General features: G+C 49.8%; 5 protein-coding genes, 1 long non-coding RNA gene and 1 other non-coding gene across 13 annotated transcripts; 3 read left to right on the forward strand and 4 right to left on the reverse strand.

The window, feature by feature from the left end:
• Nucleotides 1-10548: 10548 nt before the first annotated feature.
• Nucleotides 10549-48846, reverse strand: TMCC2 (transmembrane and coiled-coil domain family 2). Of its 5 annotated transcripts, none has more exons than XM_045787533.2 (5): nucleotides 48126-48846; nucleotides 36197-36728; nucleotides 14248-15188; nucleotides 12665-12800; nucleotides 10549-12120 (listed from the first exon to the last, which is right to left on the reverse strand). In XM_045787533.2, exons 2-5 carry the CDS (start codon nucleotides 36590-36592, stop codon nucleotides 11809-11811), a joined length of 1785 nt encoding a protein of 594 aa, XP_045643489.2. In that variant the 5' UTR covers nucleotides 36593-36728; nucleotides 48126-48846; the 3' UTR covers nucleotides 10549-11808. The 5 variants fall into 5 exon arrangements, with proteins under 5 accessions (XP_045643489.2, XP_045643490.2, XP_045643492.2 ...); XM_045787534.2 differs by lacking the exon at nucleotides 48126-48846 and adding an exon at nucleotides 47076-47471; XM_045787536.2 differs by lacking the exons at nucleotides 36197-36728; nucleotides 48126-48846 and adding an exon at nucleotides 24333-24545.
• A 6285-nt stretch (nucleotides 48847-55131) lies between these two features.
• LOC123785886 (U6 spliceosomal RNA) lies at nucleotides 55132-55238 on the reverse strand. The gene has a single exon (XR_006777804.1). It is a non-coding gene; the product is annotated as a U6 spliceosomal RNA (small nuclear RNA).
• Nucleotides 55239-65277: 10039 nt separating this feature from the next.
• On the forward strand, nucleotides 65278-112726 carry DSTYK (dual serine/threonine and tyrosine protein kinase). Its single transcript, XM_045787538.2, has 13 exons — nucleotides 65278-65719; nucleotides 82626-83014; nucleotides 93625-94294; nucleotides 98060-98292; nucleotides 98695-98778; nucleotides 99397-99573; nucleotides 100161-100290; nucleotides 101020-101176; nucleotides 101621-101753; nucleotides 103533-103646; nucleotides 105041-105155; nucleotides 107578-107712; nucleotides 108314-112726. Exons 1-13 carry the CDS (start codon nucleotides 65455-65457, stop codon nucleotides 108499-108501), a joined length of 2790 nt encoding a protein of 929 aa, XP_045643494.1. The 5' UTR covers nucleotides 65278-65454; the 3' UTR covers nucleotides 108502-112726.
• On the reverse strand, nucleotides 112574-130929 carry LOC123785689 (uncharacterized). 2 transcript variants are annotated; one of them, XR_006777715.2, is made up of 4 exons: nucleotides 130633-130929; nucleotides 129784-129930; nucleotides 119390-120304; nucleotides 112574-112696 (listed from the first exon to the last, which is right to left on the reverse strand). It is a non-coding gene; the product is annotated as an uncharacterized LOC123785689 (long non-coding RNA). The 2 variants fall into 2 exon arrangements; XR_006777714.2 differs by lacking the exon at nucleotides 112574-112696 and having other exon boundaries at nucleotides 115941-120304.
• A 283-nt stretch (nucleotides 130930-131212) lies between these two features.
• On the forward strand, nucleotides 131213-166067 carry RBBP5 (RB binding protein 5, histone lysine methyltransferase complex subunit). Of its 2 annotated transcripts, none has more exons than XM_045787539.2 (14): nucleotides 131213-131365; nucleotides 143183-143208; nucleotides 144117-144289; nucleotides 151101-151241; nucleotides 152071-152233; nucleotides 153675-153784; nucleotides 154838-154957; nucleotides 155046-155199; nucleotides 155296-155367; nucleotides 155995-156112; nucleotides 157390-157459; nucleotides 157847-158076; nucleotides 159117-159308; nucleotides 164968-166067. In XM_045787539.2, the coding sequence occupies exons 1-14, from the start codon at nucleotides 131347-131349 to the stop codon at nucleotides 164994-164996; spliced, it is 1617 nt and encodes a 538-aa protein (XP_045643495.1). In that variant the 5' UTR covers nucleotides 131213-131346; the 3' UTR covers nucleotides 164997-166067. The 2 variants fall into 2 exon arrangements, with proteins under 2 accessions (XP_045643495.1, XP_045643496.1); XM_045787540.2 differs by having other exon boundaries at nucleotides 159117-159194.
• A 154-nt stretch (nucleotides 166068-166221) lies between these two features.
• On the forward strand, nucleotides 166222-170406 carry TMEM81 (transmembrane protein 81). Its single transcript, XM_045787541.2, has one exon. It carries the CDS (start codon nucleotides 168518-168520, stop codon nucleotides 169364-169366), a length of 849 nt encoding a protein of 282 aa, XP_045643497.1. The 5' UTR covers nucleotides 166222-168517; the 3' UTR covers nucleotides 169367-170406.
• A 5829-nt stretch (nucleotides 170407-176235) lies between these two features.
• Nucleotides 176236-205856, reverse strand: CNTN2 (contactin 2). The gene is made up of 23 exons (XM_045787542.2): nucleotides 205613-205856; nucleotides 196420-196575; nucleotides 192162-192306; nucleotides 191871-192046; nucleotides 191617-191712; nucleotides 191037-191246; nucleotides 190662-190761; nucleotides 189121-189296; nucleotides 188583-188719; nucleotides 187983-188112; nucleotides 186410-186560; nucleotides 186157-186284; nucleotides 185640-185815; nucleotides 185006-185126; nucleotides 184317-184475; nucleotides 183770-183919; nucleotides 181799-181869; nucleotides 181286-181520; nucleotides 180784-180896; nucleotides 179247-179433; nucleotides 178597-178709; nucleotides 177993-178161; nucleotides 176236-177558 (listed from the first exon to the last, which is right to left on the reverse strand). Exons 1-23 carry the CDS (start codon nucleotides 205836-205838, stop codon nucleotides 177449-177451), a joined length of 3435 nt encoding a protein of 1144 aa, XP_045643498.2. The 5' UTR covers nucleotides 205839-205856; the 3' UTR covers nucleotides 176236-177448.
• Between the last annotated feature and the right edge of the window lie 5476 nt (nucleotides 205857-211332).

The raw sequence follows: 211332 nt of genomic DNA on the forward strand, positions 1-211332 counted from the left end.
GCTGTTTTCCTCACGCGTCTTCCCCCCCCAGCACAGTCTGCTGGGCTTCTCTGAGGCCCCATGTGGGCAGTAGAGTCTAGCAGGACTCTGTCCAGACGGGCTCTGTGACCTTGAGCAAGTCGCTGGATCTCAATGGGCTTTGATCACCTCTGTGTTCAGTCATAAGCCTTACTCCGGGGTTTGTCGGAGGCAAAGTACGGGAACACGCTTCATGAGCTGTCAAGCACAGCTCTTGGAATGTGCCCTAGGCCCCACAGTTTGGACAAGGACACTGTCTCAGGGTTGAGTTTTCAGACATCAGCTTCCAGATGGAGATTCCTGACCTGGAGTCCAGGGATGGCCTGTAGGAAGTCCTGGCGCCGGTTTGCAGAATTTTCAAGGAGGTACCTTTTTCTGGGAAGAGAATGCAGAGTTTTCCAACGGGCCCTCAAGGGAGTCCATGAGTAAAAAGCTATTAAGAGCCACGGCCTGGGCCTTGGGCTCCCGCCCTGGGGCTCATCTGCCAGGGAACCCCCCACAACCAGGCACACAGAGAGGCCTGCAAACCTTCCGGGACAACAGTCACGCTGGCCGGCGCGACCGATGAGTACCCATCCAACCTGAACATGGCTAAGCAGCCACGTGGTTCCAAAAACACCAAGGAGGACTCCCAAGTTCAGCGCAGGCCAGCCAGACCACAGGGCTCCCGAGAGGTTCCTTGTGCCAGTCTGGGAGGTGAGGTTTCACTAGGGCTCCGTGCTGACCTGGCTTCGGCCGCCGCACTGCCCCCTTCTAGACACCACATTCCAAGAAGAACTTGATCAATGGAAATGTTTCCAGAGCATGGGCCAAACTGTCAAAAGGCTTTATTTATTTATTTATTTATTTATTTATTTATTTATTTTTAAGATTTTACTTTTTTATTTGACTGAGAGAGATAGCGAGAGAGGGAACACAAGCAAGGGGAGTGTGAGAGGGAGCAGGCTTCCCGCTGAGCAGGGAGCCCGATGCGGGGCTCGATCCCAGGACCCTGGGATCATGACCTGAGCTAAAGGCAGACGCTTAAGGGCTGAGCCACCCAGGTGCCCCCGTCAAAAGGTTTTAAAACCAATCTGAGGAGGAAGAACCAAGAACTGAGGGTATTTGGCTCCAACCAAAAAATTCGAGAATTGATGGGGATTGGGAGTGGACATCACATTCCTGAAGTGCTGTCCAGTGGATTCTACAAGGAGGGAGATAGTAATTCAGCAAAAGGAAATACTTTCTAATACTGTCCTGCATGAAGTGGACAGACTGGGACTCCTCACTAGCCCACCTGTTTGGCCTCCTGGAAGGAAATAAATTGCAGGCAGAGTCTAAGCTCTATCCCGGAAGATGGAGAAAGAACAAAGACCACGCAGGGACTCGGGGACAGTGGGTGATGCCCTGGGGAGGGGGGTGGGGCAGGGTAGCAGCAGAAGAGAGCAGGCCCCTGTGGCCTCTGCTGGCTTTCACACAGGTCTGCTCTGACCCCCTGGGGCTGCTGTGCTCGAGGCCCTCCCTCCGTGGACCCTGATGAGCGGGGCTGGGCACAGTCGGCAGCAGGCTGGGTAAGGAGAGAGGAAGCTGGCAACCCAGGAAGGCTGGTCTCCAGCCCCGTGGAGGACAACTTGGGCTGTCATGGGCCGGGCCATGGGGGTGGGGATGGAAAGATGGCTCATTGGTGAGTCACCCATGGCTATTGTCTGCTCCTGCTCCCTCTGGGGGAGGGTGGCTGAGGGAGACAAAGCCTCTGGCCAGCTGGGCCTGTGAGGACAGTTTCCCCACTCCCATCCTTGTGGCTCTGGGGGCCATCGGAGCTTGGTTCCCTGGCCCTCCTCGCCCACCACCCAGAAAGGCAGGGCTGGTGAGCGGGCATTGGCTGGATGTGGATGGCGGAGGATGTCCAGCTCTGCTCACCCCTTGCTGAGGGCTTGGGGTGGTCACGCAGCGGGCCTGCGGGAGAAGCTGCCCTGCCCTGTCTGGCACGGCAGAGGAAGCCGGAAGGTATGCCCCCTGTCTAGTGATCACACCTGAGCCTGAGAGGTGCAGCCACCCAGCCACACCCTCCCTAAACTTCCAAACCTGCTCTCACCTAGCAGGCCTGTCGAGCACCCCACCCTACCTCGGGGCCCCAGGGGAGCCTGGGGAGAGCCAGGGTAACTCGGGGTTGGTCTCCACAGCGGCCACCCCTGCCCCTCTCCAGTGCCTGGTCTGGGCCGAGGGGTACGGCTGGCCTCCTACTCCCCATCAAGCCCAAGTCTGGGTCCCTGATGTCTCCTGGGGTCGGAGGTCACAGAAGCGTAGGTGACAGACAGGGTGTTATCTGCATGGGGAAACCGAGGTCTGCAGAGGCAGACACATGTCGCCAGAAAGGTGGCGGAGGGAGGACCCTGCGGGAGGGGACTGTTGCCCTCCCAGGCCCTGGCAGGCCTCCAACTTGGGAAAAATTGGAGGTTTAGGGCTACCTTGCGGTCCTGTTGCCACCTCCCTTGCCTCTCAGCTCCTCTGTGGGCCTGAATGAAGGTGCTCTGGAGCTTAGGGGTGGGGTCAAGACCGGGGCCGCCCTGCGGGGGCAGCGGCAGGAGCTTCAGGGACAGACAGACGCGATCAGAAGCCTGGTAACTGCCACTTCCTGCCAACAGGAGCTTGCGAGATGCCTAGACCTCACCGAGCCTCAGTTTTCTTGGCCATGAGATGACGATACTATCCATCTCACCACGCAAAGTGTTTCCCACCTATCCTTTCACTCAACTCTCAGAGCAGCACCGAGGGAGGCGAGGTCATGACTACTCCACAGATGAAAACAATGAGAACCCAGAGGAAGGGAGCTTAGCCACACCGGGTCCTGGGGTCCTGGCGGGCAACAGACCCGTCACTGGTCCCAGGGCCATGCCCTTGACCCCTCTGCTACACTCTGCCGTCTTCAAGGATGGCTGAGAGAAATGACGTGGGGCCGTGAGCTAGAAGGACAGAGTGCGGGGATCGGGGAGCCGAGCCCCATTTATGTGAGAAGGAAGAAGGAGGACAAGGGGCTTCTCGGGCACAGGGTGACAAGAGGGTCCAAAGCACAGGCAGCCAAGGGGGCTGCTCTGAGGGCAGGGGCCCACGCTGAGGCCCCTCAGCTGTGCCTGTGGTTTTGGGTTTGTGGAAGGGGAAGGACTAGAAGTCTCGAAGCCCATGAGGGCAAGTGAAAGCGAGCTGGGGATGGTGTGGAGAAGGTGGCCCCTTGGTGTCCATGCGACAGTGGGGCTGAGGAATGTATGCCACGCTGCCCACGGTGCTTTCCTCCAGAGCAGGGGTCTTGAGGGATCATTTTACTCTCTATACCCCTATATTGTTTGCAGTTTTTTGATGACTGTGCATGATTTGAATTTTCTTTTAAAGGAAGAATAAGACTGGGAGTCCATAGGTCAAATACTAATAGTGGGGGGGACCATTTGTGGTTTGTGTTTCCTTGTTAAATTTTCTTTTTTAAAAAGATTTTATGTATTTATTTGAGAGAGAGAGAGTGCACATGTGTGCGAGCACAAGTGGGGGGAAGGGGCAGAGAAAGAGGGAGAGGGAGAAGCAGACTCCCCACTGAGCGGAGAGCCCAAAGTGGGGCTTGATCCCACAGCCCCGAGACCATGACCTGAGCCGAAGTCAGACTCTTAACTGAGCCACCCAGCAGCCCCTCCTTGTTAAATTTTCTACAATAAAACATGTATTAATGATTCTCCGAAAAGTATTATTAAATGAGATTACATCTGTAACATGTCTAGCGTTGCACTGTCCCAGTACAAACTTCCGCCATGGTGAAAATGTTCTCTACCTGTGCTGTCCAATATGGCAGATGCTGGCCACACAAGTCTACTGGGACCTTGAAATGTGGCTGGTGAAGCTGAGGAAGTGAATTTCTAATTTTGTTTACTATTGACTCATGTAAATTTAACTTTAAATAGCCCTGGCTTGTGAGGGTCCAATAAGACTGACAGATGATGCTGGGTCTGAGGAGACAGCTTTCTGCCCCTCCACCATCTGAGCCCTGCTGACAAGAGCTTTCTCCCCTCCCCTCTCCCTCCTCCCCAGCTTCAGAGCATCCTCTATGCAGAGTGGAGACAGGGCCCCCTCCGCCTCCCCCACACCACCAGACCTTCCATCTTTGACCATGCACAGAGCACGGGGGTGCCTCCACCAAACCCTCCCGGTATGTGTGTCATGGTGGGGACATCTCCTGCAGGCAAGAGCCTAGGCTCAGCACCTCCTGACTGTGGGGACCTTGGGCAGTCACCTCCCGTTTCTGGGTCTCAGTTCCCTCATCTGTGTAATGGGAATATTGGCCAGAGATTCCATCAAGGCCCCACGACCCTTCAGCAAGCTGCTGAGGTCACAGGGTGGGATCTCGGGCATGGCCAGCTGTACTGGGCACTGTTGGCAAGAAGGACTTAAGGCAACGGAGCGGACTAGCTGGCTGGGAGGTTTATGAGGCTCTGGGTTGGGTGAAAAACATGTGACGAAGGATGTGTCATCGAGCAAAGAGAACTTGGCCAATCCAGCTGCCCTCTGGCAGTTACCTGCTCTTCCTTAGATCATAATTCCATATTAGCAGTTACCAAGCTGTATTGTCGTCTGTTTTTATCTTTCTTTCGGGGTGATTTCGAGATGCTCGAAGAGGAAAAGTTTGCGCAGCTCCCCTCAGCATCCTCCATCTGCTACACAAAGCAGATATCCGTACGGGTTTAATGAACAGAGAAATGAATGGCTCCTTGGGACCCCTCAGCCTTTCCCCTCTGGGACTGAGCATTACACTCTGGGGCTTAAAGGACCCCGCCTTGGGAAAACATAGAAAGTCAATGGAGTTCGTCTAAGTTTTGCCTTCCTTTTTCTGGCTCTTGGAAAGTTGTTGTTGTTGTTTTTCTCAACTCCCCCCCCCCCCAATCTTATCTCTCTCTGGCAGAGTAAAGAAAGTATTTAATGGGATAAACTAATTCATACTAAGAGGTGACTGTCTCACGGCTTTAACCCTCCGCAGGTCACCTGCCTTGCACAGGAAGAAGCAACACTTAACCTGATCATGGGTGTCAGGCTTCAGTTCTGAGCAGTGGTGCTGTCAGCAAGGCCAGCTCTGTCCCCGGCCTGCCATTCACCAGCCGTGTCCATGACTAAGGCCCCTCATCTTGCTGAGACTGTTTGCTCATCTGTAGGGCTTGCCCCACTCCAGGGTGGAGGTGAAAATACAATGAAGAAGGCACACAAAATTTTTTACTTGAAAAGGTCCTAGACAGAAAAAGGGATCATAATTGCCGTGACTTTGGGCCCGGCTGGGGCTTTCCCACACCCTCGGATCATAGCAGAGAGGAGAACCCTGGTATTTCTTTCATCTTTAGCCCCGCCCCTGGGGGAGGGAGAGAGCGAGGCCAGGATGCCCCAAGGAGCCCACCCAGCTCCTCTCACTCCCCCAAGACACCTGGGCTCCCCCCCACCCCCCAGCCTGATCATCCAGCGGGGGGGACCCCTGTGGTGGTTAGAACACAGGCCTCGAGGGCACCTGGCTGGCTGAGTCGATAGAGCGTGCCGCTCTTGATCTCGTGGTCGTGAGTTCAAGCCCCACGTTGGGTGTGGAGCTGAATGAAGAAAAAGAAACCTGGGTCCCGGACTTCTCGTTGCCCCCTCTGACGCCCCTGTGGCGCTGCTCACAGATCTCGGCCAAGCCAAGCCTCCCCTCCAGACTCTAGGGGGCCTGCCCTTGGGTTTGGTTCACACGGGGACACCTTTTTGGATCTTCCCAGAGATTCATGAGCGACATCAACCTCTCCATCCCAAGTTCTCCATTCACGTAGCCTCAGGGACACTGAGGCCCCAGAGAGGTTCCATGACCGGCTTGGTATCACACAGCATAGATGAGCGTTAGCCCCCAAGCCCGGAAGTTCTGGGGTGGGCGTTTCCTTTCCTCTCTGGAAGCTGCTCCTTCTCAGAGCAGTGGACTCAGAAAGCTCTTCCCCAGCACCATGCCCTCTGGGGTGTTGGCTGGGCAGCACTGACGTCTGAACCATATATCCCTTCCCGCCATGGAATGATGCCTTCCACCCGGCCTGCAAACCCGGGACCTGACCCAAGACACCTGCTGTAGGACACTCACCCTTCTTGCCTCTTACCCAGGCTTCGATGCTCTGAGAAACTTCTAAAGCTCTCCATCAGACTGACGCGCGCTCTCCTGGGACCTCCCACCCCAGCCCGGCTCCCGCATTTCTCTCTGCCTGCGGTGTTTCAGAGGGTGTGTGTGTGTGTGTGTGTGTGTCTGTGTGTGTGTGCACGTGTGTGTGTGCATGTGTGTGTCTGTGTGTGTGTCCCCACTAGGCTGTGAGCTCCTTGAGGACAGGGACCATGTCTTACTTTACTTACTGCTCTGAACTGTGTTTTTGAAATTTAACTGAATCAAGATGGGGTGGTTTAGAGACCACACACCCGGACCCTCGGCCACCAAACTATAACGAGAGCTCCAAGACAAGTGGAAGAGGAAGAGGAAGGAGAGGAAGGAATGGGACCCCCTCTCAGCCCCTTTCTCCTAAGCAACCATGTTGCCCCTCTCAGGTCTTCCCATCTTCAGCCTGACCTGGCCCCGCCTGGCTGAGAAGAGGAGGAAGAAGGTCCAATCGGAGTCACATAACAGGTCTGTGCTGGTGACTTGTCTCTCGCATGAGTTCGTTTAATGCCCAGCTTTGTGGGAAAACCTCCAGCCCAACTCTGGGTGCTGGGGACTGCCCTCCACTAGAAAATGGGCGAGAGGACCCAACTCCATGTAAAGTGGATGGTTTCTTACACAGAACTGAGGACCCAAGAGGGTGGGAAAGAGCCAACTCAGCCTTCCTGCAGGAGACCAGAGAGCAGAGCCCCCAGACCAGCCAGAGAGACCCAGATCTTTCTGAAGCGTTCACTTCAGGCTCGTCTCCCTTGAGCCGAAATTGCTGCAAGGACAACCAAAGGGGGCTTCCTGGGTGGCTCAGTTGGTTAAGCATCTGCTTTAGGCTCAGGCCATGATCCTGGGTCCTGGGATTGACCCCTCCCTGCTCAGTGGGGAACTTGCTTCTCCTTCTTCTGACTGCCGCTCTTCCTGCTTGTGCTCTCACTCTGTCAAATAAATAAATAAAATCTTAAAAAAAGCAAAAACAAACCCAAAAACAACCAAAGGAAGGCAACCAAAGAGACGTTAGCTAGAAGGTGCATGGACAGCAGAGCCCAGGCACTCAGAGTTCAGGGAATCTCCTCCAGGTGCTTTTGGAAGCCGAGCCAACTTGGTGGGTGGCTGCCTGGAGGCGGGGGCACAGTAGAGGTGGCCTGTCTAGCACCCCCAGGGCCAGGATACCTCATCTGGTCAGTTGGCCTTGGGAGAGGGGAATCAAAGGCCAGGGATGGGCTGCTGGGGAGGGAGAGCCGCTCCTGGGAGGAGCTGAGTGAGGGAGGCAGGGCTGCTGCCATCGGGAGCCTAGACGGCCCTTCTGGCTGACTCAGGTCCTGCCTGCAGGTCTGGATGTGCTAGGGCAAGTCCCGGCCTCCCCTGGCCTCCCCTCCCTCCCCGAGCGCCCGCTGCGCCAGCACACTCGGTGGGGGCCGAGCTTCCTCCTTCCATTTTCATTCGGAGGTTGGCCACAACCTGTCAGGCTGAGGGGTCACTGCCAGCCACTTTTTCGAGCCCTGCCCAGCGCTGCCTGCAAGGAGGTCAGAGCCCGGGGGGGGGGGGGGGGATGGCCCAGCAGCGGCCTTACAAGTATCTCCCCTAGGGCAGATCTGGGGGTGGCCTGGGGCAGGCACCTACATCTGACGTCTCCTCTGAGCCTCACAGAAGTCCTGCCGCTTGGGTAGCACAAACATCACATTTCAGATGAGGAAACTGAGGCCCATGACCTCACAGACAGGGAGTGGCTGAGTCTCCACTCAAACCTGGCGCTGTTGATGCTGATTCCAGAGCCCACACCTGGCTGGAGGAGGGAGGGCCCCGCATACTCGTATACTCATAGGACCAGGGTGGCGGCGGCAGCTGGCCTGAGCCACGCAGGCCTCCTCCCGTCTTCCCTCAAGCTGGGGATCTGACCCCTTGGGCCTGGGCCGGCTTTGTCCATAAGACATAAATGAAAGCCTCTGGAATAAGAAGGTTCTCAGCTCCCAGGAAAGGGGAGCTGTGAGGGCCTCTCCTGAACTGTCAAGGATCAGAGGCCGGCTCCCCGAGTCACTCTCAGCCTTGAAGGTTCCTGCAGGGTCTGCCTTACACTTCCTGGGCTTGAACATACCCTGGGGTCAGGAACGAAGCGTAGTTACAACTGCCTTGAGCTAGTATCTGACCGCATTCTTGGTGCCGTGCTAAAGCCTCGACCTGCAAAATGTTGTCTCTCTTGCACCCCAGACCCGCGAGCCCCACTCCTACCGGTGGCCGAGGAGGAGGCTCTGAGAGCAGCTGGAGCCTTGTCTAGGGTGCATGGCGGAGCTGGGATTTGAGCCCAGGTTGGCAGGCTCCAAAGCCCATGCTGTAATATTAGGATCTGAACTTCACCTCATGGCCCCAGCTCTGATGCAGGAATGAAGACTGCCATGAGGACCCTTCCAGGTGCCCTGGCTCCGGCACCTTCTCCCACCCCATGGCCCCAGGTCTCTCCTTCTGCCCCCTCCGTCCCCACCCTAGAATTGCCCCAAGAAAACTGGAGTAACCTGGAGCAGCGAGGGTTGGGTCACCTGCCTCTGCGGTGCTGTCGGAGGGCTCGATGTCTGCAAGGGCCCCTGCTGCCCCCCGGATCTTCCCGCCGGGCCGAAGGGAAAACCAGCTCTGTGCGGGCACAGTTACCACCACAGCCAGGCCAGCCGCCTGCCAGCCAGTGCTGCCAGAGTGTGGATGCACCAATGCCAGGCAGACACACGTTCTCAACTGCCCCCACCAGGGGTTGCACACGGCCTGGCTGAGCCCTCTGTACCCCCATATCTGGGGCTAGGACTCGCGGGACAGGTCCTCTGGGAAGGAGCCTGCCCCTGTGAGTCCTGCAGTCTGAAGGAGGATGGTCCCCTGCAGAGCAGGCCACCCCAGGAACCCGCGACAGGAGAAGGAGGCAGGTGTGGAGTGGGGACAATTCACCCCCCTTTCTACAGATGGCAGGAGAAGCTCGGACACAAACAAGGGAGTGTCGGTGACCATCCGAGGAGCAAACCCCAGCTCTCAGTCAGGGCAGAGCATGCCTCCCCTGTCAAAATGAGGCCTGGGTGGCTCCTTCCTTCCAGCAGATGACTCTGCGGCTGGGGCTGACCTGTCCCCTTTTCTTGGCCTTGTTACTTTGCATCTTCAGTTATCAGCTGAGAATGACCCCTGCCCTCCCTCCTACTTCCCTCCTCCCTTTCAGTGCCCAACTGGGGCTGGCAGTGACATTTAAGAGCCAATGTGGGGAAGGCACCTGACCTTGGAGAGGAATGTGGGAAATGTCTGCAGCCCAGAGCGGCCACCCCCCAGCTGGGGCCCAGGAATGTGGCCCCCAAGGGAGGTGTGTATGTGTGTGTGTGTGTGTGTGTGTGTGTGTGTGTGTGTGTGTGGTTGGAAGAGAAGGGAGGTGCAGGGCCCAGGAGTGCTGAAGTGTCGGGCGCCCCATAAGGTTGCCTGCTGAGACTCCTACATGGTTATAGAGTGAGGATGAACTAATTCTGCCCCCCTGGAGGCCCCCCTCTCTCGGGCCCAGTTAGGGAGGGATCCCTGACTCCTAGAGCCCCCTCAAGCCCAATGCCACAGATGCAGCTGCAGCTTGTGACTTCTCAGGCCCACAGAGCCACAGAACGTCAGAGCCTTTCAAACTAGCAGCCACCACATCCAGGCCCATTACAGGTGTGGGAACTGAGGCCAGAGAGGGGATGGGAAATCGGCGACAGGTGCGCTAATTATGGGCCAGGACTCTAGGGTGGATTCCTCCCCCACCCGCCCCCCTGTACCTGGCTTTCTCCCCTCACAAGGAAGATTCAGGTGCCCGCCCCCCCCAACACACACAAGGTCCTACAGGGTTCTTGCTGGGAATCCAGTGCCTTCTGTGAGTGCCCTTAACTGCCAGGTCAGGAGCTGCAGCCACAGGGCAGAGACTGGGGGCCCGGTCTCCATGCTCAAAGCCTCACTGCAGCTCCTGGTGAGCAGGTGACCTGTGCTCTGGCTGGACAGCAGGATAAGGTCCAGGTAACTCTGGGACTGAACCCCGAGAAAAGTGTGAGTAAGGACTCTGCTGCCCTCTCGTGGCTACACACCGTGCCTGCCTGCTGCGGTCTGGGCCTCGGGCAGCTGGTCTTGTTCAAGCCTCGGGCATCTCTCTCCCAACCCCCTCCCCCTGGAAAGTGCCCCTGGCATCATCTCACTTTCCTATCACCGAGGCCACAGCTTTGGCCACACAAAGCAGGGCGGGAAGGGTGCATGATGGTCTGTTCAGTGGGGGGTCCTGGAAGAAGGCGGCCTCAGGCCAAGAGGGGAGGCCCAGTCTGTTACCTAGAACGCCTGGGTGTGGAGAGAGACCCGGTGGTTTCCACGGAGATGGCCCCATCAGCCAACACTAGACAGGATGCTTTGAAAATTTAGAGGATATTTATTTTTCAGGAAGGTCCACCACTGCTGACGGGCACTACCCTTCACCGCTCCAGGGGATTTCTCTTTCGCTTTTCGAGAAATGCCCTCTCTTCTTGGAAGTGCCCGTGAGAAGGCTGGGATGTGAAGAGAAACCATACACAACACTCCAGAGCCTTAAAAAAATAAAGCAACAAACAACCTCCTCCACGCAAATACACACATACAAAATAACCAGATGTATAAAAGAGAGGCCACGCCCCTCCCATCCTGGCTGCCGGGCTACTTCGGGAGAGTGGGGCTGGGTGGCTCTGCCCCCTTTCCCCCAGCCAGGATGATCCAGAGGCGAAATGGTATGGAAGTGCTGGACAGCCGAGAACAAGCCCTGGCTTCCGGGAGAGGACGGGGCAGGCCCTCTCCGCGGAGCTCAGTGGGGGTAAGGTACGAAGGAACAAATAAATAAATAAATAAATAGAACCCAACGTGCTCCCAGAGGCCTAAGGGCTTAGGCTGAGGCTCGGGGCCCCTGAGGCCTGTTTCCCTGAAAAGAGCAGATCCAGTGACAGGCAGAAAGAATCACAGGGAAAACACAAGTCCAAAGTCACACCCCACCTGGCCTCCAGAGCCTGCATCCTTCATATCCTGGGAAAGGCCCAGAAGTGAGCCTCAAACCAGCTCTGGAAGGAGGGGTGGACGGCGCCTACTCTCTGGCCCAGCAGGTGCCTGGAGGCTGGGGGGGTGCCCTACCCTCTCTCCTTGGCATTCTCTGAGGCCAGCAGAAACCCCCCACCCACCCTTGCCTTCTGACTTTATCCAGGCCATCTCTGCAGGAGGGAACCATCAAGCCTCCAGGTTGGGCTTTTCCCCAGAAGGGAGAAGGGTTGGGACCTGGCCCTCTCCTGCTCCTATTCTATTGGCCTTCCTGACTTGCCTCCTGAGTCAGCTGGGAGAAGTCCTTGTGTGACTAATAATCAGAACAGTCCATTCTGGTGTCCTCCTCTGCTCCATTTGGCCACAGATGTCCCCACTGCCTCCGGTCGGGGCTGCGCTCGAAGCTCCGCTCAGGCCAACAGGGAGAAGGCGTCAGACAGAAGCGAGAACAGAGAAGGGGGCAGGAGCTGCTGGAATGGACAGTTTGGGCAAGAGGCCAAAGCAGACACACGAAGACGTTCAAGGGCCTCAGGAATCCCAGGGTCCCTCCCGGAGAAGCAGAGCCGTCTGAGGGCCGGGGAGAGCACGGGGCGGGGGCGGCCGGCCACTCAGCTGGGCAGCAGCACGTGCTCCAGGAGGTAGGTGAGGGAGTCCCAGTGCTTCCAGACGAGGAAGAGGACGAGGACCAGGAGGGCGGTGCTGGTGATGCGCAGGCGCGTCTTCATGAGGGGCGTGATGAAGTTGGCGATGGTGGACACGAACACCAGCAGCACGGCCATGAGCGCCAGGATCACGTTGATGAACTTGCCCAGCAGGGCCCGCGCGTTGGCGTTCTCCACGCCCTCCAGCTGCACCACCTGCTGCTGCTGCTGCTGCAGCTCGAGCTTGGTGACCCGGGTCAGGCAGGACTCCACGGCCTCCTGCGGGGCGGGCGCGTGGGCGCTCAGCGTGGGCAGGCCCCCCGGCTGCACCCCGCCTGCCCCTCAGAGAAGGTGACCGCGCACAGCCCCCCGCCCCCCGGCCAAGGCCCCCTAGGCTGATCGGCTGCACCTGGGGACAGTCCTTTCATTACAACTATTTGGGGAGGATGGTAGGAAACTGGAGTGGTTGATTAGCGTGCGTGCGTGTGTCTGTGTATGTAGGAGACGCAGCTGGCCCCATCCCTGGGAGCTTCCTGTCCAGGCAGTCTACAGCCTGGAAATCCAAACTATTCATTGGCAAGGCTGCCATCAAAGAGCTGGGGGCATGGGAGGCCCCGGCCTCGGGCATGCCTCGCTCCTGTCTCCGCCCACCCCACGCTGCCCTCTCCCTCCACGTGCCCACCTGCACCGCCAGTGGATCAGCCTGTGCCCATCATGCCCCACTTGGTGTAGCCCTCCCCCTCTGGCTGCTGCCAGCTCTCTCTGCATGTCCAGGGTCCCCCCCCCCCCGCCCCTCCCCGCCAGGACCGGTCTCCGGTCGCACCTGGATGTCCCGAGCCCTCTCGTAGGACTGGTAGGCCACCTTCTCCTCCATGCTGGCCAGCTCCTGCTTCAGGTTGGTCATCTCATTCTGGTGAAGCTCGGTCAGGTCATTGAGCTGCTCCTCCAGCCGCTCATACCTGGCAGAGGAACAAGGTGTGACGGCAGTCCTGGCCCCCTCACCTCCCTTCTCTCAATTCAGGATCAATTTCATTCCTCAGTCTGCCCAGCGTGTTCAGCCCTGTTCCGATTTTAACAGCAAGGACAATGGAAGTTACTACATACACAGCTCTGCTTCCATGTAGACATGTGCCAAGGCTTCAGGCACATTATCTCGTAGGATCCTCGCTGCCCTCAACCCCATGAGATAAGTACTAGCATCATCCCATTATACAGATAAGACTGAGGCAGAGAGAGGTGAAGGAACCTGCCTAAGATCACACAGCTCATGAACGGAGGAGTCAGGGACTAAATGACTTCAACATGAGCCCGTGAACCCTGGACGAAGACGCTTTCCTGGGCACCAGGGACACGGCGGGACAGACACATGATCTGTGCTCTGCAGGCACACAGTCTCCAAAGGTGACTTTTACGTGGGCTAGTTAGTTTTCAGGCAGAGTTCTGCCTCAATTTCCCAAACCTTCTTCATATATATAAAGAAGAAAAAGGAAAAGTGCTACTTAAGGAAAAGATGGCCAAGAATCCCAGGGAGTGAGTACCAAGTGCCACTGGAGAGGCAGGGAGCACAAGGGCGGAGAGAGCAGAGGGGAAGGAGGGACCAGAGACTCCAGCATCAGCCAAACGTTTAAACTGACCGTGCCAGATGTTTACATACTTTGACTTTATAGGTTTGGACTCATTTAAGCCTCATGAACCCTCGGAGTAGGGATTCATGGTATTCCCGCTGCACAGACGAGGAGACCAGGTGTGGAGAGCATTAAGTACTTTGCTCAAGGTAAATAGTAGAGTAGAACTGGGTTGGGGGGGCACCTGGGTGGCTCAGTCTATTAAGTGTCTGCCTGCAGGTCATGATCTCAGGGTCCTGGGATCAAGTCCCGCATCGGGCTCTCTCCTCAGTGGGGAGTCTGCTTCTCCCTCTCCCTCTGCCCCTCCCCCTCCACTCATGCGCACGCGTGCACATGTGCTCTCTCTCTCTCTCTCTTAAGTAAATAAAATCTTTTTTTTTTTGTGGCTTCTCAACAGCGTATCATGATAAATAAAATCTTAAAAAAAAAAATGAATAGAGCTGGGGTTTGAACCCAGCTAATTTGGCTCCAGAGTCAGTGCTCTCAATCTTTCCAGATGAGAGGCCACATAGCTGGTCCCTGCCTCAGTTTCCCCTTCTGTACACTGACCCCATAACCATCAAGGAGGGACGTTCAGAGCTCCTGAGACAGGCAGCACCTTCTCCCCCTACACAGGTCCCATAACCCTATCCCCCATCTACCAGCTGCTCTGACCGGTCTGGAGGAAGGTTTCCCAGGGCCTCTTCTGGCTCCCTCCAGCAGCCTCGGCCCCTTCTACATGCACCTCCACCTGCCTCCGCCACGCGGAGTCTGAAGACTGGTGCCCAGCACACGGCCCTACCGGTAGCGCTCCTCCTGCAGGCACTGGGTCATGTACGTGTAGTCCCGCTGCAGCTGCCCCTTCAGGTCCTCCATCGAGTCCTCCAGGTGAGACTGGCCCTCCTTGATCTCCCGCAGCTCTTCCAGCACAGCGTCCAGGTTCCCGGGGGCCCCGTACAGCGCGTTCAGCTTGGGGCTCCCTAGCGCCCCGGCCGGCCCGGCCCCGGAGTTGCTGCCCGCCCCGGCCGAGCTGGCGCTGGCACTGGAGCACTCATCATCGCTGCCGTACTTGGGGCTGGACACCAGGGTGGCACTGCCGCTCAGCGCCCGGGCCGCCTCTTCGGGGGGCCCGTCCTCCAGAGGGTCCTTCAAGTGGGCAATGTTGTCGGCACTGCCGAACTTGTTGCGGATCAGGCTGGCAAACTCCCGGGGCTTGGACACCACGGCGGTGTGGGTGGCCTGTGAGAGGCCCGAGAGGCTGCCCTTGACGCCCTCCACCACGCCACCCCCGAAGCCACTGATGCCCGCGCGCACATTGGCGCCCACGTCCTTCAGCCCCTGCTGCATGTCGCGCAGCACGTCCTTGGGCTGCCGCGAGGGCCCATTCTGCTCGATCTCCTTCAGGCGCCGGCGGTAGTGCTCCAGCTTCTTGTGCAGCTGGGCGATGGTCTGGGCCGATTTCTGGTTCTTCTTCTCGAACACCTGCTTGATGCGCGACACCTGCTGCTTGTCCGCGTTGTTGGCCAGCTTCAGGTACTCGGCCACGTTGTCATCGCGCGCCTCCTGCTCAATCTTGATCTGCTCGGTGATCTTCAGGATCTTCTGGTGCAGGTGGTCGATGGCAGCCTTGGTCCGCTGGGGGTCTGGGGCCCCGTCTGGCACGTCCAGGCTGATGGGGCCGTCGGTGTCACTGTGGCCAAGGCCGCCGGGGAGGCTCAGGGCCACGAGGTCTCCCTTGTCAGCCTGGGGGAGGAGGCAAGCAGCATGGGTGAATCATGAAACCATGGCAAGGGACACAGCGGGAATCTCTCATGTGTCCCTGGACACCTCCGGACTTGGTTTCTCTGCCTGGAGGACAGGTGCAGGATGACTAGGAAGTCTCGGGGCAAGCAGAATCACAACACAGTATTCCTTCTACAGCTACCCCCTTTTTTTTTAAAGACTTTATTTCTAAGTAATCTCTACACCCTACGTGGGGCCTGAACCCATAGCTCTGAGATTAAAGAGTTGCAGGCTCCACTGACCGAGCCAGCCAGGTGCCCCTACACCAGCCATATTCGAAGGGCTCTCACATCTGTGATCTACCTCATCTTCACAACATCCCTAAAATGCAGTCTAGGCGGATCTACCCCTCCTTTGGCCCAGAGAGGTCAAGCAAGTTGCTCAGGGACACACAGCTCTGAGAAGATGGAACCTCTGGCCCAGAACTCTTGTTGCTCCATCATGTGGACCAAGGCGATCTGGACTTTGACGGAGAGTCATGGGATTGACTTGCCAGGGATGAGACAAGTTGTCCCTCTGGACTCAACCTACCCGAAAGGCTCCTGCCTGGAGCGGGCCTCTCCCCGAGGGCTGACCGAAGCCTATACTCTGGCCCCACGCAGGCGCCGGAAGCCTCCCCGCCCTCCCCACCCAGCTTCCCTAATGCAGCAGCAGGTCACCCTCCTCTGCTGACACCCCTCCCAGCCCCTCCATCACCTTCCAGCTCTCTCGAGTCGTCGGCAACCTCTTCCGCTTCATGATGGTGGGAGCACCTGGCCCTGCCCAGTCTCCCAGATGCGGGAGAAGAGCACAGCCCTCCCCCCCCCCCCCCCCCGCCCCACGGGCCAGGGCCTGGTGACTCAAGTCCCAGAAGCAATCCCCGGGGCCAAGGGAGGCAGGGACTGGTCCGGGGGCCCAAGGGCAGCAGGGCCCAGCCCAGAGGGGGTGAATGAGCAGGAAGGAGAAGACAGCCCCTTTCCACACCAGCAGGCAGGCTTCCCAAGTGCATCAGGATGGTACAGAGGAGGAGAGAGGCTGAGAAAGGCTGGGGGTGGTGGGGAGAAAGGAAAGAGAGGTCACAGGCGATAGGAAAGATGGGAAACCCGGGGTCAGAGGAACGCGGGCGGGCCTGGAGTCCTGCTCTCCCAGAGCCGGCTCCCCCTCGGTGGCAGGAGGATCTCTCTGTCCGCAGCTGGGTCCCCAGTGTCTTATCACCATGCAAGAACGGAAGCGGCAGGAAATGGCTCAACCCCATGTATTTTTACACACAGCAACCCCCAGGACGGCCGGGTCGGATCATTTGCTCTTCGTGTGTGTGGGGCGGGATGAGGTATGTGTGGGGGAAGGGGTTAAACACAAAGAGAGTGGCCCGGTCACACACCCCGGAACCGGAAGCAGCCTGTGCCAATTACAGGCAGAAGTCACCGCACTCGGCTTCTGCTGAGGTGCAAAGTTACTGGAAAACACTATTGAAAACAACGCCCTGCCAAAATGAGGAGCCAGGGGAGGGTGGCGCCTCTGTGGGCTTCCTCTGGGGCCTTTTCAGGTCACAGCACCACAGGGGATGCTGGGGACAACGCCAATCCCTTTTCCAATCTCCCCTTACATTTGCTTTGGGTCTCCCTTCGTGTGTCCTGGCCCTCCCTCCAGGTGCTCAGACCTCCAGAACCCTGGCTCCTCGGATTTCCTGACCTTGTATGCCAGAGGGGCCAATTCCACAGTCTCCTTTAAATGATCTGTCCCAAGGTCTAACTGTCACGCCAGTCTGACTTAAAACCCCATCCTGCAGTTAAACGCCTTCCTCTTGTGCTATTCCTGCAGTGCCGACAAACAGCCTGACCTTTGTCCTGGCCCTGAGTATCCCCACCTGAGACATGGGATAATCCTGCCTCCTCTCAGGTCTTTGCGAGGATCACACACGATGATGTCTATAGAGCACTTAGCTCAGTGCCAGGCATACAGAAGGCACTCGTAAGTGCTGTCTGATCTAGGCAGCACAATTTGGGGGTGGGGTGGGAGGGATGAAGTTTAATTAGGAGATTATACCAATCAATTCACTCCATATTGATACTACAGCATAGATATTGAAATACAAAAAATTAAATTTTCTAGGAACACATGACTTTTTTTTTTAAGAGTCGAGAACACATGTAAGCTAGGGGAGGGCCGCAGGGGGAAGTGGCAGAGAGAGAATCTGAAGCAGGCTCCATGCTCAGCACGGAGCCCAACACAGGGCTCGATCCCACGACCTGAGATCATGATCCGAGCCGAAATCAAGAGTCAGACACTCAAATGACTGAGCCAGGCAGGCGCCCCTAGGAACACATGACTTTTAAGATTAAATAATCCAGTCCTCTTCTAAGGCCACTGTCCTTCCAAAGAGGTTCAATTCTCTTTCCCCCTCTTTGTGGGAGAAAAAAACATCCAAAAAGTGAGTTTTGGGTCTGGCTGAAGCCTGGCTCGATGCTCAGCGCCAGGCAGTTTGCTGTCTCTCAAGGAGCAGAGCATCTGTTGCAGGGACTGGGAGGGGTGTGGGAGGAGCTCATGAGACAGGAATGCCCTGAAGAGAAGTGCTTTAGGACTCCGAAGTGTCTAAAATAGCAGCTCTCCCCCTACCTTGGCTTTACTCCGGCAGCTTGGTGTGTCTCCTTCCGTGATTTAGAGTCTGTCTAGCTTACAAATGGAAAAGCAGAGTGGAAGTTGGCTGTGAAATCCCCATGAATGAGAGGAGAACAGACATCCCCGGGAAAACGAGCTGGGGCCTGATGGTGGGCTTTGTGGCCTGGGGCTGGGGTCCTGGCCCCCTTGCCGGCCGCTCTTCCCCGGCTTAGGGCCCAGACTCGAGCCTGGGAGTCCTGCACTAGGACACTAGCTCCTTCATGCCCCTCCACTGGCGTCTACCACACCTGGACCCTGCTGGGCAACTCCAGTCACAGAACACCCCCCTGCCCTCCTCCCCCATGGGGGAAGGCGCAAGTTGGAGTTGGAGGAAGGTGGGGAGCTCTCCATGCCCCCCTCAATATACCCCCTACTATGGCAGCAGAGCCCTTTCAGGACTGAATCGAGACAGAGTGATTAAGGGACAGAAAGCCAAGGAGGTGGCAGATGGCAGACAGAGGGTACAAAGAGGGAGAATACTTTATCAAAAGGAGGAAAATTCAAGCATAAGATGACAAAACGATGAAGGATGGAAAAAGCAGAAGAGGAGAAAGTGATCTGAAAAAAAAATTTAAAAAGCATACACAGACATACAACTTTTTGAATAAAGAAAAGCAATGAGACCATAGCATTATTGACAAAAGCCAAGAAGGGAAGCAGCCCAAGCGTCCACGGACTGACGAATGGATGAAGAAGAGTCGGTACACGTGTACAACGGAATAGTACTCAGCCATAAAGAAGAGTGAAACCTTGCAACGTTTGCGACGACACGAATGGAGCTAGAGAGTATAAGGCTAAGCGAACTAAGTCAGTTGGAGAAAGACAAATACTGTATGATTTCACTCCCATGTGGAATCTAAAATACAAGATAAACAAGACAGAACCAGAAACAGACTCTTAAATATAGAGAACAAACTGGTGTTAACCAGACGGGAGGTGGGCGGAGGGCAACGGAAACAGGTGATGGCGACAAGAATTTAGATTTAGGACCCTGGCTCTGTCCCTCACGTGCTGTGTGCCCTTGGAAATGTCATGAACTCTTCTGGGACTCCACTTTCTCATCTGGAAAAGGGAGGTGATTCCACGGCCCTCAAAGGGCTGTCAGGAGGATGAAATCAGACACGGAAGGAAAGCCACGATCACAGCACGATCTCAGGGCAGCCAGCAGGTGCTCAAAACCAAACATAAATGGATACTTCACACTCGCTCACGTGGCTGTCATGTTTCAAAGGAAAATAACAAGTGTCGGCGACGATGTGGAGAAACTAGAGCCCTCACACCTTGCTGGGGGGAACGTAAAGCCGCCGCAGGGGGAAGTAGCTTGGGGGTCCCTCAGTCAGTTACACATAGGTCTGCCACATGATCCCCCAATTCCACTTCTGGGTCTACACCCAAAGGAATCAAAAATGGGTGTTCAGGGGCGCCTGGGTGGCGCAGTCGGTTAAAAGTCCAACTCTTGGTTTCGGCTCGGGTCGTAATCTCAGGGTCGTGAGATCGAGCCTGGCGTCAGGCTCCGCGCTCAGTGCGGAGTCTGCTTGAGACTCTCCCTCTGTCCCTGCCCCTCCCCTGCCTGCACACTCTCTCTTTCTAACTAAAATGAATAAATCTTGAAGTGCCTGAGTGGCTCGGTTGGTTAAGTGTCTGCCTTCAGCTCAGGTCATGATCCCACCTGGGATCGAGCCCCGCATCAGGCTCCCTGCTCAGCAGGAAGCCTGCTTCTCCCTCTGTCCCTCCCCCCTGCTCATGCACGCTCTCTTTCCAATAAATAAATAAAATCTTAAAAAAATAATAAAATCAAATAAATCTTTAAAAAATATAAAAATTAAAATATTTTAATAAATAAAAATGGGTGTTCAAACAAGTGCTTATATACAGATGCTCACAGCGGCACTTCTCACAATAGCCGAAGGGTGGACACAACTCAGATGGCCATTAGCCGATGAATGGGCCAACCAAACTGGTACATCCATAGAGCGGAATATTATTTGGCCATAAAAGAAATGAAGCACCACCAATACGTACTACAAGATGGATGAACTTTGAGAACATCACACCAAGCAAAAGAAACCAGACACAAAAGGTCACGTACAAGGATTCCATATATATGAAATGTCCAGAATGCTTAAATCCAAAGAGATAGAAGGCAGACTAGCAGTGGCCAGGGGCTGGGGGCAGGGGAGGAGCGGGCAGTGGCTGCTTCACAGGTCTGCCTTTCCTTTGGGGGTGATGACCATCTTCTGGAACTAGACAGAGGTGGTGATTACAAACCAGGATGTGGAAGGCGAGGGGTCCTCCAACCTGCTGGGTCTGGCCACAGCTCCAACTAATGTCCTATCAGAGGGGGGCCTGCGGGAGGGTACCTGGGGTCTTCATCTTACAGTCTCATTTCAACAGAGCAGAAGCTCTTTCTAACTCACTCTCAAACCCCTGTCCTGGGGCTGGGTCCAGATCACTCAAGCCCTGGTCACTGTGGGGTGGACACTCCCTGGGTCCCCAGCTGGAACATGGCAGTGAGTGGGCTACTATTACCGCTCCTCTCTCGAAACCATCACAGAGCCTCACGCCACTCTGTCCATGCCCCACGGCCAGCACCACACCTGGAGTTGCGGCCCCAGCACCATGGCCTTCCCACCCCTCTCTCCTAAGGCACCTGACCCCAAGATGAATCCCTGTGCACGGGCCAGGCAAGTTCTTACAAGGGGAGAATGGTGGAGGGAGGGCCATGCTTCCTTCCACGATGCCATTCCATCCCCGGGAGGCCGCGCCATGCTCCCCGCTCACAGTACCTACCAGCCAGGGCTGAGGTCATAGACCTTGTTCTAAACAGTGACTGAGGTCCAAGAAGTCCTGGTGAATGTTCTGGAAGAGCCAGAGATGGGATGTTGTCTGAAGCGTCCAGGGTGCAACTTTCTCTCTTCCTCTCCCTGCTTCCTGCACCTGGAAGCACCCCCACCACATGGCCTCACAGAGCCGTGGACTCTCCTCCCTGCCCCCTTCCGGCAATTCTGAACGAAGCCGGATTAGGCACGCTGCCAGATCACAGGAGCTCCCAGGCCCCGGCTCCTGTGGGGCTCCTGTGGGCCTCCGGGGGCTCCCAGCTCCTCCCAGGCCTGAGCTCACGTCCTCTGTTAACCTGGGTCCAGACGTGGGGCAACGGCTCCCCCTCCTGCACACCAACCAGTCCGGCCACCCGGATCCCTGAGGCCAGGAGCACACGGTACACACTACAGGGGCGGAAAGCACCCGGGGCTTCATAAAATTCCGTGCATGGAGGAGACGGGACCAGCTATTGTGAGACGGGACCGTGGTTCTATTTCTCCAGCAAAGGACTAAATACACGAAGCATTCTTCAAGGGGAACCGTACCGACAAGCACGACTTGGAAGGAGTGTGTGCCCCACACCTGTAACCCCAGGTCCCCACAAGACCGCAGGGGGCTCCCAGCCAGACTCCCCGCCCCAGGGGACAAGAGTGCCTTCCGGGATTTACAAAGTACTGCTGTTAGGGGCCCCAGGGCAGGTTGCCCCAGAAGATGAGGACTTCCTGTCGTAGCTCTCTGCTCAGGGATCGGAAAGCCAACACTAAGGTCACTCTTAGACCAAAAAAAAAAAAAAGAGAGAGAGAGAGAGAAGGGAGAGGGAGGGGACGAGAAGAGCCCTAGAGCTTCTATGTTTCCCTTTAGGAGAGCAGGCAGCCCCTGCCACCCTGGGACACGGGGCCTTTGGGCTCCCTCCCAGGGTGGGAACAAGAGGGTCTGTGAGTCTGGCCAAGCAGGCTGAGATCTAGGCAGAATGCTGCTCCTGAGCAGGCCTGGGCATCCGGTGGCTAAGAGCCTAGAAGGCAAGTGTGAAGGGGGCTGTGGGGCCCATGGTGACTCAGCAGAGATGCTCCCATCTGCTGACTTCTGGCCCCGGGGCTCTGATCTGAGCACCCCTCTCAGGAGGGAGAACACTCAGATTCCCTTTTCCTCCCAGTCCCCAGAGGAAAGGGAGGCAAGCCAGGGGCAGGACGGAAAGGGACATTGAGGACCAGCTAACATCCTTCTGCCCAAAGAGGCAGTCTGACCTGATGGGGAAGCGGAGAGGAAGGGGACCTGACGTCTCCCACACCAACCTGAGATTCCAGCCAGAGCTGGATATGTGATCCCAACCCCTGGTCCTAGAGTCAGGGGCTGCCCCCCCCCTCCCAAATCGGCAGGTACAGCCTTTGGGGCCGCTGGCTCTTTCTCTGCCTGGTGAGGATGGGATGGCAGTTTGCAGTCGCCCAGTCCCAGCTCTGGACACACCATCCCAGCTGACCCAGGCACCCCATGTGGGAAAGACGCAGGAGACGGGGGGTGGGGACGGTACCGGCCCACCCGGCAGTTCCACCGGTGCCTGGGAGCCTAAGCAGCTTTTCTCCGGAGGGCAGGGAGGCACATGCTGAGGCACTTAATGGGGTACACATGGGGGGCCCCCCAGGTCTGTTCACTGGGGTACAGTGGGGTGAAGAACTCCTGCAGCGCGGCCCCAGCCACCACAAGGGGGATTCAAGGGGCAGGAGCCTGAGGGCCCTGGCTCTTCCCGCAGTGCCCCTTCCTTGCTGGCACGGCATGGCCTCAGCGGCTTTACCAGGAATTGTGTGCTGCAACAAGGGATTTGAGGGCTCGGAGCACAGACGAGGAAATGCGCTCGCTCTTCCTTGGGGACAGCACGTGTGATCTCACAGCAGCCGGGCACTGCAGTGGAGGCTTCCCTCAGCCTCTGCCTGCCACCTCCAGGTGCCCTCTCCCCGCTGGCCCTCAGGGCCAGCCTCTTCTCTCTCTCCCCTAGCCCTCGGCTTCCCGTCCCTTCTGCCAGGCCCACCCACTGGTTCTGGTCAAATCCATACCCTCCCCCTGCCCTGCTGACAACGACGCCCTTCTCCACACAAATGTCCTGCACACTCTTCTGCCTCCTCACACCCACTGGGTCCCGGGTCAGCCCGGAGCTACCCTCCTGCCTTGGGGCCTCCTCCATTCCCCATCTTGCAAATTCTCCAAAAGCTCCAGGCACCCAGCACTTTGCTCCTTCTGGACTCCCCACGTCCACCTGGGGTCGGTGCTCATGGGACCTTCACGCCCCTCTCTCCCTGTTAATGTTTCTCTGTAGACAGACGTGATCGCAACCAGGCACGCGCCTCCCACTTCATTTCACATCACCTCCCCTGGCTCCAAGAGGAGTCACCCATGGCAACCGGTTTCTAGAGGCATCTGTACTAGGGTTCAGCCATGGTCCCACACAAGACCCCCTGACCCGACCCCAGGGGCCCTCCTGACACGCCTCAGGCTAAGCCTGGAGGCCGGTGTTCACCCCCTCCTCCCTTCTCCCGCTCACAAAGAGTTCTCTGTAATGGAGAGAGGGGGCCACACCTTGAGACACCAGAGGGTGAGCACGAGCCACCTGGCTTTCTCCCAACCCTGCCCGGTGAACGTCTCTCCTCCCACCCACCAGGGGCCTCACCTGTGTGGGTACCGTTTCCCGAAGCCGTGCTGGTGACGGGGTGCCAGGACCTCTGAGGCTCCAGCTTTCCCCAGGCTGGGCCGGGCCCCCAGGGTCACAGTCCCTGGGCAGCACAGGGCTTGCCAAGGGAAGCCGGGCTCTGCGAGCAGGTGCGCCCAAGCTCCCAGGCTCTGCGGCCGCCATCTCCGGCCTGAGGCCCAGCCTGGGGATTAGGGGTGGATTGCTCTGGGAGATTTCCCCTCCCCTGGGGCTCACAGGCTGCTCCTTCCCATCTGGGAGGAGACAGGCAGGATCACTGAGCGGGTAGACCCAGCTCTGATGAGGTGCCCCCCTGCCCTTTTCTACCCACCCCCAAGGCCAGCTGTTGCCACGGTGAGTTCAGTGTGCATGAGGACCCCCAGGTGTGACAGGCAGCAACTCCAGCCCTGGTGGGGGCAGGGCAGTACATGGGGACACATGTGCCTGCATCACTCATCCACCTAGACGGGCACTCTGCTCATCCCCTTCCATCATGCATGCTTCCCCCATCGGAAGCCCTTCTCATACAGTCATGGTCCCATGGACTCCCTCTCTTCACCTTCTAATGGAAGTAGGGCTCCTAGCCAGGCTTCCAGGATGGAGGGGTCTCGAAAGCCAAAAAGGCTAGAGCCTGGAGGCGACTGCTTGTCAGATCCTAACACAGCCAGCTCAGCCTGGAGCCCTTTACCTCTCTCTCCCTGCTGCTCTGCTCACTGGCGCGCGGCATCATCACTCCCAAGGCACCCTCCCTCGCCAAGAACTCCCTGGGGGAGTCAGAACTCAGCCAGCCTCACCCACAGGACTCCTCTGCTCTGATTTTCTTCCACGAATCCACTCTGCTCGGATACCACTGCAACTACTTCGCTGCCTTCTGCTCCCCATTTCGCTCTCTCCTCTCCACCCCATCCCCAACACCCCCCAGCATGGCCCAGGTGAAAACACCCAAGATCAAACACAGCCGGCAAACTCACAGCAGTCCCTTCCTCCTTGGACCTCATCTTGACACTCCCAGCAGGAAATCCTGTGAGCGGCCAGCAGAGGGGGTCAGAGGGCCACAGTTGAGGAGAGCACGCTGTGAGCGGGCTGGATGGCCTGCAGGGTTCAGGGCCAGGCTGGGGCTCCCAGGGAGGCTTCCGAAGTAGAATCACCAAAAGGCACGGACCTTGCACCTACTTGAGCCAGCGAGGGACTCAGGGCTTAAATACTGAGAGTCCACACGTGGTAGGGTGGTCCCAAGAAGGTGCAAAGAGATAAGGAGGGCCCAGGGCTATCTCTGGGGCGCAATGCCAGGGCACGCAGCCAAAAACACCAAAAGCAGGAGTCCCCACACCCTGGCCTCACAGAAACCTTACACACATTAATGGTGGCCGATGACTTGGAGTTTGTGACGACAGGAACCTAGCAAAAGCCCATCACACAGGTCCCATTTTCTGGGGGCCAGCTCAGCCATGTGCGGTCAGGGAACACTTCCAGCAGCTCCCGATGTCTGCAAAAATCCCTCGATTTTTACTTTATGCTTTGGCATTGTGCACAGTTCCTCTTGCATAATGGTTATGTGTAAATAGGCCTTAGGTCTTACTTCCCCTAGGAAGGCAGGAACCACATCTTAAATATATCCGAGCCTTTCACTGTGCCCAACAGAGGACGGACCCTTCCTTCATATGCACAATGACCAAATGCCCTACCTCCTCGAGCTGCAACCAGCAGTGGACCTACTGCAGCTCTGTCCTACGTGGCCACAGACACAAGCTGGTCTGCTCGTACAAAGACATCCCTCTCCTTCCAGAACTAATGACAATCCTATAAAATGATGCCTAAGGCAAAGCGTACTGGAACCAAAATTTTTAAAAGCATGTTTTCGCACGCATTCTTAACACAGTCTAGATAATAACATTTTGGTTACTTCAAAATTATCATCAAAAACCTTTACCTTTTCCTAAATCCATAGCAGCTCTTACTGATTTTTTCCCCAGTATTTCTCACTCCAAAAGTGTTTTGTTTTTTTTTTTTAAAGATTTTATTTTTAAATCATCTCTACACCCAATGTGGGGCTCAGACTCACAGCCCTGAGACCAAGAGACGCACGCTCCACCAACCAAGCCAGCCAGATGCCCTGTAAAAGTGTTCTAACTACTTCAGAAATTTTGGTTGGAAAACATCCACAACCCACCAAACAAGCCATAATTTTAAAGGCCTCATTTTTGTATGTCATGTATCAAGTCAGATTCAGCATTATGCCTAGAAGTACTTCAAAAAAGGTTTGTTGCGTAAATGGAACAATTAAAAACAAACAAACAAACACACACATCTCTCCCCTGCCTCCCTCCTTTCTAGACTCCGCCAAGCTAAGATCTGTAACCTTTCCCTACAGGCAGAGCAGAAGGCGGCCGTGCCGGCAGGAGGCCAGAGCTGGGGCTGGGGCCGGGGACGCTAAGCTCTGGAGCTCTCTCATGAGCTCTCACTCCCTGGACTGCCCAGGACCGTGAAGGCTCAGAAGCACCAGAAAGAGGTTCCTGCAAAACACATCGCACCACCAAGAAGACCCAGAGGAGAGTCACCGTGCACAGGCATCCGGCGTCTCCCTCACGGGAGGGTGCAGCTTCTCGGCTCCGGGGACAACCCACCCATCCGCACAATAACTGAACAGCAGGAAAAAGGGGGGTGGAGCGCAGGGGTGAACCAACAGTCTGCTAAGAGAAAAGGAACAAACAGGAATCCGGGGGACTTCTGCCAGGCAAGCCAGAAGGAGAGAGATCCCTTTTCCTCTAGAGTCTGTTCTTGTCTTTACACGTATGAAATGTTCCCAGGCCTGCCAAGGACACAGAACTTCCTGCCCTGGGGGTGGGGAGCAGGGAGCCTGAGGCGTCCCGGTGTGGTAGGAAAGGTGATGTGAGCCCTGGATTTGGGTCCGAGTTCCACACTCGCTCTGGGACCTCGGTCAAGTTCGCACAGGCCCTGAGGCTCAGAGTCCCCCAAGTGCAATGGGAGACGTGTTTGGAGAGCAGGGGAGCCTGGGAAGCCCTGGCTGAAGGGGAATGCATCACAGGAAGACTCACCAAGGCTGGGCTCCGTGAGGGATGGCTAAGCCTCTCGGTGGCACAGCAGAGGGCCTGGGGCCCGAGGCCTGCCCTAAATCCTCCCCCTGCCGCTCCCTAGCTATGCGGCCTCCACAGGCCCTGTACAGTGCAGGGCAATGCAGGAGGAGGCAGCAGGACCCACACAGGAGTAGCCTGGAGGAAGAGGCCTTCAGGAATGAGACCCGGGGCATCAGGAGGCAGGAGGCTAGAGGGTGAATGAGTCCAGCCCTGGAGACTCTCTGTAGCTGAGCCTCAGTTTTCCTGGCTGCAAAATGGTACATAGGATCATGAACTCCCGGGCTGCAGTGAAGATCAAATGGGAACACGCCTGACACGTCGTAGCTTCCACTGAACAAGATGACTAGCGTGGAGGCCCTCACGCACACACGCACCACAGTCGCTCCACGAGGTACCTGGGAGACGGGGCCTGGGCCAGAAAGAGCCAGAAAAACAGCTGCCGTCTGAAGCCAAGTGGAGAACGGCAGGCAGATGTGGAAGGGCTGCCCAGGGCACTCAAGCACTGGGCTTGGGAAGGACACAAGTCCCAGAACTAACCTCCTTCTGCAAAGAGAAGGTGCTGCTGGGTGGATGCCACCACGTGTACCTGCTGGTAAGTCCTGGCCGGCCCCATAGCCCTCTGGCTGGCCAAGATGCAGGCCCCACGTCAGCCAAGCTGGGCAGTCCCTGTGGCTCCTGCACACAGGACCCCGCAGCTGGGCTGGGGCAGGTGTCTCTGGCAGGCACTCTCCACTTTCCTAGTTAGTCTGAGTCCGGGGTGAGAGATGGGCTGGTGCTGTCCTGGGAGGGGACACTGCATGGACCAAACAGGGCCCCGGCCTCTCCTCTGCTGGGCTCCCCTTGGTTTAGACTCTCTTCGGAATTCTCAAGCCAGGCCCCTTCTTTCCCTAACACTCCAAGTACGCCATTTTTCTGGTCTCTTCCTTTGCCCCCGTTATGGTTCCTCAGCCCCTTCCCCTTTCATCTTCCTACTTACTCTTCTTTCTCTTGGGGAAAAAAAAAAAAAAAGAGCACAAACTACATATTCTGAAGGATGGGAAACCTGAGAAGCCATCGGCTTTAGGAGCTAAAGACAGCTCAATTTAGTAGCTCAGAATAGAAGGTGAGGCCTTCAAAATCTCAGGCTCCAGGTGCGCTGTGAAAATCTCTCAGTTAGGATCCCTCCGTGGGAGGCTGCTGCTTCTCTACCCCTTAGAAATGGGGCTTGGGGACGGGGTCAGCATTCCGAGTTCCTCCCTAACACTCACCTGCCCACCCTACCAGAAGGCGCATTTTCTTACAAACTCGTGTTACCATAGTGAGCCCTGCTTTTTCCCTGGGGAAAGGCGGGAGGGGAGGAAGGCTCCCAGTCTTCGGGATGCACTACAGCAACCAAGGTGGGCATGTTTCCTAGGAGCGGGTGCAGAGGCTTGGCCCCGTGAGCATGAAGAGCAGGCAGCAAAGGCCAGAGGGAAGGCTGGGGGACGACCAGCATGCCTACGCCACCTTCCAGCTGCTTCCAGGGAGGGAGGAGGTCATCTCTCCTACCTGCCGCTCCTTTGCCCAGCTGATGCTGTGGACCCTCCTGCAGGAAGCCCTCCACAGGCACAGCCGTGAGCCAGGTGCCAGGCAGTGGCGAGAACCACTCATCTTGGCCGCTTTTAGGAAAATCAAAATTGGTGTCGGGTGGGTAGAAAAAGATGACTGTTTCATAGCCACTCCATCTCCTGGGTGGCTGGGGACACTGGGGACAGGTCCAGAAGAAAGTGACCCGGAAGAGACGTAGCATCTCCTTTTTGGACAGTTTTTAGGAAAGCAGAACACCCCCCCACCCCACTCTATTTGCCAAGAAGAATTTAGAATGATTCTTTTCTAAAAGCACAGGACTGAAATGCAGAACTCTTGGGGTGTCCTGCTGACGCCAGGGCTCCTCACTTCCCAGGAGCTGCTCTGATTAGATGAGGAATGGTTGTGACAGTGCTCTGCAAGCTGCGACATGCTGCTCCATTGCGTGCCGAAGCCAGCCGGGCTCAGGGGGACGTGAGCAGCGAGTCCTAAGCGCCTGCCACCATGCCCCGGCTCCCCTGAGAAGTCAGGACACGGGAATGGGGCCCAGATCATATTTGGGTCTGAAGCTGGTGCTTGGGCCGTGAAGAAACCTTATATAATGAAGTTAAGATTACAGAGTGCTTGTCTTTCCAGCCACCCGAAGGAGGTCACGGTATCGCTTTGGATCTGAGCTTCTGCTGAGCATGCTGAATTATTCACTAGCCCTGGATACCGGCCCAGCTCTGGGGTCCCAGAAGTGGGCTAGCTGGAGAGATGGAAAAGGATGCCGTGAGAACTGCCCAAATCCAGACCGGGGTGAAGGTCCAAGAGGACAACAGAAGCAGAAGCACGAGAGTCAGCCTCTGGAGGATGTGGAAAACAGGGGCTGGGGGTGGGGGGGTGAGAACAGTCAGACATCCTAGCACCTGGAGAGAGAGAGAGGAAGGTCGGACAAGGCTACTGTTCCCAGAAACGTCATTCATTGCCTCCAGCCCCCACACTGCAGGGCAGGGGAGAGCCCTTGGTTCCTGGAGCCTAGCAGGAATGCAGTAGGGTGTGTGGATTCACCCCTGCTTCTGTCTCAGAGCCCTCTGCCCTGCAGGGTATAAACAGAGAAAGCCCAGACTGCCCATGAGAAGAAAGACGAGGAAGCAAAGGGGATCAGGTTAACGATACCATATTTCCATTGCCTCACCTGGCACCAGAAGACCAGGGTCATGTTTCACATCTCGGGGATGTGGTGGATCCAGGCAGGAATGTGCGCGGTGGCTGGGGAGACCTGTGCCAGCTCCCATGACCCATGCCCACATCACCAGTGCTGGCTCCTCACCGTCTGGAACCAGGTGACAGACAGCTCCTGTTGCCGCTGACTGTTACTGGCCCTGGTGTGGGGCTCATGCCCAAACTTTGAGCACACCTTCCACTGGGGTGTACCTGAGGGGTCTGAGGATCTCAAGGGAAGAGGCTGAGCACCTGTGTCTGGGCTGGTGTCCACTCGGTCCCCAGGGGCTGCACACAGGGTCTCCCACAAGTTTTTCACCTGAGCTAAGAGGGTTGAAAATGCAAATGAAATGCAAGACACTGGGTCTTATTAGGTAACTTGGACATGATCTAACTTCACCACCCACCCCCAGAATTCCATACTTTCAGAAACCAGGGCTAATCTGGAGAACAGTGGGAACTTTCCATCTAGAAAGAAAGTCATGGATGTCAGTAGGGAAAAGATGAAAAAAGGCTAATTCTAGAAGCCTCCTGGGACAACTAATTGAGCCCACGATCCTATTTGAAAAGAGAAGGCTGTAGCTCATGATCTCTGGGATCAGAGATTTAGGTAAGGGATAGAGTCCTCACCTTTTAGCCCCTCTCCTGCCTGGACAGGACCCCTACAAGGCAAGGGGCTTTACCTGAACATGAGGAACTCAGGCTAAAGGAAGAACCCCTTGATTTGCCAGGTACCACAAGATAGACTGCTGTGTGGGGCCCGAAGGACCCTGGCAAATAGGGTCTTTGAATCACTGAGACAGGGAACAAAGGTTCAGGGCAAATCATTGAGCTGTCCCGCCATGGCCTGGCGAGCAGCTGGTGGCATGGGCACGGCCTCAAGAGTCTCTTCAGAGGCCGCTGGGCTGGCTGCCTCTGGTTCTCCCTCCACCTGAGGAGCCTTTCCATGCAGTGAAGAGAAGGGAAGAGGGGATGGGATGGGTGGCGGCAGGGAACAGAGAAGGTGGCTGTCCTCTCCAGCAATTGGGTGTGAACTCCGGCTGGCACAGACCCGAGTGTGTACAGGAACAACTCAGCGGGCAGAGTGCCACATGGCTCTGAAGGTGGATGTATTTGTGTAGACAGGCCGAGGGACCCAGCTGGACCTTAGAGCAGGGTCCCTTCGGCCACCCATGTTCTCTGGCCTACAAACTCAGACATATGAGGAGGCCCCACAGATGAATGGTGTGGCCTCCCCCAGCTCCTAAGGGGCCATGATTTGAAAACCCTCTCAGCAGAGCAGCCCCACCCATCTGTGACCCAGCAGGCTTTCAGACATAAATAAACTAGGGCCCCTTGGCACCTGCCAACATCGGTCTTCTTGGCAAGCACCTAGGGCTAAGGGTGGCCCCTCACGGGCCATCCCTCAGCGTAAACAGAGGTGCTTATTTATGCCAAGGCGGAGAAGAAATCTTGTTGTCGAATAAGTCTGGTGGAGGAGTCTACTGAGGAACAGGATGTCCAGAGTCTGCTCTGGTTTGGGTGGTGAGCAGAACATCACTGGTTTCCCTGCCTGGAGCCCGGAGATAAGACCTCCCCGAGGCCACAGGAAGTATCCAGTCATGACATGATCCCTCCACCCTCTGCACCTCAGTGGGTGCACCTGACCCTCTCCCACCCCTTCTGTCCTGGTTCAGCAGGGGCAGCAGGCTGGCCTGTCAGTAAAAGTCCTGCCACGGAGCACGTCCATACTGGTCTCCGAAGGCTATCCCCTACACCCTCTGTGAGCTCCAGGCTCCTACCACCTACGCCTCCTTGTCCTCAGAGTGCACCAACCATACCATACAGAAGGGGAAGGGCAACCAGAGCAAGATCGGGTGCCAGCCTGGCAGAGCTGACCATAAACCCAGCGTTCCCCCACCATCCCTCTCCTGAGGCCCTCCAGCCGGAGGCACCTTGCAGAAGCTCAGCAGGGGTGTGGGAAGTGGGGCAACAGCTGGGGGAAAGTTTTGACTAAGGCCAAGAGGGAAGCAATGACCAAACCAGATGTGGAAGAAATGAGGAAAAGGGAATATAAGCCTCTGACCCCCGCAGGGGCTAATGCACTCCCTGAAAGGCCGGGAGCAGGAAATGAAGGCAGGACAGGAAGAGTTCACATTTTCCTCCGTGAAATGCGAGTACACATTTTCTAGGAACTGCTGCTCAGCAAAAAGAGACAGAGAAAGAAGGAGAGAGGGAGGGAGGGAGAGAGCCAGGGAACCAGGAGGCCCAACCCCATGGTGCCTGCACCCAGTGGTTCCTGCTGCAGCCCCAGGACCCAGGATTCCCAGAGGTGAAGGATGCACTGCACACAGATGGAGAACGCAGATGTCACCTGCATTCTCTATGCACCTGCGAGTGCCCCAGTCCTCCAACAAATGGTGACAATTTTTTTTCCCACTTTATAGCTATAAGGTAGAGAGAAAAACTATCTTGCTCAGTGCTCCACAAATGGTACAAAGCAGGACGTGGGGCAGAGATGGGCTTTTTTTTTTTTTTTTTTTTTTTTTTTTTTTTTTTGCTTTTAAGGGGAAATCATTTAAGGCACGGTGTCAAAAACAGCTCAGTGGATCTGGAGGGGACGAACAACAGCCCAATGATGTCACCAAGGCTGAGTTGCTTCCCAGGACTGTGAGCCCCTATCTGTCCCCCTGCTGCACCCCTGCTGTCCTCGGGGTGCCAGGTCCTCTGCTCTCTTGGGGTGGCGGCTGGGTGAGCCTCTCCACGACAGCTGAGGAACTAGAGCTGCCTCCAGGCTGTTCCAGTAACTCAACCCCCGCCAGGGCCGCTCTGGTCCGAAAGCCAGCTGGTGAGTTCCAAACAATGGCAAGGGGTGTGGGTAGTGGGGGAGGCTTATGAATTAAAAATAGATGCTAGTAATCACCAGTGAGCTTGCAGAGAGCATGTGGGGAGCTGTGTTTACTAGAGAGAAGAATACCTTCTATTCATGCCCAGAGACTGGGGTGGAACCACCAGAGCATCTCACACCGACCAATGGCCTCCGGGTCTGGGGGAGGCAGCGGCCAGAGCAGGCTTTCCTGATGGCCAGAAGACCCCTTTCCTCCTCAGGAGCCGCCCAGGGCCTTGCCTATCCCTGGCGGGACAGTTAGAGGGCAGGAAAGCTGTGTAACTGAAGGGGGAATGGCAACCAAGCCACGATGTCACCCTCTTGAGCCGAGGCAAACCCACGCCCTGTGGATCCTGCATAAAAGGGTCCCTAGTGCTTTTGGTGACTTCACATCTGTTTGGCCTGGTGAACATGCTAGAATGTGGGATCCAGTCTCCTCTCTGCCAGGAAGTGGCCGGGTGCCCTGAGGCAAGCAGTGTCCTGATTCCTCTAGGCCTGTCTCTTCAGCTGGAAAACAGACACAGCGCCCGATCTGGCAGCTTCACGGGGAGGCTACTAACCAGGCAATAATGCGGCAGGGTTTGGGAAAGCTGGAAGTTCTAAACAGGGATCGAAGACAATCACAGGAACCACCCTTTCCCCCAGGGACCACCCTGAACCCAGAGAACCATCCTTTCCTGCAGCTCACCCAAGAGTATCCGGCCCCGGTCTTTCACCAGCAGCAAGAGGAAAACCCCGGCTGTCTGAGGGCAATGTGAAGACCAAGCACCAGCCACAGGCAAAAGCCTGGGGAGAGGCTCCCCACCAGTGTGCCTCCCCCGAGCCCCAAGCCCCCTGCGCTCCCCATCAGCAAACACCAACAAGCCTTCACCAGCTCCCAGCAGTGCCCGCCACCCACCCGCTCCGACTGCTCAGGCAGCCGGAGAATACAATGTTCACATCCTCCCTCCTCATAAAGCAGCTGTGGTCCCAGGGACCCTTGCGTGACAGGATCGTTCTAGTTTGATTCTTAAAGTGTTTTCATTGGGGTGCCTGGGTGGCTAGTCAGTTAAGCATCTGCCTTTGGCTCAGGTCATGATCCTGGGATCCTGGGATCGAGCCCCGCATTGGGCTCCCTGCTCAGCAGGAAGCCTGCTTCTTCCTCTCCCACTCCCCCTGTTTGTGTTCCTTCTCTCGCTGTCTCTCTCTCTGTCAAATAAACAAAATCTTTAAAAAAAAAATTAATTATTAAAAAAAAAAAAAAGTGTTTTCACTGACTTTGAAGAGGTGGAGAGGTGGGCCGGGCTGCAGTTGCACACAGAGCATTGCTCACTACAAGCTGATAACTCGGTTCATTCTGCTGGGCCCCTCTGGTCTCCACTCCACAAGGCCTTTCAGCCAACAGAAGCAGATCTCACTCTTGGAGCACACTCTCCACAGCTGAAACTATGCTTGCAAATCTTCCAGTGCCATCGTTTTAAATCTTGTCCGTACACTGACAGTTCCCAAATGTATGCCTCCAGCCTGGATCTCTCCCCAAGACTCCACGCTCACACATCTGACTGCTTCTTTGCCATTTCCACGTGCATGTCGAAGAGCCATCTCCAACATAACCCGTCCAAAACCTCGCTCCGATTTCTGCCCCACCCCCAACCCCCCATGGCCCCTGCCAGATATCTGTTCCATCTGCCTGTTTTCCCAACTCAATTAATGGCAATTTTTTCTTTCCAGCTGCCAGGCCAAAAACCCGTGTGCCACCTTCGCCTGCTTCCTTTCTGTCATGCTCCACATCCATCAGAGATGGGTGTAACTCGAGCTCGGAAGCAAATCCGGGATCCAGCCCCTCTTCCCACCTCCACCACGCCCACTCAGCTGCAAGCCACCACTGCTTCATGCCTGGGGGATTCCAGTAGCTTCCTAGCTGGACTCCAGGTTCGCACCCTGGCTCACAGCCTGTTCTCCACACAGCAGCCACAGTAATCTTCTTCTTCTTTTTTTAAGATTTTATTTATTTATTTATTTGAGAGAGAGTGTGTGTGTATAAGCAGGGGGACTGGCAGAGGGTGAGGGAGAAGCAGGTTCTCCAATGAGCAGGGAGCCCGATGCCGGGCTCGATCCCAGGATGTTGGGATCATGATCTGAGCCGAAGGCAGACGCTTAACCGACTGAGTCACCCAGGCGCCCCTACAGTGATCTTCTTAAGAGGTGTCACATATCTGCACAAAAACCTTCTAATGACTTCCCGTCTCACTTGGGAAAAAAGTCAGAAGACCTTTCCCTTGTTGGCGAGGCCCTCTGTGATCCGTAGCTCTCCCCACCCATCTTTAAAAATCAACAGAACCCACCATGCCCCAACCCAGGACTGCCATCCTTTCTCCCAGATGAGCCACGCATGCTGCCCCCACTGCCACCATCTCCTCGAGCCACTGAAACGGGTTTCTTGTTCGTGACCAATGGCCCCCACTGCTTGCGACTGCCTATATACGTTTCCGATGTGACCTGTCACTCTCGCTACAGTTCACTCTGTTGAGTACTTCTGTCCTCCTGCAAACTCCTTCCTCCTTTTGCTTCGGCATCACCTCTCTCCAGGACGACTCCTACGTGTCTGGCTGCTCTGTCCCATATATGTTGAATCCATCCTTGGCCTCCTGCTCACTCAACACATGCCATGAGTTCAGGCTCAGTGCTGACTCCTAGAGCGCCAGCCCAAGTCCAGCCCTCTCCCCCACGAACCCGACTGCCAGCTGGTGCTCTTTAACTGGATAGCCCCCAAAGGCACCTGCAACTCAACATGTCCAAAAGTGAACTCATCACTTGCCTTCCAAAACCTGCTCCCACTCCCATGTTTCCTCAACTAGAGGATGCCCCATCCCTCAAGCTGGTGAGCCAGAAGCCCTGGAATCATCCTCTACTCTTTCCCTTCCTTTGTCTTCCTCTCCACTTTCTCACTGGTCTCTTGAGTCCAACTTGGAAAGGGCTTCTGAATTTGTCTCCTTTCCATCCTCACTGCAGCGTAGAATCCTCTGGTAGCTCCAAAAACAGTTTCCTTGACTCCACTCCTGCCCCCTTCCCAGTCTATCTTCCCAGTCCTACACTGAGATCCAGAGGGACCACCTCCCCCCAGCTGCCTGCCTAACACCCATGGACGGCTTCACACTACCCTTGTGATCCGGGCTCTGCCTACCTGTCAGCCCCCAACAGAGCCGGATGCTCCGACCACGGTGAAGCCTGGAGCCCCGTGCACCAGCTAGCCGGCTTCCGTACATGCTACACCCTCCTTCTCCTCCCCTCCCCCTCGTTCTTCCCTGGCTAAATGATACTCCTTCAAGATTCAACTCAATGGCTTCCTCTAGAAGGTCTTTGCCAACTGCCCTCCCCTCCTCCTGTCCCCCAAAGCCTCCGGGGATAGCCTCTATTAAAACCTTATCACCCTATTCTGTCCATCCACCCGCCTGCCTCCCCTCTGCTCAGTAAGCTGCGTGAACACAGTCCCTTCATCTTGCTCAGTGTCACAGCACATAACAAGTGTTCGATAAGTACTTGTCATGTGAATAAAGGAATGAAGACAGAAATTCAGGAAGTGCCGAATGAGATGTTCTCCTTACCAAAACAACCCTTCATGGATTCCTCGCCTATTTTCTTTGGTTGGCAATAATAATAATAATGATCCTGTGCCGGGATCCATGCCAAGCATCTATACAAATATGAACCCATTTGATCCTACAGCAACTGACTCTTATCATCCTCATTTTCAATTGGGGAAACTGAGGTACACAGAGGTTAAGTGACTGGTGCAGCTAGCAAGTGCCAGAGCCAGGGTTGGTGCTAGTCTATGCTCTTAACCAACTGCACCCACGGCTTCTCGATAGCATGTTTAAGGTAAACAAGCTGGAATTCAGACCCGCCCGAGCCAACTATAATTTTGAAAAACCCTGAAACCAACAGAAATGAGCCATTTGGGGATCCTGCCTTGCTTTGGGTGCAGTCCTACCTTTGACTCCCACAACAGGGCAGAGAGGTCTATGGGCAGGCAGGGTCTGGGTACCCGCCAGGCAGGGCCCCTACCTCAGTATCCCCAGGGTCCAGAGGCCCCTCCGCGGCCGGCTCTGGCCTCTGAGGACCCCTCCTCCACTGCGCCCCGCCTCACCTTGTCGCCGCTGCCCTCGGCCTCCTCGGCCAGGAGGTACACGTTGCCCCCGTCGGCCAGCAGCAGGGCCGTGTCGGTGGTGGAGGACGAGCGGGGGCGGCACTGGTGCTGGTGCAGGATGGCGGCCAGGCTGCTGTCCTGGGGGGCCTTGCGCAGCAGGTGGGGGCTGCCGCGCTGGGGCTCCAGGGAGCTGCTCTTGGTGCGCCGGCTGCCGCCCCCGCCGCCACCCCCCGCCGCTGCTGTGCAGGCTGGCGCCCCGCTTGATCGAGGGCCGGGAGCGGATCTGCTGCAGCACGCGGTTGAAGGCGGTGGGCCGCGCGGGCAGGTCGTGCAGGGACATGGCGTAGGAGACTCGGTGCATCTCCGGGGAGCGCTCCTTCTCGTCCGGGGAGTCATGGTCGGACATGCCCTGCTGCTGCTGCGGGGAATCCTGAGACGTCTGATGCTCCCTCTCCCGTGACCGGCGCCGGCTGTGGAACAGGTGCTTCAGGCCGTGGCCAAACATGGAGCCCTCGGAGAGCTGCTGGATTTTCTTAAGGGGGAGAGATGAAGAACGGTGGTGAGTGGAACACTCTGGAATGCCCAGTTGGTGAGGACAGAGCTGGGGGGGGAGGGGGTCTGTTCTTGGGAGACCGCTGGAGCTACTACAGCCGTCTGAATCTGGAAGAACCCTGCAAATGGCCTGTCATGCCTAAAAGCGCACCTTGCAGGAAGGTGGTACGCCCTGACCCACTCCTCTTGTAGTCCCAAAGAAGTGTAACCCCCACAACCCCCCACAGGACATTCGCAACCAATACATGGTTCAGGGTTACTGGGCATGATGTCCTGTGGCTAGCCTGGGGCTCGGTGGCACACACCAGTAGCACTTAGCTCCCAGGGGTTGTATCCGTCTGGACTGATCCCCCCACCACCACCTTCCGGTCCCTCCCTCTAAGTTAGGTGCTCCTTCAAGCTGTACTGGCTCTCTCAGACCACCAGGCAACCATTTCCAGAGACGCAACGCTCTCTGAGAAAATCAGGGCCATACTACTGCAGCAGACACAGCTAAGCGCCTACTGTATATTTGTTCCCCTTTCTTACCAACCAAACTGCCTGGCCTTCATGCACCTTGCTAAAATTCTTCCTTCATCACACTCCCTTGCAGCTAGGAGTAGCCACATGACAGCTTTAGCCAATGAAAAACAAGGTGAGAGTTTCTAGCAACACTTGCTTTCCCGATGAAGATCCTCGCCCTTCCTACTTCCTCCCATCTGGAATGTAGACGTAACGTCTGGACCTGCAGCAGCCATCCTGCAAACACAAGATGACCGGCATGGTGATGAAGGGCTGCACGTACACGGGAGAGCCGCAAGCGACAGGCTTGGGAACGTGATAGCCCTGTGGTGCCACCAAAGCAGTTGTGAGTGCCTAGCTTGTGATTCTGGATGCATGAAAGAAATAAACCTATCTTTGTCTACAGAACTCTAGTACGATCTTCTGTTATGCGTAGCCAATCCGATTCCTTTTTTAAAAAAATTGTATTCTTTTCAGGTAATCTCTATACCCCACGTGGGGCTCGAACTCACAACCTTGAGATCAAGAGCCATATGATGCACCGAGTCTCATTTCTGAAATAGTTGGCAATAAAATAACCTTTACTGGAGCTTCCAGGTTGGTGAACACTTCCACACGCCAGGATGGTGGTGCACCCTAGTTCCATCAGGACAGAAGCTCCTGCCCTCAGGACCCTTCCGCACCTCGTCCCAGGTACCTCTCCATCTGGCTGGTCATCCGTATCCTTTAGAATACCCTTTATAATAAACTGGCAAACATAAATAATAAATAATAAACTTTACTTCTACGGGCATGTCTTGTAGCATGCTCGGTAATGTGACCACTTCTTTAGACTGTGGTTTCTAAATGAGTGTCTTTCCCCTCAGATTGGAGCAGACCGCTTAGGCCACAGAGCCCAGCGCCGCCCTGGCCCCGGCCTTCCCTCTCAGCTCTGCTGCTCCCAGGCAGGACCGCTCAGGCCAGGGCGAGACAGCATGTGGTCTAACTGCAGACAGCGTCGGTCAGGGGCTGGCTGGTTGGGCCAGGCCGAGCCCCAGGCAGACAGCTTCGGAGCCAAAGGGGGACTGGGATGTGCGGGACCAGGTGAGAACCCACGCTCTGTAAGTCCTAAGAGGGAAACTCAGAACCCCGCCATGTGGGGCTCGGGGGGCCATAGCAGGTCTTTGTCTGTGAGGAATGACCCATAATCTCATGAGACAAACTCATTTTTAAAAAACGGTTCGAAGAGACGGGGCGCCTGGGTGGCTCAGTCAGTGAAGTGTCTGCCTTCAGCTCAGGTCATGATCCCAGGGCCTTGGGATGGGCATCGGGCTCCCTGCTCGGCGGGAAGCCTGCTTCTCCCTCTCCCTCTGCCACGCCCCCCTACTCGTGCTCCCTCTCTCTTTCAAGTAAGAAAGAAAATCTTAAAAAAAAAAGTTCAAAGAGTTCCATGGACTGAATTTTCTTTTTTTCCAGAAACAAACTCACAGAGCAGAACACAGACCACGCAGAAACCAAGAAGAAAACCCCACGTTTCGATCCGAAGGAGCTGACCCAGCTCGCGCCGTTACGCCTCCGGATTGCTGGAGCGGCTGCGCTGACGTCTGGCTGTCGGGAACTACACTACCGTGTATTTGTGTAAAATCTAGGATTTTCGTTTTCGGCCTCATTGGCGTCTCCCCACCATCCCCGAAGTAGGCAGGGCCCTTCCATCACCCATTTCACAGACCGGATATGTCACCTCAGTGCAACTCGCCACGGACTCACGGTTTACGGTTTTCAAGGTGTTTTTCCTTCTCCATTATCTTACTTGATTTCCCCAGACACTAATAAAAGCAACAGTAGCGACATTTCTACTTTTCGATGAGGAAATGAAGGCTACCACCACTCCTTCTCAAGAATTTAATTCTGGGGCAGCCCCGGCGACGTTAGGCTCCTCCGTGCCAGGCTCTCCCGCGGGAGGAACCATCCCCGCGGGGCCACCTGAGGCCGGGCCAGGAGGCCCACCTGCATCTGCTCCGGGCAGAGCCAACAGGGGCAGGGCAGACGGACTGGGGGGCATACTCTGCCATCGACTTGGAAATGGCCAGATCCTGCGGCCTCCAGGCCAGGAATGGCCAGGACCCTCCTTCCTCCTCTGGCCCAAGCCGATACCAGACCTCCCTCCAGGCATCACGGATGGGGCCAGCTGGCTCTGGCATTTGCCCAGCTGCTCCAGCCAAACAGTCGCATTCCATATTACACGGTGTCCTTCTAGCATTCCATTCCCGGTCTCTTTGTCTGCTCCCGACCACTTCTGACCCAGCTTCTCCAACTCCGAGGCCCACCTTCTAAATCTGCTCGGTTCGCCTCAAAAGACTCCCCTCGAGTTTCCCAGAGCTCAGAGCCATTTCCTCCTCCTGGGCCCGGGAAACAGACAGAGGTGCTGCGGCCAGCAGCTGCCACTCTCGGCCCTATTGCCTGGAATCCTCAAATCCTTGGTCGGTTTATTTTAAAATCATACAGCATTTTTCAAAGCGCTTTCCAATTTATGTGGTCATGCGAACCTGATGCTCGCCTAACCCCAGGAGGGAGGACGGGACTAGTGTCAGAGTCTCCATTTTACAGACAAAAAAACTGAGGCTCAGCACAGCACAGTGGCTCATCCACGCTACACAGCCAAGCCTCCAAACTCCGGTCTAATTTACCTTCACTGGCTCACACATTGATTCCAAGACTAAAGCAGATGCAGTAAAAAAGTGTAAAAAAATAAAATATAAATAAAACAGATGCAGCATTTACGGGCATCCCAGAACAGTCTCATGGGCAGGAATAAAACAAACCCAAAACGCCTGGGCCGGGGGGAGAGGGGTCCCCCGACGGTGGTGGGCGATCTGCCCATGCTACATTGTAGGATGTGGGTAAGGGCTTTGACCACGTGGGCCTTCAGTTCACACCTTCCCCATCTGTTCTGCAGGTGAAGGAAAGTCACGGAGGGCGGCTGGATGACCGCAGGACCTTTGCCCCAGCAGCACCGAGGAGCCTGCTAAAGTCTGCAGGAGGCATGAAGGGAAGAACAAAAAGGAAGTCAAAGAATAATGGGATGGGGGTGTTGCTCCAAATGAAGGGGTTTTCCCTCACTTACAAAGTGCCAGGCCAGAAAGCTGGGTGACACGGGAGCCGGGCTGCTTCTGCAGGTGTCAGAGAAGAGACGGTGAAGGACTTTTGACATATCGTGGTAAGTAAGTGTTCAAAAAAACAAAAACAAAAACAAAAACTAAAACCAACAACTCACTACATACACACAACCAGCCACAAGTTTTGGAAATGAGGAAAACCATGGTGACTAGCTTCAGGGAACTTGGCCACCGACGCAGCAGAAAGCACCACCTGCTCTGACTCACAGGTTCCAGCTACGAAATGTCACTGGCTTTTCCACACTGACTTTTGCTTTTCCCCAGCTGCCAGAAACCATTCTGGTGGCCAAACGAAGCCATGTACTAGAAGAGAGCTGAGATGTTTCGGAGTTAGGGGTGAGACATAAACAGAGTTCTCCCGATGTATTAGAACACGGGAGAACGATCCCGGAGCTGCCCGGAAGCCGGGAGTTAGCCAGAAAGGAGGGCATCCCGGGGCAGGTGCCGAAGCCCCAGGGCATTTGCTGTCCCCTCCCCTGGAACTATTTTTCAGGGCGGAGAGGACCCCCTGTGCTTGGGGTGCCATCATCCTCTCAAGAAGAAAGGGTGAACTGGATGATTTCTGAAAGAGCCTTCCTGAGAAGGCTGTGGTCTCTAAGCAGTTAGGCTTCATCCGTTTTCCTCCCTAGGTGTGGATCCCCCAAAGGGGAAGTGCGCCTCAAAATCTGCCAACGCAGCTGCGTGAGGTCAGAAGTAAACTGCTTCGGGGTACACTGTCTTTGGCACCATCTGGTTAAAAATAGCCGAAAGCGGCTTCTAATTCCTACAGGTCCCCGTGTTCTTAACTCCCAGAAAAGCTGCGAGGCTCTGAACAAGTCACACTAACCTACGGCTAATTACCCCAACCTGACAGTTCACCGCACATCCCTTCCTCCCACCTGGGTTCGGAACTCCCTCTGCCCCACCACAGCGTCGGCTGCGAGGGTTCAGTGGGGTGACTGGGTCACCGTGAGCCTTAGCAAGCCTAGGTCGCCAACGTTCCTCTATTTATAGGGTCTCTATGGAAACAGGGCCAGCATTAGAGAGCTAATCGCTGTCAAAACCCACAGAGTCCTACTCTCGGATACAAAGTGGATTGTGGAAGTCTCCGGTTGCCCTAAAGAGTTTGGGGTGGGGAGCCTGGGGCTGGAGCGGGAGAGGAACCCTGGCCCCAGGTCTGGCATCCACGAGCATGATGCTGGAGAGAAGTGAGAAGCTGCCAGTGTTCCGGCCTGCCTGGCCTTTCTGTTAGAGACACAGTGATGAAAGATTTTTCGAATCACTTTTTTCTTCCCCAGCATCACAGCTGACACTTAAAAAAACAAACAGATCTCAACCCAGGGGCAAAGGATTTCCCCCTTCTCAATTTTATTTTATTTCCTCCTTCCTTCATCGCTTGGAGAATTCTGCCCCGTGCCAATGCAAGTCTGGGAAGGCGGCCGCATCCCCCGGGTCTCTAGGCAGAACTGACTCCACATATACCAGCACAGAAGATCTAAAAAGTTACCTGTGTGCCTCTTGGGGTGCCTCCCCACCCTTCCCTCCCTGCCCCCTCCATGAAGCCATCCCTGACCAGGTCTCACTGCCCTGCTCTGAGCTCCAGAGAGCTCATTACCTGCACCACTCACCTCGCCATTACTCATGTGCCTTGTGACACGGCTCTGAGTGCTCTCGCACGCTGTTACCCAACTTTCACCTGCTATGGGCAGAATCTTCCATGAGGCTATGAGCGAACGGACGGCAGGAGTTATATTACCTCTATCTTCGTGTCCCTAATATTACCTGGCAATTGCGGCATAATTATGTATTTTCTGAGCAGAAAATATCCGAGCCTACAAAACCCTCCTAAAAAGGATTTAATCCTCAGACCACGACCTTTCGCAGAGATACAAAATGCTCAGACAGCTTTGTCTTGTGTCTAAGCCAGATCCCTCCTCCTGCAGTCCAAAGCCTTATCTTAGCCTATGCCATCCCAGTGCCAAGACCAAGCTGGCTTGGAAGGAGGGGAACAGAGACCCAGGAGCCTGAGTGCGTTCACTGTCTTCACACACAGCTCACGGGCTCACAAGCCAGCTTTGTTTTCCAGGGTGTACATGACTCGGTTAACTCAGATGGAATAAGGAGGCCTTCAGCCATTTGATTTGAAAAGTCAAATACTGCTTTTCCCACACAACCGCAAAACATACCTGCCGTCCCTCAACCGCTTTGCTCTAACTTCTCAACTTGGAGACAGGCTTAAGTGTTTGGCTGATAAAGGTGGACCTTGTCCAGTCCTGGCCTCCTTCTAAGAACGCACCCTCCTGGTCTGTGAGGATTTCAAAGGGAGAGGCTATTTCTTAGAGGAGAGATGAAAACAGAGAGGAATTTTGAGTCGGCCTCCAAAATTACCACAGGGAAGCCACCTGAGCTTTCTTTTCCCCAGCTCCTGACACACTTTTTTTTTTTTTTTAACTTACACCCAAAATTCAGGTCTTAGCTGATGCTTCAATTCCTTTTTGAGGGAGAGGGAGACAGTGCTGTTCATGGGATTGGCTGCTAAGGACAGTTAGATACACGAAAAGAAACACATCCTGTAAATACGGAGCCTGCAAGACAGTTCCCACCAGAACCACGAGGGCACGAATTCATCTAGAGCCCCATATGAGGCAGGGGGACGGACAGCTGCCTTTGCCACACGCTTTCCCATCGGTCACCAGTTTCTCCGGAGCCCACATACACAGCCGCTCCGAATATTACCGAAGGCAGAGGGGGTGGGAGTGGAGCAACCTTGGGGCTCAGGACCCCCTGCCCTCCGCGCATTAGGTGCAGTGGGGTAAACCCCAGGCCAGCTCAGCATTCCTGCCGCCCCTGCACTGTCCCTGACGACGTACAGGGCTGGGACAACAACTACATTCTAGTCAAGTAGAACCCTGGGCCCACAAAGCCCCTGGCACTTGCTAGCCCACTTCCCCCATTTAGAAAGCCCCTCTCTTACTTGGTCATTAACGTCCTACTCTCTCTTTAATCTCTTGCTCTAGGGGCTCCTGGGTGGCTCAGTCGGTTAAGTGTCTGAGTCTTAATTTCAGCTCAGGTCATGATCTCAGGGCCGTGGGATCGAGCCCCGCATCAGGCAACATGCTCAACCCAGAGTCTGCTTGTCCCTCTCCCTCTGCTCCTCCACGCACACGTGTTCTCTCTCTCTCTCTCTCTCAAATAAATAAATAAAATCTTGTAAAAAAATATCTTGCTCTCAGTCCATCACTTCTGATCAACCCCATGTGTTGCGGACTCCATCAAATCATGCTCCTCTGATGGACGATTTTCTTGCAGGGATCTCATCCTGTTTGACGGGGGCTCACCTAGAAGGCCAGGGTACTGTCTGCTGCCAAAGAACGAATTTCTCCTTCCCCTGGTCCTAGGTCTACAGCAATCCTACTTCCCTAATGAAATCTATCCTACCCCTAGTCGAGCCTGAACGTATCACCTCTAACGCAGAACTAGGAGAAGGCCACACAGAGTCCATTCTATCACCAGAACCCTCCCCTAGACTCCCAGAGCACACACACTCCTTCACCCACAGTCCCGTGAAGTAGCTTGTCTTCTCCCCCACTGACGAAGCGGAGGCCCTGAAACCCATCAATCTGATCAAGAGCCATAGCCTTAAAAAAACAAAAAAACAAAACAAAAGAGAAAAATAAGGGGCACCCGGATGGCTCAGTTGATAGAGCATGTGACTCTTGATCTTGGGGTCGTGAGTTCAAGCCCCATGTTGGGTGTAGAGCTTACTTTAAAAAAAAAAAAATTAAACAAATAAAAGAACAGAAAAACAAGCAGGGGCTTTTGGGAATGTCAATGTTCTCTTTCTTGACTTGGGTAGTAGGCAGATGGGGTGTCTGTTTTGCTGCTGTAAACTGTACATACATGTTTTCAGACGCTTTTCCATACATGTCCTATTTCACAGTTTAGAACAGTGCCTTTCCCACTGAAGTTGCTCAGTATCTTTGACTCCTGACCCCTTCCCCATGGACTCTCTATTCAGGAGTGCCGAAGGAACGCGGGCCATTCACGAGGGGCTCACGTACCCGTGCTCGCCAGGGAAGGCAGTGAGCCAGCAAGGAGAACCACACATTCTCCAGCTGGGACGTCCCCCCAGCTATTTGGCTTCTCTTTGCTTTTTCTCATCTCCACTGTGAACAGGCATGAAGGCCAATGCATGGTGTGAATGAGAGAACATGAGCTGGAACCCACATGAGTCTTGAGTCCAAAGCACTTCGAATCAGGACTGTAGTAACGGACCTCAGGGCATACGCTTTTTTCTTCCGGGGAAAAATAAGAATAGTGCCCAGAAATCCCTGGGGAAATTATTCACAGGGGCTTTTGGGAGGGGAAAAGAACATCAGGGGGAGGACTCTGGCCAGCACACCCAGAGTCTTCCTTTTCAGGAAGGGCTCGATTCTTCTGGCTGCAGAAGGGGTGGAAGAGGTGCTGAGGTTGGTGATTTCCTCCTTGTCTTGAGGCTTCTAGAACTCAGGGACAGAACCAGCTGACTCTTAGGCTTAGCCATGCATCCCAGGCCTCAGCAACAGCTACCCCATGCTGTATTGTTAACAGGAATGTGCACCCGGGGTCCCTTTCTGCAGTTTCCCCGGAGCTCCTCCCCACGCCCATTCTCACTGGAGCTGGGTTTTCTTGCTAGAGAATTCTGGTGTCCTTTGGGTTTGCCAACTCTCTCTGTTACCGCTCTCCTGGCCTGTCCTCCCAACTAGCAGGGAATGTGGTAGCAGCACACGATGAGGACAAATGAATCAAGACATGAACCGAAGTGGTTAAAGAGGACTTCCAGGCCACCAGGGGCTGGGCAATGGGACTCTGGATTGTGGGTTCCTATGTAGGGAGTGTCATATCAGTGTGTGGAGCAGCGAAGAAGGCCCCCAGGTACTCACATGAGCCTCCTGTACAGCAATGTCCCTTTCCAGGTGATTTTTTCAGTAGCAATTATATAATTGCTCCTTTAACACTGCGGTGTAACTATTTTTCCTTCTTTTCACTGGCCCTCCCACCCCATCATCTCGGATCCCAGACCACTGTAGCAGAAATTCACAGTGCAGAGTAACAGGCTCCATGACACTGAAGGACTGTGGGGAGAGGCCAAAGGGGCCTCTGGAACCTGTGGCTGCCACTAGTTTGGGCATTCAGATTGCTTTGGCAAAGACTAAAATCCCCCCAGCCCCAATTGCCATGGGAGGTACTTCTGACAAAGCCTCTTATTTTTTTGCCCCTTTCTCAAGATGATTCCCTCCAAGGCACTTAATCTATCACAATGCCTGGAGTTGTCACAAGAAAACACAAGTGGAACCAAGGGACGCAAAGTCCCTATCTCCAAAGTTTAAAAGGAAAACAAAACCAGAGCTGCTGATCCTCCTAGGCCAAACACAGGTGTGGGGCAGGCGGATGTTACAAAAAAATTAAACCCGCCCCTTTCTGGTACCACCAGCAAATCCAAAACGAGCCTGCTTCTATCCAGTGCTAGAGCCAGTCATGGAGTTTTTCCATCATTGGAAAACTGTTCCACCATTGGTAAACAACTTTTCCAGCCCTGGAAACCAAGTTTGGACACACTTCAATATTCCTATTCCTTTTTCCCAGAAAAAGGCTCAGAAAAGTTGAGTGGTTTGCCTGAGATCACACAGCAAATCAAATCCTGATGGCCCCCAAGTTCATATCTGGTTCCAAAGTCCCTACCTTGTAAACATGCTTTGATAAAGCAGACAGAGATAAACAGGAAAAGGCCGGGCTGGTCTCCCCTTGCTCCCACTGAGCAGCAGCTCTGTTTTCTCCTCCTTGTTGCCAGCCTGGGTCCACAAGGCTGCAATCTACCTCAGTGATATGTTTGGGGGGGAGTGAAGCTCCTTTTCTCACATTGAATCTCAATTCTGCTTCAGGGAAGTTCAGCTGCTAATATCAGGTGTGGAGTTGCTGTGTCTGCCCTAACCACAATGAGGGTGTCGCCAAAAAAAAAAAAAAAAAAAAAAAGGTGAAGAAGAGAGAGAGAGAGATGATACAGGAGGGTGAAGATGAACGAGCTTTTAAGGCAGCATTATCTACAGAGACAAAGACACCGCAGCCCCCACGCCACCACCAGCCCACCTTCGCTCATGTAGGCAACCGAGGGAAATTAATGGAGCTGGCAGTTTCCACTGCTGGCCTGAGCTGGAGAGTGGGGGAGTTTCCAAGGCAGCTTCTCGTCAACTCAGGGCAAGGGTCCCATCTGGCCATGGGATTGGGGTTTGCTGGCCAGACTCATCTCGGCGGGGCCCAGAAGGAGGCTGAAGTCTGCAGCAGAAGGCTCCCCTCCTTCCCACACTCACATTAAGGGCACCCATTTCCGTTCATCATCCCACTGAGAATAGGAGCCACACCTCTTGACCACCCAGGGTGGGCTCAGAGGGGACAGCTGGGGCAGGCACCAAGGACTCCCTGGGCCTGACTGAAAGCACAAGCCTCCCGTGCGGGGCCTCTCCAGCGGAGCTCATCTGCAGACATAAGGCTTGCCCCCCACCTCTGAAAAGGGCAGCCGCAGCACCAGAGGTCACACTCACATAACTACCACGGTTTTCCTGGAGTACACACAAGGAGCTAGCTCCTTCCTACCCCTTCTTACCCCTCCCCAAGACACACAGACAGGTAACACACACAGGTAAGAGCACACTCACCTGCGCTCTGACTTCCTGACTGAGCGGCTCAGGCCAAATGAGGAATGTCATTGGCTTATTCTGATAAGCTCCTTAGTGGCTGCTGCCATAGGCTACAGGCTTTATTTAACATCATGGAGTCCTTTTGCTCCCCTAGCCCAGACCTTGCACCCCCTCTGGAGAATTTCTCCCCTGAGGCATCAATCTCCAAGGCATCTAAGTTGCTTCCTTGGGCTGACATCTCGCTCAGCCCCGTGGTGAGCCGGCTTGCCAATCCTGAGCCTGCAGTCCCTGTTGGCAGTTCCAGCAAAGGTGCATTATTTATCCCGGCTGCTGCTTTAATTAATATAGAGACATATTCAGCATAGCTCGACAATTGTCTCGGCCACCGCAGGCCGGAAAATAAAGGACTCCCAGCTGCATGTGATCGGCTCTTTCAGAGTCTGGTTCTAACTGCCGGCTCAGCATGTGTGCCCCAAACCAGCCCAAGCACGGCTTGGCCACCTGTCAGTTCTCCACCCTGGGGGTTGGTTCAGCAGGCAGGCAGGGATCTCCAAGCACTAGCTTAACCTCTGGCTCCACCTAACGGCAAGAAATCCACACTCCCCTTTCACAGATGGACAAACTGAGCTTCATCCAGGAAGGTCCCAAAAGGAGGAAACTAATTCAGCAAAGGAAATGAATGGTCCTCTGCTTTGGCCTCCCACGCTGCAATTTTCTTCCCCTGCCATCTTACAGGAGGGAAAGTGATGTCAACTTTTTAAGTAGCATCTTGGATTTCTCCAGCCCTTTGTCTGCGAACAGCACTTCACACACATTATTCAAACAATCTCGGGTGGGTGAGTCACTAGAACGTCTGCTGAATAATGAGGAACAAACACAGAGGCCTGAAATGGAGCTGAAAGACGGAGGCACAAATGGTACCTGACGTCCAGCCCAGGGTTCTGGCCGAACATCCTCTCTGACCTTTGCCTGGCTTCCCCATCACTTGCATCCTGTGAAAGCACTTCTGCGTGGGGCGGGGAAAGCTAAGTCGCCGACTGGGCTTGCCAGGGGACGGTCTGCGCTCACCTTTAAATCAGGAGGCTTGCTTCGGGGCCCCGGGTTGGGCGCCGCGGCGGCGCTCGCATCTGAAGTTGGCCCGCCTGCAGAGTTAGCACCCGTGGCCTCCCCAGGCCGGAGGTCCGCGCCCGGCAGGTGGCCAGCGGCATCTTCCAGCCCAGCTCCATCCTCCTCGCCCTGCTGTTGCTGCAGCTCGTCCGATTTGCACCTCTTCATGGTGTATGTGGGTCGGCAAGGGGAATCTGTCCTTCCAGCGCGCCGTCTTGGGGGAGACCGCACCCCCTCATACACTCAGAAAATGAGGCCCGGGGTCTAAATTGGTAACGACGGGGCGGGGTGGGGGTCGGCGGGTCACAATTTCTTGAATTAAAAAATAAATCTTTTTAAAGGAGGGTGAAGGAGGGGCGAGGACACGGAGCCTTGGTTACAGCCTGGAATAGTTCATTCCGACCTGGGGAGCGGAGGCAGGTCACAGTCGAGGCTGGGCAGCAGGAGTCCTTGGGCAGTCATTGGAGCGGGAGGAGGAAAACAGCCCCCGGCCCCCCAAACTTTCTGCTCCAGGGCGCAGGCAGGGCGGAGGGGAGCTGGGCGGCACCGCGCATCCCTCCCGGCGGGCCGGGCTGCTGGGCGAGGCAGGGCACCGGGCAGCCGGCCGGGCAGGTCTTCGGCGGCCGCCCTCGGCGCGGGCTGCGGCCCCCGGCCCTGCCGCCGGCCCCCGCCCAGCATGGGCCGGCCGCCGAGCCCGCAGCGCGCCCGGCCCCCTCCCCGGCCGCGCGCCCCGCTCCCCGCCCGCCGCGCAGCTTGCTGCAAAGCCGCGACCGCGGCCCGAGCCAGCGGCGAGCGCGCAACCTACCCCGCCCGCTGCCTCCGCCCGTGAGCGGGGAGGCGAGACAAGGAGCGAGTGACAACGGCAACGGGCCAATGGGAAGCCCGGAGGGCTGAGGGGGCGTCGCGCGGCCACGTTTTTAGGGTTGGTTGCACCGCGCGATCCCCCAGGAGAGGTCTGGAGGGCTCTGCTGCTGCGTTTTGGCATTGCAGAGAGCCGGCCGCGGAGCAGAGGCGGGGCGGCGCGCCACCCCAGGCGCGGTCTTGGCAGGAGCCGGAGGGACCCTCCCAGAAAAGGCTCTCTCGGGATTTCCCCCACCCACTCGTTTTATTTGACAGGGAGGGGGCGAGATAGGGGTGTTTATCATCACTGCATTTTGCTCTAACTTTGCACATTACGTGTGTACAGCCCTTCATCGAGGGAGCTACTGATCCCCTCTAGGATACACGGTCTGAAACAAGCCTACGCCTATGTTCAGAGCTGCAAATGGCAGAGGGAGGGGGTGATCTTCTGTCCCTTCACCCATTCTCCCACTTTAAGTAGCTATCGCATGTGAGTTAACTTTATGCTCAGAAATTAGAACGTATTAGATTATTTAACACAATAATGCAAACTATGAAAAGGCTTTTAAATAAGAAGGGGTGTTAATGGTAGGAGGTTGATACATATGGAAGAGAAGAAAAAGAATGCAACTTCTTTTTCCCATGAATCTCGGCCAAACTGTGGTAGTAATCTGGAGGCAGAAGAGAGTAAATATTGGGGCTACCAAGATATGGAACAGAGTAATAACAACTCCATCTGAGTGTCTACTGTGTGCTTACTAGGGATACGATCATTTGTGCCCAGCCAGCAGCCTAGACCAATGGTTCTCAAAGGAGGAACCAGTAACATCAGTATCACCTGGAAACTTGACAGAAATACAAATTCTTAGACACCAGCAAGACCTACAGAATCAGAAATAGCCCAGAAGTCTGGGTTTTTAATTTTTTTAAACATTTATTTATTTATTTATTTATTTATTTATTTATTTATTTATTTATTTAAGAGAGGGAGGGAGCAGTGAGGAGGGGCAGAGGGAGAGGGAGAGAGAATCCTAAGCAGACTCCCCTCTGAGCGTGGAGCCCTACGCAGGGCTCATCTCAGTTCCCTGACATCACGACCTGAGCTGAAATCAGAAGTCGGGCGCTTAACCGACTGGGCCACCCCAGAACCCCCAGAAGTCTATTTTGACAAGCCCTCTAGGTAATGCTGATGCAAGCTCACATCTGAGACCCATTTATTGACTTAGACTGTAGTGAAGGGGCCACTCAGTCTGTGAGTCACAGTGATGATCCCTAAAGCGTTTTACAGTTTACCAATCGCTTTTACACCCATCATGCCATGCTAGCCTCGCTCCAGTCCTACCAGGCTATGAGCTTCTTGACTCTCCTCTGTCCTTTTCCCCATTCCAACCACTCATTTGAATGTGTATCCTAGAAGAGCCTAAGTTGTTAAGAATTTACTTCAGTCAGACAGCTACTTTCTAAACTAGGCAGTTCCGTTTTTAGAAGACAGGAATTTAGGATGGGCTGGGAACGCAGAACCACCCCCTACATTCACTACACAGTATCAGGCACAACGCAGAAACACAAAGCTTCCCTGGCACTCTGCTGTTAGCATTTTCGATGATGAGGGAAAGACAGAATGCCCGTGAAGACTGTGGCAGCGCTAAGCAGAAACAGTGGGAGCGGATTCTCATGTGTTGAATGTCAGACAGAATAGTCTGCTGTCCCCTAGCTGACTCCTGACTCCCCCTACAGAAGTGTAGGGACTCCTACAGATCTTGGCAAGTCTTAGGCTGGGAGGTAAAAAGGTAAATTGCCTTGGGCAAATGGTGAGCTTGCGTTCCTGAGCTGGCTAGAAGCTGGAAAAAAAGTGGAGGGAGTCATTGTGAGGTTTTAAGAAAGCAGAGACCAGGGATGCCTGGGGGGCTCAGTCGGTGAAGCATCTGCCTTCAGCTCAGGTCATGATCCCAGAGTCCTGGGATTGAGCCACATGTCGGGCTCTGTGCTCAGTGGGAGCCTGCATCTCCCTTTCCCTTTGCCTGCTGCTTGCCCTGCTTGTACTCTCTCTTTCTGTCAAATAAATAAATAAAATCTTAAAAGAAAGAAAGAAAGCAGAGACCATCGTCATTTGAATTATGCTCCATTTCTATACTAGGTTGAAGTTGGCCTTAAATATGATTTTTACGTGACCACACACACATAGCATGATGGCCAAATTTCCTATTTGTGGACCTATTTAGCAAGGTGTTGTGCAGGTCAACAAAAAAGTCTGTGGTGTGTTTCATGAAATCAGCTAATGCTGTATATTCCATTTTGGAAAGGCAGTGCTGCATAGGGTTACGAGCTCTAGACTCTGTGGCCACACCGCTTGGGGACAAATCCTGCCTCTGTTCTCCACTCACCATGTGACTGGGGCCAAGTTATCCAGCCTCTTTATGCCCCAGTTTCCTAATTTGGAAGTTAGGATCATGAGAGTACCTGTCTTATAGGGTGTTGGGTAGTAAATGTAAAGCATTTAGACTGAGCGCCATAGCTATTATCAGAGATGTCATCCAGTTTCAGAAGTCTTACACGTTCCACTTCGAGGGTTCTAACCTTGTTTCTTACCCATTCCAACTTTTTCTGAGGTCTTATTATAGAATGAATCTAGTACTGCCAAAGAAGGTTGGGTGGGAAGTCTGTAAAGACACCTGTGTGACTTGCAACAGCCAGTTTGAAGCTGATGGCAGATTTTCATTAGCCGTAGTAAATTCCCGAGTACCTAAGATAAATACAACTTGAAAGGACTTTGATTGAAATTCTGTTTAAAGGATCGATCCTTCTATTTTTCTAGGCTTCTTTGGAAAAACACAGGAACATAGTATGTTTTGATGCTCAAGATAAGACAAAAATTTGCAGATTCACAATGCAAGAGATTATATTTAGTATGTAAGAGTAGCATTTTCCATTCTGCTTTGATACCACTAGTTAATTGCAAATAAATAACATGGTGTTGCGGGAAGCACACAGGTCTTGCTGTTAGACCGTCCACGTAAGAATTCCGGTTCTGTTACTCCCTGTGTGTTCTTGGGCAACCACTTAACTTCTCTCGCCCTTGGCTTTCTTATCTCTAAACAGGTACTAATAATATCTATCCTCACATGGTTATCCTAAGGATAAAACTAGATAAGCGTGTGAAAACATTTCACCCATAGATGTGCTCAGTAAACCTGAATGAAACACAAATAATTAACAAACTTATCTAAGCCCCCAGTCTGCCACATGAAAAAAACAGAATTGTTCCATTAAGCTTAATGCTTTTTGTGAAAGGAAATCCCAGCAAGGCTAATGACAGGGGGCACTCCTGGTAGGATCAAATTTGCCAAACCAGTAAGTGTATAAACAAGAAGGATAAAGATCAGGGATATGGAATCCTGTTTCCTTGTCAACAGCCAGTTCAATTAGCTTGATAAACGGAAGAGGCTTTAATTGTAGAGGATAAAGTGCCAAGATCAACAGGTAAACATAGAGTAGGGTTTGTTTTTTCTTTTTTCAAAAGGCTTTTCTTCATGCCATTAGCAAGGGGTTTCCAGATTATCTAAGAAAAGTCTGTCTCCTACTCCGTAGGAATTCTTTAAAAAACACTTTAAACATCAAATGGGTAATAGTGGTCAGCTATTGTAAGATTTAACATACTAGGGAGAGTGCTTTGCTTAGAAGGTAAAAGTACTCTCTACTGAGACCGGATGTAATAATTTCCATCACTGTATTTTGATACCAACATCATTATAAATATTCCTTTGTTAATGTAATTTTCCTCCCTTTCTTTTAGAGATTTCCACTTCCACTCAATGCTCCTCTTAAAAGAAATTGGGTTCCGTTGGATTAGGAGAAGTAAACTATGCAAATAATCGTCAGGGAGATTGGCCGGATTGTCGATGACATCACCATCCCACCACCTAAATACAGGCGTTTTATTGGCTCTTCTAAGAGGCAGACAGGACCAGGAAGGCTCTGTCTGCATCACTCGTGAGTTGGAGAAAGCTCTGAGTCTATACTAAATTTTCTTGTTTTTTACTTAAAATGTACTCAGAATCATTATCCATATATTATTACATCTTCCATGTTATTCCACATGGAAATATGTCTAAGGAAATATTTTAAGTGACTACTTATCCATTCTATCAAGTGGCTATATCATGATTTATTTACCCACCATCTACCTTATTCTTAGATACTTAGGTGTTTGAATTTTTTGATTCAGAAATAAAACCGTAATTACTATTTTTATTCAAAAGTGTATGTGTTATTTCCTCCATAGCACAGAATCACTGATACCTAACTGGCAATGTTTTAAAAGAGTGACACCGAACAGATTGCCATTCCTGTGTCCCTTCCTATCTGAGACCTGCACGGGAGATCCCAGTGTTGGGCTCATTCCTGGGACTGGTAAATCTCCTCTCTGTAGTAGAAAAGGCTGGACGTTCCTGCATTTCATTTCAGGTACGATGCATATTCTTCGTTCTGGATGCTTGTTGCTCTTTAGTATGGGAGGAAGGTCACAATCATCATGGCTATGAACAGAGGAGGTTTGTGAAGTGGAAGCTTAAACCCTGATTGTACTGCTCTGTGTGAAAGCCTGGGACTGGTAAAATGGTTGCTTTGTGTCCTTTTCCATCTCTATAGGGAATCCATAGAAAACCTCTGGACAATCTGTTACTTAAAGCTGAAAAGGCTCGACCTCAAAAAAATAATAAAATAAAAGAAGAGAAAATATCAGCTTTGCTCAGAGAGAATCAGTGGTTTATTATTTTACGTATGAAGACAGATATCTATGGCAGTTGTAACTATTATTCTACGTGGTACTTTAAGATATGATAATAAGAAGAAGGCAGTTATGCACTGAAAGAGAACTCAGGCATTGTGCATTTTGCTAGGAACCTTATGAGCACTCGCTTACTTAATCCCCACAACAGCTCTGCAAGGTAAATATTATATCCACTGTACAAACGAGAAAACAGGCTCAGTGGGATTCTAGCACTTTCTTTCATAGGCCTGAGGTCTGCACCCTGCTCTGTCTGGCTCTAAACGTGAAAAAGCCCAATAGCTCACCCTTCACAGCTACAATTCTGAGCCACTCCTGTGGTAAAGAATCTATCAATGAGTACTAGTCTACAGTTAAATACATCTGCGTTCATTCAAACATATTTATGAAACACATGTCAGGGACAAAGGCTTGACAAGATGCCTGTGGAAGATAGAGAACCAGAAAAGACGTGGGCCCCTGCCTTTGGACTTAAAGTCCAGGTGGGGAAATAAAAGGCACAAACAAAATGTAAAACAACAAAAGATTGAAATGGTGATGTGTGTCAACATTCCAAGGGGGAAATAATTAAGTCCCCCAGTGCAGAGGAGAGAGAGGTCTCTACAAGGGACTGAAATGACTCTGAGAAAGGAGTGTTTACACACATTCATCCGTATCATGAGTGTTAAAAGAATAAAATGCTTTAGGATGATTCAGAAGCCTTTAAGTAGGTAAGAACTATGTAAGTCATCTTTAAAAAAAAAGATTTTATTTATTTATTTGAGAGAGAGAAAGAGAGAACACACACAAGCAGGGGGGAGGGGCAGAGGGAGAGGGAGAAGCAGACTCCCCACTGGGCAGGGAGCCTGATGGATGTGGGGCTCAATCCCAGGACCCTGAGATCAGGACCTGAGCTGAAGGCAGACGCTTAACCAACTGAGCCACCTAGGCCCCCCAAGTCATCTTGAAAATAGAATCATTCAATATTCGGATCTCTTTAATTTTACATCTGCATATTATAGAGTTTTTATGGCGTATTTGTGATGGGAAAAACTTTTTTTTTTCTTTTTCTTTTCTGAGACCGTAGGACAGTGTTTCTCAAAAAGGATCGTTCATGGATTGCGAGCAACATAAATCACCTTGGGATTTAGTTATATATTCAGATCCCCAGACCCTACACCAAAGGGATAGAAACAAAATTTCCAGGGGTTGGGGGGAGCCTGAAAACCTGCACTTGAAACAAGGGTCCTAGGGGATTCTTATGCACACTGAAGTTAAGAACCCCTGATGTAGGGGAAGACTTAGTTGATCACACTTACTATTTTTTTTATTCAATAAACATGTAGATTTATTTTAAATCAGAAAAATATGGAATGCATCACAAATTTGCATGTCATCCTCATGCAGGGGCTGTGCTGATCTTCTCTGTATCGTTCCGATTTTAGTATATGTGCCGCCGAAGCAAGCACAGTTGATCACATTTATCGATAGATTTGTGGATTAATAAAATCTTCCGGGGTACCTGGGTGGCTCCATCGGTTAAGCGTCTGACTCTTGATCTCAGCTCAGGTCTTGATCTCAGCGTGGTGAGTTCAAGCCCTGCCCTGGGCTCCACGCTGGGTGTGGAACCTACTTACAAAAAAAAAAATGTAACGGTGTTTAAAAATAATAGTATCTGGGGCGCCTGGGTGGCACAGTGGTTAAGCGTCTGCCTTCGGCTCAGGGCGTGATCCCGGCGTTATGGGATCGAGCCCCACATCAGGCTCCTCTGCTATGAGCCTGCTTCTTCCTCTCCCACTCCCCCTGCTTGTGTTCCCTCTCTTGCTGGCTGTCTCTATCTCTGTCGAGTAAATAAAATCTTAAAAAAAAAATAGTATCTGCTATTTATTGAGCACTTACTATTTGCCCGTCGCAAGCTCCCATCTGGGCTATAAAACAAACTTTGTAGGTAAGTTTATAACCTCCTTTTCGCAGATGGGAAACTGAGGCTCAAAGAGTTATTAAAACTTCCCTAACGGGCGCTTGGGTGGCACAGCGGTTAAGCGTCTGCCTTCGGCTCAGGGCGTGATCCCGGCGTTGCAGGATCGAGCCCCACATCAGGCTCTTCCGCTGTGAGCCTGCTTCTTTCTCTCCCACTCCCCCTGCTTGTGTTCCCTCTCTCGCTGGCTGTCTCTATCTCTGTCGAATAAATAAATAAAATCTTAAAAAAAAAAACAAACAAAACTTGCCCGAGGTCACCTGACTCGGAAGAGCTAGCCCAACCAGTTCTGCTTGCCTTCAGTGTCTCCTCCCACAATGCCCACCGCACTGTCGCTTAGGCTATGCTATGGCTACACACTTGTTAATAATAACAACAGTTATCATTTGAGTGCCTTTTGTGTGCCATATGATTTTAGCCTGAACCTTTCAATAAGTCCAAATGGTACTTTGCCATGTGCGGTAACTAAGAGGCAGAGATATTAGTATATCTCTCAAAATTACCTTCCACCCGTTGAAACAGGGCTTTCTTATTCTGGTAGGACTTTTCCTCATTTTTACTTCCTCTCGACTGTTTCTAAAACCCTTTTCGGCTCTGTAGGGACTTCCTGTCCTTGGTGTAATATATCCTGACCCTTTGGCACCTAGTTTGGAATGGCAAACCAAGATTGAAGTGTAGGCTTTCTCACAGCCTCTACACCTTTTCCCAACACGGGAATGGAGAGCTATGGTCTGAATCAAGAAACAAGAGTCAGTTGCTGGAAAAGCCTGCCAATCTTGTGACTACAGAAAGAAAAAGACAATTTAATTAAGGAAGCCTTTCCCGGGAAGGGGGGAATCACACTATCCCATGTGAGATCTTATTCTGGATTATGTCATAAATCATTTTCAGAGAGTCTCATATGGCCCCGGGGCATCCCCAAGCAGCTAGAGGGACAAAGGGCTGTTTTCATTGGTGAGTCCACCCAGTCTTGCCTTATGCCTCTCACAGGGTACTGGTGAAAGAAGATAATATTCTCTTTCAAGATGCAATGACTTAGTACAATTCAGTAACATAAATAGCTAAAAATATATAAATGTCTATACCCTTTTACCCCTTAATACCTTCCTGGGAAATAATTCAAAAGAAGAAAACAAAGCAACAACACAACAGAAAAATATATAAAGCAGCATTGTTTACAGCAGTGGAAAACCTGAAATGACCTACATGCCCAAGAATAGGAAGTGGGTGAGTAACAATGGTGTAAGAATGCAAAGGAATGTTAGCTGCTGTTGAGAGATCCGTATGATAAGTATATAGAAACACAGAAAGCCTTCTTTAAGTAACATAATATGAAAGCATTAGAATGGGAAATTGTCTTGAGCTAGATAGAATAAGAAGTCAGACAAACATATGTTTTTAACTATACGGACAAATCACTTAACCTGAGTCTTAATTTCCACATTTATAAAACAAAGATAAAATATCCATCTTTCCAGGGTCATTGTAAGAACTAAAGTTGATACAAACCATGGATAAAGATGGGAAGGAAGTACTAAGCAATAATTGCAAGTTTTATGCTAGGATATGGGACCATTGAAAATTTTATTTGGAAAGTACTTATTTTTTTAGTATTTTATTTTTATTTTTATTATTTTAAGATTTTATTTATTTATTTGAGAGAGAGTGAGAGAGAACACTTGAGCACAAGCAGGGGGAGAGGCAGAGGGAGAGGGAGAAGCAGACTCTCTGCTGAGCAGGGAGCCCAATGCGGGGCTCGATCCCCGGATGCTGGGATCATGACCTGAGCTGAAGGCAGATGCTTAACCAACTGAGCCACCCAGGCGCCTCAGAAAGTACTTATTTTTATGACGCATTAAAGGTTTTATTATTTTCCTCCTTTCTTCCTCCACACCCTTAAAAAATTGCATACTCCCTATGTAGGAAATGTCTGCACATGTCATCAGAAAACTTGCCTAAATGGATCATTTAAGACCTATTGGGGAAGGGTCCTAAATCCGTGCATCTGGAATCAGCTCTAGGAAAATGAAAGGAACCCCACACGCCGACATATAGAAGGGTGGCTCAGCCAGGTTCCAGGGCCTGTTTTCAAAGCACTTAGAAGTTTATGTGATGCTTGTTAGATAGAGGTCTCTCTCTCTACAATTTGGGGGTGGGGAATCTTCTCATGACCAGGGTGCCTTCCATCCACCTTTGCTTCAAAATTCTACCCCCTGCCTCCATTAAACCACTTCCCTGCAGAGCTAGATTCATGAGCAAGGAAGTAGCAGGAGGACGGTATGAAAGAAATATTTTCTTTTGGCTAATGTATATTGAGCACCCTCTTTGTATCAGGCATTGTGTTTGGCACATATAGATACAGACTAAGCCAGGTGGAATATGCTTAGAACACAGGCTTCAGAATCTTCTAGAAAACCTCTACCAGGATAATGTTAACATAGAAAATGGTACTTTTGGTAGATTTTCATCTATGTATCTTCATCCAAGATCAGCAGAGAGATAAGAATATAACCTGTTGCAAGGTTTTATTCTGGGCAAGCAAGGAAATTAATCTAGAATGGGTTCTACTGAAGTGTCAGGCAACATAGTGCAGAAAGGATGAAAACCATTTAGACTTGAAAAAGCAGTAGCAATCTTCTCTTACTAATGAGAAAAGAATTGTGGCAACAGTGTCTGGGGCTTCTTCTGGAAAGCTTTGGGTCGGTTACTTTAGTTCCCCCCCAAAATTTCTGGAAACTTTGTTCTACTTGGCAGTAAAACAAAGATGATCTCTATTTAGGGTTATACCAAATTCTTTTAAATTTATTACTTTTCCTCCCCATGCTCTGCCTTCCAACAGCCAGGGACACCACTGATGAAATATTCAGCATTGGAATGATATTTGATGTATAATTAAATAGAATGCATTTAGAAGTTCAGTTTTATAGACCTTTAATCTTCAAGTTAATCTTCATGGAGAGAATCTCACAAGCAAAACCAAAATACTTTTTGAAGTACTATCCTCCTTGGAAAAATAATAATCTTGAACGAAATTACTATACATAGGAAAGAAAACATTTATCAAGCACTTTTATATGCCAGGCAAAGCACTAAATGCTTTACATGTTATTTCATTTAATCCTCATGACCTTAATCCTCATACAACCTCACAAGGTAAGTATTATTAGCCCCACTATACAGATGAAGTAACTGAGGCTCCAAGCAGTTAAGTCATTTGCTTAAGATCACAAAGTAACATATTAGCATGTCTAGGGCTGGAACTCAGGACAGATTCTGACTCTCATGTTTTTCCTTAAATTTTTACAGGAGTTCATTTCCAAAACATGGCTCATTCCCTCCTCCCACCAACACAGTGATGTTAAACACAATCTTAGGGTTCTCTCTTTTACCTGAAGTCACGGAGCCAGGGACAGAACTAAGGCTTATAGCAATCGTAACTTCAGGGTCCTTCTACTGAGTGCCTCCCCTATACAGTAGGCTCTGTGCTAGGTATTTTTTATACTTTTTCCCCCATTCTAATCTTCACAATAACCTCTTGAGTTGGGCACTATTATTATTCCATTTGATGGATGAGAAAACCAAGACTCAGAAGGGCCAACCTCTTGCCCAAGTTTATATAATAGTGAGTCAGGTCTAGAATTCAGGTTTGTAATAATGGTAACATAATTGATAAAAGCAGTTGCCATTTATTGAGCTCCTGTCATGTGTTAGACATTGCTTTAAATTTTTTTCTCAACATACTTTGAGATTTACAATTGGCATCGCTCTTTTCTTTTTTTTTTAAGATTTTAAGTAATCTCTACACCCCATGTGGGGCTCGAACATACAACCCTAAAAGCAAGAGTTGAATGCTCTACCGACTGAGTCATCCAGGTGCCCCTGGCATTGCTCATTGCTCTTTCGATGCTCACAGTTTTTCAGATAAGGAACTAAGATTTATAGAAAATAAGTTAATTGTCTCCAAGGCATACGAACGGGAAAGGGTAGAGCTAGGATTTGAATGCAGGTCTCTGGGGCACCTACGTGGCTGGCTCAGTCGGTAGAGCATGCAACTCTTGATCTCAGGGGCTGTGAGTTCAAGCCCCACATTGGGTGTAGAGATTACTTAAAAATAAAATCTTAGGGGCGCCTGGTGGCTCAGCCGGTTAAGCGTCTGCCTTCGGCTCAGGTCATGATCCCAGGGTACTGGGATCGAGCCCCACATCAGGCTCCCTGCTTAGCGGGGAGCCTGGTTCTCCCTCTCCCTCTCCCTCTGCCTGCCACTCCCCTGCTTGTGCTCTCTCTCTCTGTCAAATAAATAAATAAAAATCTTCAAAAAATAAATAAAATATTTAAAAAAACGAATGCGGTTCTCTTTGACTCCAAGACCTATGTCCTTAACCATGATGCTTTGCTCACTCCTATTCTGTCTCTGTACACCCTTGCTCCTCAAAAAGTGTGGTCCCCAGACCAGCAGCATTGAGATCACCTGGAAACTTGTTATAAATGTAGAGCCCCAAGCCATTCCCCACACCTATTGAATCACAAATGTGTTTTGACAATGTGCCCACATGATTCTTGCGTGCATTAAACTTTGAGAAACACTGCTCTGCAGCACTGCCAACAATACACAAAATAAACAGAGAAGCCAGATTGTCAAGAACTGAGATTCTCGAGCATGTTCCCTTGGAAATCAGTTTTGAGCTGGAAGAAGTTCTGTCCTGCTGCTAAACTTGATAATGGTGACCTTTTCCCAAATCATAGATCAAATTAAGCCAATGAATTATATTTTCTTGTCTTTTCTTCCATCAGTTTCTTTCTCTTTGGAGCTATCACTTGCCTGTTAGTAACTTCAGAAGATGACAGTAATTGAACAGTAGTAAAGAAATACCTATGGAAAACTTGACATGTTGTCTGTTGTTATTTTTTCCCCTTTAATTTGTAGGTTTTTAAATTCTTGGATTTTTTTAAAAGAAGATTTTATTTTTAAGTAATCTGTACACCCATCATGGGGCTCAAACTCACAACCCCAAGATCAAGAGTCGCATACTCTACTAAGTAAGCAAGCCAGGAACCCCCTAAATTCTTGGATTTGTGATTGTGATTTTTATGTTGCATAATAGAGAACTGTTATTCTTTCTCTTAGTAAGCTTGTTCCTAATTCAAAGTGCAGAAATGAACATCACACAAAAAGCACCTGATTTCCACCTATGGGAACATGAGGATTGAGGCTCCAGAATCTTGGGGCACCTGGCTGGCTCATCTGGTAGAGCTGATCTCTTGATCTCAGGGTCATGATTTCAAGCCCTGCATTGGGCATGGAGCCTACTTAAGAAAAATTAAAAATGGGGGCGCCTAGGTGGTTCAGATGGTTGAGCGTCTGCCTTCAGCTTAGGTCACGATCTCCAGGTCCTGGGATAGAGCCCCACATTGGACTCCCTGCTGGCTCAGCAGAGAGTCTGCTTCTCCCTCTCCCTCTGCTTCTCCCCCTGCTTGTGTGTTCTGTCTCTCTCTCTCTCTCAAATGAAAAAATACAATTAAAAAAAAAAGAAAAATTAAAAATATAAAAAGTATAAAAATAAATAAACTAAAAAGACATTGGAATCTCTCTAGAAATCAAATAATCTAACCAAGAGGAACTTGTCATAGTTCCAAGAGGAACTTGTTCTTACTGGATAGTAAAAATATGAGTAGTTTTTATGTTCTCCTTTGTGCTTTCCTGAATATTTAAAAATATCTACAGTGAACTCATTCATTCGACAAATATCTAAGGAACACCTGCTAAGTGACAGGCACTGTTCTAGGTGCTGGGGAGAGAGCAGTGAACAAGTCAGAAAAAAATCTGCGTTCTGGGTTGGTGGTTGCCAGAGGCAGCAGGGGGAGGGGCAAAATAGTTGAAGGGAGTCTCAAGGCACAAACTTCCAGGTATGAAATAAGTCACAGGGATGTTACCTACGGCATGGTGACTGGAGTTAATAATACTATGTCGCATATTTGAAAGTTGCTAAGAAAGTAAGTCTTAAAAGTTCTCATCACAAGAAAAAATTCTTTATGTATAGTAATGGATGTTAACTAGACTTATGGGTGAAAATATACAGATATCGAATCGTTACGTTGTACACCTGAAACTAATATCAACATCAATGTCAATCACATCTCCATTAAAAAAAAATCTCTGTTCTGATGTCAGTATCTTCGGGCTTTTCTTCTCGGGCTGGTCAGAGTCCTTGAAGAAGACACGTCACATTTCCTCCCTGGAAGGTAAACGTCTGGTAGCCAGAGATCTAGGAATTGAATGGAGGAAGAGGGCTAGGAGTCTTAGCATCCAATATCCATAAATCCACTCACCCCTGTTTATACAGAAACTCCTACTCGGCCCGCCCTGGAGAATAAATACTTCAGTCTTCTTTTAGGGGAAGGGGTGCAGCCACTGAAGAAGGGGGAGGTAACCTGGAGATCTTACACAGCTCTCGAAATTCTTATTGTAATCCCTGCCCAGGGTACAACCTGTAGGTGGCAGCCCGCGCTGTCCTATGCCTCCCTGGTCGGCAGCGGGTGGGGGCGTAGCTACTGCCACCAAGTCTGGAGACCTGAGGGATTTGGCAGGGACGAATCAGGCTGGGTCTCAGCTTTTGTCCTTTGGATTTAGGGGTCAGGGTTCTCCAGGTTAACTTAGTTAACACTTGTCCCGCCTCTCCCTTTTTTGTTTTTGTTTTTGTTTTTCCTACTGGCTCCTCTCATTATTGTGGGTTCACGCTTAAAAAATCTCATTACTGTCATTTTCGTGGGGGTGTGGGAGGGAACAAAAGTAGATCTGTGTATTCATCCTCGTGAACTGCTAAACTCTCATCACTTTTGAGGAACATTTTCCTCTTCTAACTTAAGTTCTCTCTTGATACCAAGTCTTTTTTCTCCTCCATTTGTCCTTAGATACTTGAATAAAATATGTATTTTTATGTGTAGCTGACTGTGATTTAGGAAGAGTTCACTGACAGTCGCATATTTAAGATTTTAAGCAGCAGGAAACAAACGATCGCTTTCCTCAGCAAAGCAAAAATAGAGATGAGACATACACATGTTCAACTTTTTAAATTGTGTACGTAGAAGGTTCGTTATGGTAGCATTGTTTGTAATAGCAAAAGACTGCAAAAAAACCTACAGGCCCATCAGTAGGGGACTTTATTTTTTTAACATTTTATTTATTTATTTGACAGAGAGGGGGAGAGAGACAGCACAAGCAAGGGGAGGGGCGCAGGAAGAGGGAGAAGCAGCCCCCCGCTGGCAGCCTGATGGGGGTGGGGCTCCATCCCAGGGTCCTGAGCAGAAGGCAGAGGCTTCACCAACTGAGCCACCCAGGCGCCCCAGTCAGTAGGGGACTTGTTAAATAAGACATACCAATCCACATGGTAGCCTATTACACAGCTAAAAAGAATGAGGCAGGTCCTTACGTTCTGGTGTGGAAGAGTCTGTAAGGGCAGAACAGAGTAAGTATGGTATGCTATCATCTGGGTTTAAAGATACATACCTATATCCGCGACAGGGTTACTGGGAGGGGAACTAGGTAACTAGGGGACAGGAAGTGGAAGAAAGACTTAATTTTCCCTTATATAACCTTTGTAGCATGTGCATTTTATACTACAGTCTTATATGACTGATTTTAAAAATAAAGTACTAGTGAATAGTTTTTTAAATAATGACCAGAGGCACATGGGTGGCTCAGTCAGTTGAGTGTCTGGCTCTTGGTCTCAGCTCAGGTCTCCATCTCAGGGTCCTGAGTTCAGTCCCCACATAAAAAAAAAAAAAAAAGTAAATCAATAAAAGAATGAGCTCCATGGCCTTTATTTGACATACTGCTCTCCCTAATAACGTCCACCTTTCCAGATGTTACTTCTTCAAGATGAATATTAATTCCCAAATCCTTTTCTGGACAACTCCAGCCCAAGTACTTTCTCATCTGATCTCCTGTGTTAGAAATGATTATGTGCGGTAAAACTGTCACACAGTGATTTGCTATGCTGCTGCTGCTTCTTTTCTTTTTTAAAAATTTATTTATTTTAGAGAGAGAGTGCAGGAGGGGCAGAGGGACAGGGAGAGTCTCAAGCAGATTTCGGGAGTGTGGAGCCTGATGTGGGGCTCGATCCCAGGACCCTGAGCTCATGACCTGAGCCAGAGTTGGACGCTCGACCAACTACACCATCCAGGCACTCCTGCTGCTGCTTCTTTCAAATAGTATCAACCGTCTTGTATTAAACTTTCCATTTTGTATTTTCATTTGTGTTTTACTGAGCCTTTTAGGGGTTGCATGGGGGTCTTGCAAAATGAGGAATGGCCGGTGTTGAACATGTGAGCAAGTAAAAGGGAGGGAGTACATGAGGAAAGAGTTTGAGGCTCCCCCCGACCTACAGTCTTTCACACGCACTTAACCAAGCAGAGATTCATGTGAGTCAGTGACCCCTTTTTTATAAAATCCTAAAAGCCCCTGGAAATGTAAAGCCTTCACACTTTATATTGAATTAACCCAATTATCATGACATCACTTTGCCAAAACACTTGCACTCAAGGGATGAGAGGTTGGGAGACAGAAGCAAACATTTTGAAGCAAGACTCACAAAATTTTAGAGCCAAAAGGGCTTGAAGATCAACTAGTCCAAACCCTTACTTCATAGGTCCAAGACAACACATTGGAGGAATTCAGGCTCAAACTCAAGTCTTTTCTTAAATTCAGTTCAACTACACCATCCATTCTGTCGGAGCAGAGGTCTGGCCTGGATGAAAGACGGGTTTTTTCCACAGCAAGAAAGACAGGAAGGCACTGTGCCTGAAGAAGAGAAGAGAAAGCAGCAGGCGAAAAAGAGGTGGTTGTTTTGTCTCCAACGTAATTGTGTCCAGAGCTCCGTGGCACTCTGTCAATAAAAGTCTATATTAGCCGAAGCCAAGTTAAGATAATCAGAACTGGTTTGGAAAGCTGCAAACCTCAACTTCCCCTTACCCAGCCCAGTCTCTTGACTTCCAGAAACCAATGAACTTCAGCTTAAAGTTCTTGAACGACCCTTTCACATTCCCCTTTTCCACACCTGGAGAAGGAAAGTCAGAAGAGGACGTAATACAAACAAGAGCGATTTCCCCACTTCTAGGGTGTTTTCAGCAGATTGCCCAGTATCTATACTGTATCCGGAAATTGAGAACCATTTAGAGTAGCCATGGAGATATTACTGGCCTCAGTCTTGTTTCCTTCCTTCTCTTTGCTACTGAAATTTTTGCTCTGATTTCAGTAAGACACCCCACTTCTGCTGACGCTGGATTCCGCAGCCTCCTCTTTTTCGTTCCCATGCAGGGCGCGGGAACACGAGGAGAGCGAGGAGAGCGTGTGAGCAGAAGAACCGATCAGGTTCAACGGGGAATCAGCCCCATCCACCGTTTCCAGGTTTCGGAGCCCGGCGGGCCCAGACTACAAGTCCCAGGAGACCTCGCAGAGGGACGGCGCGCTCCAGTGAGCCTTCCCTCACTCTCCCGGAGAGGGGAGACAAAGGTTCCGTTGGCGGCGCACTGCGGGTTGGTTTGTTTTCAACGGCGGTGACGGAGGTTGGAAGCCCGGCCGACTACAGGCGGGGGCGTCGGGAGGCGGATTCATCCTCCGCGAAGCACTGGGGTGGGGAGGGGGGCGGGGAGGAGGGAAGCGGGGCCCGCGGGCCGGGGACCGAGCCGCCCAGACAGAGCTGGCTGAGGAGATGGAGGGCGACGGGGTGCCGTGGGGGAGCGAGCCTGTCTCGGGTCCCGGCCCGGGTGGCGGCGGAATGATCCGCGAGCTGTGCCGGGGCTTCGGCCGCTACCGCCGCTACCTGGGTCGGCTGAGGCAGAACCTGCGCGAGACCCAGAAGTTCTTCCGCGACATCAAATGCTCCCACAGCCACAGTTGTCCCTCCTCTCCCACGGGCGGCGGCGGGGCCGAGCGCGGCCCTGCCGGCGACGTCGCCGAGCCCGGGCTGCAGGCGGGTAAGGACTGCAGCGGCGGCGGAGATAGGGCTGGAGGGGCCAGCTGGAGGGCGGACCGCACCCCGTCCCTGCAAAACAAGCCGGGAAGGGGCGGCAAGTGGGAGAAGAGCGGCGTGGCTGGGCCGCCGGGCCTGGGCCGCCAGGATCTGTGAGGCCGTGGGCGGGCATCCCTCCGGGCGGGGGTGGGCTAGGGGCTCCCGGAGCGGGTTCCGGGGCAGCGGGCTGGCGGGCCGTGCGCACGGGCCGGGGTCCCCCGGGGAGCGGGAAGGGTCGCTCTGAGTGGGGGGTGTGCCGCTGTGATCGGAGACCCGCTTAGGGATGGAGGAGTGGACGGACGGAGGAAGAGCAGCAGGCAGGGTGCCCCGGGAGCCCGAGGAGGCTAGGGAACTGGGGTGGATTGTGTGTTGTGCGCGTGTGTGATTATGTGCAATGCTTTTGCACCAATTGTGAAGCAACTCTGAAGAAGTAGGAATGTACTAAATGGGGCTGGGGTCGCTGAAGCAAATATCTGTCTGATAGGTGCCAGGGAGTTGCCTGAGAGGTTGCTCGTGCTTACGGTGAAGAAGTCATAGAGGGAAGGGATGGGTTTTTTTTTTTTGTTTGTTTGTTTTTGGTGCTGAGACTTCTAGCCTTGATTCTCCTAGGGATGTGCTAGAGCCCCTAAAGCGCTTAAAATCGTGCAGGGGCTTTGATCTTTCCTAATTTCTCGCTTCCTCTTCAACTGCTATTGGTGGGGAACCAGAGGGTTTGTTAAGTACTGCGTCTAATTAGGAAATAGATTGGAAGGGAGAAGGGACTGGCAGGCATCCCATGTGGACAAGTACCCTGGGACCAACATAGCAAATAAGTCAGTGGGTTAAAATTAGTGACTCTCCAATGTAAGTGTGCACGCTCCAACGTAAGTGTGCACGAAAACCAAATTTAATAATTTTAATAAACGTCTCACGCTCTACCCCACAGATAGAGTAGGTCTCATGGGTGGATCCTGAGAATCTAAACATGAAATGCGGCTGGGGATTCTGTTGCAAGTGGTCTACAAACACACTTTGGGAAGCACAAATTTAGATGCTGATAGCACCTTTGAACAGGAGGCCCAGCACGGAATGAATTGTTGAATTCTTCAGAGTTTGCGTGTTGGGTCCTGTATTTCCAGAGTTGCATGCTTGAAATCCTAAATTTGTCTGAGACTCCAGAGATGGTGATCAAAGTAAGATAGTAAAGTTCTGATATGATCTTAAGTGATACTATTCCATTTAGTTGGCCTGGATGTAACAAACATGGGAGGAAAGGCATGATAACTTTTCTGGAGTTGTGGTTTTGACATCAAATGCCCAGAGATTTGCTGTTCAGAAAATGGATCTTTCGAGGCTGTCATGGAACTGGCAAGAAAGGCTAATGTTTTCGGAGATGATCCTCAGAATGTGTACTTCCACCCTCTCCCTTAGCAGTGCTATTCAGCGGCTTCCGTGCGCACAAGTTTTTCTCGCGGCTTACCTAAAAAGTCCTCTGTTGCTGTTACTTTTATAGCAACGATTTATTTTAGAATCACTACTGAAAAAAAAATCAGAGAGATAGAGGTTTTCAAGGCACCTTGACGCGCTCTTGTTTTTATTCTTTAAAAGCCAAGTTAAGAAAGACAGATGTACCCTTTGTATTTTGCCTCATTGGCTTTTCTGGTTGACTGCATCATGAACTGATCTTTGCGTATGGTATTTAACTAGTTCTCTTCACCCTCTGGAGTCTGTCCATCTGAACTAAAAACCAGGGTAGGGTGCAGATGACTGGACTGGGAACAGTTTGATTTTGTTCCATGAAATGCTTCCATTCCTTTCAGTGTGGAGAGTTTTGTCTTTGGAGGTGAAAATGAGCTGATATCAGGGAAAATTAGTGAGGTGGCACTTACTATGTATATTTTGGGAATGCCATTTTTCCAGCTGTTTAGGTAACTGTGTTAGAAAGTAGAAACCACTCCTTAAAAGACAACTAGCTCTTGTTTTCTCCTTTTACAGGCCATCTGTGCAAGGTCAAGTTCACTCAGAGACTGTCTCACCTTTCTTTTGTGAATATTGGGTTTTGAATAGGAGCTCGGAATATTAAGAGAAGGAATACTCAAAAAAAATTTTATTCCCTTTATCTATTTCTTTTTTTTTTTTTTTAAAGATTTTATTTATTCGACAGAGAGAGATAGCACAAGCAGGAGGAGTGGCAGGCAGAGGAAGAGGGAGAAGCAGACTTCCCTCTGAGCAGGGAGCCCCATCTGGGGCTCAATCCCAGGGCCCTGAGACCATGACCCAAGCCTAAGGCAGATGCCTAACTGAGCCACGCAAGCACCCCTCCCTTCATCTCTTTCACCCAGCCCCCCACCCACCTCCCCTCTGGCCACCACCAGTTCTGTTTGTCTCTTTTTTTTCTTCGCTCATTTCTTTTGTTTCTTCAGTTCCACGTATGAGTGAAAGGAACAGTCAGTTCCTAACCTGACAAACCTCTAGAAGGTTTTAATCGTCATTTCAGAGTGGAAGCGTGCTTCTGGGTTGGATGTGGTGTAGTATTTGAGCAACCGAAGATCATCGATTAACTCCAGACTTTTATTATTTCACCTGTAACCACAAAGGAGATGGGAAGGACCCCAAAATTATGCTTTCTTCTTAATTTTGACAGTTTGTATTCATTGGAGGCAGTTTAGAGAGTATATAATGTACATGGTGTTTTAGGAGCTAAAAAGTAGGTGGAATCGAACTCTAAGAGTAGCCTAGCCTGTACAAAGCAAACTGAATTACAAGTGAAATTTCTTTTTCTTTTCTTTCTTTCTTTCTTTCTTTCTTTCTTTCTTTCTTTCTTTCTTTCTTTTTTTTAAAGATTTTATTTATTTATTTGACAGAGAGAGCAAGCACAAGTAGGGGGAGCAGCAGGCAGAGGGAGAGGGAGAAACAGGCTCTCGGCGGGGAGCCCGATGCCGGGCTCAATCCAAGGACCCTGGGATCATGACCTGAGCCAAAGGCAGACACTTAAGCCACCCAGGCGTCCCACAAGTGAAATTTCTTTAATTCCATTTCTCTTCTGCTGCCCAAATCATGGCCTTCTTTTCACCTACCTCCAGGCAATGAGAACCCCTTTATCTGTTAATTTTCCTCTGTCATAGGCTTCAGAAGTAATGAGATAAAGACTTTGAGAACTTCTTTGAAAAAAGGCAGAATGGAGTGTTATGAAGTAGCAGAGGGAAAAGTATTTTTCTTGTTTTGGGATCCAAGGAGTTCTTAGCTGTTGTAACGTATCATAAACATATGAAGACATTGGAATGACTAACTGTGTCTAGTTGGAATGCTCTCGTCTGTGCTGCATTCCTTTAGTCCTGTTTCCACTCCTTAGTAACTGGATGACCTTGGGCACATCACAGCTGTGCTGTGCCAGTTTCCTTGTCTGGAACCGGTGATTCTAACAGTAGTGCTTGCCCCTAGGGTTGCTGGGAGTTAATACCTGGTAATGCGTGTGTCTAGAATAGTGCCTGTTACCGCGCGGTGTAGGTATTATAGGTAGGTCATATTTTTCTGTAGTTATTCAGTAAACATTTAAGTATCTGGTATAGGGGACAAAGAGTCAAATAAAGACATTGGCCTTGGCCTTAGGCTAGTGGGAATCAGTCTTTCCCTTCTATACTTTTCTCCTAAGAAAGAAAAAAGAATGATAATTATCATCATTATGGTGCACCTGTTAATTGTTTCTATAGGAGGAGGGATGAAAAGGACTAGGAAGACCTGATGTCGGTCCTCTAGAAAGGGACAATCTGACTTCCACCATATACTTAGGCAGCACCTAAAGCAGAAAAATGCTAGAGAGCTAAGGTATGGCTAGATTATAGGCATTTTATGGGAGTTACAATTCTTAGGTTTTTATAGCTTTTTGCCTTTGGTTAGCAAACAGCTTAGTTTCTCCAACATTCTTCGCCTTCTTTTTTTTGCACCTAGTATAAACTGGTTGCCAGAATTTAAAAGAAGAGGAAAAGCACTAGTGCATTTATTTGAAATAGACCTTTTTCTTGGACTCCTTAGACGGAAGTTGGTATAGGTAAGTAAGTGGCAGAGTGACATCGGGGGAAGAGACAGAAAATTGGGGCGAGAGGAGATTGTTTACAGCCTGGTTTCATGGGGCTGCTTTCTTCCCCGGGGCTGCATGGTGGGAAGTCGGGTTGTGGGGTGAAACAGCCAGAGACTGGGACGGGTGTGCTTTCTAGTAGTTCGCCCCGATCTGTTTCGGCTCTTTGGTATAACCTTGGCAGGGACGGTGCTGTCATTGTGGTTCTTTCGTATGACTTTTATTACCCCAAGCATATCGAAAACTTGCGCTTTCTCTCCATTTTCTTCCTGTATGGAAGCAATGGTAGCGGTTGAAAAGCAAGCACAAGCATTGGAATCAGACCTGGGTTTCCTGCTGGAGTTCAGCTTCTTACTCACTGTGTGACTTGGGCAAGTTGCTCCACCTCGTTGAGTCTTGGCTTCTTCCTACGTGAAATGGTAGTGGTATGAGATGCTCCATATTGTATGATTCCATCTGTGTGAAATGCCCAGAATAGGCAAATTCATAAAGATAGAAGGTATGTTAGTAATTGCCAGCAAACGAGAAGAGAGGAAAATGCGGAGTGACTGCAAATGGGTGTGGGATTTCTTTTTGGAGAATGAATATGTTCTGGAGCTAGATGGTGGTGATGGGTGCACAGCTTTGTGAATATGCTAAAAAAGACTAAATTCTACACTTTAAAAGGGTGAATTGTATCTAAATACATACATACATAAAATGGGAGTGCTACTGTCTGTCTCCCGAAGTTGTTGTGACATTTAGCAATGATCTGCTTTAAAGCACTTAGCACAGGCATGGAGTTAGTGCTAAGTAGATGCGGCTGTTTGAGTGTGTGTATGCACGCAGTTGGTGAGCGCTGGATTAGGAGGTTGGAGCATGGTGGGTTGGGGAAAGAATAAGAGGAGCAGAAAGATGGAATGTGGGACAGAACAATTTTGAGCTGGAGCCAGATTCAGCCCCGCGTCTCTAAACTCCCCAGTCCAGTTCTGCTTCTGTGACTCCCTCCTTGTTCTTTTCTGACCTGGCCATGAGAATATAAAATGCACCCGGGCAATGGAGAGATTTTGTTACAAATGAGTCATAGCCCAGCTATGGAGCCATCATTGACTTCAGTGAGAGACTTTATCTGATTGAATTGAGTGTAACGTGACACTACCTACTCGTGCCTTATATTCCAGTTTCTAGCCCCTGTCATCTAGGGCACCCCGCCCCTCTTTGCTGATTTTGCTACCTCCTGTTCCCTGGGAGGGGCCTGGGAGGAAGCCCCCCCAAACACAATGGCTCTTTGCACCTTTACCTCTACAGGCTCTCGCTAATCTTCCCTTCCTGGGATAATCTGTTCCCATGGCGCAGGGCAGTGGCGCAGGGCAGCCCACTGTGAAAAGGCTTGGATAGTTCTGCCTGCCTTTAAAAGAAAATACGAAATTACCTTTAAGATTTGCCATGTGTGTAGTTTAGCCTGAAATGGCATCACTGATTTCAGTACGTTTAGTTCTTCAGCCTTGGAAGTGGTTTTTAAGGAAAGCATGGATTTGAACAAAAATCCATCCTGGTTTTTAAATTTTGTTTTGCTCTGTCCGCTTTCCCAGCACCTCCTTCTATTTCTGTATGCTTCTGTTCTCCATCTCACTTCCTGCATTAAATTTACTTCTCAAAAACAGCCTTTTGAGAAAATCTCAAGAAATACGTTGTCGAAGTAAAGAGAAATACAAATTTCACCTTGTACCTTTTGCTCAATTCCTGTAGGTTCTGGACATACAGAACATGCTTTTGTATATATGTTGTTTTGTTTGTTTGCATGATTGCTATGGATATATTTGTTTTATCCCGCTTACTAGATTGTGAACTCCTAAGGATAAAGACTGTGTTTTATTCATCTTAGTACCCCCTGCAATGCCTGCCATAGTGCTTTATACATAGTAGACAAGTACATACCTGTTAAATTATTTCCACGGCTGGTAGATATTGGAATGATGTTTTTTCCACTTCAGAAGGACATTTCCTCCCCATAAAAGATAGGGATTTTTGTAGATTTACCCACATTTTACGAGCTGGACCCCTAAAAAAGAACAATGATGCATTTGACAGATGACTGATTGGGCTGGGTTGCATTTTGTGCTGATTCCCAAATGATTTTCATGCTCCAAAGGATGAGTTGCATGGAATCCCACTATGCCAGAGCATCACCCTGAAAAGGGAAGTAAGTCCTTAGTATTCATTCACTCAACAAATCTTCATTAATGCCTGATTCAGTAGTGGGCCAAAGATACACAGTGGTGAACCACTGTCCCGCTAGCTGATATTTTTCCAAGTTGATGTTATGGAAAAAAGGATTAGTGTTTCGTCATGTTCCCTCTAGAGGAATTTTCTACAAATTGGTTACCTACTTAGCCATTAGCTGTCTTTGAGGGCATCTCGGTTAAGGCATACGGAAAGTTGTGAGATTAAATAACGTTGACAGAAAGAGGAATTGAGATGTTTTACCAACTTTCTGACAGAGTCTAGGAACATTAGCCCCAATCTGTCTTTGATGGAGTAATTGTGATCGTCTTGTTTGTATGGCTCAGAAGCAGAATGCATTCACAAAGATGATTGTTCGAGCGGCTTTCATCTTCATATCTTTTCTCAGAGCTTACTCAGAGGGAAGCCAGCATGAAGAATATGAGATGTGTGGGTGCCTGTGGTTTTCTCCCTAACAGTGTTAAGACCTAAGGTGAGTTTGCTCCTTACTTCTTGTAGGAAAATAGTTCACCTCTAGGGATGAAGGGTGCTGCTTCTTACACAGTGCAGGGAGCGTGGTGGTGTTATTCATAACAAGGGTATAGACAGTGAGTCCATGTTGAAGATAAAGTTTTTCTTTCTTGACTCTCAAAGGTCTGCCTGGAGTCCCCTGTAGGATTTCCAGTCTAAGTCTAGGCCACCCCATGCTTGAAAATGGATTCAGTTCTTTGTCAAATGAGGCTCCTGGAATCTGACACCTTAGCGTCAAACAGATGGTAGAGCCATGGTGGAGCCATGGTGGAGATACGTGCCCCTGCTCAGAGCTATCCGCCAGCCTCTCTGAGAAAAGTCCTCTTAGAGAGGATACTCCTCCAAAGACCAAACCAAAACTCTCCGAAGGAAAGTTGGTCAGAGCATGGGGACTCCTTCCTTGTATGGCCTGTGGGCCCCTAGTTGAAGTGCCCGTCACGTGCAGTGCCTTTTTCTGTCTTTTTTAGCGGGCAGCGTGGATGGTTTGGACGTATTCCCCAGCCTTGTGCCATGCGGCTGTGGGAACCTTTTGACCACAACTCTCTTTGGAGTTGGACTTTGTAATGTGCTTCCGTTCCCTGGGGTGGTGTTCTCTGGGCAGAAAGATGGGAAGTAGGACTTGAGGATTGTTTTGCTTTTCACTTGTCTAATGAATAATGCCTCAAAACTATCCCGAAGAATGATGATAGGTTATGTACTCATAAAAGCCTTTGATTCAAAACAAAACAAAACACACACACACACACACACACAACTCACACTTTTTTAAAAAAATGCTTTTATCCCTTGTCTTTATTGAGATATTAAAAAAACCACAAGTCCAACTTTAGCTTCCTCAGATTAAGAGGTCTTATTTAGTGCCGTATTTATGCTGGACATATTTTATAGCCTAGTGTTTTTACTCTTTCCAGTCGATGTAATGGGGAGAGAATTACGTTTCCCAAGATTTTTTTTTTTTTTTAATCAAGCCAAACTTTCCAGAGCAAAGACTAAGGCCCTGTCATAAATGCAGCGAGATTCAAGACTAATTTGAATAAAAGCTCACTCTTTATTTAAATTAGAGGGACAGTGTCTGAGCCCATATGGAGTATATTTTTTAGGAATGTTGTGTACAACATACTATAGCCTTAACTTTGTAAAGATTTATTTATTTATTTATTTATTTGAGAGAGAGAGAGAGAGAGAATCCTAAGCAGGCTCCCTGCTGAGTGCGGAGTCCAGTGTGGGGCTCAATCTCAGGACCCTGAGGTCATGTTCTGAGCAGAAACCGAGTTGAAGGTTTAACCGATTGAGCCACCCAGATTACCCCCCCCCAATTTTTTAAAAAAGATTTATTTATTTGAGAGAGAGAGAGCCAGGGGGAGGGGCAGAGGGAGAGGAAGAGAGAGAAGTTCAAGCTGACTCCCCGCTGAGCATGAAGCCCTATGGGGGGCTTGATCCCACACCACTGAGATCATGACCTGAGCTGAAACCAAGAGCCAGACGCTCAACCAGCTGAGTCACCCAGAGGCCCCTAGCCTTAACTTTTAATATTATGGAGATATGTAGGTGCAAGGGAGAATACAGGGGGAAAATAGCCAGTAGGAGAGAAGTCGTCCTTACTCTTCGGGCATACGAGACCCCACTGGGGGAGCCTGTTTCAGTTTCTCCTGAGTGATTGGCCTGGTCCGCAACCTCTTACTCCATGGAGAGAAATGGAGAGAAATGTGCGGCCCCAGCTTGGAAGGGCGCTTTGTAACTAGGGGACACAAGAAGTGACATGGTAAGAAGAGGTGGAGAGGTGTTCCTGGCTGCTGAGTGATCAGAAGGGACTTCTGCAAGCAGCGCAAGGTCGTGCGGCTCCTGGTGGCTTCTTGTGCAATGCTCTGGGTGGTTATAGGGAACTTTTAGCAGTGTTTGTGTGTACTGCTTCACCTTGAGGTTCTTGGTTCTAAATCTGACCCTGAACTGCTTCCTTAGATGAGGGCCTTGAACTCCCCAGACTCTGAACCGCCCACAGGCCACTCTCACAGGAAGATGGAGGTGATGTGCAGGGCCGAAGTAGGGACAGTGAGGACACTGTTACCGTTGCAGTTCTGTTATGACTGTATCTGGTGTGTTTTTAACCTGCTAGGTTTTTTGTCAGGTAAAATTCTCTCTCCATCTCCTTTCCTGTGAGATCCAGAACTGGATATACTTTGCTAAGTATCCTTCTGGCTCATTAAAAAAAAAAAATCAACTTTGAAATCGTTTCAAATTTATATAAATGTTGCCAGAACAGTACAAAGAGCTTCTCTACCCACCTCACACAGATTCCCTAGTTGTTAACATTTTATTGCTTTTGCACTTGCTGGTGTTCGCTGGTGTTCTCCAAATCTCTCTCTTCCTCTGTTACATCTAGCGTTTCTCTGAACCTTTTGAAAGCAAACTGTTGATAAGTAGTCTTCTCTCCTCTAAACACTCCAGTGTGCCGTTCTCCCCAGCAAGAACGTGCTTCTACATACCAGCACACAACTCCCCAAGTCAGGGCACGAACAGTGACGTGGTACCACCATCCAGTGCACGGACCCCACTCATGTTTTGCCAACTGTCCCAAGAATGGCTCTTTTTCTTTCTGATCCTGTCCAGCAACACGTGTGGCATTAGCTGTCTGTGTCTTCAGACTCCCTGAGTGCGGAACAGGCCCTTGGCTTTTCCTTGGTATTTAGATCTTGGACAGGTTTAAAGGATAGACTTTATATTCTGTCGGATGACCCTCGGCCTGGATCTTTCTGTTGTTTCCTCATGATAGGCTCGGTCCTGAGCTTTTAGCAAGACTAGGTGCAGAAACGAAGGCATGGGCATCACATCAAGGTACCTGATGCCAACCACCCCCATCCCTGGAGATGTTAAGCCTGACCACTGGTCGTATTGCTGTCCTCCTCTAAGTCTCTCCACCTTGAAGTCACCATTTTTTCCCTTTGCAGTTGATTAGTCTTTTGTGGGAGGTGATCTAAGATTTCACTGAGAATCCCGTTCCTGAAAACACCTCGTTCCTCCACTAGACCTCAGCACCCATTGACAACTCCCACCTGGCTCGGTGGGGTTTCCATACCCTTCTGTATTTCTTAGCTGGTATTCCATGGTAAGGAAGAGTTTTCCTTTTCTTTTCTTTTCCTTTTTTTTTTTTTTTAAAGATTTTATTTCTTTATTTTACAGACAGAGAGAGAGAGACAGCCAGTGAGAGAGGGAACACAGGCAGGGGGAGTGGGAGAGGAAGAAGCAGGCTCCCAGCAGAGGAGCCTGATGTGGGGCTCGATCCCAGAGCGCCGGGATCACGCCCTGAGCCGAAGGCAGACGCTTAACAACTGCACCACCCAGGTGCCCCAAGTTTTCCTTTTCTACTTAGCAGTTTATTCAAAATTTTCAATGGATTTTTTCAATGAATTATAATCCATTACTATCACTTAAGAACATTTTTATGCCCAATTGCCCCTGATTTGGTCAGTGAGCCCCCTGCCCTTTGAGCTGGTTCCTGTGTCCTTTTGACCCATTCGCATCATGGAGTCATTCTTAATGGTTACGCAGTGTAAGAGGCTACCTCCCAAGGAAGCTAAGCCCTCTGTGAAGCTTGGGGTTGGCTTCCTTGGCAGAACTGCTTCCGTCTCTACATCCAGTAGGCTACAGCTGTCTGCTGCCTTTCTGTTCCCTCTGCAGTGGACCAGCCTCAGCAGCAGTTTTGTCCAGAAGGGAACTTGTCAGCAGGCCGCTGAGTGTGGGCTCTTCATTTCAGGGCTCCCAAGGTGCATAAGCTTCGGGGTGGTGGACGGGGGTCCGGCCATCTCCCTCTTCCAGGTGCCAGTACAATCTACTTCTTAAAAACTCGTAGAGACCTTAACATGGCCTCCAGGTAGGATAACTTCCTGACATTTCTGCCAGTTTGACTTTTCAGCTTTCAGCAAGAGCTTTGGCTACTTGAGAACGTTTCAGTCTCTAATCTCCAAAACCATTCCGTTCCACCACAATGTACTCATACTCCTTGGTCTTGAGGATTCTGAAAGGCAGACTACCTGGGCGTCTGTTTTCCTTAAGTTCTCCTGGGCTCCTAATGTGTCCCCTGTAATTCAGAATCCTTTAAATTGAGCTGGCGGTCAGAGTTTGTTTGGGAATGGTAAATAAATGTTTCATGGCAGAATTCTTTCAGCTCCTGGGATTTTTGTAGCTCAGTACAAAAATTTTCTACGGTAGTAAAAAAACCGTCTGGCATTCATTTCTCAACTTAGAAGTTTGTCCTTTTCTCTACTCTTGGCACATGTTGTTCGTAAGAAATAAAAATGTCTCACTGCTTATTTATGGAAATGCGTATTTGTGTCACTGATTACTTGAGCGAATTATTAAATCCTCCCATAAAATCCTGTGCCATGTCACTCACTTTTAGAGAGGGCCACAAGTTCACTGTTAAAAGCGAGGTAAACAAACTGGACCCACTGGAGGGACGGCCTCGGGTGCCGGGAACAAGGCTTGCAGTAGTAACTGTTGGGACCTGAATTGACTCCGAAGCCCCGCCAACCGTGTGTGTTGTAATAGTACAAGAAGGCCGTGGTAGAATCCTGTTCGCCTCCGTTCACCTACTCCATATAGTGCCTTCCCTACCTTGGCCGTGGACTGCACCTTACCCTGGCCTTCACTCACCTCTCCAGTGTGTATTAGTGATGGGCATGGAAAACAGGCAAGGAGTGTGCATTGACATAGATCCATTGCCATTATTCCAGAAACAATTTAAATAAAATATCCTAATGGGTCACTAGAGACATAAAAAGGTCATTAGCATTTCTTCCCTCCAATTCTTCCTTTTTATAATAGTCTTAACCTCAAATGCAAAGGATAATACAAACTTATAAGAGGAGCATGAAACATTTCTCTGATAATTTATTTTTGTTTTATCTTTTTAAAGATTTATTATTATTTTAGAGCGTGCACGTGGGCGTGGGGGGAGTGGCAGAGGGAGAGGGAGAGAGAGAATCTCAAGCAGACGCTGTGCTGAGCATGGTGCCCAACGTGGGTCTTGATCCCACGACCCTGAGATCATGACCTGAGCCAAAATCAAGAGTTGGATGCTCAACCGATCGAGCCACCCAGCCCCCCCCCCACCTTTTCTTTTAGAAGGGGTCTCTAGAGATCTTAGGCAGAATAACAACTTTCTTTAAAAATGTGTACCAGCTATTGGTACTACTGTGTTTTTTTCCCCCCAGGCTTTATTTATTCCTCATGATTTTGAGAGAGTTTTTAGCAGAGTTTTCATAGAGACTCTGTCAGTCTGCTTTAAATTGGGTTTCTGGGGCGCGGAGCCCACCTGAGGATTCTTTCTCTTCCCCTCCCTCTGCTCTCTCTCTCTCTCAAATAAATAAATCTTAAAAAAATAAATAAATAAATTGGGGTCCTGCAATCACCAAATTGTGTTTGGCTCCAATTGGGAAAAATGTGGTAGTAGGTGCAGGGGAGGAAAAATGTCTCCTCTGTCCTTCTGGAGTGTCCAGCCGGGCCTGGGAATTAAACGGCTGTAGGCAGATACACAAGATAAAAGCATACACATTTTATTATGCTTTACATGTACACGGAGTCCCCACAAAAGATGAAGGCCCAAAGAAGCAGAACTAGACATTTATATACTGAATTGGACAAAGAGAAGTAAGTTATGAAAATGTGACAAGACACAGGGGCTTGGGCTAGGGCAGTTAGTGGTGGAAAAGTAACTAGGAAGATAAGGGTTAGTGTAACAAGGCATATTTGTACTGATTTTTCTTGGCCTCGACTCCAGGTTTGTGGTGATAAGAATGTGGCTTTACTTCTGGTATAGGGAGTTCATCATCCAGATGGGGGTTTTATCTCCAGCTTTCAGGAAGAAAAGGGGAGGTCAGAACGCCCTTCTTAATAGTGCTGTGTGTCAAGTCCCTTCAGCTCAAAATATCCTTTGGGATGCCATATTCTGCGGCTCTTCACGGGCCCTGTTTACCACCGGGTATTGACCTGGCCCCCTGAGACCTGGGTCCAGCTCCTGCACTGTCCTGTGCTCCATCTTTAATCTGCTTAGATAAATGGAGAAACATGGGCTCTGTTTTACTTTTCAGGCTGCTGGCTTCTCATCTGTAAATGGGGATAATAATAGTCCTTGTCTGGTAGAATTGTGAGCATTAAATGAGATGAGGCAAATAAAGAGATGTTTGGGGGTTAGGGAGTCAGTTATGGGAGGTTACCAGGAGGAGCACTGTGAACAAGGGTAAACGTTATGCATTAAGATAAGGGTTTCTAGAGATTTAGACTCATCTTTCTCTTCCTGGTACAGAGAGGGAGACGCCCTTGCAAATGGAGATTTCCCTTGTACTGCTGGAAGTGTAAATGTTACAAGCATAACTTGTGCTCAGTTTTCAGAGCTTCACCTGTGTCTGTTGTTTATTTAAAAATAACCAGCTCAAAATAGCATGCCAAAGAGGCATATTTTGGGGTGGTATATTTTGCTCCCCTTTGTGATGGAAAACAAATAAACAGAATGGGTTGCTACTGTAAATGCTTTTTCTGGAAACCTTTGTTTAGAAGTAAGCCTAATCAAGATGATCTGTATTTAAGGAGCACCAAGAAAAGAATAAAATAAGAGCCTTGGCTTGCACTTAAGACAATTCGAGTTGCATTTTCCTGAAGCTAGTGTTGGCAGGGTTCGTGTGCTCCAGCTGAGAGGCCCTGCTGGTCCCTTCTGGCAGCCCCAGATGCAGACGCTGTTATATTAATTACAAAAGAAAACCCGATTAACTCGGTAGTCCTTAAACTGTCAGTGAGGCAGCTGGTCCAGATTTGAAGCCGGTTTTCTTCCTCCCTCCTACTGTCAGGCCACAGTTTGGAAGCTCTTCTTTAGAGAGCGGCTGAAACTGCCCTTTCTGCAGGTCCTCGGACCCCCTGGCTAGTTCAGTCAACTTTTTGATCTGCTGTTACAGTAGTCCAGGGAGAGCTTGCATGATTAAATTCACAGATAATTTAAGATAAAAACAACCAGCCTAACCACCCATCCCCCTCAGTGGTGTGTCTTGCACCAGTTAAAACCTGATGGCATCCTGGAATTTTAAAACTGGAAAGATGTTAATGATGATGTCATGCACCTTCCTGAGTTCACAGATGAGAAATCCAAGGCTGAGAAAACTCAAATGAATTGCCAAAGTCACAGAGCTAGTGAGCAGTGGAACCTGGGGTTCACTATCTCTGCCTTCCTCCCTCTGCTTGTCCTCTTGCTTGCTGCAACTCTTCCCTGCCTGGACCCTTTGCCTGGGAGAAGCGGGGAGGGGACCCATCTAGCGTTGACTTGGTTTCTGTCCTGTCCGTGTCCTTGTTCAAATCTGGTGGACCTATGTCGGGGATCAGTGGAAAAGGTAAAGATTAGTGGCGGAAGTGAAGGGCTTGAATGGTGACGTATTGGAAAAGCAGATGGAGATCCCCATATTGAAGATTTTCTTCAGTCCACTAGCTGCCTGGAGAACCCCAGCGGGAGAGTGCATGGAAACAAAAATTAGAACTGGGCTCAGCACCAGACCCCTCTCATTGCACGGATCTATGGTGGTTTGAGCCTCGCTGGTTTATTTGTAGTGGCTGTTTTTGTCACTACAGAGATGGAGGGGAGGGTGATCATTTGGGTCAGATGATTAATGGGGTGTGTCTGCTGTGGTTTTGGCTGATGCAGCATGTTTTACTGGCTTTCCTATAGTTGACACTTTGTCTCAGAGGTTTTGTGATCTCGCCCTCTGGTCCTGAAAAATGAGTTGGTTTTAGTTCTCTGTTACCCACTTTCCATGCTCATTTAGGTTTCTTTTTTTTATTATGTGTCAACTTTTGTTGTAGGAGTTATGAAGATCGCCAGTGTGGGCTTACACCTGGACGCCTCTCTGAGCCTCTGAGCAGCACTGGGAAAGGAGGAGGGGATAGGAAGTATGGCCGAGAGTGAGTCTAGCTGGTGAATCTATCCCTTCTCACAGCTCAGGCTGACACCATTGTAGTTAAATTCTGCAAGGTGAAGGGGGAGGTCCTGTTCTGTTGGGATGAAGGTTTTTAGGAATGGTGGTTGCCCCTAGACTTTCCTGAGTACTTAGTGGAACTACTAGCAGCTTTGTGTAGATAATTCTGCAAGTAAATGGATTCTTACACAGAGCAAACAAGTGCATGACTTGAGTGCTTGCTAAGTGTCAGTCACCGTGTTAGGTGTTGAGTATACAGAGAGAAATCTGATTGTCCTTCTTGCCTTTTATCATTATAAACAGATAACCAGAATAGACTGTGATAAGTGTTGTTGAGTTGTGAATGAGATAGGAAGGGACTCAGGACTAGCCATTTGCTCCTTGCTCAGTGGACATACAAGCAATTGGCTACGTCCCCTTGCTTTTATTTATTATTTTCAGGATTTTATTTTGAAGTAATCTCTACACTCAATGTGGGGTTTGAACTCACAACCCTGAGATCAGGCGTTGCCTGCTGTACCGACTCAGCCAGCCAGGCGCCCCTGTCCCCTTGCTTTTAGATTGCAGGTCAGAGATTAGACCAGTGGTATGGCGTGTGATGCTTGGGCTTGGTAATGCCTTGCACACAGTTAGGCACTCTGCTACCACTCCTTGCTTTTTCAGAGGAACCCATCTCTTTCCCGGGAGAGTCGGTTTCCTTGCCTCGGTGTCCCGATGTAGACACACAGGTCAGGTGATGGGCTCACAGACAGACATGAAAGGAAGGGCTTAATGAAACGCACGGAGGGGTTTGGGTGAAGGCAAAGCCTTCTTGAAACCTTTTGGTGGCGCCATTTGTGGAAGGGAAGGGGGTTTGAGGGTTTGTAGCAGGATAGAGACAGGCTGAAGCAGAAGAGCCTCTTAAGTCAGACCTCCCGTACACGCATGAAGTGAACAGCTTACGAATAGCTTAACAGCTCGTGGTGAAGTGACTAGAGTGAGTAGTTTTCAGTTGGTGCCGTGCAAAATTTCAGTAAAGAGGTATTTGGCCCAGAGATCAGCCTTCTTCCTGCCTAAGAACCCTGTGTCTGTGTCTTTCTGAACAAACGCAGGGGTTGCCTGAGTCATAGGGACCGAGCAAGTTGGGAATGATAGCGTTCAGAATCTGGGAGGTTCAGGTCAATGGATTTGTGGTTCCTTTTCCCAGACAGAGGTTTCTCCTCCTTCAGGAAGCTTTTTGTTCTCTCTTGAATGCTACTGGATGGTGTGTGGAAGCTCGCTATTTACATGAGCATGGCTGTCCTGAGTGGATGTTTCCGAGATAGATCACGCTCCTCCTAGATTTACCCGGATTTTCTCCTAACGTAGTTCTTCCCTTTGTCTTACTCAACGCCTTGTCCTCCGTAAACCGGAGGAATGTGACTTGATCAGGAGTTACTGATCTTCACCGAGCACCCAAAGTTACAGGAGAATAGATGTGGCAGCTGGGGTGCTGTCAGCAGCTCTCAGAGAGACGAACTGGAAAAGATTCTAGAACTAAGGCAAACTTGAATGACATTTTATTTTGATGTATGCATATGTAAAGATTAGCTCTCTCACACACACAGAAAAGATTAGCTCACACATTTAGTTATAGAAGACGTCACAAATCAGGAAAGTAATAAACTAAAACTGCAGATAGCAGAGATGTTTCAGAGGGCCTTCTGTGTTCAAGTACTAGGTCTTCTGTCACCGAGGTGTTTGTTTTGACATCTTCAGGTACAGTTTCTCCTTGGATTCCCGTCCTAGTTCATGTAGTCCTCTCTGGATCTGCCAGTGTAGGGTTCTCGAGATTGTGATCGAATCCTTGTGTACTCCTTGGCCTGGCCCTGCACCGCGTGAACAAGGAGCGGGGAGGGATCAGGTCACTGCCCCTTTCTAGATGGAGACATCTGCTCTGGGGACACGCCAGGGAGGGGACTCCTTTCGATATTTGAGGAGCCTTTTCCGGCTGGGATGTTTTCCTGGTGTCTCGTCCAACCAAGGGCTTCCTAGAAATTGCTTCCCTAGGACCCTGCCATCTTGACTGGGTCTCTGCGGGAGTCTCTGTCTACCCCTCCTCACTGTCTCTCTCTACTCCCTTCTCCTTCTCCACCCTCCCCTTCCCCAACCAGGCCAGCTGAGCTGCATTGCCTTCCCACCTAAGGAAGAGAAGTACCTCCAGCAGATTGTGGACTGCCTTCCCTGCATCCTGATCCTCGGCCAGGATTGTAATGTCAAGTGCCAGCTGTTGAACCTGCTGCTGGGGGTGCAGGTGCTTCCCACCGCCAGGCTGGGCGGCGAGGAGAACTGTAAGCTTCGGCGCCTCCGCTTCACCTATGGGACTCAGACTCGGGTCAGCCTGGCGCTCCCCGGCCAGTATGAACTCGTGCACACACTGGTTGCTCACCAGGGCAACTGGGAGACCATCCCTGAGGAGGACCTGGAGGTCCAAGAGGACGGCGAGGACGCCGCCCCTGTTTTAGCCGAACTGGAGGTGACGATGCACCACGCTCTCTTACAGGTACCGGCCTCATACTTATACAACAGTTGCACACATGTATAGCAGCTGTTCCTGTATTTGAGCTTTCTCACAGCCATTTGGCAGCACATCATCTGGGCTCTGAGCATCCGCTGATAGAGCGTATAACCTAGGAAGTTGAAAAACAGACAAGGCCCTAGCAGCGCCAGCACCCATCCTGGTGTCTGCTACCACAGCAGGACCCGGAGCAATTCACTTATCTCCTTGCCCCGTTATCTCCCTTTCTACAATAGAAGGAATGTGCTGCTTGCATCTCGACAGGCTTTTACAGAGTAATTATGATTGGGACCAGAAATCCTTTTTCATTTCTCAGCAAGAAGGCGTTGCTAGAATTGTCTCCAGCCATCCCTTTCTAAAAGGAATGATAAAATGTTGGATTATGAGTGCCCTTACTCGAGTTGAGACGGAGGAAAGAATTTTGTGAGTTTTTCGTTAGACCTAGCCATTATTTACCAAGTGGGACAGATCGTGTCTCCTACTTTCTAAGGAACTAGAGAACCTGAGGGCAGGTCTGGCTTAGTGTAAGGAGATATGGAGATCCTGTCATCTTGAAGGATATCTTCTTGGCTCTTCTCTTGGAAGTAAACTCCCAAGAGAGAGCACAGCTCTTATGGCTTCCAAGAGATATGGACTATCTGGTATTCCTATCTCCACTTAGGAAGGACTCCACTCTTGTGCTAGGCTTCCTGTCCTGCACTATAGCTGGGGCCGGGCTACGTGATTAGACCGAGTGGGGATCAGCAAAGAATGTGACTGTGTCAGGGGTCAGGAGTGGGTAGATGAAAAGAATGCAGACCTGCTCAGAACAGAGTTCCATCGCCTTGATTAGCTGTGCCAGGCAGGAAGGGCTAGTTTAGCAGGACTAGGAAGTTTTGTTTGTTTCTTATAACCTCTGCATCTACCCCTGTTCTAAAAGGCCTGATCTCCCAGTCAATGAATGAGTCCTTTGGTTGTGGCCATGGCCTTTGACACTCTAGAAGTAGAAGCTGTCATCTCATTTCCTTCCAGAGACCAGATTTCTTTTATCTTGATAAAGGCTTGAGGGGCTCTGTACACAAGCCAGTATTTTCTCTGAGCAGAGTTTCAGCGGTGGTTTTCCTCCGTTTCCAGACCCGAGAGCTCACACTGCTCAGGTCCAGGATGCGGAGAGAGTTCTCACGTAACGCCGACAGCAACTCTGACAGTAGTCCTTGTTTATTAACTGAGGCTGCTTGGTTGACTCATGAACTTCTGCCCAGCTCATAAGTATTTGAGCCATGCACAGTCTCTCTCTGGTACACTAGCCCGATCTGGTTCCTTCAGGTTCCAGGGGTTCAGTGGCTTTCAGACTTTTCTAGAATTTCATTCACTGGGGTCACCTGGCCAGCTCAGTTGGTAGAGCATGCTCCTCTTGATTTTGGAGTTGTGACTTTGAGCACCACATTGGGTGTAGAGATTAATTAAAAAAAATATATATATTTACATATATACGTATATGTAAATATATATGTAAAGAATTTCATTCACTGTAAGAAATAACATTTTGTATCAGGACCTAGTACATATATACACGTATACCTTTTAAGATTTTATTTATTTATTAGAGAGAGGGAGCGCAGGAGCAGGGGGAGGAGCAGAGGGAGAAGCAGGCTCCCAGTGAGCAGTGAGCCCGATGTGGGACTGGATCCCAGGACCCTGGGATCATGACCTGGGCCGAAGGCAGACGCTTAACCACCTGAGCCACCCAGGTGCCCCTATACACATATACATTAAGGTAACATTTCATGAAACAATACTTTTACTTTTTGTAAAACATACTACTGTCTTCTCTTTTCTATTTGATTTCATTTTTTTGAAACTGATGGTAACAACCCAGTAATTGCTGCTGTGAGCTGCTACATTCTGGCCTGTAGCTTAAAAAACACTGTTAAATAGCTGGTCTGACTACTATCGGTCCGGTGGTGATTCTTCCTGTTCTTGCCTTTTAAAAACAATCTTGGACTGTGAACAAAGCCATGTGCAGGAGAGGCGCGTGACTGGATTGATTTCTCTGAGTCCCTTCATTTTATTGGCTTTAATTTTTAATGCTCATTTACTTTTGTTCCATGAATTGAGGCAGCTGGAACAAGTGCCAGGCAGGAAAGTGAGGGCCGTTCCCCGGGCGCACATCCGCGCGCGCTTCTCGCCGGGGAGAGCCCGCCTGGCCTGCTCCTGACGTGTGCTGAGCGCTCCACCGAGGTAACAGTTGAGGAGGCTACTTGGTTGGGAAGTCGAGGCACTAAATCAGCTTTCTCTCTGCACAGCTGAAACATGTATTTTCCTTCCTGAGGAATATTCTCTTGTCCTGAAGAATTCTCTAGCCTCTTGCGTTCTGTTTCATGTGGTTTGTGAGGCTTCCTTAGCCAGTGTTTCTGCGGATCTGCTTTATTCTCCAGTGGTTTTGATGTAGAAATAGCAACGGACCCCAACGGTTCTAAGTGTGGAACCCCTTGATGCCATGCCTCAGGGAGGCCTTGGTCTCCTCTGTGGAGCTCAGGCCCTGCTCTTCCACCACAGTCAGGCTCCTGTCTTCATTGCATTTGTGGGCCTCAGTGCCGGGAGCTCACTGCCGGGGGCGCTTCCCAGCTACCTTGAAGATTTCTGTGCCAGTGAAAAAGACCTTTTTGTTTAGCTGCAGTTATATTTAGGACCAGTGAGTTAGCTGTAAACAGCCCTTCCATTTGGTTTGCAAAGGGGGTGGTAAAGAAAGGAAAACTTGGCTCAAGGAAACCAAGACTGAATTAGGGGAAATGAGATGTTCATTTTCAGCTGTCAGATTATCAAAGCAGAGTTTCCCCTACCCTCTTATACAATGGTCATTCTTCTAGTACGGTACTTTAAAGTCCTCATAAATTAGCCAGTTTCAGTGTGTTCCAGAATAGGCTGACCCACGTGGACCCACAGTGCTTGGTATTCCCAGCTTTTTAGCTCTGGGTCCCCTGAGATTCTCAGTTCATAATGCAATAGCAGAGGCACACCATGAAGCTGTTAGTTTCCATAACCTCCTTTAGTGTTAAAACATAGTCATTTTCCAGTTGGCAACACATTTCACTATTCACCGTGCTCCCTAGGTCTGTCTCCACGCACATGCTTCCCCTTCTCCACCCTCACCCCCTGTCTGGCACGTAGACCACCACCTCCTCTTACGAGTCCAGTGGAACACGGCTGTCCCCTTCGGAGTTGCCTCAGTCTGATATGTGGGGAGGGGTGTGTGTGTTAATTTTTCCTGTGACCACCTATAAGAAAAGGAGTAGCAAGGAGCCGAGAGGATTAAACTCTGGCAGTCTGAGGTGGGACTCCTGCCGCCTGGCCATGGTGTCTCACTTGTGGTGGCACTGACAGAGCTGTCAGTCCTTCTGCCGGCCTGTTTACCTCCACCCTTTGGACAAATGTACGCGTCACCTGGCGGCCAGACTGCCACACGTGGACACGGTTGTTGGCTCAGGATGGTGACTGCTGGGGTATCTTTCAGGGAACTGAGGTTGACCATAATATTTCCAGGAAAGGTCTGATGACTTGCAAATAAACTTTATTTTTAACTCTAACTAGTTGGAGTAGTAAAATTTTCTCTTTATAGCCCTCAGTCTCAGGCAATAGCTAACAATGGAAATAATCTATTTTTAATGTCATACAGACCTTGGTATTCTTAATTTCTCAGCAGTTAATATTTTCACAACCCAAAATCATTAAAGGATTTTACTTAAAAATGACAAAAGTTTATGCAAAATTTTAACCCAAATTTACCAAACACTATTTGTTGCTAGAAAATGAGCTTTTCTCAATTTTTGTCTAGTTTTTGGCATTTATAGTGGTGCCTTAGAAAACTAAATCTGTTGTGTGTTGTTCACCTTTAGTTAGATACTCTATCTTATCTTGAATGTCTCTAGATTGCAAGATAACACTTGATTGGTAATGAAACGGAAAGAGGCTGGGTGAAGGTCCCCTGGGCAAGAAGATAACGTTTAGGGGGAGATAGTATATGGAATTGGGTCAAAAATGGACATGCCAAGGAAAAAGACCCAAAGTTGGGGTAACATGTACAAGATGGAGAATGGCACTCCGGAGATAGAATTACAGTCAAGAAACCATGATTTTATGGGGCAAAGAAAAAGGGGAACTAGAGTGTTATGTTAAAAAAGGGTATTGGAAGTTCAGGCAAATGCGAAAGTATAAATTCCCTCTAGGCAGCGAGCCTGGACCCTTCATATTTAATATCTCTCTTGCCTCTCCGCTAACACACTGACAGACGTAGTGGAACGTAAGCATCCTGCATATCTGTGTGTGTGCTGCTCTTGGCCCAGAAACCGGCAAAGACATAGTGCAGGTGAATTTACCTGTTTGATGTGGGTGGTATAGAGGCAAGTTTTTTTTTTTTTTTTAAATTCCTGTGCTCACTAAAATAAAAGTAAAAAGAACATCTTGGATTTGAGGCTGTTTTCTCTGTTCATCACCAGTGATTCATTTGTGGCCTTCCAGGGTTAGCTCTTGGGGAGAAAATCTGGCAGAGATTATAGTCTTAATCTTCTTTTTTATTTTCTCTCGGATCCATCTGCCTCTCTCTTTTTTTAAAGATTTTATTTATTTGAGATTGAGCGAGCAAGAGAGAAAGAGCATGAGCAGGTGAGGGAGAGGCAGAAGGAGAGGGAGAAGCAGGCTTTCCACGGAGCAGGGAGCCTGACATAAGGCTTAATCCCAGGACCCTGGGATCATGACCTGAGCTGAAGGCAGACGCTCAACCGACTGAGCCACCCAGCTCTTTCTTACACCCAGAGGCTTCCCTGTTTTCTCTGTGTCAGAGATCTGTGTATGTTTCACCTTGAGTTGAGGATCGTGGGGGTAGGGAATTCAGAGACTCGGGGGTTGAAAGTACTGTCACCAGGCAGAAACTCTGGTGTTGGGGCTATTAAAAATGTTCTGGTTTTGGGGCGCCTGGGTAGCGCAGCAGTTAAGCATCTGCCTTCGGCTCAGGGCGTGATCCCAGCGTTCTGGGTTCGAGCCCCACATCAGGCTCCTCCACTAAGAGCCTGCTTCTTCCTCTCCCACTCCCCCTGCTTGTGTTCCCTCTCGCGCTGGCTGTCTCTCTCTGTCAAATAAATAAATAAAATCTTAAAATAAATAAATAAATAAATAAATAAATAAATAAATAAATAAATAAATAAAAATGTTCTGGTTTTGACTTCTTTCATAGTATCTCAGCCAAGCCCTGCAAGTTTGTTTCATGACAGAGCTTTTCCTTCGTAGGACAGACTTTTTACCCTGGAACACTAGAATTGTCAGGATCCCTAAAGTCATCTTGTCCATCCTTTATTCTTCTTTCAGAACTTGCCCAAAATAAGCCCAGATGGTTCCTGACCCACAGTGGACCTTCAGTAGCTGTTAAAGTGTCTCTTGGTAGTCAAGCAGACCTGGATCTGCATCCTGGCTTTGTCAGTTCACTGACCGGGTGACTGGGCTGGTTCCCTCTTCGGCAAGATGGCGGTAGTGATCCTTATCTTCTAGGACTAGTGTGAGGCCTTAATGAGAGAGTGTGTGAGGATTTCGCGCAGTCTGGTACAGAGTAAGCCAGTTCCCTCCTCCTTTTAATTGTATTAATCAGAGTCCTTGAGAAGAGAATGTCCCCCTCTCTCAGTCACCAGTCCATTCCCTGACAACCATGTTGGAACTCCTTCCCTTTGTAAGTCCTTCTGGTTCCAGCTTACTTATTGTCATTATTCTGTTCCAGTTAGAGACAAAGTTCTTCATCATTCATTACAGAAGTTCTTTTGTAATGGAAGAAGAGAAGGATGTTATTAAAAGCTAAATAAGACAAAAGTTAAAGTTATGAAGTTAAAAGGTAAAGTCTTCCCTTCTTCGTTCTCTCTTCTCCGTTCTACTGCTTCGTCTCTCTGCTTTGATGAATCTCCTAAGTGACAAGAGAATAAAGCTTCAGATTTCTGCTTTTGTCTGTATCTCCGGGTACTGGATGTTCCAAGAGCTGCAAGGTAGATGCAGAGAGGCCATTCAGTATGTATTCAGCCAGGTATTTTCTACAGTGTAACAAGAACAGAGAGGTATTTTCCTTAATATGTAATTAATGTTTAAGAGTGATCCTTCTGGGAACCATGTAAAAACGAAGAAGAATCAACCTGTATAAAAACAAACAGGAAAAACCTCTGGACTGCCCCATGAGAATGGCACGGGAGGAGAATGGACAGTAAAAGTAGGTAGACTATGGAGACAGGGATTGAGGTCGAGACGGGGTCAGTTGCGGAGCTTGGGCAGAGCTGTGTTATGTAGTTATGTTCTTGTCTGTGTGGCGGGAACCTGAGGCTTCAGAACTGTAGAGACAGCAAGGACCTTTGTGAGCTACCTGAGAGCATGGCTGTCTTCTGCTGGAACCATCAGTTAATACAGTCATTCTTGGCCAGAACTGAGTTTCAGGGCTGCGCCACGAGCCGTAAGAGCCAGTGTTCTTAGGAAGTGGTCAGGCTTCTTCAGTGGTTGAGCCCTTTCTTCTTGGCATTTAAGATAATGTCATTTTACATTAAAGACAAAACCCAAGAGGTCAGTTCTGGTGTTTGCAGGGTAGCAGTCTCTTTTCTGTTCATTCTCTTAATCTTGCCGAGAAAATTGATGGTTAACACACCAACTTGTATGGATTCTGTAGATTTGTGCAGAATGCATTCTACAAGAGAAATCTCTTTAGGAATTCACGGTGACTCCCAATGGGAATTTTGGGGGTACTGTCGTTATTCCCTGAGAGCCTTTTCCCCTGATTGACTTAGGAGCAAAAGGCTTACTCACTGCTTTATTCTTGGAGTGGAGGCAAACAGCAATCACAGCTAAATGTATGGGATATGGGTTAAAAGATAGGAAATTTAAATATGATTCTAGAAAATGGTTTTGAGCAGGTAGCGAAGGCATCATTTATTCATCCATTCATTCCACATGTATTTGTTGGATGTTCGCAAAGTGCCAGCTCCGTTCTAGGTGCTAGGAAGGCAAATAGCCTTCCACGAAACTGGCCGAGGTCAGACTTCCGTCTCGGGCCATAATAGGGCCCACAACGGGTCTGGCTCGTCCTCTATATTAATGATGACTTTTTTCACTCCCTGTCTCCCGGAGACAGTGCTAGCTTCCCTTTTTGTTTGTAACTGTCAGAGATGAGTCATCCCTTCACTGTAAGTGTCACAGAATCACACAGCACATTCCAGCCTGGTTTGTACTGCCGCCAGGATGTCAGGCGGGCGGCTCTCTCTGCCTGTCTCACCGCACTCACGGTGCTAATCAGCGTGGTGAGAGCAGCCGCACACGCCAGTTCACTGCGGAATGGAGGAGAGCGAGCGTGGTGCTTGTTTTCTGCCCAGGGCTGTTTAGTCCAAGATAGATTTAGGAGTGGACAACTTCTTTCTGTTTGCCAGTGTGTCAGGCGGTACCTACCATTAGAAAGCCCTGAATTGTGTGTTTTTTGTTTTTAAATGAATTTGCACCTGTGAGCAAATAAAGTCAGTCTCCTAGGAGGGATATTGGTTCTGCAAGTGGACCCCACAGCTTTTGGCTCTTTGAGGAAAACCTGGAAATTTTAGAATTTTAAGAAAATCCATCATAAATAAACAAGCAAACAAAATTATTCCTGATGATTTTCTAAAGAACTCTACTTTGGTGTTGTGTATTTAGGCTTTCTTCTCATGATATTCCTGTAATAAGTTTGATTGATTTATATCTTTCAAAATGTATCAAAGAGAGGTTTGCAACTTTAAATATTTTTTAAAACATTTTCACCTATAATTCTCTATCTTGCTGTAACTTTTCATTTCTTGGGATTCTCTCCTAGTCTTTATCAAATTATTATATGTATTATATAATGTTGGCATTTAGGCAACTGTGTGTTCTACTCTAACAGTAAAAGCTCTTACCCACTTTTTGAATATGCCTCATGCGGTGATTCATACTCTAGCAGTGGGACTCGGGGCAGTGAAAGGGGGTTTGTTTTGAACAGTGGGATGAGTGTCAGACTAGTCTACCAACCAGAAAACATTTCATGCAGTTCGAGGCATAAATGAAACAGCAGATTTTTTCTTGGCCTGGGCTTGGATGGGAAGTAGCTGGATTTTTAGTGTTTGCTCAAATTAGAAATGGTGAGATGCTGAAAGCACTTTTAGCTTTAGGGAGTTTAGAGTGGCCAGCCAAATAACACTTACGTGATCCACCTGAGAATTAAGCTTACTGATTCTTTACTGGGGAAGATGGGATCTTTGTACAGCTTTTCTGAGGATGGGAGATATCTCTCTCTCTCTCTCTCTGTCTCTCTCTCTCTCTCTCTCTGTCTCTCTCTCTCTCACACACACACACACACACACAGAGTACAAGAAACAATAGGCTGGCATTTCCCAGTCCTTTCTTATCTAGGCAAGGAGATCAAAAGGGAAAAGTTCCCAGGTTTTTATTTAAAATTTTTTTTCATCAAAAATACCTGCTACTCAGTAAGGTAAGGAATGAAAACAGAATATGAGTCTGAAAGGAAACAAACAATTGCATAGTTTTTACATTTCAAATAAGGTATTTCATTTGCAACATCTGATAAATGTTAAAGACACAAACTTGAACAGGTCTGTGTTGAATTCTTTTGTAACTCTGTAAAATGGGCTAGAATTCTGTGGAGGATTGATTTTGAGCTTGCAGGTCCCTGAAGACATCCTACTTGGTGTGCCTACAGTGGTGATACAGGCCAGGAGTCTCCTGGTCGACCTTTAGGTCTGGAATACCAGGCGAAGTACACAATTTCAAAGATCGAGAAGAGCAACCTATGCAGTGGATGGAAACATCTGCTCTTTAAGTGCCTCAGGACCCTCAGGAAAGAAGTAGAACACAAAAGCAAAAACTATTGGCTAGAAAAAGACCTGTAGAGGTTTGTTTCTAAACCAAAGATCATTCTTTTTTTTTTTTTTTTAAAGATTTTATTGATTTATTTGACAGAGAGAGACAGCCAGCGAGAGAGGGAACACAAGCAGGGGGAGTGGGAGAGGAGGAAGCAGGCTCCCAGCAGAGCAGGGAGCCCGATGCGGGGCTCGATCCCAATCACGCCCTGAGCTGAAGGCAGACGCTGAACGACTGAGCCACCCAGGCGCCCCCAAAGATCATTCTTGAAACTCACTTTAGGATCTTGGGTCTAGCAGTCATGATTGGGTACAATCATATGTAACAGACAATCAGGAAAATGGGCTTGCTTAAACAAGATAGAAGTTAATTTTCCCCTTACGTGAAAGAAGTGAAGCCAGGCTGGTGCGCCAGCATTGCCATCAGCAGGGACCCAAGCCCCCTGTTTGTTTGTGCTTCATCACCCTCAATACTGGCTTCTACCCTCAGGTTTGCCTTAGGGCTGTAGGATGACCTTCTTGTTCCAGGCGAAAAGGATGAGGCCAAAGAGCATACTTCCTGGTAGGATCAGACCCCCTCTAAGAAGCTTTCCTGAAAGCCCCACCCACTGATTGGGCAGCCTTGCCTGTAAAGGCCATTGCCTTCCCAATAATGCAGAGGCTAAGTATTGGATAGGCAAACCTTAGTCTCTGTCATACCAAGTGATCATGAGAATAAAGGTATTACCAAGACTTACGTGGCTAAGACTTTGGGATACCTGCAAACCGTTAGAATAGGACAGTAATAATGTTTGGCAAACCTGGCTTTTAGTGTCGTGCTTGATTGATTCAACAATAGTGAGAGCTATGTGTTAGGCACTGAAGTTACCATGTTAACGAGGTAGACATGGTCCCTGCCCTCAAAGGGTTGACAGGCTATTGGGGAAACATGGATTTTATTTATTTTTTATTTTTTTTTAAGATTTTATTTGTCAGAGAGAGAGATTTCGTGCACAAGCAAGGGGAGAGGCAGAAGGAGGGGCAGGCTTCCCACTGAGCAAGGAGCCTGATGTGGGACTCTAGGAACCCAGGACCCTGGGATCATGACCTGAGCCAAAGGCAGAAGCCCAACCAACTGACTGAGCCACCCAAGTGCCCCAAAAATGGGTTTTAAAAAATAAATTATAAATGTGTTGTACATTAAGGAAAGGAGAAGTAGCGAGTGCTTGGGATTGCGTACCAGGAAAGACTCACTAAGCATGACAAGAGCACACAGGGAGATTGGAAGGCTGCAGGGGAGTTAGCTGCCTTAGAAAGGCGGGGCTGGTAATATGAGCGAAGGGGAGAGTGGGAGGAATGTTCCAGGCAGGCTCAATCCCGATGGGATCATTTCCACATCAATTCTTTCTCCATCCATTATTTGTCTTACTCCTTCATCCGAGGGCATCGAGGGCATCGGTGGGGAAGGAAGCCAGGAACTAAAGTCCTTTTATCTGAGATAACTGAAGACTGCCATCCTTTCTACAGACTGTTTTCTCTCTCTCTCTAGATGAGTGCCTGCCTCTTAGGCCGTGGCAGGGAGTGTTGGGAACTCAGGAAGGAGGTGGGCAAATGATTGGGGCGTACTGAAGTCCCACTGCCCTGTCACAGATCTGGATTTTGGTCTCAATGTGGGACTTTGGGGAGGCAAGGTTTGGTTCTGACCCCAAGTGCTGATATGACCCCCCCTTCCCCTTCCAGGACGTGGACATTGTGGTAGCACCGTGCCAAGGCCTCCGGCCTGCAGTGGATGTTCTGGGTGACTTGGTGAACGATTTCTTGCCTGTGATAACCTATGCACTCCACAAAGATGAACTGTCTGAGAGGGACGAGCAAGAGCTTCAGGAAATCCGAAAGTATTTCTCCTTTCCCGTGTTCTTTTTCAAAGTGCCGACACTGGGCTCAGAGATCATTGCCTCATCCACCAGAAGACTAGAGAATGAAAGATCACCCCTCCATCGCCAGCTGATGGACCTGGGCTATCTGAGCAGCAGTCACTGTAACTGCGGGGCCCCTGGCCAAGACACTAAAGCTCAGAGCATGTTGGTGGAGCAAAGTGAGAAACTGAGGCACTTGAGCACGTTTTCTCACCAGGTGCTACAGACCCGCCTGGTGGATGCAGCCAAGGCCCTGAACCGGGTGCACTGCCACTGCCTCGACATCTTTATTAACCAGGCCTTTGACATGCAGCGGGACCTGCAGATCACTCCCAAACGTCTGGAATATACTCGAAAGAAGGAAAATGAGTTGTACGAATCATTGATGAATATTGCCAACCGAAAGCAGGAGGAAATGAAGGACATGATTGTTGAGACACTTAACACCATGAAGGAGGAACTTCTGGATGATGCTGCCAACATGGAATTTAAAGGTAGGTCTAGAGAGCTTGGTGTGGGCTGCTGGGGCCCCAGGATTCTTTAACCCTTTTCTAGCTGGAAATTGAGTCCCATGGATTCTGAAGGCCAAAGGAAACTCAGGAGAGTCTCATCTACCCAACTGTCGTTAGTAGGAGCCCACCTTCAATCACTTAGCCAGAACGGCCTCTCTCGTTCTCAGAGGCCTTCCTGGATGATTTCACTGTCATTCCTTCCCAGGACTGGTAGTCCAGCTTCTGGTAAGTTCATCCTAATAACTCTCTTTAATCTCCAGTTTATATCTGTAACCCCTTGACCTTGATGGAGCTGGAGAAGAGCTGCCTGAAGAACGTTACTAAGTCATGCTTTCACCTTGGCTTTAACCTTTGGCATGGCCCATGCTTCCGTATTGGTTCTTTTTTTGTGTGTTGCAGTCTCATTTTCTTTCCAGGCTGCTCCTGAAACCCAGTGCAGGAGTATTTCCCAAAGTCGTGTTTATAGCTTTTCTGGAAGTCTATTCTTCCTGAATGGCTGTTGACAAAATTGGGCCAAAGTGATTTGTTAGGCCTTTTGGGGTTGAGGTTTCGATGCAGCTGACTTTGTATATGGACTGCTCTGTAAACCTCCCTGCAGGAACATAAGCCCTACCACCCATTAATTCCAGGGATGTGGTTTGCAGGTTACCCGTGAGGTTCTCAATCATGGCTGTATGTCCACATCTCCTGGGGGGCTTTTTGAAAATGGAGATGTTTGAGATCACCCCAGAGCACTCCAGACCGATTAATCAGAATTTCTGACATGGGACGTCGCATCAGTTTTTTTTTTTTTCAATCCCTCTGTGGATTCTGCATATTGCTATCTTCTTGATGAGAGAACTGAGGCTTCGGCAGTTTAAATAATTTGCTCAAGGTCACAGCTACTGAAGAGTAAAGGCAGAGTTTGAATCTAACAGTCTGATTCCTGGGCCCGTACTCTGAATTTCCATGCTTTACCAAAGCCTCTGAATCTATTCCCAGTTCCTGCCGCCGCCATCTACCCGGTAAGCAGCTTCGGAACCTCAGCATGGTCTCCAGCTTTTTGCTCTCCCTTGTCCCCGCATCCGGTCAGTGGCCAAGTCCCCATGCGTCTTCTTCCGTATTTCATATCCACCTTTGCTTTTCTGTTCCCTCTTCTTCAGTCCACCTGAGCTCCTGCTGTCCCTGTAGCTCCTCGCTACCTCTTGGTCTCCCGGACATGTTTCTTGCCTTCCCCCAGTTCATCTGGGTTGGCCCCCTGTTCCTACAGACGAAGTTTAGACCCTTAGCCTTGTGTTGAGGATCTTCCAAAGCCTGGCCCTGACCAACTTTCCCGCTCCTGTTTCCCACTGGGCACCTTCCGCTAATCCCCATCTCAGTTGCTCTCAGCTGCTAGCTGTGCCCCAACTCTCCCTTTACTTTCTCTTTGCTCCCTCCCTGCCCTAAACCCAAAACGTCTTTTCTTTGTGAGTCTCCAAATCCTACCTACCCTTCAAGGCCTCTTCTAAATAACATTTTTCATGAAGGTTCTTCAATTTTCTTAGCTAATAGTGATTGCCTCCCTCTGAACTCCTACCGCATTTCATGCGTACCTGGAATTTCTGGCAATTTTCATTTTCTTTTATTACAGTTGTTGATGTTCTTCTGACTGTTTTCTAAAATCCGCGAGACGAAGGAGAACGGGGTCTTGTTTCTCACCACATCTGCTACAGCAGTTCCCACAGTCTCTGTGCGCTACCTCTCGGGAGTTTGAACGGGCGTGTGAATGATGGTGTATGGCTGTGTCACACTTACACGGAGGACACAGGGCCCACTTTAGCAAGCACAGGAAGCCTTGTTTCTTACAGGTCTTTCTAAAGATGAACAAAGGTAACTCTGGTGAATTCCCACTGTGGGGAGGACTTGCAGTGGCGATCCTGGGACGGCTTTTGACTAACTTACGACGCTGGGGCTACAGCGCCGGCATCGTAGTGTGCAGGGTAAAGGGTGGGCCGGGCAGGGAGGTTGGCAGACCGTGAAATATTTGATTGTTTATTGTGCGCTGGGGATACCATGTCTGGTGCCTGGGATGTAGTGGTTAGTTCAACAGACGTTGGGGGGAGGGCTGGGAACAAGTAGATCAGACGCCTGGCTCTGTCAACTACGTGGTGGATTTGTGAAGCCACTTCCCTAGTTAGCTGTGTATCACACAGGACTTACATCTCTGCTTCTGAACCTTGTTCTCAGTTCTTTCTGGGGATCCGTGAGGCAATGATAAGTAGATTTAGAAGAGAGCTACCACATAGCCCAAGGAGCCAGGTTTCTGGTACTGGGTTTTATTTTAAAATAAAGGTAATGGGGGGCATCTTGGTGGCTCAGTCAGTTAAGTGTCTGACTTCAGTTCAGGTCGTGATCTCGGGGTCCTTGGATCCGGTCCCATGGCAGGCTCCCTGCTCGGCGGGGAGTCTACTTGTTCCTCTCCCGCTGCCCCTCCCCCTGCTCGTGTGCACAAACGCGCACGCTGTCTTTCTCTCTCAAATAAATAAAATCTTAAAAAAATAATAAAAATAGAGGTGATGCATGCATGCAGCCTGTATTACATACATACTTCCGAAAATACTTTCTTTTAAAAGATAATACCTACATACATAGTACTTCACTCAGAGATATAAAGATGCTGTCCTCCAGCCACCTAGTTGTCCTCCATGTTCTTCTGCCCCTTGCTTTTTCACTGAACTCCTATCTTAGAGATCTTTCCATAAATGTACACATGAATTTGTTTTCTTCTAACAGATGTATCTGATTTTATTTATATCCCTACTGATGGACATTTAGACTCATTCTTTTTTCTTTTTTGCTATTACAAACTCTACTGCATTATCATTTACACATATATCTTTGGAACTTGTAAAGGTATATTTCTAGAAAAATAATTCCTAGAAGCAGAATAGTGGGCAAAGGGTATTTAGTTATTTTTGCTGGTTGGTTGGTTAGTTTAAAATTTTGGTAGGTTCAAAAATTTTTTTGATAGATATTATGAGATTTCCTTCAAAGAGGTGGCACCAATTTAAATTCCCACAGTGACATGAGAGTGCCTTTTTAGGTGTAGAGTTTTTGCAGGTAATTTGTCTTAGGTTCTGTTCTCTGACTTTCAGAACAGCTTTCTAATTCTGGGAAGTAGTAGCAGGTTGGCAACAATATTCCAGTTTTACTTTTTATCTAGTAATTGATTAACATCGAATCCCCAACTCTTGTATTTTTCCAGGAGCTGCACAGTATGAAATGTTACAGAGAGCCAAGGCAGTCCAAGAGCTTTGGGTTCAGATGCTAACCGTCGTCCTTCCTAACTGTACTGTCCCCTTCCCAGTGCCCCCTCTGTCCTCTCTTTGAGGCTGTTTCCTGACCTATAAAATATGACCAGTAATACCCACCTGACAAAGATATCGTGAGGATTAAATTCGATTACGTATATAAAATACTTATTACGGTGCCTTTCAAATAGTCTGCATTCTATAAGTGTTCCTCCCGTCCTATAAGTGGGACAAAAAAGCTGACAAAATCAATAGGCTCATTCTAGACGCAGTTGTTCCTTCTCGGGATTCTTCGATGCCCTAAGTAGTAGAGGACTGCGTGGGCCCTGGTCACGCGGAGGGTCAGAGTTCGTCAGCCAACCGTGTGTCTTACAGCCGTCGTCATGGCGGCTCCCTGGCTCTGATGGGGAGAGGCCTTTACGCTGAGTGTCTGCCCCTTCCCCTCACAGCCAACTGGCTTCTTTCTCTGCCTCCACAGATGTCATCGTCCCTGAGAATGGAGAGGCAGTGGGCACCAGAGAGGTCAAGTGCTGCATCCGGCAGATCCAGGAACTCATCGTCTCCCGGCTCAATCAGGCAGTGGCCAACAAGCTCATCAGCTCGGTGGATTACCTGCGCGAGAGCTTCGTGGGGACCCTGGAGCGCTGTCTGCAGAGCCTGGAGAAGTCCCAGGACGTCTCCGTTCACATCACCAGTAATTATCTCAAACAGGTACTCAAAGACCTGTTAGATACCACGTCACAGACACCACAGGAGACAGAGCCCACACGCGAGCCCAACCCCGAGCTAGCCAAGAATTTCCCTTTCACCGTTTTGCCCATCCAGTTTGAGTTTTGTTTTGTTTTCCCGTCACATGACCCCTGCCTCTCCGAGGTGCTTGTGAACCACAAAGTCGCAGTTAAGGCAACATGCAAGACGGTGAAGACGGAAGTAAAGGGGCCCAGAGAGACAAAATCGATGATCAACCCCTGTAGACTCTGCCTGTTTACGGAAGGATATATTTGGGAACCTTGAAACGGGACTCTCTGCTTTAAGTAAATACTGTTTATCACATTTTTTAATCGGCCACTCTGCTCAGGGCATATTGATTTTCTTTTGTGTGTTCTCTTTCAGATCTTAAATGCCGCCTATCACGTTGAAGTTACGTTTCACTCAGGGTCCTCGGTGACAAGGATGCTGTGGGAGCAAATCAAACAGGTGGAGCTGGTGTAGAGAAACATTTTCCGCCCCTTGTCGGCCCTGATCAACCTTAGTCACTCTAGTAGCGACTGATGTCTAGGATATTCTGTTGGCATAGGGTGGCCGTTTGTCCTGGTTTGTCTGCCCAGAAGAGTTCTGGTTTATGCCTGTTTTGGAATAATTAGGACTAGTGCCCCTTTAATGCTTAAAGTAGTGCATTGAAATGAAATTTTATGCAGCCATCAAAGTCTCCTTCACCAGCTTCTTCTTGTTCCTTTTTCCCGGCCTAAATGTTTTCTCAGAACCGGGCTTTGTTGCCAGAGGCCATTTATGTGGTTTCTTTTCCGGAATGCGACGTGGCTCTCTCCGTACAGAGTTCAGAAAGGCAGTGCTCAGGCACCCCTGGCGCTAAGTGTCCCTGCTGAGGGTTGCGAGCACGTAGACTCGCCTGGTGTTCTTTGATGCTTTCCGTTGGGCTGAGCTCTGATTCTGAGGTCGATGGAACTGGAGAGGAGTCTTGGCTTTCACGGGGCTCCTTTCTTCATACGAGGGGCTAGCCCGACGGGAGGGATGTCGGTTCTTTCTGGGGGCTCCCGTCTCCCACCCTTGCATGCGCTCACCGCCCTCACCCCGCAGATCATCCAGCGCATCACGTGGGTGAGCCCGCCGGCCGTCACGCTGGAGTGGAAGCGGAAGGTGGCCCAGGAAGCCATCGAGAGCCTCAGTGCCTCCAAGTTGGCCAAGAGCATCTGCAGCCAGTTCCGGACCCGGCTCAACAGTTCCCACGAAGCTTTCGCAGCGTCCCTGCGGCAGGTGGGCGTGCGGGAAGCGAGAGAGGAACCTATCCGTCGGGGAATATTTTGCCCACTGCTCTTCATACAATTTTTATGAAATCGTCAGTATATTTTCTTCCTAGTTGTTAAATGATAATATTATGTTATGGGAAGTTTCATCAACACATCTTTCATGTGGAGATTTTTCTAACTCCAGGGAACATGGAGGGAACTCAGTTAATTTCTCCCCATTTCACTGAGTAAGGAGTGAAAATCAAGGGGGGTAGGAATTCTACTCATTTAAGTTATTTAGTATTTTAGGAATGAGTGAAAGAAAGGATGACTTTGCAACTTTCATACTGGTTCACGGTTATGTGACATCTGCTTGTCCCCTTGGGGTGGATGTGTGCACGTGTGTGTAGAGTGTGGGGTGCGGAGATGCGGGTACGCATCCAGGAGGAACAGTTATTACTGACCGAGAGCTCACGTGTACCAGTCACTTGCGGGCGTCTTGTGTAACTCTCACAGTGACCCTTAGGCGGTAGCCGTTACTTCCCCATATAATAGGTGAGACAGCCAAGCTGGGGACTTGATAAGTCACATATCTTTTTTCTGTTTCCCTCCCAGCTAGAAGCTGGCCACTCAGGCCGGTTGGAGAAAACAGAAGATCTGTGGTTGAAGGTTCGGAAAGATCACGCCCCACGCCTGGCTCGCCTTTCTCTGGAAAGCCGTTCTTTACAGGACGTCTTGCTGCATCGTGAGTCCTGTTTTTCCCAAGTAAATGGGGGGAAGTTCTGGATACCTGACATTCTCGTGTTCTACCTCGGAGAATCCCAGTGTCTAAAGCTGCTTCCTTGCGAAGCTGCCTCAGCACCCCTGATGTGTTTTTGAATTCCTGAAGTCTGTGTGGTCCTGCTACTTGTACAGTTCAGACAACACGACTGAAGTTTATTTAAATCAGACCAGTTAGGTTACTTTCTACTCGTTTCTAGTAACGTCAGAATTTCAACCCCCAGCATAATTATGACTTCCTACTCTTAGGTCCACATCTAAGAATCTTTTTTTTTTTAAAGATTTTATTTATTTGAGAGAGAGAGAGAGTGAGTGAGCACAAGCAGAGGATAGGGGCGGAGGGAGAAGCAGACTCCTGGCTGAGCAGGGAGCCCGATGTGGGGCCTGATCCCAGGACCCCAAGATCATGACCTGAGCTGAAGGCAGATGCTTAATTGACTAAGCCACCCAGGTGCCCTAAGAATCTTTTTTTTTAATGAGATATTTTATATATTTTTTTCATATGCAATCTTTAAGATTTATTTTTAAGTAATCTGTACACCCAATGTGGGTCTCGAACCCACAACCCCGAGATCAGGGGTCACGTGCTCCACCGACCAAGCCAGCCAGGTGCCCCGCACGTCTGAGAATCTCAGGGAGGTTGCCCAGCAAGTTCTCGTTCCTCCTGCCTTATCTCTGTCTCCATACTTTATAGGTAAACCTAAACTGGGGCAGGAGCTCGGCCGGGGCCAGTATGGTGTGGTGTACCTGTGTGACAACTGGGGGGGACACTTCCCTTGCGCCCTCAAGTCGGTCGTCCCTCCGGACGAGAAGCACTGGAATGACCTGGCTTTGGAGTTTCACTACATGAGGTAGGTTCTCCTGTCATTCGTCTCTATGGCAGAAGATCCAGAGAAGAAGCCAGAAGCCTGGTAGGAATTTCGTACCAAGAGCTGCAGCATGCCTTGTCTCTCCATTCCTGTGTCCCACGATGCTGTCACCGGTGTTTCTGTGTTGGGCCCAGAAATGGGCTCTCTTGCAGGCCTTCACGGTGTCTGCTGCCCCCTCCCCACCATCCTGATTTCTCAGACTCTGCCTTCCGTTTGACTTCTTAGTCCTTTAGGCCTGTCAGTTTTTAGATTCCGTGATCCTTTGTCCTTGTTGGAGAGGCCATTCTCTTGGCGCTCTATCTGCGCCGAGGGCCGTTACCTCGGCCCTGGACGAGGTGTGGTCTCGGGGCTCCTGCCCCCGCGGGGGCACGCGGTGCAGGCTCAGAGCCGGAGCACCGCAGCCCCGGCCTCTCCCGTTCCCGCCAGGTCTCTGCCGCAGCACGAGCGCTTGGTGGATCTGCACGGCTCGGTCATCGACTACAGCTACGGCGGCGGCTCCAGCATCGCCGTTCTGCTCATCATGGAGCGGCTGCACCGGGACCTCTACACGGGGCTGAAGGTGAGGCCACGCGGCCAGAGCGGCCCGCAGCCGGCCCCGCGCAGTCCTCTCTGCCCTGTCTTCCTTCCGTGTTTATCCACACCTCCTAGCTTTCCCAAGACGTTTTTGGAGAATAACCAAGCGTTATTACCCTCATTTCCAAAAAACCTTAAGAATTTCTCAGAATCCATTTTTTTGGCCCAGGGTGTATCCAGAATACCACCAGTGCACCACTGTTACCTCTTGTAAAAATCTAGGCGACTCAGAAGAGCAGAGAAGCACCCTGTAATTTTGCTCTCGATGGATAAAGCCAGTGCTTGTTGTTTAGTCAACAAATACTTATTAGTGACTACTTTGTACAGGACCCTGTGTTAAGCACCATAAGGGGATAGCAAAAAGTATAATTGCCAGGGGCACCAGGCTGGCTCGGTCGGTAGAGCATGTGACTCTTGATCTCGGGGTCATGAGTTCAAGCCCCATGTTGGGCATAGAGCCTACTTTAAAAAAAAAAAAAAAGGTGTAATTGCCAGAAGCTCACCGACTTGCAGTTGGTGAATATTTCATGAAGATGTGGCGTTTGAGTGTGATAAATCCACCTTGATGGGTCAGATTTGGGCAGGTAGAAGGAAGAATCCACACCACTGGGAAGGAGTAGCATAAAGCCCAGAGCATTTGAAGGACGCGAGTCATGTTGGAACAGCTGTCTGGGAGTAGAGGGGCATGATGTGCAAAGAAATGTTGAGAAGAAATTACAGAACACAAAAATGAAGAATTTCCATAGAATTTAGACCATGAAATGCTGTTGAAAGATTTTGAGTGAAGGTGAAGTGCCCTCAGTCGGATGTCGAGTTTCCCTCACCCAGAGCAACCACAGGGATGTGGAGACATTCCCTTGTCTGGTCCCTACACGGGCTGAGTGGGGCTGGAGCAGCTAACCCTGGAGGACCTGGGTAGGTCCCTTGTCACAGATGTCTCTTGTACCAGTTAATATGGAAGCTTCCGAATAAAAGATGGGAATCCTTAGAACTATGATTGTAGGAGTCATGAAAAATCAATAGGATGGAGGAAATGACTCTCCCAGTGGCTGTCTCTCTTCATTTCCGAGGAGTTAGGCTCAGCACTATCTGATGCTTTCCCACAGGTAGGCTGAGCTTCTGGATGAGTGATGTGATGTTCTCTGGAATTCAGGAGGTGCTAAGTTGGAGGCATGGTAAAAGTAAGAGGGCTGACTTTGATATTTGAATCCATAAAGCCAAACCTGGGCTGACCAGGCCATAAAGCAGTAGAAGGCGTTCTGCCCGAGAGACCTAGAAATACTTTTTTTTTTTTTGAGTATTTTTATTTTTTAATTTTTAGTTTTTTAAAAAATAATCTCTATGCCCAACATGGGGCTTGAACGCACAACCCTGAGATCAAGAGTCACATGCTCCACCGACCGAGCCAGTCAGACAGCCTGAGACCTAGAACTACTTGGAGCCTCAAGGGCAGGTCCAGAGTCTGTCCAGGGCTTGGAAATGAGCTCCTGCCTCCAGTTGCTGGCCTGCGCCTCCTCTAGCCCCATGTGGGGTCATCCGGCCGCCCGTGTGCGGCCTCCAAGGGATGTTATCTGGCCTCACAGCTTGTCCTTCCTCGCGTTCCCTCGGCTTCCTTCTCCTGACTGCTTTCCTCTTCCCTTCTTCCCGCCTGCTCCTCTGCCCTTGTCCTCTGTGTGCCCTGCAGAAGGAGCTCGGAGTGGGTTTAAGCATGTTGGACTGAGGGGTTGTCTTGTTAGTGACGAGTGAGCCCTTTTGTCTCCCCAAGGCTGGGCTGACGCTGAGGACCCGTCTGCAGATCGCACTAGATGTGGTGGAAGGGATCCGCTTCCTGCACAGCCAGGGACTCGTGCACCGTGATATCAAGCTAAAAAATGTCCTGGTAAGTAGAGCTGTTTCCCCGAGATAACACGCTGCCTCTGTGGGTTCAGTGGCCTTCCGAGGGGCCGCCTATGTGTGAGCGGGATCACGGAAGCGCCTGCCGGGAACACAGTGGCGTTGACAGCGGAGTGGGTTGAGCCATCTTGGACGTAAGGCTTGGGGAGTGTCAGGCCGCCTCATAGACCAAGCTTCTGTCGCTTCAGGTTTTTCCTCCCAACACTGTTGGAAACATGTGAACTTCCAGAACAGAGTGGTCCAATGGCGATCCAGATATCGTTCATCCGGATTCGTGTTCTCTTTCTCCAGCCTTCCTCTCTCTCTCTGTGTTCCTCAGTCTCTCTCTCTCTTCTCTCTCACACACACACACTTTTACTCAACTACAGGAAAATAAGTTACAGGTAGCACATTACTCCTAAATACTCGAGCTTGTATGTCCTAAAAAGGACATTTTTCTGTGTAATTCAAATGCCATTATCACACCAAAGAAATTTAATGTCAGTACAATACTGTTAGTTAATATACAGTTTATATTCACATTTCCCAGTTACCCAGACACAGTCTGTTTGTTCGCTTGTTTGATCCAGGGTCACTCCAGGATCAGACGGTGCACTCTGTTGTCATGTTTTCCTGTCCTCCTTTAATCTAGAATAGTTCTTCTGCCCTTTTTTGCTTTTGTGATGTTGATGTTTTTGAGGATTCCATGTCTGGTTGTTGTTTAGGGTTTGGTCAGAGGGGCTGGATGTGGGCTGAGATGGGTAGATGCACCGTCAAAGGGAAGGTGGTCCTGAACCCACCAGTCCTGGGATCTCAGTTCTTGAAAGTGTGTTGGATAGCATCGAGGTGTCTCTGGCAATGCTTACGTGCTACATAAAAAGATGACAGCAGGGTGGGGGAAGGGAAAGATTGCCCTAAAATCATGGGCTGAAACCTGAGAGGCTTCTCAATTGTCAAATGAAGCACAGATTTAGTCTTTTGGACCTTTAGGAAAGGAAACTGTGGGGAAATCAGGCAACTCTCCTCAGCCGACCAGAGGACCCCTCAGCCTTCTTCCTTAGCGACTTTCTGCCCTGGGGTCTGGAGGTCAGAGGGGAATCCTCAGGAACTGAACTACTTTCCTCCGTGTCTTTCACTTATTCATTCTTCCCAGACTTACTAAGTGTCTGCCATGTGCCAGGCCCTACGCTAAGCGTGAGGCATACAGAGTTGAAAAAGACAGCCGCGGCCATTAGGTTGCTTGCAGCCTGGGGAGAAGACAGGAGTGGGAATGAATCTGGAGACAGGGAGGCTTGCGTAAGTGCTCCATGGAGGGAGACGCCTGCTCTGAGCTCGAGTGTGCAAGTGGGTGCTGCGTGCAGGCTACGACGCAGGCTGACTCTCGCCCTGCTCTGTTGGCAGCTGGACAAGCAGGACCGTGCCAAGATCACGGACTTAGGATTCTGCAAGCCAGAGGCCATGATGTCAGGCAGCATCGTGGGGACGCCCATCCATATGGCCCCTGAACTCTTCACAGGTAAGCTGTGGGGCAGGGAGGGGGCTTCAGCAGGGCTCCATGCTTTAGCCCCGAGGGCTCCGCCTTGGGCTAAGTAGTATCCGCAGGGACTCCTGGCAGGCCTGGTGCAGGCGAGGGAGAAGCAGAGGAGGGAGCCCTGAGGCAGGGAGCGGGGAAAGGGGAGAGGCAGAGCGGGCAGCAGGAACATCAGGAACAGCGCACGCGGGAGCCACCAGGTCTTCCTGTGGAGGTTTCTCCGGGCTGCTCGCGCCATAATTGCCACAGTCAGCCGACCGGCTGCTCATGAAGTGCTGACTGAGTAACTTCGATGCGTCAGGAGTCGGCCCTGATCAGTAAGGGGCTTGCGGATGACAGAGACGCGCTGGGAGACGTTCAAGAACCAGGAAGCAGTGAACGACAGCACGTGACGGGTGCTGACACGGCTGCCAGCTAACATGATGTTGCTGTTCAGCCGAGTGACAAAGGAGGGTTGCAATGTTTGAGTTTTGCGGTAGAAGTGAGATGGCAGGTAGCGCTTGAGTCAGGTCTGGAAAAATTGGTCTTTGGGAAGGGAGCTCGTAGGAAGCGTGTTCTTTGAGCTGGGCGGCAGGAGTATGCTTTTTCTTTTTTTTTTTTTTTTTAAAGATTTTATTTATTTATTTGACAGAGATAGAGACAGCCAGCGAGAGAGGGAACACAAGCAGGGGGAGTGGGAGAGGAAGAAGCAGGCTCATAGCGGAAGAGCCTGATGTGGGGCTCGATCCCATAACACCGGGATCACGCCCTGAGCCGAAGGCAGACGCTTAACCGCTGTGCCACCCAGGCGCCCCATGGAGTATGCTTTTTCATACGTTTTGTTCCATTTAATGCTCACGGCCCTTCTGTGGTGATGGCGATGCGTTTTCATGCCCGTGTCACAGATAAAGTCGAGTCCAGATTGGTGAACGTCAGAAAGCCACCCCAACACACGGAGCTAAAGATGATGGAGCTGGGATTGGAATCTAGGTTTTTCTGGCTCTAGACTCAAACCACGCGTCACGAAGGAGAGAACATTCTGGAGGCTGGGGAAAGGGAACTAGGAAAACTGCAGCATAGAAATAAGCAAGACAGGATGGAAGCCCATGGGGGGAATAACAGCACACAAGGTTGGGGATGAAGTGCTCTGAGCTTGAAGTCCGCGCAGAGGAGTGAGCGGTAAGGAACTTGAGCTCGTGCGCAGGCGCGGATGAAAACACGTTCGCCGAAGGTTAGCTTAGCAGCAGGAGGTGGGGGGGGTGCGAGCGGCCAGAACCGAGGTAGGCAGAGCAGTGGTGCTTGTGTCCAGGGGCAGGCTGCTGGTAGTGTGGGACAAAGCAAGTGCGCCGGGTGCCAGGGCAGCTCAGGGCATGATCGACTGGGCAGTGACGACGAACAGCAAAGAAGGACCAGACTAGGACCCAAGGGCTCGAACCTGAGGGACCTGAGGGATGGGAGATGGTCGTGGTGTTGCTGAGGCAGATGGGAAGGTCACGGCAGGCCCCTTGTCAGCGTGGAGAAGAGTTCGAATGGGCGATCTGCGCGGCCTCCTCTCGTTCGCCTCACGCACAGGTCTGCCCCCAGCCCTTCACGGAGTCGGGCTCGTAAGGATTAGGGGTTAGCTGGACCCACAGTAACGCCAAGCACACACTCATCGTTTATCTTTCTCTAGATTTCCTTCCTACAGAAGTTCTATTCCCACTGCTTTCATTTTATTTTGGCTGTTTCATGTTTCATTTCCCTGGATTGTTTCTCTGCAGTCCTACTGCTGACAGAAGAATCTTTCTAAAATACGTTCTTCGTGACACCTGCTACCCGAAAACAATAGAGGACTTCCTGCTGTCCATTGAATCCAGACTTCTCTGTCTGATTTTTTTTTTTTATTAAAGATTTTTATTTATTTGACAGAGATAGAGACAGCCAGCAAGAGAGGGAACACAAGCAGGGGGAGTGGGAGAGGAAGAAGCAGGCTCACAGAGGAGGAGCCTGACGTGGGGCTTGAACCCGGAACGCCGGGATCACGCCCTGAGCTGAAGGCAGACGCTTTAACCGCTGTGCCACCCAGGCGCCCCTCTCTGTCTGATTTTTAAAGACTTTTACATTCTGGTTCCCATCTACCCACCCGTTTCCCAGCCTTGCTTCCCTAATCCGACCTATCAGGATGAATCTTCTTGGCTGTTGCATCAGAATCAAAGGCCTGTCCTCCTTCTTTGTCAGGCTCTGGCCCCAGTTCTGCCCGCCCAGTGCTGTGGTTTTGGGTGTATTAAGATGGGCGTCGTAAACAGTCCTGCCTACCAGGGTTGTTAGGGGAGGCAATGGATGTTATAAGCTTTAGAAATAAAGGCGTGGAGACCTCTGCAGACCCTGTGAGCAGGGATGCAGCCACTCTCTGTCCCTGGCTCACTGCCATCGCCTCTTCTCGCTGCAGGGAAGTATGATAATTCCGTCGACGTCTACGCCTTTGGTATTCTCTTCTGGTATATCTGCTCGGGCTCTGTCAAGCTCCCGGAAGCATTTGAGAGGTGCGCCAGCAAAGACCATCTCTGGAACAATGTGCGGAGAGGTAAGAGCCACAAGCCCTACTTTGTCCTGCCCCCCCCCGCCCCCCCCCCCCCATCGAAAGCAGACCGAGAGCAGTGGGACCACATACCATCATGGAATCCAGGAAAGACACTGAAATCAGACCTTTGCTTTCAGGCAGTATTGTACCGAACTGATTCAAGAAGGCTTTTTTTTTTTTTTTTTTTTTTTTTTTTTAAAGATTTTATTTATTTATGTGAAAGAGAGACAGCCAGTGAGAGAGGGAACAGAGCAGACGAGTGAGAGAGGAAGAAGCAGGCTCCTAGCAGAGGAGCCCGATGTGGGACTCGATCCCGGTACGCCGGGATCACGCCCTGAGCCGAAGGCAGACGCTTTAACGACTGCGCTACCCAGGCGCCCCCAAGAAGGCTTTTTTCTTAAACATTTCCAATTCTTCAACTTCCTATGCCAGTACGTTCCAGTTTTTTTGTCACTGTTACTACTGGTTTCTGACCTTGGTGTTTGCAGTTGAAGCCAGAACTCCTGAGCCCTGCCTGGGTGATCGGTCTGCGAGCTGGTCGGGCCTCATCACGGCACGGGCCCTCTCACTGACTCTGGCTTTGCTTCCGTGTGCCTTTCTCCAGGGGCCCGGCCAGAGCGTCTTCCTGTGTTTGACGAGGAGTGCTGGCAGTTGATGGAGGCCTGCTGGGACGGGGACCCCTCTCAGAGGCCTCTCTTGGGCATCGTCCAGCCCATGCTCCAGGGCATCATGGACCGGCTATGCAGGTCACATTCGGAGCAGCCAAACAGAGGGCTCGACGATTCTACTTGAAAGCAAAGACCTTTCTCCTTCACTCTGTTTCTTTCCTTCCCCTCACCTTTTGGCCGTGGGAAGAATTTGACATTTATTCACAGCACTCCCCAGGGAACTGATGCTTGTGGGCAGCTTGAGACCTTCCCAGGCTGAGATGCCTCCCGGATCTGAAGTGTTGGCTGGCTGTTGGGGCATGTTCAGCAGCTCACTGATGCCCCAAGCCATCCCGTTAGCAAAAGATCGTCTAGGACACACAGACGCCGAAGAATGCAATGTTCCAGTCTCAGGAAAAGGAGGCAAATGTACCAGTTGTCTGTTCACTGTATGTTGCTAAGACAGGTGGGGCACTGCAGTGGCGATAGTATTAAAAACTATAATTTTCATCTTTTTGGCTCTAGCTAGGAATAGTTTGGTCTTTCCTGTCGTCAGGGCCCTTAGAAAATTTGCACTTAGTTCCAGGATTGTGAGAACATAGGAGCAAAACAATAACTTTGTGCTCCCGGCAGCCAGATCTTGGGTTGCAACAGCCGGAGGCCCCAGTGAGGGAGCTGGAAACCGAGCTGTCTGTTCCTGTGTGCCAGCGCGCTTATGTTTATAGCACTGAATAGCCCTGCCTTCTGCGGGTGGGTTTCACGGTTACGTCACCAAGAGGCCACAAAAAGAAAAAAATGTGGTGTACATATATGTATGTATATACATATGTGATCGGATTCTGAGTTACTGCTAACCCCAGGATAGAATCTTTTCTTCTTCCCTTTGGTCTTGATTTTTTCCCCCCCTTTTTGGTCTCGAGATGGGGAAACTCCAGTTAACATGGTATCTGGGGATGAGTGTCTGGGTAAAACTGACCGGTGCGGAGTAACTGCTGAGACCTGAGACATGAGCAGTGATCTGGAGCTATGGACTTCCCTGCAAACCTTCTAGAAGGATACCAGGCCGTCTCTAAACTTAGAAGAATCAAAAATTCCTATTTTTGTGTTTGAAACTAACACACTGATGTTTTTAAACTCCCATCAATGAGCTTTTTAACCGAGATTTCTTTTGCAACTTGTCCCTTCTTTTTTACTTTATTTTGAATGTAACGTAAGAAGAAAAGCACCAGGTGGAATAGAACGCTTTCTGTAGCTCTGTGTGTGCCCCTCATGCTGGTGGTTCCCCTCCCCTGCAGCTGGGAGCTGTGCTGGTGGGCTTTTGGAGTGTGTGTCAGGAAGTGTGCCGAATAGGAGAAGTTCTGAAGGGGAACGATTTACATGTTGACGTACCTCAGATCTTTACTTAAAGCCTCGCTCAACCAAGATGGTCCATCCGACTTAGAACACCAGGGGGTGAAGGACTAGACAGAGGAGGGCAGTAGCCTTGTCCATCTGCCTAATCTCCAAGCTCTGTGGTCTCTCCCCTGTGCCTGGCCCCCAAGTCTGGGAAGCAGGTCCCTGAGTAGGTGTGTAAGGAGATGGGCAGATTTGCTGCTGGGATTTTGCAGGGTTGTTTCTAGAATGACCATCTCTTAAACATTAACAGAGTATAAATGGCGTTCACAAGAAATTTTTCATGTAACTTGTAAAGTTCAGTTTTCACTCTTTGGCTGTGCTGGGCTCTGATTATGATACGCTTGAGTGTAGTAAGCCTCCAAGCACTTGGAGCCCTTCAGAGACTCCATATAGTGCTAAAAACCTTTTTACTTGCAAGCAATAAAGTGACCGTCGCAGTGTCTTTGGGTTCTGTGAGCTCCAGCCTTGTTCTGGTGGAATGTTCAGTGGATCTCTTAGAATTTTTAATACCCATTTATACCTTTACTTCTTCAAGTCACTCTGTTCTTGCCGGCATTAACTCGTGTGTCTTCCTGGGGACTATGATGGGGCTTCCAGGAAGCCAGATTTTCAAGTTTAAAAAGGAGAGGTGATAGTGTCTCCCTGCTGAAAAATCAGTCTAAGTGTCTGTTCCATATGAAATTTCAGGAAAGGTCTTCTATAGTTCCCTTTCCCAGAGAGTCTTAGTCCAGGTCAAATCAGGAGTCTGTGCTGCTGTTGTGGAAGCCACATTCCTAACATTCTTCCCAAGTCTTAGTTCCTACCCCCATTCATGCGGGGGTGGGGGGTGGTGTCCCTCTGCCCAGTGTCCCTTTTCAGTGTGTCCCCTGCACCTTAGTCTGCTCTCAGACACCAGTTTCCTAGCAGATTCCCACATTTTTTGCCTGAGTGAGGAGGGAGGAGGGGAGGGACCAATGTTAAGTAAGACAGTAGTTGTGTTAACAATTCATTTCAAAAAAAGTGTTTTGAGAAAAGGTGCAAGATATTCCTGAAGCTCTCCGGGCCAGCCAAAGTCCACATAGAGCTCTTTGGGAGGTGTGATTCGAGCACTCAGCGGGCTGAGTGCAGGAATACAATATATAACACATGCATACTTTGCTTTCGTTTTATAACATTGTCAGCTAATTTTGGATTCTTTGTTCCTTGGCACCCATTATTATTAAAGTGATGGAATGCCATGAAATGTACTGTACTGTATATTACTTGGGAAGACACTAGGTATTCAAAGAAGTCTGGGGGCACTTGGGCTGTAGCGGGCTCAACGAGACCAAAGTCCTAAAGATTTTACCTCCTAGCTTTGGTTGTATGTGCTCCCAAGTGGTGAGGTGAGATTGTGGCTGGGGGAGGAGGAAGGATGGGACGGATTACCCTTACTGTGTTCTACCCTTCTAATCATTCATTAGGGCAATTTACCCCAGCCTGAAAATGATCACCTGGCCATTTTTAATATGCTTGAAGTCCAGTCACTACGTTACTTTAGAACTGAGTGAGGGACCTTCTTGCAGAGCAATCAAGAAATGGTGGAGCCTGGGGCCCCGGAGTGGCTGACCCTGTGCCTCGGGAGCTGGCAGTGAGGCCAGTCTAGCACGAGTTGAGGAATGCTCGTTTGGCTGAGGTTTCCACTAGGCATGCCCTAGTTCCTGGATCCTCTGTAGAGAGTGGCTCATTGATTGAGCAAGCCTTCCACTTCTCTAGGAAGGAGGGCTGTGCTGGTTCTTCCCAGACCAAAGAGAATCACTTGTGACTCCATCAGTTTCAAGGGGACAGAGCCTAGGTAGCAGCTTCTCGTAATTTTTAACACTAAAATTCAAGGAAACAGTGAAGGAAAGGACATCTTACTACCACAGACGGGAACAGGGGACTGGTAGAACTCTCCCCCGGTACCTGTCAGCTCTCTAGTGCATTTTGATGCATCTTTGCTGAACTGCCAAAGAGGGGTTGCAAAGTTGTTTCCTGACGAGAGAAGGGGTTTGGGGTGGCAGGGCTCCAAAGTGATAACTGCACTGAATGACACTTTATATATATATATTATTTTTTTTGGCTTATTATTTAGCACTGAGAAGCCAAGAGGGATCGGTGATTACGGTAGCACTTGGGGGGCAGAGGTCCCCTGTGGCCTTGCTTTGGAGAGAAGGCATGCTTGGTGTTCCATCTGGCTAATCAGGGAATCTCCACGAAGTCCCTACTGCTTCGGAGCGGGATAAAGGGCCCTCGAAGAGTCCTTCGCCAAAAGAGTAGTTGCTTTCTTTGAGTTTTCAAAGTTTGACTTCTGGATTTGCTGGATCAAATAGCCCACTTTTTCTTTAAAAGAAAAAAAAGTGGATTTATCCTTCTAAATATGGGGGGAGTGGTAAGGGCTAGTGCCGTGTTGAAGTGGGTGAGGAGGGAGTACCCTGCAGAAACGTGTACTGCAAACTCCTTTGGGGGTTGCGAGGAGCACTACTGTCCTTAAAAGGGTTTTGTTTTTAACGTCCTTTGCTTTGTTAACATCCGGTCCAGTTGAGATGCGCGTGGAGACTGTGTGAATACCTGGCGTTGGGGGAGGCCACCCGACTCAGAGGGTTGAAAAGGAAATCGGTCTGGACGGCTTGTTGTCTTTTATCCTTATGTAATATTTTTGTTTGTTTTAAAGGACTAATGTCTATTACAGTGTTAATAAAAGTGTAACATACTAAGTGTGTAGAATAAAAGTGCAATAACAAGAGGAAGTTACCTTGGCACAAACCTCAGTCCTTCACTCTCCCTTCTTGTGCTGTCTCTTTTCCATAACATGGCAAACAGGACCGCGTTGTGTTTTTAAGAGACATGACTATGGGTTCAGTCTTCATCTAGTGTCATTTTGGACGGTTCAGTTTGGTTTTGTAGAGCATTCTGTATCCTTGTGGGTTGCACACATACCCCACATGCTGTAGAATAAAGATCACATTAACGTTTGACGTTTACCTCTCTTTGGCTTTGTTTCCCTTCCCTCCCTGGGTCAGAAGGACGGCCCCTGGCCAGTCCATTTCCACGGGCACCTCTGCAGCCAGGGCTCTTCCAGCCTGCCTTAGAGGATGCTGGGAGCATCTTACTCTCCCGTGCACTGCTCTGCATTTCTGGGTACTTGACATTACCACCACCAGAGGGTGGGGCGGGGGCATGGGAGGGGGGCAAAGTAGGGTGATAGTTTATTTTTCCGAGCCTTTCCTGGACTCACACACCTTTTCCTCCAGCTTCTCTTGCAGCGCTGGGAGCTCATGCACGAGCCGGGCTACTCTAGGTTTTGCTGGGAGAGAATCTGAGGGTGGGATCTACATGCTGGCCGATCTGCATTTTCTGTTTGTGCTCACCCCACTGTCGGCGTCGCGGCCGAGGGGCAGCAGGCAGCAGGCAGCTTGCGGAGCTCTCCCCCAGGGTGTGTGGTGTGCGCTTGGTTTTGGGTTGCCGGATCCTGCTCGTGTGGCGGCCTCACGTTTTGCTACAACCGCCTGCGCTCTGACCGCAGCGCCCGTTCGGCCAGGAGGGGGCAGCACACCTCAGACGGTTGATGGGCTTGTGCGGAGGTCTTGCAGGAGAAGCCGCGGTGGAACCTGAGCGGTTCCCAGCCCGCCCCTCCACAACAGACGTCTCATGCAGGTAAGCCTCTCCCCCGGAGAAACTTTCCACCGGCTCCAGCCACCCTTCACAGCTGAACGCGTCCCGTCTTGGATGCACGTTCTCTGTGTCCTCGTGTAAAGCTCAGCGTGACCGCTCGCTTCACTCCTCTCTTGCCAGGACAACTTTGGAGAACACAGCTGGTGGTAACACCTTTTTAGCCTGGGCCTGCTTTCCCAAGGACACCTCCCTCAGCAGGCCAACCGCTCAGGGTCACTGGGGTGGCCTTCCCGGTCCTGAGTTTGGGTGGGGCTCAGAGGGGAGAGGCCACCAAGTGTCTGAACATTATTAAATTCAGTTTCAAAACGTCTGCCGTTAGCAGGATCCCAAGCAGGCCCCAAAGTACTCCCTGAATAGCCTCCTTTCAAGTGCGGTCATCATGGGGAGCCGTGCCCTGGTGGGGCCTCGTGGGGCCCTCCTAGGGATGGCCTGCTCCTCAGTCTTTTCTAACGGTAGCTTTTCAAGTCAGTGGGAAAACAGGCTGTTTATAAAACTGACTATCCCCCTGAGGAAAAGATCATGCAAAAGAAAAGGTAAAGAGCTAAACGGAAGAAAAAAAAACCCTATAACGGAAGGCATTTTTCTATATGCTAGGCACTCTCCTAATTGCTTTACACATATGAACTCACTCGATCCCCACCACCACAACCCCCTGTTACCGATGAGAAAGTGAAGGCACAGAGAGATGAACCAGGTCATGCAAATGATAAATGCCAGAGCTAGGACTGGAACCTAAGGAGTGCAGAATTTCTGCCTCTACAACTAACCATTACACCGTGCTGCCTCGGGGGGGGGGGATATGCTGTCAATATGTTCATGGATAGTCTGGGGACAGGGAGAACTTTGTGTGGTCAGGCACCCAAAAACCATAACGCAAAAAAATACAGAAATTACGAAGAATGTAGGGGCGCCTGGGTGGCGCGGTCAGTTGAGTGCCTGACTCTTGGTTTCAGCCCACTGATCTCAGGGTTGTGAGATAGAGCCCCGTGTTGGGCTCTGCCCTCACCAGGGAGTCTGCTTCTCTTTCTCCCTCTGCCCCCCCCCAAAATAAATAAATCTTAAAAAAAAAAAAAAAGAAATTATAAATAATGTATATGCAGCCAAAGACACCAAAACCAAGATTTAAGACAAATCACAAATTTGGAGAGAATAATTGCGATATATAACTGATAAACTGTTCGTATTTCTAATACATGAAGAAATCAAGCAATAAGAAAAAAAATCTAAAAGCAAATGGGCTAATACATTTTTGAAAGAGATGTGCATCCTCATCAATAGGGAAATGCATATGCAAAACAAAGATATTTCATCTATCAAATACTAGAAAATACTAAAATATTCAAAACTGGGGGGGATGAGCACTTCCCTACACTGTTGGGAAGGGGGTTAGCTGTAGAAGGGCAATCTGGCAGTACTTATTATAAAAATTTTAAATGTGGGGACGCCTGGGTGGCTCAGTGGGTTAAGCATCTGCCTTCAGCTCAGGTCATGATCCCAGGGTCCTGGGATCAAGTTCCGCATCAGGCTCTCTGCTGAGCAGGGAGCTTCTCCTTCTCCCCCTCCCCCCATGCTTGTGCTCTCTCTCTCTCCCATGCTCTCTATCTCTCAAATAAATAAAATCTTAAAAAATTAAAAACAAAATTTTTAATGTATATATCCTTTGCTCCAGAAATGATTTCTATGCAGTCCTTACCTACAGAAATATTTCACCTACAGAAATATTTTCACAGGTAGGCAGAATTATGTAAGTACAAGGGTATTTACTGCATCATTATTTGTAATACTAGAAAATTGGACGCAATGTTCATGTCTGGCAACAGATGAGGATTAAACTGTGCTCACCCAATGGAATACTATACAGCCATTAAAAGGAACAACACAGATCTCTATGTACTGACAAGGATGTTTATAGTAGGTCATTGACTGAAAAATAATTTATATAAGAATATATTTCTTATGATCCCCTTTTTGGGTAATAATCCCTTCCATCCTCATAACCCCAAATTCTCTAGAGATCTAGTCCCTCTCTCTCTCTGTATATGGCTAGAAAAAGGTTTGAAAGGATACATATGAAACTGATAACAGTGGTTTTCCTGCGGAGAGAACTCCCAACTTCAGTATATTGCATTTCTGTTATTCTTTTGTTCACCAGCTGTGAACATCTATTTTTCTTGCAATTTAAGAAGATGAATGGAATGGTTAATTCAAGAGAAAGGAAATAGGTATTGGAAAGATAATACGGGCCCACAGAATCAGTGGGTAGGAACCACGGTAGACTTGCAGGCAGCTGCCAAGGGCTTCACGACGGCTGTGAAGAGCCACCTTCATTCCCTCATGAAATGACAGCCAGGGAGAATTTTCTCACTTGGCCCAGCACAGGTCCCAGGCCCATCTCTTAGCTGTATTGGCTCGCAGCTGGAAGGCTCTGTCCCCTCCAGATTCCATGGTGGGAAGTGGGCACCTAGACCTGTCTGCCCGTCAAAACCTCATTCAGCGGAGAACATGTAATTCCTGAAAGGTAATCAAAGAACCTTTAGAGAAGGGACCCACGTTCAGGACAGGCTCAGATGACATATGTGCACTACAGTTTACCTCTTGGGCTGTTCAGTATCTGCCCCCACCCTTCTGGCACTAGTGGGAGGCAAGGTGGTGAAAGTAGGTGTACAGATGGGCGCCCAAGCATGGAGGGGCCATGCTGGGTCTCTGGGAAGGACATTAAAGAGAAGACCCCCTTAGCTTCTCTTTCCTTTCTTCTCCCCTCCTTGGTGTCTCCGCAGGGGTCCCAAGGAGGTCAGTCCTACAGATATTCAAGCATCTAAGAATATGCTGCATGTCAGCCTTCCTATGCGGAGAAGGCAGGAGTTGAAAGCTAGAAGGACGGGCCAACGCCAGGCTCAGTGTGAAACCACGGGCTCTGAGATTAAGGAAACTGCCCGGGTTCCCAGGGTTCCAAGCTGGGAACGTGCAAAAACAATGGTTAGTCTGAGACCTCTTACTGAGCAGGATTTGCTTACAATTTCTAAAAACTATTGCTTCCTATTTGATACCTGCTACAAATCTACACATAACATCCTTGTAAATTATGAACCACGATAATTTTAAACCCATGTGAGCTTGCCATACAACCTATGGATCCGAACATTCACACAGTGTGGAAGCCCCATGTGCTCTTCCAGATGCCAGCCCTGTGTCTCTCTCCCGCCCTAAGGTTACCATTGTGCTTGTCATTCTCTTGCTTAAAAAACAAAAAGCTTTTCCAAATATGCATGTGTTTTAAGCGACATATAGTTTGGGTTTGCATGTTCTTGAGCTTTAAAAATGGTATTACCGGGGCACCTGGGTGGCTCAGTCGGTTAAGCATCTGCTTTCGGCTCAGGTCATGATCCCGGGGTCCTGGGCATCGGGCTCCCTGCTCAGTGGGGAGTCTGCTTCTCCCTCTCCCACTGCCCCCACCCCGCCCCTGCTCTCTTTCAAATAAATATTTTTTTTTAAATGGTATTACCTGTCTTTCATTTTCTATAATTTTTTCTCTTCACTTACTATGTCTGACTTTTATCCAAGCTAATCGGCTGCCACTGCAGTTTGTTCTCACGAGAGATTATTCTAATGTGTGAATGTACTGTGATGTGGCCTCTTTCTCTGAGAACCAACTTTGGTTTGCTCATTTCTCTCACTGCACCTCTGCTTCCCAGCCCACTAATTCCTTCTCTTGTCTTATTTATCGTCTTGGTTCTCCCTTTAAGGGAGAGTCCATAGTCCATGGTTTTCCCCCATCTTTTTTTAAGTTTTTATTTTTATTTATTTATTTGACAAAGAGACAGAGAGAAATCACAAGCGGAGGGAGGGGCAGAGGGAGAGGTAGAAGCAGGCTCCCCACTGGGAGGGAGCCCTACGACAAAGAGGGAATTGATCCCAGGACCCCAGGACCATGACCTGAGCTGAAGGCAGACGCTTAACTGACTGAGCCACCCAGGCGCCCCTACAGCGATCTTCTTAAATTGGATGCTTACAGCTTTCTTCCTTCCTCGTACACACAGTGACATTTCAGATTTCCCTTGAATTACCACTGTTGCTGCATCCTGTAAGTTTCACTATGAAAGATGTTTGTTATGGTTCAGTTTCAGTGTCTTCTATGTGCCGTTACTATTTCTTCTCTGCTCTGAGTTTTACATGGGTATGTTTTTAAATTTCCAAGTGCGAGGAAGAATTTCTTTGTGTTTTTGTTAATGATTTATAACAATGACGTTGGGGACAGAGAACGCGGTCTGTATGATGCCAGTTTTTAAAAAAATTTGTTGGAACTTGCTCTGCGGGTTAGCTCGTGGTAAATTTTTATAAGTGTTTTATGTGTTCTTGAAAGTAATGGGTATTTTCATTACTTTTTTGTGATTCACTGATGCAAGTCCAGTGTCCTCTTTGAGACTGGAAACGGCATGAGGGCAAACGCTATTGTTTTGCTCAGCGTGTGGTTTTGCTCAGCGTGTGGCACACAGCAGTGACCACGTGCTCTCTTTGTCCCTCCACACCCACTCTTTCCCCTCTCTACTCAGCTCCCTGGCCTCTGTGGACCCCATCTTTTGCTCTGCGCTTCCAGTGGGGTTCCGCTGCACTTGTCGGAGTCTGGAGGGTGACGGGAGAGAGGCTGAGGAATTTCTCACCCTACTTCACCTTCAGCAATGGTTGCTTTCCCCCTGAAAGGTATACCTCCTGTCTGATGGCTCTCCTGCAACTACAGCTCGTGTTTGTTTTTTTTTAAGATTTTATTTTTTTTTTTTAAGGAATCTCTACCCTCAGAGTGGGGCTTGAACTTACGACCTGGAGATCAAGAGCAGGGCGCCCCCCCCTCCCGCCCCACTGAGCCGGCCCAGGGCCCCGAGGAGCCGGAGCTCGAACCGCTCCTCCCTTTTTTTTTTTTTTTTTAAAGATTTTATTAATTTATTTAACAGACAGCCAGCGAGAGAGGGAACACAAGCAGGGGGAGTGGGAGAGGAAGAAGCAGGCTCATAGCGGAGGAGCCTGATGTGGGGCTCGATCCCAGAACGCCGAGATCACGCCCTGAGCTGAAGGCAGATGCTTAACGACCGCGCCCCCCAGGCGCCCCGAACCGCTCCTCCCTTTACCCATCATGCCTCGAAGCTTCCCACTGCGAGGTGTCTTGGCTGCTTTGCCGGTTGCCCATCGCCCTGCCTCCATCACTTTGACAGCCCCTTCCCTCAGCTTTCCTCAGTTCCCCATTTCGAGTACGCCCTCTCTTTCCTGACGGGGACCGAGGTTGACACCTAGCATGACGAAGGTGTGTTGAGCAAACTGTGTGGAAACATCACACACAGAGTCGCACAGAGCTCAAGAGGGCGCTTGGTGTTTGGGGAGCTGAGAGTCTGGTGAGGCCGAAGGTTGGCGGGCAAGGCGGCACTGGACAGAAGCAAGACCGGAAAGACTGGCAGGGCCCCGAGGGTGAAGGACCCTGCAGGCCATGCGTCATGTTCCCAGAGCTCGAGCTCCCGAGACACTGACACCGAGACAGAGACTTAGGGGGCAAGAAGTAGTGGGGAGCCCTCCCAGCCTCTTTGGCTCAGCAGCTGAGAGAAGTGACGGAAGCGAAATGAGCCAGGGAGCATCTGAAGGGCAGGAAGCAGCCCAGCAGGCCTCAGGTAGCCCCGCGGAGAGCTGCAGGCCGCAGACCACACTTCACAGCTGTCCCACCTCGAGCCTGCAGGCCGGAAATCCAAGGTCTCGGCTGTTTTAAAGGTCGCACGGTACTCGAAAGGGGTCACAGCCCATGTCTTTGGCCCCAAGGCTGGAACCAGAGGCAGATCGTAGCGCCTGCATTCTTTGGCCCCAGACTTGGACTTTCTCCCCGTCCAGCTTCTAGTGCCCTCACCAACTGTGGACATATTTCATCGTTTGGCCTCGTGAAGACTTAGTAAAGTAGAATGAGAAGCTGCGATGAATGTCCCTGCTATTACCTTTTCCTCTCCGGTGACACGTGATCCCTGGGCAGCAGCTCAGGAGGCTTTCAGAGACAGAAGTAGAGTTGGGCAGACCCCTTAAAGCGTCCCATTTAGGGGTGTCTGGGTGGTTCAGTCGGTTAAGTGTCCAACTCTTGGTTTTGGCTCAGGTCATGATTCTGTGGACTGTGGGATTGAGCCCCACATCGGGCTCTGTGCTCAGCATGGAGTCTGCTTGAAAGATTCTCTCCCTCTGTCCTGTCCCCCCTCACTCGCACTCTCTCTCTCCAATAAATAAACCAATCTTAAAAAAAAATAAAGCATCCCATCTAGGCTCCTCTTTTATAGCAGAGGACATGGAGATCCAGAGAGCAAAGGATGTCACGGTGCTAACTGGAGGGTAGGACAACGCTAACACCCACGTCTCCTGATCCCCAGGCCGGTTTTCCTTTCTTAATTATGGCTCCCACTGGTCCTCTGAGTTGAAGAGCAGTCTGGCCAATGGGTTTCTTCATCTCTCGTCCAGCCATGGGGTCTGGCAGTCTCATGTCCAGCAGCCCTATCTAATTTCAGGCACTAAGGAGGAGACTGTGGCCCTGAGATGCAAGAATAGCTTTGGAAGAAGAGCTTGCTGAACCAGAAACAGAGGTGAGGGTTGAAGGTCAGGGCAGGTGAGCAGGGAGGCAGCCTGAGGATGCTGCCAAGTGCTCACAGGTTGTGGAGCTGGCGGGGGTCACCAGCTGGCCTGGCGTTTCTTGGAGGGGTAACTGCTCCATCCCCAGACCCAGAGGAGGAGGACCTTTGGCTGGACAACACCACAGGCTGGATCCAGAAGAGCCATTACAGCAGGAAAAGAAGGGTCTGGCAGAGCAGAGAATGAGGGTTCTGGGCAGCTTGAGAAGGTTCCCATTTGTCTTTGGTGGGTCTGTTGAGCTGGGGGAGGTAAGAGATTAAATTTTAGAAGGTAAGCCCTGGCCCAAGGAGGTGGAAGATTTAAAGATTTTATTTATTTATTTGACAGAGAGAGAGCACGAGCAGGGGGAGCGGCAGGCAGAGGGAGAAGCAGACTCCCCAGGACCCTGAGATCGTGACCTGAGCTGAAGGCAGATGCTTAACTGACTGAGCCACCCTGGCACCCCACTATTGAGCTCTTGAGGCTGGTGACTAGTGAACTGAGTAAAGCAGACAGCCCTCCCCAGCGTGGCTGAATATTACCTAATCCACTGAGGGCAGAGGAGGGCTGAATTTACTCTCTCTGTTCAGGCTGGGACATCCATTTCTCCTGCCCTTGGACTGGAACTCCTGGTTCTCAGGCCCTTAGCCTTGGACCAGGACCTACACTATCAGTCCCACCTGGTTCTCAGGGCTTTGGACTCAGACTGAATTACACCACCAGTTTTCCTGGTTCTCTGGTTTGCAGAAGGCATATCATGGGACTTTTCTTAGCCTTCATAATCATGTGAGCCAATTCCTAGAATAAATCTCTCATAAACACACACACACACACACACACACACACACACACACACACACACACACACATTCCATTTCTCTGGAGAACCCTAATATAGCAGTACTTAGAGGGAAATTCATAGCACTGAACGCATATATTATTTTTATTTATTTATTGAGAGAGAAAGGAGGAAGGGAGGGAGGGAGAGGGAGAATCTTAAGCAGACTCCAAGCCCAGTACAGAGTCTGATGTGGGGCTTGATCCCACGACCCTGAGATCATGACCTGAGCCAAAATCAAGCATCAGATGCTTCCCAGACACCCCTGAATGCATATGTTAGAAAAGAAAAAAGCTCTAAAACCAATCATTTAAGTTCCCACCTTAAAAAAAAACCAACTAGAAAAAGAAGAGCAGATCTGTCTCTGAGCACTGAAATAAAGTTCTCAGACACCAATCTGAGCGGCCGTGCAGGGCTGCCTCTGCAAGGGACAGCAGCAGCAGCTGAATCCTGCACAGAGCTTTCATTTTATTTTTTATCAGAAAAGCAAGGACAGATGCCTCCAAGCGTGGGACAGGGGTACAAAGGGATGGGAAATATCTTGCAGCAGGCTTGCGCTCTCCCCTACGCGTAGGCACACAGTGAGTCAGTCATGGGATGAGGGAGGAGCGGGAGGTTTGGGCTGGCAATCGCCAGGTGCGCAAAGGGGAGACTGAGGGTTACATTCTTTCAGAGCTCCTAACTTATGCCCTGCCCCTGGGGATCGTGGGATCCTGCTCCTACAGGGCCGTTGAATGCAGGGCTTATAATATGTGTCCTAAGCCTAACTCCACAAGATTAAATCCAAAGTAAGCAGAAGAAAAGAAATAATAACATTGAAAACAGGAAATCAACAAAACCAAAAGCTGGTTCTTTGAAAAGATATTTTCTTTGAAAATATCACTAAAGTTGATAAGCCTCCAGCTAAGCTAACTAGGAAGAGAGAAGGGGGCAGAGGCAGAGGGAGAAGCAGGCTCCCCACTGAGCCGAATGCAGTTCGCAGTTTCATTCCAGGACCCTGGGATCATGACATCAGCCAAAGGCAGAAGCTCAACCAACTGAGCCACCCTGGCGCCCCTAATATCATTCTTAATAATGAGCAACTAGAAGCTTTTCTATTAAGGATGTCCGCTAATCCGCTATCATCACTCCTTTTCAACATTGTACTGGAAGTCCTAAGCAATGCAGTAAGGGAAGAGTAGCAAGTAAAAAGCATACTTATTGGGAAGGAAGAAATAAAGCTGTCTTTGTTTGCAAATGACCTGATTGCCTATGTACAGAATCCGAAAGAATTGCCAAAAGCTTCCCGGAACTAATGAGTGATTATAGCAAGGTGACAGAAAACAAGGTGAATATCAAAAGTCAACTGCTTTCCTACATATCAGCAAGAAAGAAGTAGGATTTGAAATTAAAAAAACAATACGATTTACATTTGCACCCCCAGAATGAAACACTTTGGTATGAATCTTACAGAATACGAACAAGATCTACGTGCGGAACTCCGCACAACTCCAACGAAAGAAATCAAAGGAGAACTAAATAAATGGATATTCCATACCGATGGACCGGAAGACTCCGTGTCATCAGGATCAGTTCTTCCCAACTTGCTTTATAGTTTCAATGCAGTCCCAGTCAAAATCCCAGTAAATTATTCTGTGGATAGCAACAAATTGACTCTAATGTTTATATGGAGAGGCAAAAGACCCAGAATAGGCAACGCAATATGGAAGGAAAAGAACAAAGTCAGAGGACTGACACTACGTGACTTACTATAAAGCTACACTAATCAAGACAGTGCGGTATTGGTGAAAGGACAGCTAGACCCACAGAAATAGTCACCTGATCTTTGACAAAGGAGCAAAGGCAACACAGTGGAGAAAGATGATCTTTTCAACAAATACTACTGCAGTAACTGGACATGCACCTGTAAAAAAAACGGAACCTAGAGGCACCTGGCTGGCTCAGTCAGTAGAGCATGCAACTCTTGATCTCAGGGTTGTGAGTTCAAGCCCCACGTTGGGCATAGAACTTACTTAAATGAAAATGAATCTAGACACAGACCTTATACCTTTCACAAAAGTTAACCAAGATGGATCAGAAAACTAAATGTAGGGCGCCTGGGTGGCGCAGTCGGTTAGGCAGCTGACTCTTGACTTAGGCTCAGGGCATGATCTCAGGGTCGTGGGATCGAGCCCCACGTTGGGCTCTGTGCTCGGCACAGAGCCTGCTTGTGCCTCTCCCTGCCCCTTCCCCCACTCTTTCTCTCTCTCAAATAAGTAAATAGATAGGGAGCCTGGGTGGCTCAGTCAGTTAAGTGGCTGCCTGCGGCTCAGGTCATGATCCCAGGGTCCTGGGATCAAGTCCCACATAGGGCTCCTTGCTCAGCGGGGAGCCTGCTTCTCCCTCTCCCCCTGACCCTCCCCCCACTCATGCTCTCACGCGCACTCTCTCTCTCTCAAATGACTACAAGATCTTTTTATAAAAAGTAAATAAATAAACTAAATGTAAAATGCAAAACTACAAAGTTCTTAGAAGCCAGAATAGGAAAAATGCAGACGACCTTGCACGGGGACTTTCAGATACAACACTAGGCGGCATCTATGAAAGAAAGAACTGAGAAACTGGACTTCATCAAAATTAGAATGCTGTGTTCTGTGAAAGACACTGTTAAGAGAATGAAAACACAAGTCACAGACTGAGAGGAAATGTTTGCATAAGACACAGCCGGTAAAGGACAGTTATCCAAAATACACAAAGAATGCTTCATACTCAAAACAAATAGAAAATGACCTGATTAAAAAATGGGCATAAGATCTAAACAGATACCTCACCAAAGAAGATACACAGATGGCAAAAAGCATTTGACAAGATGCCCCACATCATATGTCGCCAGCAAAATGCAAATTAAAACAGGAGATACCACTACACACCTATTGGAATGGCCAAAATCCAGAAAACTGACACCACCTCATGTTGATGAGGATGTAGCAACAGGAACTTTCCACTGTTGCTGGGAATGCAAACTGGTCCAGCCACTTTGGAAGAGAGTTTGGCGGTTTCTTAGAAAACTAGACATATTCTTACCACACAAGCCAGTGATCATACTTCTTGGCATTTATCCAAAGGAAGTGAAAAGTGTGTCCACACAAAAACCTGCACATGGATGTTTTTGGCAGCTTGATTACTAATTGCCAAACTTAGAAGCAACCAAGATATCCTTCAGCAGATGAATGGACAAATAAACATTGTCTGGTACAGCCAGACAATGGAATATTATTTGATGCTAAAAAGCAATGAGCTGTCAAGCCATGGAAAGACATTAAGGAAACTTAAATGCATACTGCTAAGTAAAAGAAGCCAATCTGAAGAGGCTATGTATTGTAAGAGTCCAACTATGCGACGTTCTGGAAAAGGCAAACGAACAAATAAACAGAAACTATGGAGATCACGAAAGGATCACTGGATGCCAGGGGTTTCGGGTAGGGCAGGATAAGTTGGCAGAGGCCAGAAGGATTTTTAGGGCAGTGAAATTACACTGTATGACACTATAATGGTGGATATATGTCATATATTTGTCAAAACCCATAGAATATACAATAGCAAGAGTGAATGCTAACGTAAACTAAGGACTCTGGGTGACGATGATGTGTCATTCATTGTATGTTCATCAAATGTAACAAGAGTACCACTCTGGTGGGGGACGTTGGTAATGGGTGGGGCTAGGCATGTGTGGGGGCAGGTGGTGTATGGGAAATCCCTGTATCTTCTGCTCAATATTGCTGTCAATCTAAAACTGCTCTAAAAAAATAAAGTGTATTCAAAAAAAATAAAGACATTCACTTTTGACTTAAAAAAAGCTATTTAAACTAGGAATAAAAAAAGAATTGCTAACTTTTCAACTCATTTTATGATGCTAATGTGGTATCAATAGCAAAACCTGATAAGGACACTAAGAAAACTGTATAGACCGATCTCAAGACCCTGAGATCATGACCTGAGCCAAAATCAAGAGTTGAACGCTTAACTGACTGCTGACTGAGCCACCCAGGCGCCCCTGTATTTCTTGATATATTCTGGACATGAGCCCTTTTGAGGTTCTCTGGATGAATACGCCTCTAGAAGAGAACCTCCCAGTTTCTGGGAGCACCACACCAGAAGTCTCCACATCCCCTCGCAGATGAACACATTCCGGCCTGGGTTGAGGTAGCTTCAGATTCTATTTACGAATCACTGAGGGTGGGGGACATTGGAGAATAAACTCTTCTTCCTTCCCTCTATACAGACTTATTGCCACACAGAACAGTTGTTCTCTTTCCTTGGAGTGCCCATAGCTTGAAGTCGGACTTGTACAACAAGTTCTGTAGGTTTTCTTAAAAAAAGAAAAAAAGGTAAGGGGCGGCTGGGTGGCTCAGTCATTAAGCGTCTGACTCTTGATTTCCGCTCAGATCATGATCTCTCAGGGTTATGTGATCAAGTCCTGCATTAAGCACTGTGTTGGGCTCCACACTCAGTGGGGAGTTGGCTTGGGATTCTCCCTCTCCCTCTCCCCACCCCCATGCTCTCTCTAAAATAAATAAAATCTTTAAAGAAAAGAAAAAACGTAAAAATAGGAGGTATAGAAGGAAAAATAGGCAAATGGGGAAAAAAACTACACTGAAAACCACATCAGTGGTTTTATCTGATGTTTTTTAAAGGGCTTGAATTTGAACTTCATCAAGTATATTAGCATCCGGTCCAGTCAAGTTGATTGAAATGATTACACTGGATTGGAGACTCAGAATTGAGAAGAAACCAATGTGCTGTTTTCATATAATGTTTCTTTGTTGCTTTTTCCTTTACGCAATGTTTGTTTTTGAAAAGGAGCAACTGTGGGTTTAATTTAAAGCAACTTTTAATGGTTGTTTTGGTTTTAGAAATGGTTTTGCAAATCTTCTCCTTTTGAAATGATACTGCCTTCCGTATTCCCACCCAGCAGAAATGGGGTTTGAGCATTCTGCCTTGTTGGGGAGTGGAATGAGTTAGGACTTTTGTAATTAACAAAACACGTTTTGGAATAGCACAAGCAAAAAAGGTTCTCTTTTATAAAGGTCCAAGGATATTTAACAGAACGAGAGGATGTTAACGCAGCATGTTCTTGGGATCAAACTGGATGCAGAAAGTATTATCTTTGATTTGCTTCTGAACCTCTGCTTTATTGTTCAATCTGAAGCCAGCTACCATGGTTTCCATCTGTTAGACGCCAGTAGCCCTCTCATTCATATCTGAATACATCTAAATACATCTCATTCATTCATATCTGAATACATCTAAATACATCTCATTCTCGTCAACAGATGTGCCAGACTGTGGGGGCCACTCGGTCCACACTCCAAATTCTCGGAAAGGAATCTAATTGGGTTCAGCTTGGGTCAGGGGCTTATCCACAGAGCCATCAACTGTGGCCTGGGGGGATAGGGTGTACCACGTGAATGCGGCTTCTCTTTCTGCTAAATCATGGTTGACAAGTGGAGGTGGACTGAACTAGCTACCTGATTTGTGGGGCCCTGTGCAAAATGAGAATACAGGGCTCCCTTGTTCAAAGATTATTAAGGATTTCAAGATTGCAACAGCAGAACATTAAATCAAGGGTGGGGCCCTTCTATGTGTAGGGCCTTGGATGACTACACAGGTCCTGGACCAAGAGGCTGCTCCATGCTTTGGACCTGGAGGAAGAGCCTCCAGAATGAATTTCTAGACCCCATATGTCGAAACTTAGAACGAGTGATTTTTGTTTTGGGACATAATTTAGACTGAGTGTTATGTTTTCCACCTTGTTTCCCCCCATTTCTTTATCTCCTTCTCAGGTTCAGTAACTTTATGTGGAATTGCTTGGGTGTGAATAAGTTGGGTTTTTAAGTCTCTGCCTCTTCCTTTCTATTATGAGGCAATGATCTTCTGGAAGGTTGTATAAAGTGTGCATTTGACTTGGGTCAGTCATCCTCGTAAGAGTTGATGGAGAAGGAGTTAATGTCCTTTTTTAAAAAAAAAACCTTTTACCAAAAAAACAAAACAAAACAACCACTTTTTACCTTGAATTATTAGACTTACAGAAAAGTTTCAAAAGTGGTCTTGAGAGTTTTCATATGTCCCTCCCACATCTTCCCCTAATGTTACCATCTTATATAACTTTAGTACAATTGTCAGAATCAAAAAAGATTAATGTTGGTACAATACTGCTAACTAAAGACCCTTCTTGATTTTTACCAGTTTTGTTCATGTCTTTTTCTTATTCTAGGCTCCTGACCGGATCCCACACAGCATGTGGTTATTTCCTTAGTCTCACGCAGTCTGTAAAAGCTCCTTTGACTTTGTCTTTCATGACTTTGACTTTTTTGAAGAGGACTGATCAGTTATTTTGTCAAATGTCCTGCAATTTGGGTTTGTCTGACATTTTTCTCACGATGAGGCTGAATATTACGGGTAACATTGTGTCCTCAGTGCATTGGATCAGGTTCCTGATGTTGCTTTGTCTTGTTACTGGTGATGTTGACCTTTATCACCTGATCAGGGGATCACGTGGCTTCTGCTAGATTTCGCACTGTACAAGTACTATCTTTCCCTTTGTAGTTAACAGATATCTTGCAGGAGATAGTCTGAGACTATGCAAATTCTGCTTCTCTTCAAACTTCGGCCCACTCATTTTTGCACTCATCCATGGTGCTTGTGTTCTTTTTTTTTTTTTTTTGTCTCTAGGCTTGTGGTATCCAACAGAAGGCTCATGTTAGTTCTTCCCATCCTTTTTAGTGTAGCTATGGTTTTGACTTACAGTGGGTTCATTTTTTAGTATTTTTTTATTCCATTTGGGCTCTCCCCACATCCCAGTTGGTTTTAGTTATTTCTTTATTTTGGGGGTATGGGAAACACTACCATTGTTCTAAGAGTCAGAGCTACACAAACATATACTCTGGGTATCACTATCTCCTCACTCCTGCTACCCCATTCTCATTTACCCCCCTTTTCCATCTTTTTCCCACCTATCCCCTACAGGAGACCAATCTCCTTAATGTCCGATTTATCTTTCCTGTACTGCGTTTCTTTTGCACAAATGGACAAATGCGGCATATTTTCTTATATTCCCTTCTTTTTTAGGGCGGCATTTGTGCTTTGCAATTTTCACTTAGAAATATGTCTTGGCAACCACTTTACATCAATTTACAGAGTTCTTCCTCATTTTCTTAATAGCTGCTGAATATGCCATTGTGTATTGTGCCACAAATGTACAAACACTTCGATTGCTTCCAAAATATTGCAGTTACAAATAATACTGCAACGACTAACCTTATGTGTATGCTTCTTCCCCATTGTTGGAGTGTACTTTAAGTGAATGTCTTAGATACATACGTACATCCATCTATTTCTTTCCTTCCAATCATCGCTAGAACTGAGAGCTGTGTTGATATTACTGTCTCTTTCATGCTTTCTTTCTCAGCTCTGCCTTCGAAGTCTGCAATCTCTGACAGTAAGCACAGATAGTGGTCATGAGTACATGAGTACATTTTCTCAGAAAGTCTTCACTCCCTGACAAAGCCAATAACTTGGGTGGCACCCCCAGTCTTCTGTTATAGAAATGGTTCTCAACCTTGTCTGAACATGAGAATCACTAAGGCTCTTTTAAATACATCAATGCCTAGAAATGCTCTAGGTAGATTCTGCAATTAATGCAGAATCTCTGGGTGTGGGACTCAGGCACCTGTGTTATTCTAAGGTGCCCAGAAATCGCGATGTGCAGCTCAGGCTCAGAACCACTGGGTTAAATCCTTGAAATGTGACAAAATCTCTCGGCCCTTACCATATTCCCTGTGATTTGAACCAGCTGCCAGAGTGTATCCTGGCTGACCTGAGAGGTGTTCCACTCAGAGAATTCCTGATTTTCCCTGGAGGAGAGGAAAGTACCAGCTGGCTTAATTTAGGGAGATCTGTAAAAGTCTTTAATGAGACGGAATTTCAACCTAGCCAAGAAATACGTTTTTTCTCATAGAGAGTCTGAATGACAGCGACAAGTTGCTTCAGGCCAAGAAGGAAGAATGTTAAATTTCCTTTCCTCCCCTTCAACACACAAACTGGGGTACCTTCCTTTGTAGTTGGCAGTATTAATACGCTCCAACTAACACTTGCAAAGCAGAGCCCACTATACTGTTTTTCATCAAATCAAAGATACCATTACTTACAAGACACACAGTTATCTTATGTAGCACTAAGAAAGAAAAAAGCCCACTGCTAAATAATTATGAGATACAATTAAATAGATTTTTAAATGTGGGGACATGTGCATATTAGAAATGATGACGTATAGATTAGCCTAAACCTCTTCTTTGAACTCCAAGTCAGGATGGCAACTTGAATATCTCACAGGTTCTTTAAACCTAACATGTCCAGTGGGGAACCAGGATGGCTCAGTCGGTTAAGCGTGTGCCTTTGGCTCAGGTCATGATCTCAGGATCCTGGGATGAAACCCCACATCATCGTGCTCCCTGCTTAGGGGGGAGCCTGCTTCTCCCTCTCCCTCTGCCCCTCCCTCTGCTTGCGCGTGCTCTCAAGTAAATAAATAAATAAAATCTTAAAAAAAAAAAGGAGCACACCTCTTTAAAAAACAAAAACAAAACCTAACATGTCCCAGTCTGGATTCTCCATCTACCTTGCCAAAGCTGTTCCTTTCCCTGTATTCTCTGCCCTGTCAAATGGAATCCCCCATCAAACTAGAAACATGGAAGTTGAGCCAGTCTCCTGATGTTCTTTGCTTTCCATATACAAAAGATCTTTCCCATTCTATCAGTTCTGTCCCCTACTCCTCTCTTGAATGCACTGCCTTCCTCTTTTCCTCTGTTGTGGCTTTGGGTCAGGTTGTCCTCATCTCTCCACAGGATTACTGCAGTGATCTCCTACCTGCTTGCTACTCCTTCAATCAATCCTACTTCACACCGTCCTTGTTTTCTTTCTTAAACATCGATCCGATCACATTATTCCTCGCTTAAATATCGCACAAGAGAAATACTGCATCCGCAAAACAGGCAAAGTTCATGAACAGGCCACCTTACAGAAGAGAAAAATACACATTGATACACGTGAAAAGTTGCTCATGCTCACCATAAATGTAACAATGACATTTCCCCACCTAGCCAACTGGCAGTTTGAGAGAACTGATAACGAATGAGCACAAGAGCGTGCAGAAGTACTCCTATTTACTGCTCTCGGTAGGACAATATTTTGGATGGCGTTTCTCCACGTTCTGGATATGTGAACGAACGCAAACCGCCTCCAGTCTCTGAGCCTCAATTACTGAATTTGGTCAAATGGGGCCCGTAAGGGCCTCAAGGAAGTGAAATAATTCTGGGTCAAGTGATTTGTAAATAATAATAGCTAACATTTTACAGGGCGCTTGCTGTTCTAAGCGCTTCGTATGTGTTAGCTCAACCAACCACAATAATCCTGTAGGTACTCTCATCATCACCCTCACTTTTACGTACAAGAAAACATTGCCCAAGGGGCGGGGTTAGTAAGGGGTGGAGCTGGGATTACGGGCATTCAATCTACACCGGGGGATCGAGCTCGAGTCCTGTTTTTCCGGAAAGTCTACGCCATTCTCTTCCTTTTTAAGATAGTTAACAGAACCCATAGTCGAAACTTGTTTATGTAGCATTTGCTCTCCGTTAGCAACCACCAACTGGCCTTTTCTAACTGGTTTGTGTATCCATCACAGTCCCGTCTGATGGAGCTCCGGGGAACTCAACCCACCTCTCATTCCCATTCGTTTGCGGCGTCCTGCTCAATGCTGGGTACACAGTAAAGCCTTAGAGGCCTAACAAATGCTATCGTACATTTCCGTGGGACCAAAGGCATAGCCTTATAAATATTAAGTAATTTTCACGAGACTGAAATATACTGAGCAAGAAGCCTACATACTGATGAGTACGCGCCCTGGGGAGTGAAAGCTCCGCTCCACGCCCGAGCACTGAGGGCCGACCCTTCCCGCTTTCCTACGTCCCTCGGACTTTGCCCGGAACCTTTCCCGCGGCATCGGAAGCAGCCGGCCGGGACATCGCGGTTGAACACACAACACTGCAAGGACTAGTAGTCTAGCTATATGCCTGAAAATTCTAGCTCACTTACACGATTCGGGAGAAAACGTCCTCAAATTCTTGCACTTTTTAAAGTACTAAGTGACGATAACATTTTTGTCCCTTAGTCGATAGCGTCCTCAAATGATTCCGAGAGAATTTATTCTTCTTTTTGATTAGGCATATATATGGGCAGCCCATTTGAAACGAACAAGGAAGGCGGGGGAAGAAAGCGGAAGCCGCGGGGTCTTCTAAACCAGAAAGTCTCCGGAGCTTGCGCTAAGCTATTTGCGGCGCCCCCCCCCCCCCCCTTACACGCAGGTCTCAGAAACAAGCGGGGGGAAGAGGCGTCGTTCCTGGAGCTGAGACCAGGCGGCCGCAGTCCTCAGGGATGAACCTCGAGTTGCTGGGTGAGGAGGGCTATGGTTGCGTCTTAGAAAACCCTTTGGTCCTGGAAAGGAGGGAACCCGGGCGGGAGGGACTCAGGCTGCAACCTTAGGGGCATAGTTCTGCTGTGGATCATTGGGCGCTCCTGTTATGGAGCAGCAGCGGGAGGAGGAAGCCCAGCTTCTGCCTAAGCAGAATGCATTGCTTTTCCCGAGGCTACTTTCAGATCAGTGGTGGAGTGGTAGGGACAGTTTGTGACTTCGATTTGATTACAAGGATCGAAGGTGCTGAAGTAGCCCAGAGCAGGCAGGACCAGAGGTTTGGGAGAGGAAAGAAACTGAGGATGTGAGGCTTGAGGTGAAGCTTGGAAGACATGTCAGGGGTTTGGGTGCCTGGAAAAAGTTAGATTGTTTCGTGGAAATACGGGATGCCAAAGGAGGGAAACTTGGAGATCTTCTAGTTCAAGTCCTTCATTGGACAGATGAAAAAAGTCTAAGTGGGTAGGGACTGGAAGGCACTAAGTGAGTAAATGACATAGTTGGCACTGGAATCCAGTTATCTTGACTTTTTACAGGATGGTGTGTGAAACACTGAAAATTACAGAAGCAGTTGCTTTTTGTCACCCTCTCTGAGTCATTTCCTCCCTAACCCTTACCCAAGTTGTTAAAAACTTAGGTCCTTTCTTCTAGGTTTTCATTAGGTGTTTAGCATGATAGCCTAGGGATGTCTGAGGTTTTCTGGATTTCCTAAATGACTTGGCCTAAAGTTAAGGTTCTTTAAAAGACAAAACAAAACTCAGAAGTTATACTGGATGTTAAAAGGGCTACAAAGATTTTAAGGAAATGGTCCTTACCTTTAAGGAACTTTTTGTAAATCAGGGAGATTAAGGTGATTATCTAAAAAGCCATAATATATTGCAGAACATAGGCCTTTAAGGGTCATTACCAAGTGCTAAGAACACTGAGAAGAGGGAGTGGATGTCTCTGAGGCAGCAGAAGAAAGGTAACCAGGAACAGAAAATCTAAGGAGGAGTTGGAGTTTTGAGTGGATATTTAAGATTGATAAAATAGTGACAGACTGAAGCATGAAGATACAAAAAGTGCTTATTAGGAATGTTTGCGCTAAGACATATAGTGAGAGAACACCTAAAGAATGTTCCTGCTTGGCCAGGTTGTGGGTACTGTGAATATAGGGAAGGCTTAGAGATGCCATCTGTTTTGTGGAGGCTCTTGAATGCCCAGCTGAAAAGTTTGTGCTTGTTAAGGAAGGCCGGGGAGATCCATTGAAGGTTTTTGACCTGGTAAGTAACTTAATCAGAGCTTATGATTTTTTTTTTTTTTTAAGATTTATGTGACAGCAACATGTCATTGAGTCTTGGATGGTGTGAAACCAGTTTGGAGGGCTAGAGTAAATGAGTGATAAAGAAGGCCTGAGCTAGCAAATGTAATGAAGAGACACTGAGCAGGTAGAGCTCACAGAATTTGAGAATTGATTGCATGTGGTGGTGGTGGTGAGGAACTATGAAGTGAAAATCGTGGGAGCCGATGGTGATATTATTGATAAACATTTAAGAAAATTGGGAAAGGACAGCACTGGGCATGTTGAGTGTGGATCTGGGTTTCAGGAGGTAGGTTTAGATTTATGAGAGAGATGAGTACTTTTCCTGCACGTGGGCTTGCTGAAACCTTGTGAGTGGATGACAAGACCAGGGGAAAAGGTGGGAGGGGCAGAAAGAGAAAAATTCGGAGGGCAGAATCTTGGACAGTTTCCTCTGTTTTGGGATTAAGAGGAGGAATAAATGATAATAAATTAAGAGTTATTTTTGAAGTTTTTAAGAATAAGGGTCGACCTCTGGCTTCCACTCCACCTCCCACACCTTCCTAAAATGATTGTATTCTAGCTTTGGCTCAAGTTGCTTAGGGGTGCCAAGTTGCCTAAGGACTATACAGAGCAGGGCTTTCTCAGCTATCAGCCTCAAGTGCTCTACAGCTGGCTTCTGAGAGCACACCAGTGTCTATCCTCTTCCACCTCTACATGGATAAATACATGGAAGCGCTCAAAAATTTGCCTAGCTCTGGGGCGCCTCGGTGGCTCAGTCGTTAAGCATCTGCCTTCAGCTCAGGGCGTGATCCCGGCGTTCTGGGATTGAGCCCCACATTAGGCTCCTTGGCTGGAAGCCTGCTTCTTCCTCTCCCACTCCCCCTGCTTGTGTTCCCTCTCTCGCTGGCTGTCTCTATCTCTGTCAAATGAATAAATAAAATCTTTAAAAAAAATGATTGTTAAAAAATAATAATAAAATAAAAATTTGCCTAGCTCACAATAAGTACTATATAACTCTTAATTTATTATTACTGAAATCAAGAGTCGGACACTTAACTGACTGAGCCACTCAGGTGCGCTAAGAAGGTTAGACAATATAAAGGAAGGCTGGGTCCAGAAATCTACATTTCTATGGAAATAAGTGAGTTTTAAAGGAGAAAGTTAATGATTGCAGATAAAAAGCCTGAAGGAACAGAAGTCATGTGATGGTGGAAGACTGTCTGGCATATAAAGGAAAGGAATGATAATGTGTTCTTAATGTGGACACTCAAGATACTAATTTTACTTCTGCATATACTTCTGAGCCCTTGCTGTGTATCCAACGGTTCGCGCTGGAGATACAAAGTTAAATAAGAGCTTTTCAGAACTATTTTTACTATAGCTCACAGTAAGAATTTCTTTTTCTTGAGAGAGGGGAGGGGAGGGAGAGGCAGAGGGCAGGAGAGAGAATCTTTTTTTTTTTTTTTTAAAGATTTTATTTATTTATTCGACAGAGATAGAGACAGCCAGCGAGGGAGGGAACACAAGCAGGGGGAGTGGGAGTGGAAGAAGCAGGCTCATAGCAGAGGAGCCTGATGTGGGGCTCGATCCCAGGACCCTGGGATCACGCCCTGAGCCGAAGGCAGGCGCTTAACCGCTGTGCCACCCAGGCGCCCCAAGAGAGAGAATCTTAAGCAGGCTCCATGCCCAGTGCTGAGCCCGATGCCGGGGCTCGATCTCACAACCCTGAGATCATTTGGGTGTTCAACTGATTGAGCCATCCAAGGTGCCCAAGAAATCTATTTTCTATCACAACTCATCATATGTACAAATACATATAACTAAGTTTCTCAAAATTATACTCAGTCCCTGTATGCTCAGTGTCCTCTGATGCCCTGTTCTAATCTATTAAAAAACTTGTTGGGGTTCACTAAATTGATTGATCCACTTATGATGGGTTGGGTCCTACCGTTTGAAAAACATTGAAATAAGATACAGCCTTTGCCCTGAATAAATACTTAGAACTAGGGGGAGTGAAACATAAATAATCGTGTCTAATATGGAACCATAATAAGTGAATGCATTATGGGAGTTCAGCTGAAAGCAATTCATTCTGCATTGTTGAGGTTGGCAGAAGAATTTGGGAATGATTTTACAGAGGAAGCATTATTTGACCCAGACAGCACAGGTAGAGTAGGGCTTTTGCAGATGGACAAGTTAGAGAAGGTAATTAGCAGTGCCGAGAATAGTTGGGGCAGATATTCTGAGGCACGAGTGTGTGTGAATGTTCAAGAAGTGGTCAGTGATCTCCAGCTGGTGCGTAGGGTGGGTTCTGCGAGGTTCTACACTAGGTGCTCATGGGAAGTTAGCCAAACATGCAGTGGAAAATACTGGTTGGGCCAGAATGAAATCACTTTTTAAAATTATACTTAGACGTTTAGTATACTGTTGGGTGAGGAAGATTTTTAAGCAGTTAAGTGACAGGTGAGATTTGGGTCTTGGGAAGTTGGTTGTGGCAGCTCTGTGAGGGAGGCGAGACTGGAGCCAAGGACTTGTAATTATGGTGGTGAAGGCATCGGATGAGGGTGGGGTGGGATCCACACATATGAGTTGCATTTCTCTAAAAGAAATGCCACCGACTGTGTCCTCCCTCACTTGTTAGATTGAAGAAATAGAATGGAAGCTGCTACTCTGCGTCTAAGCGTTACAACAGGGAGGAATTGGTTAAATGGAAAATCTAGGGCCATTGGGAGAAAAGGGCCGTGCACTTCTAGAGCTCATGATAATCCGGGCTTTAAGGAGATGGATGTTGAGCAGTGTGGAGAGTAGACCTTACTCCATGTCAGAAGACCAGGAGGAAGAAGGCTGGAAAGGCTTGGAAAGCTAAAGGGCAGTTTTGAGAAAGGATCTTCACGGGACAAAAAGGAGGAGGCGCTTGAAGAAGCTGGTGTGACTGCACTGGAAGCAGTGTGAACTCGTGTTCCAGAAAGGTGGCTCCATAGCCGGAGGTGAAGGTCTGAGGGGGACAGGCTTTTAAAGAAGAGCGTCAGGAAACTAATGTGGTTGAAGGCCAAGACGGCAAAAATGAGGTAACTAGAAAGGGTTTGTAACATGATGTGGAGAGTGAAGTGTAAAAAAATTCCTGGTTAGTTGGGCTGGATGGTGTAATGCCAAAATTATTCGGCACCTAGCAAAGACCTTTTGTGTGCCCCCGGGGGGCTTTATTGGCAGAGGGGAAGTGGGAAGCTTAACTTCTAATTTTTCTTTTGTCTTCTCTGGGAAAAAGTATGGTTTTTTGGAACAAATAAAGTGAACACTGGTTGTTGCCAAGAAAAATTCTCCCTAGGTGGAGATTTTAGGTAGGTCACTTAGCTCACATCTCTTGGCCGTGAGGGCGTGACTGGTGGTGATCTTTGAGATTTGGGGAGAGTAAGGAAGATGTACTGAAGGAAAGCAGATGGACACATTTTGACTTTTAATAAAGGGTGGGTGTGTTGTGTTTTACAGATGATAGACTAATAACCTGAGGTCAAATTAGGGCAAGATTCTAGAGCCATTTTAGTGTAGTTGTAGTTCAGAGTATGGTTTCTGGGTCAGGTTCCAATTTTGCCAGTTTTTAACTGTGTGAACTTGAGAAGTGACTTAACTTTAAAGCCTGACTTTGTTCGTCTGTGAAATGGAATGTCATAGTTCGCTCCTTGGGGAGTCACAGATACACCAGATGGAGTTGGTGCGCCAAGTAAACTTTATTTGAAGCACGTAAGGAAATCACGGGGAATAGCTTCCAAAGCCATGACTCTGAGCCAGCGTGAATGGGTGCCTTCCATTTAGGGGGGGAAGCCCTGTTCTTGCACAGAGAGGTGAGCAGGTGAGCTTAAGGCTATGCAGGGCCCTTAAGGAAAGCTACACATACATTGTTATGTAAATGAAGCTTGTGCTCCTCCCTGGGCAGAGATTTTAGTATTATAATGAGGTAGAGGTAGTTGGAGGTCACTCCATGGTCCATCTGCCCGAGCACAGTCAAGGGTTATGCTCAGACTGGTCTGGGGGGTCTGAACCCTGCTGCTGGAGGCATGGTTTCAGTTTCCGTTTGCCTGCGTGAAGAGGTCAGTGGGAAAGAAGAGCTTGAGGAAGAATGCGGGACAGAGGTTGGCGAGTACCAGCAGGTGGGCGGTAAAGGTCAGGTCTTGGGGTCTAGCCAGTGACAGCAGTAGTCACTTCATAGTGAAGGGAGAGCGCCGAATGGAAATCCGCAAAAGACCTTGGGACAGAGTCGGACACATAAGCATTCAGTAAGTGTAGCTGCGAATGACAAACGCAGGTCTGAGCACTTCGGAGAAATGATGAGCTAGTGTGAGCTTAAGTCTGGAAAGCTCGTTGTGGTTTCCTTAATTTCTTGCTTTTCCGATGAACAAGTAGAGCACATACTCTTCTCAACAGTGCAAACAGCTCAAACACGCATACAGAAAAAGACTGCCTCTCTCCCCTTCCCCAAATGGTAACTGTCTAAAGTTTATCCTTTTATAGCTTATTCCTTGCTCACACAATTAAACAAATTTATTAGAGTTTTGTTCTCGCTTTTTTACCGAAATAGAACCTTTTTATACACATTATGTGAATCTTGCTTTCTTTACGTAACACTATAGGATGCTGTTCCTACACATGAGGAGATAATAGACCTGATGGATTTTAATGCATTCATGTAGATACACACACAGTATAGAATTTTAATGGTAAAATTGGCATGCTTTTAAAAAAAAAAGTGGTCTTTTTTCCCCTTGCCACCTCCTTTTTGTTGATAATCCCGTGTGTTTCCTCCCATATTTTTCTCTATGCTTATATATACTTGTGTGTGTTTGAGTGCGTGCGCGTGCACACATGATAATAAAAAATGAGATTATATAATACGTACTTTGTGTTTTGTATTTTTTTCTACTTAGTAACACCAGTGCAAATTTCTCTAAGAGAATTAACATAATTTATTAGTATTTTTTTAAAGATTTTATTTATTTATTCGACAGAGATAGAGACAGCCAACGAGAGAGGGAACACAAGCAGGGGGAGTGGGAGAGGAAGAAGCAGGCTCCCAGCGGAGGAGCCCAATGTGGGGCTCGATCCCAGAACGCTGGGATCACGCCCTGAGCCGAAGGCAGACGCTTAACCGCTTTGCCACCCAGGCGCCCCTTTATTAGTATTTTTATATTTGAATACAAAGTAATTTATTCATCCATTCCACTATTAATGGACATTTATCTTGTTCCTGGTTGGGTAGGTTTTCTTTGTTTTTTGGCCACCAAGAACAATACTTGAAATACTTGTACTTCTGTCTCATTGTTGCGTTTACATCTATGGAGATTAGATTCCCAATTGTAGCATTGCTGAGGTAAGGACTATATATGTTTTGCTTTTAATGGATGCTGTCAGATCCCTTTTCCAAAAGGCTATAACAGTTCCCATTTTTACAGGTAATGAGTAAAAATGTCCCTTTGTCCTCCCCTCCACCCCCAGGTGTTCTCTCCCTAAATTTTCCTGTTTGTTTTTTTTTTTAAGATTTTATTTATTTATTTGAGAGAGAGAGCACGAGCAGAAGCAGAGGGAGAGAAAAAGGGAGAAGCAGACCCTCTGCTGAACAGGGAGCCTGATGCGGGGCTCAGTCCCAGGCCCCTGGATCATGACCTGAGCTGAAGGCAGATGCTTAACCGACTGAGCCCCTCAGGCACCCTTAAATTTTCCTGTTTAAGGATGAAAGTGGCATCTCATTTTTATTTCTCCAGCTACAACTGAGTTTGATTACGTTTTCCTCTGTTTAGAGGCCGTCTGATTTTGTTCTTCTGTGACTTGTCTATTCGTGTTAAAAATTTGTCTTTTGGGTTTTTTCTTACTGATATATAAACTTGCTTTGTAATACAGGTATCAGCTCCTATCAGTCATCTGCCTTGAAGATGTGTTTCTAAATCTTGACTGTTAATGGGAACTTTTGCCGTGCAAGATGTTCAACTTTTATTTAATCAAACCTATGTCTCTCTCTTTTTTTTTTTTTGGTGTTCCTCACTTGGTTAAGGTTTTCCCTACCCTAGATTATACATGTAGTCTCCTAGATATTCTTCTAAGACTTTTGTTCTTTAAAAACATTAATTTGCCTGAAATTTATATGTAATATGAGGGGGAATTAATAACTTTTTCCTCCACCTTCCTTATTACCTGTTCCTTAAATATTTTATATGTTTGTAGCCACTGTGAATGGAATTTTTCCTTACATTTCCCTTTTTGGATACTAATTGCTAATGTAAAGAAAAGCTGTTAATGTTTGATATTTTCCTTGTATAAGCCACCTTACCCTATTTTCTAATTTTTTTTTAAAGATTTTATTTATTTATTTGACAGAGAGAGACAGCCAGCGAGAGAGGGAACACAAGCAGGGGGAGTGGGAGAGGAAGAAGCAGGCTCATAGCGGAAGAGCCTGATGTGGGGCTCGATCCCATAACGCCGGGATCACGCCCTGAGCCGAAGGCAGATGCTTAACCTCTGTGCTACCCAGGCGCCCCATGCCACCCAGGCGCCCCCTTATTTTCTAATTTTTTTAAAAAATTTATTTTTAAGTAATCTCTGTACCCAACATGGGCCTGGAACTCATGACCCTGAGATCACGAGTCGCTGGCTCTTCTGACAGAGCTAGCCAGGAGCCCCTTCCCTATTTTCTGATTGATTTAAAGCTTTCTTATTCGAGTCTCTTGTGTTTTCTGGGTATTCGATGATAGCAAAAGAGAAATAGTTTTATCTCCTTATATTCAATGGTTAAACCATTTATTTCATTTTCTTACTCCATTGGCTTGAACCACGAAGATGGTTTTAACTAATAATGATATTTCCTTCCCTAGTTGCAGATATTAACTGAAATGGTTTTAATATTTCACCTTTTGGAATGATAATTGTGTTTTTTTTTTTTTTTTTTTTTTTTTTAAGATTTTATTTATTTATTTGACAGAGATAGAGACAGCCAGCGAGAGAGGGAACACAAGCAGGGGGAGTGGGAGAGGAAGAAGCAGGCTCATAGCAGAGGAGCCTGATGTGGGGCTCGATCCCATAACGCGGGGATCACGCCCTGAGCCGAAGGCAGACGCTCAACCGCTGTGCCACCCAGGCGCCCCGATAATTGTGTTTTTGATAGATTTTATCATTTGTTGTAGTCCTCTGTTCCTTTTATTAGAAGTGATGATGGTGTTTCACAAGTGTGTTTTCAGCATCTACTGATAGGATCGTGTGGCTGTAGACGTTCTTGACTAAGGCTATACATTAGAGCGCATTGTGCCTGCAGGTGTTTGGCGCGCCCTTGCCAGATAACCCTGTTCCTTGTTTTTCCTGCTGTATCGTAATGTCTTCTTACGTGGTACAATAACAAATTCCAGATGCTTTGTGTTTAGAATTTGGTTATAATTGTATATGCTGTTAGTTACTTTGCAAGTCTGCAGAGTGTAAAGGTGAAATACTGTGTACCATTTATGTTGAGAAAATTCTGTTTTCCTTTTTTTATTGTCTGACGGTTTGCTGTCAGTTATGTTGGCTTTATAAAAAATATTTTTTTCTGCTCAGAATAGCTTGAATAATATAGTAATTATCTGCTGCTTGAGATTAGGAGAAACTGTTCGCAAAATCCTTGTGGGTTTGCTCCCCCCCCTTTAATGTTACATCTTTAACAACCTTTCAGTGTGTTTTTACTCATTGATCCAGTCAGGGATTTTTCTTCTGTAATTAGTTTTGGAAGTGTGTGTTTTGCTATAGAAGCCATTCATGTTTTTGTATCAAGTGTATTATGAAGTTAAATCTCTGAAGAGGGTTTTATTTCTCTTTGGCATCCACATGTTTGGGCGTCTTCCCCGCCCCCCCCCCCCCCGCATGGTCTTTAAAACCTAAGAAATCTAATTGTCACATAAAATGGTAGATGGTGGCAAGATGGAGAATATAAAAGTGGTTTTGAGCCTTCTCTGAGGAAAGTGCCTTGCGTTCCTATAATCCTGCTTGACGGCAGTCTGGCTCAGGCCCCAGATGAGCCTAGTCCTGTCACTTTTTCTTTGTGCTCCTTAAACACCTTATTGTGATTCTGTTAACTAGGATGATCCGCAAAAAAGAAAAACGCACCCTAAAAACATAAACCAGAAATACAAGGGGTATAGGGGCGCCTGGGTGGCGCAGTCGTTAAGCGTCTGCCTTCGGCTCAGGGTGTGATCCCGGCGTTCTGGGATCGAGCCCCATATCAGGCTCCTGGGCTAGGAGCCTGCTTCTTCCTCTCCCACTCCCCCTGCTTTTGTTCCCTCTCTCGCTGGCTGTCTCTGTCAAATAAATAAATAAAATCTTTAAAAAAAAAAAAAAAAGAAAGAAATACAAGGGGTATAGTCTGTATTGAGAAGTGATCATACGTTGAAATGGTCCCTGGATTCTGGACTCGCTCAGAATCTCCTTTGTGGCTTTCCCTTATCTCAACACAGCAAGTCACACTCTGCTCCTTCACCAGTACTTTATATTTTCAGGTTGTGGTTTTTCATTTGTTTTTATTTTTGGATAAATGCTTTTTTGTTGTTGTTTGTTCCTCAGCCATGTGAATATAGGTCTGTCTTACTGATTTGGAAAGATATATAAGCTAAATTGCTACTGAAACAAGTCACATTATATGTGTAATGCTTTATTTAAAAAACACAACTGTAAATATGAATGCTTATACAAATCTATGCTTTTATATTTGCTTATACAAATAAGCATATAGAAACATGGAAGCTTTTACCTGGGTGAGTGGGTTGCAGGGAGGAAATGTTCATTTGATTATACATTTCTGTATTACACGTATTCAGTAACTTGAGAAAATCTCTTTCAAAAACCTCTCGATTGGGGCACCTGGGTGGCTCAGTCAGTTGGGCATCTGCCTTCTGTCCGGGATGTGATCCCAGGGCTCCCTGCTGAGTGGGGGGCCTGCTTCTCCCTCTGCCCCCCCCCCCATTCTCTCTGGATCTCGCTCTCGGTCTGAAGTGAATAAATAAAATCTTTAAAAATAAATAAATAAAACCTCCCGGTCTGGTTTCAGCATTTCAGTTCATTCTTTCATCATTGAATGCAGTCAGCCACCTTCAGTCTGGTTCACATTAGATACATCAAGATAATTACCTTTTGGGGACATTTACCTTTAGTTTCATCTTTCTTTTAGTGCTCTTTATTGTAGAGCCTGTGTTTTTTTTTTTTTATTAGTTTTAGTGTTTTCACTCTAGTTTTTCTTTTCTTTCTTCTTCTTCTTTTTTTTTTTAAAGTAAGTAATGCCTACACCCAACTTGGGGCTCAAACTCACGACCCCAAGGTCAGGAATTCCATGCTCTTCTGACTGAGTCAGCAAGGTGCCCCCACTCTCTAGTTCTCAATTAATTTTTATAAAGGACAGAATGTAATAAAACTGGTTTTCAAACTTTTTTTTAAGCGGTAGACTTCTTTTTTTAAATGAAATCTGATTTGGATGCCTTATGTGTAAAGCAACTTGGATGGATCTGTAGTTCTCAGTATAGTTTAAAAACCACTGTAGTAAAATACCCAGGTAACATTGTAAGTACATCCTGAGAAAGACAGTGTTGCTGCTGACGTGACACTTCTGAGAAGCAGGAGGTATCTTCGTGCCATCATCTGTAGCTCAAGGTGTTTGTGACTCAGGTGTGAACACTCCATTTCATACAGGAAAAGCATTCAGGGGTGTTGGCCCCCAGATGTCGTTTGCTTAAGAAATTGATATGGAGAATTGCATCTTTAATCAACTGCCAGATTATGCGACAATATAAATGTCCTTTTTAGGAAGATAAATGGCCACTGCTGGTTGGCTGCTCTTAATGAAAGTTTTAGAGAGTTCATCTGACGTAAGATAGTTTGACAGATTGGATTTTTTAAAAAGTTTATAGTTCAAAATAACTAGCATAACCCCATTACCTGTTTACATAAATAACATTTTTATGAAAAATAACTATTTTCTTTCTTTTTTTTTTTTAAGATTTTATTTATTTGAGGGGGGGGGACACAGGCAGGGGGAGTGGGAGAGGGAGAAACAGGCTTCCCGCTGAGCAGGAACCTTATGTGGGGCTCCATCACAGGACCCCGGGATCATGACCCGAGCCACAGGCAGATGCTTAATGACTGAGCCACCCAGGCGCCCCCTGAAAAAGAACCATTTTCTAAAAACACAGAAGACCATTGTTTTACAGTTTTGCAAATTGTCCTTAATGCTTGCCTGAGTAGAAGTTGACAGAATTCTTGCATCTACTTTTGCGTGCACGCTGTTACAATGTCACTGCTGCTGTGGCTTCAGGAGAACTCGTCTGTAACTTAGGAGATAGGACAGTAGAGAGGCAGATGCCATTGTGGTATGATAATGCGAATAGGTGTGACCCTGTGGAGTCCCTGAGCCAGGGGCTGGTCCCCAGTCCACACTTTGCAAACCACTGTGTCCACCATTGTGAGCTAGAGGATTCCTGCTATGTCGCCAATGCTCTATGAACTCTTTCTTTGCTTTGTTGCAGAGTCCTTTGGGCAGAATTATCCAGAGGTAAGAGTATAGTCTTTTTTTTTTTCTTTTTTTTCTTAAGAGTGTAGTCCTATTGTAGTCCTATTGTGAATTTAGGAGTATGGTAACTTGCTAGCTTTTGCGTTTGAGTGGAAAGTGTTATTTGATCTCACCCCTCCCCATCCTTTTCTTTGACAACAGAAGCTTTAAGCGTGATGATACCTTTTTTGCTATAGTAAGGAACTCAATGTTTAATTTTGAGGAGAGAGAAAATAGGCAGTATTGGTGGGAAATGTTACCATAACGTTTTAATCTCATGTAATTCATTTCCCAGTAAATTTTAAAAAAGTACTTTGAAGGATTTTTCACAAACAGTACCATCACCTGTACGTAGATTTTTTTTCTGTGTGCTTTTCTAGTTTCAGTATTTGCGGTAATAATATGTATGCTCTAAGTGTGCTTTACTTTTTTAAATGTAAAAATATTTTGTAATAGAAATGTGTTTCATTGTAGCCATTATGGTTATTTTAAATGGCTTGATATGAATATAAAATAGTGTATTTGACTTTCCTAATGTTGCACATACAGGTTGTTCTAGGGGTTTTGTTTTAAATAATTTTTCTTGGAATAAGTTCCAAGAACTATGATTACTGCGTCAGTTGGCTTACTCTTTCTTTTCAATGAATCTTGTTATATTTTGCCTAATTGCCCTGCACAGTGGGTACAAAGTTATACTGGTAATGTATGGGATTTATCACATCTGTTTATAAATATTTCCTTGTTTTGGCTAGTTTAATAGGTATAAGAACACACATAAGAGTTTCTTTTGGTGTACGTCATAATTTAAATTAAAGAGAAGTGTCATGTCATAGGTGATAGAGAATCTTTAAGAAATAATTTGGGTACCTCGGTGTCATTGTCTATATTCTTGTATTCATTTTAATTTTTAGGAAGCCGATGGAACTTTGGATTGTATCAGCATGGCCCTGACTTGCACCTTTAACAGGTGGGGCACGCTGCTTGCAGTTGGCTGTAATGATGGCCGAATTGTCATCTGGGATTTCTTGACAAGAGGCATTGCTAAAATAATTAGTGCACACATCCATCCAGTTTGTTCTTTATGGTAAGGAATTTTAACATTAATATGTTCAGTATGAGTTGAATCGGGATGAGTGGTGACTGTGTAATTACCGATCTCATTGTACTAGATATTTTAATACTTAGAGTTTTAAGTGTTGGGTCATTAGCACAGTTTCTCACAGCATCTGTAGACCTTGAATCCGTGCTGTCTTTGGAGCAGCTCTGGGGGGAGAAAGCGAGTGTGCTTGTGGATCTACATCAGACTCTGTCTGGGGATATTTCAGTACTGAAAGCTATATTTACAGATTACAGCTGTAGTAGTATTTGTGATATTGACCTTTTATTTAGAATGGAAAATCTTGATTAGGAGGGGAGCTTGGAAGTCCTCTACTTTAGCTTTGCCCAGGTTCTTGAATTCCAGCAGTTTTAGTGATCACAGGCTTGTCTGTTCCTTCACTGAATTATAGTTAAGGCTTTCTATCAAATAGATTGAGCTAGAATCTAGTGTAATGTAAATTCCCATTGATTTTTTCTTACCCTTTGGGACTACTGTGTCTGCTTCGGAAAGTTTTATTTTAGGGCAGCTCTTCTAAATGAACTTGGGGCCAAAAAAGCTACCAAATCACGTCTAGATTTTTTTTTTTTTAAAGATTTAATTTTTTTTTTAGAGAGGGATTGCCTGCTAGTGAGCTGGGGGAGGAACAGAGGGGGAGGGAGAGGGACAAGCAGACTCCACACTGAGCCTGAGTCCCATGACCCCAAGATCAGGACCTGAGCCAAAATCAAGAGTAAGACGTCCAACTGACTGAGCCACCAAGGTGCCCCATAATCACATCTAGATTTATGAAGCTGTAACCTATTTCCTTTTGTTTAAGTGGAAATGGCAGCTATATTGTAAAGCACTGGATTGGGAGAAGGCCTGAATCCCTGTCTAGGTTTGGCTGCTAATGAACTAGCTTTGGCCAAAACTTGTCTTTAATATGCAAAATGAGAGTGCCAGCCACTCCCACCTGTTAAAAATAATGCATTTGTTTTCATTGTAAAATAATATATTATCATTGAGAGCATTAGGAAAATACAGCCAAAGCAAAAAGAAGTACTAGTATCTCCCATAGGCCCACCACCCAAGTATTACTGCTGTAAAGATTTTAATATATTTCTATATATAGTTTTTAAAGAGCAGAATTGTAATTGTGCTATATTCTATTTTGTATTTTACTTTTTTCCTCCCTAACACCAGATAATTTCCTACTTGCATAGCCTCTAAAAACTTTTCTTATGGCTATTTATCTTCTCATGGCTAAATCATAATTTACTTAACAGTTTTCAGCTAGTTTCTCTCTGCATGTTCAGTAAATGTCCTTGTGCATAAACTTTTTTACTTATATATTCATTCATTGAGCAGCGTTGAGCGTGAGTTACGTAGCAGGTGCAGGTACTGAAGCTTTATGTTTCCTAGACAAGAACTGTGTTTGAGATTTAGTGGAGGCAAAGGTGCGAAGGAGATGATGATCCAGGTACTGGAGGAGAACAGTGGTCAGGAAAAGCTTCCAAGGAGAGATAATTTCTAAACTCAGACTTGTAAGATACAGGTGTTTGCCGGTCGTATTCCAAGCAAAGGATGGTGCCCAGGCAAAGGTACATCAAACGAGCACGAGGAGATGGGGAACTGCAGGTAGCTGAAGATAGCTGGATTGTGGTGTGGGAGATGTGATATGGCAAGAGCCAGTGAACTGGATCCTCATGGAGAATGCTGTGTATCCTAGTAGGAATTTGAACTTCATCTTACAGGTAACTGTGAAGCCATTAAGACATTGTGGGAAAGAAAGTGATATGATGAGCTTTTTATTTTTAAAAACATCTCTACAAAAAAAATCTCTAGGACAGTCTGTGTTAAAGAGATTGAGGGAGACAGAGAGTGAAGATAAGGGAAGTGCAGAGATCTCGGCTAGAGATGATGAGCACAGCGGCAGCAGGCCTGGGGCTGAGCGGTAGGGATAGGGGAGAGGGCAGAAATAAGAGTCCTGGTCATTAGTCACATGAGGAGTCTAAGCGAAGAGCAGAAGTTAAAGTGATCTTCGGACTTCTGGCTTGGATGAAGATACTAATACAAAATTGAGGGGGAAATGGTAAGTTTGAGATGATGGCTGTTGTATCCTATTATTTTATTGCAAATATTTGCCTTATGAGACCTTCCCTGCGAGGTGGTAAGTGCTGTGATTTATGAGCCTGTCTGCCGTTTTACTGCTATACTCCCAGCATCTGGTTTTTGTGTTTGTTTTTTCCCCCGAGCTTCTAATTTGGTGCCTGCTTATGGAGTTTGGAATTGTTGGATATATTATTATCACGTTTTGCAGGGGAAGATCCTCTCTTAGTTTTCACTTGTTTATAGTTTCATTTTCAAAATTAGAGCCCCTTCTATTTTAACAGAAATACAGGCTTGCTATGGGAAAAAGAGAAAAGGATGTTAAGTACAAAAGGGCATTGTGCTTTAAGGCTTACGAGAACAACAACAAAAGCTGTCCCTTGTTTCTCCCCACTCCCAGTATGGTCTGGTTCCCTGTGTGCTTTCATTTTTTTTGTCTGTTTCTTCTGATATTTATCTTCATATTTCTAAATAACATGTGTACGTTACTTGGTTTGTTAATTTCAGAAATTATCCATGGACACACTGTTAGAGTGTATGCAAGTTTTAGCTCACCCTCTTCCCTCCTGTCGTTCCCTGAAATGGGGTGGGTCACTGACTTTTTTGTTGTGAATCCTAACAGAACGACATCTTTAGGCCTCTTTTTTTTGGCTTCACATTCTCTAGAAGGATCGTCTACTTGCCTTTCTGAGGGGTAAGCATGACTGCAAGTGTTCTAGGGCTGGTAGGAGAGAGTCCTTTGGTATGCAGACTTGAACTTTATCCCTTTATGTTCACTTCTTTATTTTACTCCTGCCTTTCTCTGCCCCTCAAGTCCGAAGTCTGGGAATACGTTCATCTTGTCTCTAGTACAAATCATTGTTAATGTTTTTTGAGCACTCGTTATGTGCCAGGCACTGGACGAGGAATTTTGTATATACTGATGCTAATTCTGTCAACAGTCTTCTGCTGGGTAATGTTATTGCTCCCGTGTTATGGGCGAGGAAATTGAAGCTCAGAAGGTTATATAACTTGCCCAAGATCACACAGCTAAAAGGTGGTAATGTCCAGGCTCAGCATAAGTCTGACTCTTGAGCCTATGTTCTTAACCATGGAGGTATACTGCCAGCCAGGTTCCTCAGTAGCAACTCCTCTTCATTGTAAGATTTGGGTAAATACTGGTTTTGGGTTTCTTTGTTCCTTCTGTTTTTCTTTCTTTTTTATTTTTTAAAATTTATTTATTTTTGTCTCATCTGATTTTCATTTTCCCCCCATGCCGCCTTGTGGGTTTCTTGAACATTTTTTAGAATTCCATTTTATCTGCAGTAGTCCCCCTTATCTGTGGTTTCCCTTTTTGTGGTTTCAGTTACCTATGGTCAACCACAATTAGGAGGCAGATGATTCTGACATGTTGTCAGAAGGGCAGTAGTGGCCTAATGCTGCATCACGATGCCTGTGTCCTTCCCTGTGCTTCATGTCCTCACATAGGCCCTTCATCATCTCACACCATCACAAGAAGAGTGAGTACAGTAAGAACTCGAGAGAGAGACCACATTCACATCGCTTTTTTTACAGTATATTGTTAATTGTTCTGTTTTATTATCAGTCGTTGTTAATCTCTTATGTGCCTAACTTATAAATGGAGCTTTCTCATAGGTAGGTTACGTACAGGAAAACACAGTCTACATGGCATTTGATATACTGTTGGTGGCTTTAGGCGTCCATGGGGGGGGTCTTCGTATCCCCCGTGGATAAGGGGGAACTACTGTGTAGTGTTTGTTGGGAGTGTTTGTATAACTTCTTAGTGGTGACTAGGTATTACATTGTGTACCCCTAGCTTATTACAGTCTACTGCTGTTGACATGTTACCAGTTCAAGTGAAGTGTAGAAACTGTACCTCCATTTACCCTCCTTTGTATGTAATTGTCTTAATTATTTCCTCTGTGTACATTGAGACCCACATAAGACAGTGTTACAATTTTTGCTTTAAATGTCAAAACTAAAGGGGAAAAAATTGAGCTTTCTTACTTATATTTTTATTCTTTTCATATTTCTTTTTCCCTCATGTTCTAAGATCCCTTCTTTTATCATTTCCTTTCCATTTGGACAACTTCCTTGAATCATCCTTTTAGGGTAGATCTTCTGGCCAAATGCCTTGGTTTACCTTTTTGTTCCTGATGGTCATTTTTGCTGATAATAAAATTTGGGTTGGCAGCTCTTTTTATCTCAGCACTTGAAGAGTGCCACTTCCTTCCATGGTTTCTGGTGAGAAATCTGCTGTCACATGAATTGTTTCCATAGATATAAGATGTCCTTCCTCTCTTGCTGCTCTAAGGATTTTTTTTTCTCTTTGTCTTTAGGTTTCAGAGGTTTGTCTCTGTATCTTGGAGTGGATTTCTTTGAGCTCACCCTGTTTGACGTTTGCTCAGCTTCTTGAATCTGTAGGTTTTATATCTTTTGCCTAATTTGGGAAAATTTCAGCCATTATTCCTTCAATACTTTGAAGCCCCATTCTTTCTTCTCTTCTGGGACTCTGATGATGTGGATCATAGATCTTTTATTATAGTCCCACAAGTCCCTGAGGTTCTGTTCATTTTTTCTTAGTCTGTTTTTTCTCTTATTCAGATGGCATAATTACTGTTCTGTCTTCCAGTCCACTGATTCTTTCCTCTTTTTTTCTGCATTGGCTCCTGAACCCATCTGTTGGGTTTCTTATCTTAGTTGTGTTTCACATCTAAAATTCAGGTCTTCTCTACATCTTTTATTTCTTTGCTGAGATTTTGGTTTTGGTTTTGGTTTTTTCATTTATTTCAAGCATGTTTGTAATTGCTTGTTGAAACATACTTATGATGACTGCATTAAACCTTGTTGGATAGGGGCGCCTCGGTGGCTCGGGTGATTGGGCATCTGCCTTCAGCTCAGGTCATGATCCTGGGGTCCTGGGATCGAGCCCTCCGTCAGGCTCTCTGCTCAGCAGGGAGTCTGCTGCTCTCTCTCACTCTCCCTCTGTGCTCTCTCTCTCTCAAATAAATAAATAAAATCTTACAAAGAAAATAAAATCGTTGTCAAATAATTCTAACGTCTATGTTATCTCAGTGTTAGTATCTGTTGATTGTCTTTTCTCATCCAAGTTGAGATTTTTTTTGTTCTTGGATTGATAGTCATTTTCAATTGAAACTTGGGCGTTTTGGGTCTTGTGTTGTAAGACTGTAGGGATTATTTAAATCTTGTGTTTTAACTGGCCTCCTTTGACACCATACCAGCAGAGACAAGAGGGTACCATCTTGTAAATTGCCAGATGGGTTAGAAGTCCAAGTTTCTCACTTGGCTTCATTATTCTAGGTGGGATTGGAAGTTCAGGCTCCCCACTGGCCTCCTTGGCTGATACCGTGCTGGCTGAGAAGGATAGGAGTACCTTGTTGCTGTTTTCCATGTGGTCTCCACTGACACTGTGGTGGGAGTCCTCATTACAGGCTGGTGGGTATGGAAATCTGGCTGCCTGCTGAGCTTTCTCTGACACCAGCGCAGTTAGTGGGGAAGGGTGCCTTGCTATAGCCAGGCAAGAGTGGAGGTCTGGATTAGGTTTAGATTTTGTTGACTGGCGTGGAGTTGGGGCTGCGGTTTTTTCCATGGTGATTGCTGGAGTAGAGTTGTTATTGCCTAAAAGTTTCTGTCTCTCTGCTCTGTCCTTTCTGGTCCTTTGGCTAATGAAAGCAAGCTCTTCTTGAGGGATTATTTGTGTGAGCTGTTGGTTTTACTGGGCTGTTGGCTTCTCTATTGCTTGGTCTGAGGTATATAAGGCAAAAAAGAAAATCCAAGAACTTTCTGTTACCATTCCTCGTGTCCTGTAGTCTCTAGCCAATCAGTGTTTGCTCTGTCCTTCAGTCTTTTTTTTTTTTTTTTAAGGATTTTATTTATTTATTTGAGAGAGATTGGGAGAGCACAAGCAGGAGCAGTAGCAGGGGGAGAGGGAGAAGCTCACTCCCCACTGAGCAGGGAGCCCGACGTGGGGCTCCATCCCAGGACCCGGGATCATGACCTGAGCCAAAGGCAGACACTTAATTGAGCCACCCAGGTGCCCCCAGAATCTTTTTGTTTGTTTTATGTGTAATGTCCAGGGTGTTTAGCTATACTGAGCAGGAGGGACTCATTCCTTTCTTAGTTATTTTAAATAACAGATACTTATTTTTACTGCTTTGTTTACACTGTGATGGTGCTATTTCTGGGACAACCTCAGAAAGCTCAGATACTCCCTTACCTCCCCCCACCCCAGACACTTGTTACATCAACATTTAAAGGCTAGCAGATTGTAGACTCCTCTGAATGTTTGAGTGTTTTAGTTCCTGGAGGCAGTTGTAGTATTATCTTGAACTATTATGAGCTTTTGTTACCACATACGAAAATGTCATGAAAACATTCTTGTTCATTGTTTAGTTGAGAAAGTTTGTGGATTTGAGCATATATATATATACATACATATATATATATCTATATATATATGTATGTATATATGTATGTATATATATATGTATATATATATGTATGTATATATGTATGTATATATGTATGTATATATATATGTATATATATATGTATATATATAAATACTGTTGACTCCTGCAGCTAGGCCAGGATGTGTGACTCATGCATTTTTATCCATAAGAGTGGTACAGTGTACCTTTTAACTTAGAATATGTGCTAAATTACCCCCCTTTTTTTTTTCTCCCAGCTGGAGTCGAGATGGTCATAAGCTCGTGAGTGCTTCCACTGATAACATAGTGTCACAGTGGGATGTTCTTTCAGGCGACTGCGACCAGAGGTTTCGGTTCCCTTCACCCATCCTAAAAGTCCAGTATCATCCACGAGATCAGTATGTTTAATCTGCGCTGTTCTTTCCTGGGGCAGGGTCTCATTCTCTGTGGACTAGTTCCAGGCCCATGACAATTGCAGTTTAAGGTTTTAGGAGGCAAAAGCATACGTCTTCAAATCTTCTGCATAAAATAATGTTTCTGTCTAGGTTGACTCTACAGAATAGGTTTTAGGGAGAGTGTTATTGTATCCTATAATTAGAAACTGGGCAGTATTCAGACTTTGGAAGTAGGGAGAGGTAGGAAGAAGAAGAAGAATTGGTCCTTGACCTGGAGCTTTTCACAACCCCCTCCCCCCAGTTATTTGAATTTGTTTAGAGGGAAATAGTTCAAATATTAAAACTACATTTAAAAAAATATGAAACTACGTTTAAGAAAGAGTTGCCCACCATTCCATTACCCAGACATAACTCTTCGTTTCTCTTGATTCTTTATTAGTCAAGTTCCCTTTGAGTATAATGCTTGTTATCTAGTGCTTCATAGCTCGCAAAGCACATTATATGCACATGAGATGTACGTAAATCATGTATTTTTACATAGTTAGTATTTTGCCTTTTTACTTTATTGCATACATATTTCTTCTGCTAGTTTGCTACTTCTTCCTATTTATTTTTAATCACTACCTTGTGTTTTGTCGAACTAGGATCCCATAGCTATATTCAGTCGTTTCCCTATTATTAGACATTTAGACTTGAGGCTTTTTCACTATTTTAAATTTGCTTGAGCTGGGAGAGTTGATGGAGGTAGCGACAGGGATCAGGGAGAGGGGCAGGAGAATCAGCCTTCTGATACCAAAGCAACAGCCAATGTACTGTTCATATTTTTAAACAGGAACAAGGTTCTCGTGTGTCCCATGAAATCTGCTCCTGTCATGTTGACCCTTTCAGATTCCAAGCATGTTGTTCTGCCGGTAGACGATGACTCCGATTTGAACGTGGTTGCATCTTTTGATAGGCGAGGGGAATATATCTATACGGGAAATGCAAAAGGCAAGGTAAGCCTCGAAGCTAGTGAAATAAGCATCAGTCATGCTGTGCATTGGCTTATTTCATGTTTACTTGTTCTGCTTCCTTTGAAATATCTTTCATCCCTGGACTAAGCATGTTTCCTGCCGGTGGCAAACGTGGCCTATTTTTCTCTCATGTCTTCAGAATTTCTGTTCTTTTGATTTAGAGTGATCAGAGACTACTCAGCCTAAAAAGGGTGGAAGGGCCTTTTGCTAATAATGAAGAGCTGTTACTCATTTATAAAATTTAAAAGTCATAGTGTAAAATGGGATACATCTGATGAAAATGTCTAAATACCTAGTTCTGTAAATATTGTATAATTCAGGCCAGCTTAACCTATAGTTTTGTGGATTAAGAAGTCAGCTGGGCTTTAAGGTCCCTGTTTTATTTATGTATTTGTTTTTTTAAAGATTCATTTATTTATTTTAGAGAGCATGCGCATGCATGTGCAAGAGGGGAGGGGCAGAGGGAGTTGGGAGGGGGAGAAGCAGACTCTCCACTGAGCGTGGGGGCTCATGTGGGGCTCGATCTCACGACCCTGAGATCACAAACTGAGCTGAAATCAAGAGTCTGATGCTTAACTGACTGAACCACCCAGGAGTCCCTTTAAGGTCCCTTTTAATCTTAGAGTTTGTAGGCAACTTGATTTTTTTTTTTTTTTTTTTTTTTTTTTGGTGATTGGGGTGTATAGGCTGGTATAATTTCATGGCTACCTTAGAAAGTGGCCAGTTTTGGAGATGGTAAAATCCACATAACATAAAATACAACATAAAATTTACCATCTTGATTAACCATTCTTAGAGTGTACAGCTTAGTGGCATTAACTACGTTCACATTGTTGTGTACCCATCACCACCATGGATCTCCGGAACTTTTTTCATCTTATAAAACTAAAACTCTGTACTTACTCAGCAGGAACCTCCTATTCCTTGTTCCCTCCCTAGCTCCTGGCAACCATCACTCTCCTTTCTGTATCTAGGAATTTGGCTGCCCTGGGGTCCCCATGTAAGTGGACTCATACGGTATTTGTCTTTTCGTGACTGGCTTCTGTCACTCAGCCTGATGTCCTGAAGGTTCCTTCATGCACAGCATGTGCCCGAATTTCCCCCCTGTTCCTGGCTGAATACTGTCCACTGTAATACATTCCCCCCTTGTGTTGATCCCATCTGTTGATGGATCCTTGGGGTGCTTCCGCCTTTCGACTATTGCGAGGAGCACTACACATTGTATTTTAAGAATAGACGAACACATGGTCCTTCATTTGAAGAATTAAAAGGCGGTATCAGTTAATCAGGTTGAGTTCATGAGGTGTTTTAGTTTTACCCAGTCTCTGGCCAGCTTTAGGGATGGAGGCCAGGTCAAATTACTTGAAATTACCAGAATACTTAATGGTTTTTTTTTTTGTTTTTTTTTTCCCTTGAACTTTAGATTTTGGTCCTAAAAACAGATTCTCAGGATCTGGTTGCTTCCTTCAGAGTAACCACCGGAACAAGCAATACCACAGCTATTAAGTCCATAGAGTTTGCCCGGAAGGGAAGGTGAGACCTTGTCTTTTTAGGGACAGTTTTAAAAGTGAGTAGAAGGCAAAAAAACATTGAGATTCACAGGTCTTGTGGATGTTGTAGTTAAATCCAGAAGAAAGTTTACTTAAAAAACTAGCAGCTGTCAGTATCTGGTTCTTACATTCCCGAAATTTATTGCACTGAACCAGCAGCCACCTCCTCCTTCTCTGGACATGGACCAGGCAGTCCCTTCGCAGAAAAGCTGTCTGGGTGGTGTATGTTTAGAACTAGAATGCCTGCCATGTGGTACGCTCTGGGTAAAGATCAGCTGTTTTTTATCATCCCGAGTGCTGTCACAGAGTTCACAGAGCACTTGAATGGACACTATTTGCATAAAACTGTTTACCCTCTTATTTTCAGATGTTTTTCTGATAAGGCTGATTACCCAAGTAGAAGTAGGTATGTCAACAGAAGTGAGAAGAATTAGGTGTCGGTGTTAGAAAGAAAGGTGACAGTCCTCCTGTCTTGTGTGGAAGCACACATGTGTACTTAGAGGACATTCATGTTCAAAGTTCTTATGAACTCAGGAAAGCCTGGTGAAGCCTGTAGGAAGGTAGTGAGATAACTTACATTTTAGACAGATTTCCAATGTCATTGCATTAAAAAGTTGAACATTTTAAAATGACATAGTTTATTAACTCATTAGGAAGATTATGTTATGTATAAGGTGGGCCAGAGAAATGAAGCATTCATTATACGTCTTACTGTAAGTTTGTGAATTCGGCAAACTGGTTTCAGTTTAGAGGTCTTGGATTTTAATTAAATACTAAACAGTTAAAAAGTACTGAAGATCAGTTTGTACATATAGGGTTCAGGGATACACAGAAAGTATACAGCATATCTTCACTTCAAATTCTATTTCGCTTTGGAAGGTGACAAGTAAATACGTAAGTGTTCTGGCCTGTCACTGAGTCTCTTCTTAGTGGAGTCGTTGTTAAATGGTAGGTTCTAAGTAATAGGTAGTAATAGAAAATGATAACAGAAACAGATTTCTGACCTCTTGTGTTGATATTTTTATCCTTTCTCTAGTTGCTTTTTAATTAACACAGCAGATCGGATAATCCGCGTTTATGATGGCAGAGAAATCTTAACTTGTGGAAGAGATGGAGAGCCTGAACCCATGCAGAAGTTACAGGACTTGGTAAATAGGTGTGTATCACCACCTAGAAGAATATGGGGCAGTTCATGACCTGAGCTCAGCCACTGGTTCTCCTTGGGTACTTTCTTTGTCCTTCAGGACCCCATGGAAGAAATGTTGTTTCTCTGGGGATGGGGAATACATAGTGGCTGGTTCAGCCCGGCAGCATGCCTTGTACATCTGGGAGAAGAGCATTGGCAACCTGGTGAAGATTCTCCACGGGACGAGAGGAGAACTCCTCTTGGATGTAGCTGTGAGTAGAATGAGAGGTTGCTCTTGTTACTGATACAAAACAGAGAATCTCGGATCCGTTCTTAGAGCCGATTTTTCTTTCCTTCCTTAAATTTAGTGGCACCCTGTTCGACCCATCATAGCATCCATTTCAAGTGGAGTGGTATCTATTTGGGCACAAAATCAAGTAGTAAGTATTTTTTCTAGTTTAATTGCTTTGAAGCTAGATATCTTTTCTTTATATCAGAAAACCTTACAGGTAGTAAGCTAAAAATGACCTGTTCAATTTCTTTTGCATGTGATTCTTGTAACCTCATTAAATCGACTCAGTTTTGCTGTCTTTTGATGGGAAGGTCTTGGTCCAAAGCTGATTTACTAGCTCTGTCTTCAGGGAGAAAGTCTGGTGTACTTTCTGTTACATTTTTCTGTTAACCTGAAAGAGAGTTTTCTTTTGCTTTTCTTATTTTCAGCTCAGTTAGTTTCTGTTTTATACCTTGGTTTTGTTTTGACTACTTTTAATCATGTTCATAATCCATGTACTCCTAAGAAAATGTAGTTTTACCTGATAATTACATCTTAAAAAGATGAAAGATGGCAGTTCTCCTGAAAGAACTATAGTTAATAACTTGGAACGTTTAAGATCTAAATACCTGAAGACAGTAAAACCTGTAGGTACCTAATTTTTGTTAACTGCCAGATTTGATCTCAGTTCTGAGTCTCGTATGTGTGCTGATCTTTCGTTTCTGTCAGTTAATGTCGAGCGTACAGACCATTGCTTTCTCATACGGTCAAGTAGTGTATTTTGTTTGCGGCATAGGAAAATTGGAGTGCATTTGCCCCAGACTTCAAGGAGTTGGATGAAAATGTAGAATATGAGGAGAGGGAATCGGAGTTTGATATTGAAGATGAAGATAAGAGTGAACCTGAGCAGACAGGTAATATTTCTCGACTACAGTCTCTCTTTATGCTTACACAGTTTTGATAGTGTTCGGAGAGTCTCTGTGTGAGTGTGCCAGCTGAGGGCTTCTGTAAGCATTTTTACTAGGGTTCGACAGCTCTCTTACCATTGCACTGTGTTTCCTGATGAATTGCAGATGATCACGTGACACCTGATCACCTGCAGGAGCTGGGGGCTTAGTCTGTATCAGGTATTGTCACCCCCATGGCAGGAAGATGAAGGTAAACAGCACAGGCTATGGAGTCCGACTGCCTGGGGCAAAATGCTTGTTGCTCTTTAAACCTGAGTTTCCTCATCTGTAAAGTAGTAATAATAGGACCTGCCTTTTAGGGTTCTGGGGAGTAAATGAGAGAATTCGTGTAAGGCGCCCAGTGTGCGCCTAGGCCAAGGTAAGCATTTCCATGCTGTTTTCGATTAGGGTTGTGGTAGTGATCATTGTCTGTTTGCTTTTTAATATAAAGTAAACTCTGTGCCCAGCGTGCGGCTTGAACTCACAACCCCTGAGATCAAGAGTCACCTACGCTACTGACTGACCCAGCGAGGTGCCCCTCATTGTTATTTTTATCTCGTTTTCTGAACTAGATAGGAAGCTCCTTTAGGATAAAGATCTGAGTTTTTAATCCCCACGGTTGTCTAACACAGGGCTTTCTGTCTCATAGGGGTTCGTGTGTATGAATGCTTAGTATTTCCGGTTATAAGTTCATTACTCACTAGGTAATTAACGCCACAGGTCGTTGCCTGCTGGACCACTCGATGGCGCCAGGAATCAGGGAGTTGGGATTGAGGTTGGTTCTTCCAGCTTGGCAGTGCTGGGCCCCACTTCTATGACGTTAGATCACGTACATGCCCCGTGTTTTAGGAAGATCACCAGGAAGGCGGTATGTTCTGGACTGTATTGATGTTGCTGGATTATGTTGTGTGAAGCCTTTCCAGACTCACATAAGTTGTTCCTCCTCCTCATCTGCGTAGCACATCACACTTACTGTATTGAATTGAAATGATCTGTTGATACCCGTCCTCCCCGGTTAGGGGGTGAGATTTTTACCGAGGAACTGTGTGCGGCTTTCTTGGTCATCGCTGTATCCCCAGCGTAGGGTGGAGACTCAGCACCTCCTTGTGGAATGATTGAATAAAACGAACTGTTTGGTTTTCCTCCGTTGTTTCTCCTGAATTTTAGGTGATGGAAATCACCAGGCTGCAAGTAGAAAGCCGGTTTTTCCTTCTTCTCACACCTGTGCTGTGTCTCTCCTCCAGGGGCTGACGCTGCCGAGGATGAGGAAGTGGATGTCACCAGCGTGGACCCGATCGCCGCCTTCTGTAGCAGGTGAGCCGCCTCTGCAGGCGAGTCCGCGGGGTCCTCCTCCCCCTCCCTCCGTCTCAGGCGCTGGTGTTCTGCTCGCCTCCCCCGGCTGTCCTCCGTTCGTTAGTTCAAAGTGATAACTCCGTTGCTGTGAAGAAATCCCTTCCCTTTTCCCCAATAGAAGATCTGAAGAAAAACTGAGATAATTCATTTATACCATTTAGTTTTACTACTGATTTTGTTATTCAGTTTGTCTGCTTTCCTTTTACTCATCTTGGCTTTCTTAAAGTTCTAGATCCATACCTGTTGCTTATGGTTAATATAGGTGATTCTGCCCTAGAGGAAGGGTTCATGGTTTAAGCAACTGTCTCCTCTTTTTTCCAATCCCTTGCCTGATCCTGTTCCAAATAGTGATGAAGAGCTGGAAGATTCAAAGGCTCTATTATATTTACCCATTGCCCCTGAGGTAGAAGATCCGGAAGAAAATCCTTACGGCCCCCCACCGGATGCGGTCCAAACCTCCCTGATGGACGAAGGGGCTAGTTCAGAGAAGAAGAGGCAGTCTTCAGCAGATGGGTCCCAGCCACCGAAGAAGAAACCCAAAACAACCAATATTGAACTTCAAGGAGTACCTAACGATGGTAAGGGCTGCGTCTTCTGCCTGTTGCCCGGTAGACATCACTTCTTTCTCTCCGGCAACAGTCTGGTAATCTCCCATTTGAGTGATTTTACCTCGACGGAAATTTCCCAGCAGTCTTTTTTTTTTTCTTTTTAATAACTCCTTACAACTTTGTAATGATTTCATCTGCTTTCACTTCTCTTTTCAAGTGGAGAAATTGTGCCTTCCAGTACTTGCCTAAATGACAACGTGACGTCTTCTGAGCTCTGGCTCAGAGTTGTTTCATTTTACCATTCTTCTTTTTTTCCTGTAGAGTGGTTTTATGAGGTGGTAAAGTAGTGGTCAGACCTGAAGAGTCTTTTCAGTCTGACTTGGGAAGTCTTTATTCTCACCTCTTGGGGTAGGTTGGGAGGTGTGTGTGTTTACTGTTGACCGTCCTCCTTTGTCTTTTAGCTGACCGCAGTCAGTTCCTTACGCAACTCTGTTTCCCTGATGCTTGCTTCCCTGATGCTGTTGATGGTGCACCTGCTTGTTTCAGCCGCTGTTGTGTTTATGTGTCCCTGCTGAGTTTTACATCAACTCCGCAAGTTGTTCTATCTCTGCTTTACAAAGGAGAAAATTTAGGCTTGGTGAGGTCAGGCGACTTGCCCACGGTCTCAGCAAGTGGAGGAGTCAGGACTGTCGGCCTGGTTGGCCTGCATCCTCAGCCCCACTCACTTTCTGTGCTCGCCTGCCAGTGTGCATGTGTGCATTCCTGGTCTGGCTCAACGTGATTCCTTGTCACTGTGTCTCTCAGCTCCCTTTTTGGTTTGGAGCCTCTGTGGTATGAGCCATAGAGGCCATGTGTGCCCTTTGGCCAAGCAGCGATTTCTCATTCAACAGCCACTCTTTTATAGTGTTACAATTAGTAAGTGTACACTTTTCTCCTGGTATTAAGGGATCTGGGACACGAGGGCAGTGCTCTTTGATCCCGGGTAGTGGCAGTGTGCGGCCCGTGCCTGGTTGGGGTGCTGGGACGGGCGGCGTGTGGACCCCTTCCCGTGCCTCTCTGTCCTTTTACAGAAGTCCATCCACTACTGGGTGTGAAGGGGGATGGCAAATCCAAGAAGAAGCAAGCAGGCCGGCCTAAAGGATCAAAAGGTAAAGAGAAAGATTCTCCATTTAAACCGAAACTCTACAAAGGGGACAGAGGTTTACCTCTGGAAGGATCAGCGAAGGGTAAAGTGCAGGCGGAGCTCAGCCAGCCGTTGGCAGGTAAGGACACACTGGGAGCGCTGTCTGGCTTGCTTCGCGGCCTTGCTTTGTACAGCCCTGACTCCGTTTAACTGCAGTATCCTTTCCTTCCTTCCCTCCTTTTCCTGCTGGTGGACTTCTGCAGAGTGTTAGGCGGCCACCAAGGCTAGGCTAAACCAGATTTGGCTTAATTCAGTGGCCCTTAACCTCGGGTCCATCAGTAGGTTTCAGGGGATCTATATTCCCCTGATATTCTATGCAAAATACTGTGTGAGTATTTTTGTGGGGAAGATGCCCAGAGCTTTCATCAGATTCCTTTAGGAATCCATGGCCCCCAAAAAGGGTAAGAACCCCTGGTTTAATTCATTTCTTTGCCCGTATTTGCTTCTAGATTTGTTTTGTTTTGTTTTGCCTCAAATGAAAGAGCCGGACAAATAACAAGAAATACAAGTTTGCTTTATACAACCCTGACTGTAGTGTTTTGTCTTACCTTAAACTGTTCAGATTCCAGAGGTGGCGGTTATCTGTCTAGTCTAGTCTAGAAGCAATAGCACAAAACTTGTCAGTAGTACCATCGTGTTAAGGAAGAAGGTGAAATGTTTTTCCAAATAGGAGATTATTAGCAAAAAGACAGCAATTATAGTATCCATGTAGCTTCTTAACACCTATGCTTTGAAACTTACTGAGTTTTGTCACTTCTATGTGATCGAGGGAGTTTATTAGGGGACAGAGAGCAATTTTAATTTCCTATCAAATACTTGTGAATGTAGGCTAGATGGTCTCTTGTTTGGAAAATAGGAACCAGACGGAGTCTGTTTCTGTTCAGACATTGTCGGCTTTTGGAAAATGTCGTTCTGTATGTGAGCACTGCTGTGGTGAATCCGGCGCTCCGACTTTCCTGCGGCTAGCTCAGTAGACTCAGAGGTAGGCCTGATAAAGGAGCAGTGGTTGTATTCAGGTTTTTTCCCTCTTGCTTTAAAATTTTCAGCTTCAGGGTGTGACCCCCGGTTGTGCTGACGGGACACAGGACTAGAACGTGAAACGGTTCCTTGTGTGAGGTACACCCGCAGTCAGTGAATCGTGTGAACGTGAATCGTCTTCTGTCGGGAAGCTAAAGGCCACTCAGTTGCTTGTTTTGAGTAATTCCACCTCGTGTGCTGGATTTAGATCTTAGGTGTTCACAGGGAACACGTGACATGGAGCACCGTCGTTTTTTCCTCAACAGCAGTATTTATGGTGTTCCCCTGACAATCAGTTCGCACCTCCACTTTCAGTCCACTAAGGCTCTCTGTATATTTTAGAATAGCTGAGAAGAGTTACGTGGCCATTGTCAACAAAGATTGTAGTTCAGTAATTGATTAATGTAAAAAAAAATCCCTCTGTAACCTATTTTTTGTACAAGCTACAAAAAATTTTTTGTACAAGCTGCCACTACAGAAAAACACGGTTTAAATTTCAGTAGATTGCTCTGGCTTACAGAGCTGAAGTGCTTCAGGGCGATTTAAAATGTGGCCAGAAGGGCGCCTGGGTGGCTCAGTCAGTTAAGTGTCCGATTCTTGATCTCAGCTCAGGTCTTGATCCTCAGGGTCATGAGTTCAAGCCCTATGTTGGGCTCCACGCTGGGCATGAGGCCTCCTTAAAATAAAATAAAACAAAGATAAATAAAATGTGGCCAGACATACTGAATTAATTGAAATACTGTAAGACGTAGTCTCCTAGCTTCTTCAAAACCTGCCAGTAATTAATCCCATTTGCTTTTTAAAAGTATGTGTATGGTATATAAACCATTTAAAAGTTTTTGAAAATTCACATTTTCCTCTCTTTAATACAGTGATTCCAACTTTTAATCATAGTTGATGAGGTCAGTAGCAGTAAGTAAATATCTCTGGCCTTCCCCGATTGGGTTTCTGTCGGAGACACCATGAACCACTGTTAGATTTTACAGCTCAGGGTATAATAGCAGTGGTGTTTCTCAGCTGTACTTCAAAAATGTCTAAATGAGAGTCAAAATCAAATGTCGGCAAGTTTACCCAGCCATTTTTATTTCCTAAAATTCTCAGTAACTGAGTAGTTCACAGTGACATTTGGAACTGAATGTAAAATAGATACTTCAGTCGTAGGAGTCAGTGTTTCAGAGCTCCCAGCCAGAGTCGTCCCAGGGTCGAGGGCCTGTTAGAAGTTCATTCCTGCTCGCTTTGCTGACAAGGTTCAATGAGGTACTGACCTCAGGAGAGGCTGGAACCTGTATCTTGAGGAGCAGAGTGCTGTAAACGGGACTTGGACTTTGTGCATTAGTTTTATTGGGTGCTTGAGTTGATCAGCCTTCGAGAGAGGCCGCTGTCGAACAGCTTCACCCGTTAAAGGGACTAGAAGAGACTTCCGTGTACCAGGCCGGGGGATGGTACCTTCTCCGACGACACACGGAACAGCTGCATAGACGAGGCAGACATCTCAGCAGCTTCTGGTGACTGCGCAGGGCGTACCTCCCCGTGTAAACTACACTTCCTCCCATCTCCTTGCTTCCCTCGCCCTGTTTCTTGACTTTTTCCTGAATGGAAATCTCCAGAGCTGCAGTGGCCAGATTAAACCAGAGGGCGCTGAGGAGCAGGAAAGCGGGGGCATTGTGGTTTGCTTCCAAGACGTGCTCAGAGGGGCTGCTTCCAGTGTTGTGGACCAGCTGCAGTGTGGTTGGAGCTTTGCCGAGGCTGCACATCACACGTGGGGAAACGGGGTGTCTGATAACTCCGTCAGATGTCTGAGTCTCGGGACAGCCTATCCTATCTTTCCTGTGGGCTTCCTGGGGCAGCAGTGGGACCTCATCCAGTGCCACGGTCGGCCTGGAGCGTCCAGAGCAGGCAGAGGCCCTCAGAGGCCACAGAGGTGAAAAACTTCTTTGGCAGTTGAGTTCTGTATTCTTCCACACCTCAGAGATTTTCCATAAAAAGCGGTATGCGGTCGTTGTAGATTTTCCAGGAGATATTAAGAAGTGAAGCTTGATCCAGAATGCCTGAGGTTGAAGCGTCTTCAAAAAGCAGTTCAGTCTGCTTTTTGTATTTTGGTTGTATTTTGCCGATTCAAGGCTTTGCGGATCTCGACTCTGCCCCAGTGCCCCACATTTGCATTCGAGCTGAATTGTCGGAAGGGATTATAGGTGCAGGCTGTGTTGTTGCTCAGGCTAGAGAAATGGCAGCTGTTTGTGAAAATCCGCAGTTGAGCAGGTACCGAAGGAGCTGGTGGGTAAGCCCTCACCGGTCCTGACAAAGCTGAGACGGTCTGTTGCACGTCCCGCAGCAGGAGATTACTCGGGAAGATTGGAAGACACCTAGACCTCTATAGAAGTAATCTGGCCATCCGGAATCTAGGGCTACAGAAAATTCTTCCCTGTCAAACAGCTCATCAGTGTTAGCTAGCATCAGTGGACCCACATCCATGAAGACACACTTTCTCTGCTGAATGAGGACCCATCGGTGAAGCTTACTTAGTGCGGGTAGCCCTGAGCTTGGGACTTTGCGGAAAGCCCAGATCAGCGTCATCGACAGCATCTATGTGATTCCCCTTAATTTCCTTATTAGATTCTCTCCAGAGTACAGTCGTCAGAACAGACACGTGACATTGAGCAGAACCACCAGGGTCCTTGTTGCCCTGTGAGGGCTCAAGGATTGCCCAAGAACTAGGGCTTCTTGGCAGTAGATGTCATCAGTAGCAAGTGTGACAGAGTTGTGGCCCGTCACATGCATGGTCTAAAGGCCTCTTGGAAAGGTGGGCATAAAGAGGGTGGTGTATACCTGGGTCTCTTGGGGGTGGCAAAGGCCAAAGTGAGCAAAGGCTCACTTCTGGGGGCTCACGGACACCACATGCATTTCCCCAGCCCGCCACCCCAGGCCTCTGAGCCACCTCCTCAGTCCGATTGTTCTGGGTGCCTGGTAGGGAGTGAGGGTTTTTTGCCCACCTCTTCTCTTTTTTTTTTTTTTAAATAATCAGTCTTTCAAAGACTAATTTATGAACTCCTGCTAAAATCAGATAGCCAGGAGAGATCTTTCTCATTCTTTGTGATCTTACTAGCAGACTAAGGTAATATTTGCAGGTTCACATCCAGTGTTTTCTTAGGCCACCTGGGCTTTGGCTGCCGTCGGGAGGTACCAGTAACAGCTGCTCATCATGAGCTCAGGTTTTTTTAATTTTCTGTTACTGGCGATTTCCTTTATGTTGCAGCAAAATACTACAGATCTTTGGGGCAGAATTTTAAATAGCCTGGAGCTCTTGTCTTGTGTTGTTGTCGCTCTGTGTTTTATCTACTCATAATATTATTGCTTGCTGTGGTTTGGCTTTGTTACCTGATACCTGGACAAGCCTTTTTGGTTTTTTTTTGGTCTGTCCACATGAATGAGGACGATACAGAAACATTAACTGACCTCAGATAATCAGTATAATGTACCTCATTAGTCATCTTGAGTGCTCATTATTAATACTATTGATTTGTGATCAGACCAGTTTTTTCCTGTCGTGATGTAGGCTTAAAATGTTAATGGTGTGTTCATTTTTAAATGGCTAAAAGAAGACTGGTCAGGGTACCTGTGGGAACAGTCAGTCAGACTAGCCTTCATGTGGTAAAGGCAGGGTGTCGGGTCCGGTGGAGTAGATTCCCCCACCGCGAGGATTTTTTTAAAAAATCAATTCAGGAAGTTGTTATGTTTTATGTTGAGAGATCTGAAAAACGAGTGCTAAAGAAACTTTTTCTTTTACTGAACTGTATAGTTTCAATTTGATTTTTAACCACATAGCATCCAGAAGGGTTTGTATCTTTTAATTTCTCATCTGTGCTCAGGCAAATGGGAATATATTTTTATTGCCAGTTTTCATCTGTGCTTGAACTTCTACTTTAAAAATCAGGTTAAAAGCAAAGTATATAAATGGGTACTTTCTTTCATAACTTGGACAATTATTTTTTAACCATGTTACACCTTCAAGTGGCATGTCCGTCCCCCCCATTCCAGAGGACATCTGGGAGGATTTTCTTCACCTTGTTCTCTTCTTACACTTCCTAGTTAATATTTCACAGCAGCCCATTTAAGGATGTCCCTCAGAGGTTGAACAGCTTCTATGGAGTAATCAGGGAAGTGTTCATTTGATGTTACTATTGAGGATTTTGTGTATTGATCAGTTGGCTCATAGAAATGCCGGCAGTAGGTTTCATTAACATTTCACCATATTGGGATTCTAAGGTGAGAACGTCGGTTAAGGCACAGGGGTGCTCGGAAAAGGGTCTTTTGCTCATTGTTAATTATTTAGTGACTGATGAGTCTAATACATGAGAGATGAAGAGAAGTAGCACCCTAGAATTCCCTTTCTTCTACTGACTGCGCTTTTCCGATTGTAAAGCATTTATGATCATGTTGGAGAATGCTTAGCAGCTTAGAAAATGTGTAGAGAACTCTGATCATTTTGACTTTGTTTCCCCTTTGGGGCAATACTAAAGTATTAGGGTGGGGGTTTGGGACTTGATTATTTGTTGCTTCAGTAAAGAGTAAATGGGAGTTGAGTTGGTTTTAACTTAAGGGGGGAGTTCTTGGCCCACGTGTGCTTGTCGGGCCTCATCCAGCATCCGTCAGTATTTCTGTTCTTGCACGCTGCTGGTCCAGGGTGATGCTAAAAGACGTCTTTTTGTGTCTCATTTCTTTAGCAGGGGGAGCGATCTCAGAACTGTTATGAAGACGCTTGAAGTTCTTCATTCTTCCCCACTTTGCCATCATGTGGCCTCTGGACACTGGTCAGTCATTTGTGATTGACTTTAATTTAAAACAAAGGCCTCCGCCTCCGACCCAGGAGGCGGAAGGAGTGAATCGTACGTTTGAATGAAGCAGTGAATTATGGAAGAAGAGTACACAGCCCTTCCCTTTCAAGCATAAGTCCAAATCGGCTCTCAGGAATGAGGATGTGTGAAGACATCAAACAGGAGTTTTGACTCATTCAAACTTCAATACTTGGTTATGTTGCTGGAGAAAACAGACCAGTTTTGCTCATCTAACTATTGTGCCCAGGATCATTTTGACCCAACATTTCCTATCTTGTTTGCCTTCCATCCTCTGTGCATCTCCTCGAGTGACATTCTCATCTGAAATTTTGCTGCCGGTACTCTAGAAAAACTTCTGTTGCATATTCTGTCTTCCATTTTTAAACTTAACTCTCTCACCAGATACCTCCTGTATTTCCCTATTGTGTACAGAGGATAGGCAGAAAAGACAGTGCTGGAAAGCTTTCAAGTTTTCAGAAAGGGAAGAAAGATAAGAAAGGCCCCCTCTTCTTAACATACCCATTTTGCTCAAGAAGCTGGGCTGTAAGAGGGTCAAGATTTTTCTTCGTTTTCCTTTCATTGCATGTTTTCCTCCAGTAGGGGTTCATTCTCATTAATCATGGCTTTCGAAGATAGCTGGTTTCATCCATATGCAGCGAAGAATCATCAGTCCATATTGCTTCACCAGTGCTGGCTTCCAGAGAGGGAAACAAACCAAGGTGTCTCTCCACAGGCTTCTTTTTTATTGGGGTGGGGAATCTATGCAAGGACTAAAGTCAAACCGTCCAAAATCAAAGCAGCAACAACACAGTTCAAATCAAAGATCAAGGAAAAATTTTTTTGTATCGTTGCGTGTGGGTCTCTGTCCCTTCCCTGCAGTCATGACATTTTCCCCTTCTTGTATCCCTGCTCCTTCTCTGTAAGACATGTTTTCAGTCTCTTCCTTTCTGTGAAAGGTTGCTTAGCTTTTTAAACATTTTTTTTTTTTACTTTCTGCTTCTTGCTTTTGCTGTTCTTTATATTCAAAGTAGCAGATTGGATGGACGTATACATGAGGTGTTTGAAATGCTCTGAGAACCCGGAGCCCCAGGTGTGGAGAGGGCGCTGTGCAGAGAGCTCTTAGCTGACCGGAGGGGCTTGGCCTGGGCCGCGATGGTCTCGGCACCCTCCGAGGGGCATGTCCGCGCTCTGCTCGCCTCTGCTCACCTCTGCTCACTGTGTCGGGCCAGCAGCTGGGTGCTCCTATGGGCAGCCACACGACGGGATTACCTTTTGGATTTTAGGATAGCAATCAAAGTAGACTTGCATCAGGAAGAGCCTCTTTCTCCCGCTCCGTCTTTTAGAACCAGAATGTAAGAGCTCCCCTTGAGTCAGTTGCAAAATGCCTGTATTTTTAGCCGCAAGTGTTCATTTTGTGAATTTCAGCTCTTCTTTCCCATCAGACCAGTGGTTGAGATTGGCAGGTGGCTCACAGGATGTGTTTTTTGTTTTGCAAACATCGTTTCCATTCCATTTCTCTGTGTCCCTGCAGCGCGCTCTGGATCTTGCACCAGCTCTGTGATACAGAAGGTCTCGGCCTTCCTTGCGTGGGCAGAGTAGCTCGCTGTCCTCTGTCTGTGCACTGGGGACATTTCCACTGTGTCCGCTTCCTAAACTGGCTGCTGAGAAAATCGGCTCCAGCCCTGTCAGATGGTCTCTGGCAGCAGTTCCTAATAATTATTTATGCTTTCAGAATTTTTTTTCAGCTCCTGAAACTTCCTATCCAGTTTTTTTTCTCCATCTGTACAATATATGCATATTCTCTTCTCTTTTGTCATTCCTTCCCCCCCATCCTCCCCCCCGCCATTTCGTTTTTTAATGTTCCGTAGTTTTGTATGAGATGAGACTTAGCCTTGGGTTACTTCTTGCTGAAGCTTTAATGCTTTGTAAATAAAATCGGATGTTTATTAAAGAACAGGTGTGGTTGTTGGTTTGTGGACACTGCTTCTGAAACTCACTAGCCCCTTTGATTTGTATGACAGGAAATGCAGTTTATGGTGCTGATGTTAGATCTTTCTGTGCAGGGATGCAGACCCGGGAGGAGTAGGGGGTGGTTGGGGAGTCTGAGTTCTGCCTCTGGACAGGATTATAAATAAACGATTCAAGCAAAGAGTTGGTGTTAAATCACAGAGATCGTCTAGGAGTGATCTCTCTCCAAATTCTTTAACTCTGTAAGTGTGTGTAAGTACTTGGTAGAGGTCATGGTGCTGGGGGATACTCTGGATGTTACAAAAACGCACGCGATGGCATTCCTCCCTTCCAAGGATCTTTCTTAAAGTGTAAGTACTGTTAAATTCCTTTTTATTTGACTTTTTTCTTTCCTAGATTAAATTGCTTTAAAACTCATAAAGTCTATTTAAGTCTTTGGTTTTAATCATTGTCAAATCTGAATGTCCACCTCTCTTTTTATTTTTTTTCTTTGTTCTGGGACTAAGAATCCGTCTTCGATGTCATAGCTGTTTCATAGCAACCTTGACCCAAGTGAATGATGAGCTCCTCTGTTCTGTCTAGGTAAGGGAGTAGGCCAAGAGGTGGGCAGGATAATGTATCCCCTCCCCCCAAAAATACCTTCAATGCTCTTGGGAAGGAAGAGTGTCTAGAATGAGGAGAGGGGCTGTACTGGGTATTGCCCCTCTTGCCCATAAACACTCGGATTCTAAAAGAACAGCTCAGTCATTGTCTTCCTGAGTTTTCATTTTTGTTCAAAATTCCTTACCCACGAGCAGTGTATCACACTGTACAAGGTGTTTTCATGCACAGTTTATCATTTATTGCCCGAAGTGACCCTCCTGAAGTAGACGAAGCATTCTTTAATTCAAAGGAGGGAATAGAAACAAATTCAGGAAGGAATCCGTCACTTGCCTCCCAGTCCAGTATCCTTAATCCTTTTTTACAGAAGGTTTAGGAGCTTTTAAAGTCAATAATAACTTAATGCAAGGTAATCCTCTTTTATTTTTTTAGGCCTGGGATTTGATTTCTTGGTCAGATTTAACTGGGGTTTCTAAGCCCTTTATTTGGATCCCACAGTTCGGAGAGGAGGGCAGGGGTGAGGAAGAGTAGCTTCGCTCTGCATTTGAAGTCATTTGGACATTTACTTCAGAGGCTGAAGTCTCTTCATCTTTGTCTTCCCAAGAGGGTGGGTTTAAGTTCATTATAAGGGCGTGGACAGAACGAAGACTGGAGAGGTGGTCCGCGACAAGCAAGAGCAACATGGTGACTTCTGTCACTGCCTTGTGTGTTCATAAGGACTGGGCTTGGATTGACCCCGTTGCTGTGTTTCACTGACAACGAGCGGGTGCATCCTGTCCTTTGATGTTGAAGGAGATCTTGTGTCAAAGGAATGAAGTGATACAGAGGCTTCACCTGGGACACCTCGGGTGCCAGCTGACGGAGGTGAGCCATGAGGACCTCGGCCGCTGGTGTCCTCTTCGGGAGCCTGGTGGTGGCCTTCTGTCTGCCTTTGGTGGTGACTTTACCGAAAACACTGGCCATACCGAAGAAGCTGCAGCAAGCCGTGGGCAAGGTGATTGTCAATGCCACCACCTGCACGGTGACCTGTGGCCTCGGTTTTAAGGAAGAGACCGTCTGTGAGGTGGGCCCCGATGGCGTGAGAAGGAAGTGTATCTCTAAGCGCTTGGAATGTCTGACCGACTGGATCTGTGGGTTGCTCCATTTCACCACTCTCAGAGGGAAGGAGTTCGAGCTGAGCTGTCTGAGTTCAGACATCCTGGACGTGGGGACGGAAGCTTTCCGGTTCACCTGGAGACTTGCTCGCGGTATCATCTCAACTGATGATGAAATCTTCAAACCCTTCCGGGCCAGTTCCCACTTCGTGAAGTTTGAGTCTATTCAGGAGTATGACTCTGGGACATACCGGTGTGACGTGCAGCTGTTAAGAAACTTGAGACTTGTCAAGAGGCTCTATTTTGGGCTGCGGGTGCTTCCCCCTAACTTGGTGAACCTGAACTTCCATCAGTCCCTTACTGAGAATCAGAAGTTAATCGACAAGGGCCTGGAAGTGAATCTGGACAATGGTTCTAAGCCTCACCACCCACCGTGGAAGAAGAAGGTGGCTGTAGCCTTGGGAATCGGCGTTGCCGGTGGAGTGGCTGGTGGTGTGTTGGCGATCATTGCCCTGGGCAGTGGGCTGAGGCTGGTGTACAGCAGTGCTGGCCTTCAGTCCTTCAAAGTCTCCCTGTGGAACGGCTGGCTGCCCAGGAACCTGGACCTGTTCAGGAAGCCGGGCTAGCTTTTTAAAGGAGTATCTGGCGGTCCGATTGTGGCCTGGCTAGGAGGGAGGGCTTCCACCTCCAAAAGAGTGAGTGGGGCACACAGAGAGGGGCAACATCACGGTAGCGTGATGGGCAACGCTCCAGGTGGATCTCTTCCTGATCTTCCTGCCACTAGGCCCCCAGGAACCCTAACTGTAGGAACTGCTTCCCAGAAGAGTTCTGGCTCCAAACTTGCATTCCCTAAACCTTACAACCTGATGCCTGTCCACCTCCGTCCCTTCGAGCAGCGTAGTCACGTAGAAGGATATGTTAATAGCTTTTCTAGTGGAAACTTCTTTTTCCTCTTCAATAAAAATCATTCCTAGTAGCTGCATGGAGACCTAACCTTCTCTACTCTTTAGTTAAAAATCTCTTGCATTTGTTGAAATTGTCCCATAATCAGTCTAGCTTTCCTTTTCTCCCGGTTTCTTAGAATAGACTTTGTACACATTGCTTTGTAGGAGGGCCTATGCCCTTATGTGGCAGAGCCAAGGCTGTTAGTAATGACATCTGACCTGGGTATGTTAACAGTCACTAAATGTTAATAAATTGCCCCTTCTCTACTCCCTGGGGGAACCCGCCGTGTTCAGTGTTAAATTGATTCCTGGCAGAACGCTGGATTCCTCACCTGGTATGTTCCCCCTGAGTAGTTCCTTGGCTTGCTCCCTGCTCCTGTCCTTCTTAGAGCAGCCAGGGCCACCCAAGGAGGGACTAAGACCTTCCTAACTCCGTAGGAAATCAATCCTAAGACCCTCAGAGGCCATTCGGACTGTGTGAGCGAATTGGCTTGTGGGATTGTCACGGAAAAGGCTCTCGGCCATCAGCTGAGCTAATTCTGAGAGAATCGGAGTATTTCTTCCCCTCACTTTTCTCCAGCTGCAGACGTGCTGGATGGGAAGACTTGGATTAGCGGTCCCCTTCTCTAGCTGTGTGTCTGAGTCATCTGGATGAGCTTTTGAAGAACGAGATTCCCGAGCCCCCCATCCCTGAGGATGCTAATAACTCAGTTAAAATTATGGCTAATGGCTCTCTATTATTCTGTTAAAAATGATTTCAGGGGCATTTGGCTGGCTCAGTCGATGGACCATGTGACTCTTGATCTTGGGATTGAGTTTGACCCCCACACGTTGGGCATAGAGCTTACTTCATTTAAAAAATAAGAGTTAAAATAATTTCAACCCCATAGAAAAGTAGAAAGAAAAGTTTAATGACAACCCATAGATCCTCTGCCTAGATTCACCAATTGTAAATGTTTTTCTACGTTTATCTTTCTAAATAGATGCTGATTTTACTGAACCACTTGTGAGTTAGTCACAGACGCTGTGACCTTTTAGTCCGAAAGCACGTACGCAGCTGCTAATGACGGCGTTCTGTGTGACTGCAGTGTCCTCCTCCCCCCTGAGGAAATTAATCCCCTAATGTTACGTATGGTTGAGACTTCGTCTCCCTGGCTTCTAAAATCTCGGGAGCCTTTTAAGTGTCGATCCAGGATGAAGTGAAGCCCCACATACTACATGTGGTTGCTTGTCCTAAGTCTTACTTTACAACAGACCTCTGCATTTCTGTTGGTGAGGACAGTGATTTTATTGAAGAGTCAAGCCGGTTGTCTTGGGTAGGGACCCACCATCCAGGTTTGTCCTGATTGTCCCATGATTAGATTCCTGAGGAATGGGTCTTCCGCAGTTTTGACTGCAGCTCCTGCCCCCTGCAAACCCCGTCTGCTCCCTGCATCCCCTCAGGCGCAGGGTGTCAGGTGACTCACTGCCGACAGGGCGGTGACTTGGTTAAGGTGCTGACTGCCAGGTCTCTTCAAAGGTGTATGTTTTTTCCTCTTGTAATTAGTAGTTTGTGGGGGGGATACTTTGTGATATTTGCAATAATCTGATGCCTCAGAATCCATTCATGATCCTTGCGTGTTGCCTGTCGGGGTCTGTAGGATGGCGACGCTAACGTGCCCTTGCTATATTCATTAGCCTGCATTTTTCTGTAAAGAAGAGCTGCTCTTTTTATTTTTGAGGTCTCCATGGATTCTCTTTTTCAGTGAATTATAATCCGTGACTGTTGTCCGATTTTTGATGTTTAAGTTGTCCCCAGTTCTGCCTGGTAGGAACCTCCTCAGGCCAGCTCTTTTCGTCCTTTGTTGTGGTCCCATCTGACCTGGAGCGGGTCCTTGCTTTCTAGAACAATAAGATGGCTAAGACCCATATTTGGACCTTGCTTTCTGCAAACCCGAACCTGCTGTTTCTGCAAGGGATTCTGGTTCCCTTTTAGCGTGGGGAGTGGCAAGTAGCGTCAGGAGGCAAGGTCTGGGTGCTCAGTGTGCTCCCTGCCACTGGGGAGTCATGCTCTTAGACCTTTTCATTGTCCTGGATACACACAAATCATGAGTTCAAAGCGTCTCTGTTTTGCAGAAGTTCTACAGGTAATTCTGGTAGAAAGTGAAGATTGAGGACCACTGGCCTTGGCCCGCGCATAGTTTACAATTTACGATTGCTCTTATTTTGAAAAGATCTTATATTTTCCACACACTCTTCCCCCCTGCCCCTTCTCTCTACCTCAGAGGGGATGGGTTTCAGCAGACCCGGGTTCCTGGTCCTGGTTCTGCTGTTGACTATGTAGTGGAGCAGGTGGCCTGACCCCTGTGAGTGGGAGGGTCCGGTGAGAGCGATGCTGTGCCTGGAACAGCACTGCGTGCTGTGAGGGACTGGGCAGGAGTGAGGGGAGTTCACCAAGGAAGCCTCTTAGTTCAGCGCCCAATGGTTTGCTCAAGCACTGGGAGAGAGCTTGCTAGTCTTGCAAAGACGATAGAACAGTATCTCTGATCTAATGAACTCAGTACGGTGTGGCTGAGGAGGGAGGAGGACTGAAAGGGGCAGTTTCCCCTCTTACAGCTGGAGAGCCAGACCCAGGAAGAGCCGAGGAGCTTGTCCAGCAACTGTTGCAAACGAGCAGGGACACATGGGATAGGAGACTGCAGCCCTGGGCTCACAGCCCTCTGCTTGCGGCTCTGAAATTTTGACTCAGACTATGAAGGGGTTGAACAGGGAAGAGAAAAAAACAAACCCAAACCCTGTGATGTGTCAGTAAAGACAGTTCACTGAATTCTGTGCATGTAATCTGTCTCCGGATGGAGGGTCAAGGACATGCTGACGAAAATCTGGGTCCTAGATTGGCACCTTTGGTGGGTCCTAGACTGGCACCTTTGGGTGCAAGGTGGAAGGGATTAGCCTACCATACCGCGGGCCCGTGCTGGCTCCTTTTGGAGGCTCCCCGTCGGTCTGGGCTGCTGCTGCTGAGCAGGCCCTGGGCACGTAGCCAAGCACTGAGGGGCAGGGGCCCTGCTTGCCTCTGTCACCCTCTTCCCGGACAGAGATGCTGGGGCGCAGTGGGCGCAGAGTCCTGCCCGCTCTGCACCCAAGGACTGGAGCATGCACAGGACCGTGCAGGTGTGCCGCTGTGCACGTGTGTCTCAGGGGAGGCTTGATGAGTGCAGGAGAGAATGAGTGCAGGAGAGAATGTCGCAGCTGTCAAATGGGAGTAGGAATTCACATCCTCCTGGCTGCTGACAGCAGAAACGAGAGGCGCCTTCTTGCTAGGTGGGGGTCACTGTGTCCCTGAGGGGGGAAGGCTTCCCTTTGGTACCATTGTCACTGCTGTCAAATGTCTTAGAAACCAGGGAAGCCTAAAGCACCGTTTATGCCCCTGTGGTAGGTAAAGCCAGCGTGGGCTCGTAAAATGCTCGTAAAAATTCTCTTCTGCTGGGGCCTGCCTTACAGTCTCTTGGCCTCATTCTTCCCCCTCCCAGGCCTGCACAAGGCAGTAGGGGACCGTGTGCTGTGACTTCCTTCAAGCTGACCGTGTGCGGGGGGCGGGCGTTGGGCCCGGCCTGGGTTAAAGAACAGGATGGGATGTGTGCTCTCGCCTGATGATGGACGCCCACAGCAGGTGCCAGCCACCCCAGCGCATTGAGAAATCATCTTTATTTAAGAACTGCCTGCTACCAGAGTCAATAAATAACTACCATTACAAGAAGTACAAGAGAGACGAACAACAGGCCAGTGGAAGTGGTTCCATTTCAACAAAAACGGGGTCAAGTCAGGGGGATCTGATGGAGCCCTAGCCCTCGCCCAGCCATGAGCCTGAGCTCTGCAGGCCCTCAATGGGGTTGTGTAAGTTGGAGTCTGGGGGCCAAGGCAGGGTACCCCATCGAAGAGCGCCAGACTTCCTGGGGCTCGGGGCAAAGTTATCTGGCCTATTTTTTTTTTCCCCTCTCCACTTTCCCTTCATTAACCTGCCTTCTCAAAGCCTAGGACCATATGTACAACTACCAGGCACCTCTTTCCATGGGGCTTCTAAAAGTCCCTGACAAGTGCCCACCTAATCCCTCACACCACTCCAGGAGCCTCTCCGGCAACCTTGTTCATCCCAGACGAAGCCCAGCTTAGGTCCGACCTGGGGAAACGGCACCACGCCGGGACCTCGGAACCGGGTTTGAGGCTACCCCTAGCCCACTAACGCTAGCCCCCTGGTTGGTGGTCACATTCTGAGCCAGGAAGAGAAAAGAGAATCCTCTAGGTGGGGAGGAGATGAAGGGAGGGAAACATGCTCAGCCAGCTTGGGTTCTCGGCCTGAGGATCCGCCGTGGCCCCTGCCCCTGGTGCTGCCCAGAAGCAGTGTCTACCACCAAGGAATGCCCAAGGCGAGCCTCCCCGCTTCGTGACAGTGCCTCGGGTCACCACCCCTATAGGAAGGGGTCACAGTGGAAGGAGCGCCAAGATTCTGATCTCAGAATTGCAGTCCTGGAAGGATGCGTAAGAACATCTCCTCACCCTCCAGACTTCACCGGGCCTAGACCCCAGCCCGACGGGCTGTCATAATTCTCCATAGGTCCCTAGAAAAGGAAGCAGCCTCCTTATCCCTGATCCTGGGCTCTCATTGCAGAAGCTTTTCTTGATGTCTGACCTCAGAGTCTCCTGTTATCTTTATCAAAAGAAAAAGAGCCCCTCATGGCCCTTCTGTTCCCTGGCCCATCTCTGTCATTTGACGTCCTGAATGGAAGGGGATAACCTGACCTTGCTGGCCCCCAAGACCCTGAGCCGGAGCGAGCTCCTGTCCCCCCGAGGGTGAGGTATACATCGAGACAGAGCAACGAGAACCAAGTAGCCAAGACCAGGGGGGCAGAGGGCCCTGTAGGCTGAGCCCAAACACACACAGAATGGAGAGACTGTCCCCCGCAGCCCGAGGCGATGTCTGCAGGCTGTCTCTGTCCCTAGTCCTCAAGGCACTTACTGGCCACTAAGCTGTGGGGTAGAGTCCTTGTTTGTGGCTGTCCCCCTTGTTGCCACCTTGGGCTTGGTGTGTGGGAGAGGAGAGATCCAGAATCGAGTACCAACCAGAGCAGGGGCGAGACTGCGCCCATGCGAGCACAGAAGGTGGAAATCAGAGGCCCCGTCAGGCAGGAGGGGGCTCTTCTGTATAAGCCATCTCAGCTGGAGGCTGCTATGTTTTATAAGCTCGCATGTCCTCAAGTCACCCACTGTCTTACTGACCCCAAATCTGTCCTCTGTCTGACGTCTGAGGCTGCAGGTACGTGAGTTTTCAGACAGCTCTGCACCCGTCGGACGGGTTCTGGTGAGGTTTTCCTGGGCTGAGTTTTCCTAGTTAAAAGCCCTTGCTAGGTTTTCCAGACGGTCTGCTCTCCTCCCCTTTGCCAAGGGGCCTCATTAGAACCGAGATTCTCAGTCACGAGTGCCTTTTGCCTCAAGCAAGCTCAGGGACTTCAGCCTCCCGCTGCCTGGTTAGGCCTGTGCCACACCGGCTCGTCCTTCCCGCCCCAGTGTCTACACACCCGTCCTGCTTCCCCTGCCACAGCCCAGGGCAGTGAGGAAACACTCAGCTAACCCTTGGAAGAAGGTTGTTTTTGTTTTTGTTTTTTTTTTACTCTCAGCATCCCCTTTCTGGTAGAGCTGGGGACAGGCGGGATCTCAGCCACAGGGGGACTAGGAAGGGTGCTAGACCGTTTGGGGTCTCTGTGTTCCGAGTGTGGTCACTTAGCTGAGCCCCCAGCCCCTCGCCTGGGCAGGGGTTGGATAGGAGCAGGTGAGGAGGGTTTGGTCAGTGGTGCCAGGGAGGCGGTCCCAGGCCGGGGGCAGAGTAATGGGTGCAGCGGTGCCCTGGAGAAGTGGTGCGAGCTGACATTTTAAAAAAGTTGTAGCGGGTAAACATCAACAGAAACCTGCCCAGGAAAATAGAGCAGGATTTAAAAGTTAAAAACCCATAACAAAATAGAGCTCTAACTGTAAACTAGAGAAACCAGGCTCTGGGGTCCTCCACGGGCCTGTCCCTTACGAGGTGCCTGTCCCGCTGCTCCCGTATGTGAAGGGCCACCTGTCAAAGCATGGGCTTTGGGGTTTCCTGGTTGTGCCACCACTGCTGCCTGGATTGGGGGAATCCCTGTCCTTGCTTTGGCCTCTTTACTTGGAGCAGGGGTGAGGGCAGCAGGGGCTTCGAGCCAGCACGGCATGTCGAGGGCCCAGCAGAAGCTAGCTGAAGGTGAAGGACCGATGTCTCCTGGCATTGGCCCAGGCCTCGAGTGGACACCCAGCCATGCCGGTCACCCCACGATCACCCACCTGAACCTCCCAAAAGAATTTTCATAGCCACTGCCCACCTTCTTAACCAGGCTGTGGCCATTCAGCGCTGCCGCCTTCCTCTGGACAGACAGCCTGGAATAGGAAGGTAGGACAGGCTGTGTGGCCTTGGGAAGTCCCTCACACCCTTTCGTTTCCTCATCTGTAAAATGAGGGGCCGGGCAGGTCGAGCTTGAAAGCCTCCTCCAGCTCTGATGTCCCGTGACTGGGAATGTACCCAGAGCGCATGATTTATTAATGCCTTTTTCTCCCCGGGAAATGCAAAAGAGCAGTCGGAGGCAGCGGGGGGGACAGGTCTCACCAGGTGGCCCAGGGCATTCCTGGGAGCTGGCAGAGCCACAGGTATCCTCTGCCCTTCTTGGAAGACTCCCGACTGCACAACACACGGAACCGATGCCACCTTACTGTCCCAGGCTTGAGCGAGTGCTGGAGAGTGGCGGCCAGGGGCCTGCAGGCCAAGCGGGAGGAAGAGGGTGGGCGCACGAGCCCTGTCTCCCATCTCTGGCCCACACCCTGGAGGGGACGTGCAGGATGGGTCTTGGTGGGGTGGGGGACCTCCCCAAGATAAGCCCTTTAGTCACTTGGCCACCGGTGGTGGCTTCTGTCACTCTGGGGGTGACAGGGTCAGGTTGGCAGTGTTGGCTAAGACAGCAGCGTCATCTGCCTTGGGACTGTGCCTCAGGCCAAGTCTGGTGCCCCTTCTACCCAGTGTCCCAGCTTCTCAAGCCCTTTGAGCTCCCACCCTTGGCAGTCTGGAGTGTCATCCCCCAAAACTGCAGGGACTCAGGCTCCTGGCCTCGGACTTTGGGACACTGGTTTTCAGTCATCTGGGTAGGTGGCAGGGGCCTCTAGGGGGCATCGAGGACAATGTCAGGGTCCAGCTGTGTGGCCCCTCAGGAAAGTAGGGGAGTTCTTGGTCCTGGGTCTGGCTCTCTCCTTAGACCGAGGGATGTTGATGTTTATGCTTCGTCCTACTGCAGCCCATTGGTGTCCAGTGTCCCCACTGGGCTAGGCGTCTGTGCCCAGGGGGTGGGGTCCATCTGCGGGACCAGAGCGCCATCTTCCCTGATGTGCAGATACATGTTTCAAACCCCTTCTTCCCATGGGCCTGTTCCTTCCGTCCAGGCGCCTCAGCGGGCCCAGGCATAGGGCGCAGTATCATCATGGAAGTTACTGCCTGGTACGTTTTGATTTAAAGAAAAAAAATCCTTGCCCAGGTTCTATCCTGTGGCAGAATATGAAATATCCTACCTCCTACAAAAAAAGGGCACTGTTTAAAATAGGTATGAAAGCCAGCCATTCTCAGGCACAGTGTTGGGCCACCGTGGCATCAGGAAGGGACCAGGGCCAGCTGGCTGTGTCCATCAGAGGTGGGTGTCCGGCTGTGGCAGAGAGGGAGGGGTGCCAAGATCAGAGGTCCAGGTAGCCTACGAGGACCAGCATCGCCACGGACGGGGAGAGGATGGTGCCAGGATGTTGGGCCGGGCTGATTGCAGAGTTCTCCACCATCATGCTTGTGCCTGAAACCAGCAGGTGGAAAAGTGGGGCTGTGTCGGCTGGGCTTGGGGCCAGCCTGCCCCCGCCCCCCCCCCCCAGGACAGGATCCAAACCTTGGCTTAAGGGGACTCGGGGAGGGCAGCCACAGGGCGGGAAGTTGTTCTCAGCCCTGCCTCTAGAACATTTTGTAAGACCTGTGCTTCTCTGGTCTCGAGACCGGCCCTGTACCCCGTGAAAGAAGCTCACTCCTCCCAGGCCCTCAGGGACGTCTGGGGGTGGGGGAGGGGTGGCGGCGAGGGCAGTGGCAGAACTCGGTTAGACTCGGTTCCTGCCTACCTTCCCCTTTCTCCTGGGGGTCTGGCTGAGTTGGGGTTGGTTTGGGTGGGAATGGTTCCTTCGCCAAGCATCTGGATAGACCCTGATGCTCCTGGGGGATAAGGTGGGGGAGAGACAGCACCTCCATTCCTCACGATGTGGACTTCTGCTGGGATCCCGTCCCCTCCAGGCCCTGTGGTCCGAATCTGCACCAGGGCATGGCCGATGTCTTCTGGAACGGCGATGTCTATCCAGTTCCTGCTGGTGAGGTGCAGCGTGGGAGATGGGTGTAAGTCATTCTGGTACAGCATCTGTATGGGGAGGCGGTTAGCCAAGGTCGCGTTTACTTACCCCGCTCATTCTCTCTTCCCCAGCTCTCAGTGCTGGTCCTCACCTTTCCTATCGCCCGTTGGCCAGGACCAGGCTCTTGAACAAGCTCCTCACTGGTGGGAGGAAAGCTTGCAAACAGCTGAACCATCTTTGCAGACTCCTTCGGCAGGAAGGACCCTCATACTTCCCCTAGTCCATCGCCGCCCCCTTGAGCCCAGCCTTCCCGAAGTCCTCCCTTCGGCCCCCTTTCTTCTGTCTCTGCTACAAGCTACCTGCGTTTTGTGGCCCCGACAATCCCGAACTCTGCTTATGTCTGACTCGGAGCCCTCTCGCTCCACACTGCAGCTCGCTGTGTCCCCTGGAAATGTAGAGGAGCTGTGCCTGACCACTCAGTGCCTGGTGAAGCCCTTCCTTACCTTATAGCCAGTGACTGCGGACTCATTTCGGAGAGGAACCACAGGATCCCACTTGATACTAAGACTGGAGCTTGAGAAAGTCCAGGAGATGTTGCCAGGAGGGCGCTGTGGGGCTGCCAGAGGGGGGAGAAAATTGAGAAATGTTCCCAATGTTTGCTCACCAGCCACCCCCTTGCCTTAGCCCGTCTTTTTCTAGGTGTCTGCCCACAGCCGTTACACTCAGAACATTCTATCACAGCTGCCTAAGAAACAAACCACGTGAAAATCCAAAGGCTGGAGAAGGGAGAGGTACTTCAGAGGTCATGAATTCTACTCCCTATTTTCATTAGTCTTTTTTTTCCCTAAAGATTTTATTTATTAAAGAGAAAGAGAGAGAGTGCACACGAGCTGGGGGAGGGGCAAAGGGAGAAGGAGAAGCAGACTCCCTGCTGAGCAGGGAGCCCAATGCAGGACTTGATCCTAGGACCCTGAGATCATGACCTGGGCCGAACGCAGATGCTTAACTGACTGAGCCACCCAGGAACTCCCTATTTTCATCAGTCTTGCTGCCTTGTTTCTGTCCAGCCCGGGGCTTGTGGGCTAGAACGTTAGTCTTATCGCCGGAGAGAGAGGGGTCCCAGAGGCACTCCCACCCCCGGAGACAGACTCACGGGGTTTCATGGTGGTGGCATTGGCAGAAGGGCTAGCGGGCCCAGTGCCTGCCCGGTTGTAGGCCCGCACGGTCACGTGGTACTTGGTGTTGGGGTGCAGGCCAGTGACTCGGGCCCTGGTGTCCAGCCCTGCTGTCCTCACTCGGTCGGCGGCTGCTTCTTTGTCCCCGGCCCTCCAGTAGCGGATCTGAAAGGGGCAGGGGGAACCCTAGGGTCAGCAGCTAAGCCCACACCTCAGGGCCACCCTGACCCTGACCCTGGCCACCGACATTCTGTTCCTCTCCTATTCCCTCTGGTCCTCGTAACTCAGTCTCAAGTCTCAGAACCTGGACACTGGGTCGTGAGCTCCAAGACAGTAGGGACAGGTGTGAGTCGCTGCTGCCTTCTTGGTGCCCAGCAGAGAGCCCAGGCCAAGGGAAGCGCTCGCTACCTGGGTGGAATGAGGCGGTGAGTGGACAGGTGATGCATGGGGCTGCACTCCACCTAGGGATGGCCTGCGGGAGCCCAACCCCACTGAATTCTCTCAGGGACTCCGGGGGGCTGTGCTACAGGATAGGAAATGCATCTCCGTGCTTGCAAAGTAGTCCCCACCCCCACCGGCAAGCTTAGGATGACTGCCCAATAAATATGCAAACCATCATCAAATTAGACCCTGTTAAATATTCGTCCACATCAGGGCACTCTGGTGTTATCTCCTCAGTGGGGCTTGCCTGTCCCATTGGGCTCAGACCCAGAGCTAAGGCTACTGGAACGGAACGTACTCCATCACCTGTACGCCCCGCCTGATCCTTCTCCTACGGGCAGTGACATTTCTTGCTTTCCCTTCTTACCCTTCCTTTTATTTATTTATTTATTTATTTATTTATTTATTTATTTATTTATTTGACAGAGATAGAGACAGCCAGCGAGAGAGGGAACACAAGCAGGGGGAGTGGGAGAGAAGGAAGCAGGCTCATAGCGGAGGAGCCTGATGTGGGGCTCGATCCCATAACGCCGGGATCACGCCCTGAGCCGAAGGCAGACGCCCAACCGCTGCACCACCCAGGCGCCCCCCTTCTTACCCTTCCTATTGCTCCCTCTTGCTCTCCATTCACTCCACAAGATGCCCCAGTGCCGCGTCACTGGGGGCTCAGACCTCAGGCCAGAAACTGCTGGGCCCGCAGTTCCCAGGGACAGGATGACCAACGGGTGCAAAGAGGGGCCCATGCTCTTCCCTGCAGGCTGACGATGCTAGGCTAACTGGGCTCTGGCATGAAAGGGGCAGGCATGTCCCTTCCAGAACCCGCGCCTCCTCCCCTGGGCTCCCACAGCTCCCAGGGCTGGCTCTAGGCAAGCGCTTAACTTCCAGGCTGTCCACAGGTCAGGCTCTCGCTCTGGACGTCAGCCACAGGGGCTTGGCTAAGGCTGCCTCCCCGGGGTGGCCCAGACTGCGGGCAATTTCCCACGTCAGGGAAGGAGCGATCCCAGGAGGACCGACTAGTGAGCTGTGAGGTGGCCCCAGCCCCCTTCCTCTCCCAGGTCCCAGGTCAGTGCTCACCTCATACCCCAGGAGGATGCCATTCGTGTCCTGCTGCCCGGGTTCCCAGGTCACGTTCATCTCTGAGGATGAGACCCCCTTGGCCCAGACCTTGGTAGGGGCCACCCTGGGCTCTGGGGACCGATACAGAATGGGTTTGGATTCCCCGGGGCTGTTCTGTGTCCTACAGACAAGCTGCCAACCGGGACTGCCCTTGCTTAGGATTTTCGAGAGCCCAAGGCCCCGGATGAAGGTCACATGGGGGTTCCCACAGCATCCCCGAGGCCTGCTTCTCTTCCCAGGGAGCCTCTTTCCCTCCCCACCCCTCGCCCGCCCCGCCGCCCCGGGGTGGGGGGGGTAGACAGGGTAGCCAGGGCTGGGAACGAGGCCAGGTGCCCTCTTCCCCCTCTGGTGGAATTGAGCTGGGGTGCGAGCAGCAACCCCCCCCCCCCCCCGCACACCCCACGGACCCGTCGCTGGGCGGGGCAGGGCTGGGAGAGGCCTGGCGGCCGGGACGGCCCACCTTCCTCTGCGGAATACACGAGCGCGGTGAGGCTCTCGGGCCCGTCCCCGCGGCGGTTGTAGCCGCGGATCTTGACCTCGAAGGGCGTGTAGGGCCGGACGCTGTCGTTGCTGTAGACGAAGTGCTGGGCGTCGGCGCCGGGCACCCGCGCGGTCTGCCAGCCGCTGCTGCCCTGCCTGCGGAAGGACAGCACGTAGCCGAAGCCGTCTCCGTTCTGGTACTCCCGCGACATGGGCTGCGGGGCAAGAGCGTGGCGTGGGCGAGGGGCCGCGGGGCGCTGCCCTGCCCGGCCTCCTGCCCCAGCCCGCCATGGCCAAGAGGGGCGGCCCCGGGGTTTGCATCCTGCAGTGCGCGGAGTGGAGGGGAGAGGATGCTGCCCGCCCCGAGTCGGGGCCGCGAGTGGCCTCTGTCTGGGTCCTGTCTACCCGCAGCGCAAAGCCGGGGATGAGTGGGGACGGGTCGGGGGCAGGACCTGTCCCTCCAGAGAGCTTCTGCCCCGTCCCCACAGCTTACCGTCCAGTTGACGATGAGCTCTCCGGGGGCTCCACCCCCTCCGCTGAGTCCCGAGGGTGCCACCGAGGGTGCTATCAGGGCCAAGACACAGATGTGGCTTGTGAATGGGCAGTGACGGGCAGAAGCCTGGCGCCTGTGCCTGTGCAGCAGACGAGGACGGGGACACCCCTTCAAACTGGCCCTAGTTGTGTCCTCCAGCGGGCCCTCGGCGTGTGGGCTCTGGAGTCAAGGGAGACCGGACATCAAGTCCCACTCTGCCATTTACTAGCTGTGTGTCCTTGGGCAAGTTACGTAACCTCTCTGAGCCTGATTCCCCTCTCCTTAGGATGAGGATAATAATGTTTCTCTCAAAGGGCTCTAAGAAGACTAAAATCAAACAAGACGGTGCCGAGCTCGCGTGCCAGTCCATGCTCCGTATAGTCGATGCTCCATAAATTATCTTCGTCTTCTTCTCTCCTGTCAGTTTAAACTAAATAAAAGAGAACAACTCCAGTTTGCTCTAAAATGAGGGGAATAAATAATCTGGAACTGCAGTCAATGCAGAAAATATTTCCTTTGGGTTACAGGGGGTTTTATTATTATTTTTCTCTTCATGGCAGATTTAATTTCCTAATTGTCTCTAGTATTCAACAAAGCTGATATTAAAACAAGTCTCTATTTAATTAGATCACGAATCTTGGCAGGGGGTAACTTGGCTGAACGTCAAAATAGTTCCACAGAGAATCCAGCAAGGGGAAATTTATCACTTGATTCTATGCCAGTAGTTTAGGGCCTTGTAATGTGCAAGGGCTGCTTAACCACGTTGCCCGTGCGATCCTGTGAGGTGGGCGTTCTTATCACCCTTGTCAAGCGAGAAGACCAAGGCCCAGAGAAGTTAAGTGACTTGCCTAAGGTCACACAGCTAATAAATGGCACAGTTCAAATTTGAACTCAACTCTTGATTTCAAAGCCCATCACCTTTCTTCTGCATCATAGCTGTCTTTTGCTTACCAACTCCTAGGATACCAGAATGAAGGAGACCACCCCCCACACCTCATTTGTCTAAGAAGTTCAACCAAAGAAGGGGCTCTTTCTGGAATTCCTTACTCTGGAGAGGTACCAGTTAAAAATGTTGACTGATTGGAGAGTTGGCCTGGGCCATATGGGAAACCATGTTTAAGGGACAGAAGAAAGGAGACCATTACTACCCATGGGAGGGGGGAAGCCTGGGTGGGCAGGGAAGGGGAGATAGGGTCCTGATTCCATGTTGCCCATCTCAAAACCCCAAGGCTCTCATTCTGGACCTTCAGCTGTGAAAGTCTCAGAGGGCAGGCAGGTGCCTCTCCTAGCTTCTCTCCCCTTCCTTCCCCACTCAGGATGTGACCCTTACCTGCCTTTCAGGGAGGCTTGTGGGAAGACTGTCCATTCCACCTGCTCTAAAGGATTTAGAGACACTGACTTCTTCCCTACACATGCACACGCACGCACACGCACACATACACACACGCACACGTACACACGCGCATGCACGTGCACACGCACACACACCCCTCCCTCATTAACTGATTTCAGCAGCTCATGCACTACCAGGGAGGACATGTGCCCATCACCCCGTGGTCCTGGGTTCAAGTCCAGGCTCTGCCAATGTGACTCTTCTCTTCTCCAGACTTTGATTTTTCCATTAAAAAAAATACTTAAACCTTTTATTTTGAGATCATCGTAGATTCACACGCAATTGTAAGGTTGGCCCATTTTTTAAAATGAGGAGTTTGGACTGGATGGTTCTTCCAGCCCCGAGAGGCCCAGGCTGTGGCCCCAGGTGCAGCAGCCCTGCCCTGACTGTGTCCCTTTCTCATCTGTTTTGTTAGGAGTCTGAAGCCTGGTGAGCAGGGTTGGAACTCCCATAATTGCTGCTCCCCTGGGGTTCCCTTTCAGGACGGTTAGGGGCTGTGCCCTGACGTTACTTCTCTTTGGGACCCCCAGGACTCTGACCTGCTTCCTTGGTCCGGATTTTGCTAGAAGGCCCACTGGGCTCCCCTGTGCCCAGGATGTTGCTGGCTAAGACCCGGAACTCATAGTCCATCCAGGGCGTGAGGCCCAGCACCTGGGCAGTCTCGGCATTGCCCTCGATGTTGGTGGGATCTGCAAGGGACCCGGAGTCAGTGTGCTGGCACTTGTTAGTCTAGATGGAAAGGGCCTGACTCACCTCGTATCCAGCCCTCTTGGTGGTGCCTGCCATGCGCTCAGTGCTCAGCACCTCTTTTAGAAAGGATGGGAAAACTAGCAGACTTCCTTCCCTGGGGGCCTTTGTTGACATTGTGTACATTGGGGGAGCCCCAGAGATGGTCTGTCAATGTTCCAAGGGCACAGACTGAGAGCTCCCTTTTCCAGCTGTCTTCCCTCTCTTGCCGTCCCTGAGACCGCCTCCCCCAAGGGCCGGGAGCTCCGTGCAGGCAGAGGACCTAAGCCTGTCGCTCTCTGGAGTTCCGGGCTCAGCCAGGCCTTATCAGCACTGACCTGGGTGGAGCCTCGCACTTACTGGTGCGAACCTGCTTCCACTTCCCTGCAGGTACAGTGCGGGCTTGCAGGGTGTACTTGGCAATGGGGCTGTGGTTGTCGAAGCCTCGGCTCCAGCTGAGCTGGACGGTGGTGTCGCCAATGTTCCTCACCACCACGCCTCCTGGGGGACCTGGTGGACCTGCACCAGGGGGTCAGAGCACAGTGAGTCAGAACTGGGCAGCTTCAAAATTGAGCCCATCTCCTCCAGGCTGGCTTGGGCTGGTGCAGTACCCAGAGGGGGCAGCAGAGGGCGCAGCAAACAGGCATGCGGTGGGTGGGCCAGGCATGGGGCAGCAGTGAGTGGCAGATGGGGGGCTGGGAGGTTGGAGAAATGTGTCCCAGGATGGAGAGGCTCACAGAGGCCTTCACATAGAGATGTGTATAGATTTCCCAGCACCAGGCTTTGAAAACTTCTGGCCTCAGCAGAGTTCTCCAGTCTTGGGAAGTAGATTTTTATAACTGTGGCTTTGGAGGAGGAATATTCTATTCACTTAGGACCTTCAAAAAACCATGGGATAGGTTCGGCTCTGGGGACTTAGAAGCCCTTCTCTCTCAGAGGCCCTTCCCCACAGCTTTCTGGGAGAGGAGGGAGTTAGAGAGCAAAGGTCAGAATAGTCCAGTTGGCTCCTGAGGGATTTGGGGCAGGGCCGGGGTGGGAAACCCCATCACCTCGGACCAGGACTGTGGCCTCCTTGGACGCACTGTCCACCACCGTCTGGGCCATGCACGTGTACTTCCCGCCATGTCGTAGCTGGGCATTGAGGATGGTCAGATCCCCAACTGTTTCCTTCTGCACATGGGGGACAGAAAGTGGGGAAGGCAGGTCAGAGGAAGGGGCCTTGGCCAGTGCAGTGAGCCATGAGGTAGGGCTTGGAGTCCCCTGCTCTGTTTTGTCCATGGACCCCTCAGCATCTCGATGTTTCTGTCTGTTCAGTGGGAGGAATCAACTACTCCTCTCTTAGTACCACGGGACTAAACAACAGTTTGTTGACCATGGTCCAAGCTGATGTTGTCATTTGCATTGGGTTCAGGATAACAAGAACAGTAGTGGGGAAGGAGCCTTGCTGGGCGGCTGGCATTCCAGGTTTGTCCCTAACCCTCTCCTAAATACATGGTCTTCAGGTGGGATCCAGGGAACGTCTAAGGGAGGGGGTTCTTCTGAATCCAAGGATGAGCTTGCCATGCATGGCATTCCTGAGGGAATGGGGAAAGGCTCTGGGCGTGTCATGGTTAAGGACATCCTGGGTCCTCTGTCTGTCCAGAAGGAGGGAGGAGCCATCGGTTGTCTGGCTTCAGGTCTTACCGCGCTGGCCCTCCGGTAGTGACCCCCAGGCTTATCGAAGTCGATGGGGAAGTCATCCAGAGTCCAGATGAAGGTGAGGTCCATGGTGGGGTCATGGGAGGCATGACATTGCAGGGTCAGGCTATCTCCCAAGTTGATGTCCGCACTCGAGGGGGCTAGAGTGATCTTGGTTGCATCTGCCGAGGACAACGACGTCCCTGGGTGGGTGGGGGAGGAAAGAGGCCCAGGCAGGGGCAGCAGGGCAGCAGGAGAGGGTTCGTCCCTAAGCCCCGGGAAAGAGAAGAGGCAGCATGGCCGACAGGCTCTTGACCTCCCAGGAGCCTCCTGAATGTGTCAGAGGGAGGCAGGAGTAGATTCTGGATGATGGCAAGGGGGTGGTCCCAAATGAAGTCCAACTGTGGGGTAGCCCCAAAACCAAACTAGGAGGAAGGTGGGAACACAAGAGCAGGGTGGCGAGGATGGACTGGCGCCCTGTGGCGTCTGAGCCACCTGCCCTCCGCCAAGCCACACCCCTCACCTCGCACAGATAGGATGCCCGTGCTATTGGCTTTCCCCATGAAGTTCTCAGCAAAGCAGGTGTATTTGCCTTCATCTGACCGACTGATGTTTCTTATGATCAAGGTGCCATCCGGCGTTACAGTCACTCTGCAGCAGGGAGAAAGCAGATCTGGCCAACCTGGGGTCACACTGTCATCGTCGCGGGAAGGGGACTCGCCCTTATAGTGGATGAGGAGGAGCAGGACCTGGTCTGGGTGGAGTAGGGCTTGTACCTGCTGCTGTTGACCAAAATCTCAGTGCCTTTGCTCCAGAGCACCACGGCCTTCGGAGCCGCCCGGGGCTGGCAGGGGATAGCGATCTCTCCCCCGCGGGCTGCAGGGATCAGCCGCTTTACAGGGTTCAGCCTGAAGTCGGGGGCCAGGGCTAGAAGGAAAGGGGAGTGCCCTGCAGTCACCAGGGAATCCTAACACTGCCCGTTGCCTTAATGAAGAGGTCCCCCGGCTCCATGCTACACACTTCACGTACCCTCCGAGGCCAATCCGTGCGTGACTTCCAGCAGCACCACTGCCAAAACACACCCAGGATCCAGCCCCTTCGGGTCACCCCCTCCCAACGGCCACCACGCTGATGCAAGCCACCAAATCTCCTGCAGAACTACTGAAAAGCCCCCTAGTCAGTCTTCCTGTTTTTGCACTTTCTTTCTACAATCTCCCCCACCTAGCGGCCTTCTATATCTTTTAAGAAACTTAAACACTCAGGATGAAGTCCAGCTCCTCACAAGGGCTCACAAACACGACCCCCCTCTCCACTCAACGCTCACACCAATCTCCATCAGTTATTATGCTCCAGTCACCTGGGCCATTTTCCATCCTTTGAGGATACCAAAGTTTTTTTCCTGCCTCAGGACCTTTGCACTTGCCATACACGTTTGCTTAAAAACCCCTCAGACCTTTGTACGGCTGGCTCCTTTTGAACACTCGGGTCACACCCCAAATGTGACTTCCTCCAAGAGGTCTCCCCTAGCCACCCCATCTAACTGGCCCACCTTCCTCCTACCACTCTGCTCAATTTTTTTTATACTGTATTTTCTTATGGCTGTCCAAAATTTTATAATTACTTGATTTTGTGATTGTCCCTCTCTCTCCACTGGATTGTAAGGTACTTGAAAGCAGAGACCTTATCTTTCATGTTCACTCCTTAGAAGGAAAGGGGAGGTGTTGAATAAATATTGGTTAAAGGAACGAATAAATGAACAAGTCTTAGTTAAGCTCACTACAACCTGATGAGGTAGGTATTACTACACCCATTTTACAGATGAGAAAACCAAGGCCGCATGAGCTCAAACCACATAACTAAGAACCCTAGCACCAGCTGACATTTATTGGGCATCTGTTGCATGACAGACGGGTCCTCTCTGCTTTACCTCTATCTCATCTGCTCTTCCAAACAGCCGCACAAAGGCGGGACTATTATTGCCCACCTTTTATACATCAAGAAACTGACACACAAAATATTAAGTTGCCAAAGGTCACGTAGCGGAAGGGGCTGGTTTAAACACAAATCTAATTGATTTGGTTGCCAATGATTTTTGCCCCCTTATTTTCATGGCAGCTGACACTTTAATCGTGCCAGACGTGGTACAAGCCAGAGACCCTGTCTTCTGGGAGCTCCCGATCTAGCGTCTCATCTCCTTCCTTCAATCCCTCTGTTCTGCTCAGAAGCCGCTGGAAGACTAAGGGAAGTTGCCCGCGTGTATTTGAGTGTTTAGAAACGCCGCAGTTCAGAACTCTTAAAGCCCCTCCCCGCGTGTCCTTGCCGACGTGCCCTGCCTCCCTGGGCCCGTACCTTGCACGGCCAGCTCGGCGCTGGCATAGATGGTGCCGTGCTTGTTCTCCGCCACACACTGGTACATGCCCGAGTCCTCCAGGCTCAGCTTGGAGAAGCGCAGGTCCCCAGCCAGCACCTCGACGCGGGGCTGTGCCCAAGAGAGCAGGGGCGGGGCATGAGGACTGCTGGAGGACCAGGGGGAGGGCTGGGGGCAGTGGAGACTCTAGGCTGCCACTCTCCCATCTAGGGGGCTCATTCGCCCAGTCCCATCTCAGGACCTCCTGGAATCCCAGGACTCGGGTTCCCCAGGCCCCTGCCTATCAGCACCCTGAAGCCAGAGGGACAAGGTGACCTACTCAGGACCACACAGTGATTCTGTGACTGACTTGTGCCTGGATCCAGGTCTCTGGACCCTCCAGTCAGGACTCTATCCAGATGACCAACCCGTGGCCATGTGAATCTGGGATGGAAAGAAGCACCTAGAACCACCCGCCCCGTGGCGCCCTAACGGTCCCAGAGAGGCTGCCAATGGTGCAGAGTGGGGGAGGAAAGTCTGGAAGGTGAGGGAACCAGGTGAGCAGAGGACAGCTGATGTGTGGGAAGCCCCAAGTCTCCTACCTGGGAGGCCAGCGGTTCCCCGTTCCGCAGCCAGCGCACCGTGGGCCGGGGCTTGCCAGCCGCTGCACAGCCCCAGCGCAGGTTGGAACCGATGTCAGCCTCCATGTCTGAGATCACCTTCAGCCACTCGGGCTGAGCTGCGGGGAGAGAAACGGAGAGAAAGGCGGGAGGGCTGAGCTGGGAGGAGCCTCCGCCTGGTGCGGGACCAGGATTGCAGGGCTACAGTTCCCGTGACAGACAGCAGAGGGCGCCCCGGCATTCCGGGACGGGGTCTGGGGAGCAGCCGGGGGAAGAAAGTCGGCACTAGGTGTCTGTGCAGCGGCTGTTCTAGCAACTTAAATCATTCTAGAGCCTTCCACGTGCTCCCTGCAACCCCAAGTGAAGCTCTGAGCTTCTGTTTCTTCTGTTTCCACACCCAGTGCAGTCCTGGGGCAGGAAGGCTGAAGCAAGGGGTCACCCAGTCCCCTCCTTGACTTTTCTATCTGCTTCCTCAGGGACAAGAGTGAAGGCAGGGGGAGGGGGTGTCCCAGCTGTGTACCCTGCACGATGATGCGGCCCTGGACGGTGTCGCGGCCCTTGGAGTTCTCCGCCTCACACTCATAGGTGCCCTCGTCCTCGAAGCTGACGCTGGGTATCTGCAGGGTGGGCTCGGCGGTGGCCCACTGGGGGGACAAGGAGCCGTCCACTTTGCGCCACTTGATCTGGGGGACGGGGCTGGCAGGGGAGACAAAGCCAGAGCGGGTGGGCTGTGCTAGGCAGACTCTCCGTACCTGCAGCTCCTTGCACAAAGATTCTCACGCCCTCCTGAGGGGCTGGGCAGGTGGGGGTGGGGAGGAGGGCCGGAGGAAGAGAGGCAAGGGGGGCGGGGCCTCTCCCAGGTAGGCTCAGAGCACAGGCAGGGGAGAGGCAAGAAGTAGGGTTCCTCTCTCCTTTCCTCTCCCCTGCAGTAATTGTGACACCGCTGAACTTCCTTGTGGTCTGTACCCTGAGGCTGGCTTGCCCTCCCTGCCCCCACCCTGTACTGGTCACCGTGACTCTTCTGGGACTGCCCTCCTCAGCAGTGGCCTATGACCTGGGGCTTTATGGGTCCCCTTCCCCCTCTACCCAACAGGGCCTTGCCTTTACTTTTCAAAAGGGCTCTGGTTATTAGTAATTTGTGTACTAAAATGGACTATGGTATCAGTGAGTCTGAAAGGGTTAATATATTACCTTTCCATGTGCTTTTTTTTTTAAGTATGCTCCACACCCAGTGCCCAGCGTGGAGCCCAATGTGGGGCTCAAACCCAGGACACTGAGATCAAGACCTGGGCTGAGAGCAAGAGTCAGACGCTTAACGGACTGAGCCACCCAGGTGTCCCCCATGTGCTTTAAATATGAATTTTCCGGAAGCCCGGTAACTTTTCACAAAGCCGGGGCATCCTGGGTAACCACAGGAGATATGAGGAGAGAGGGGACCAATGTGCAGAACATTGTTCTACAATCATTTATCAAGCACCTGCTATTTGCTTAGCCCTGTTCCAATGAATCCTTTCTCTGGGAGAGCAGGATTTCTACTGCAATTTTTAAAAAGAGAACTGTTAGCATGCACAGAGCACTCGTGAAATGCCAGGCACTGTTCTAGGCACGTCACATGTATTAACCCACTTAATCCTCATAGCAACCTTATGATGCAGGCACTGTTAATGGTGGTTACCACGTATGAATGAGGGCGCAGAGGCACAGAGAGGTTAAGTAGTTTACCCATGGGTCTCACAGCCAGCCAGTGACAGACCTGGGATTTGAACCAGGCAGGCCAGGGTGGGGTTCATGCATGGCGCTACCTGCCTCCAGCCGGGGGCGGGGGGGCTGCATCAGCCCCCTGAGCCTGTCCCGCATTGCTGGGAGCACCCAGTATGTCAGGCCCCTGGCGTGCATGACGCTTCACTCAGAGAGACGGTGCTCAGTGAGGGGTGGTCCCTACCCACTGTGGGCCCGCTGTGCTGCTAGACCCTGCCTGCCCTCTCCCTGGGGTCACCTGGGCCCCAGAGGGGCTCTGACAGGCTGTGCCCTGGCCTGCCCCCTCCCTCCTCCACCACTCACTTCCCGAAGGCGAAGCACTCCAGGGTGACCTGCTGCCCTACCAGCGCATAGGTCTCTGCAGGGAACCGGGCCTTGATGCTGGGTGCGAAGAGCCTGGTATCTGGGGGGAGAGGGAATTTGCAGATAGAAGGCAAACGATGCAAACCAGGGCTCCTGGGCTTCGGATCTCAGAGCTGACTCCTTCTTGACCCCGATTCCCCTTGGGAGCCTGGGCCAGGGTCTGGGGCCCTGCAGCTGGAGGACCCAGCAGGGGTCCAGGCCCCAGACCCTGGGCTCTGCGAGCCCCTCTTCACAACCTCCAAGGGGAACCCTCTTTTCCCAATATCCGCCGACCCTCTCAGCTCTCCCCTCCCCACCAGGCCCACCGACCCTGACCTTCAGCAGCCAGGTTGAGCTGAGCGAACTTGCTGAAGACACTCTTGGTGGAGAAGTCCATGTGGCTGGTGGCTAGGCAGGAGTAGTTGCCCAGGTCTGAGGCGTTGGTCCGGGCAATGTACAGGTTCCCTGTGGTCTGGGACACGAAGTGACGCCCGTCCGTCGGGATGAAGTTGGGGAATTCGTTGAGGAGCCAGCGGTAGGACAGGCCTATAGGATGCAGGGAGTTTGAGGAAACCAGGGAGCGCTGGGCTGACGGGGCAGCTGCGGGTGGGACCATCAGCATGCTGGCGGGGATCTCTAGCCCTAGTCCCAAGGGCCCTGGGCTCCGAGCTGGCGCGGCGGGGAGCCCTAGAAGACAGATGTGACTGTGCTCCTGTCCTCGGGGTGCTCCCGGTCTGGAGGCAGGGCACAGAGCTAGAAGACGACAGACCCGCGAAGGAAACACAAGATCATTTTGAGCTGGGGAGCCAGGGGTCCGTGCTTCCAAGGGCCACTCGCTACCTTTCACTCCGTCCCCGAGTGACTGGAGGCCCCTCCTGTGCCCTCTGTCTAAGCATGGGCCGGGGTCCCGACTCACCCGGGTAGTGGGCAGGTGGGTTACAGGGCAGCATCACGCCCCAGCCTTCGTGGGTTCTCACCGGGTCTCGCTCCTCCTTGGAGAACTCCTGCAGAACTGGAGGTAGAGAGCAGGCACTCGGGCACCGTCCTCCAAGCCTGGGGCCCTCTCCCCAGTTCAGCCTCCATGGGATGTAGTCACCTGCCCTTTCCGGACACTTTTCCCCGCCCCCTATTGCCCTCCCCCGAAGCGTCCTGGCGCCCCACGGGTCTCACAGCCAAAGCGGAGAACAGCTTCCCTGCTGACGACGGTGCCCACTGGGTTGGAAGCCAGGCACTGGTAGACGCCTGCGTCCTGGGCCTTGGTGGGGTTCATGATGACCAGGTTGCCACCCACCAGCTGGTGGCGGGAGCCTGGCTCCAACTTCATCTCGGTGCCGTTCATCTTCCACCTGCAGCAGGGGGCGGAGGGGGGCCCTCCTGAGTCCCGCTGGGCTGGAGCCAGCCTGGGAACAGGGCTGGGGTGAGGCTGCCCGGGGCCTCCAGTACCCACCATGGGGGCCTCACCTATAGGTGGCTGGAGGGCTGGCCCGGGCACGGCACGCCAGCGTCACCTTCTCCTCCGTGGACTCTTCTGGGAATAGCAGACCGAGGGGCTGGTCTTCAAAGACTGGCCCAAAGGTGGCCGGGGAACCCCGGGCTGAAATCTGAGCTGTAGATGGGGGACACCACCAGAGGCCTCAGGGCCTAGGGCCCAATCGGGCAGTGCTGTCCGATAGAACGTTCTGTGATGACGGCAAGATGCCATTTTCTGCACTGCCCAATACCGTAGCCACTAGCCCCAGCTATCGAGCCCTTGAAATGTGGCTAGTGCAGCCGGGGAACCAAATTTTGAACTTTACTGAGTTTTAATTAATTAAAACTCAAATTTCAGCAGGCCAGGCAGGCCCCAGTTAGTTGAGTCAATCACCCTTCCTACACTCAGGTATTGAGCACCTGCTGTATACCTGGCACCAGGCTAGACTGTGTTACAAAAACGAATAAGACACAGTCCCTCTTCTCCAAGGGGCTTGCAGTCCAGGGAAGGAGACAGAGAAGGACAGGACAAGGTGGTGAGAGCTGTAAAAGCAGCTGACGTTCTAGATGTAGGGCCCTTGGGGCGGAATCCCCTGATCTGCCGGGTGTGAGAGGCCTGGGAAGTCAGTGGCCAAAGAGACAGAGAGGATGTGTGTCCCTGGGGCCTGGCGCTCCTGCGGCTCTCAGCCTCTCACTAGCAGTTACAGAGACTGCTGAGCCTCAACACCTTCACCTGTGAAATGGGAAGAATATGAACTCACCCCCCAGGGTCTGGAGGAGGGTTCAGTGTGGCACAGGGTGCGTGCTCTGGAAACGTCTGCGGGACCCAAGCTTGGAAGGTAGGGGAAGAAGGAAGGCTTTATGGGTGGGGTGGGGTGTGCAGGTGGCTTTGGGGGCATTTTTATACAGTTCCAGTGTGACAGTTCAAGAAAGCGAGGCCCAGGAGACGGAATGACCTGCTTGTGGTCACAAGGCAAGTCTGTGGTACACGTAGGTCTGGACCCTGGTCTCCTGAGTTTGCTGAGCAAATGGATATCCCTTGGGCAAACGGAGTTTTTATGCCTGGCCCCCTGCCCAGGCGGATGCCTCTTTCTCCAGGCCCCATTGTTCAGCCTCCCCAGGGCAGGGGCCACTAAGGCACAGGAGGCAGTGTTTCACACCTGCCTTCCCGCAGGGCTGGGGAGCGAGCTCTGTCTGCTGACTCGTGGGGCCCGGGGCCTGTTGTGCTTTGCCTTTGTGGTGTCAGGCAGGAGCCAATGAGCCAGGCCACCCCTAATTGGCTCCTACCCCTCCATGCAGCTGGTTTCAGGCCCTCCTTGGTGGGTTGTGGGGGGGGCGGGATCCCCATTAACCAATTAGTGCCTCCTCTCCCAGCGCATCCAGCTGTCGGCCCCTTTCTGGGGGGGTGCACCCCCATGCCACAGCTGAGGCCCAGCCCTGGACCCCGGGGAACGAGGGCAGCTGCTAGGCAGCTCTCAGAATGAGGAAGGAGGCAGGGCTCTCTGAAATGGCATCCCCCACCGCCCTCCCCACCACCCATCACTCTCTCTCCCGAACGCCCCAGGCCTCAGAGGCGGCAGCAGTGGCGCCAGCAGCAGCTCGGTGGGAGAGCCCAGCTTAATCCCAAGTTAATGATGGTGCTGGAGGGAGGGTAGGGACCCCTGCCCCAGCTGGGCCTGCCAGGCTGGCTGGGAAAGAGGAGGGGCAGCGGCAGCCAGGCTGTTGGGAGCCACCTTGTATAATAGCCGCTTCTAGTAACTGCGGGGATGGCAGGGGGGTGGCTGGGTGGGCCTGGGGCACACTGAGGCTTTAAGACTGGCTTTCTTCCTGAAAAAGCTTGGTCTTCTTCATTCAGCCATGTACGCACCCTCAGCCCAATATCCACCCACAGCTCTCGCCTACACTCACTTCCTTCCACACACACACACACACTTTCCTCTCGGAGCTACTCCCGCAGTTAGATACACGTTCGTGCACACATCTGTTTCCACGCACACCCAGCTGCCAATGTCCGCGTGTGCTTACACACACGCGCGTATGCGTACTGATAGAAGCAGGTGCTATTTGCTGAGTGCTTACTCTTTACCGGACGCCACGCTCGTACTTCTGCTCACCTCTTTCCACGGGCACTGCCATTTCCTTACTTCCCTCGTGTGGGAACCGAGACTGAGGAAAGGTCAGCAACCTGCCCCAAATCGCACAGCGAGGAGGAGCCGATCCAGGGATTTGGACCTTGGCCAGCAGCACCCGTAGCCGTGTCCTCAGCCACAGTGGCCGTGATTCTTCCCCTCGTCCCCATCGGAGCCGTCAGAGGCCCCATCGCACCCCCCCCCAGCCCCAGAGATGCCGCGTGGGCACTCCCTCCGGAGGGCAGCCGTGGCCAAGAGCCATCACGCTTGCTGGACGGCTTTCCACGCATATCTGTCACCCCCCCAAATGTAGCACCCGGTCCACACAGCCACTCATTGGCATTGCCACCCTCTTAAACACCCACAAACACACTCTCATTCACCCCACACCTTCCTCTGAGGCTGCGCTCACACCCACCACACACACACACACACACACGCACACACACCCTTCCTAGCTGCCCCGTGTTCCACGTCCCCTCTGATTCTGATTCCCTGTTCTGGCAACTCTGCTCCCCCACACATGGGCATCTGGAAGCTTCAGAGGAAGGAGCTAGAGCTACGAGAACGTGGAGGGGCCTCTTCGCTGCCTTTCCCGGCCTGGGTGCCGGGACCCAAGGCTGCTTCTCCGGGGCAGGTTAGTGAGCGGAGCCCCGAGGGGAGACACCTTTCTGGGAGGGGTGAGAACCAGTGATGGGATATTCCACTGTGTCTCTGGAGCTCGGGGATGTGGCAGACGGGTCCCCTCTCCCTGGGCCTTCCTGCATCTCCGGGTCTAAGAACCTGGCAGCTGCCCACACCCCCTGCCTCAGGTGATGTGGTCCCGGCCTGAGCTGTCCCCAACTGGGGGAGGGGGCAGTGCTGAGGACCCCCGGCGCCTCTCCACTGCTCTCTCGGGGGTGGCCGTCTGCTGCTCTGTGCAGCCTGGGCTCCCTGCCCCAGAGGCTTCTCTGGCCCGGGCCTGGGGGTGGGGGTGCTTGGAGGCCCTTGGGTCAGTCCCGTTTCCCTGCAGCCTCAGTGATTTGGGTGCAGGCCTGGGAGGCAGTTAGGAGGTAATGAGAACATCTGAAGTGTGCCAACGGAATCCTGCCCCGGGGAAACCGAACCTAAAATGTGCCGCCCCGCAGGCCTGCAGGGGTGTGGGGCAGGGAGGTAGAGGGTAGGCAGCTAGGACTCCGGAAGGGGTGGAGGATGGGTACTCTTTCTCCCATGGAGATCTTTCTGGAGAAAAGCGTCTATTGATCTGAGCTGGGGGTCAGGGCGGAGAGGCCAAGCGGTGGTCCCAACAGGCCCCTCAGAGCAGCAGCAGGCAGCGGGGGACGTCCCTCCGGCTCTTGGACAGGCTGGGTCTCCCGCACCTCTTTCCCTGCATGCTCCCCAGCGGCCGGCCTGCCTGCTCGCTTCTGCCGGCCTCCCTCCAACGCTCTCCCTACCTCACGGCACCCCTGGCATGAAAACTCTTGCTTGGGTCCCTGTGGCCTTCTGCCTCGGCCACCCCCTGCTCTGTCTCATGTCCTCTCACGTCCTGTACCTGGTCCGTCTATCAGGACACAGCGTGGCCCTGGGGAGCCCTCCTAAAGTTTTGTGGTAGCGATCCCTGTCTCATGTCAGAGGACACTGGAGCAGTACGAGCCAATAGAACTCTATGTGATGATGGAAATGTTCTGTAATCTGTGCTATCTGATATGGTTATGAGCCCTTGAAATGTGGCTTGTACAACGGAAGGACTAATTGTAAAATTTAGTTTACTGTCAGTTATAATAGCTCCACGCTGCTACGGCTGCCGAATTGGACAGCACAGCTCCCTAGGGGTTGCCGCTGGAGGACAAGAACATGGAGATCTGATCGTGCCATAATCTCGCTGTGTGGCCCAAGGCAAGCCTTGCCCTCTCTGGACCGTGCTGCTTTCATCTATATTATGGTGGAGACTCATTCTTTCTAACCTCGAAGGGAAGGGAAGATCCACAAATGGAAACATTTTAGCAAGGAAATGGCCTCAAAAATCTAAGTGCCACAGCAACGCAGAGTCAATGATTTCTAAAGTCATCGCTAAAATAATAGCAGTGGTAGAACAATAAAATCACCCTGCAGGGCTTCGGAGCCCAGATGAACCCTCTTACCTGGAGAGGAGACCAAGGCCACAGCGACCAGCAGCAGCAGGTGTGACTTCCTCCTGGTGGGTGTCCCCATGGTGGGCATCCTGGGCAGCGATGGGGAGCAGAGGAAAGGAGGCTCAGCCCAGCGCGGGGAGAGTCCAGCTGGCGGCTGAGAAGGACCTAGGGAGGCAGAGGATGGGAAGGACTCAGAGCTGAGGAGCGCCCCTCCTGGCTCCCTCCTGGCTCCCTGGTACCAGGCGGTGCTTTTTCCCCAGCCTGGGGCGAGGCCAGAATTGCTCTGCACTCACCCTCCCCAGGCCTCCAGGGGAAGGGGCTTGGCTGTTACGGAGGAGCTCTTCCCAGGCTGAGTGCCTGCTAGGGGCCCCCTGGGAGTCTGGCTCTGCCCTGTACGTGCCCCCCCCCTGCCCCATGCAGCCAGCAGGGGTTTGCAAGCAGTGGCTAATTGGGAGGCAAGAACCCACCTGCCCCTCACCAGTAATAGCTCTTGATGTAGGGTCTAGAAGAGAACAGGACCAAGCCTGGGTGTGGGGAACATCTTCCTCCTTCAGCGTTTGGGGCCCAATTTCCCCTCCCCCTCCGCCACAGCTGCCTGGGTGGCAGGGCGATAAGTCCCTCTGGGAGCTGCATTAAGTCTCTCAGGGTCTTCCTTGTTTTTCTGGCCGTGAGGAGGAGTTTCATTGGTTTATTCAGACCCTCTCACCTGGGTCCCCAGGTGAGGCACTTCCGTACTGCATGCCGTGCCGTGGAGCCCTGGCCTTGGCCCCTCAGCAGTGCTTCCCAACCAGGAGGGTCGATGGGCCCCCCCAGGCCTTCCAGGATCCAAGAGTTAATGCGGCTCCCAGAGGAGCCTTCCTCTTACACAGAGACTTGGTTAAAGGCTGGAACTCTGGAGAACTTGTTCCCTGGAGGGGGCGCCCAGAGCAAGTCAGAGCTCCCCTCCATCAGAAGGGCAGATGGGGCCTCATCCTGAGAGGGGCGGGCGGGCCGGCCTTTTCATCTCCTCCCATCTCCAGGCCCATGTTTTGAGATCTGGGGGTAGGGTGGAATCTCAGGGGTCTGCTTTTTGGTTTCAGAGGGAGCCTGGGTCACTGAGCTCCCAGGGCTCCCTGTCAGAGCTGCCATGGAAAGCAGATAACCCAGATGCAGATTCTGATTGTCTGCCCTGTGCCTTTCCAGAAGCCTGAACAGGGGGAGGGGGCTGAGACTGTGGAGAGCCTGGCGGCAAGACCCACACCATCTCTGGGTCTGAGTGTCCTCATCTGTAAAATGGGTGCTCTCAGGTCCCCTCTGGCTCCGAGTCTGCGATGCCCCAGAGTGCTTGTGGATGAAGGCCTGGGAATGCTGTCCCCTGGATGGGGAGATGGGGGATGGAGGGGGGGAGCGGAGCGGGTTGCAGATGACTTCAGAGTCTGCCCTCAGGGCCAGTGCAGCGTCTGAATATCAAGACAAGCCCAGGATCTCCCCGTCTCACTTCCTACTCTATTCCTTTGGAAAGAAAGGGCTCCCAAACGCCTTAAAACCTCAACATCTGGCCACCTGCAACCCTTCTCAGCCCCTGAGCAGCCACAGCTGGGGGAGGGAGGGGGCATTGGCCCGGGGCAGTCAGGGAGGCTGTGGGCTGAGAAGCTGGGTGTAGGTGGGGGTGGGGGTGGGGCAGTGCTGTTTAAACATAGGCGCTCCCTCCTCTGGCCCAACCCCAGCCTCATATCCACTTCCCGTTGTCAGGAAGGGGCCCAGGTGCCGCCTCTCAGCGACCATGCACCCCTCTCTGTCCTTGCCACTTTCAGTTCCAGGCTTGAGCCCAGAAATTCTGCGCTTGCCAGGAAGCCCCTCAGAGGCCGCCGCACAGTTAGACTTCAGCTCCGCTCGCCACTAGACCCTTGGCGCCCACGCATGGAGGTGCGGCTGCCCCCACTCAAAGCCTGGGAGCTCCCCGAGGGCAGCGACCCGCTCCTTCATCTTGGTGAAATGCGCTGCGAACAGTAGGTGTGACTTGTGGGTCGCCTTGAACGACAATGGCGAGCAGCTGTGGCCACATCCTCCCGCAGCCAGTGGACACACACTGGCACACACTCCCACTCTCTGTGTGGCTGATTCGGGGGCGCCAGGCTTCAGTGCTCCCCAAGGGCCACCCGAGGGCCAACTCACACACACACTGTCTCTCTCATATATGCAAAGACTCACGACACACTCAAACTCAGTCTCAGACACCCCCTCTCACATGTACACATGCACACTCTGCCTCTTCGTCTCACATACTTTCTTACTTTTACACACTTTCACACTTCCTCCCACTCTCTTCCCCACACACCTTCACGTACACACGCACACACCTTTACACACACACACTGTCTCACACACACACACAGGTCTCTAAGTTCAGCAGGGTGTTTAGTCATGGAAGAATCTGGAAGTATGACCCTGGAGGCTATCCTCCTGATAGGGAGCCACTAGGGCCCACTGCAAACCATCGAAGGCTTGCGAGTCCGCAGAGCGGAGTCAGTGGTGCGGCCTCATCTCCTCACAGCTCTGTGAGCCTGGACACATTGTTCCTCCTGGTGGCAGCTCGGTTTGCGCCTCTACGAAGTGGACGTCACAACCCTTACGTTCCAGAGCTGTTCTGAATGGGAAATGAGGTGATGGAGCGCCCCGGGCAGGTCCAGGGCTGTGTGGACTTGCCTTGGGGTCACGGTTCGGCGGGGGATGGAGAGGATGGGGCTCCAGATCCCTGCCCCGCTGCAGCCAGAGCAGGGCCACGTGTACCCGCTTTACCTACTGGAAGTTCCCTTTAAACATAGGGTTCCCCGGCTCCAAGAAGTTTGAAAACGGCCCTTGGGGCGCTGGTGCGGCGTGTCCTGGGGTCTGGCACGGAGAAGGCTCTCCATCATCGTGTGCTTCCTGCCCTTTGTCTGCCTGCCAGGCCCGGGCGCTCAGGGCGGGGGCAGGGTGCGCGCTCGGGGAGGAGCCTGCGCTCCAGGCACTCGGCCGGAGCATGCAAGTGTGCGAGCGTGCAGGAGCAAAGCAGAAACACGCGACCCAGGGAGCCGGGGCTGGGGCTGGAGACTCCAGGGCAGGGGTCTGCTGCTGCCCACCGGCCATGCTTGCGGGCAAGGGGTGTGTGTGCGTGCGTGCGTGTGTGTGTGGTGTGTGCACACGCGTGCACGTGCGTGCACATGCAGGTATGTGACGTTTATTCGCGTCTGTGTGCTGTGTCTCTATGTCCCGGTGTATATGTGTGGTCTGGTCTTTGTGTCTCTGTGTGTATGTGTGTGTCTGTGTCTGTTTATGCCTGGTCTTTGTGTGTATGTCTGTGTGTGTCCCCACCCAGCCCAGCGCGTGAGGACCCAGTTCCTTCCTCGTTTCTCTGTGATGCGCCAGGAGGATCCCTCACCCTGGAGCCCTTCTCACCTGCGGCGGTCAGAGTTACCTGCTAGCTCTTACCATAGGCGTATGTCATGGAAAACACTATCGCACCGCTCCTTCCACACTTCAGTTTAACCCAGACTTCTCTCAGTCACCTTGGACTGACAGGCCCTGGGCACACCCTGGGGACTGAGACCTGCTTCAGAAGGGACATGGCTTGGGGAGGAGCTGGGATCGAGGAGCTCCTGGGGTTGCCTTTGGGGAGCACTAGAGACCAGCCAGGCCAATCAGATGTACATTGACTCCACTGGGTGCCAAGGCCTTGTGTGAACACATACAGACACACAGACACAGACACACACACAGACACACACACACGGAGCCTGGGTCAAAGTTTGAGCTTGTTGCCTTCCTGAAGGTGAGGCAACTGGCACCCAGTTTTGCCCCACAGCCTTTCCCTGCCAGTGTTATTACCATGTGCCAGGCATTGTGCTAAGCACTGGGGACATAAGGATGAAAACACTGCCTTTGCAGTTTCCTGACCCACTAAGTGTGGCCCAGTCATTTCCCTATACCATCTGCCCTATGACACATTCTAGAATGCCCAGGAGGGAGGAGGCCTTTTTGTCTGGAGCAAGGCAGGAGTGGAGCTATGCCAGGCCCAGAGCTGGCCCTTTGAGCCCTGAGCCATCCAAGCCTGGCCCAGGCCAGCTGCCCCGGTGCAGGGGTGCAGGCTGGCACAGGCGGGCACAGGCTGGCACAGGCGGGCACAGGCTGTCGCCATCAGGGGCTGGTCCTGTGCTGCGGCAGCACATGGGGGAATGGGCCGCTTGGGGGTTCAGGGGCACCAGGGGGAGTAGGCTGAATTGCTGGGTGCAGGAAACAAAGGGCCTGGGGGACAGCTGCAGGATGGAAAGCTGTGAGCCGGACTCCAGCACACGACAGGGTTTTCTGGGCTGAGGAACCCTGCACAGAACCAGCCAGAAAGTGACAGATACACTCTGCCTGCATGCTACCACTTGGGACACCCAGCTCCTGGTCCTGACTCTGTCTCTCCTTCCCCTGGATAATGGAGATTTGAGTATTGAGGGGTTTGATGACATTCACATGGGTGCTGGTGGGATAAGGGGGAGTTTGGAGCCCAGTTGAGGGCAGAGACTAAGTGACTTCTTATAAGCCAAGAAGTATTGTGGGAGCCCTTCAGCTACCACCACGCTCCATCCTGCAGCCAGGCACAGTGGTTAGCAGTGTGGGCTCTTGTGCCAACCGGCCTGGTCCTTACTAACTAGTGTAACGCTAGTGTACAACTACCTAGCATAACCTTAACTCTTACATTCATTACTTACCCTCTCTGAGCCTCAGTTTCCCACCTGCAAAATGGGGATGAGAAGGGACTCTGGGGAGGTCAGCAGCAGGCCTGGCCCCTAGTGAGTACTCGGAAAAGATCAGATCTCACCACTGAGAACCCTCGTGGGACCTCCAGCACGGACCCCAACACACGGAGCGACCCAGACAGACACTGCCCGAGTCAGACTCACTCCCACGCAGTCATGACATTCTGGCAGCACTCACAAACGTGTAGGACACTGACAGATTCCCACAGTCTCCCCGGGCAGGTGCCTGCCCTCCCTCTGCCCTGGAGGTGCAGCAGGCCCAGGCAAGCAGCAGCAAGCACACCACCCGAGATGAGGGCACAAGCACACAGAGTCACACCCAGATGGCATGTGTGCAGGGGGCGCCTGCTGAGGACATGCACGTGGGTGCTCCCAGCAGGCACTGCTCCTCGACCACCCCCACCGCCTGCCTGCAGGGTCCAGGGTGGGAGGAGCGCTCTGCTGAAGGAGGGAACAGCCACCTGGGATAGGGTCACTGTCCTCCAGGAAGTCCTGAACCAGTCCACACCTCTCTGGAAGAACAGGGTCTGCGGTGGCTGGTGGGACCACAGGCCAGGCAGGGGGGCCAGAGCTGGTGGGGGAGGAGGGCAGTGGTGGAAATGTCTCGGTGGCAAAGGCTGGTGCCTTGAGCTGGAGGAGGTCCTTAGGACAGAATTGGGTGGGCTAGGCACCTCCTCAGTCCCCAGCGGGGGACAAGGACTGGGTGGGAACAGGGGAGCTGTGCAGCTGGGTCTCTCCCCAGGCCCCTCTGTGTGTTCCCTCGCTCTCCCCCACCCCCAGTTTTCTCTGCAGTCTCTTTGTACTAGCAGCTGGTTCCTAGCCCCGGGGCCGCTGCTGTGCCCTCTGGGGAGAGCTGTGACCCCAGGCTCACACAGTAGTCTGAGCTTTCAGCGCCAGGGGAGTCTGGCCTTTGCTCTGCGGCCCGGAGTCTCTGACTCTCCAGCGCTGGCCCTGTCGTCTGAAGAGACCCCTCAGAGTGGGGAGTGGAAGAAGGGAGAGTCTTGCATCCTCCTGGGAGGAGCTCGGGATAAGGGGCAAGTCTTACCCAGACCCAGATTTTCCCTGCTCGCCTGCCCGTGTGGAGTGATTGGGTGAGGGCTTTGGAAGGACCATTCCTTTTTGAGAGGCTAGGAGTAAGGGCGATTGTTTCAACTTGGTTCTAAAGAACCACGTTAGGAAGAAATCAGCGGACCAATTTCCCTATGTCCCCTGATCTCTGCAGAGTGGAGACCCCCCTCCCCCCTTTTCCCGGACAGTCTCCTGCAGGCTGGTTCAGAGCCATGCCTGGTGGGGGTGCATCTGGACTTGCTCCTCCCCTCAGGCTAGGTTCTGCTCTGGGGCGCAGATGAACTCTTGGGCCCCCTGCAGGAAGGCTGCCCTCCCGCCAAACGCAGGATGGGGGGTCTCTGGGTCTAGGAGGCTGGCAGACATTAAGAGGACGTGGGCTAGGGCTAGAGGAGATCCGTCAGGTTCATCTGTATGGTTGCGGGGCAGGGGGACTCATTAGACGAGAAGGGTGCTGAGGGGTGCTTGGGCCTGCACGTGTCCTGGGGCGGAGGGCGCTCAGTTTTGGGTGAAAGCGTCACACCTTTGCATTGTCTCTGAGTAAACATGGACACATGGGCTCATTTCGCACCAAGAGAACTCATTAAGCCAAAGAAAGGACCTCTCTACTCCAAGATGGTTACCATCAGGGCCCCGAGCCCACGGAAACGTCCATGAACGGTCCAGGTTCGCAAAACCCCCTGTGAGGGGAGTGGGGGAGGTTGGTCTAGGTTAGGGTGGTTCAGAAGAATGGGAGGTGGCCGGCCTGCAGGAGGGACTGAGAAGGAGGCCTGTCTTCTAATGAGTCACCCCCTGTTACCTTTTGAAAGAGCATCACCTGAGGCTGGAAGGAAATTCCAGGGCCGTCCCACCACCTCCGCCTCCAGCCAGGGCTGTCTAGCTGTGGACAAGACCCCAGTCCCCAGACCCTCTTAAGAGTGCCTGGAAAGGAGATTGCCCCCCTCCTCGTGGCTCGTCTCCCTGGCTAGGAGGTGTCTCTAGCAGTCTGACTTCTGTCCCTCCTGCTTCACTAGCATTTTCTTTGTTCTGGTTCTTCTTCCCCTGTGTACCGCCCACCACTTGCTCATGCCCCCTGGTGCTGCCCGAGGAGTCTCCCCTGGATCACAAATGCCATCCACTCTTGGGTTTTGAGATCATCTTTAAGATATGCTTTCTCACGAACATTTGGCTTGAGGTTGGGGGGGTAGGACATATACATCCTCCCACCCACCCCAAATGTATTGCTTGCCTCATGCCCTTGGGGTCAGAGAGCGTGTCCTGGGGAGACCCTCTTCTGTGTTACTTGCTCCTGAGGACATAAATTCGGTCGGGGACAATATGTACAACCATCCCATTGACCACAGAGGCGCATCCTACATGTGTCTCTATTTGAACAACTGCTGGCAGAGAAGGTGCTGGAATAGAGTTGCATAAGGAATGAAATCTGGCAGGGGCAATGGTGTGGAGGTAGGTTGAGGGCTGAGGCTGGAGGGGTACACTTGGCCAGGGAGTGTGAGGGAAGAGCTTGGCCAGGTGGGGAGTAGAAGATGAATGGGGAGTAAGAGAGTCGAGAGAGAGCAGGGGACCCATCTCCAGGCACCTGTCCGCCTGGGAGCCTCTGCATCCCTCCCTGCTGGGGAGCACCAGAAGGACAGGTGAACCTTACGTGATTTTGATGCCCCCCTCCTTGCGGGCTGAGGACTCCCGATAGATCCCGTGGGAGATTAGGAATAACTTTGACCTTGTGGCAAAAGCCTTGCTTGAGTAGTTTTGCAGCCTGGCTAGAAAGGGGTTAACCGGTGAGGCACCCCGGGGTGGGCCTTGGATGCTGCTCTCTCTGGAGGTGGGGGGCAGAACTCCCTCCTCCCAAGGCCAGGAGTCAGGGCAGGATTTCCCTGCTCCACCCTCAGGAGCCAGGGTCCCACCGGCCTCTCCCACAGGTGGCCCACCCTTTGCTGCCCTTGATCTCCAGCGGCTCATCCGGTCTGTCTGAGGGTGAACGGGGAGGCTAAGTGGACAGAGCATCTCCCTGGCCAGCAGGATGGGAGATGAGCCCCAGGCTGCGGGCCAAAGGAGATCAGGGGCCCCCTGAGGGACTGGGTTATTCAGGCTGGTCCTCCTCCGCCCCCCTCTGAACACAGGGAAAAGGATGCCGCCTGTGCTGGGAAGGGGGTTCAAGGGCCCTGCGGAGTCAGGCTGAAAGGCAGGGTGGTGGGGTCTGACCAGTCACAGGCTGGTTGTGGAAAGGGGCAACGTTAAGAGCAGATACTTTGGGGGCCACAGAACCTGCCCTTCTCCTGGGCTACCCCCTTCCTGGTCTGCCTGGATTCCCAAACCTCCAGACAACCTTGACCGACAGCTTCCCCCGCCCCATCCGGGACACAGGCTTAGCACCCAGTGTTGTGTGGCTGAAGGGTCCCGACTTTGTAACACCAGGACTGTCCCCTTCCACAGACACTGTCATCTCACCCCCTTTCTTGCTTCCCATCCCTGGGCACCCCTCCTGGAGAAGGCAACAGAATTCAGCTGGACACTGGCTGAGGCTGCCTCTCTGGTAGATGATGTAAGCCCCTACACTCTCCCTTTTTCGGGACCCTCTAAACTGAGCCCTCCCTCCTTCTCCCCGGGCCCCTTTCCTCCTGGGCAAAGCCAAACTTGATGCCAGTCCTTCCCTCGCCAGTGAGGAGGAGGGGAGGGATCTGGGGATAAAGCAAGGTTGGGGAGGGGGGAGGCAAGGAATATCAGCCCTGGTGGTCCTGGCTTCTCACACTTTGGGATGTGACTTGCCTCAGTTTCTCCTCCCTAAGTCCCCACTCCTGGACAAGCCTTTGCCCAAACTTGAGTTCCACTCCCCACTCTCTCTTCCACAGCCCCCACCTCTGTCTAACTGAAGCAAGACTTTGCAAAGGTCACCCGGCAGAGGCAAACTCAGGGACACCTCAAGTCTGGACAGTCAGGCTCAATTCCACCCAGGGACTCCTCGGGGGGTGGGGGAGGTCAGGCCAGAGTCTGGGGCTTGGCCTCGTGGACCGTCTGGCTCTGGACCCGGGCGCCGGGCAGGCCCCGGAGCCGCTGCCCTCTCTGTGGGCAGGTGTTGGTGCCGGCTGGAATTCCTGGACACCGCTGGGGTCCAGCTTCCCGGCCAGGCTGGGCCTGCCAGGGCCCTGCAGGATGCCACCCATGTAGGCAGGGTGGAGGGGACCTCTGGTCAGCACGGCCCCCTGAGGGGCTGGGTGGGAAGTCAGACTGGCCGCAGCAGCTGGGGCTCTGGCTCTGCCCCTGCCCCCTCCCAAGTTGCAAGGAAACTCAGCCGGAGCCCCTGGCCACAGCAGCGCTGGGAAGCCCCCCCCACCCCCGCCCGGGGGCTGGAGGAGACAAAAGCGGTTGGCACCTACCTGGGGTGAAAGAAGGGTGTTGGCTGGGGCAGGTGGACGCTGCCCGAGGCGGTGAGCGGGAGCCAGCCCGGCCGCCCGCCCCCGGGGCCGCCGTCCTCTTGTCCCCGGCTCGCCTTCGCCGCGCTCGGCAGTCCTGGTGCGGCGGTGGCGGCCGCGGTGGCGGTGGCGGTGGCGGTGAGGGCGCCTGTGTGTGTGCGCGCCCGGAGCCACTGCGGCATCTCTGCATCAGGATGTGCTCCTCCCTCTTCCAGGCTCCGCTCACTGGCTGGCTCCGGTCCTCAGCCAACGCTCGGGGGCCCTGGAGACGGCTTCCTTCTGCCCCCCTCCCGCCCCCTTCCCGTCCCCACCCTTCTGGCTTTACCTCATTTGCTGTCATTTAAGGACCAGGGAGCAAGCCAGGGCGCCCGCGGCTTCCATAATGCATGGGCGGCTCGGCCACAGGGCGCTGTCTGGCCTGCCGGCCCCAGCCCCCCATCGCTGCCCAACCCAGAGCCGAAGGGGCTGGAGAGGGGTGCGGCAGGGAGGGAAAAGAAAGTGGCCCTTTCTCCCCAAATCCTGGGCACCCACGGAGGCAAACTCTTCACCTCCCCCAGAAGTCCCCTTACTACAGGAAGGCACCCAGATCAGACATCTCCAGCCTGCTGTGCGGGGCAAGTGGGGTGGAGGGGCACCTCCTTTTCCCGCCGCATATGTTCATCTTTATTGTTCCCCTAGCTTATGAAAGTGACAGGGCTCTGTCAAAATATCCACACACTAGAGGAAATGTAAAAATAGAAAGTGAAAGTCCCTTAACAAATCTGACTTACGTGCCCCCAGGTTTATTATTTTCATGTATATAATTATGGGGGTTACTAGTATTATTTTATGAAAATGGGATCGCACACTACAGCATGATTTGCAAAATATTTTTAAACTGTATAATAGATCTTGGACAGCTTTCCACATCAGTACTTATGGATCCAAGCCCATTTTTAATCAACCAGCAGTGTGAGGTCATGAAGAGCTCACTAGGTTGAGGGTCTGAATGTCCGAAGGGTAGTCTGGGCTCTGCTACTGATTGGCTGTGTGTCCTCGGCTAAGTGTCCTGCCCTCTCTGAGCCTCACTGGTAATGCGAACGTGTTAAAGATGGCCGAGTTTCCTGCCAGCTCTGAGACGCTAGGTGCTCATCCAGGTCAGTGGCACACCTCTTCTGCTCTGTTCCTATCACGTGGGGGGCATGCCCGGGAAGGCTGGGGCCTGGCGCTGGAGGGACAGCCATCTGCAACAGCAGTCAGCTCTGTCAGGCTGTCGCTGTCGTCTCACCCCCCCCTCGGCTCCACCTGCTGTCCAGCTCACAACGGCAGGACTAGGGAGTGGGCCAGATGCTGCAACAGCTGGCAGGGCCAGGCCGGGCTTGGAGTTGGAGATGGCCAGCCCTGTCAAGCCTGGGGCGCAGCTCTGTGTCTTCCGGGGTGGAGGGGGGCACTGGGGCTCAGGACAGACCTGGGCTGTGGGAGAGGTCCTGGAAAAGGAGAGGACATGGAAGGGGGGCAGTTCTGCTGCCCAGACGCCACGGCCAGAGTGCCTGCCCAGGTCCCATCTGCTCTCCCCTCCCATCCTTCTGGTCCGCTCTGAGGGGCTCTCCCAGCTCAGGGTCTTCTTTGTTCCTGACGGAGAGACAGCTGATGGTGCTGATGACACTTCTTGGGGGACGTCCTTCCGGGACGTCCTCCCCTTTCCTGCCTCTGCCCGCACTGTCCTTGTCTGTCTGTCTGTCCATCTCCCTAGGGCTGGGAACCTTACCCTCTGAGGCCATGCAGGTCCACTCGGGCGCTGAAGGGTGGGCTTCAAATTCTCTCCAAGCAGAAACTGGCTGCCAAGAGAGGAGATGGTGCATCTGTGCCCGTGGGGCTGATGGGCCAGGGGACGGCCTGACTCAGGGGCCGAGGGTCTGGAAATGCTTGCAAGGATTGCTTTAGATGCAGACAGCTGGCTTTGTGACTCTATTTTAGGACAGCTGCTGCCCTTGCTGTGGCGGCTGGGTGCTTGGAAAGGACACGTTTCCTCCCGATCAGATCAGCCCCGGGTGACATGGGTCTCGAATTCTCTGATTCTTCTGCCACCTGCTGACCCACCCCAGGGGGGCTCTGGCAGCCTCAGCAAGAGCGCAGGCAGGAGTACTTACTAAGCCGAGATCTAGATGTGGGGAGACAATTCCCGAAGTTTCATCTTCTTGCCTGTTTCATCAGCTGACCCTGGTACTGATGGATCTGGGGGGTTCCTGGGGATCCTCACTGCCAGCTTCTAAGGTGTTCCTCCTCCTGAGGAGGGAGTGGAGTAGACATTTGGGGATCCAGGCTGAGTTTTGCCTGTGGAGTCCATTTGTCTGGTGATAACTAAAGTATTTCATAATATTATTATTAATTATCATATACATTATTAACAATAATTCAAGTGTGTCCAATGTGTCAGGAGCTGTGCTAAGTGCTTCATCTGACTTATCCCCCCAACGGGTACATGTTGTTACCATTGTCCCCATTTTACACATGATGCTCAGAGAGGTTAAGGAACTTGCTCAAAGTGAACAGTGAACAAGTGGAGAAGCGGAGGCTGCTGGTCTTCCAGCTTCTGTGGCTTAATCACTATGCGTGTGCACCACCTCCCAGCGACTCCCCTTCTGGTGGGGGGGGGTGGGTCAAAGTTGGGGACAGGACAATTTCCTCTTTTTTAGTGTCTGCCAGATCCCAGAATCTCACTGTAGCTGACTGTAGGGGGCGCCTCTCCCTCTGTGGCTTCAGCCCATCTCCATGTAGTCCAGAGCAGGACACGGTATCCCCGAGTTGAGTCCCCACAGACCCCCAGACAGGGCAGAGCAGGGCCAGCCGAGGACGATTGGGGGGCTCGTCACACGAGTCACTAATACACCTGTAAACACGTGGTAGCCCCTGGAGCGGGTGCCCCTGGAAGGCATCTTGAGGGCCACCCAACCCTTCCTAGACCATCTGCTCCTGCCCTTTACGGCTCCGGCAGATCAACAGTGGAGTCCCGTGCATCTCCAAATGGTCACGGAAGGCAGGGCTCGGGGCCCAGCCCCAGAGGACAAGTGGGGAGGGAGCGGGGACCCCACCAGGGCCCAGGGCTCTGATGGCGTCCAGGTCTCTTTCTTCATCAGTCCAAACCTCACTTTGGTTGCCTTGGCCTCTCCAGCCGCTGGCATCTTTACCGCTGGTTTTAGATTTCAGACCCTTTCTTAGAGCTCACCACAGAGCCCAGCTTCCTCACCTGGGAAATGGGGATCAAGACTCAAACCTCCCTGGGTCGACGTGGGTGTGGAATCACACGAGGTATCTTGCACAGGGCCAAGCACATGGCAGGTGCTCAGTAAATGCGGGTACTGCCCTTTGGGCCTCGAGAGGACTCAGCCCCCCTCACCCCGTCCGTATCACAAGGGGGTGCACCTATGAGGTGGAGTCCTTCTCTGCCGCAAGGGTTGGGGGGCTCTGGATGTGCACTCAAGACAACTGGACTCTGTCTCAGCTCTGCCACTCTTAGCCGGGTGACATTGGGCAGATCGCTGAAGGATACTTAACTGCTGAGAATCCACTTCCTCAACAGTAAAATGGGAATAATCTTATTCCTACTTAGGAGGGTTGTGAAGACATGTGGATTAAACACAATGATTTTTTATTTTTTACTTTTTTTTAAAAGATTTTATTTACTTTGAGAGAGAGAGAGAGAGTATGAGTGGGAGGGAGGGGCAGAAGGAGAGGGAGAAACAGACTCTCTGCTGAGCAGGGAGCCCAATGCGGGGCTGGATCCCAGGACCCTGAGATCATGACCTGAGCCGAAATCGAGGGTCGGCTGCTTGATCGACTGAGCCACCCAGGCGCCCCTAAACACAACGACTTTTAGAAGTGCTTTTTGTGTGGCCAGACATCATACAAAATAACTGATCATCGTTCTCTCAGTTGTGTGGCATCTAAAGGTAGGGATGATCCCCTGAGTGTCTCCATTCGCCCCCCCACCCTGCAAAGCAGGGCCTGGAGCAGAACGCAGGCTCAGTAAATCCTTGCAGGCTGGGCTGAGCAGTGCAGGTAACTACCATCCCTGTTCAGATGTGGGGCAGAGAGGGCACTGGGAGGGGGTGAAGGATGCGGTAGGTGGGGGTGCATGCCTCTGGGATGGGGCCTGGGTGGATGGAGGAGGTGAGGAGTGCATTCCTGGCAGGGGGGTCTTGGGGACTGGAAAGAACATGATTTGTGTGGGGCCAGGAGGAGCTGAGTGGAACTGAGCAAGGGGAGCTGGAAGGGAAATCCGAGTAGTCTGTCTACACTTGCCTTCTTAATTTTGCTTGAGGGCCAGAAGGGGTCTGTGGCCTGGAGGGGCCTAATTATTCTTTTAGCCATTTCGACCCAGGGCTCTTGGAGCTTCTTTTTCAGGCTTATAATAGACAATGCTAATGTCCTTATTAATATTTAATAGTAATGATGCTAGTAATGCCCGGCATTTATGTGGTCTCTCCAAAGAGCTCAAGGAACCCTGAGTTCTTTTTTTAATGGAACAATATGGCCAATGTGGGGGGTGGGGCAGCGGCAGTGGAGAGAGACTGAGTCATGGGGAGAGTGAAGCACAGAGAGGTCAGATGATTGAGCCAAGGTCACAGAGCGGAGGAGGTGGAGCCAGGACTAGGAATGGGTGCTCGGGCTCCCTACCTGGAGCTCTGTCCTCAACTCCACTGGGGCATCGCGGTCTGGGTCTGGGAAGGACATACCTGGTGGGGGCGTCTTTTGGTCCTGGCAAGACCAAACTGTCCCTGGTTGGGGGCAGCTGTGACTCTGGACATGGGCTGGGCTGCAGAGAAGTGGCCACTGAGTACGGTTCAAGACGCCTGCCCAGGGTGGCTAATGGGAAGCCATGGAACATGGGAGCTGGGGCTCCCAGTGAGGACACTGGGGGTCCTCGGCCACACTCTGCAGGCTTCCCTGTTTTCCAGAATCCCTGGATATCTGATGCCTAACCTCTTGGAAGCAGCTTCAATCAACCCAAGTCAGTGCACAGACCCTCTAATTGCTCTGCCGACTTGTGCTGACTTCGCCATCTTTATGTTGCCCACCATAATTTGTTAGGGCCAAAAACATAACCCAAATCTATAGTTAACGCACAAGACGGTACTTTGGAATTTTGAGGCTGCGGTGTCCTGGTGCACTACCCAGGGGGCTGTGGTTACATAAAGGAGCCCCCTGAAGGAGACAGTGCACGGCAGAGCGGAAGCCAGTGGGCTTTGGAGTCAGATGAATATTGATCTCAGTTCTACCTACTCTACTGATTGGCTGTGGGACCTTAGGCTTCTCTAAGCCTCAATTTTCTCATCTGTAAAATGGAGGCGAGACCATCTGCCTTAAAGGGTTGTATGGATCAGATGAAGCGACATGTACAGGTGTAGGACAGCAGGAGAGGGGGCAGTGGAAGTTTCTAGCACTCTCATAGGGAGTGTCCAGTGTGGGCGATGCCAAAGATGGTGTTCTGATCAGGCCGTTCCTGAGATGTGACCTCAGTGTGTCTCTGCGGGCTAGCCTCCCTCAGTTGCTGCCCATTTTTTCTGAGTCGTCTGCATTAGCCATTGATTCTGTGATCCACGTGATAGCCGAACTTCTTTTCCACTTATGATGGCCAAAGTCTGCATTCGATGCCTGCAGCCGAGAACCTGGATTGATTCAGAACTTGAAGCTCCTAGTACAAT

The sequence above is a fragment of the Ursus americanus genome, chromosome 2 (genome assembly GCF_024610735.1).
Source record: "Ursus americanus isolate L20-20 chromosome 2, mUrsAme1.1.p, whole genome shotgun sequence".
Taxonomy (NCBI): Eukaryota; Metazoa; Chordata; class Mammalia; order Carnivora; family Ursidae; genus Ursus; species Ursus americanus.

What these genes read in the sequence shown, in the direction of transcription:
- TMCC2 (XM_045787533.2), bottom strand. Translation starts at nt 36,592, where the DNA reads ATGACTCCCCGGACGAGAAGGAGCGCTCCCCGGAGATGCACCGAGTCT. An exon ending in CCGAGGGCAGCGGCGACAAG is followed by an intron (nt 15,189 to 36,196) that starts GTGAGGCGGGGC and finishes CTCCTCCCCCAG; the next exon opens with GCTGACAAGGGAGACCTCGT. An exon ending in CTGCAGGAGGAGCGCTACCG is followed by an intron (nt 12,801 to 14,247) that starts GTAGGGCCGTGT and finishes TTCCTCTGCCAG; the next exon opens with GTATGAGCGGCTGGAGGAGC.
- DSTYK (XM_045787538.2), top strand. Translation starts at nt 65,455, where the DNA reads ATGGAGGGCGACGGGGTGCCGTGGGGGAGCGAGCCTGTCTCGGGTCCC. An exon ending in TGCCAACATGGAATTTAAAG is followed by an intron (nt 94,295 to 98,059) that starts GTAGGTCTAGAG and finishes CTGCCTCCACAG; the next exon opens with ATGTCATCGTCCCTGAGAAT. An exon ending in ACCTCTACACGGGGCTGAAG is followed by an intron (nt 101,754 to 103,532) that starts GTGAGGCCACGC and finishes TGTCTCCCCAAG; the next exon opens with GCTGGGCTGACGCTGAGGAC.
- RBBP5 (XM_045787539.2), top strand. An exon ending in CGGGAAATGCAAAAGGCAAG is followed by an intron (nt 152,234 to 153,674) that starts GTAAGCCTCGAA and finishes CTTGAACTTTAG; the next exon opens with ATTTTGGTCCTAAAAACAGA. An exon ending in GAGTGAACCTGAGCAGACAG is followed by an intron (nt 156,113 to 157,389) that starts GTAATATTTCTC and finishes TCTCTCCTCCAG; the next exon opens with GGGCTGACGCTGCCGAGGAT.
- TMEM81 (XM_045787541.2), top strand. Translation starts at nt 168,518, where the DNA reads ATGAGGACCTCGGCCGCTGGTGTCCTCTTCGGGAGCCTGGTGGTGGCC.
- CNTN2 (XM_045787542.2), bottom strand. Translation starts at nt 205,838, where the DNA reads ATGCAGAGATGCCGCAGTGGCTCCGGGCGCGCACACACACAGGCGCCC. An exon ending in GGCCTTGGTCTCCTCTCCAG is followed by an intron (nt 192,307 to 196,419) that starts GTAAGAGGGTTC and finishes CCCCATCTACAG; the next exon opens with CTCAGATTTCAGCCCGGGGT. An exon ending in GAGTGCTTCGCCTTCGGGAA is followed by an intron (nt 189,297 to 190,661) that starts GTGAGTGGTGGA and finishes CTCCCCTGCCAG; the next exon opens with CCCCGTCCCCCAGATCAAGT.